The following is a 279,213-nucleotide window of genomic DNA, read 5'->3' as shown; positions in this document are numbered from 1 at the left end:
CATGTAGGGAGTCCCGGAACCTTGCAAAGTGCATCAGGGCCCCAGGAAGGAAGCGGAACCGAACTCGCTGCTCTCAGGGAAGTCATTGGTAACAGGAGAGCACGCGAAGGCGTGGGGGATACAAAGGGGGAGTGAGGCACATATTATGGGATGGTTTTCCAGGCCAGAATCCTGGTCAGTCTGTTACCATCAATAGGAGACCCTTGTTTTCAGGCTCCGAATGTCTATATCGGCCTCTGGGGCCAGGGACGCCGTTTTCAACTTCAAAAGTCGATTTCGGCCATCGCAGCCCGGGGGAGAAGGGGGGCATGTTTTTGGGCTCCGGATGTCGATTTCAGCCTCCACATCCCAGGTTGCCGTTTTCCGCTTCAAAAGTCGATTTCGGCCATCGCAGCCCGGGGGGAGGAGGGGGCACGTTTTTGGGCTCCGGATGTCGATTTCAGCCTCCACATCCCAGGTTGCCGTTTTCCGCTTCAAAAGTCAATTTCGGCCATCGCAGCCCGGGTGGGGCGTTCTCAGGCTCCGGAAAACGCAGCTTCCCAGAGCAGAGAGCTGGAAAGGCCATAGCCATGGTTCATGGCTGCGACAGACCCCCTCCTCTCAGACACTAAGGTTCAGTCTCTCCTACGTGAAGACAGAGCCTCACCCTAGACCTCGCTCCAGTTCTCCATTCCTCGGTGCGCTCCCCTTTCCTCCAGGCGCCTAGACTGTGCCCACGCCAGCTGCCCTTGGGGGCTCCGACGGGGACATGCTTCCCTGAGGCGAGGAAGTTGGTGTTTCATGTTGGGGATGGAAGGTGATGCATACAATGCCCCCCAACCAGCCCACTGAGCAAACGGCACCAGGATATCCTGCAGCAACTCAGCATGGCGAAGACACGAAATGCAGAGTTCTGGCCACTTACAGCTGGCAAAGAGATTCGCAAATGAAGCCAAGGAATTGCTCGGGGAGCGGGGGGAGGCGTCACCAGACAAGCATCTGGATTTAAAGCAGCGCACGACAGACGTACGTTCCAATAACTCTAAGAAACAAAGGCATTCACCGTGATGGCCAAATGGTGAATGAAACGAGCATAAAACCAACCACTTCATCAAAACTAGCCCAATGGGGAAATTACAAATCAACGAGAGAGCAAAACAGGGGGTCTTTCCCGTGTCAGTCCAAGTTAGCCAAAGAGCCGCTGCCTCGGGTCGGGCAACAGGCTTTTCATTTCCTTCACCAACTTTTCTGGTTTGTGGGACCACATTCTCCTTGCGGGTTGTTGAAAAGGGTTAGAAGGGGACGGAGAAGGGCCACTCATCTTCCCCTTCTCCGCACACACCGCTTGACTGGCGGCAGGCAGGGCTCCTCGTCGATTTCAGTGCCTTGCTGGCTCCGAGGGTGAAGACTCGCCATGTGAAACTTCCATAAAACTGTGTGTAAAAATGTCGCATGTTTGTCAAACAATAAACCGATGACTTCTCAGACGCAGGCTCTTGCGGGGTTCATTTCAATGGCAGAACAGCTCCTTCTATGGCTGGTTCTCCAGGGCTGCTTTACTAAAGCCAACCGCTACGTAACCCATTGGCCAAGCGGAGCATGGAGGATAAGCACCCGCTACTGCTACCAGATAGTGGAGCCAAGCCTTTAGCACAGGTGAGGAGGCTTGGGCCTTGGGTGATGCTCACTCATCACTCCACCGCCACCTGCTGGCTGGACAGTGTCAGTACGGCCCTTAGCTAACATTTCTGATCCTTTTCCTTTAGGGCAACCCCCCGCCTTGTCACCCAGGAGCCGGGATGGGCCCCTCTGGGTCCGTTTGCCCGTGTCGCTGTGGCAAGGCTGAGCTGGCCAGAGCCAGGGGAGGCTGCCCCCCCCAATGCCCTCCCTGCCTGCAGGTTCTATGCAGGGACCGGGGCTTTCGCAGTCTTGCTCAGCCAGGTGCGGCCACGGACAAACTAGGGAGTCAGCCGGTCGCCCCAGGCTTAAGGCAGGTTGAAACTTGCCCCTCAACGCTGGAGACAACGTGGCTTTAGCCCCTCTCTCCTTTCTGCCAATAACTGTGCGGTTTTCACTAAGGCAGGAACTCAACACTGCCCCTGCCCTGGCCGCGCCCGGTCACCAAGCGACCGATGAGCACGGAGGGGCTGGGGTACCCGTGGCTCACACCTCACACAGCAAGCAGCCTCTGGCTCTGTGCGGGTGGCGCCGTTCTGCACAGGCTGGGAGCTGAGGGGGTTACACCCTCGCCCGCCGAGCCCCTACCCAACACTGCTGGGGTTTGGCCTGGGACCCTGACCCCCTGCTCAGCTGGGCTCCAGGCCAGGCTGCGAGAAAGGCGCCCGGGGGTTTCACAGGCCGGACACAGGCAGGATGCAAAGCAGGGGCCGTGCGCGTGAACCAAACTCCCGCAGAGCCGCCAGGCCAAAGCAGGCCCCAGGGGCTCTGGCCCAGCGAACGAGGGCCAAGGAGCCATTTGGGTCCCCCTGCCCAAGGCTGTTCCAACCGCTAGTTGCCAGCAGAGGTTCCCAACCGGCTTCCTGGGGCTCCTCAGCACCCTAGAAAGTGGGGGGGAGGGGGAGCCCAGAGCCTCTGGCCCAAAACGTTGGAAATGGCTCCGTTAATCCAAGTGCACCGAGGGGCTGGCACAGCACAGCTGAGCCACGCGCAGATCTCGGTCTGGTCCCTCCCGCGCAGCAGCCAGTCCACGCACACGGGCAGGTCCGCCCCTCTGCTGACACAGGCAGCCAGGTCACCAGCCAGGCCTGCGAGCCCGCCAGCCAGACGCGCCGACGTGCGCAGCCCTCAACACGCACAAGCTGGGGGCCTCTTCGCGGGCCCCGGCTCTTGGTCCTGCTCCCCGACGCCTCGCGGCAGTAGGTGCCGTGGGGGGGCGATTTCTGCCATGCCCGCCCGGTGTTCTCATTGGGCACAGGGCCCACAGGGAGAACTGGGGGGGGGGGGTTAGTATTGCCCACCCAGCAAGCCCTTCCCCCACCTTCTAACCGTGCCAGGTGGTTTTCATTCCACCCTTCCCTGCCCGCCGCCCCCCCGCTCCCGGTGGTCCAGATCCACTTGCGCCCCCCACCGGCCAGCAGTGCAAATTACTTACATCAGACACTCAGGAGACACAACGTTTAGCCAAACTTCTTTATTTCAGTAACACACGTAACGAGAATAATTTCACGGCAAGCGCAGGCTCCTAGGCCCTTGGTCCTGGGCGCTGGGGCTCAGCTGCCTCCAGCCAAGAGAGGCCCCGGTAGCAAAGGGTCACAGCGCACAAGCTCTTTATTCCTTGCTGCAGCATCGCGGGCCCAGCGGCAGAGCAGAGCGCGCCCAGGCTGACCCGATTCAGAGCGCGACAGGCAAGCCGGGGCTGCAGCAACACCTGAAACTGAGGCGAGCAAAAGCGCTTGGCTAGCGAGTCCCTGGGCATCCCTCCGTCTGCAGCCTGCGCTACACCCGAGCAGCCCCGGAAGGAGTCCCCCAAAGCGGAGCCGGAAGGCCTGTATTCCCCTCAACGCAGCGGAGCGCATGTGGACGCAGGCCGTGCCCTTTGGCACCAGCCAGGCTGAGGGGCCGCGTGCGCGGCACGGCCACAAGGGACCCACGCAAGAGCGGGCGAGGGAAGCACGTGTGCCAGGCCTAGCTGTGAGGGGCACGTGTGCCAGGCCCAACGTTCACCTGGGGAATTCTTCCAGCCTAGCTGTGAGGGGCAAGGTCTCGACCGAGCGAGCTGCTGGGCTGCAGGTAGCCCCAAGCCCCTCCCCAAGAAACCCAGCAACGGCACTGCTGAGCGGGTACAGCACGGGGGCCGGGCCGGGGCACGGCAGGACAGGCCCGCTGGGAACGGAGAAACCCACCAGAAAGGCCAGCAAGAGGGCGCAGCGGCTCCTCGGCCAGCACTGCCGCCGACAGTTCGCCACGTGCACACGGCCCTTCCCCTGCACGCTTGCTTGCGGGCGCTCCCCAGGCCAGCGACGGCACGGCCCAGACCCGAGGGCGAGCTCACAGCAGGCTGCGACAGGACAACGCGCTAACGCACAGCGAGGGCCCACCCGAGCCAGCCCCGCGCTACCGGGAACACGCCCGACACGAGCTGGGAAACTCGCGCTGCTTTCCCCTTGGTCAGCAAGTACCTGCCGCAGGAACACCTGGCTCGGAATGGCTGCTCCCCCCTCTGTGGGCAGGCGGGGGAGCCCAGGCCCACGGGGAGCCTCAGGAACCAGCCACGCAGAACCCGGGGCACATCCGCACGGAGAGGCGCCCCCAAAGCAGGCTGCAGCGCTGAGCGGGGTCACTCAGGCCACGGGGAGCACTGCTGCTCCAGATACTGCTCCAGGCGGGAGGGGCACATTACAAACCAGGGCACTGGGGTGGAGAAGCCACGTGCCCGCACGCATGAGCGCCCCCCGCAGAAACCAAGCGGCCCAGTGCCCGGACTGGAGCCAACCGGCTCAGCAGCCCCATCTACACAGGAGTCCAGCCCCAGCAACGCACGGCTGAAAACGTGGCCCGTGGGATCTGGCGGGGGCCGTTCTGCAAGGGCAGGCAGGCCAGGGAGTACCAGGCGGGCCACGGCCCCAGGAAGGCGCGGGCCGTTCTGGAGCAGGCAGGGCTCTCCAGGCAGCCTGCGCAGTCGGCCAGTGGCGCCGCAGAGCTGGCGCGGTGACGGTGGCCGCGTCCCAGCGAGGACAGGGCGGGGAAGGGCTCCGGCTGCGAGCAGGGCCGAGGCGCCAAGCAAAGCAGGAGCAGCTGCAGCGTCCGATCCTGAGATCGCCCTGCCAGCCACACAACCCCACGTGGCGGCTGCCTCCGCCCTACGCACCCTGCAGCTGTTCACAGGTGGATGAACCCCCGCCCCGCACGGGGAGCGCTTTCCACAGCCCGGTTACCCAGCGGCGCCAGACGTCCCGTGTCCATCGCCCGTTCGCCCCTCTGCTGCTCCCGCCCCCGCTCTCAGGCCACCCTGGCCAGCCACTTCTCCACGTCCTCGAGATCAGCACTGCCGTCCTCCGCCTTGCCCCGGGCGCTGCACTCCGCCAGCTCCACGGGCATGGGCAGCTGCGAGAAGCCGAACTCCTTGCCCTTCTTCCCCAGCGGAGCGGTGCCCCCCGAGGCCGAGCCGTCCAAGATGCTGGGCGCGGCCGAGCGGGTCACTCGCAGCGTGTTGCTGTTGCGCAGGGGAGAGAGCAGAGACCCCTGTGAGCGCGCCGACAAGCCTTCCTCTCCGGCCCTGCGACCAGGCACTCGGCCCCGAGCCCCGGGAAGAAGGAAGCCCCCGGTTCGCCCGCGGCAGGGACAGCGTGTGCCGAGCACCAAGCTGCTCTGCTGCTCGTGCAGCCTCCCCCGGGCCCCGAAAGCCCGACAAGGCGGCTACTGGCTACGCTCCTGCCCAGGCTGGCAGGGCCAAGAGCTCTCCGGGAAGAGCTGTGCAACGAAGCGCTGGGCTCTGGCCAGTCCCTAGCTGTCAGGTCCCCCCGAAGCAGCAGGGAGATTTCGTGGAGGAGCTCGTGACACCTGCCACGAGGGAGGAGGAGAGAAGAGGGCTGATTCCCTCGCACGACTGTCACGTCGCACGACCCCTCCAAGGCCAGTGAGAGACGGGAAGTGAACTCAGGCTAGTGAGCCGGAGGCTGCCCCCGCGGGGATTCTGGGTGACGTTTCGATTTGCAGCGCCCCCAGTTCCTGGAACTCCCCCGTCCGGGGGGGCGCAGCATGGTCTGGTGAGGGCCCTTCCCCTGCGGGCGGCCAGAAAGCGACTGTTACCCTCCCGGGGATGGAAAATCCCCTCTGCCCGGAGAAGCGGTGTCACCGGTTAACCGACTAAGGGAGGAGGGGCGCTCCAGCCCTCACCCAGCTCTCCCTCCCCTCCCGGGACCGCACGCTCCCGCTCTGTGTCCTGCGGCCTGAGCATCCCAGCCCCAGACCGGAGGGGTGGGAGGAATGGTCCGGAGGCGCTCCCCTGGCCTGGCTCAGACACGAGGATCCATGGCCCCTTCCAGCCTTGGAGCGTGTGAACGCACCGTGAGCGGAAAGGGGTGTGGTGGGGGAGGGGGCGGTCAGTCAGCTGGTCCTGCAGCCTCCTGCCGGGGCTCTCAGCGCAAACCCAGCCCCGAACCCGACTCCCGGGGCCTGGACTGACCGTACCGCCCAGGCTCCGCTAGAAACCAGGGGCCCCCCGCCTGCCCCGGCCAAGGCATCGGAGCGGCTGATTTAACCCTCAGCAGCCGAGCGCACACAGAGCTTCCCTCTGCCCCTCGAACGCGGGAAGAGCAGGTCTGGATTTACAGCCAGGAGCAGCTGCATTTCCGTCCTCCCCGACGTGCTCGGAGCTCGCTGGAACCCCGCCGAGCTCCGGCCGTGTGCTCAGGAACCTGCGCGCACCCCACTCCCTGCAGCAGCGCACCCCTCCGGAAGTCACCGGCCAGCGCCCCCGTTTTCCTAGCTCAGGTATTGCTCCGGTCTGCACCGTGCAACGGCCGTGCACGCACAAGAGAGGGTCCGAGGGGGGATCCCGGCGGCGGAACGGAGACGCCCAACGAACGCCGCCCACACTTACAGCTCTTTCTCCAGCTGCTGCTGAATCAGCTTCGCCGACTTCGCCATTGTGACATCTAGGGGGGAAAAAGCCGTGTAAAAAACTGCACCTGCAACAGCAGCATTATCTTCCGGCGCTGCGGGGCAGCGGCTCCGTGGGGCTGAGCGCTTGGCGCAAGCCCCAAGGCTGGAAGGGTAGCACCCTGAGCTCCCGCCAGGGCCACGGGCGGACTAAGACAGGCCAGAGCTAGAGCCACAGCAAAGCCCCTTCGGGGGGCTGTAGCTGCCTCGGGAGATTCACGCCGGAAGCTCGTTCGAATGTCACAGGAAACGGACCATGCCCAGGCGCCCTGCGCAGTTCCCACGCTAGAGCTCCCTGCCGGAGGGGCCGCGGGCGCCTGCCAGGTGGAGACAGCTCTCTGCCGCGTCACTAGCGCTCCAAGGGCCTCGTTCCCGAGGCGACGCTGCAGCTCCCAGCAGGGACGTTAAAACTGGTAACCGGTTAAACGACAGCGCTGCAGCGAGTACGTGGCAGCTTTGGCCTCGCTGCCCAGCCCTGCCACGCCGCAGCCATGGGATGCCGGGCCCCCAGCAGACTTGACTGGCAAGGGCAGGCTGACCGGTTAACATCCCTATTCACAGGGCTCCGGTCTCACGGGGCTTGCAGGTTCAGGAAGCCGGATCCGCACTCTGGCCACACGTGGCCGTCGCTCCCCAATTAGAGGCCAGTACCTTGCTTGTTGCAGGCGATCAGCAGTGGCGGCGCGTTTCTCAGCAGGGTGCAGTCTGTCAGGACCTGGTACAGGAACTCCGCCACGTCCTTCACCTCCCGCTGGAACGCCACGCTGTCCACGACGAACACGATCGCTCTGCGGAACAGGGAGCCCACGCGCTAGCGCCCTGCGGCCGAGACCTCCTCCCTGGAGGGACGGTCACGCGTGGCGTTAGCAGGGGCCAAGCCTCCGCACAGAGCTCTGGCCAGGGTCACTACGGACGCTCCCCAGCAGCACATTTCTGTGCCGGCAGCACCGGTCAGGGTGACAATTACCAGCACGTCTCCCACTGGGACTGAGCGCCAGGGCGAGAACAGCTTTCAGCAGGGCTCCTGGCCTGACCTCACCGGCACGATCCGCTGTAAAACGCACGAGGCGCCCCAAGGAGCAGAGTGCACCAGGCTGGGGTGCGGAGAGCCCCCCAGAGCTCAGCAGTGCCCTCCCCCCCCAATCTCTGTGGTTCCACTTTGCTGGTGCTGTCAGAAAGCTAATGTCCAAAACCCAGCCAGGAGCTGCCCCCCGGGGCGAGTCCCCGAACTCAAAGCTGCCCCCTTCCGCAGATGTCTGGAATCTGCTGAACCAAATGCAATTCTGCCAGGTCCCGCCTGCACAACGGGGCGCACAGTAAGCTGTGCAAGGCTGATCAGCGCCCACTGTGGGGAGGAGGGGCTGCAGGAAAGGCAAGGCTCTGCACGAGCACCTGGCCGATTCAGTGCCCTAGGCAAGTTTCTGACCCCCTGTTCAGCGTGCTGGATAGCCCCCCCCCCCCGCCTTGCTTGCTCATCACATGAAGTAACCCCTGCCACGTGCAGACAGAGGTGAGCAGAAGCCTCCTTCGATTGCCCCCAGAAATACACGCCGCAGTGCCAGCCTGCCCCCAGCGGGCACAGCCGAGCAGGCCCGGCGCGGAACGGCGAAGGAAACGGACGAGGCTGCACGTTCCTTTTTGGACTCGTTACACTTGTCTGGTGCTCCAGACGCGCTCAGTTCCCTCCCTCCTCGCTCCCCAGCCCAGCCTGCACGTCGGAATTTGGCTTCTTTCCTTTCGCAGACTGAAGCATCCACACCCCGTGCCCGGTCCTTTGGCCACTCACCTGGCCGCAGCTTTGAACTTCTCCAAGAACTGAAGCCGCAAGCTCTCATGCCCTGGGAGGTCAATCAGCGTCACGCTGGAGCCCTGGACAGGAACCAGAAGCAGTAACAGACCCACCAATATTTAACCCACAGACCCGCGCAGGCACGCCGGGCAGGGTAATCAAGCCATGCTGCCAGCCATGGCCAATCTACAGAGCAAGGACTGCGCACAAGTCCTGCAGCAGCCAGGCCCAGGATCTGCCACTTATTGGACAGGCAGGCTGGCAGTTTCTACAACAGCCCCAATCAAAGCGTGGGGGTCTTTTGCCACCGCATTACTCTGTGGTCTTTAAATCTGCAGGACCCATCCATAAAGTAGCATTCTGCAGGACGGATAAATAATTAACTCCCTAATTTGTAATTCAATTATTTAAGCATACAGCTTCCTTAATTTAAATCTTTTAAAAATTACATTTGACATTGCGGCAACCTACAGCAAGGCCTAATCGTTTGAAATAAATGCAAAAAAACTACTCACAAATCTGTACTTTCTAGGCTGAGCCACTTTGAAGAGAGGAGCCAAAAAAGCCAAAGACAAACAGGGAAGAAATGAAACCTCCTACAAACCTTCAGTGCCTGCCCTTCCCTCTTGGAATTGTCCAAACCTCTCTAGGGAGAGTCTACCCAGCTCAGACTAACCAAGTGACGTTTTAGGCAGACTAGTTCCAGTTTAGACAAAGCTGGAGGAGATGACACCAAATCAGATTTACAGCTTCAGTCTAACTGTGCGGAGGCCTGCACTTCCGCATGCAGAAGCAGGGTGTATTTGTTGTACATGCTACAGCCACCAATTCACAACCAAGCTTGGTGAGTTTTACGCAGAATCTAAACCAGTGCCTGCTTACCTTGTCGTTACTGACTTTGTAAACAGCAGAGCTGTCAGTTATGGAGGTCTGGGTGTTTCGGTAATTGCCCGTTAACAGCTATAAAAATAAAAACAAGGCGAAGAAAAATCAATTCTATTTCCAAGCGTCAGAGAAAATGTTTTCTCTACTTAATGAAATCTAAGAGCTCAGCAAAAGGATGGGCCGTCTGGTTCAGGAAATGGTAAACTGACAGGAGGTTCCTGGACAGAGAGAAGTCAAAAAAGGGCAAAAAGAGGAGGCTTTTGGAACATGAGGAAAGATTAAGATTAAGACTGCACCAAGATCCCCTTCCCAACCTGCCCTCAGTCTTCTGTGCAGTCCTTGTGCGCAGGCAGGCTTGCGGGTCTGCAGCTAGAGAGGCCTTCCTCGTAAAAACCTGCCCTTAATCAATGGCGTGGCCAGTAACCGACTCACTAACGCCCAGCAAAACGGAGCTATTCACTGCAAGGTGTTAGTGTCCGCGGTGCCATGGAGCAGAACCTACTGTCCCTGAAAGTTTGACTGTCAAGCAAGGGCTCCCCTTCCGCACACGTGCCACAGAACCGTTTAAACCGGCCTGAGAAGAGCCTCAGCCCCCAGCTCAGCAGTGGCAATGCCAACCCCCCCGGACCGTACTTACGCGGACAAACAGCAGCGTTTTCCCTGAGTCGCAAAGGCCTATCAGAAGCACCCCCCTCCGGCTGCTCTTCCTGCCCTGGATGAATTTCCAAAGCACTGTGGAGAGAGGGGAGTTCAAGACACAGCACAGGGCCAAGTGTGAATCTGTACAAACCAACCCTGGCCCTGCAATGCTGCATCAGCGGAAGCATTAGTCTAGGCTTTCGACACAGCTCTGAGGTCTTATCCCTTTCACCTAACCCTGCTGTGGGTGTTCTGGAGGCACCGGCGCAGGTCAGCTGGCTTGGAGTTCTGTACTAACCCCGTGTGGTACGGCCTATTCCAGAGGAACAATCCACTGAGTCCACGTGAAATACCACTTGATTCAATTGTGCAGGTCCCACCCTTGTTTCCTAACTCTCTCTAGTAAAAACAGCTCATGCTAACTTTTCTGCATTGCTATGTAGCCACATCTCCCTGAAAACTAGGGATGTCAAATTCCATGTAATGGATCAAACCCGCCCACACTGGTTAACTGGAACCGGTAAGGGCGAGTTACCAGTTAACCGCTCACATCCCTACTGAAATCTCATGGACCACACTGGGAAAGTCCACTGCAACAGAGCCACGATGACCAGACTGCGAGGCTGTGGCAGGCGGCCCACCAGGGCCCAAGCCACCCACGGTAAGAGCCTCCCTGTAGCGCCCGCACTTGGCCCCAACCCCCCGCCCCGAGCTCCCTCCTGCACCCAAACTCCATGTCAGACAGCGGCAGGGCAGACTAGCATGGGGGGGGCTATAGTGCCAGGGGCAGGTTGGAGTCCCGGAGGAGGAAGGGCGGGATCCCAGGGGGTCAGGTCCGGGGGGTAGGCTGGGGTCCCGTGTGCCAGTCCAGGGTGCCCAGGGGGGCAGGTTGCAGTTCTGGGGAGGCAGGCCGGGGGAGTCCCGGGGGGGGACCAGTTGGGGGGGGGCCGGTTGGGTCCCGGGGGGGGCGGGCCGTTGGGGGGCGGGGCAGGCCGGGGTGGGGGCGGTTGGGTCCCGGGGGGGGTAGGCCGGGGGGGGCCGGTTGGGTCCCGGGGGGGGTAGGCCGGGGGGGGCCGGTTGGGCCCCGGGGGGGGGGTAGGCCGGGGGGGGCCGGTTGGGTCCCGGGGGGGGTAGGCCGGGGGGGGCCGGTTGGGCCCCGGGGGGGGCAGGCCGGGGGGGGCCGGTTGGGCCCCGGGGGGGGCAGGCCGGGGGGGGCCGGTTGGGTCCCGGGGGGGGGCAGGCCGGGGGGGGCCGGTTGGGCCCCGGGGGGGGGCAGGCCGGGGGGGGCCGGTTGGGCCCCGGGGGGGGGCAGGCCGGGGGGGGCCGGTTGGGCCCCGGGGGGGGGCAGGCCGGGGGGGGCCGGTTGGGCCCCGGGGGGGGGTAGGCCGGGGGGGGCCGGTTGGGCCCCGGGGGGGGGTAGGCCGGGGGGGGCCGGTTGGGCCCCGGGGGGGGGTAGGCCGGGGGGGGCCGGTTGGGTCCCGGGGGGGGGTAGGCCGGGGGGGGCCGGTTGGGCCCCGGGGCAGGCCGGGGGGGGGGGGCCGGTTGGGCCCCGGGGGGGGGTAGGCCGGGGGGGGCCGGTTGGGCCCCGGGGGGGGTAGGCCGGGGGGGGCCGGTTGGGCCCCGGGGGGGGCAGGCCGGGGGGGGCCGGTTGGGCCCCGGGGGGGGGTAGGCCGGGGGGGGCCGGTTGGGCCCCGGGGGGGGTAGGCCGGGGGGGGCCGGTTGGGCCCCGGGGGGGGCAGGCCGGGGGGGGCCGGTTGGGCCCCGGGGGGGGCAGGCCGGGGGGGGCCGGTTGGGCCCCGGGGGGGGCAGGCCGGGGGGGGCCGGTTGGGCCCCGGGGGGGGTAGGCCGGGGGGGGCCGGTTGGGCCCCGGGGGGGGGTAGGCCGGGGGGGGCCGGTTGGGCCCCGGGGCAGGCCGGGGGGGGGGGGGGCCGGTTGGGCCCCGGGGGGTCTGGCCGGGGGGGTCCCGGGGCCCAGCGGCGACTCACGCAGGCTCAGCGCTACGAGCAGCAGCGCGAGCAGCAGCGGGAGCAGGGGCAGGGCCGGGTCCGGGCCGGGCTCCAGGCCGCCGCGCCGCTCGCCCCCCGCCGCCATGCCCGGCCGCTCGCCCGCAGCCACGTGTCCCCGCGCCGCGCCGGTGCATCATGGGAAGCGCAGTTCCCCGTCCGCCCCGCGCCGCAAGGCCTGTCGGGAGTTGTAGTTCCCTGTGCCAGGAGGGCGGGGCCAGGCCGGGGGCTGTGGGCGGAGCTATTGGTGCGCCTGCGCGCTGGTGTCTGAGCGGGGGGGGGGCGGCGCGGTCCGGCTGGGGCTGCGGGGAGACGCTGGGCGCAGGGGGCCGGACCGTGGAACCACAAAAACCGCCCCCCCCGGAACGAAACCCCCGTGGGGAGGGGGGCAGAGTTGTTGAGCAAAGAACAAAAACCAGACCCGGGACTTGCACCCGGCCCGGGGTCAGACACGGGGTCAGGGGTCAGGGGTCCGGTATTTGGGGTCAGGGGTCCAGGGTCAGGGGTCTGGTATTTGGGGTCAGGGGTCCAGGGTCAGGGGTCTGGTATTTGGGGTCAGGGGTCCAGGGTCAGGGGTCTGGTATTTGGGGTCAGGGGTCCAGGGTCAGGGGTCCGGTATTTGGGGTCTGGGATTTTCTGATTTTTTTACCGGACAGGAGGGGCAAACACTGGACTGTCCAGGTCCATACCAGACACCTGGCCACCCTGTTTGAGTGTGAGTCAGGCTTTGGCACAGATTGAGTGTGTGGCAGTGTGTATGTGTGACAGTGACACAGAGCGTGTGTGCGACAATGACACAGAGAGTGTGTGTGGCAGTGTGTATGTGCAACAGTGACACAAAGCGTGTGTGGCAGTGTGTATGTGTGACAGTGACACCGAGAGCGTGTGTGGCAGTGTGTATGTGTGACAGTGACACCGAGAGCGTGTGTGGCAGTGTGTATGTGCGACAGTGACAGAGAGCGTGTGTGGCAGTGTGTATGTGTGACAGTGACACCGAGAGCGTGTGTGGCAGTGTGTATGTGTGACAGTGACAGAGAGCGTGTGTGGCAGTGTGTATGTGCGACAGTGACAGAGAGCGTGTGTGGCAGTGTGTATGTGTGACAGTGACACAGAGCATGTGTGTGCTGGCTAAGTTCAGAGAAGTCACCCCCATGTGTCTAAGGGAAATCTGTCCTTTGATGTAGGGATATATTAGTGTGGTCAATGTACGGATAAGCAAACGTGTATTGGTTAACGCTACAGACCGCGCGCATTCTCCCCCCACCCCCTGCCAGTAAATGTTTTAGGAGGCAGGCTCACAGCCTGGCTCAGTCCCGGGACCGACTCCTGCTGTGGCTCTGCATTTAAAAAGTATTAGGAGCTAGGCAAGCAAGCAGCCAGGCTCAGTTCTAGCTCACACCAGGCCTCCCTGGACAGGGGCTGCTGCCACCACGGGATGACAGGCAGCTGGTCCGCCAGGGGAGCTGGTTTTTAAACTGGCTTCCCTCGCAGACCAGCTCCAGCTTGGCACCCCCCACTGCTGCTTCTGAGATAGAGGCAGCAGCATGGAGTGGCAGGGGTCTCCTCGGGCGTGGGGCCAGAGTGCCCTGGCTGGTCTCTGTCTAAGATCCCTGCTCTGCAGAATTAGGGTACAGGGGCAGGAGAACACCCTGACTTCAGCTCTGCCCTGTCCCCTCCACCCCCCTTCCCTGCACAGCTAGCAGGAGAATGCAGGGAGTAGCTCAAACTGAAGGACAGAGCAAGGGGCGGTGCAGGGGAGCTTTGCACAGTCAGCTAATCAGCTGGAGAAAATGCTTAGGGGGCCAAATTCGGCCCCCAATCCTGAGTATGCCCACCCAGTGAGCTGGCTGTCTAGCCGTGATCCACAGCGGATGCTGCCTGGGTTCCAGGTGAGGATTCCTACAAGCAAGCGAGGGGAGATGTTTCAGACTCCACATATGGTGCCACTTTGGTGACCAAAGATGCTCACGGAGACTTGGATGAACTAACCCTGAGCTTTGAGGGCCTCTCCGGTTCTTCTCCCTGCGTTTTCCGTGGGCTGAACTGCTCAACCTTCATTTTTTTATTTTCCCTTTATTTTTGTTTGTTGTTGCCGCCAGGAAGACAATGTCTGTGGGTCAGAAACTACCCACGTGATACTGTAAAAATGAGATGATTCGTTGTTTCTTCATCGTAAGATTTTATGAAGTTATTTAATTCATTTCTTTAGTTCCTTTTGGGACTTGCACCTGGGGAGGGTGACCCTGTGAAATCCTTGCGGAAACACTGGGTCTCCAGCTCCTTTTCTAGGGGAGTAGGGCTTTTCAGGCACTGGAGAAGGCCAGAGACTTCTAGCCCCTCCAAGGTTACACGGTCATTCAGCAGCCGGCAGGCAGTTGCTGCAGTCTGTAAAACTTTCAACAGCACCAGGGCCATGCCTACCTCCTCTCCGCCACAGGACAGCCCAGCCAGCCCTTCAGAGATGCCCACCGCACGGGGCAGAAGTTTAAAGGACTTTTAAATCACCGGCCCCTGGGGCAGCTGCCCCCTTTATCCTCCCTCCCTCCCTCGCATCCATGGGTGGCCCTGGCTGTAAACCAAAAGCCTCATACCATTGGGTGGAGCTTTGGGAGGGGGCGTGTTGTGGAAAACCCGGAGGGGTCAGTGCCAGCCAAGGACTGTGAGGTCTCAGGAGGGGGGATGCTCAACTGAGGATCAGCACCTCAAGAGTGGGCCTAGGGACCCCAAGACAGGGCCCGGCTGAAAGCACGCAGAGGTTTGCTAGCTAGATCCCCACACAGCAGCCTGGGAGTAGCCAAGACAGGCACTTGGCTGGCCCAGGCATTCTCTGAGAGCTGATGTGTCAGTGCTTCAGAGATAGTAGCTGCTTGGAGACAGCTGTCTCTCCGGAAAAGCATGCAAGCAAGTTTTCCATGGAGCGGCCTCTGCTTCTTGGCTGCTTACGGGTGCCCAGCTCGGCCCCCAGAGATGCTACTCATGTGTCTGTAGTGGAAATTGCAGCTCGGCGTTTCTGACCGTTCCGCTTGGATTTGAACAAGCTGTCCTGGTTAGGGCTACTCTGGGGACGTACTATGCTTTGTATTTCCATTGCATCTGTACAGACACCCTGGAGAGCTTCCAAAGGACTGTGAGAGGCACGCCATACACGGGGGCGCCTGGCAAGGTGTGGGGGAGGAGGGCCCAGGTCACTGTTCCGGGAAGGGGCAAGGCTGAGGACAGCCAGCCCAGCGTGCCCACCTCAGCCCCCAGCCCATAGCGCTGGCCGGAGCCGTGGCAGCGCTCCAGTGGCAATTTAAAGGACTCAGTGCAGGAGCAGTGGTGGCAGCCAGAAACCCCGGGCTCTTTTAAATCACCAGGTCCCAGTGCAATTGCCCCTTTGCACCACCGCCCTATGGGGCAGGCCTGACCATACGCCCTGAAAAGTAAATCCACGCAGCCCTGGGAGGCCGGGCTGGGCTGTGCTGTGTGTGCGATGGCATTCAGTGATAGCTGGGATTCTGCAAATGCCAAAGAATAGCTCAAATCACAGCAAACCCGTGGTTAGACTCAGATTTTATTTGCTGCTCCGGTGGCAGCAGGGAGTTGTAAAAGTCACGAGAACAGGCTGGACTCCTCTTGGAGAGGGAGGAGGGAAGAGACAGCCGCAGAGGGACTCGGCTAGCTACAGTTTGGTGCAGAGAAGGCTACAAGGAATGAAGCTTCTAGGTTTTCCTGGTGGCTCCCGCTAAGCCAAGGTCGTCAAGTCGCTGAATTTGCAGACCTGGAGGAGTTCTGTAAGGGGAAGAGAACAGGCAGGTTCAGACGTTGCTGGCAGCTTGTTTAACCAGAAAACAAACACACCTCACCTCCTCCCAGCCCAGGTTCTGCTAAAGTAACTCTCTCTCCCCGACCCCAGGTTTACATGCACAGTGTGTTCCATCTCTCCTAACCCAGCCTGACGAGTTTGGAATGGGGCGGGGTGTGCATGTTTTGCCTTCTCGGGAGCAGTCTCAGAGGAAAAGCCAAGAACCAAATGGATGGGAAAAATGAACTTGCTGTCTCTACTCCTAAGACATAGGTTCCACAGAACAGGGCTGATTTCCTTAATCCTTGTACAACGAGTTTACAGGAAATCAGATTAAGAAGCCTGTTATTTTGAATTTATTTCAAAATAATGGGCTTCTTATGTAGACTGCGCATAACGTTATTTTGGAATAACGGACCTTATTCCAAAATAACTCTGCTGCGTAGATGTAAAGACCAGCAGATGTATTTGGGCATAAGCTTTCATGGGCAAAAGCCAGTTTTATTTTCTGGTTAAACTGGTTTTTGCCCACAAAAGCTTCTCCCCAAATAAATCTGTTAGCCTTTAAAGGTATCACAGGACTCCTCCTTGTTTTTAAAAGGTATCTTCATAAGTCCTTTCCGACTGGGCAGTGACAGACATGACTCTCTGAAACCCCATGATCTTCATGTCTACCAAGCAGAGAGATGCAGTTCATCCGTGTCTCCTCTGAAGTTTGTTAGTTACCTGATGGTGAGCACTGACTTAAACTAGAGACAGAATCAAAATATTCTTGTCTCAGGAACTCTTTATAGTTTATTCCACTGGGGAGTTGAATCAGGCACTTGGTGGAATCCTTGAACAAAAGGTCCTTGGTGTCAGACTGAAACATCTGGAAGATATCTTTCTGACTGCCATTGCTTCCGTACAATCCCTGAAATACAGGAGTAAAGGGGTAAGTGGCTATAGCAGATGAGAGCAAAGTCAGATCATCAGTATGGTACAAAGCTGGAGATAGTTCTCTCGCCATCAGTAGAACAATTTAAGACAAAAATATTTGCCTGAACATCCAAAAGAACAGGGATGGGAGGAGAATCCACAAAAATCCAGCAGGGATCTCGCCAGGCAGTTTTACCTGGAAAGACCTCAGATACCATGGTGATGGGCAAGATAGAAAGCCCGAATGCAGAGAGCCAGGACTGCAGTCTGAAGCTGCGTCTCAGTAGATGACTGATCTTAATCAGTTTTGGACCTCTAGAAAGAGAGATCTCAAAATACGTATTTCCCTCTTGCCGAGGGCTGGATTCTCCAGTCTCCCTCGATTGCTTTGTGGCTCAAGTGAAGGTGGGCAGAGATGCCCACAGGGTGATTCCTGTTGTGTACCAGGAATCTGCCAGCACAAGAGGAAGGACCTGATCCCCCTCTGCTTTTCCTTCAGCGGCATGAAACGCTATTTGTGCATTCAGCTTTCCAGGAGCGGAGACAGAACACGGTGTGACGTAGTGGGGGGTAACTTGCTGGTGGCTATGCTGGGCAGTGGGTTGTGAGTGAACTCTGCTGTCTGTAGCACGGCCCAGCAGGGCAGGGGGTGAGTCATTATGCAAAGGGGGCTCCAAACCTGTCTGACCAGCTACCCCCCCCCAGGGAGAGGAACAAAGGAAGGTGGAATGCCGCCCCTGGCTGGGGGGCAGGGCTGGAGGAGAGTTGGTTAGTTTCTGTCTGGGATCATGGAGGAAGCAGCCTAGGCAACGGGCTGGGATTTAGGGGCCCAGTCTCCCCCATCTCAAGGGGGACTGAGGCATCCTAGGCCTGCCCTGGAACCAAATTCCATCTGTGCTGTGTCCTGGAGAAGCAATAAACTCCCTTCTGTTCTACCGGCTGGGGGAGTCTGTCTGTGCCACTACGGGGGTGCAGGGGACGGGAACACCCCAACGCGCCGCCACACATGGAAAGAAGCTGAAACTGAGTGAAAGGTTGACGTGCTCTGTTATGCCACTTGCCCCCTCTAAGCGCTAAGTCGGGGAGATAAGAACAAGCGGAATCGACTCTGCCCCCGCACCGACCTGTTGGTTTACTAGCATGCGGCGGACAGCAGGCGCTTTGTCTTCGCGTGTGACCACAGCATGGGAAGGAACTTGAGCCAGGTAGCAAGTCTTGTAATCAGCAGGGGGGGCGCGCCGCCCATCCGGGCACAGTAACTCGAACCGCTCGCTTCTCAGCTTTTGCGCCCAGTCGGCGGTATTGTGTCCTGGCAGGAGGAGGAGGGGGAGCGGTTTGCCAGCTGCAGGCTTTGCTCCGAGTGTGGGCTCGGTGGGAATGGCCGCATGCGCTTGTGTTTGAGACATGCACGTGTCTAGGAGATGTAGGGAGCAGAGCGCAGCAGGAGGCCGGCATACGGGAGACTGTCCGGGCAATCTGGAGGGTTTGTTCACACATCTCCTAGTCACATGCATTCAGCTAGAGGAAGTGTCTAAATCCCCTAGGCTGGCTTGGAGCGCCTCGCCAAGGGTTGGGGAAATGAGTATTGGAGTATTGGATTCTCAGGCCTGCAGACTCTGGCAGGAGCCACAACCCTGCATGAGGCTGTTGAGGGGAAGGTGGGGTTGATCCTGTGGCCAGAGAAGGAGGGAGACAGCCCTGGGACCAGCCTGCCTCGGGGAGCGAGCCTGGCGGGGGTTGTGAAGTCCGAGCCAGGAAGGGCTAAGACTGGCCTCAGCGAGAGCGGGCTTCGTCCCCTCCCCGACACCAGGACTCGGGCCTTAGACTGGAGTGACCGGCCCCCGCGGCGGGAAGCCAGCCCTAGTGTTTGTGCCACCCACATCTGCACGGCTGTGGCCCTGCACAGAGCCCGAGGCTTTGCCCTCCTGGCACCCGATCCGAAGCCCAGCGAAGGTGACGGAAGATTCCCACGGACTTAGCTGGCTTTGGCTTGGGGCCATAGAGCACAGGGGCGAGGAGGAGGAGGGGAGCAGTGCTGCGAGACCCTCAGCGGCGGGGTCTCCCCCACCCACAGCCTGTTCTAGTTTGAGCTCATGGAGAGATCTAGGGCAGGGCTGGGCAAGGTGCGACCCAGGGCGGGATCCAGCCCACCCCACACTTCGCCCCAGCCCGCGGACTGCATGCGGCCGTTTTCTATGTCTGGCCTGCTGCCCGTACCACCGAATTCCCAGGCACTGGCTCAGGGAGCAGGATCCTACTTAAACAGCTCACACTTGCGGCGTGACCTTGGTAGGGGCCGGAGCCGAGAGCCTTTTAAAAGCTGCAGCAACGCAGTAGCTGTGAACCCTTTACTGTGTGTTTAATTCAAAGCCTCTGGCCCCAGACAACTCTGGGGGGGAGCCTAGTCTGGGGGGGAGCCAGCCCGTGACCTCATAGCAAAATTCATTCGGTGCCTCTCTCCCTGCAAAAATTATTCCCTCCCCCCCCCCCCAGCATTCTAGCGCCTAGACCTTTCCAGCCAGCCTGGCTGTGCCACAGGTCCCTGATGGAGTCTGACGCAGGTGCGATAGCTGCGTACCATCGGTGTTCTCACTGACAGTCGTGTGCTTGACAAAGGCCACGTCCCCCTTCTCAACCAGGCACCTGTCAGACACCGAGAGAGGGAGACAAGCGGGAGTTACTGGTGTTTGGACGCGGTAGCCTTGTCCCCAGCGGAGCCCCGCCTGCGTTCCCCCACCGCCCCTCTCAGGACCAGAGGAGAGCTGTGTCCGGGGCGTAAGGAACGTGCGTGCTGTCGTTGCTCTTCATTCGTTTGCTTTGTGGTCGCACGACTCCATTCGCCACCCCCCGACCCCAGGGGGGCGTTTCCAGGGTGAGGACCCTGGCCGTACGCTTCCATAGCGCTAGCCTCAGAGGGGGTGCGGACACCAAAACGAGGACGCACCAGGAGCGGGGCTGATGGGGTTTGCAGGCAGCTGGGAGCAGAAAGATGGCGTCTGCCCCACGGGGCCGAGAGGGAGGAGGAAAGCGGAGTGAGGAGAAGGCAGGGATTCTCAGGTGCGCTGTATTGGAGTCACCTACCGGAAGGCTCCAGTGTATCCATAGTATTGCTCGTTGCTGTTGGCCGCACACACGTAATTTACTGGAAAATTCTTACGGTCCCCCACACACAGCTTGCAGAGCGGTGATTCCGGTGCAGAGCCGGGAGCGCAGCTTTCCAGGAAGTAGTGATCTGCCCGGAGGAACAGAGAGCAGCGGTTGTGTATTTCCTCTCTGGCGCTCGCTTTCCTCTACCCCTTAGCGAGACACTCCACGGGACTCAGCATCAGGCCATGGAGTAATTTCAATGGGTTGGAAAGAAAAGACCCAGGCAATATTTCCTTAGATTGAAGGCTGGGTCTTTTTAAAATACCGTCGGATTCTGTGCTGCACGGATTCAAAGGGAGGTTACAGACAGTGAAGCAGACAGCAAGAAATCTCAGGCATGGGGCAGAAAATCGTGTGCGTGCACCAGTTTTTCAGCAGGAGACTCAAAGCCAATGACAGAGTATTTGTGTTGCTCTCTCCAGCCATAGCTGGGACCAACGCTCTGGAGGACAGCACAAGAAACCCTGCAGCAGGCAGCTGTGGCCAGCTCACAAGGCAATTTCTGCCCAAGCCCTTGTCGATTTCATCCTGTGGTTTGAACACTAGCTGGGCTCGTCATTGGGACAAGCCACCATTGCTCGTTTCACATCGCGAGTCTCTTAGCCACATCCGGCTGCTGCTCCACCAGGGTAGGAAATACTCAAGTCCATCTCCTAGAAACCTTGAGCAAAGCAGCATTTCCCTCTGGCTAGGGCCCAGCCCGCCCCTGCGAGTCACCAGACACTCGCAGGCTGGAAGAGAGCTGCAGGAAGAGCTGTTGTGCGTGCGCCAGGCGCGCTGCGAGAAGTGGGGACGCAAGCGGACTCACCAAATGTACAGTTCGGGGTTTTTTTGTTAATCAAACCCATGGGGACGTTCCAGCCGGCCGTCCTCCCTACACCCGTATGACAGGACTTCTTCCCCTTCAGGTTGTCCCAGGTGAGGGTGGCGTCGGATTTCTTCACCACAGCCACGGCGTAATACGTTTCTGTCACAGAGAAGAAGGAAAAGGAATTGCAGGCAGAGAGATGACCCTGAACCGGGACTGACACCGAAAGTGCTAGAATTCTTTTCACCCCTCCCCTGCTCTACAAACTCAGGGACTCGCAAGAATCCTGCGCTCTCCTATTCCACCTGTCACGCCAGGACACAGGAAGGTTTGCAGGTGTGACGCATTTGGCCCACAACACCTCTCCCGTATTATTCTTCCCACTGTTTAACCTGAGGTCTGGGGTCACTAAATGATTTGCCCACGGCCACCCAGGAATTCTGTGTCGCGGCCAGGGATACAGCATCCAGTCGTGCCCTCAGCTACGAGATCAGCCTGTCTCTGTTTGGGGAACTGTTCCTGCTGACCCGTTTTCTAGTGCTGCATCCCAGGCCTCCTGTCCCCGGGGACCATCCTGGTGAACTGGTTGGCCTGTCGGCGCCCCATATAGACGGTCTCTGCCGCTCGGGGCAGCGCGATGTGGTGTGGGGCAGTCACAGGGCCACACCTGCACCCCTGTGCTAAGGGCGAAGCCCCAGCTCAGACAGACACTGATGCCCCCACTCTCCATGGGCTAAGCCCCCAGCTCCCCACCACAGCCTTCAGCTTCTGGTCCCTCTCAGGCCACGTGCTCCCCTGGGGGGAAGGGCGCAGGAACTGGCCCGGACGTGTCGGTGCTGAGGAACCCCAGGCACGAGTCTGAGCGCGGGCTCGCCTCTTTCCAGGTGCAAAGCCTGGGGGGGGGGGGCTGTTCCTCTCCCCTCCGTTCAGTGCGAGCGGCCCATGCGCCATGAAACGACAGAGGGAAGATGGTTTTCCTCACAAACCGCCACCATGTAGGGTCCGTGCTGCTGCGAGGCCTGGCCAGGCTTCACGGCCCTGCGTACCCCACAACCGGCACCGCACGAGGGCTGCTGCTGCCCCGCCGGGCCCCGCGGGGAGACTCCTCTCCAGTTCTGTGGGCCTTGGGGCTGGCCCATACGCCAGGGGGCTAGTGGCGCCATTTGTCTCTAGGGGCTGGTCTGGCCCGGCAGGCACATGCCACGCAGCTCACGGACAGGCAGCAGCCGGCAGTGCTACTGGTGCAACCACTGGCTGCCGTTAGCAATTCCTGGGGGTGCCCAGCCCCCTCGAGGGGTTTCTGCGAGGCCCAGGAAGTCCAGCCCTCTAGAGAACTTGGGTTCCCTCGGCAGACGAGGCTCCTCTAACGAGTCCACCTCCTCCGGCCAGCAGCCCAGTTTAAACCGAAGACCTTCAGCATTCAAAGTTTGAACCTTCGCCACTCGAACTAGAGAACTACCAGGTGCCGGCTCAGCCCCTCTGGCCCAGCCAACGCAGCGGGAGAAAGACACCAAAAGTTCAGCACAATCCACCTGGCCAGGTGGGCAATGTTACACCCCGGGGTCAGTCTCCTCCTGCCCCCATTCCTTGGGTAAAGCAAAATGCAGGACAATGTAGCACTTTAAAGACTAACGAGATGGTTTATTAGATGATGAGCTTTCGTGGGCCAGACCCACTTCCTCAGATCAAATAGTGGAAGAAAAATAGTGGAAGTTTTAACATGAAAAATTCGACACTCTCCAGGAAGGAATGAACAAACACTCAAACTATCTTACCCATTACCAAGATAGCTTCCCCAATTATCACCTCTAATACCATTAGCTCACAGACATCCCACTCTCCCCACCTCTAATATCATCAATTCACAGACACTTACCTTCCTTCCTCCCCCCCCCCCCCCCACATCTCCCTCCTGTTCTGAAATGTGATTTGTCCTTTTCATATTTGTTCATTTTTTTAATTGTATCCTTTGGTATATATGGTTGTGACTATTTTCTTCCACTATTTGATCTGAGGAAGTGGGTCTGGCCCACGAAAGCTCATCATCTAATAAACCATCTTGTTAGTCTTTAAAGTGCTACATTGTCCTGCATTTTGCTTCAGCTACCCCAGACTAACACGGCTACATTTCTATCACTATTCCTTGGGTAGTTTCACTTGTTCCCCCCAGGACGTACGCTCTTGACCTTGCTTTTCTGTTGTATTTGATGTGCAGTCCTGGGGTCAGATTAACTAGGGTGGGTTGATCGTGTGTGTCGTTCCCTCCTTGTGCGCCTCAGTCGAGATAACGTCTCCCTTTGCCACTGGATCTGTGCACCAAACCATTCCTAAATACACTGGCCCCAGCCGCCCCCTTTGCGGTGAACATCGCCCGCTCATTCCTAACCCTGAGCTTGCTGGTTCTTGACTGAGTCACTGGTTGAGTTTACCCTGGGTCAGGATTTTAGCTTCTGCTCCTCTGTGCCTGGTAATTACCTGTGGGTTCGCTTTCTTTCTGGCATCGTGTCATGTCATCTGCAATGGGAAAGGGGGAGATTCAGTGGCAGGTAATGCTACAAGCAGGTATCCCCAGCGTGGTGTATGGCGCTCGCTCTGGAAAGACTGAGGCGAGGGGGCAAGTTACTTTCTGGAGAAGCCTGAATACGGAGGGGAGAGAGCAGCTGGTCCAATATCTGTCGTATTGGCAGAATGAAGGATCCCCTTCTGGGGCAGCTGCTCGGTAGCCAGACTGGCGCTAGCGGCTCGGAGCCCGTGGCTTCGTGGTGGTGACAAAGGTTAGTCTGCAGTGTTGGCTCGGCTCAGGCATGTGAACAGCCACCCCCACATCGCATGCAGGACGGGACCGTAGTGTGAACCAGGCAGGAGCGCTGGGAGCTACTCCCCTGGGAGACGCGGTTTCCACCGAGCTCGGTGACACCTGGCAGGTGAAGGAGGGGAGACCCCAGCCCCCGCCTCTCCCCTCCACCTTGTTCTGTCCCACCTGCCTCTTCCCAGCACTCCCCAGAGCAGCCCCCCAGCCTGTGCTTCCCCACCGCCGCTGCCGGCGAGCAGAGGAGGGGCGCAGTGCGGACTCCTCCCGCAGGCACCAGCCCTCCTGCCGGCCACTTTGGGAGCGGGTGTCGGGGCGGTGCACACACCCTGCATGCGCCCCCACGTGGCGCCTGTGCTCCCAGCCGTGGCCGTGCGTTTCGATTAAAGCAGCTGTGCTCGACACTGAAGTGTAGACAAAGCCCGAGGGTCGCCAGGTGCCATTGGCCTTTACGGGGGTCCCAGACAGCCCCCACATCTGCACTGCTGAGCCAGAGAGGCCACCTGGGACCACCCTGGCATTGAGTGGAGGCCCCCTGACAGTCAGTGGAGCTGCCCCATGGCAGCCCTCTGCACAGCCCCTGGGGGGAGAGGGGAGCAGTGTGACTCCACTACCCTGCTCCAGCCAGTAGGGGCCACTCTGGATTACACCCAGAACCGCTCCTGCCCAAATCGGCCTGCGACATCCAGAGATTAAAGCCCCTCCCCCCGCCCCGGCTCAAGCTACTTGTGACCAGAATCGGGGCCTCTGGCGGATCACAGTTCAAAGTGCGTTCCCCTCTGACAGCGGCTTGCGCCCACTCACCCCCGTAGTACTCTTCCATGACTGGCACTAAGCCGCACACGCCGGCCGTGTAGACTTGGCCTCCGTCCAGGGACATGGCATCCGCTTCGCCTTTCTGCAAGGAAAACAACTCGTCAGCGAGGAAGCGAAGCCGCTTTCATTCAGCCTGCCCGGCCGGAGCCGAGGCCCTGGCCAAGGTGCTGTCGTGGAAGCGAGGGCCGTGCTACAGGCAGCTCGGCTTGGACTCAGACGACGAGAATTCAGAACCTGTCCAGATGAAACCGTCAGTCACTTTGTAAACGTCAAAAAAAAGTGTCAAGTTAAGAAACTTGTCAGAACTGGCCCTTTTCTGCGCCAAGTCTCCGTTCCAGCGAACTGGCCCGTTCCAGTGAAAAATGGTTTCACTGGCACGTTCCCAACTAGCGCTGCCCAGAGACAGGGCCAGGAAACGGCTCCCCGAGCCGACAGGGGCCCGCAGCGAGCAGTGGGCACAGGAAAAGCCCGTACCATTATCTTGGCAATGCAATCTTCCGTGGTGCTTTCCACGGCGCAGTCCACGCTCCCGCCGCTCACGGCGCTCCATTCGTCACACTTCTCCTTCTCGTGCTTACTCACGGTGCACCACTTCACCTTCCCGGACGGCTCGGGGGTGTCTAGGGAAATCAGAGGTTGACGGAATAAGCCAAAAGCTCGGCTAGCCCTGGAAGCCCCCAGATAACGGATTCTGGGGAGGGCAAGGCTTCCGTCAGCAGCGTCACGGCGCACACATGCTCCCTGCTGCTCGACAGATGCTGGGCTCGCTCCTCAGGTCAATTGGCTGGGTCTGGTTCTCACTCAGCAGGGCACGGAGCAAGAGACAGACTCTGCCATTTGCCTTCGCTCCACTTTGCTTTCACTTGAGCTCTGCTCATTTAGGCCAACTCAGAATCCGGCCCCTGGCTTCATTGGTCACTAAGCACTGGAGGTGCCGTGGGAGAGCCGAGCGTTCTCCTCAGCTCCCCCCGGCCTCCCGGCTCGGGACTTGAGTCGGGTGCAGTTTCATAGCTGAGCAGTTTATTTGCTTTTAAAAAATGCCGTTTTGGGGGGGCAGAAAGCATTTGTGACGCGGGTCGAGTCGCGTTTGTTACCAGTGTCACCTCTCACACCAAAACAGAATCAAAAGCCAGAGACGCCTACACATTTTGTTTGGCATTTTCAAAGGAACTCTTCCAAGCCTGCCTGTAACTTGCATGGAAACGGTTTGTCTCAGCCCGAGACGCTTTCTTTTGGTTTGGTTTTGGGTTTTGTTCAAGCCCCAGCCGTCCAATCCAAATGGCCCACGATTCTGCTGTGAGGTGTTTTCCACGAGCAGCACCGCGGGGGTGGCTGACAGCAAACCGATGGTAAATCATTGTGAGCTCCTAATCAAGGCGAGAAAGCTGCCCCGGGCCCCCAGACAGATTTACTCTTTGACTCTCCAAATGTTTGAGACGGATTCTTGGCCTGTCCCTAGCTCGGCAGCAGACTGCGGGAATCGGCGCCCGCTGCAGGCAGGTCCCAAACAGGCCTGGGGTGACCCCCTGAATCCGAGGAGGGGGGTTCTCCCAGCCGCGGCGCAGAGGCAGGGTGCCCAGCGCCAGCGTGTCTGTGTGTCTGTCACTCTAGGGCAGCCCAGGGGAGGGAGGGAGGCCCAGTGCGGTGGGAAAGGTGACATGGCCACAGCCAGGCCAAAGGGCAGCAAGTGTCCCGGGAAACCCCTAAGACCAATGGCAGGGCTGGTAGTTAGAACGGTGTGTTCCCGCCTCACCATCCTCACCCCATTACTGGAGGGTCAGGATCCCTGTGTTACACGGCACTTACGGCCCAGCCCCAGTGCTGCTGAGCAGCTCCCTGCCTCTCGGAGACCATGGGCTGCGCTCCCGGACCCCTTGCTGGGCCACAGGCTGGGCAGCACCAAGACACTACACTGCCCCTCCCAGGGGAAAGGGGTCGGGAGGTGCCTGCCCAGTCCCAGCCCGTACGTAGCTGGCGAGTAGCCCCAGGACAGAAGGAAACGCGGCTCGTGACTGGCAAGGCAGCTCCATGGCCCTGGCGTCTGATCCCTGGGCCAAGAGAAAGTCCACGAACCGGCTCCGGCGGCGGCAGCGCCAGCTCCCCGAGCCCGCCTGCCGTGGCCAGCTCTCGCCCGCACCCGCACCCGCTCAGAACCACCGGAGAGAAGCGGCGCGAGGCCGCGGCCTCCTAGCGGAGCCTCCCCCACTTCCGCACGTCATGGCCACCCACCCCCGGCTCACCGGGCCTGAGATTCTGAATGTCGGTCCAGTAGTTGTAGCCCAAGTAGAGCTGGGCATCCATCTTCGCAGGGAGGCGGACGAAACCGGTAGCGATGTCCTTAAAGAGCAGGTCCTTCCCGGTAGGCCAGCCGAAGAGCTGGAAGTCGCCTTTGGTGCCCTTGCCGTACCTGGCCTGCGCAGGGGAGACGAGGTCAGGGCATCCCGAGGGGGGGCGGGGTGGGAAAAGTGGAGCGAGCACACAAAGGAGGGGTACCGGAGAGCTGAAGGGGGGCCCAGAAGAGAGGAAGCCAATACCTGGGCCTCAGAGAGGAAGCTCCAGATGTCATTGGCCCGCTCAGCGGTGCTCCGCGTCACGATGGCATGAGCAGCGACTCTGCTCCAGTAACACGTCTCATACTGGTCGACCGGCTTCCGGCTGCCATCTTCACACAGCAGCTCGTAATCGTCTTTCCCGCTTGGGTCATTTTCTGTGAGGGACGGGAGAGCCCAGGTTACAACAGCACCGAGAAGGAAAGGGGCTTGCAGGAATTCCCATTTCAGGAAACTCCCCACTGATTTTGTCCCTGAATGAGAACCAGAAGGGCGACGACTTCCGGCACACGCATTCCCCCCTCGCTGTAGGAAGAGTTGGCATCGTCCCAGGTTCTACGCACTGGGAAGGTTTGGTGACAAAAGTGCTGCCGACAGGCAAAAGTTGCCCAAAGGGAAAAAACGGTCAAATCGTTTTTTCTACCTCCCATTGTCGACATTTCCTGGCCACATGGCTAGCACCCCGATGACAGAGCAAAGCATTGTGGGGAAGCATCCCGCAGTGCAGCGTGGGGGAGGGCAGAGCAGATCCCTGTACTTCTTGGGATTTCCTCATAGCCCTGGGAGTTCCCCATGCTAAGGAATGCCAGAGCAGCACAGCTGTCTCTCCAGCCCTTCACCTCTAGCAACTGCCTGCCTGCTGCTGTGTTCCTAGCAGGGCAGAACAGGAGCACTCCAATGATTTGTTCTTTGTTTGTTCCGAAACAGAGCAGCTCACTCAGCTGTCAGAGTCTTCCCAGAGCTTTGAAAGGAGAGAGACACATGCCTGCAGGGCAGCAGAGCTCACAAAACACTGAGCACAGCCAGCAGGGCAGGCATGGTGGGATCCTGGGGCGGAAGCCAGTTCTCTCCGCAAAACAAATTGCAGAGTCCACCCTACTCTTTGGTGACAATAAAGGGAAAGGAAAAAACAAAAGTTTCTTGCAGGGCTGGAAGTTTTTTGTCACCAGAAGTGGGTGTTTTCCTGACAAAAGTTGCATTGCAGTGTAAACACGCTCACTCTTTTGTTGCCAAAAGGCAGGTTTTGGTGACAAAACGTGCCAGTTGTAGACAAGCCCTAGAGGTGAAATCTAATTTCTCTGCTGATTATTTAGCAATCAGGCCCATAGCATACAGAACGTGGTCCCGCTGAGAGCCCAAGGAAAAAGAGACTCGGGATAAACCGGGAGAAAAATGAAGGCAGGTGCAATGCAGACAGAATTCGAGGACAGCGTCCCAGTGAAAGCCCTGACCAGAAAGTAGTGATATGGGACCTGCCTACCTTCAACAGTTGTGTGCTTGACAAAGCTGACTTCTCCGGCTCCGTCTTTCAGACACCTGGAAGGAGGAAATAAAGCAGACGGGGAAAGGAGGACAGTGAAACACTGCGCTTGCTGTTCATCTCAGGTCATCCCTATATGTTTCAGACAGCCACCTTGGATGCAAGCCTCAGCTGCGTGAGAGTTTGTCTCCCCAAAACGCCGCATGGCTCAGGAAACGAAATGCAGAGGCAGAGAGGAATTGCACAATGAAAGTCATCAGGAGTAGTCCAATGGTTTCTCTGTACTAGGGGGCTACGTCGAGACTGGCATGATTTTCCGGAAATGCTTTTAATGGAAAAGTTTTCCGTTAAAAGCATTTTCGGAAAAGAGCGTCTAGATTGGCACAAACGCTTTTCCGCAAAAGCACTTTAGATTGGCGGGGATGCTTTTCCGCAAAGACGCGCTTTTCCGCAAAAAAGCCCCAATTGCCATTTTCACCATCGGGGCTTTTTCGCGAAAAACAAATCTGAGCTGTCTACACTAGCCCTTTTGTGCAAAAGCTTTGCGCAAAAGGACTTTTGCCCGAATGGGAGCAGCATGGTATTTCCGCAGGAAGCACTGATTTCTTACAGTAGGATGTCAGTGCTTTTGTGGAAATTCAAGCGGCCAGTGTAGACAGCTGGCAAGTTTTTCCGGAAAAGCGGCTGATTTTCTGGAAAAACTGGCCAGTCTAGACACAGCCGGGATGTAATAGTGGAGTAGATTAACCGGTGGAGTAGATTAACCGATGAGCAAAAGCTGATAGGTTAATACTATAGACTACACACATTTCCCCCCCCCCCCCCCACCAGTAAATGGTTGGTCAGGCAGTCTCTCTCTCTCTCTCTCTCTCTCTCTCTCTCTCTCTCTCTCTCACTCACACTCACACTCACACTCACACTCACACTCACACTCACACACACACTCACACACACAGGCTGCCTGGGGACTATAGTCAACTAACCGATAAGAATTCATGAGGTTAATTGACTATTCAATTAACTGATATTTACCATTCCTTCTCTGGACTGCCATGTCAATATCTGGCCACTCACTATCTGTTTGTAGGAGCTAGGAGCCCTCATAAGTTGCATGCTCAACATGGGAGTAGGGTGCGTCTTCCATTGTGCAACAGAAACCCAGGAGACCCCCCCCCCTCCCAATTACAACTGTAGCAATGTCAGGAGACCCCCTAGTTACAGCCCAGCTGTCCCTCGACACAGTGAAAACGGAGGCGGTGGGAGGGGAGGGACAAATAGGACCAGAGAAAAATAACTTTCACTCACTGAAAGGCTCCAGAATATCCAGAATAAGGCCCAGTACGGGAACATGACCCACGGCATAAGGCGCACAGATTTGGTTCATTTGCGGGGGCACCAGGGACGCAGGAGGCTGAGAAAAACTGGGCCACAGCTATGGAAAAAGACAGGTAGTAGTTACTGGCAGGTTCATCCTTTGCCATACGACCCTCTCCCAGCAAGGAGACTTGGTGTAGGCGTGTGGGCTGTTTGGAGGGGACAGCCATGTGGCAGAGAGGGGATGTGCAGACTGTCTGTAGTCAGATGACTTTGGGAGGGGTGCTTTGGTTAAGGGGAGGTTGGAAAGTCGGCATCTCCCGTGGGGCAGAGTTAAGGGTCTGGCCTGTGGGCTGGCAGCAGTGCAGGGGGCTGTGTGTGGAGGAGTTATCGATCCACTTCCTCGGGTTTGTGTCAGGATGGCGTAGGACATGGGCAGCCATTTCAACGGCTGCACAACAGCGGTTTTGGAGTGTCACCGTGTAGAAGATGATTAATTCCAAGGCAAGGAAGCGGTCGTGGAAATGCCCTTACTGCTGGCGGAGGAGGGAGAAGAGACACTTAGGAAGTGTGAATGGTTCTGTTGGTTTCTGAGTTCCCCAAAAGTTCCGTTGCTTGCTCCCTTCCCCCCCCCCCCCAACATGTCTTCCCCACAGCCGGCTTAATGTTCACTTAGCTCTTCCCCGTCTCACCGTGGGTTATGGGGGTTTTTCTGTCCCAGGGTAAGATTGCCTTTTTCACCAGGGTCCCAATGGGAATCACCCAGCCGGCAGACCTGTCCAGCCCTGTGTGGCAGGATTTCTTCCCTTGCAGGTCCCTGACGGTGAAGGCGGTTCCTTTCTTCACTACGGCCACACTGTAGTAGCTGGTGGTTGCGTCTGTAAGGGAGAGAGGAGAAAAAGCAGGCAAGCATTGGTACAACGAAACAAGCAAACAGAAATGGCATCTCCCAAGTCACACAGATCCTGGCTTTGGGAAGCCAAGTCCAACATTTTCAAACCTCTGGCAATGTAGCAAGACTCCAGACCCCTTTCTCCTGTTCAGTGTGACTCGGTCGCCATGCCGACAGCAATCGGATTGTAGTGGTTGGAGAGAACAGACTGTTAAATGCTCTAATTCTTATTACCGGTATTTCCTAAGGGCTCTCATCTGTGAATGGATTTGATACAAGTGTGCTGCTGTTACTACAGGCTGAACCTCGCTAGCCCAGAACTCTCTGGCGTGGTGTGACGTAGTGGGGGTACCTTGCTGGTTGCTGTGCTGGGCAGTGTTGCTGTGAGTGACCTCCACTGTCTGCAGCACGGCCCAGCAGGCCAGGGGATGAGTCATTATGCAAGGGGGCTTCGAACCTGTCTGACCAGTGATCTCCCAGGGAGCGGAACAAGGGGAAGAAGGGGAGTGGAGCCCTGGCTGGGGGCAGGGCTGGAAGTGAGTGAGTTGGTTGCTCTCTGGGAGCATGGAGGAGACAGCCTAGGGAAAGGGGCTGGAATTTAGGGACTGCCCTGGAACCAGATTCCATCTGTGCTGTATCCTGGAGAAGCAATAAACCACCTCTATTCTACTGGCTGGGGGAGTCTCTTCGTGCCATTACGGGGGTGCAGGAGATGGGAAAACCCCAACGCACCGCCACACGTGGTCTGGCTTGACTGGAGTTAGCCGGATGGCCACTTATCACGGGCGTGCCCCACAGCCAGCGGCTCTTACCCTCGTGATAAGCCTCCGATGGCAGGAGAGCGGCTCGCACGCGCAGAGACGCCGTGGGGGAGTCAGATTTGCAGGGCTGGACTCTAAACTGGGTCTGGTACGATTCACTCCACGGCGAATATTGCAGCGGAGGCAACAGTCACGCTCGACCCCGGTACCTTTACACCCTCTACCTACACACACCGAAGACGAGCTCTGCGTGGCTGGCGAGCACGTCTCTCCCCCCAGTGGAGCAGCCTGTCCAATAAAAGAGTCGCCCTCTGCCACTCTGTGGGTCTCATACCCTGAGGCCACCCTGGCTCCCCCAACACTGCCGATTGCGGGGTGCTGTCGCTCTCTAGCCTCTGCTAGTGGTTGACTCAGAGCTTGAGGATTTGCCCATTGGCTTAGCTCAGCTGCTGGCCCCAGGGGAGCACGTGATGGACCCAAGAGGCAGGAAAACGAGGCAGGGAGCAGGACAGGCCCTTGCTGCTCTCCACCGGCGCTTGGTAAACTGAAAGCCTTGGGGGTTTGCTCCCCCTGTGCCTGCCAGGGGCAGACAGTCACTAAGGCGCAGGAACCTTCCAACCCTTCCAACAGGCTCCTGCTCTCTGCTTCCCGGCCATGCCGTGGCTCCCGGGTCGTACTCCAGGCCTGCGGAGACTCCCTGCCCTAGTGATCCCCAAGGAGCATGAAGGCAGGGCAGGGGGAGGCAAGCCCCACCCCTTCCCTGCCCCCTGGGAGGCGGGGCAGTGCATGCTCCTCCCTTCCACCCATGGGAAGGGGAGGGGGCAGGCGCACGCTCCCACAGCCTCCCGGCCCCAGCGGAGGGCGCGCTGCACGGCCCAGCCACGCCCAGCCCGCCCTCTGGAGCGCTGGGGAGGGAGGAGCTGGGCGGGGCTCGGCCAGGCGCCCTGCCCCACGCTCCAGGGCTGGAGAGGCTGGGTTGGGCCGGGCCACACGGAGCACTGGGGAGGTTGGAGGACGTGCCACGTGGCCAGGCCTGGCCTCCCCGTCCTCGGAGCAGCAGCAGGGCGGGTGCTGGGGCAGCAGCACTCCGCCCCCCAGCGCACCTCCAGCAGGCACTAGGGGCGGAGCGTGGGCGGGGCCATGCAGCGCCCCCCCCACGTACCCGCCGCCCCGCGAGAGGCCAGGTCGCAGCAGCTCAATGGAGTGCCATGGCGGGGCGGTGCGGAGAGGGAGGAGGCTTTGGGACAGAACCACCAGCACCACCTGCCGTAGCCTCCTCTGTCCCCTGCAGGGCCGAGCTCAGCCCGGGGCGGGCAGGGGAGGGAAAGCGTCTGCTCCCTGGAGCTCTCCGGGCCCACCGTGAAAGGCCCTGCCAGTGCGGCTCAGCAGCAATGGCCGCCTGGTTGACTGGGGTTGTGGGGCGCAGGGGAAGCGCTAACGTCCGTCTGCTCTAGCACGGCTCCACCATCTTCCGGGAAAGGGACTCGAGCCGGCCTGGGTCACTGGGAAGGGATGAAGCACGACCCAGACAGCGCACAGAAGAGGCCAAAGCCTCCGGCCAGTCCGAAAGCAGGAGGCTTAGGGCAGGCCCGTCTGGTCGCGGGGAAGGAGAGGGGATCGGCGTGGGTGGAGTGACGGAGCCAGTGCTGCTGGCCCCAGAGGAGCACGTGATGGACCCAAGAGGCAGGGAGCAGGACAGGCCCTTGCCGCTTTCCCCAGGCGTGTTGCGCTGGATTCTCAGCGTGCGCAAACCGACCACTGGCTGCGGCCGCTGCGCACAGGGAAGGCTGGCTCAGGCCGGGCCCAGTTCGGAAGCAGCACAGAAGTTAGCACCTGACTTGACTGGCGTTCGTGCTTCCCACTTTGCCGGAGTTGTACCGAAGTATTGCCGGCTCGCACCCGGCTGCTCCAAGTGCCACCCGCGTCCGGTCAACACCAGGGCCAACGTACCTTTTCCCGTGCCGTAGGCCTCAGCCACGATCGGCTTCAGTTTGTACGGGGCGAGGTGTGCTTCGAAGATGTGACCGCCATCCAGACTGATGGCATCTGCATTATCCTCCTGAAACACAAGAGGGTTAAGCCAGGGGTGGGTGCAGGCATCAGGGGCCAGAAGCCATGGGCATGAATGAACCGAGCCTCTCTCTGGGTCCTTCCCGGCCGAGGCGCTGCCGTCCCCATGGAGCCAGGGAAGGAAATCAGAGCCTGAGAGGAGAGTGAAGCCTTCATCCCCGAGGAGGCAAATGGACCCAGCAGGACAAGCTGTCCCACCCAGCCCCGGGCCTGCTCTGTTGCTGGTGACTTACCGCAATGGCACTTATGCAGTCCAGGTGGCTGGCTTTCTTCACGCAGGCTAATGCCGGGATCACGTCGGCCATGTTCTCCTTCAGTTTCACACACTTACTCTGCTCCAGGTCGGATATCGTGCACCACCGGACGGAGGACTCAGCAGAGCAGAACACTGTGGAGAAAGCCAAGAGCACTAAGCAGCTGTTTCATGACCCTCAGCCCTAGAGAGAACCAGCATCCCTCCCTCCAGGCGTAGGTCTCCTGCGAGATGCCCTGCCCATGCCGGGGGCAGGACCCTGAGGCTGGGGGGTGCTGTGTGCTGGTTCCTTACATCTAGAGTCAAGAGGCTGCAAAGGGCTAAACTCTCCCCGATGCCTCTAACGGAGTGACCGCCGGGCGGATTTGGCCCAGAGTGTGGGGGGCTGATACTTCTATGTGCCGGCTCGCGCTGACTGGCCACTGATGCCCAGGAGATTTCGGGGAACCTCCTCGCCCCGAGTCAAATGCAGGTTTGTGCTCTTAGGGGCAACGGCTCCTCGTTCGAGGTGAGGAAGAAACGGGACCAAGTGCGACCGACCTTCTGTCCCCCAGAGTTAAGTGTCCGTGGCGTGAGCGAGAGCAGCATTGCTGTACACACCGGCCCCTCTTCCCAACCCTCCGGATTGCTGTACACACCGGCCCCTCTTCCCAACCCTCCGGATTGCTGTACACACCGGCCCCTCTTCCCAGCCCTCCGGATTGCTGGACACACCGGCCTCTCTTCCCAGCCCTCCGGATTGCTGGACACACCGGCCTCTCTTCCCAGCCCTCCGGATTGCTGGACACACCGGCCCCTCTTCCCAGCCCTCCGGATTGCTGGACACACCGGCCCCTCTTCCCAGCCCTCCGGATTGCTGGACACACCGGCCTCTCTTCCCAGCCCTCCGGATTGCTGGACACACCGGCCTCTCTTCCCAGCCCTCCGGATTGCTGGACACACCGGCCTCTCTTCCCAGCCCTCCGGATTGCTGGACACACCGGCCTCTCTTCCCAGCCCTCCGGATTGCTGGACACACCGGCCTCTCTTCCCAGCCCTCCGGATTGCTGGACACACCGGCCCCTCTTCCCAGCCCTCCGGATTGCTGTACACACCGGCCTCTCTTCCCAGCCCTCCGGATTGCTGTACACACCGGCCTCTCTTCCCAGCCCTCCGGATTGCTGTACACACCGGCCTCTCTTCCCAACCCTCCGGATTGCTGTACACACCGGCCTCTCTTCCCAGCCCTCCGGATTGCTGTACACACCGGCCTCTCTTCCCAGCCCTCCGGATTGCTGTACACACCGGCCTCTCTTCCCAGCCCTCCGGATTGCTGGACACACCGGCCTCTCTTCCCAACCCTCCGGATTGCTGTACACACCGGCCTCTCTTCCCAGCCCTCCGGATTGCTGTACACACCGGCCTCTCTTCCCAACCCTCCGGATTGCTGTACACACCGGCCTCTCTTCCCAGCCCTCCGGATTGCTGGACACACCGGCCTCTCTTCCCAGCCCTCCGGATTGCTGGACACACCGGCCTCTCTTCCCAGCCCTCCGGATTGCTGGACACACCGGCCTCTCTTCCCAGCCCTCCGGATTGCTGGACACACCGGCCTCTCTTCCCAGCCCTCCGGATTGCTGGACACACCGGCCTCTCTTCCCAGCCCTCCGGATTGCTGGACACACCGGCCCCTCTTCCCAGCCCTCCGGATTGCTGGACACACCGGCCTCTCTTCCCAGCCCTCCGGATTGCTGTACACACCGGCCTCTCTTCCCAGCCCTCCGGATTGCTGTACACACCGGCCTCTCTTCCCAACCCTCCGGATTGCTGTACACACCGGCCTCTCTTCCCAGCCCTCCGGATTGCTGTACACACCGGCCTCTCTTCCCAACCCTCCGGATTGCTGGACACACCGGCCTCTCTTCCCAGTCCTCCGCCTTGGCCGATGGCTCTGAAAAGGCCGGGCCGGTTTCCTTTGGAGAGTCCCTCGTCTAAAGTGCCCCTCGCTCCCGCCCCTGCTGAGTCGAGTCCCAGGGCCCGGGGAGGGGAGGGATGTGGTCAGGGAGGTGGCCTGGTTAGCACAGGGACAGGGGCCGGGGAGGGGAGGGATGTGGTCAGGGAGGTGGCCTGGTTAGCACAGGGACAGGGGCCGGGGAGGGACGCGGTCAGGGAGGTGTCCTGGTTAGCACACGGACAGGGGCCGGGGAGGGGAGGGACGCGGTCAGGGAGGTGTCCTGGTTAGCACACGGACAGGGGCCGGGGAGGGGAGGGACGCGGTCAGGGAGGTGGCCTGGTTAGCACAGGGACAGGGGCCGGGGAGGGGAGGGATGTGGTCAGGGAGGTGGCCTGGTTAGCACAGGGACAGGGGCTGGGGAGGGACGCGGTCAGGGAGGTGTCCTGGTTAGCACACGGACAGGGGCCGGGGAGGGGAGGGACGCGGTCAGGGAGGTGTCCTGGTTAGCACAGGGACAGGGGCCGGGGAGGGGAGGGACGCGGTCAGGGAGGTGTCCTGGTTAGCACACGGACAGGGGCCGGGGAGGGGAGGGACGCGGTCAGGGAGGTGTCCTGGTTAGCACACGGACAGGGGCCGGGGAGGGGAGGGACGCGGTCAGGGAGGTGTCCTGGTTAGCACACGGACAGGGGCCGGGGAGGGGAGGGACGCGGTCAGGGAGGTGGCCTGGTTAGCACAGGGACAGGGGCCGGGGAGGGGAGGGACGCGGTCAGGGAGGTGGCCTGGTTAGCACAGGGACAGGGGCCGGGGAGGGGAGGGACGCGGTCAGGGAGGTGGCCTGGTTAGCACAGGGACAGGGGCCGGGGAGGGGAGGGACGCGGTCAGGGAGGTGTCCTGGTTAGCACACAGACAGGGGCCGGTTCGTCGTGAGCGTGGCCGGCCCCCGGCACGAAGGGAAGCGGGAGCCCAGAGAGCGGGGCCGCAAGGGCAGGAGACGGGGTCACAGTCACTCCTCACACCAGACCATTGTCACAGCCTCTGCGAGACCCTGCCAAGCCACCCGGGGGTTCTGGGGAGAGCATGTCCCGTGCTGTCAGGCAGGGTCTGGGGGCATCTGATGGGACGTGTCCCTTTGCAAGACAGCGGGTCAGAGCCGGACCGCAGGGCAGAACCCGGGACTGGGGGCAGGGGGGTCGGAGCCTCAGGGCAGAACCCGGGGCGGGGGGGGGCAGAGCCGCTGGGCAGAACCCGGGACTGGGGGGGGGGGCAGAGCCGCTGGGCAGAACCCGGGACTGGGGGGGGGGGCAGAGCCGCTGGGCAGAACCCGGGGCGGGGGAGACCGGCCGGAGCCTGCCCGCTGTCCCGTAGCCGAGTCCCGGCCGGGCGCTCTCGGAGGGTCCCCGCGCAGGGGGGAGGTCTCGGCCGGGGCAGGACCCGGGACTGCCCAGGAGACGCAGCCGCAGCGCAGCCCGGCCCTCGCCGCTCTCCTCGGCCGGGGGTGCGCCCCGGTGGGTGTCGCCGGGGCCGGGGCAGGCTGGGGGGGGGCAGGGGTCCCTGGCGCGGGGCTGACCCAGCTGCGCCCCCCGCGCGCCCCGCCCGGTCTCTCCCCCGCCCTCGCCGCGGTGCCGGGGCCGGGCCCGGGGCACTTACCCAGGAGCGCCCAGGCCAGGGCGGCGCGGGGCGCGAACCGCATCCTTGTGTCGGGGGCTGCGCTCGGAGCCGGGTCCCTGCGGGGCTGCCGGGCTGCGCGCTGCCTTTATAGCGGCCGGGCTCGCGGGGTGTTTACCCGCCTGCTTTCCCAATAGCCCCCGCCCCGCCCCACTCGGCCGCCCGGCGGGGGCGGGAGCAGCGCAGGTGCCTGGCCCCCCCCGGGGTGCAGACGGGAAAGGCCCGGGTTGGGTCATTGCAACTGCTGCTGGGGCTGAACTGGGGGGGGGGAGGGGCGATTCCTCTGTCCCTGCCGCCCCCGGCCTCGGGAATCAGCCAAGTTCGCCCGGCCAGCGAGCCCGCGCCCCATTCACTCGGGCTCTCCCCCACGTGGCAGGCCTGGCCTGGGCCCCCCCGGACCCCCACAGCCCAGCGTGCCACCCCTGCGCTGCGGGAGCGGAGCGGGCAGAGCGGCCTTTGCAGCCCCAGCCCAGGGAGGATCCAAAGGGCTTTGCTGACCCGCTGAACGACTCACCCCTGCCTCGCCAGGGCCCCCGCTCTGGGCCAGTGCCGGTGTAGTAAAACACAGTTCCTCTGAATTTGTGACCCATGGACCAGGAGCCCAAGGCAAATCACCAGCATCCCCTGAGTCCGTTAGACAGGAGGTAGCAAATTGAGAGATTTTTCTACCAAAAAACACAGTTCCTCTGAATTTGCAACCAGCCAGCAAAGGTAGCAATTCCTGAGCAGTTATACCGAATGTCATGTTTGTTTGACAGAAACTGTGACCGTCACAAAAACGGAGCGGTTTCACTTTTTGCCTATACACCGGCCCTGGGCTCCCCCGCGAGCCCCTTGGCCCTTCGCAGGGCTGGGCCCTGCAGCTGCCCGGGCACGGGGAGAACTGCCGGGAGCAGCTCTAGGAGCGAAGGGTTGGCGCTAACAGTGCCCAGCCGCGGGTGGCTCAACACATCCTCTCCCGGCTCCTCCACTGACTGCTCCTTCCTGTGCCGCCTCCGGCCACCGGGTCAGCGGCTGGGATCGTTCCTCGCTCGCCCCGTCCCGAATCCCCTCCGGCCACCGGGTCAGCAGCTGGGATCTCTCGCCGCTCACCCCGTCCCGAATCCCCTCCGGCCACCGGGTCAGCGGCTGGGATCGCTCGCCGCTCGCCCCGTCCCGAATCCCCTCCGGCCACCGGGTCAGCGGCTGGGATCTCTCGCCGCCCGCCCCGTCCCGAATCCCCTCCGGCCACCGGGTCAGCGGCTGGGATCGCTCGCCGCCCGCCCCGTCCCGAATCCCCTCCGGCCACCGGGTCAGCGGCTGGGATCGCTTGCCGCTCGCCCCGTCCCGAATCCCCTCCGGCCACCGGGTCAGCGGCTGGGATCTCTCGCCGCCCGCCCCGTCCCGAATCCCCTCCGGCCACCGGGTCAGCGGCTGGGATCGCTCGCCGCCCGCCCCGTCCCGAATCCCCTCCGGCCACCGGGTCAGCGGCTGGGATCGCTCGCCGCTCGCCCCGTCCCGAATCCCCTCCGGCCACCGGGTCAGCGGCTGGGATCGCTCGCCGCCCGCCCCGTCCCGAATCCCCTCCGGCCACCGGGTCAGCGGCTGGGATCGCTCGCCGCCCGCCCCATCCCGAATCCCCTCCGGCCACTGGGTCAGCGGCTGGGATCGCTCGCCGCCCGCCCCGTCCCGAATCCCCTCCGGCCACCGGGTCAGCGGCTGGGATCGCTCGCCGCCCGCCCCGTCCCGAATCCCCTCCGGCCACCGGGTCAGCGGCTGGGATCGCTCGCCGCCCGCTCCGTCCCGAATCCCCTGCGGCCACCGGGTCAGCGGCTGGGATCGCTCGCCGCTCGCCCCGTCCCGAATCCCCTCCAGCCACCGGGTCAGCGGCTGGGATCGCTCGCCGCCCGCCCCATCCCGAATCCCCTCCGGCCACCGGGTCAGCGGCTGGGATCGCTCGCCACCCGCCCCGTCCCGAATCCCCTCCAGCCACCGGGTCAGCGGCTGGGATCGCTCGCCGCCCGCCCCATCCCGAATCCCCTCCGGCCACCGGGTCAGCGGCTGGGATCGCTCGCCACCCGCCCCGTCCCGAATCCCCTCCAGCCACCGGGTCAGCGGCTGGGATCGCTCGCCACCCGCCCCGTCCCGAATCCCCTCCGGCCACCGGGTCAGCGGCTGGGATCGCTCGCCACCCGCCCCGTCCCGAATCCCCTCCAGCCACCGGGTCAGCGGCTGGGATCGCTCGCCGCCCGCCCCATCCCGAATCCCCTCCGGCCACCGGGTCAGCGGCTGGGATCGCTCGCCACCCGCCCCGTCCCGAATCCCCTCCAGCCACCGGGTCAGCGGCTGGGATCGCTCGCCGCCCGCCCCATCCCGAATCCCCTCCGGCCACCGGGTCAGCGGCTGGGATCGCTCGCCGCCCGCTCCGTCCCGAATCCCCTGCGGCCACCGGGTCAGCGGCTGGTATCGGTCGCCACCCGCCCCATCCCGAATCCCCTCCGGCTACCGGGTCAGCGGCTGGGATCGGTCGCCACCCGCCCCGTCCCGAATCCCCTCCGGCCACCGGGTCAGCGGCTGGGATCGCTCGCCACCCGCCCCGTCCCGAATCCCCTCCAGCCACCGGGTCAGCGGCTGGGATCGCTCGCCGCCCGCCCCATCCCGAATCCCCTCCGGCCACCGGGTCAGCGGCTGGGATCGCTCGCCACCCGCCCCGTCCCGAATCCCCTCCAGCCACCGGGTCAGCGGCTGGGATCGCTCGCCGCTCGCCCCGTCCCGAATCCCCTCCGGCCACCGGGTCAGCGGCTGGGATCGCTCGCCGCCCGCCCCGTCCCGAATCCCCTGCGGCCACCGGGTCAGCGGCTGGTATCGGTCGCCACCCGCCCCATCCCGAATCCCCTCCGGCTACCGGGTCAGCGGCTGGGATCGGTCGCCACCCGCCCCGTCCCGAATCCCCTCCGGCCACCGGGTCAGCGGCTGGGATCGCTCGCCGCTCGCCCCGTCCCGAATCCCCTCCGGCCACCGGGTCAGCAGCTGGGATCGCTCGCCGCCCGCCCCATCCCGAATCCCCTCCAGCCACCGGGTCAGCGGCTGGGATCGGTCGCCGCCCGCCCCATCCCGAATCCCCTCCGGCCACCGGGTCAGCGGCTGGGATCGCTCGCCGCCCGCCCCGTCCCGAATCCCCTCCGGCCACCGGGTCAGCGGCTGGGATCGCTCGCCGCTCGCCCCGTCCCGAATCCCCTCCGGCCACCGGGTCAGCGGCTGGGATCGCTCGCCGCCCGCCCCATCCCGAATCCCCTCCGGCCACCGGGTCAGCGGCTGGGATCGCTCGCCGCCCGCTCCGTCCCAAATCCCCTCCGGCCACCGGGTCAGCGGCTGGGATCGCTCGCCACCCGCCCCGTCCTGAATCCCCTCCGGCCACCGGGTCAGCGGCTGGGATCGCTCGCCGCCCGCCCCGTCCCGAATCCCCTCCGGCCACCGGGTCAGCGGCTGGGATCGCTCGCCGCCCGCCCCGCCCCGAATCCCCTCCGGCCACCGGGTCAGCGGCTGGGATCACTTGCCACTCGCCCCATCCCGAATCCCCTCCGGCCACCGGGTCAGCGGCTGGGATCGCTCGCCGCTCGCCCCGTCCCGAATCCCCTCCGGCCACCGGGTCAGCGGCTGGGATCGCTCGCCGCTCGCCCCGTCCCGAATCCCCTCCGGCCACCGGGTCAGCGGCTGGGATCGCTCGCCGCTCACCCCGTCCCGAATCCCCTCCGGCCACCGGGTCAGCGGCTGGGATCGCTCGCCGCTCGCCCTGTCTGAATCTCTTCTATGGCCACCGGTTCTCACCTCTCCAGACTACACGAGCGAGAGCAAGAGTGTCCCCCCCCCCACGGTGTGATCTCCCCACCTTCAGTTCCCTCCCATGGCTGCCTGGGTCTTTCCGCATTCAGGCCCGGATCTGGCGCAGGTCTTGGCTCTAAGGAAGCCTTTGAAACCCGTTGGCGGCAGCTCGTTCGTCTCCTGGGGGTGCTGCTCCGCTGCCCGGTCCCTCTGGCCTCAGACAGGTTCCAGAGGCGGGGGCATTCCACTGAGAGCCCCCCTGCTCAGAAAAGACCTGCCAGCCTCTGCCCAGCATGACCCCCCCAGCCCAACGCCCACTTTCTCCCTCCAGATCCCACCTGCGCTCCCTTCCTCCAGGGGGCTCGCTGCCCTGTCTTCCCGCCCTGGTGCCAGGAAACCACAGGCAGGGCCCCGGCACAGCCCGGCTGAGGCGCTGCTGTCCAAGAGGCCTCCTAAGGCAGCCCTGGCCGCTGTCGACTGGCCCTCGAACGATCCCACATTCCTCCATCTGTGCATCAAGCAGCCCTCGACCCGCAGTCGGGGGGGGGGGGATTTGCCCCTGTGCTGAGCCAGGCCGTGGTACAAAACCTCACCCCACTGAACTGCAGTGATGCTCATTGCTGGCCCTTGCTGTGGGGCTGGATTTCTCCCTAAGGGAATGAATAAAGGACGTGAGAGGAAGGGCTCAGGAGTGGCTACCGTCTGCAGCAACTGCTGAGCTGATACACACTGCTCCCAGGCCAGCCGGTCCCCCGGTGACAGTCCACGACGCTGGTATCCCACCGACACCCAAGCCAGGGGTTCCTCACAGCCCCACCAGTATCGCAGAGAACATGGCCTCCTTCCACTCGTGGGCATAGCGTGGCCTAAGGACGTAGGGTTCTCCGTCACCCCGCCCGGCCTGCGCTAGCAGCCTCTCGCGGAGCTGGCGCTGGCACCGAGGCTCGTGCGGCGGGTTGAGCACGTGAAGGGAAGGCCGGGGGCTGCTGAGCAGCGGTGGAAGAGGGGTAGCCACGGCGGAGGAATCAAAGGGAGCTGGTGAGACACTCCTGTTCAGAAATAATCCAGGGCTATTGAAATCCCACAACCAACCCAGCCTGGTGACTGGGCCAGCTCATTGCACAGTGACCGCGTCGCCCGTCTCCTCGCAGGGACCTTAAAGAGGATGGGTTACCTCTACATCAGGGGATGGGTTACCTCTACATCAGAAGGGGATGGGTTACCTCTACATCAGAGTGTGACATAGCGGGGGGTTCCTTGCGGGTTGCTGAGCTGGGCAGTGGGCTGTGAGTGACCCCCACTGGCTGCTGGCTGCAGCACGGCCCAGCAGGCAGGGGATGAGTCACTAGGCAAGGGTCTCTCAACCTGTCTGACCAGCTACCCCCAGGGAGAGGAACAAAGGAGAGTGGAATGTCGCCCCTGGCTGGGGGCAGGGCTGGAAGGGACGGTTTTTAGTTGCTGTCTGGGAAGCAGGGGAGAAGGAGCTAGGGAGGGGGCTGGGATTGCAGGGCCCAGCCACCCCCCATCTCAGGGGGGGGCACTGAGGTCTCCTAGCCCCAGTTCCTGTAACTAGATTCCATCTGTGCTGTGCTGTATCCTGGAGAAGCAATAAACTCCCTCTGTTCTACTGGCTGGGGGAGTCTGTCCGTGCCATTACGGGGGTGCAGGAGGCGGGAAAACCCCAACGCGCCATCACACAGAGTTCTTGGGCTCCTCTGCTAAGAGAAGTGAATGGAGCTCTGCCAGTTTAGAGCAGCTGAGGATCGGGCCCCCTCCTTTGACTGCAATTTGGTGTGACTCAGTGAATCAGCCGAAAGCAAGAAGAAATGTCTTTTCCCAGCGTGACTGGGTTGCAGCGCACCGCTCGCTGGTAGGTGTTCGGCAAGAGGATGCAACTGCAAAATTACAGCAATCATGAAGAAATGCAAATTAGCAAATCTCTCCAGCCACCCACGGGCCATTAGCACAGCAAAACATGTCTGGGTCCAAAACAGGAACAGCGCTTGCCCTCAGCACGAAGGAGAAGTCGGTCAACAGCCTGTTTCTTCATCTGCGAGTGGGAATAGCTCATCGGCGGCGTATATTGGGGCGGGGAGTGATTATAGGGGAGGTTGATTGGCCTTCGCGGAGCAGGAATTCATGCTGTGCAGAGAATTAGCTCAAGGCCTCGGCTCAAGTCCGTGGGCCTGTGTGAGCCAAGGCTGAGGAGAGGTGCCACCGGCCCCTCTTGGAGCATTCATTTCCGGAGAGATATTCTCATTCGGACATCCTGTGGCAGTTCCCTGGGCATCAGGCGGCACGCTCCTGGCCCGCCCGCGCTATCGACTTCATGCGGGCCAGCTAGAGCCGGGCAAAGATTCCTCGGCCCATCGGAAATTCAGAAAAAACGAAAACAAAACTATTCATACGTTTGTGTCACCGTCAGCAAATGCAGGAAGGGTAGAACTGGGGAAATCTATTGGGAAAAGTGAAATCTGTCACTGCTGCCTCGTCTAGCCAGGACATTTCGCCTCCCTGTGGAATGGCATTTTTGGGATGAAACCCCCTCCCCTTCCCCAGTGTAAAAGATTTAATTTTTTTTTTCATTTTCTGTCAAATAAAAATATTTAAATTTGACCCGGAAGCGTTGGGGGCGGAGGGTTCGTCTGACTGAAGAACACGGACCCAGTCCCTGCTCGGGTTAAGCTGCGCCCCCCCAGGCTAGCGTGGTCCGGCTCTGGCTCCGCTGGCCGCCCCGCGCAGACCAGGGCTAGGAGCTCAGTGGCACACGCAGCCCGGTACAAAGGCGAGCGAGATTCCCAAACCGTCACGTTGCTCCAGGTGGCTCAATGCACGCGCCGGCCCTGTCCTGCGCTCCCGGGGGCTCCTGGTCGTGGGATGGAGCCCCGGCGAGGAGCCCGGCGGCCTCCATTGTGTTCCCCCATGCCCCGGCTCTCCGGGAAGAGGCTTGGGAAGTGCCTCCCCTCTTGCACTCAGAGGAGCAGCCGTCCCTCAGGAGAGGCGGGCAGGCGGCTGGGGGCCCCAGGCCTGTGCACTGCATCAGGACGGACTGCTGGCAGAGGGGCCGGCGAGCAGGGTGCCGGGTGTGGAGCTGGTTGCTCTCTGCCCGCAGGAAGGGGAGGACGTGGGGGCAGGCACCGCACCCCTGGCTCGAGGGGAGCCCCCTGCCCCGGGGGGCCATCGCTGCACGGCCACGCGGGCGTTTCCCACGCACGGCGCGAGGGGCAGCAGCGGCTGGACCGTTCTGGGGGCCAGCGTCCCAGAGCCTGGGGGGCTGGGAACACGTCGGAGAGGGGTCGGTTTGGGCCCGGAGCCGGTTCTCCAGGCTGCTCCGCAGCGCTTGGTGACAGATTACTCAAGACTTGCGACACTGTTTGCTCCCGGGGGCTGAGTCAAGCGGGCTGGCCGAGTGGGCGGAGCTAGTGGGCTCTGAATCAATATTGGTTGCTAAATATTGCCCAATTGATCATCTCTCCCGGCAAACAATGGGGCCTGTGTCTGAACCAGCCCTGCCTGCCCTCGGCACGACCCCTGCTGCCGGCTGCGGCCTTGGCTGAAGTTGCTTAACCTGCTGGATCTGCATGTTGCGGGAACTGGTCTCGGACGCTTCGGCCTGGCCAGACTCGGCCCCACTGTGTAACCTGCTGCCCCCAAAACCACGCTCCCGCAGCAGCTGGGCCCACGGCGCTCTGCCCGCCTTGCGAGAGGCACGCGGGGCCTTTGGAGCGTGCAGTGGCGGGGAGGGGGGACAATTCCGGCTTTCATCTGGCTGTGCCCGGCGCGACGGCTCTGCTCCCCTGCCAGCCCGGCGCTTCATGTCTGCTTGGGCGCAGTGGGAGGATACTGCAGGAGTGAAAAGCCTTTTCACGATGGATTCGGGGTGGGGAACTAACACACCATTCCAGGATATCGGGCACATTTCTGTAACCCCCCGCTAGCCCAGGGGTTCTGCGTTCTCAGGGCTAGTGGACGTTGCCGGAAGAGAGCAAGAAACACTTCTCTGTGCCGAGGCCACGCCGTTATGTCCGCGGCTCACCCTGACCCCGGCTCCCGCAGCGTTACCGCTGGGCTCTTTTCTGCTGCCTTCCCCAAGCCCCTCTCTTTGCACAGCTGCCTGGGCGCGTGGCGGCAAGCAGGGCTCTTCGGCGAGCGCCGCTGGGCTCGCTTGTGACTAAGGCGAGCCGTCTGCCAGGCACCGCGCGACAGCGGCACCGTGTTTGGCGCGAGGTGGCCGGGGGCAGGAGCCCAGGGCTGTGCGGAAATGCCGGACTTTCAAATGAACATTTCAGTGCCCGACCCCCAGGGCAGCAGCCCGGCAAGGGGCCACGTCCGCCAGCCCAAGGACCCTGGCTGGTCGGCCTGTGCTCATCCCAGTCCATGGGGCTGGGCGTGGCAGGAGCCCAGGCTGCTGGTCCTTGGTTTCAGCAGGGCTAGGACTCAGGCTGAGAGTCTGATGCTGCCTCAGCCCCGCCACCGCTGCACGCCGCAAGGCCGGCCCATCGGGGCTCCCTCCCACAGCTGACACCGGGCTGGGCACTGGGCGCTGAGCAGGCTCCCGGTTAGTTCATGGGCCCCCGCTCCTGCAATCACGTCCAGCCCAGAGCCTGCTTCAGCCCTGCCCGCCTTCCCTGGCCTGGCCTGCCCCTGCTCTCGGCCTGAGCCTGGCCTCCTCTTGAATTCCGGTGTTCTGCCTGCTCCTATCTGTCGGCTACCTCTTCCGGCTCCTGGCTTGCGGCTCTGACCCCTGCCCCGGCTCCAACTCCTGCTCCCGCCCCGGCTCCAACTCCTGCTCCCGCCCCGGCTCTAACTCCCGCTCTGGCTCCTGGCTTGCGGCTCTGACCCCTGCCCCGGCTCCAACTCCTGCTCCCGCCCCGGCTCCAACTCCTGCTCCCACCCCGGCTCCAACTCCCGCTCTGGCTCCTGGCTCTGACCCCTGCCCCAGCTCCAACTCCCGCTCTGGCTCCCAGCTCCAACCCCTGCCTAGACTTCAGCTGAGACCCCTTTCTTGATTCCCAGTTTTGCTCCCTCTCTAACCCAGTCTACTCACGGCTCTGGCTCGGCTCCAGCCCTTGGCTTGCCTCCTGGCTCTAGCACCAACGCCTTTGTTTCTTGCTCTAGCCTTTCACACTATTCCTAACCTCTGATCACCACTGCTGTGACCATTAGTCCACGCTGCCGCCGTGCTGCTTGCTGTTGTAAGCAGGGCCTGAAGGAGGGCCTCCCTGGCAGTTTGCTGGGAGGGGAGAGCGGTGGGGGTGTTTATTTAAATACAGTGCGCTCCTACTGTCTCCACATTCAGCAGATACAGCTGAGTGTGAGCCCAGCTCTGGCTCGGGCTGGTACAAATCCCTCAGTCCCAAATGCAGGGGAGCGATCTATGGTTCCCAGGGCTGTAGTGACTGAGCACAGAACCGCAGGGCTGTACTTAGTGTGTCCCAAAGGAGGGGGAGGCATCGAAAGAACCTGTGTAAGCAAAGGGTTCGACTGGCAGAGGCCTGTGAAAGGGGAGAGTGTGTGGGAGGGGGAGTGTCCCCAGCCAGGAGGCTGTACATCCTCAGCAAGGGTCTTCGCTAAGGCCTTGTCTGCACTGGCCCATTTTGCCACCCAAAACCGGCCCTTTGGCATTAAACAGTGAGAGCGTTTACCCTGCAACGTGACATGTGCTGAGAAAAACACCCAGTCTTGGCAACAAAAAACTTCCACCCCAGGAGAGACTTTTCTCGTTTCCTTTCCCTTTATTGTCGCCAAAGAGCAGGGTGGACTCTGCTGTTTGTTTTGCAGAGAGAAGTGGCTTCCGCCTCAGGATCCCCCAATGCCTGCCCTGGTGGCTGTGCTCAGTGTTTTGTGATCTCTGCTGCCCTGCAGGCCTGCACCCCTCCCCTTTCAAAGCTCCAGGGCGCATCTGACAGCTGAGTGAGCGGCTCCCTTTGGGGAACAAAGAGCAAATCATTGCAATGCTCCCGTTCTTCCCTGCACTAGGAGCCCGGCGGTGGGCAGGCTGCTGCTGCAGGGGAAGGGCTGGGGAGGTTGCTGTGCTACTTGGATATTCCTCAGCCCAGAGAGCATCCCAAGAAGTGCAGGGATCAGCTCTGCCTTCCCTCCACACTGCACTGTGGGATGCTTACCCACAATGCTTTGCTCTACCTGTCATCAGGGTGTTAACAATGTGGCCGCGAACTGTCAACAATGGGAGGCAGAAAGAACGGTTTGACCCGTTTTCACTTGTCACGATATTTGCACGTCAGCATCACTTTCCTTGTGTAGCCAAACCTTCCCCGTGTAGACGGAGCCCAAGGCTGGTTCAGCCTGTTTCTCCCGTCTCTTCCCGGACTAGCGCTAAAAGGACTTCCTTCGGAGCCCCTCTGTGTTCCTTTGAATTGCTCAGTCAGAGCTGAAACCAGCTGGGAAAGGGCTGAGCAGCGCAATGAGCAGCCAGCCAGGGGGCTGGTGGAGAGGCAGGACGTGCAGCCAGCAGCGGGCGACAGAGAGGGGTGGTGAAAGCAGCCAGCAGCAGCAGGGAGCAGGAGCCCAGCAGGGGGGCTGGCGGAAAGGCGGTAGCCAAGCGCCTGAGCAGTGGAGGGAGGAAGGCTCTTTACCCCCAGCACCGCCCAGGGCGGGAGGGGAGCTCTGCGGCTGCGCTGACCAAGGGCAGCGCCTGCGAGGGGTGCGCAGAAGGGCTGGCCTGCGGGGAGGACGTTGCTGCACTTAAGACCCGGAGAGGAAAAGGGCACTAGCCATCACGCGTGGGGAGGGGCTCTTGTGCGTGGTTCCTGGGAGGAGCCCCCTGTGTGGTGCTTTCCCAAATTAATGCCAAGTTATTTGCCCTCCTTCTGTTAACAGGGGGGTCTGCGATGCTCAGACTCGGTGCTTGCCTCTCAGCGGCGCCCAGGGTGGCGTGTACGGTTCCCAGGTCACTGGCGGGGGCGTGAGCCACTTGCAGGTTGGCTGGGTGGAAAGGAACCACCAGACATTGAACCTGGCCCTTGCTGCCACTGGCAGGAGACCATGTGACCTAAGTGACCAATCACAGATTTGACCAAGAAGTCAGGAGGTCTACTTGCATGAGTAAGAAACGTAATGTGATTCAAAGTCACAGACCTACCCTGGCCCGTGCTAGCTCAACCCACAGCACAGCCGAAGAAATAAAGAAATAGACAAAGAAGGGAAGAGAGCCGGAGACTGAATCAAAACACTAAGGTGGCACGGGAACAGTGGGAAACACACTCAGGCAGCTGGCCAAGCAAAGGCATTCAGAGGGCAGCCATCCGACGAGAGAACCAGTGGGAAAGAGACTGAAAGCAACCGAGAGCCGATCGCTGCACTACACTGATAGCTGGGAGGCCCAAAAGTGGGGCTGACTGAATCTAAAGCATTGCCAGGCATTGTATTTTGTTTGGGATATGGTCATTGCTCACAATACGCACCGGACAGAGCGAGGATAAAGAACTTCCTGGTGTTTAGGGTCTGGATGTGTGTGTGAAAGGCCGATTGATACACACACACACACACACACACACACACACACACAACCAGTGACACTGTTCTAACAGTGACAACATCCTACCATTGTGACAAGCGACAACATACCATGTTAGTAAAAACAACCCACATTCTGTGGGGCTCATCGATCGCCCACGGCAGATTAAGATGCACCGTTCCCAGGGGGAGGCAGATGTATCCCAGCTTGGCACAGGCCGTGGGAAAGGGCTCAGCGCGTGGCCCAAGCAGTGGCATTACCTGAGCAAATCAGTAGCATTTAAATGATTTCAAAGCGAAAGGCCCTGGGCCCTGCTGGGGGGCAGGAGAGGGCACTGGAGCAGCAGGGGCTCTGCCTTTCCCTTGCTGGACCAATTATCGGCAGTTAGGAGGACGGAGCCCGCAGAGAAAAGCTGAGCCGCTTGGCAGCTGAGCAAAGGAGCGGGCAGCTCTTTGGCACGGAAGCGCTGCGCTGTGTCCCAGCTGTGGTCAGCAAGTTACAGAACAAGCAGCAAGCGCCAGGCTCCCCAGGGCTTCATCTCGAATTGCATAAGGGTGGGGGAGGTTGTCCCAGTCTCTCTGGTTATGCACTGAATAGCAAACAGCTTCATTCCAGCCGGGGACCTGCCTTTGAGTGGGGCAGGACGGCTGCCTGGCCTCTCTAGCTGCGCCCCACTGCTTGTGCCATTTACAAGGCACCTTCGTCCAGCCCCAAGGACTCATCTGCTCTGCAAAATGAGCTGGGGTTACAATTGCAGTGTTGGCCTTAGCTCAGGTCCCCTTCAAACTCGGGCTGTCAGCGTAGCCATGGCAGGGGTCAGCCCGTGAGCATCAGCTTATTGGTTTGCGTTATGGTTACATGTCTGCTCCCGGGGAGCCGGCTGCCACGGCGCGGTGCCCCGGCTGGGGCAGGTCCAGGTTCATCTGCCAGAGTGAGGAATGCAGCAACCTGGACACTTCCCCCCCCCCCCCCCCGCTCCCCGACAAAGGAGGGAACAGCCAGCGACGGCCCTGTAGGAACTGGGGAGAAGACTTCAGCCCCCCCACCCTAGCTAAAGGGCATCTAGGGGGAGCGAGGCTCGGGAAATCCCATACAGGAAGGCCCCCACCAGCCCCTTTCACCCGCCTGGCGATTGTCTCTTCTGTACTGTTGCATGAGACGCAATCCCATTCCAGGTACACCCCACTGTCCTGGCACAACCCGCCCCTGGCCCTGCAGACGGAGTTTGGTGGTCCTAGCTCCTACTGTTTAGGAGGAGTTCTTTTTGTGTGTCCCTGTACAAATCAGCACCCCTGCACCTGCACCACGAAGCCCTGACTTTGCTTGAAGCTATCAGAAGAGGAAGCTTCGGAGGAGTAGCCGTGTTAGTCTGTAACTGAAAGACAACGGACAGTCCTGCAGCACCTTAGAGACCAACACAACATGTCGACGGGGTCATGAGCTTTCCTGGGCACTGCCCACTTCTCCAAGACCCAGCCTAAGATCAGAGCTGCCAAGACCCCTCTGCTGCACGCTGGATTTGGGGCTCAGAGCTCTTACAATTAGGTAGAGTTCGTGAACCAACAGGCAGACAAACTCTCACAGTAGATTGGCGTCGACACTCGGAAGCCTGGGGCTCTGCCTTGGAGAAGTTAAAACCATAGACAGGACCTATGAATAGTGACTGTTTTACACCAAGCTAGCCCATGGCTCACCGGCCCCTTCCACCTGTCTGCACAGCCAGCCCCATCTCCTGAGTACTCGGCGCCAGGGAATCCAAGTTACCAGTGAAGCAGGCCAGTATCGGAACCATCAGGCACTTGTAGGAAAGAATGAGAGAACCGAAGAGGCCGTTTACAAAGAGAGACATGATGGGCACATGCTTGGAGCACTGCTGTAACGCGGCCATTCAGGGGACAGAGAGAGGAGAAACAATTGTCCACCCTCAGCAGGATTTTTGTCACCGTCAAAATATTGAGGAAATGGACTCGTTCTAGCATATTAGTAGAAAATGGCCTTCCACATACAACCAGGACGTGAGAAGTTTAAAACTGGAAACTCCAGCTCCCAGATCAAATAGTTCTGTCTCTCTAGGTTTGATATGTGAGAACAGATTGGGCAAGCTGACCACACAACAGCCGTAAAGTATCTCACCTTTTGATGCACTGACACAAGAGACTAAGGCACGTCTGGTTTCCGTAAGTCTTAATATTCTGTCGCTTCTGTGAATGGAGTTTACATGGCTCTTTGGCGCAGTCCCAAAACAAAACATCGAGGGGTGCAGATCGCTAATGTGCTTTCAAAGGAAGTGAAAACGGGACTGATGAGAACGTGCTTCCAAGGATCTAGACCCCACTGGGTATTTTCGATATTCTTTCCGAGACGTTGGAGGGCTCACAGACTAAACACTGAAGTCATGCTGGATGTTTAACCATGCCAAATTCAAACAGCTCCAGGATCTACAGAACATCTGTCTTCCTTTGTTTTATACCCATGGATGAATTGTTGGGTCATGTGTGGCATTATTTAGTGGATATAAAATGCCTCAGTGCACTGAACACACAGGGAAGAACTTTATGAAATGGGAGTTTAGAGTTTTCCTAAGGCTCTGACCTACAACAGGAATTCTGTGACTCACTGTCTCATGAAAACTGCCCACTGCCCAAGAGAACCTGAAAAACAAGGCGTGCGGCAAATTCTTGGTTGTCCTTACTATTGTTAAATCCTCACCATTCTAACTGATTCTACAGATTGGCCTGGGCGGAAACAAATTGTAGCGTGGCAGCCCATCTCTTCCGTCGTGTGCAAACAGCTCAGGTATTCGTCGGCCAAAATTCTCTCCCACGCCTGCCTCTGCGGAGGTCTTCCTCTCGCCCAGTGGCCTGACCCCGTCACAACCTGGGAAGCCATGGCGGACAGGTGGACGGCCTCTATTCCAACCCATCAGTATTGCCTCATTCTTGCCACTGACCGACTCCGACTCCTGCTTTGCAAGGAAGCTGAGGACCAGAGGAGAGAGTCTGGATTTCCTGGCGCCATTGTGCCCATTTCTGAATCAATGCGCTAGGATCTCCTGGAGCAGCGACGGGGCAGCGAGCACAGTGGTGACACGGCTGTAACAGCCCTGGGCATTCGTTATATGGCCACAGGGAACGCTGGCCGGTCACCAGGGCCCGGCATTCGCTTTGAAAGGGCCAGGAGAGCTTTCCCAGCCGCTCAGCCAGCCGGGGCGGGGGCGGGGGAACCGGCGGAGCGGGGAGGTCGCTGGTTCTGCCGTGTGCTGAGGATTCGGCCGCCCTGCCCCCGTCGAGTTGGCCCCGTTCGGCTGCGCTCGCTTCATGTCGGACTCACCCAACGGAGAAAGGCAGCAACACAAGGCCCCAGGCAACTGAGAAACGGCAATGGCTGCCCCTTACGGACCAGCTTCTGCGCCCCCTCCGCGCTGAGCAGCGCCGCCCTCTGCGCCCGTCTCCCACAGAGCGGAGCGCCCTGCCGAGGCGGCACGTCCCTCTTCTGGTGCCGCGGCTGCCTGCAGTCCAGAGGGCGGTGACGGGGGGATGCTGAGAGACTTGCCCTGCCCCACAGGAAAGGGGTGAGGGCCTGACCCCACTCAGTGGGGAAATACCATGGGGCAGGGTTCCCCCAGGGACGTTTCCCTGGCGCTTGGGGCGAGACGCAGGGGAGCGTGGCCAGGGCAAAGGGAAATACCCTCCGTGCGCAGGACAGCCTGTGCCGCCCCAGAAAGCCCCTCGCGCAGACGCCAGGGCCCGAAGGGACCCTCCCGATCACCTGGCCTGCCCTCCTGCCCCTCCCTTCCCCCACTGCTGGGGTAGACCCCAGAGCTCTGGCAGCGTCCACCATTTACAGGCTGACGCGGCAGAGAACGCGCCATTGACACCAGTGTCACCCAGCCAGGGCCCCGGGCCTCACGCTCATAGGAAGGCCAGAAACCTCCAGGGTCTCTGCCCATCTGAGCTGGGGCGCCCAGCAGGCCTGGGGCTGGGGAGGAATTCACAGCAGACTGCCGCCAGAGCTTCCCCCAGCCCTGTGGCCCGGCGACCCACGGCACGCGCCTGGCGTCTCCTCGCACAGGGCAGGTTTGCCATCCCTCAGCTCACCGTCAGCCCTTTGCTGCACCCCATGGCGGCCCACCGGTCCATCGTCCTGGTGCACCCGCCTCCCCCTCCTCGCTCACGTCCCCACGCAGCCCCACTGCTGCCGCTGGCTCCTGACTGCCCGGGGCCCGGCACGTCCAGCCCCTTTCGAACACGCCACTTTCCGGGGGTGTCCTGGGGAGCGCGTCCCTGGCCCGCCCTGTGCCCAGCCGGCCCGAGACCGTTCCGGCCACGGCGCCCGGCCTTTGAGCCGTTCCCTCCGGCCTCCCAGGACAATCCCGGGGATCCACAATTGGCAACTGGTAAATTCAGCACCAACCAACCACCAGGCGCCTCCTGTGTGACCGCTGTGTGTAGGGGTTCCTAGGAAGGGGTCAGTCCCCTCCACTGGCGCCTCGCCCGACCTGTCCCGTGGCAGAGCAGGGGCCCTTTCGCTGCCACCACACCACGGCCTGGTGCTTGGGGCAGGGCTGTGTGCAAAGCCCCCGGCACAGCGCGAACACAGCCCAGCGACCGTGAGGAATTCACTTCCTGGGCTGCCCGTCAGAGCCCGCCCGCACACGGCTGCAAGAGGGAAGAAAACAACCCCACGTTTGGCTCCCACGAGCCCAGCTTGGCACAGCTCTGCCGCGGCCGCCGGCCTGCCTGGAATGCTGCTTCTGCCTTCCAGTCACGGCTGTTTTGCAATGGAGGAAGTTAGTCTGAGCCATCAGAGAATGGGCCACGCTCTGGGTGCCAGCGAAGCCGGGCAGACCCCTGCCTGAAGGCTTTTGTTTCACCTTATCTTTTCCATCTCCCCGACACCGGCCTCTGCAAGGACGAGGAGGCAGAGATAATAGACAAAGGGCCAGCATTGTGCCGGCCAAGCAGCGGGAAAACCAGGCCTCATTCACCCCTCTCGCCCGTGTGCTCCCGGGGCCAGGCCGGGCGGTCCTGTGGTCCCGCTGGCCTAGGAATCCCTCCATCGGCCCGCCTGTGGGGCAAGCGCCTCGTGTCCCTCCCCAGATGCTGGACCCTTGCAGCTCTGCATGACAGTGACTAGAACCATCTCTCGCGCTTCAGGGCGTCAGCCAGTCGCCTCCAGGGAGGAATCTTTCCTTGGTTATGCGATTCGCCAGCTGCAGGCTGAGGTCGTCTGTGTCTTCCTGTGCTGCATGGGGGACGGGCCGCAGCTGGACCGGGATACAGGCAGCCTGGGCGGATGCTCGGAGGGGTCCAGAGAAGCCCGCGACCTGCTGAGTTGGTGCCTCCTGCTCACACATGAGGGTTACGTTTCGAGGTTAAGGAGGATTTTCCCCAGGTCTGACGGGCAGGGAGCAGGATGGGGGGTCCACCTTGCTCCGCCATGTGGATCACCGGGAAGGATTATCTGGGGACGCCCCCCCAGCAGAGGGCAGAGGCCTTGGGAGCACTCGTATGTCCGCTGCGACACCCCCCAGCCAAGCTCCCTCGGGGCAGGGCTGCTTCCCCCTCCAGGGCCTGGGCTCCTCCCCGGGCGGGGGTGTCACGCGTGGAACTCAGTCCGGGACACTCCTGCGAGTGGCTTGGGGGGGCAGACAAGTGCTGGCTCCACAGGAGGCCAGAGGGCTGACCCAGCTCCCACGGGAGACTGGGCACAGCCGGGGCCCGCGCGCTGGGATCGCGCCTGCCCCTGAGACAAGAGCGCCAGCGGGACGGTGAGACCTGGCGCTTGGCTGTCCTGGGGGGGTTTTGCTTCAAATGGAGCAGGCCTGGTTGTGGCCAGTTTGCAAGGGCTCGGCCTGGACTCCGAATGCATCTTGTGGCTGCTCCTCCCTCTCCCCTGCAGTCGAGGCGGGCGGGACGGACGGACAGACAGACAGACGGACGGACGGACGGACGGACGGACGGACGGACGGACGGACGGACGGACAAAGGCATTTTCATTTGGCTCCACGCAGCAATCTCAGCAACAATTTGAAAATGAAACAAAAAACGTTCCTTGTCCTTCCGTTTTCTTTTGCAGAAAGTGGCTGCCATTTTCGGGGGGCGGCAGCCTTGCGGGGCCCCCGGGTAAGTTGTAGGGATTTGTCCCATGCTCTGGAAGGGGCAGGGCTGGGGGCAGTCAGCCCCCCCTTGGGACCGCCCGATTCAAAGGGCCAGAGGCTCCGGGGGCCGGCACGCATTGCAATAAGGGGAGCCCTGGGCTTTTCCTCGCCGCGGGAGCGGGGGGCTGGGAACGTCCGGCAGGGCCTGACCCCGCTCCTGCCAACCTGCTGGGCCATGCAAATAGGGAAGGAACAATAGAGTTTTGTGCCTCAGACCCCCCCGCAAGCCGGCCGCCAGCGCAGAGCCTGCTGCTGTGGGCGAGGCGGGAGCGGAGCACGGCACAGAGGGAACATTGTATTCCTGGGGGAGAGACGATGGCTCCGTGCCACTGGCCGTCTCGCTGGACCGGCCTGGCTCCTGTGCTAGGGGCTGGCGGGGCGCCGGGGCGGGGGGTGGTGCGCTGAGTCCGAGCCGGCACGGTTCTACCGCTGATAGCGCCGTAGGGACCCCGTCTCCTCCACCTTTCCTTTGCTTGTGCCTCTGGCAACACACGTCCGGGGGGTACGAGGGGCTGTGTCTCTAAGGGCTGAGCTGCCTGGCCACAGGGACCGCTGCTCACACAGGCAAACCTGCGCCCGCTCGGGTACCGGAGCAGGGACTCGCCCCAGGGGCTGTGCGACCGGGGCAAAGGGGCACGGACGCATCATCCCTGCAAGCCTCCGATTCAGGGGTAGGCCATGGGCAGCCTCACACCTGCTCGGCACAGCCCCAGGGACGGCTCTGGCAGTGGAGTGGGCTCCGGCTGAAGGGCACGGGGCCCTGATGCCCCGCAGAGCTGTGACCGAAGCGGACCAGGCAGGGTTCTCCTCTGTAAATAAAAGCCTGTGTCAAGAGCTCTTGCTTGTGCAACCGGCTGTTGACACAGGGCAACTTCCTCGCGCGGTGTTTGCCCAGGCATTGCAAGGCCCCAGCCTGGCTGCAGCCCCAGCTCAGGCTGGGAACCGAGGCAGTCTTGTGAAATCGGTACCTGCCTTTGGCAGCCGGGCCGTGCAGAGAGGGGGCACGGGGCCCTGGTTCGTGCGTGTGCAGTACACGGCCTGAATGTGTACAGCACGCAGGGCGGGGCCGATCCCCCTCCGCCCCATCCCCGCACAGGCGCAGCGGGGCCGCCTCTCCCGGGGGCACAGGCTAGCCCACTGGCTGCCCCAAAGGCAGCCGGCAGGGAGGAGGCGAGGGGCCGGCGGCAGCCATGGCCGCTAGCGGAACTGGCCCACCACGGAAGGGCACTCAGGCCGGCAGGGCTGGAGCCGCAGCTGGTATAAAACAGGAGCTCCACTGAGGTCATTGCCGACTGCAGCCCACGTCCCATTGGCCAGGAGAGGCCACGGCTGCCACGGCTTCCTCCCAGCGGCCGACCTGCCCAGGGGATGCCAGGAAGGTGCCCAGCTATAGGGGGAACCTCTCTAGTCAGGCCCCCCGGGACCTGAGCAGTGCCGAGCCAGAGAATTTCCCGGGCCACGGGAGGCCAGCCTGGCCACTGGAGACATGGAGGGGTAAATCTGAGCTAGCGGCTGCCAACACGCTTTATGGGACCGCGGGACACTTGGCCACATTCCTAAGGGGCCAGCCGGCGACCTCCGATCCTGCCGGGCCACGGCTGGTGCTGGACCAGGCAGGGCCGGACTCAAGCCGGCGTGCTAACCCGAGGGGCGGCCCTTGCGTTTTCCAGGGCTCAGCCCCCCCCGGCTCACAGAGCTTTGCTGCACCCCCCGAAGCTCCTCGCGGGCTTCACTAGATTTTGACCCGCCCAGCCATGGTTTACACGCTGCTCCCCAGAATGGCTAAGTCCTGGTCCTGCAACCGGGGGAGAGGATCCTCCATGTCTTACAGGGACGGTCCTCCTGCAACCCGGGGCCTGCCAGCTCCTTCCCGAGCTCCCTGCCGCCGCGCAGCCAGCCCTTGCGGAGCTGCACCCCGGCGCCCCCACTGCCCTTCAGCTCTCCCTGGGGCAGACCTGCAGGGCCCTGAGCGCGCGCTCCGCCCGGCCCGTCTCTCTCGTGCCTGGGCCCCGCCCCAGCCCAGCCGTTTGTGTAACAAGTTTCCATTAAGCGCGTCTTACGAGGGACCTTAGCCAAAGCTCTGCCAGCACCCGGGTGCCGCGCGTTCCAGGAGTCGGGTCGTTCCAGCGCTAAGCCCCACGGCCGCAGCGGGTCCAGGCGCCTCGCATGGCCCGGGACAATGGGCCGTGGGAGACTCGCGGTAGCCCCTGCGCCCTGCCAACATTGCAATTGCTCAGTGGGGTCCCCCACACACCGGTCACCTCTGCCTCCGAGCCTCTTCAGGTCCTGTCTTTCCTCCATCCACTCCGGCTGTCGCCTCCCCGCCCTGGTCTCTGCTGTCTCTGGGTCGTCACTAGCCCCCGGCCCCCCACCTGCCTCCTGCCCTCGCACCAGCCCTCCAGGAAGCCATTCCAGGGGCCACCGGACCCTTCCCGGGGCAGAGTGCCACGGCAACGCGATACCCAGCACAGGCTCCGCTCAGGAGCCCCGGAGCAGGCAGGTCTCAGACGCGGGTAGCAGCGGCGCTGCCCTGCGGGGCCTTCGAACGCGTGGGACAGAGCTCACGGTCCACCCGGGACGAGCCCGTCCCTCACCCGCAGACGCTGCGGAGCCCAGGCCGGCCTGCAGCACCTTACACCCTGCGGGACACGAGCCACCATCGGCCCCGCAGGCTGGGGAGCCAGGGACAGCCGAGCCCTGGGCCAGGACCTCGGCGGCAGGCGGGTGAGCTAAGAACGTCAGAGACCCGGCTCCGGCCAGGGCCCGGGGGAGAGCCGGTGCTGGGAGGCAGAGCTCGCCCCGAGTCCGTGTCCTGCCAGCGGCCCTGGGGCTGGACAGGCCAGGAGGGGCGGGAGAGGTTTGTGTCCCAGTGCAGGAGTCGAGGGTCAGGCGTGGGACGGCTGGGTCTAGCCCACAGACTCTGGCACAGAACGGAGAGCTGGAGGCTGAATCACTCTGCAAAGTCCCAAGAGCAAAGATCAGCTGAACTGCAGGCGATTCAACCCCTCGCTCTGCAAACAGCTGGCTGCCCGGCCCGGGCTTCCCACCGCCCTGGGTAAGCCGGCCAGGAGGGCAGCTCAAGCAGCATGCGGGGCTGCTCTTCGGGCGGGTTAGCTCAGCGGCGGGACTGGGGCGCAGAGTCGCCTGCGGCAGCCCCCTGGATCCAGCCGGCAGCTCTGGGCTCGGGGCTGGGGCGCCGCCGGAGGCAGGCAGGCCCGCGGTAGCATGGCAACAGCAGTGCGCCTATTGCAGGCCGGGGTGGCTGCTCCCGCACAGGGCCGGGGGGCGCTGCACAGTGCCCCAAGAGCAGCCATCCGGCGCCACGCGCCCAGGGCCGGGGGCCGCCCGGCGCCCCTTAGAGCTGCCATCCGGCGCCACACGCCCAGGGCCGGGGGCCACACAGCGCCCCTTAGAGCTGCCATCAGGTGCCACGTGCCCAGGGCCGGGGGCCACACGGCGCCCCTTAGAGCTGCCATCAGGCGCCACGCGCCCAGGGCCGGGGGCCACACGGCGCCCCTTAGAGCTGCCATCAGGCGCCACGCGCCCAGGGCCGGGGGCCACACGGCGCCCCTTAGAGCTGCCATCAGGTGCCACGTGCCCAGGGCCGGGGGCCGTACGGTGCTCCTTAGAGCTGCCATCCGGCGCCACGTGCCCAGGGCCGGGGGCCACACAGCGCCCCTTAGAGCTGCCATCAGGCGCCACGTGCCCAGGGCCGGGGGCCGTACGGTGCTCCTTAGAGCTGCCATCCGGCGCCACGTGCCCAGGGCCGGGGGCCACACAGCGCCCCTTAGAGCTGCCATCAGGTGCCACGTGCCCAGGGCCGGGGGCCACACAGCGCCCCTTAGAGCTGCCATCAGGTGCCACGTGCCCAGGGCCGGGGGCCACACAGCGCCCCTTAGAGCTGCCATCATGCGCCACGTGCCCAGGGCCGGGGGCCACACAGCGCCCTTTAGAGCTGCCATCAGGTGCCACGTGCCCAGGGCCGGGGGCCACACAGCGCCCTTTAGAGCTGCCATCAGGCGCCACGTGCCCAGGGCCGGGGGCCGTACGGCGCCCCTTAGAGCTGCCATCAGACGCCACGTGCCCAGGGCCGGGGGCCACACAGCGCCCTTTAGAGCTGCCATCAGGTGCCACGTGCCCAGGGCCGGGGGCCACACAGCGCCCTTTAGAGCTGCCATCAGGCGCCACGTGCCCAGGGCCGGGGGCCGTACGGCGCCCCTTAGAGCTGCCATCAGACGCCACGTACCCAGGGCCGGGGGCCGTACGGCGCCCCTTAGAGCTGCCATCAGGCGCCGTGCAGCGTGCTGGGGGGCAGGGCCGTGCATGCGTCGTGCACCCAGGAATGGCTGGAGCCGGCCCTGGCTCTACCCCGCGGATTGTCAGCACTAAGCTCGTGTGGCTCTGCCTGCTGCCGTGGGGGGGGGGGGACCAGTCGCTCCAGGTGCCCCCATGGGCCGTGACCCTCGCTCCTCTAGGGAGGCGTCCAACAGCTGCTGCTTGGGGCGGGGTTTCTGAGGGGCTGGGACAGACTGTCAGCACCCGAGATATGGGCGATGCCATGGGCCAGGCCGGCTGCTCCACGTGCACCCCCGCCCCGCCCCGCTGGAGCCAGGCTCTGGTTAGCTCACTCGCCCCTTCCCCCGGGAGCCTGCCCTCAGGCCCAGCCTCTCACTCGCCCGGCTCGGCGCGGACCCGCCTGTGCTCCCAGCCAGCTGCTTAGTTCTGCTCTCCCGGGCCCACGTGCCTTGGACCGCAGCCGCCGGCCGCCGGAGCCAGCCTTGGCCCGGGTCAGTGCTGTGTGCACGGCCCTCGAGCAAACACCCCGGCCGGAGCTGGCTCTGCCCTGAGCGCCGCACTCTGCCAAGCCGCCGGCAGCGACCTTGCCCGGTGCCCGCGGATCCTGGGCGCGTGCCCAGAATCTCACCGGGTCTGGTCTTTCACCACAGGCCTGCAGCGATTCATTCGGCAGCCAGTCCTCTCTGCCTTCCCCGGGCCCTCCAGAACAGCAGCTGTTAGCGCTGCCCCTTGGGGAACGAACAGGACCCGGAACCATCCAGTCGCCCTCCCCTGTCGCCCATTCCCAGGGACCCCTTCCTGCCCAGCCTGGCTATCAGCCATCGATGGACCCAGCCTCCACGAACATACCTAGTTCTCTTTTAAAGCCCTGGCCCTCACAACAGCTCCAGCGAGGAGTTCCACAGGTTGATTGCCCATTGCGTGAAGCATGCTTCCTTGTGTTAGTTGTAAGCTGCTACCTCTTCAGATGGTGATTATCTGGGCTCCCCAGTTCAGTCCCAGTCACCTGTCTGGAATGGACCTCGGCTGGGGAGTTTCTACCTGTGCGTCCTCATTTCCATTAGTCACCCTCTGAGCTCTTCTCCCCCTCATTAACAAGCAAGGCAGAGCATTTGCATGGGTGTTGGGCCTGGCCTTGATGATCTTCAGCCTCCACCTCATCCTCCATGCTTAACAGCCCCACTTCTTTCCTGATTTTCGCTTTATTTGTGTGGCCAGAGACACGGCTACGATTGGCGTGAACCCTTTGCCAGGTCCGGCTCTGGGCTCAGCCATTGCTTGGTAACTTTTGACAGCCGGTGAGAGGTTTTATCTCCCGTGGCTTTTGGGGGGATCAGAGTTTGGGTTTGTTTGTTCCTGTTCTGTAGCTCGCAGCCCTGCAGACTTGACCGAACAGCGGCCTTTGGTCTCTGGTACCCGCTGTCCATGCACACGAAAGGGGAAGTCACTGCTCGCCAGGGCAGGCCCCGCTGAGCCGTGCTGCAGCCAGAGAAAGCTGAGCGCTCTCGTACGGTTCTCCCGGAGAAGCCCGGGGCCGAAGGGCGGTGAACGCGGTCTGCACGTGGCCAGGACACGCCTGCGTGCCCAGGAGAGGGGCTGTCGTGTTCTGGCCACGGTAGGACTGGAGGGAGCAATTGGTATGGCCCAGAAGAGAGACCAGCCCCTCGGACAAAGGTCTCGTCCTTTCCGGTGACCCCTCGGGCTGGAGGCAGGCGGCCTGACCCCGCCGCGCTCCAGGAGGCTGCTGTTTAGCACTTGACGGCGCCCATGGGGAAAGGCCGTGCATGTGGCACTGCGGCACACCCGTGGGACGGTCTTGCCATCAGCTGAGGGATTGGCGCACAGCCCTGGCGGGGCAAAGTAGCATATTTCTGCTGGGTGTCTGGGGAATAAACAGGCCGGAGCCACCCTGGAAGGCAGCGAGTCTCGAGTGAGCCGTGCGGAGGGGACTGGCTGCCGTGTGCGCCAACAGCTGAAGGCCAGCTTTGACCAGAGTCAAAACAGGGGGCTGAGCTGACCTGTGTCGGGAAGGGCCCCGGCCCCGCTCAGAGGAAGGAAGGGTCTGGCTGCTGCTGAATCCAGAGGAGCCCCTAGGAATTCTAGTTTTGCACGGGGTCAAGGTCGGTGTCCCCTGCAATCTGCGCACGTGGGGGGCCGCCCAGGAGAGAGTCAAATGCCGGCAGCCTGTGTTTCTGGTGGCGGTGCCCATCTGCACACGCCTGCGCGCACAGAACGTTTATTCTGCACAGGGATGGACCCTGGTCCGAGTGGACTTTGGGCTGGTCAGCTGTCGGCCCACGTGGGAGACGAGCCCTATGAACATAAGGCCAGCAGAACGGCCAGGCTGGGTCAGACCAACGGTCCCTCCCGCCCAGGGTCCTGGCTGCCCACAGCGGCCCAGGCCAGGTGCCCCGAGGGAGGAGACACAACAGGGAATCCTCACGTGCTCCCTCCCCTGACTCGAGCCGTTTCCCAAGCTGTCAGTTCCAGGGCGGGACCCTGTGGTCGCCCATCCCGGTAAGGGAACGCCCCCCACACCTCTCTTGCGGAGCCTGGCGCCAGCAGGGACATGAAGGCCCTGGGGGCAGAGGAGAAGCCAAAGAGGTGCTGACCACGGGCAGGAATCCCTTGGGAGGGGGTGCATAGCAACATGGCAACACGCCCTGGAAGTCAAGGGCTGAATTAGCAGCGGGCCAGGTCGGTGCCTCGACTAAGCGTCGAGTGGCCTGCAGTCTAGCTGGGCTTCCAAGCGCGTTGTTTGGTACCAGGAACTAACGGGCCTAAAACGACCGTTGCTCTGTGCTACGTGGGCCCTGGTTCTACAGCACGGAGGCCTTGGAAGAGGCTGTTTCTTGAGGAAGCAAGCAGAGCGAGTCCCTTCCGAGGGTGAGGAAGAGCTGCCGGCCAGAGCAGGCCCCGCGCTGGCGCCCGCCGCCTGCTCCGCAAAGGCAGCCGATGAATTGCCTCGGACAGCTGGGCTGAGGCCCTGGAAAAGGGCGGGCGAGGCACCACCCACAGGGTGCCGGGTGCATGGGGCACAGGAAGGGGCAAGATGGCTGCCAGCTTGTCCCACGGGTGCCCGTAGGCTCAGCGCTCTGGAGAGGGGCCCCTGCAGGCTGAGGAGAGCCTGGGAACCGAGGCACGGTCCGTGGTACAGCCCCTCTCACGCCCAGGCACCCCTCGGGAAACAGCCCGTACCGGGGGAGCTGCTGGCCTCAGTTCTGGGAGTGGCTGGGCCAGGCCCCCCACCTCACGGTCTGCACCCCTCGCTGACCCCTGGACTCGCCACCTTCTCGGGGTGGAGGGGGAGAGCAGCCCCGGCCTGACGCCGGCTGCTGGCTTGGCCTGCCCCGCGCGGGGGGAGCAAGGGGCCATGGAGGGGCAGTGCCTCGCACCCCCCACACCCTGCTGCCAGTACCCCCCTGGAGAGGGAAAGGCACGAGCGGCTGACAAAACGGACGAGCTCAGCTCCCCCCACCTGGGGAACAGGGGGCTTGGTCTTTGGAGGGTGACGAAAGGAGCTTGGCAGCTCCCCTCAGGCGCCCGGGAGCCGATTTGCCCGGAGCCGGTGGCGAGGCGGGGTCCCTCGGGCCGGGTCAGAAAGGGGGCGCAGCGAACGCTGCGCCCGGAGGGGACCACGCTGGAGATCTGGGCTTTCCGCTCTAGACTTCTGGGCAGCGGTCGTCCCCCGGGGCAACGCCCGCCCCTCGTGTGAACGGCCCGGCCCTATGGACTAAGCCACAGCTCTCCTGCAGCCGGTGCAGCTACCGCGACTGGTGTTTCCTAACGGACTCCCCGAGGAAGCCAGGCACAGCTGAGGCAATCTCCAGGGCAGCTGCCAGAGCTGCGGGCGGTTTGCCCGCGCCACGCTCGGTAATAACGGCCCGGGGCGCACGCCGGCTGGGCCAAACGGGCACTGGGACCAGATCTCTGCTCAAAGGCGCAGGGGGCGCGGGGACCCCAGGGTGCAGGTCCCCCCCCCCCCCCCCCGCCAGCCACGTGCTCCAGTGGAGAAACGCCTCGCCACGCAGGGCCCACCCGGCTGCACACAGGACACCCTGCCCCGCAGCGGGAGCAGCCGTGGGCAGGGACAGGGATGCTGCCCAGCAGCCAGGAGATCCTACATCCCTGGCAGACCCAGTGCTGGGTCAGAGTTCTCCTTGGCAGGACGCCGGGCTCTGGCTGCCGCTGTCTGGCATCTCCTGGCATTGCAGCAGCCTGCCGAGGTTGGACGCGGCGCTGGTGACCCCTGCAGGAAGGAGAGCTAACGAGTCGAGATGCAGTTGCTCCTCTCTGTGGAGTGGAATGGCTCTGGGGCCTCCATTCATACAGGAGCTGTGCACAGGGCAGGCCACTGGACTAGGCCAGCAAACTTCCTTCTGACTTTATCTTCTCCGTGGCACGACGAGCTGGCTCCCCCTGGAAACGCTGGTGCTGGGGTGAACGTCTGTTGTGAGCAGCGTCTTGCTGTGTCTGTGTCTGTCCTAAGGGATTGTGAGTCTCATCCTTCTTTAAAGCACGTGGAGACCCAGGGATGAGAAGTGCTGCACACGAGCTAGCGCAGCGGCGCTTTGAATTATTCTTAGTCGTCATGATTACTGCCTGTCTCCTTTTCCTTCTGTTTCCACTGCCTTTGGCGCAGCCATTCCCACGCCGGTGGGGCTCTCGTGGCTCTGGCCTGTGCTGGGGTCTCCTTCGACTCCAATTCCTCCTCCAGCATTTCCCCCTTAGCGACTCTCCATCTCTCCTGCTCCTCCGGGTCCTCCGGGCTCTGTCCTTGGTCCCTTCATTGTGTCCCTCTGGTGGATTTCATCCTACAAACTCCAGGCAGAGATGTCTGCGGCACCCGTCAGACACCTGCAAGCCAAACCAGTAATCTGTGAGGGACCTGTGGAAGGAGCCAGCTCTGCCGAGATCGTCGCTCACCTGGCACTCGGACGGCACTCGCTAAATACTAACAGCGCAGGGCGACGTGACAGCCTTCTCTGTCACGGCACGGGGGCCAGCTGTCTGCAGCTGCGACCAGTGGAAGGCTTGGTAAACCCTCATAACCACATCCCAAAGTACTACATGGGCAGCAGAGTGCACGTGTATCTAGGGCTTGTCGCTAGCGGCGCTTGGACTGCGATCAACACAACAGTCACATGTGAGCGTGGCTCCAGGGATTGTCACTAGACACACTAGCCTTTACAAAAGACACACTAGGAGACGGTTCAACGGATGGACAAGGCAGCAGGCCCGGAGGCCGATGAGCACTGTGGCTCTTACTGCTAAGGGTTAACCAAGGTGTCTGACACCAGACGTGGGCGCACAGCAGAGGGGCCCCGTTACAAGACAGTGACAGAGACCGCGGGGCCGGCGCTGGCTCCTGGTGCTCGGGAGCCTAACCCAGCACCTCAAACCAAGCTGCAGTTTGACTAACTGTCTGTACTCCTCCTCCGGCAGCTCTGGACCTCAGCACGGCCTCCCTCCCCGAGGGGCTGCGCCAGGAGCCACGTCCCAAGAGATCCCACAACTCGCGCCCCGCTGCACGGCCGGGGTCTCCCTGGTGCACCTGGCAGGGGCCTCCAGCCCGTGTAACACGTCCTGGCTGAGCACGTCCCTGCCTTCGCTCCAGAAGCGGGGGCCAGGCTCCTGGAAGCCCCGGGACTGGGAGAACCGCAGGCGCCAGCTTGTTGGGCACAGTGCCAGCTGGAGGGGCACACAAAGGCCGGTGCTTCGGTGTCCCTGAGCGCCCCGCTGTGGTCGCACAGCCCGGCTTCAGGGCCTCACGCCCGCGTGTTTCTCCAGCCTGCTGGTCCCATGGATCTCACCCGGAGTCCAGGCAAGTCAGAGCGCCCTTCCCACCGACTCTGGCAGCTCCGGTGCGATCCAGCTGGGCGCGCCGCAGTTCTAGCTGGCCCACCGCGCAGGGAAGAGGAGCTACAGCGGCCTCAGGCCGGGCTGCTGGCCACAGTGTGCGAGGACCGAATCGGCACACAACTCGGGGTCCTTCCCGCCCCACGGTGCACCCAGGGGAGGTGTCGCCCGGTTCACCAGGAATCCCGTCGGCGTGTTGCGTTTACACGCATGGTCCTTGGCCTTGTGCGCTCAGTGGCGCCTTGATGGCCGCGAGCAGGCCTCTGGCCACCCAGACGTGGCTGCGCGTTACAAAGGAACAAGTAGGATGGGGGGGGTCTGAAAGTGCACAGCCGTGGCCCCCCACTAGGTGGTGCTGTTGTGCAGCGCCTATGGGTCCTGTGGGCAGCCCCGCCCCTCGCTTTGCTCATGTGCCCCATCTCCAGCTGCTTGGCCTCGCAGCCCTCCCGGCCGATCCCCACCCTGACTCATCTCCCGCTCACGGCCTGTGCTCAGCCCGGCAGCCGCCATCCCGGCTTGTCCTGGGGCTCCCGTCTGTAGCCCACGGCCGCTCTTCTCTTCGGCCGTCAGCCCCTTGGGTAGGGATGGGCCGTGTGCTCTGTGCACCTGCCGCACCAGCGCCATGGCGTCCCGGCCCGTAGCACGTCTGCGAGGCACAAGGAAAGCACCGTGCATGTGCTGGGTGCGGGCCCTCACCCCGGCAAGAGCAGGCCTGCATCGCGGCAGTCTGCGTGACCCCGTGTGGAGGGGTAACCACAGCCAGCCCCTCGGTCACCAGTGGCCAGCGACGTGGCCAGGTGACCTGCCCGCCGGTCAGATTTACTGCCCTTTGAACCGGGAGCTGTTGTAGAGGGAGCTGGGCCAGCTCCCACGTTTACTGGCTCTGGGCCCACCTCAGATGTGGAGAATGTGCAGAGGGTTTCTGCACACGGAGAGGGGCTGGTGCCCTCCAGAGATGGAGCGTGCGGGGGGCCCATAGGGCCCAGGGGGATTCTTTCAGCTGGAGGGGACACCGCACCATGTGTCGTGTGAGGGGAGGTGGCTGTACCCTAAACACCCTCGCCCTGTGTGACGTCTCCTGCACCCCTGTCTCCTGCACCCCCGTAATGGCACGGACAGACTGCACCAGCCAGTAGAATAGAGGGAGTTTATTGCTTCTCCAGGATACAGCACAGATGGAATCTGGTTCCAAGGCAGGCCTAGGATGCCTCAGCCCCCCTTGAGATGGGGGAGCCTGGGCCCCTAAATCCTAGCCCCTTCCCTAGGCTGTCTCCTCCATGCTCCCAGACATCACTTCCAGCCCTGCCCCCAGCCAGGGATCCACTCCCCTTCTTCCCATTGTTCCGCTCCCTGGGAGATAACTGGTCAGACAGGTTCGAAGCCCCTTTGCATAATGACTCATCCCCTGCCCTGCTGGGCCATGCTGCAGCCAGCGGAGGTCACTCACAGCCCACTGCCCAGCATAGCAACCAGCAAGGAACCCCCACTACGTCACACCCTGGAGCGCTGACACTGTCTCCCAGCGGAGGAGCTGGGCCATACAATTACCACCGCACAAGGGCCACTGCTTGGGGGCTGCCGGCCGGGCCTCATGCGTCACCGTGCCACGGAGCAGGGACCTTCCCAGAGCACTGCACCCCTTTCCGGGGTTCGATTGGGCTTGTGCACCCCACCTTTCACTGCGCTTCAGAGGAACTTGCTCACCAAGCCAGACCCAAACCGCCGCGGGGTCACGGCACCCTGGGACCGTCCCACGGTGGCTGCCTCCCTCGGGACAGCACCGGCAACCCAGCTCCGCGGGAACAGTCTGTGTGAGCAGCCGCCACCCCCACCCTGGATTAGAGCACTGCTGAGCTGGCAGGGAGGGTGGAGGCTTCCTTGGTTTGCCTGTGTCCCTCTCAGCAGGCAGGTAGCGTCTCCTGGACCCTAGCACCCACCCCATCGTCTGAGCTCCCTGGGAGCAGCACAGCCACACAGGCACTCAAGGGACCTGCCAGCCAGAGACCTGCCCCACCTCCAACCTGGCCTGCAGCCTGCCATGGCCGGGGCAGGGACAGCCTGAAACCAGCCCCCCCTTCCCAGGCCCAAACAGCCTCAACATTCATCCCTCTGGGGTGGCAGCGTCTGCACTGCGGGGTAGGGACAGCCACGGGAGCCGCACCGCAGTGATGTGGCTCGGGGCGTGGAGCGTGCACAGGAGCCAGCAGACCCCAGCCTGGCACCGCATCATCCCGAGCCCGGCCGGTCCCTCCCCGGGCAGGGAGCCACGAGTCGGCACCGAACCACGCTCTGGGTCAGAGAGCGGCCCGCCCCAGGGGCAAATAACCACAGGCCGTGCCGAGGGGCGCTGCAGGGCACTGCTGGGGTGGGAGGCAGGCCGGGTGTGGCCGGCAGGGCTCCCAGGCCAGGCCAAACAGGGCTCTAGGGCCCGCTCCTCGGCGCTAGTCGGCATGGGGCGAGGCACGACACGGTGCCTTCCCCAAGGCGCTATCGCGCAGCCTGGGACAACCCCAGGCACCGCCCCGCGGGCCTTCGCACTCGCCACCCGGCTGGAGAGAACCGGGCCCGGCTTGGTGGGGAGACCTGGCTTCTCATGGCCGGCCCTACCCCGCCCTGCAGATGGCGGGCAGGGACCAATGCCTGAGCCCTCCTGAAGCGGGCCTGGGCTGGGCCCGGAGCCGTGGTGCTGGGGGGAGCCCCTCATGCCCCCCAAGGCTGGCTGCACTGCTAGGGCCTCGCAGGCTTGTGTGGGGCTGAGGGACACTCCCACAGAAGCATGGTTCTGATGGGCGAGCTGCCTCCTCTCGGGGCCAGGGCTGCCTTACCCTGAGGAAACTGAGGCGGCCATGGGCGGGGGGGGGGGGCGAGGACCAGAGTGCAGAAGATTGTGCCTGCTGCTGGTGCAGACGTCTTGTCTGGGCAGCGCCATGAGAGCAGCGGAACAGGAAGGAGGCAGCATCGAGACCTTTCGGCCCAAGCCAGGGAGCAGGGGGGCGCCCTGGGAGCGCCCCCCCTCAGGTGCCAAAGTGTCGGGGGCCGGCCCTGCTTGGGGCTGAGAGGCGAGCGGGTGCAATCGTGGCTCCCCGGCGGCAGGGAGAGCGGGGCCCTGGCGGCGCTGCGTAAGCCGCGGCAGGTGCCTGCGCTCCTTGGAGGTGCTACCCAGGAACAGGCCGGCCTGTCCCTTGTGGGGCGCCCGGGCGCAGGGCCAGCCAAGCCTGTGCCGGGACATGGCCCCTGCAGGCAACCAGGGATTCAAGGGAGCAGTGGCTGACCACCCGTCTCACACCCTGCCCTGGGCTTGCCGAGACCCATCGCCCACCGTGCGGCAGGACGCCGGAGCCTCCCCTGGCTTCCATCCCACCAGCACCGCACGCCCAGGCCTCCCGCAGCAGCACGGCCTGCGCCCTGTGGGCGGCGCTGCCTCGCCTTCGTGCCCGGCTGCAGCCATCTGAAAGGGCGCCGGTGGCGAGGAGCGTCGGCGTAGCAGGGCAGCAGGGCCCCTCCAGCCTGTGCACAGAGCACAGAGGCTCGGTCCCGCCAGGCGCTACCAGCTGCCCCCGGGGAAGGTTAAACGCGGTCGCAGCCCCGGGGGCCGAGGCGTAAGGGCGAGAGCCGGCAGTGACAGGCACTGGCGCGGCTAGGCAAGCACGCGGCGTGCTGATAACACGGTCAGGCAAACAGGACTGGGGGGCTTTCCAGCTGGTTACGCCCCCGCCCCCCTGGGAAGGGCACATGACAACTGGGTAAACAAGCGGCAGAAGCTACGGCCCGCTCTGAGCTAAGCGCCCCAGCCTGCCCCAGCCGCTGCAAAATCACCGTGGTAACTCGAAGCAAACAGCATCCTTGGCTGGGGAGCTGTGCCCCCCCCCCCCCCGGGACGTTTTCCAGGGGGAACGGTCATTGGACCTGCAAGGAGTTTCTAAAATGTGCCTCAAGGGGATTCTCCGCCCCCGCCCCAGCCCTGTGAAAATCCGGGGAACCAGCAGCGGGCAAACGGCGCCGTTTCTAAAGAAGAGGTTCTGGAAATGAAATCAATCCCACCGTATTTTTCTTCCCTGGGAATTTCACGGGACAAAACAGTGTTTTCCCATGAACACTCGGTCGGGCGGTTTTAAACTGGCTCTGCCTGCCGACGCCGGACGAGGCCCACGCCTGCTCTCCGGTCCTGTGGTCAGCTTGGGCCTCATTTCAAGGGGGCCCTGGCAACTCTCCGCCAGGCCGGGGCAGACCCTGCTTGTAAGGGGCAGGGCTGGAGCGAGCAGTGAGAGGCAGACTGGCCGGAGAGGAGCCTCGCCCCTCTGGGCAGGTGGGGGTCAGAAGCACCCTACTTAACACCCCTCTAAGCACGGCCGCTCGGGGCGGCAGCGCAGCCCAACGCATTGGAGAAGGGGCCAGCGCCGTGCCTGGCAGCCTTGGCACCACACAGACGGGGGCGGGGACCAGGCAGGGCAAGAGCGTGGCAGCTACGCTCGGCTGGGCCGGGGGCTGTGGGCGCTTTGCTGGCAGCACGAGGCACCTTTGTTGACCTTGGCTGACTGAGATGCGGATGTAGGAAGCAGGGCAGAGCCTGTTTGTCTCTCTCACGGCAGCGCCGGCCGCCCTGCCTTCGGGCCGGCTTCTCGCGCCCGCCCCGTCCTGGCGCTCCAGTGAGCACACGCGGCCCAGGGGTAGGGGGTCGCCCTGGAGCCTGGACTCCAGACCCCACCGGCTGCTTGCAGGGGAGTGGTCAGCAGGGCACCGGCCCCTGCCCCGCAGTACCACTGGGTGGGGGATGCCCTCGTGTGGATCAGCTCCCAGCTGCCCCAGCCCCAGGCAGCACACGCGCCGCCCTGCCGTGGGCACACGCCAAGCCCCGTGGCCTCAGCCCCCCCCGAGCATGCAGCCCCGAGCTCCCCGACACCAGCTTCCTACCTGCACCTTGGGCACCCGGCCCTCGAGGGAAAACCAGGCGCCTTCGGGAATACGGACGCTGGAAAGCAAAGGGCACACGGGACACAAATCCATCCCCATCACCCCCAGGACACTCCCGGAGCGTCGCTCGCCCCCCTCCGGCCCGGCTTCCAGCCAGCACGGCCAGGCCGAGGGGGACCCCAGCTAACCAAGCCCACGGGTGCGCTGAAGGGTGCCTGAGCATCTCTGCAGCCCAGAAAGACCAGGCCAGACCTTTGCCGGTCACCTGAAAGCAGGTGTCCCCTCCCCATGGCCGACCTCCCCCTGGGGATTTCCTCCGGCTGCTTCGCGGCAGCGGGCGCTGTGCTAGCCCTTGGCTCAGTCCCTGCTACTCGACTTCTCCGGTAAGATGCACTAGGCAGCGCCGCCGTGCCCCCCCTGTGGGGCCAGTCTCTCCCTCCTGGCCAGAGAGGCTTGGCTCAGGCATGCTGCCTTTAGCGACAAGGCCGGGGCAGTGGCTCTCACGCAAGGGTATGCGTAACGCCCGGGGGACGCGGAGCTCTTCTGGGCCTACACTGACTCGCCCAGACATTTGCTTCACTTTCCAGCAGGCTACGTGGAAGCCCTAGAGAAGTCAGTACAAACGACTGTGTCCGTCTGTCCTTCAGGAACTCCTCCCACACGGTAAGAGCTAGGACCACCCAATTCGGTCGGCAGCTTCCTCGGATCCTAACTTGAGGCAAGGGCAGGGCTTGGTCGTGCCAGGAGAATGGGATGTGCCTGGACCGGGACGGCGACTGGTTCTCAGAAAACCAAAAGAAAGAGAATCACCAGGCAGGTGAAACAGGCTGGTTGGGGTTGTCCCCCCTCCCCCGTCTGGGACTGTTCCCACCCTGAGCCTCCCACCCCCCAGGCACCCTTTCAGGAGGGCTGGGGGCTGACGCTCCTCCCCTGATTCCTACAGGGACATGGCTGGCTGTTCCCCTTTGTCTGGGAGCCAGGGGAAGTGCCTGTGACGTAGTGGGGGTACCTTGCTGGTGGCCATGCTGGGCAGTGGGCTGTGGGTGACCCCCACTGGTCACTATGCCAGGGGGCTTCGAAACTCGTCAGACAGGTATCTCCCAGGGAGCGGAACAATGGGAAGAGGGAGAGTGGAGCCCTGGCTGGGGGCAGGGATGGAAGTGAGTTAGTTAGTTTCCGGCTGGGAGCATGGAGGAGACAGCCTAGGCAACGGGCTGGGATTTAGGGGCCCAGTCTCCCCCATCTCCAGGGGGGCTGAGGCATCCTAGGCCTGCCCTGGAACCAGATTCCATCTGTGCTGTGCTGTATCCTGGAGAAGCAATAAACTCCCTCTGTTCTACTGGCTGGTGGAGTCTGTCCGTGCCACTATGGGGGTGCACGAGACAGGAAAACCCCAACGCGCCATCACAGTGCCCAGTTTGCTGCCTCCTCCAGCTGGCTGGGGAGCGCAGGGGGCAGACGAACCAGAGCAACGATTTCCAGGAAGCCTGGACATTTCCATTTTCTTTTCCAAACACAAAACCTGAGCTGAGCGACGCCGGGTCAAGCTCCTCGCACGCCGGCCGGCGACTCGCTCTAGTGCTCTGCACACGACACGTGCAGTAGTTCCACTGTGTGGATGAGGTGGTACCGCGAGAAAGCAAAGCAGCATTTGCCTACTAGTGCGTGTGACACCTTCGCGAATTCACGTCCGATTTTGTGAGCAAGTAGCTTGTAACTATTCTTGGGCCTTGAGGCCCAGGAGATGCACGCAAGCCTGGGCAGTGGTCACTGGAAAATTCAGGAGCGCCCCGACTGCCGTCTCTATTGTGTGAAACCAGGAGCGGGTAGAGAGGCTCCTGCTGACAGAGTCCAGATTGGTGCCCACAAACTCTATTCTTGGGTTGGGAGTTACGGTTGATTTGTCCAGCGTTAGCAGGAGGCTTAAGTTGTTGAAGAGGGTACGGACGATGGCGATGGGGGCTCCCACCTGAGTTTCCGAGGCCCCCCACAGGAACCACTCATCTGGGTAGGGGAACACCTGGATGCCCTGTTCCCTGAGTGCGGCAGCCACTGTGGCGGCACGTTGGAGGCCAGGGGGCCTCAGACCCCTTGGGTTAGGGGGTCCATTGTCATCACTAGACCCTCAGCTAAGGCTGCTTCCTTCATGTTTCGCAGCCAGCAACTGCCCCTTCCCCCGAAACCTGGTGTTGGTCTCCGCCTCCCTCCCTTTGTCTCTCCCCTGGGAATCCCCTCTTTTCTCCTCAGGCTGGGCCCAGGTGTCTGGGCTAATCCACATGTGGGGGTGTGATGTAGTGTTGGTACCTTGCTGGTTGCTATGCTGGGCAGTGGGCTGTGGGTGACCTCCACTGGCTGCTGGCTGCAGCATGGCCCAGCAGGGCAGGGGATGAGTCACTATGCCAGGGGGCTTCAAACCTGTCTGACCAGTTATCTCCCAGTGAGCGGAACAATGGGAAGAAGGGGAGTGGAGCCCTGGCTGGGGGCAGGGCTGGAAGTGAGGGAGTTTGGTTTCTGTCTGGGATCATGGAGGATACAGCCTAGGGAAAGGGGCTGGAATTTAGGGACCCAGTCTCCCCCATCTCCAGGGGGGCTGAGGCATCCTAGGCCTGCCCTGGAACCAGATTCCATCTGTGCTGTGCTGTATCCTGGAGAAGCAATAAACTCCCTCTGTTCTACTGGCTGGGGGAGTCTGTCCGTGCCATTACGGGGGTGCAGGAGACGGGAAAACCCCAACGCACCGTCACAGGGTGAGTCAGTGGGAATCGCACAGCGCAGCGCAGGGGACCCCGGGTTATAGAGCAGACAGCCCCCCACTACGCCACAGCCATCTCCGCCATGCATTTGGTGAAGACCCGAGGGGCGGTGGAAATACCAAAGGGGAGGGCCGTGAATTGGTAGCGGCCAGGGCCCACGGTAAATCAGAGGAACCTGTGGTGGTGGGAAGCGATGGAGATGTGGAAGCAGCATCTTTTAAGTCGAGGGCAGCGTACAAGTCTCCGGGCGCTAACGAGGGGATTACGGCCGCCAATGTTTCCATTTGGAATTGTGCTTTGGCGATGGAGGAGTTGAGGGCGCTGAGGTCCAGGATGGGACGGAGGCCCCCTTTAGCCTTCAGGACCAGAAAGTAACAGGAATAGAACCCCCTCCCCCGAAACTCGGGGGACACGCTCTCCCGCCCCTATCGTCTGGAGATGTTGGACCTCCTCTTGAAGCAGAGGCTCGTGAGAGGGGGTTAGGAAGGAGGGGGCGAGTGGAAAGGGATTATGTAACCCCTTCCCGCTATCTCCAGCACCCATCGGTCCGACGTAACAGACCACCAGGCTTGGAGGAAGTGGGATAAACGGTCCCGGAAAGTTAGTGGAGAGACTGGTGTGACGGCGCGTTGGGGGTTCCCCGTCTCCTGCACCCCGAAATGGCACAAACAGACTGCACCAGCCGGTGGAATAGAGGAAGTTTATTGCCTCTCCAGGATACAGCACAGCACAGATGTAGTCTGGTCACAGAACTGGGCTAGGATGCCTCAGGCCCCCTTGAGTTGGGGGGAGACTGGGCCCCTAAACTCCAGCTCCTCTCCCTAGGTTCTCCTCCATGCTCTCCCACAGTAACAACTAAATTCCCTTGCAGCCCTGCCCCCGCAGTCAGGGCAGCATCCACCTTCCTTTGTTCCTCTCCATGGGGGGTGTCTGGCCACTGGTTCAACAAGTTTGGCACCTTTGCATAGTGAGGTTTTCCCTGCTGGGTCTTGCTCCAGACAGCAGGGGTCACCACAGCCCAGCAAGTACCCCCACTACGTCACAGTTCTCCCCCCTCCGAGAGCGAACTGAGCAGGGTCACTCCGCTCGTGACCTAGGGAAGTTCGGGTCCTCTGCGTGGGAACCCGCCCTGGGGACATGGGTGCTCCCCTTGACTCGGGCCGGCCGTGGCGAGGACCCACATGAGCTGGCTTCCCTCTGTCCACTCGCCGCCCCACTCCAGGGCGACTGGCACAGGCCTGTCCTCGGGGTCACACCCACCCTTCCGCTGGCCTTGATCTCTCGCCAGGGTCTCTCGGGCCGGGGCCATGAGCCCAGTGAGCCTTCTCTGGACAGCCAGGGCGGCTTCCACCCCCGAAGCTCCATCCAGGGAGGTCTTCCCCTCCCATAACTCTCTCAGCAAGCCCAGAGGGTCTATCTGGGGTAGAGACCCCCAAGCCGCTTTCCTCCTGTCTTGGGCCTTCCCGCCCCTCTGGCAGGAGTCACAGGACCGGCAGTACTGCTGCACGGCTGTAAAGATTCCCGGCCAATAGAAGTGCTGGAGCAGCCTCAGCCGGGTGCTCCGGATCCCCCGGTGGTCCCCAACGGGGACATCGTGGGCCAAATACAGCAGCTTGAGGCGATACTTTCGGGGGACGACCAGCTGCCGCTGGACCCCCCATGCCCTCACCTTCCTGGGGGGGAGCCACTCACGGAACAGGAGCCCACGCTCCCGCAGGAATCTCTCCTGGCCACCTCTCCCCCGGGGCTGAGCTGCATGGAGGCCAGCCTGGTCCCTCAGCCTCTGCAAGGAGGGGTCTGCCTGCACCTCAGCCTGGAATTCAGCTCCTGAGGCAGGGATCGGGGCCTGTCCCCCACCTCTGCCTAGGTCCGGAGTCCCAGCCTGGCTGGACCCCGTGTCCACTGGGATGGGACCCTGAGGACGCTGCCAGGAGTCCTTCCCTGGACCCACGTTGTCAGCCCCCCGCTGGCTCTGGCTCCGGGTAGTGACTAGAGCCCGCTGGGATTCATGGGGCCACTCCTCTAGGTCATTCCCCATCAGCACCTCGGTGGGCAAGTGCGGGTGCACCCCCACTTCCTTGAGGCCTTCCTTCGCCCCCCATTTCAGATGCACCCTGGCTACAGGCACCTTAAACGGGGACCCGTCTATGCCCTTCAGGGTCAGCTGCGCGTGGGGTAGTATCCGCTCTGGGGCCACTATGTCGGATCGGGCCAGAGTCACCTCCGCCCCCGTGTCCCAGAAGCCCGTCACCTTCCTACCATCCACCTCCAGGGGTATGAGGCACTCGCTCCGCAGGGGCTGTCCTGCCCCCACCCGGTACACGGAGAAATCCGCCTCCTGAGAATCAGACCTCCCAGGGGAGGTGCACTGAGCATCCTTCCCCTCTCTCTGAGCTGAGGTTTGCCTGCCAGCCCCTGCCTCTGGGGCAGCCTGCCCTTCCTCCCGCCCCAGCCAGTTAACCCTGGAAAGTCCCCGGTCCTGGGACCTGGTGCACTGAGCCCTCTTGTGGCCTTTTTGCCCACAGCGATGGCAAGTTAGGCTTTGGGCTGTCTCTGTCCAGGCCCTGGCTGGTTCTCTGGGGTGCAGACGACCTGTTCCTTGGTCTCGCCCCGTAGTTGACTCCCTCCGTCGCTCAGCCGAGATCCGGTCTCTGCGCGGTTCCCTTTCTCTCCGGGACTCCCGTTCACACCCGGACCAGCTCTCCGTGAACTCGTCTGCCAGTCTCCCGGCCTCCTGGGGATTCTCTGGTCTCCGGTCCTTGAGCCACAGCCTCAGTTTGGGTGGGCACACTTCATAGAACTGCTCCATCATGACCAGCTTGAGCAGCTCCTCTGCGGTCTGGGCTCCGACTCCAGACACCCACTTGCGGCAGTATTGCGCCAGGCGGGAGGCCAGGTCCACATAGGTCTCCCGTGGCCCTTTCTGTACCCCCCGGAACTTCTTCCTGTACATCTCGGGGGTCAGCCCGAACTTGTGCAGCAGGGCCTCCTTGACTCGGTTGTAATCCCCTGGCTGTAGGTCCTCCAGCTGACTGAGCACTCCGGCCGCCTCCTGGTTCAGTGCGGGGATGAGCTCCTGCAGCCAGTCAGCTGGGGGGACCCGTTGCAGTCCACAGGCCCTCTCAAAGGCACTGAGGAACCCGTCTATGTCACCCATGTCCTTCAATTGGGCCACCACGAGCCTCTCCAAGTGCCTGGCAGCCCCGGGACTCTGGGGCCCATCCACTCTTGGCGCAGCCGGGGCCCCGCAGGTTCTCCGCTCTGCCATGGCCAGCTCATGCTGTCGCTGCCTCTCTCGATCTTGGCACTCCTTCTCTCGGTCCTGTACTTCCAATTCCTTCATCCGCAGCTGGATCTCCAGCCGCCGCAGCTCCGCTGGGCTGGCCCCTGCCCTAGATGGGCTACGGCTCGCAGGCCTCCCGGGAGACGCTGTCTCATCTCTCCGGTGGGTTCCAGCGCTCCTCCCCCTCTCTGAGCCTGACACACTCTCAGGGGGGGTCTGGCTGCTTCCCCTGGGGACAAGATCCTGGCCCCGTGGCTGGTCATTATCTTCCAGCTGGGCAATCAGCTGGGCCTTGGTTGCTTTCCGCACCGGCAAGCCCCTCTCTCTGCACAGCCCCACCAGCTCTGCCTTCAAGAGTCGGGCGTAGGCCATCTGCCCGCTGGGCCCCTCGGTGCAGACTCACCAGTCTAGTGCTGCAGCGCCCCACGATTCCCAGGAACCGCTTCGCTCTGTCTCCAGCACGCCTGGCTCCAGGGCTCTTGCTTCTACTGCGCCTTGTCGCTTGCCGCTGGGAGCTTCATCCACGGGGTGCAGGGCATCCCACTTCTGACACCAGTGTGACGGCGCGTTGGGGGTTCCCCGTCTCCTGCACCCCGAAATGGCACAAACAGACTGCACCAGCCGGTGGAATAGAGGAAGTTTATTGCCTCTCCAGGATACAGCACAGCACAGATGTAGTCTGGTCACAGAACTGGGCTAGGATGCCTCAGGCCCCCTTGAGTTGGGGGGAGACTGGGCCCCTAAACTCCAGCTCCTCTCCCTAGGTTCTCCTCCATGCTCTCCCACAGTAACAACTAAATTCCCTTGCAGCCCTGCCCCCGCAGTCAGGGCAGCATTCACCTTCCTTTGTTCCTCTCCATGGGGGGTGTCTGGTCACTGGTTCAACAAGTTTGGCACCTTTGCATAGTGAGGTTTTCCCTGCTGGGTCTTGCTCCAGACAGCAGGGGTCACCACAGCCCAGCAAGTACCCCCACTACGTCACAACTGGTACAAAGCCCTCGGGGGTCCCGTCAAAACCCCTGCCGGGGGCCCGAGGGTTTGTTGGGGGGCCCCTGGTTGCTGCCTGGAGCTGGGTGCAGTCGGCGCCTGTTGTCCCGACATTACCACTCCTGCTCCTACAACGGGAGAAGTCAGGACGTGGGGCCTGAGGGGCACTCTAGGAACATTCCTGTTTGCGAAAGTGCGCCCCTGGATGGCAGGAGTGTGCATGCCCAAGGATTTTAGGGTAGCCCGGGTATCCCTGAGGCCATGGAGCCTCTGATCGGTCTGCTCAGAGAAGAGCAAAGGGCCTCAAACAGGAGGTCTGGGAGAGTGTTTTGGAGCTCCAGGAGAAAACCCGGAGCCAGGAACGACAGCGTAGAACCACACCTGTGGCCGTCACCTGGGCAGTGGCATCCGCCACGTGGAGAGCCGCTTGGAGTGCTGCTCTGGAGATGGCTCTCCCCTCCTCGTGGAGAGCCTTAAACTCCCAGTGGGAGTCCCTGGGGGGCAGGTCTATGAACTTGTCCATGGATGCCCAGGAGTTACAGGCGTAGAGCGACAAGACCTGCTGACTGGCAATGCAGTACTGCATACCCCCAGAGACGTTCCTGCCTAGCAGGTCAGTCTTCTTGGCCTCCCTGTTCTTTGGGGTGGCAGCAGCCTGGCCTTGTCTTTCCCTGTGGCTGGCAGCTTGTACCACCCGGGAGCCCGGGGGAGGGTGAGAAAACAGGTGCTGGTTGCACTCTTGGGGAACAAAGAGCCTCCTTCCGGCTCGCTTATCAGTTGGGGTGCAGGGGTTTGCCACAAGGACTTAGAAATTTTGGCTACAGTTTTATGAACCGGAAGAGTCACGCTGGAGAGAGCATTGGAGTGTAGGACGTTTACCGTAGGGTCCGAGTCTTCGCACACCTTCTCCGCCTGAACTCCCACACTTCGGGCCAGGCTGCGGAGAAGGTCCTGGTGGGCCCTAGCGTCCATGGAGGGCATGGGTGGGGCGGAATCACCTAAGGCCCCTTCTGGACCTCTCCCATAGGGGCATCCAAGCGCGAGGAACCCAGGGATGAGGAAGGGGGAGGTTGGCTCACCGGAGCCACGCGCCTCTGGAGCCTGGAGATGACTGACCAGGAGGTTGCGACTGGCCCAGAGATGTCGCTCACCCCTCATCAGCGACTGGCCAGAGATGTCGCTGAAGAAGTTGCTCATGGGCCTGAGGAGACGGAATCTGGCCTGGGCAGATCTACACCCTGGCTTCAGGGGTACGCCCAGGGAGTCCAGAACGGCCACTGGCCCGGAGGTTGTGGAGGTCATGTTGGCTGCACCATTGGCACCGGTACAGGCTGTGCCACTATTGCTGGTATAGGTGAGGAGGGCTGCAGTGCCAGGAACGGGGCCAAGAACGGGATTGGGAACCCCTTGAGGACCAGGTGGATTTTGCCTCAGAGTCGGATGAATACTCCAAGGCGGACCAAGGGGAAGCTGACGTGGGTGCTGACAAAGCCATCGCCTGCCCGGCCATGGATTCTGGCTTCCGCGGTGCCGAGATGGAGGCAGGGCAGCGTGGGCGAGGTAGGAGCCGGGATCCCCTGGGCCGGTAGCAGTGCCAAACAGCAGGGCTGCGCCAAGTCTGGTGCCGTGTCCTGGGGCGGCAGAGAGACTAAGGACGTCCCGGTGGCAGGTGCCGTGAACAGCGTCGCCGGGGTCGGTAGGGGTGGGCAGTGGCCTCCAATGTCCTGCACCAGACCTTCAGGTGCCCTGGAAGGGGGCTGGTGCCAATTCTGCCTCCTGGAGGGTGTCGGGGTGGGAGGAGGAGAGTCGATGAGGACCCTCGCTGCCTCTAAGGCCTAGCCACTAGCCACCACGCCGGCTGCAGTGGAGACCAGGGATTTCCCTGCATCCCCCCATGGGGCTGTACCCTCCCCGAATTTCCCCAACACCCCCCGGTTTAGTGAACTATGGTGCCGTACAGCCCACCTTCCCCCTCAGGTCTCACCCCTCATCAGCCGACACCCCGTAAATTCGAACACCTCCCCAATTTCAATTCCTGGGGAGGCCACTGGTGCTGACCGGCCAGCGGGCAGGACGCAGCTGGAGGAGGAACCGGCCCAGACAGCCGCCTTAGAGCAGGACGAGAAGGGGCAGGATCCCTCCCTGGGAAACAGAGCTCTGCCACCGAGCTGCACCAGACAAAGCCGGTGCCCACTTGCACAGCCCTGCCAGAGCGCAGACCCTGCTGAGAGCCCTGGGAATCGGCACAGCACGGCCCCTCTGCCATCCCCCACCCAGTGCCGGGGCTCCAAGAGCTACCTGCACAGAAAGTAAACAGCTGGTGAGCACAGAGCCAGGCGGGGAGCGTGCAAGAGTCACGCCGGCAGGCTCCTGGCTCAGGCTGCGGAGCAGACGCTCGCTCTGTCCATGGTCTCAGCGCAGCAGACGGGCCAGCGCACCACGCCCAGCAGGTCCCAGGCTCTGGAAAGTGGGCTCCGTGTCCACAGAGCACCGCTGGGCGGGGCCGGGAGCAGGTGAGGAAACGGCAAAGCATATTTGCTGTGCCGGTCCCAGCTCAGACACCAGGAGATCATGTCGGAGCAGCCCGGGCCGGTGCCAGCGCCCCAGCTCACCATGCTCCAGCCCCAGCGGCCCCTGAGCAAGTAAGTGGCTGATTTGGGGCCCTTACAACGCGCCCGGGTACCACGGCCACCTGGCCCCTTTGCCGCCAGGGCGGGGCTGGAACTCAGCAGCAGAAACATCGGGGTTCCCCGCCCACGGCACGGCAAGGCTGCCAGGCGCACGGACGCGATGAACCGCCCCAGCTCGCCGAGTGCGAACCACCCGCAAAGAGGGCGCAGAGCCAGGGGCGACAGGCCGCGGGGGGAGATCAAAGGGGGGATGTTGGATGGGGCGGAGCGCACAGAGGGGGCGACAGGCCGCGGGGGGAGATCAAAGGGGGGACGTTGGACGGGGCGGGGCGCAGAGAGGGGGGCGACAGGCCGCGGGGGAGATCAAAGGGGGGACGTTGGACGGGGCGGGGCGCACAGAGGGGGGCGACAGGCCGCGGGGGGAGATCAAAGGGGGGATGTTGGATGGGGCGGAGCGCACAGAGGGGGCGACAGGCCGCGGGGGAGATCAAAGGGGGGACGTTGGACGGGGCGGGGCGCACAGAGGGGGGCGACAGGCCGCGGGGGGAGATCAAAGGGGGGATGTTGGACGGGACGGGGCGCACAGAGGGGGCGACAGACTGCGGGGGGAGAGCAAAGGGGGATGTTGGACGGGTCGGGGCGCACAGACGGGGTGACGGGCTGCGGGGGGAGATCAAAGGGGGACGTTGGACGGGGCGGGGCGCAGAGAGGGGGCGACAGGCCGCGGGGGGAGATCAAAGGGGGGACGTTGGACAGAGCGGGGCGCACAGAGGGGGGCGACAGACCGCGGGGGGAGATCAAAGGGGGGACGTTGGACGGGGCGGGGCGCAGAGAGGGGGCGATGGGCTGCGGGGGGAGATCCAAGGGGGGACGTTGGACGGGGCGGGGCGCAGAGAAGGGGCGACAGGCCGCGGGGGGAGATCAAAGGGGGGACGTTGGACGGGACGGGGCGCACAGAGGGGGCGACAGGCCGCGGGGGGAGAGCAAAGGGGGGACGTTGGACGGGACGGGGCGCACAGAGGGGGCGACAGGCCGCGGGGGGAGAGCAAAGGGGGGACGTTGGACGGGACGGGGCGGGGTGCACAGAGGGGGCGACAGACCGCGGGGGGAGATCCAATGGGGGACGTTGGATGGGGCGGGGCGCAGAGAGGGGGCGACAGGCCGCGGGGGAGATCACAGGGGGGATGTTGGATGGGGCGGGGCGCACAGAGGGGGTGACAGGCCGCGGGGGGAGAGCAAAGGGGGGACGTTGGACGGGGCGGGGCGCACAGAGGGGGCGACATGCCGCGGGGGGAGATCACAGGGGGGATATTGGATGGGGCGGGGCGCAGAGCGGGGGCGACAGGCCGCGGGGGAGATCACAGGGGGGATGTTGGATGGGGCGGGGCGGGGCGCAGAGCGGGGGCGACAGGCCGCGGGGGAGATCACAGGGGGGATGTTGGATGGGGCGGGGCGGGGCGCAGAGCGGGGGCGACAGGCCGCGGGGGAGATCACAGGGGGGATGTTGGATGGGGCGGGGCGGGGCGCACAGAGGGGACGACAGGCCGCGGGGGGAGAGCAAAGGGGGGACGTTGGACGGGACGGGGCGGGGTGCACAGAGGGGGCAACAGGCCGCGGGGGGAGAGCAAAGGGGGGACGTTGGACGGGGCGGGGCGCACAGAGGGGACGACAGGCCGCGGGGGGAGAGCAAAGGGGGGATGTTGGACGGGGCGGGGCGGGGCGCACAGAGGGGGTGACAGGCCGCGGGGGGAGATCAAAGGGGGGACGTTGGACGGGACAGGGCGGGGTGCACAGAGGGGGTGACAGGCCGTGGGGGGAGATCAAAGGGAGGACGTTGGACGGGGCGGTGCGGGGCGCACAGAGGCGGCGACAGGCCGTGGGGGGAGATCAAAGGGGGACGTTGGACGGGGCGGGGCGCACAGAGGGGGCGACAGGCCGCGGGGGGAGAGCAAAGGGGGGACGTTGGACGGGACGGGGCGGGGCGCACAGAGGGGGTGACAGGCCGCGGGGGGAGAGCAAAGCGGGGACGTTGGACGGGACGGGGCGGGGTGCACAGAGGGGGCGACAGACCGCGGGGGGAGATCCAAGGGGGGACGTTGGACGGGACGGGGCGGGGCGCAGAGAGGGGGCGACAGGCCGCGGGGGAGATCACAGGGGGGATGTTGGATGGGGCGGGGCGCACAGAGGGGGTGACAGGCCGCGTGGGGAGAGCAAAGGGGGGACGTTGGACGGGGCGGGGCGCACAGAGGGGGCGACATGCCGCGGGGGGAGAGCAAAGCGGGGACGTTGGACGGGACGGGGCGGGGTGCACAGAGGGGGCGACAGACCGCGGGGGGAGATCCAAGGGGGGACGTTGGACGGGACGGGGCGGGGCGCAGAGCGGGGGCGACAGGCTGCGGGGGAGATCACAGGGGGGATGTTGGATGGGGCGGGGCGCACAGAGGGGGTGACAGGCCGCGGGGGGAGAGCAAAGGGGGGACGTTGGATGGGGCGGGGCGGGGCGCACAGAGGGGGTGACAGGCCGCGGGGGGAGAGCAAAGGGGGGACGTTGGATGGGACGGGGCGGGGCGCACAGAGGGGACGACAGGCCGTGGGGGGAGAGCAAAGGGGGGACGTTGGATGGGGCGGGGCGGGGCGCACAGAGGGGGTGACAGGCCGCGGGGGGAGAGCAAAGGGGGGACGTTGGACGGGACGGGACGGGGCGGGGCGCACAGAGGGGGTGACAGGCTGCGGGGGGAGAGCAAAGGGGGGACGTTGGACGGGACGGGGCGGGGCGCACAGAGGGAACGACAGGCCGCGGGGGGAGAGCAAAGGGGGGACGTTGGACGGGACAGGGCGGGGTGCACAGAGGGGGTGACAGGCCGCGGGGGGAGAGCAAAGGGGGGATGTTGGATGGGGCGGGGCGGGGTGCACAGAGGGGGCGACAGGCCGTGGGGGGAGATCAAAGGGGAGACGTTGGACGGGGCGGGGCGGGGCGCACAGAGGGGGCGACAGGCCGTGGGGGGAGATCAAAGGGGGGACGTTGGACGGGATGGGGCGGGGCGGGGCGGGGCGCACAGAGGGGGCGACAGGCCGTGGGGGGAGATCAAAGCGGGGACGTTGGACGGGGCGGGGCGGGGCGCACAGAGGGGGTGACAGGCCGCGGGGGGAGAGCAAAGGGGGGACGTTGGACGGGACGGGGCGGGGCGGGGCGCACAGAGGGGGTGACAGGCCGCGGGGGGAGAGCAAAGGGGGGACGTTGGATGGGGCGGGGCGGGGTGCACAGAGGGGACGACAGGCCGCGGGGGGAGAGCAAAGGGGGGGACGTTGGATGGGGCGGGGCGCACAGAGGGGGTGACAGGCCGCGGGGGGAGAGCAAAGGGGGGGACGTTGGGCGGGGCGGGGCGCACAGAGGGGGCGACAGGCCGCGGGGGGAGAGGAAAGGGGGGACGTTGGACGGGGCGGGGCGCACAGAGGGGACAACAGGCCGCGGGGGAGATCAAAGGGGGGACGTTGGACGGGACGGGACGGGGCGGGGCGCACAGAGGGGGTGACAGGCCGCGGGGGGAGATCAAAGGGGGGGACGTTGGACGGGATGGGGCGCACAGAGGGGGCGACAGGCCGCGGGGGGAGATCAAAGGGGGGACGTTGGACGGGGCGGGGTGCACAGAGGGGGCGACAGGCCGCGGGGGAGAGCAAAGGGGGGACGTTGGACGGGGCGGGGCGCACAGAGGGGGCGACAGGCCGCGGGGGGAGATCAAAGGGGGGACGTTGGACGGGGCGGGGTGCACAGAGGGGGCGACAGGCCGCGGGGGAGAGCAAAGGGGGGGACGTTGGACGGGGCGGGGCGCACAGAGGGGGCGACATGCCGCGGGGGGAGAGCAAAGCGGGGACGTTGGACGGGACGGGGCGGGGTGCACAGAGGGGGCGACAGACCGCGGGGGGAGATCCAAGGGGGGACGTTGGACGGGACGGGGCGGGGCGCAGAGCGGGGGCGACAGGCTGCGGGGGAGATCACAGGGGGGATGTTGGATGGGGCGGGGCGCACAGAGGGGGTGACAGGCCGCGGGGGGAGAGCAAAGGGGGGACGTTGGATGGGGCGGGGCGGGGCGCACAGAGGGGGTGACAGGCCGCGGGGGGAGAGCAAAGGGGGGACGTTGGATGGGACGGGGCGGGGCGCACAGAGGGGACGACAGGCCGCGGGGGGAGAGCAAAGGGGGGACGTTGGATGGGGCGGGGCGGGGCGCACAGAGGGGGTGACAGGCCGCGGGGGGAGAGCAAAGGGGGGACGTTGGACGGGACGGGACGGGGCGGGGCGCACAGAGGGGGTGACAGGCTGCGGGGGGAGAGCAAAGGGGGGACGTTGGACGGGACGGGGCGGGGCGCACAGAGGGAACGACAGGCCGCGGGGGGAGAGCAAAGGGGGGACGTTGGACGGGACAGGGCGGGGTGCACAGAGGGGGTGACAGGCCGCGGGGGGAGAGCAAAGAGGGGATGTTGGATGGGGCGGGGCGGGGTGCACAGAGGGGGCGACAGGCCGTGGGGGGAGATCAAAGGGGAGACGTTGGACGGGGCGGGGCGGGGCGCACAGAGGGGGCGACAGGCCGTGGGGGGAGATCAAAGGGGGGACGTTGGACGGGATGGGGCGGGGCGGGGCGGGGCGCACAGAGGGGGCGACAGGCCGTGGGGGGAGATCAAAGCGGGGACGTTGGACGGGGCGGGGCGGGGCGCACAGAGGGGGTGACAGGCCGCGGGGGGAGAGCAAAGGGGGGACGTTGGACGGGACGGGGCGGGGCGGGGCGCACAGAGGGGGTGACAGGCCGCGGGGGGAGAGCAAAGGGGGGACGTTGGATGGGGCGGGGCGGGGTGCACAGAGGGGACGACAGGCCGCGGGGGGAGAGCAAAGGGGGGGACGTTGGATGGGGCGGGGCGCACAGAGGGGGTGACAGGCCGCGGGGGGAGAGCAAAGGGGGGGACGTTGGGCGGGGCGGGGCGCACAGAGGGGGCGACAGGCCGCGGGGGGAGAGGAAAGGGGGGACGTTGGACGGGGCGGGGCGCACAGAGGGGACAACAGGCCGCGGGGGAGATCAAAGGGGGGACGTTGGACGGGACGGGACGGGGCGGGGCGCACAGAGGGGGTGACAGGCCGCGGGGGGAGATCAAAGGGGGGGACGTTGGACAGGACGGGGCGCACAGAGGGGGCGACAGGCCGCGGGGGGAGATCAAAGGGGGGACGTTGGACGGGGCGGGGTGCACAGAGGGGGCGACAGGCCGCGGGGGAGAGCAAAGGGGGGACGTTGGACGGGGCGGGGCGCACAGAGGGGGCGACAGGCCGCGGGGGGAGATCAAAGGGGGGACGTTGGACGGGGCGGGGTGCACAGAGGGGGCGACAGGCCGCGGGGGAGAGCAAAGGGGGGGACGTTGGGCGGGGCGGGGCGCACAGAGGGGGTGACAGGCCGCGGGGGGAGAGCAAAGGGGAGACGTTGGACGGGACGGGGCGCACAGAGGGGGTGACAGGCCGCGGGGGGAGAGCAAAGGGGAGACGTTGGACGGGACGGGGCGGGGCGCACAGAGGGGGCGACAGGCCGCGGGGGGAGATCAAAGGGGGGACGTTGGACGGAGCGGGGTGCACAGAGGGGGCGACAGGCCGCGGGGGAGAGCAAAGGGGGGACGTTGGACGGGGCGGGGCGCACAGAGGGGACGACAGGCCGCGGGGGGAGAGCAAAGGGGGGGACGTTGGGCGGGGCGGGGCGCACAGAGGGGGCGACAGGCCGCGGGGGGAGAGCAAAGGGGGGGACGTTGGGCGGGGCGGGGCGCACAGAGGGGACGACAGGCCGCGGGGGGAGAGCAAAGGGGGGGACGTTGGGCGGGGCGGGGTGCACAGAGGGGGCGACAGGCCGCGGGGGAGAGCAAAGGGGGGGACGTTGGGCGGGGCGGGGCGCACAGAGGGGGTGACAGGCCGCGGGGGGAGAGCAAAGGGGAGACGTTGGACGGGACGGGGCGGGGCGCACAGAGGGGGCGACAGGCCGCGGGGGGAGATCAAAGGGGGGACGTTGGACGGGACGGGGCGGGGCGCACAGAGGGGACGACAGGCCGCGGGGGGAGATCAAAGGGGGGACGTTGGACGGGACGGGGCGGGGCGCACAGAGGGGACGACAGGCCGCGGGGGGAGAGCAAAGGGGGGGACGTTGGACGGGGCGGGGCGCAGAGAGGGGGCGACAGGCCGCGGGGGGAGAGCAAAGGGGGGACGTTGGGCGGGGCGGGGCGCACAGAGGGGGCGACAGGCCGCGGGGGGAGAGCAAAGGGGGGGACGTTGGACGGGGCGGGGCGCAGAGAGGGGGCGACAGGCCGCGGGGGGAGAGCAAAGGGGGGACGTTGGACGGGGCGGGGCGCACAGAGGGGGCGACAGGCCGCGGGGGGAGAGCAAAGGGGGGGACGTTGGACGGGGCGGGGCGCAGAGAGGGGGCGACAGGCCGCGGGGGGAGAGCAAAGGGGGGACGTTGGACGGGACGGGGCGCACAGAGGGGGCGACAGGCCGCGGGGGGAGATCAAAGGGGGGACGTTGGACGGGACAGGGCGGGGCGCAGAGAGGGGGTGACAGGCCGCGGGGGGAGATCAAAGGGGGGGACGTTGGATGGGGCGGGGCGCACAGAGGGGGCGACAGGCCGCGGGGGGAGAGCAAAGGGGGGGACGTTGGACGGGGCGGGGCGCACAGAGGGGGCGACAGGCCGCGGGGGGAGATCACAGGGGGGACGTTGGATGGGGCGGGGCGCACAGAGGGGGCGACAGGCCACGGGGGGAGATCACAGGGGGGACGTTGGATGGGGCGGGGCGCAGAGAGGGGGCGACAGGCCGCGGGGGGAGAGCAAAGGGGGGACGTTGGACGGGACAGGGCGGGGCGCAGAGAGGGGGCGACAGGCCGCGGGGGGAGAGCAAAGGGGGGACGTGGGAAACCAGCCCCAGCTACCGAACTAAGCGAGGGCTCCCACTTGCTGTTACCACTTGAGGACCCTGGAGTCCAGGCCCGGGGACAGGATTTCCCGGCCCTAGACAATAGATCCATGGGCCGGTTCTCCTCCCCCAGAGTGAGCCACAACCCTCCCCAGAGAGCCCCCCATTCATTCACAGCCCCTTTCCCTTCCCCAACCCCCCCAGTTGTCCCCAGCAGCCCCGTCCACCTGCCTCCTCTCTCCCAGCCAGCCCTGCCTACCTCTGCCACCCCCCTTTTGCTTCTTTCCCCTCCCAACCCAGTTTCTCTGCCCCCCCAACTCTTGCTCCCCATGGTCCCGTGCCCAGCTCTTCCCCGGAGCTCGGCTCCCTCCTCCGCCCAGCCTGAGAGGGGGACTGAGGACGTACTTTGTACCCCTTCTCATCACACACAAAGCAAGGCTCACTCAATGAAATTAATAGGCAGCAAGTTTCAAAAAATATATAAGGAATTACTTCCTGCCAGAAGGCACAAGGAACCTGTGGAACTCCCTGCCAGGGGATGCCGTGAAGGCCAAAAGTGCAACAGGGGTCCAGCAATGGCTATTAGCGAAGCTGGTCTGGGACATAGCCCTGGCACTGGGTGTCCCTGGCGCTCTGGAGAAAGCCTTTTATACGCTCTTCAACGCACCCTGGGCCAGGAAATTAGCCCAAGTCTCATCCCCTGGAGCATGTTTGTGTGCTGCCACTCACGACCCCAGCCTCTGCCATCTAGGCAAACGCTTCAGGGCAGCTTTGGCAAGATCTTCAAGGCACGGGCATGAGTCTCCGCGGCCACGCTGAGGAACAGACGAGCAGCAGCGTATCAATAAATATTTGTTCAGCCCACGGTTCATTTGGGTGATGCATTACCGCTCCGGCAGTGTTTGGTCATGGAACAAAGTGACTATTTTACCTGGGCAGCCAGCGTCTCCGTGCTGAAGGGCGAGGTGTGGGAGGGGTGATGTTTAACAAGCGCTGCAGGGCAAATAAAATAACCCCGAGAAGGGAGCGGACGACCACTCTGTGTTAGCCACGATCTTACAATAGATTTTAGAAACGTGCGTCTGTCTGTCCATCCACCTGCCAGTCCGTTCAAGAACTCCTCCCGAACGGTAGGAGCTAGGGCCACCACATCTGGCAAAGTCGGGGTTTGGTTGTCCCAGGGCGACGGGCGGTGCCTGGAATTCGACTGTTTCTCCGACAATGGAACGGGAGGGTCCGCTCCGAGGGAGTTACACTGTAGAACGACCCGAGGGGGCCCGAGGCCAGCCATGGGGTAAACCTTCTAGTATTGATAAGCAAGGAGGTAACAGAATCCGGTGTCAGGGCTCCTCGGGTACCTGGCCCCCTGCCACAGCACGGCCCTGCCAGATCCGGGCCCCAGGCTGGGCTGGGACCAGGCTCAAGCAGGAGAGCCCTCGCCCTCGGCCGCCTGGGCTTGTTGCGTCTCAGGCCTGCCCACCTCAGAGTCTGCAGAGGAAACGGGGCGGTGCCGGCACCCGGGCAGCGGGTCATGGCTGGGTCGGCAAGAGGGGAAACGATTGAGCCCAGCAAGCAGTTCTGTGGCTCCGTTCCCAGGGCCCCAGCGAGCTCCCTGGGCCGTGTGCGCTCTGGGCCCAGGTAAGCGTGGCAAAGAGGGGAAGCCAGGTCAGCCGCTCGGCTCCGAGTGCACCAGGGAACACGCCCCCGCAAGGGCAAGTCCAGGACGTCACTTTCCAGAGCACAATCGCCTGGCAAGGGGAACGCGGAGGAGCCTGGCAAATACGATCTGGAGCGCTTAGCAGCGCTCGCTGTTCAGTGATGTACCAATGCCCCGTGGCTGCACATTCCTGCTGGCTGGCCCCGCTCCTGCACAAGCTGCACGGCTCAGTGGCCACGGCTGACTCTGGGCGACAGGGACCCTGCTGTAGGAAGGAAAGGCCCCGAAGGAACCTATTCCCCACTGCTGGGCTCTTGCTCGCTGGCTGCGGCCGGCCGCGTGTCGTACGACGCTGCCGCGTGTGAGTGCCGAGATTAACCCGGGCGCCCGTTTCCCTTCAGACATTTGAAACCGACGCACAAGAGCCAGCTGAGACGACTCTGGATTTTCCTCATGCTCCTCACCGTCCTGTGTGTTACTCTTCAAATTGTGGGGAACCTGCAGCCAACCCGGTAAGTTCCATATGGGGAGGAAGAGATTTCGCTGTAGGACTCACAAGAGTCGGACTGAGACCTGGTGCTGGCCAAAGGCTGCCAGCCCCATGCACCAAAACCAAAATGTGTCTTCCAGTTCGTTCCGATTGCCTACCAGCCTACGCCCCCGGCAGTCCCTGTCCAAGAGCGACTCAGGCATGCTCAGCACACGGGTGGCCCTTTGCCAAATGTTGCAGAAAATCGATCATTTGAATCCCTAGTGTCTGTGCTAGAAGCTTGATTTTGTGAGGCCTCTGTTCAGCCAGGGAGCAGAACCAGGCGATGTGAGTTGTGCATCCACTGGAAACTGCTGGACTCAAGTATCAGAACCAACCACTTGAAAACAAGCTCCAGGCCAAGAAATTCACCTACATTGGGGGGGGGGGGGGAGAATCATGATTTGGGGAGGCAATTTCCAAACAGAAAAGAAAATTAATTCCACAACCCTCACCCAGCTCCGTGATCAGTATCTGCCTTCGGATCCACCTGCTGGCACCTTAGAACTTCCCAAAGGCAGCGTAGCCACAGAGTCCGGCTCTCGCAACTCACTCCGCTGCTGGAACTGCCAGGTGTCTTCAGACCTCAGCCCCCTAGCAATTCCCTGCTCATTACCTGGGCGCACGGGGCACTAACACCGGGACCTGTGCTCTGGGCCTGTGAGGCTAGAACTTGCGTGAGAGGACAAGGACGTTAAGGACTAGGCGACTATCCAGTCGGCACACGCTTCTCGGGTAGTCGCGTCGACTGGTCGCTATCAGAGGCAGCAAAGGGGGTGGGCAAGAGGGGTACTTCAAAGCAGCAGTGCAAGTAAGGGCTCCATGCAGCACTGCCTCTTTGAAACTCCGAGTTGACATCTCAAAGGGGCAGCGCCACGTGGAGCCCGGGGTCAGCTGGGGAGTCCTGAGCTGACCCAGCGCCGCATGGAACCCGGGATCAGTGGGGGGCTCTCAGTCCCCTGCTGACCACAGGCTCCGTGCAGGCACTCCCACTTTGAAATGCTCTTGTGCATTCCCAAGGGCATGGTGCCCAGAGTCAGCAGGACATCCCGCGGGCCCCCGTTGCACGCCGAGTTAGTTGTGAAATGCACAAGCATCCTGCTGGGGCTCTAGTAGGTTCCAGAGGCGGCAGGCGGACGTGCCTATCGACCAGTCGATTAACGGCTAGTTCACGCCCTTTGAGAATGGGTCTCTGCCCCACACACCTGCTGGGGGTGGAGCACACAGACCGCTGCCTGACAGACGGACGGAGTGGGCACTACAGCCGTAGCTGGGTGTCCGCTGGCTGTTAGCTCAGGCTGCAGTGGCTCCTGTCCCGAGCTCCAGGGGGGCCCCGGGCCAGTCCCGCCTCCAACCTTGCATCCACACACGGTTATTGCAGAGCTCAGAGATGCCCGGGCCACGAGGGGCGGTTTGAGCTCAGCGGGACCTTCCCAACACAGGCCGGTACCTTCCACCCAGTTAGTTTGCACTGCGGGCAGCCGCCTGGCTTGGACTAAATCACGTGAGTCCTCCAGAGCTAACAGAGCGCCCCGGGACACGGCCGAGCCCTCGGCCACCCTCAGCACCGTCCCTAAGCTCTAGGGCGAGGCCGCGGGCGCCTCTGAAGGCTGGGGCCGGGGCAGGGCTGGCGGGAGCTTGCCTGCACGCGTAGGACACTGCAACGGCTGCCACACGGGCAGGTAAGATGCATGCGGGTTTCCCAGCTCAGGGGCTTCCGCCGGACTAAGCAGCGGGGATCTGGGCTGGGAGACGCTCACCCCAGTGTTCGAAGGTCTGACTTGCCTCCTCTTCAGCAGCCGCAGGTGTGAACCGTTATGAACCTGCTGTTCCGCTTCGGGGAGACGCACAACCTCACCTTCGCCCTGCCCGCCCGCGGCGCCAGCCAGCTGGGCTACCCCCACTACTTCCGGGCCGAGTTCGTGGAGGGGTTCGGCGCCCCTGGCCACGCGCCCCACTTCGACATCATGTGCCACCACCTGCGGTTCCTGCGGGCCCAGGTAAGGGACGGGGCGCCCCGGGCCACGGAGCACAGCGGGAGAAGAGGGCAGCTGTCGAGAGGCTGCCTTGCCCACGGGCCGGGAGCTGGTGTCAGCAGGTGCTGTCTGGGGGACGACGGGCTCAGGGATGGGGGACCCGCTCCCGGCAGGCCCAGGGCAGAGTGGGGGATGGGTTAGGCTTGGCGGGGGCTGTTGGGGAGCGTGTCCTGCCCAGGAGGAACCCCCCTTTGGCCAATAGCAGGGGCGAGGGCTCCCAGCGCAGCTGCTCTGTGGCAGCGCAGAGGACTCCAGGCGCGAGCGCTGGCCCCGAGGCTCTGAGCAGCGGGGGTAGGTCGTGCGGCTGTGCCTGCGCCTGTCGCTTGCCCGTGGGCTCAGGTGAGGTGTTAGCCCAGTGCTTGTGCGTTGGTCAGCCCTCACGCTCCCCCCCTCCCCCCCAGGTGCAACGGGTGATGCCAAATTCCACCTTCTACTTCTCCATCCTGCGCAACCCCGTCCACCTCATGGAGTCCTCCTTCAGCTACTACAAGGACACCTCCCCCTTCGCCCGCGCCCGCAGCCTGGAGGAGTTTCTCAGCCAGCCAGAGAGGTTCTACAGGCCCCTGGAGCCCGACAGCCACTACGCCAAGAACCTCATGGCCTTCGACTTCGGCTTCAACCACAACGGCGCCGTCTCCGCCCAGCACTCCCAGCAGATGCTGCGGCACCTGGAGCAGGCCTTCGACCTCCTCCTCCTCTCCGAGTACTTCGACGAGTCCATGGTGCTGCTGAAGGAGGCGCTGTGCTGGGACCTGGACAGCGTCGTGGCCTTCCCGCTCAACAGCCGGGAGGGCGGCACCAGGTCCCCCCTCTCAGAGAGCACGGCCGAGAAGATCAAGAGCTGGAACAGCCTGGACTGGGCCATCTACAGCCACGTCAACAGGACCTTCTGGCAGCGGGTGGAGGGCGGCCTGGGCCGGGAGCGCATGCAGCGGGAAGTGAGGGCGCTGCGGGCACGGCGGGCGCAGCTGGCCAAGGCCTGCCTGCAGGGGGGGGGTAGTGTGCCCCCCCGCGAGCTGAGGGACAAGTCGCTGGCCCCGCTGCAGTACGGCCTGGCCACCATCCTGGGCTACAATCTGAAGCCAGGGCTGGACCAGGCCACGGGGCAGCTGTGCCGGCGCATGGTGACGCCCGAGCTGCAGTACAGCAGGTCCCTGTACAGAAGGCAGTTCCCGGAGAAGGCCCAGCAGACCTACAGGCCCACCCCCCCACCGGCGTAGGCAGAGCACAAAGGCCTGCCCCAAACACTGCCCCGGCGGGCAGAACATCACACACTTCAGCCAGCGGAGACTCCCCAGCACAGCCCTCCCCCCCCACCCCCCCGGGCTGGTGAGGTGGGGGCAACACGGGCACATCTTCGCCAGGCTGAGGTGATGGCGACCGGTGCCCATGCAGATGCAGCTGCTTTGCAGCGCCCCAGCCCCTCAGCTCCACGGCTTCCACTGTAGCTGGTGAAAACCTTAGGATGTGGATGGGTTCAGGGCAGTGGGTCCCAGCCGCCAGGGGCCTTTCCCCTGGTTCCCCCCCAGCCCCACCTCCCAGGGGCCTCTCCCCTCCCTCCTGAGCCCCACCTCCCAGGGGCCTTTCCCCTCCCCTCCCTCCTGAGCCCCAACTCCCAGGGGCCTCTCCCCTGTTCCCCCCCGCCTCACCACCCAGGGGCCTTTCCCTTCCCCTCCCTCCTGAGCCCCACCTCCTAGGGGCCTTTCCCCTTTTCCCCCCGTTGCATAAATTGCTAGTTTCGTCCTCTGGAGGCTAGTCCAATTTGCCTCAAGAAGAGAGCCACACTTTCCAGCTGGGTCCAACTCCATTTATTGTTTGCAAACAAGGTCGACAAAGGAGCTCTGCGCTCAAAGCAGGGTCGACCCCGGGCAGCGCCCGAGATGAAACTTTGATGGATTCTACATTCCTTCTGGCCAGCGTGTCGCAACGTGATTGGTCACTGCAAGTTTACTCAGTTCCCTGGCAGAAAGTTTAGCAGCTTCTAAGGCCTGAGCAATCAGCTAAATGCTACGTGCTGTTTTGAGCTTAAGCAATGGAGGGGAAGACGCACACTTAGTTTTTACTACACCCCCTGCCTCACCACCCAGGGGCCTTTCCCCTCCCCTCCCTCCTGAGCCCCACCTCCCAGGGGCCTTTCCCCTGTCCCGTCCCCCCGCCTCACCACCCAGGGGCCTTTCCCCTCCCCTCCCTCCTGAGCCCCACCTCTCAGGGGCCTTTCCCCTGACCCGCCCCCCCGCCTCACCACCCAGGGGCCTTTTCCCTCCCCCAACTCCACCTGCCAGCCCCCAGGGGCAATTTCTCTCCCAGTCCCCAGTGCTGCAGCCAAAGGCAGGGGAAGGGTTTGGGCAGGGTACTACATACCTGGGGGGTGGCAGGCAGGATGGTGGGGCCCCAACCCTGCTGCCAGTCCCTTAGTTGGGGAGGGCAATAAAGTGTCACCAGTTCCCTCGGCTTAGCCCGACAGCAGAGACGCGACTTGAGACTTGCTAATTTTGTTACATCGACTTGGTGAAAATATTGTCTGAAAATGCCGATATTGACGGCTTGTCCAAAAGCAACTTGACATTTTTCAAATTAAGACGTGAGACTTGCCTTGGACCGGGCCCACAGGGACGTGAGACTCGCCTTGAAGCGGGACTGTGACGGACGGGCTGTGTCTGGGCACAGCTGAGGGCATCCGCTCAGGGTGAATTGCTCAAATTAGGGGCTCCTTACAGCCCCCAGACTGGAGACCTTCCCAAACCGGCCACAAACCAGTCCCACAGAGCGCTTCAGCAGCCTGCCTGAAGCCTCACGAGCAAAACCCCTCCGACACCCCAGCAATATCCGTGCCCCAGATGGCCCCGGGCCTCATACACAGGGGGGGTCCTAGCACCCAATCCCACCTACCCCGAACAAGTTCTGTCCGGTTCCAAGAAACCAGCCACAGATCCCTGGTCAATTTACCCTCTGGACCTTACCCACAAACCACGCTGGGCCAATCCTTTAGCATCTAACATCTAAAGGTTTATTACCACAAGAAAGAAAAGCCTGAGAGTAAGGTTGCTAAAGAATCATACATTACATGCACCGAATCTCCCAGTTCTCAATGCAGGCTCTAGCAGAGATGTTACAGCTGCTGGCTTAAAAGTCCTTGTTGCACATCCTAGGATCAGGATGGGTCCACAGTTCTTTCTGGCTCTTTGATCCCTGCAGTGCTGCCTCTGGGATGAAGTGCTGAGCTGAGAATCAAGATGGAGTCCACCACATGGCCTATTTATCCCTCCTTCCTGGTCTCTTCTTGGCTATAGCAGGTCACTTGGCCCTCGGCTTATTCCTGTGTTCACTGCTGGTAGCCCTTAGGTATGAGTCACCACTCATTCTTTAGGTGTGTCCTTGGCCCATTGAGTGCCATTGTCCCACAGGGCCTTGCTGATTAGCATGTCCAGAGGCCGGGCTCTGCCCAATGCTCAACCACATGCAGGGAAATATTCAGTACCCATACAAGTACATGCTTATAATTGCATACACAGACATTATACAATCACATGACCAGCGTACACAGGATTAGCAGACAGTGAGCTTCTATTCAACACCCCACATGGCCCCTTTTATACCATTTTTGGGGCCAACACCCCCCATGGGTGCAGCAGCGATCTGGCTGCTCCCCTCAAAATCCAGTAACGTGACAAGGGCCCGCAGGGACGTGAGACTCGCCTTGGACTGGCCAATGGCGGTGTGAAGACACTGCTTCTTGGGACTTGGTGGTTTCCCATCTTGGCCTCGTGCAGCCAGGTTTTGGGCGGAAGCATCCTGTAGCCTTGGCTCGGCCGAAAGCAGGCAAAGCCGGACTCTCTGAAGGCCTGGCCCCAGCAAGTCACTAGCACAAGCTTCCCTTTAAGCAGGCCTGTTGGGTCAGCGGGGCTATCAGGTGAAAGTGGGCCGGTACTGAGTCCCAGTAAGACGTGGCTGCCAGTGCCAGCCCATGCAGTCAGTGTTAACACAGCAGCCCCTTTTGTTCTGCCCCCACCCTCAGCAGCCCCACTGGTAGGGTCTGGCAGTTCTGCACGGAGAGCAAAAGGGGCATCTGTCCTGGTGCCTGGTGATTCAGCAGGGCCCGGTGGGCTCTGGGTCACAGCCGGAGCCCTGGGGAGCCCCTGCCATGCAGTGCTGAACAGCTGGCTGCAGAAGGCTGGCCTCTAGCCCGTCCCCTTCTGGGGGGCCTGGAGCTGGGCCCCAGGCTAGTGTGATTGTTAAATGACATTTCCCCTGGTGGCTATACTTGTGCTTTCAGTTCGGAGCAGAACTGAAGCTTCCTGGCACGGATTTTCCAACAGAAAAGGGTTGCTGGGCGTTCACAGACAGCATGTGATCGGACAGATTTTTAAAAAATTTTCCTCATGACAGCGGCACCCTCAGCATTCGATTTAGTAAGTCTTTACTAGACCTGCTAAATCAAATGCCAGAAGATCAAACTCCGGCACAGTACGGGGAGATGCAACCTCAGACACAGGAGCTTCAGCGCTTCGCTTGTTGCATGTTTGCAAACCAGGGCTCAGTGAAAAAGCTGGAAATCTGCTTCCTGGTAGCACATCAACCATTGCTCTTCCCAAGCGCCTGACTTTGGGTAATTAACACAATGGTGCCTATTCAGAGACGGAATTTCTTCTTCTACCTGACTCTCAAGAAGCCTGTGCAGCCCCAGGCACGTAGGTAAATCATTTAGTCTTTGGTGTAAAACAAGCAGCAAGACGACTGGCTTACGGCTGGTCACAAGCTGTGAGATTTGTGCTTCCAGAAACGCGGCTTTGGGCTCGCGCTGTACAAGTGGTCATTTCGAATGAGAATTCTCACTGTGGAAGATACAGAACTGCCGCTCAGTGGCTGGCAGTAAACCCATGGTGCAAATATTTAGCAAGGAGGGCAGAAAAGCATTGAAAAAGCTTCCTGAGGGGTGTGGGAAATCCGTCCCCGTGTGGCGTCTCACCAGGCGTGGCTGTCTTTCCAAAAGCCATGCTCCCGTGCAGTCACAAACGACTGGATGCAGAACAAGACTCTGTGGCTGGAATCCTATGGCAGCCTAGACAATCGGCATAATCCCTTCCTGTTTCTACAGGTTGTGCCTTACCCAGGGAACCCTCTTGGCCTACATTAACGAAGAAGGGTGGCATTTTCCACCTTATAGAATCACAGAACACTAGACCTCAAGGGGTCGAGTACAGCCACACTGCTAACTCATTTAGCTCGTGGTCCACTATGGCCCCTAGATCCCTTTCTGCCGTACTCCTTCCTAGACAGTCGCTTCCCATTCTGTGTGTGAGACACTGATTGTTCCTTCCTAAGTGGAGCCCTTTGCATTTGTCCTCATTAAACGTCATCCTGTTTACCTCTGATCATTTCTCTAATTGTCCAGATCGTTTTGAATTATGACCCTATCCTCCAGATTAGTTGCAACCCCTCCCAGCTTGGTATCATCTGCAAACTTAATAAGCGTCCTCCCTATGCCAATATCTAAATCGTTGAAGATATTGAACAGAACCGGTCCCAAAACAGACCCCTGTGGAATCAGCCACACTTATGCCCTTCCAGCATGACCATGAACCATTAATAACCACTCTCTGAGAGCCGTTATCCAACCAGTTCTGCACCCACCTTGTAGTAGCCCCATCTAAATTGTATTTGCCTAGTTTACTGATAAGATCATGTGAGACCATGTCAAAGGCCTTACTAAAGTCCAGGTATCCCACATCCACCACTTCCCCCTTCTCCACCAGACTCACGATCCTATCACAGGAAGCTCTCAGATTGGTCTGACGTGGTTTGTTCTGTACACACCCCTGCCTTGTTGTGTTAGACCTGTCTAAAGATTCAGAGATTAGGTTCTGATCCACATTCCACTCAACTCAGCTGCAAGAACTAAGTGGGGAGGCTTTTTGGTTTCAGTTTTTATTTCTTCTGTGTTTTGCAGTGGAGCCGTATTGCACTCAGGGCACCAGACAAGGGGAAGGATGCTGTATCAGCAGTCAGCCCAGTACGAGAGATTACCTCCCCACTTGTAGCGCCAACAGTGACTGTCTTTGCCCCCCAGACGGGGAGCAGCAGAACTCAGCAACAACAAGCTTAACTCGCACGGCCAGTTTGCCTTCCCCCGGAGTTTCCAGAGCAAAATGTCTTGGCTGCAGTCCATGCAAGAAGCTGCCGTGAGCCTTGTGGCGGTTCCACGGGTGGAAACGAGTTTGTCACAAATTACAAGCTGTACTTGAGATAGAGTTTTAATTTCATTGCAATTGCATGTTGGAGCCTCCTGCCCACAGCCCCTGCGTGCTAACAAGCGAGGCCTTTTGCAGCCCCAGCAGCATGAGGGACAGTGGCCGGCTGCTTTTCCCCAGGAAAACACGCAGCAGTTGAGGGCAGGGAGGGAGGGAGACTTGCTTCCGCCTCACCCACAATATTCCGTGCTCAGAGGTTTTTCCCACCGCGGCAGGAGATTTACTCCTATCGATGGGTAAGTGGCAATTCCTGGAAGCTGCACGTCCCCCGTCTCCATGGGCGGTAGGCGAACCTAGGCCTGGGGGAGGCAAGTGCCCGACTCCCCAGCAGGCAGAACAGCAGGTTGAGTGGCTCGCCCCTCGTCAGCACAGGAAGCAGGAGCAGTCAGGATACTCCGTCCGGGGGAGGGGGACTGACAGCCCAGGGCCCTGCCTCCCTTCCCTGCAGACGGCACAGACCAGAGCCCCTCGCACCCCCAGCAGCAGCCTCCTGGGCAACAGGTGTCACCAGCTCAGCTCAGGGTACAGAGCATCAGCTGTTGTGTGCGTGCTGGGCTGGGGCAGCCTCCCTCAGGGAGAGTCACACCTGAAATTTCCACCCCACCCAGGGAAACCAAGGCACAGAGTAACCACGAGACAGGAGACCTCACGTGCAATGTCACCAGCAAACAGCAAACACAATCCCACTGCGCCACACTACATCTGCTGAAGGAACTCGGCCCAGGCGAGCGCCACCCCCTCCCAAACCGCTGCCTGGCGGGCCCCAGGGACCACGCGCCCGCACGCCGCAGGGCTTGGCTGAACCCTCAAGGCACAGTTGCTCCCAGCTGCAGTTGGTGCATTTGCGAGTCCTTGGCTCTGCCCGGAAGGGGCAGGTACTTGCAGAACAATGCAGGCTGTGTCCCATTGTTCTGGGGGCGCTGGTCACAGGGCCGAGATCACAGGGCCTCACCAGCTCCCTTGTCCGCTGCTGGGCTGCAGGGCAGCGACAGGAAGGCTGAGCCGCGGCGGAGCGCAGGCAGCCCCGGGGGGAGCTGCGATTCCCTGCCGCCTGGGCGGTGCTGGTTGCAATGCTGGAGCCTGGGATCCTGCCCCTCTGCCCGGGCGCATGGGCTCTCCTAGCTATGCCCCTTCCCCCCCCCCTCCCCGTGGCCAAAGTGGCCGGTGCACTCGAGTGGCACGAGAAGCCCGCGGTCTCTCCCCGCAGCCCAGGCCTGGCCGGTGGCTTTGGGCCCAGCTCTGCCAGGCCGGCCGTGGAGGGGCCCTGCGTGAGGGAGACTCAGGCAGCAGCTGAGGGACGCTCTAGCACCCGTCACTCTGCTCCGGGGCTTGGCTTGCAGCTGCCTCCCGCCTGAGCCCGGACGCGGCCTTGCCCTTCGGGGTGCGGAACTTGCTCCGCTGACTGTACAGCAGGTTTCTCTGGAAGAGCCTGGGGAGGTGCCCCTGGTACAGGAGCAGGGCTGCGAGCATCCCTGGAAGCAGAAACAGGGATTAGGCCTCGTCACTGACCATCCGCCCCCTCACCACCCAGTCTCCCCTCGCCAGCAGCCAGACGGCACCTTCAGGCTTCGGCCCGGGACTGCCCAAAGCCGCGGGATCCTGCGCCCGTGTGGTGAAAGCGCCGCAGTGTGGTCACTTGCCCCGGCCTAGCCCCAGGAGGTGCGACCCCCCCCATGCCTCAGGCTTTGCCAGTGTCCCACCAAGGCCAGGGTGTGGCTAACGACGTCTTGCAGCTCCGACTGGCTGAGGCAGAGCAGGGTGGGGGAAGGGCAGGGCGCACCAGGCCTCCCCCCAAAATAAGTAAGAGCCCCCAGAGTTGCCAGTTTCCATGCTCAAAACGTGTCCCTTCCCTGCAGGCTGACAGACACGGAAGACATACTAGGAAGGCTTCACCCCAGCCACAGCCTCTGCCCGTCTCGGCTGCGGCCCAGCCTGGCCAGCCAGCAATAGCTCCTGCACCGAGCGCTCCCCTGGACACAGCTCACCTGCCAGGGGCCCCAAGCAGTAAACCTGGATGTACTCGCGCAGGAGGCTCCCGGAGCAGCGGAAGGTGGCCGTGGAGGCCAGGCTGGGGTTGAAAAAGGCTCCCGTGAGCGGCCCGGCTGCGAAAGAGGAAAACAAAGAGCCTGACGGGTTGCGTGTCTGACGGGATCGGACACCGGGTGCTGGGCAGCCGGCAGGACAAGGGACGTTCTTGGTATGTGAAGGCTCTGAGAAAGCGGAGTCCGGTCAGAGCGTTCGTAACTCGACCGGCACACGCCGGCTTCCACGCCAGACACCCGGCCCACCACCTCCGCACTGCGCCCTGTGACCTCCGAGACTGACACCGCTCAGCCACAGCCCTGCTGGGACAGCCGGACCCTCACGCCCATGGGGGCTAGTGCGGCAGAACAGACGTGACTGAGGCAGGGGCCAACGGCGACAAGCGAGTAGCAAAGGGCTGACCTGGCTGTAACAGCCACCTAGCACTGGAAGGTGAAATGATGGGGTTCCGGGTGTGCTAATCCCACTGTCTTGTCAAGGGAATGCGTAGGTTCAGGTATCGCGTACCGCCGGCCTAGCAGCTGAGGGAGAGGGATGGTGAAGAGGTGACTCGGGACAGTCTACGAGAAGTGCCGTGGGGAAGCGATTTCTGACAGGAAAGTTTTCAGTCGATGGGACCAATGCTGGGAACTGAAACGAGGCCCATTCAGACCAGACGTACAGGGCTTTAGAGAAACTACGCTGCAGGCAAAGGCCACTGGAACTGACTCGCCTGGAGACGCAGTGGATTCTCTGAGACTTGGTTATTTCCCGCCATGGGACAGACAGAACTCCTGAGCAAAACCCTTCGGCTGTATCGCACAGGTCTGGCGAAATGGTCACCGCGGGCCCTGCTATCTGCCAGCCCCTGAATTACCAGCCCTGTAGATGTAGCGTGTATAGACAGGGCTTACTCTGGGCTGGGACTTGGCAGGGCCAAGCCCTGGTGCCTCCCGGCTTGACATCCTGTTACTGAAGTAAAAACCCTGCTTGAACCCAGCCCCTCTTCCAGCGACAGTTACGCTCGGTGTAAGTATCTGGGGAGGAGAGCAGGGCCAAGATTAATCACAGAGTCCTAGAACCCCAGGGCTGGCAGAGACCTCGGGAGGCACCGAGTCCAGCCCCCTGCCCAAGGCAGGACCAACCTGACTCAATCACCCCAGGCAGGGCTTTGTCAAGCCAGGACTTACACACCTCTAGGGATGGAGATTCCCCGCCCAGAGAACCCAGCCCAGTGCTCCACCCCCCCCCCCCAGGGAAACAGTTTTCCTAATATCCAACCTAGACCCCCCCCCCCCCCCGCCACTTGAGCCCATTGCTCCTTGTTCCGCCACCCCAAGAACAGCCTCTCTCCAGCCTTTGGAACCTCCCGCCCCCTTGCTCTCCAATCCCTATGACCCACTGCAGTGGGCTCGTGTGGCCACCCACTGACCTGAGGCCTTCCCTGAGCCGTGATGGGCAGCACCTGATGTAAGTGAGGCAGCTGGGAAGGAGACAGGGGTCTCTATCTGTTTACTGACGGCAGCCCTTGCGCTGTATTAAGGGCCAGGCTGTTGACTGGTTAATGAGGCAGCCTACTTTGTGTCTGGGCTCCTTGTTAACTGGCTGCCTGCTGGAGCCTTCACCCTGCATGAGGGCTGGGGGTTCTAGACTGCTGGGGGAATAGCTCCCCCTTGAACCGGCCTGGGACAGAATAGTGGGTCCATGTGGCCACCCACTGACCCCGAAGGGGACACTCCTCATCCCCCGGGATGCTCCGCACCGGGTTACCCCCACCATACCCTGGGGCATGCTCTGTAACACCATGTTCCTCACTCTACAGAGCACTGACCTTACACAGGCAGCAGGCCCGGTGAGGTATGAACTGCTGAAACCCACGGTTCTCAGTGTCTGCCATCGCAGCCTGTGAGGCTCTGAGACAGTGCCATGCGGTTGTCACTAAAACGTGTGGTAAGTTGGGGAATCAGACAGCAGCAAGAAGAGTAACCAAGGCCAGGACATGCAGAGTATGAACCGGAACATCACTGGCTTGGAGCGAACCCCATGTAGCTAGAGGGTCCTGAGCCAGAAAGCTATTCATGAGCTCCCCGGGTTCCGCAGGCGGCTGTTACAGGGAGAAGGAGGGAGAAATCTGACCTGTGTACACCAGGGCGGTCACAGTCCCGGCCAGGACGGGCACTCTGTACAGAGGGTGGCTGTGCTGGAACTTGAGCCCCGCCAGGTGGAAGAAGAAAGAGCCAAGACCTTCCACAAAGGTGCCGTGGGGCAAAGAGGTGTGGAGAGAGGAGCTGCAGTCCTGGGCCATGAGGTTCTGGATGAGGTGGAAGTCAGTCAGCTCCCAGGACCAGTAGTGCGCGGTGAGTATCCCAGCTGCCTCCACTCCCGCAAACTGGGCCAGAAGCTTGACAGCAGTAGCCCCCAAGGAGGAATCCATGAGCAGGAATTCTTGGAGAGACACAGTGGGGTTAGCAGAGGCGCCGTCAAAAGATACACCATGAGCCACGTAGAGAAGGAAGAGGAGGGTCAAGGTCACATCTGGGCCAAAGCCGCCACCCCAAGGACCAAACTCCATCAGCATCCTCAGCTCAAGGTAGCAAGCACACATCTGCAATGAGCTGACAAGTTCTCTGACAAGACCATGGTACACGCCGAGAGGCAGAAGTCTCTTGGAAACCCGCCTGGCCGCCTCACAAATAGCCACAATGGAGAGCAGGAAAGCAATGGAAACATTCAAACCTGCCATAACTACAGAGACGGCAACAGCACAAGTGTCGCCAGCCAAGGAACGGCCCAGCCTTCTCCTCCTCCTTATAAAGGCCCCTTTAAGCCAACGTGGCCCAGCCTGACAGGCCTGCAGCCAGCAGGGTCAAGCAAGTCCTTGGGAAACTCCACACATGCAGCTCCGCAAGCCGTCACGGAGCTGACAGCGGTCCCCTCCCTGCAGCAGCGCTAACACAGGCTGCTCTCCTCCACGGCCGGAGGTTGGCTCCCCATGTGCCCTGCTCCTGCCCAGCGTTAGGGTCTGAGAGGCTGTCAGCACCTCTGGTTGGTTTTTCCCGGCCCTGCGGGTCGCTGCACGACCGGGGCAGAGCACAGCAGCCGGTCTTTGCTCGGGTGGGCAGAGTTCTTGGGCCACTTCTGTTTGCACCTGAGGGGTTGGTTATCACTAAGCACCTTGCTGGTTTTACGCTGTCGCTACAGGGAGCTGGTAGCAATGGCTCCGTGCAGCAAACAAGGCGGGGACGGCTCGGAAAGGCAACGCCGAGATCCAGTAGTGCCCGGGGGCTCAGACAGCCATCTCCCCATAGCCGGGCAGGCCAGGCAACGAGCTCTCCCCCTCTGGGGCTCTGCCATACAACCACTCTGCAGGTCTGAGGAGCAAGGGTTCGCCTCAGAGCCAGAGTGGCATATTCACCAGGGCAGGACACACTAGTGCCCGTTCACCTTTCACTGCCCTCGTGCCAAGCACCTCGGTTTCAACTGGAACCTCCCATTGAAAGGGGCCGCTGGCAGCCCAAGGCTCCGCGTGGCTCCCAGAAGCAGGGGCCTGTCAGGGCAGCAAGGGGGCTCCCAGCACTGCTGTCCCACCCCCCAGGGAGGGATACATCATAGGAGACAAGCTCCCAGGCACGTCTCCAGCTCACTACCCCAGGTGCCTGCTGTATTGGAATCTCGTCTCCGGGGCAGCAGTGCAGGTGTCATGCTTAGCCAAGTACCCGGTCCCTCAACCAGACACTCCCCCTTCTTCGCAAGGGTCTCATGGCGCACGCCACAGCTCCTGAACCAAGAAAGAAGCTCCCCCCGCTGTGGTACTCGTTCATTTTTATTCCCCCTTCGTACAACAGACAAAACCAGCCCCAGGGAAGAGAGGTTCTGAACAAACTTGGTGCTGCCGTGTAGGCGTTTTACACAGCTCAAACAGTGCCTGGCACTTGGCCTGCTTCCAGAGCACTCCAGGCCACGAAGACAGCGTAGGTACATTTGAAGCCGGTCACAGAACCCTTCCACCCCACCACCCACATGCGTGTTTTCATGCGGAAAGGGAAGACGGGCTCTGTTCAGCGAAGGCACAAGTCCATGGGGATGATGACAAACAGTCCCCTGGGGTTTCCTCTCCCCACGTGTTTACGGACAGGCCTATGTCCCTAGTTCCGCCTTTGCTGCGGAAACGGGCACATGTTCTGCCAGCCGCTCCCCCTCATGTCTGTTAAATACTCAGGCACCTGTCGAGGCAGCAGCACGGGGCTCTGGCGTTGGAAATTCTTATGTTCCAGCAGCGTGATCTGCCCACCGCGGACCAGCCCTGAGGGCAGGAACAGCCAGCGGTGGGGGGAGAGGGGAGGGTACTATGGAAGGACTCCTATACTGGTCCCAGGCATGAGCATTTCAAGCTCACAATGTTGCAGCCTGGAAGATCTCCAGTTGACCGGTTAAAAGGCCTCTGAGGTGGCTTCTGAGGTGGCTGAGTCAGGGCGGCTCAGGCTGGAGTAACGCCCCACACGTCAAACCTCGCAGGTCTAATTCAGGGAAAACTCCTTTTGGGAGTCAGCAGGCGCTCACCGTGAGCGAGGGCGGCAGAGGATCCGGGCTTTCCCACAAAGGGCAGGTAGCGGCGATTGACAGAGTTTGGACAGACACAATAGCTTGGTCCTTGGCTCAGAGAGATGCTGGTGACTGCACTACTGATTCAGCCCATCGAGAGCAGACAATTCACATCCCCTGAACAGATGTTCCCGTATGGCCACACTTCTCGTTCGGATTCAGCAGCTAGTGACCCCCAAACCTGCCCTTGCCAATTAACTCAACTTCTTTGCTGCAGAACAGCCACTTCCTCAGGAGCAGGAGGCAGTGGGCAAGCCAGAGCAACCACGCAGCGTGCGTGGATGTGGGCTCCACAGTGACAGGCTGGGCTTCGTGTTCCTGACGTGGTTGTGCGCAGGCTAGAGAATTTTACCATTCCAAGAACCCTTTGATCGTGCTGACAGACACCCGGTGCCCCACAGGAGTGTTTCCGCCTGGAATACACCGGAATTGTTCAGCAACCAGACCCTGCTCAGCCTACACGGGGCACTGCGGAGCTCAGACTGGACCAGGGTTATTTGTGGTAGGACAGTGGTCCCCAACCTTCAGAGGCTCCCGGGCACCCGGGAGGTGGGGGCCATTCACGCGCCGGGCGCCCGGGGGCGGGGCCACTCGTCTGGGGGCACGCTAGGGGACTGGGATGCCCTTGCACCCGGCGCCGGCATGTGCCCTAGGGCCGGGTCCGCCCGAGTGCCTTGTGCCGTGGGCCCGGGGCCGGCACTGCCGCCCGAGCCACGCGCCTGGGGCCGGCACCGGCGCCGCTCGAGCACCGCGCGCCCAAGTGCCTGCATGTGCCCCGGGGCTGGGGCCGCCCGAGCGCTGCGCACCCAGCGCCGGGGGCGGGGCTGCCCCAGATTGTCTGCGGGCGCCCATGAATGCCCCGGCGGGTGCCATGGCACCCATGGGCACTGCGTTGAGGACCACGGTGGTAGAGAACTCCTGGTAAGGGCCTAGAGCTCAGGCTAATGGAGTCCAGTGTCTTCTGGCTACAGCCGCTCAGCTCAAAGAGCACAACGCACAAAGCATTCAAAGCAAACGGCTCTGTTGCACCGGGCCCACATTCCAGTGTCGGACTGGCCGTAGGGGTCATTCGTGCAGGTCAGACTGATGTCAGCGAGCCTTAAAAACTACAACTTTTAACCACGGTTACAACAGGCAACCCAACTGCCTCCTCACTTCCGAGCTGACAGCAGTAAGAATGCTTTTTCCAGCAGAATAATAAGGGAGGATGATTCATGGCAAAGACTGAGCGGGGAAAAGTCCAAACGCCTGCTCCGTTGAAAACAAACCCTTTTCATTGATGTCCATGTCATGCATTGTAAGAGTAAAACTACATTGGAGCATGCTCTAACGGCCAGACGTAGGGAATCGTATCCAGAGACCTTCGAAGAGATGTCTTGCTGTACCGAACCTGCAGTAATGCACACAGCATGTCCTGCAGCTGTGTGATACTGAACTCGGGCTCCAGAAAGGACCTGGAAATACAATGAGTGGTGTCAGTTGGTTTCCCCTCTCACATTAATGCACAGGAAACAACCCAACCAGATACACAGCCTGCCTGAGTGCACTGAAATACCAAGGCAAAGCCATCTGAGGCACACCCCTGGAGAGCTCCACTTGGCCAAGTATCACTGCTGAGGACCCGGTAAATATGGCCCTGCTCCTCTTTTTGCTGAGTCAGCATTTGTGTTGCTATTGCTCTGATGAGAGCAGTAAGTCAGACACCTGGGAAGCTGCACTGGAAACCAGTATCCAGTGGGAACTTTCATCGGCCAGATTCCCACTTTCACAATCCTCGCCGGATACTAACACTCAGTGACAGATGAGTCACTTGTTTTTCAGCCTTTCCCAAACAGCCACAGCTTTGGATTTGCACTGGCCTTTCCCCTTTCTTGGCTCCCAAACACAGTCCAGCTTCTCCCCTGCACTGAATCTAGCTGTAGGGCTGTCAAAATTTGCAATAATTATTTTAGGCAGGCATATGGCCAATTGCAGGTGAGGCAGTGGCATTACATGGAAATGCCAATCATGCTTCCATGAAAAGCAGAAGATGCTTTGAGCAACCTGAACAGTTAAAAAAAAAAAAAACACTTTTCCTCTAACATTTCAGCCAACATTTGGGCAATGAAAGCTGATCCAGATCAACCCTGTAGCAAACCAGTTCCAGCTAACCCGCTGCAACTAAGCGGGAACTCAATTTCCCCTGAATCAGATGGCTTCTCTGCATGCAGGGTTTCACCAGTTTAACTTAATATGAAATTTTAAATCAGTTTAGTTACACAGATGCAAAGGGCTCTGTGGACATCACTGTTTCAGATTTAGACCAAGCTTATTTTGGTTTACCCAGTCAAATAAGGAATAGCATTATGGAGGACTTAAACTGAAGTGCGGGTTTATATGCAGACAAGACCTAGCTCTCCTTAAATGAACTCTAAAGTCCACATGGATTATAAAGATAATATTAAGCAGTTTCTCTTCCCAATTAAAAAACTCTAAAATTAAACTCAAGAACTATCTAATGCAGCACTATGAATGTGAATTCAAATGCGCATGTGTTCTTACATAAAGCTACAACGATAAGGCAAATAAACCATCCGAATAGGCCAAGTACTGCACAATGCAACTCCCAATGTTGTGAGGCTGTAAGCCTTTTGGGAAGACTACTGGCTTCCCCACTTCTCTTGATGACTGGCTGTTGGAGAAAGAGGAGGAGCTATTTCCTTAGGTGCGCAGGAAGAAGGGAAGAATGGATATATGCATGATGCATCCTTGAAGGTACATCAGAAAAATTAACAATGACACCTCCTTCCAGATTACACCCAAACTAACCTGGGCCCCTAAAACCAATCACGTCGTCCATTTCCTTAGTGACAAGCTGGAGTGTTGATAACCCTTTATTAAAGAGAGAACCCTGATCAACAACCACCAGGCTTTGATCCAACCCAAAGCCCAGGCAGGATTCACTTCTGAAGACCTCTCGCTGCTGGTAGAAAGCTGACCCGAGAGGCTGGTAGCTGTCTGCTCCTCGCGCCCTGTTTTGTGGAATACTTAACACGTGGCATTTGAGGACATTTTGAATGAACAATATTGCGGCCTTGTTCGGAAGTTTTACTGGAGCGTCATGTGGCCAGCAGCTTGATCAATGCCAAATCCCGTCACTAACACCCTACTCCACAGTGCTGTGGCCTGGGACCATGCAGAGCAGGCAGTCCAGTCTGGTCTTTACAAACGGGGCTGCGTTAGCAGCAGGCTCCCAGAAAGACCCTGCTAGCTGTCCACTCCGTTAAGAGAAGGGAGAACAATCCAGATCTGCTCTCCTGGTTTCAAGTAGTCAGGACTGGTTATTGGAGGCAAATGGAGGTGAGCAGCAAGAAAGGCTGCACTTGTCTCTGGTGTTACTGTTGTCACTGATTAGGAAGGTTCTGAAGACATACCTCGGCAAAAATCAACCACATTGAAAACAGTGTGCATAAGAGTCACACTTCATGCTTCAATTCAAAGTGACAAAGGCTGAGAACATTACCCTAAGCCCTTGAAGATATCTGACCATTTACTTTTTACACCACTCGGACCTTAACAAATATAAACTCAGGAAAGGAAAAAACAAACCTTTTAAAAGTTTATTTCTAGCCCTGAAAGAACAAAGTTAATAAATGAAGTAATCAAATACAGTAGTTAATATTGCAGAAACAATTAAATAACAGAATGAGATTAAATTAAACCAAGGCAACATTACAATCTGGGTACAGTAATCAAAAGTGAAGCTTGCCCCTACGTCCATTTCCATCTGGCCAAGCGAAGGAGAGAGAGAAAGCAGACCAGAGAGATGGTTCAATTCCAGCTACCAAGACCTGCAGCAGTGTCCTTGAGCTGCCCATCCTTCCCTGACAAGCTCCGCACTGCTCCTCGGCACGGAGTGAACACTCAGGTGGGACTCAGCATGTCTGCTTGGTGAGAAGTCGGGTTTATTCCATGTTTTATTCAAAAATCCTGGACATCGAACATTGCCTGCTCACTTGCTTTCAAAGGAGTATGCTGCCCCTCTACTCCCACGTCCACCTCCCACGTGGCGTGTCTGCAGTATTCAGTCGTACGCATTTCTGTGATAGTGCCCGTCACCTGAGGACTGCGAGAGATCTGGGAATCCTGGCATGTTCCCAAGCCATACTTTGCTTCCATCACCCACCTGAACGCTAGTCTCTCCTCACTGTACTAAAAACAGGACTGTGTAGCACTTTAAAGACTAACAAGATGGTTTATTATGTGATGAGCTTTCATGGGCCAGACCCACTTCCTCAGATCAAATTGTGGAAGAAAACTGTCACAACCATATATACCAAAGGATATGACAATATGGTTGTGACAATTTTCTTCCACTATTTGATCTGAGGAAGTGGGTCTGGCCCATGAAAGCTCATCACCTAATAAACCATCTTGTTAGTCTTTAAAGTGCTACACAGTCCTGGCTTTTGTTTCAGCTACGCCAGACTAACACGGCTACATTTCTATCACTCACTGTACTAGTTATTCAACTGGGCTGGGCAGAACAAATGAACTATTCTCAGTTCTAACCTGATCCCACATGGGAGAAACGGGCACTTGGAAGACATATGCAACATGCTGCGTGTCCGGTGAGGAGATAGGTGGCCATCCTAGAGACATGCAGAATGCGCAAATGTTACCCAACGAAGAACATCACAACAACTTCCCTATTACTTTTCTTTGTCAGCTTCTGTCGCCACTTAACTCTTTGCCCTGCCTTTGCTGCAGAAATTAAATATTCCTACTAATCCTACTCTTCCTGGACCTCTCTCTCTGTCCCAAATGCCTTCTGGCAAGAGGAGCAAAAGGAACCTTACTGCAGAGTCACATACATCCCTGTGCACTCTCTCACTGTAGCTTAGTCCTCTAGGCCACAGGAGAAGCACTAGGATGTATTTTGGGAACTCCTGGATGAGGTTTATTTTATTTTTTAAAGAATTAAAAGTTTAGAAATCATCTCTTAAAGAGATACAGATACAGATCTGGACAGATTTGCTACTTGAAGATCAGAAGGAAGTTTTCTTGATTCATAAGACTGAACCAGTAAGTTTAAATTACTCACTGATTGTAAGGTTCCGTGCTAATTTAAGAACAACATTATAAGTATACAATAGACTAGGGTTTGCTACTGCGGGGGTAAGGGAGCCAGGTTATACTCCTGGACCAGGAGTCTGAGTCTCTGAAAGCCCATTGCCAGCAATGGGCAGACAGGGAGCTATTGAGGAAAGGAGATGAAATCTAACCCCCGAGACCTTGCTTTTCCCTATGGACAGGAAGATCCTGAGTGACATGCATCCAAACCAGGCCCTTGCCATTCTCCTGTTCATGGTATCAATGGCTTTCAGTGTAGACATAGTCTGTACGACGGGAAGCACCTCTAGAGAACTCAAACCAAGACATGACACTCCTAGGAAAGAAGCCATCTAATGCTTTAAGGCTAATGAGTTGTGTGTTCTTCTCGTGTTACCCTTCTTGTGAGAGCAATTACAAGAACTCAAGCTGAAGTGGGGGGGAGGGGTTCTTACTTCCCGCATGAAGAAGGTATCTTGTTGGTGCAAAACACTTTGCTAGTGCAATCTGTTGTAAGAACAAGAAGTTAGGAGGGATTGCCCCCACGACAGAGGCTCAGGAAAGAGATGCTCTTTTGTTCAAGTGCTCCAAGCACAGCCGCATCTTGGTTGCCAAAACCCAGAGTAGACACTTCCATCTGCAAACAAACACTGACATTATTCTGACACAGAAGAGCCTTCCCACAGTCAAAAGAACACACACAAAACTCCGGTTACACAATTCAACAGACACCAGACAGAACCTTCTCGCCCCAGGACTTCAACTCTCTCCGCTCGACATGCACTGCCAGTGGGGAATGCAACGTAACTGCTTAGCACCAAATTAGTGGCTATTCTTTCATGCGCTTCATTTGGCACATTAGAGCTACAAACAGCGCCGTACGAAAATAATCTATAGGTATAAATGCAGCAATTTCAGTGGCTGAAATCAGGGACCAGAGATACTTCTATGGTTGCTACTGTTGTCACCTCAGTTGGCACCATCTCAAGAACTCAACCCAAGCTATTCGCTAGCTCTTACGGGAAGGCACTTTTTCTTGCACTAAACGCTGTCTTCTGCCAACCTCGCTGGTCGAACGTCTTTAGTTAGAAGGGGCCATCAAGACATGATGACACTCTCCAGTCATCAGCCAGCCACTCAAGTAAGTCCCTCTCATGTCTGATGGAACTATTCACCCTCCTCAGACTGTCTTCACAGAGCAGCATTTGGGCATCTCCAGCTATTCATAAGCTTTTGTTAGAATTATTAATAAAAGTCTTGGATCTTCATTTTTCCTCAGATCTGATGAATTATTTGTTCTTTTGATATTGTTAGTAGAAATGGAGCACACGAAAATGAAAAAAATAGTTCTAATACTTAAATCTTGGCAACTGCAAAGTTGTTGCATTATTTGCTTTTGGGAATAAAAATTACAACATATACAAAAATGTATTTGATACAAAGGAGGGAAATGTAAAAAAGTCAAAGGCACCAGCATAAATCCCAAAGCCCAATAGATACACTTGGTTTTAAGACCACCTACTACATCACACAAGACATCCCTTCTGCCTTGGCCAACACGTCTAGGGAAGGGGGACAGGGAAATGGAAACCGAAAGGAAGATAATGGGGGTCTTTTCAAACATATGCTTCCTTTCTATGTGACCTCCAAAAGCCTGACCCACCACAACTTGCTTCACTGAAATTTGACTCTTAAGCAGTCACAGATCAGAAAGACAGCTGAACTCAACTCTTCCCTCTCTCCCCATACGCTACTGAAAAGTAGATTTCATTGCAAAGTTAGACACAGCTAAATTGTACGGAAGGGGGTAGGGGTAAGATGTACCTTTCACATTTCTGTCACACTTGCTGTTAATCTAGTCATACGGGAGATGGCCAAAGCAGGAAAAGGGGAGAAGAAAGAGATCAGCACATAAAATTAACGCTTCTCTCCAAAAGCTTGAATCTGTCATTCAAGTATTGAAAGTACCCAAGAGGGCACAATGAATGGGAACGGCTATAGCAAAGTCTTCAAAAAACTTAAAACCCCAAGCATGGGAAGCAGGGTTCCTGGGCTGTCTGCAAAAGAGGTGAGAGGCCAGTGATTCCGTCCACAATTCCTTTTGGACCCTAAAAGGGTTTACCTGAAATGAAATGTGCTGACTTTTAGATGTCTTCTGGGCGAGCGTTTTTCCCTTTTGCAGACTTTTTTCAACCCCCCCAAAAAGAGTAACAATTTTCATATATTATAAAGATTTTTAAAAAGACGAAGGCCGTGACAATCTTAGCGGTTACTCTTCATTGCTTCTTTGGCTGCCAGAATCAATGGCGTCAAGCTAGACAGAGGTTTGGCCAGTTTCAGGAAGGGATGCTGCCAGGAACAGAGAAACACAGGACGTTAGGAGGAGTCAAATTTCAAATACAAACTACTGTATTTGCACAGCACTTCCCATCCACGTTGAGAAAGCAATTCACAAAGGTGCCCACTGGCAGCCCCTCTCAGAAACACGCCCAATGAATGGTCCACAGGAGCAGAGATTTGCTCACCACCTTTCCTCTACATCGCAATATCCAATATCCCTGGCTAGCCCCCACCCTCCTTTTTCCAACAACCTCCCTCATACAGAAATATTCTGGTTTTGATGCTTTCCCCATACCCTTCCTGATCTGTGTTCAATGTGCTGGCTACAGCAGCTTCTCTACTTAGCTAAGCTGTGATATCCTGAAGAATCACCAGTAGCAGAAAACTGCTAGTAGTTCCTGCAGTACAAGAATCACCTACATTTCCATTGCAAACTTTTGATTGCTGTGGTCCCCTCCCACTATTCTCCACTAAATGGCCCTTTAATAGGAAGACAAAGATAAGTGATATCAGCACTTCCCGATCTCTGCATTTCAACCTTATGGGGAGACTTCAATATACAGACGCTAACCTGTAATAGTTCTTTGGCTGATCCTCTTTTCTCCACATCCATCTCCAAACAACGATTTAGAAAATCCCGAAATATTGGGGACAGTTTCTCTGGATTCTGCAGCTCTGGTGTGCCATTAGTTGCTATTAAATACAAAGCCTGCAAACCAAGATAAATTGTTGCACCCAAATCTGTTAAAATTCTAAAACGTGTTTTATTAGAGAATCTGTTAGAGTTCTTCGAAGGGGTTTACAAACATTCGGACAACGGGGAGCCAGTAGATATAGTATACTTAGATTTTCAGAAAGCCTTTGACAAAGTCCCTCACCAAAGGCTCTTGTGTAAATTACAGTGTCACGGGATAAGAGGAAAGGTCCTTTCATGGACTGAGAACTGGTTAAAAGACAAGAAACAAAGGGTAGGAATAAATGGTAAATTTTCAGAATGGAGAGGGGTAATTAGTGGTGTCCCCCAAGGTTAGTCCTAGGACCAATCCTTTTCAACTTATTCATAAATGATCTAGAGAAAGGGGCAAGCAGTGACGTAGTAAAGTTTGCGGATGATACTAAACAGTTCAAGATAGTCAAGACAGAAGCAGACTGTGAAGAACTTCAAAAAGATCTCACAAAACTAAGTGATTGGGCAACAAAATGGCAAATGAAGTTTAATGTGGATAAGTGTAAAGTAATGCACGTTGGAAAAAATAACCCCAACTATACATATAGTATGATGGGGGCTAATTTGGCTACGACAAATCAGGAAAGAGATCTTGGCGTTATCGTGGATAGTTCTCTGAAAACTTCCACACAGTGCGTGCTGTGGTGGTTAAAAAGGCAAATACAGTAAAACTCCTGTGGTCCGGCATCCAATGGTCTGGCACCATCTGGAACCCAGAAGTGCTCCGGGCAGCCGGACAATTGGAGCTGCTCTGCCCCCGGCTTCCTCAAGTCAGCCGCTGCTGAAACTGACCAGCGGCTGTCTTGGGGAAGCCCGGGGCACAGCACGCTCTGCCCCGGGCTTCCTGGAGTCAGCCGCTGGTCAGTTTCAGCAGCGGCTGACTTGAGGACGCCTGGGGCAGAGCAGCTGGGGTGCTGCTGGGCTGGTCCCGCAGCGCCGAGGGGCACATCTCTACTCCACCACAGACCTCTCATAGCCACCCCCCCCCCCATAGTCCGGCATATTTGATAATCCGGAACCCCCTGGGTCCTAAAGGTGCCGGATTATTGGAAGTTTACTGTAGAATGTTAGGAATTATTAAGAAAGGGATAGAAAATAAGACACACAATATCCTACTGCCCCTGTATAAAACTTTGGTATGCCCACATCTTGAGTACTGCATACAGATGTGGTCTCCTCACCTCAAAAAAAGATATTTCAGCCTTGGAAAGGGTTCAGAAAAGGGCAACTAAAATGAGTAAGGGTTTGGAACGGGTCCCATATGAAGAGAGGCTAAAGCGACTGGGACTTTTCAGTTTGGAAAAGAGGAAACTGAGGGGGGATATGATAGAGGTCTATAAAATCACAAGTGGTGTGGAGAGGATGAATAAAGAAAAGTTCTTCATTAGTTCCCATAATAGAAGGACTAGAGGACACCAAATGAAGTTAATGGGTAGCAGGTTTAAAACTATTAAGTGAAAGTTCTTCTTCACACAGGACATAGTCAACCTGTGGAACTCCTTGCCAGAGGAGGCTGTGAAGGCTAGGACTATAACAGAGTTTAAAGAGAAGCTACATAAATTCATGGAGGTTAGGTCCATAAAAGGCTGTTAGCCAGGGGGTAGGAATGGTGTCCCTGGCCTCTGTCAGAGGCTGGAGAAGGATGGCAGGAGACAAATCGCTTGATCATTATCTTCAGTCCACCTACTCTGGGGCACCTGGCGCTGGCCACTGTCGGTAGACAGGATACTGGGCTAGATGAACCTTTGGTCTGACCCTGTACGGCCGTTCTTATGTTCTACACCTTATTCATATTTCAAGTTAGAAGAAGCATATAGCAAAGCACATCTGAGACGAGGAGGAGACAGAGAGCAAACACTAGCATATGACACTTAAGATTCCTTGCTGAATCTTCAGCTTGCGTGCCAGCCATAACAGACCTGACGTAGGTACTGAAAGGTCATTTTTCTTTGTTTTCTATTTTGATCCTGGCTGTTTCATATGGTTCGCACAATGTTCTGCATGAAAATGACAAACATGAATGTGCATGATGGCCCTAGGCAGGGTACCTTGTCTGAGCCCTGGAATACTTTGTACCCATTATTCACCACTGATCAAGCTCCTAGAGATGAATACCGGGCAGGTTTCGTTCTGCAAAACAGTATCTATGAGCAGTTTTGGAATCAGAGCAGCTCAAAGAGTTTCCTACCACAAGAACGAGAGGGGGGCGCTCTGTACGACAAACCGGAAACAGATGAACAGCACATGCACCTGATTTGCTTAAACAGTTGGGCACAACTTCTGTTGGAGGCCATGCAGGAGGCCTGGTCTACACTAAGTTAGGTTGACACAGCTCATTCTGTGGGCACTGTAGCTTTGCTGACCTAACACTACAGTGTAAACACCTAGGTCAACAGATGAATGGCCCTGTCACCCAGGGAGGTATCCGTATGGTGATGGGAGAACTGTTTCCGCTCCAGCGTACCGCAGCAGCCTAACTGCCCCTGTGGCGCCCACGGAGGGAACACAGCCCGAGTCTTCAAGGACAGAAGGCAACTTGCTTCTCCTCACATTGGTAGAAGCGTGTAAGAATGGCACAGCGCCGCTCTGGCAGCTGTTACTTGCTCTTCAGTAACAAGTGACTACAGGTACTTCAGTATGCAGGGTAGTGGCCACTATCAAACCTATCTACATATGCAGGGAGAGAGCATAAGGCTATTTATTGGCATGTGCTTTGCACTTCATTTAACTGACTTTACTGTTCTGAGCCTGGGGAAATGTATTGCTGGGGAAATGTCAATATGCCTCAGACATTCCCTGGAGAGACATCACGCTAGGTGAGAGGGCAAGATCATCCTCCATGTCTATTAGACCATCATCCTTCAATATTGGGGACCACCTGCACTAGTTACCTTGGATTCTTTCATGTAGATTCCTATCCATTAGGAACTGCCCTGACTGTACTAAATGGCCGTCAGCTGATAACCACTGAAACCCTTCTTAGCAGGTTTGGATTCAAGCCCACAGACGGAGCAGTTAAAGATCACAAAACTTTTCCCCACATTTCTGAGTCACTGTTTCACATGCACACTAACGGATGAAATATCTTACCCTCAGAGGGTTTTCATTGAGGTATGGGGGCTCTCCTTCCACCATTTCAATAGCCATGATACCCAGAGACCAGATATCCACTTTAGGGCCATAGGCTTTCCGCGTGACCACCTCTGGAGCCATCCAGTAGGGAGTTCCTACCATGGTGCTGCGCTTGCTCTGCTCTGGGGTGATCTGAGCACAGAAACCGAAGTCGGCTGCGTGATAATAAAGGAATTAGTTAGTAACTATGAATTCAGTGCTCCCATCTCAAAGCCTCAATTGCTGACAAGTTTTTCTATGACTATAGAAACATCTTTTGCATCTGTATCTCTGCAATTTCCAAGTTCTCTATACTTTCTGCATCACAGCAAAAATCCAGCCAAACACGGCAGACTAGAGCCTACTTAAAATAAAATCCTACTTCAAGAATTAGGTTATTTTATAAAGGCAATTTGTGGTCTCCCATTAGAGACTGATGTTTTGTCTAATCCCTCTTCAAGCCCCCTAGAACATCTGCAAGGGACCAAAAACAACATGTGGGAACCTGTTGTAGACTTCACACAACAAAGTACAATTCACTGGCCCTGAAACGGAAAGGATGAGACCAGAAAACCCTGCAGCCCCAGTACAAAGAAATGGTTATCGTACAACCAGGTTTCCCTGGGCAGAGCCTCTTATTTGAGCCTCTTTTTTTGTTCTAGGCAGGGTTTCCAATGAACTGCAAATGTCCAAGTGTCTGTGCAGCAAAACAGCGGCAACTCCCACTTGATCCACTTGCCAATTGGTCCCTGCCCTGAATCCTCAGCTGATTGGTCCATTCCCCAGGAACCAACAGATGCCAGATCCCAACAGAGAGGTGCTGACTGATGGCTGTCACTGCAAACTGGGCTCACACCAGCTGCCCTGCCCCCATGACAGGGAACAACCCTCCCTCCACCTCCAGCAGGTACCTCCCCTGCCCCCTGGCAGTGCCTTCTGATGGGGAACCTGAAGTATGGTGACCCTACAAATATGAGTTTGGTATTTATTTCTGTGCTCACCAACGGCAGTATTTTACAAAGGGTTTAGCTATGGAATCACTGGACTGTATAAAACAGAGGTCTAGAAGTAAAGCTTTAGATATAGGAGGTGACCGTGAAGTATATTCAATAGGAACAAGCTGAGAGGAACAAAGTCATCATGTAGACAAGGACACAACAACCTCCTGGCTACATAATAAGTGTTGCCAAATGCACCATGTAAAACTGAACACAAAAAATATTTCCCTAATGTTATTTTTACCTTCATAATTACTTTTTAACACTAGTTTTTTTTTTGTTTTTTTTTAAATCAGGCGAATGCTATGTCCAGCCCAATAGGACCATATCTGGTTTGCAGCCTTTAGGCAGTACTGAGACATAAATATGCAATTTTCATCCTGCCAATTAAACGGGCAATGAAAAAGCATTTGGAGCAAGTTCGGACAATCGGAAAGAAGCAAATAAGACAGCTCCCATTAGTACCAGCTCCCATCACTGCAATACTTGCATCTTTCTCTCATTTTATATTGCACAGTAGCTCACATTTACAGGCACAGCCATGTGGTAACAAGTTACTTCCACATCTTCTCCTTTTACACACCCCAACTCAGTAAATTTCAGATGCGCAGAATTACAAAACCAACTATAGAAGGTAAAATTCCTTTTGCAAAGTGGAATGAATTCTATTGCTGATTTTTTTTAAATTCCTCCAACACACCTGTGGGAACTGTGTACTTACAAACATATTATTCATTTCAAAATATACTGAAAAGCAGCAGGAGGTTGAAACAATTGGCACTCACTGAGTTTAACTGATCCGTCCATTCCTAAGAGCACATTGTCACTCTTGATATCTCTGTGGATTACCTGGTTGGCATGTAGGAACTCTAGTGCTTGCAAACACTGTTCAGGGCAGATGGAAAAGAAAAAAAAGCCAATACAGTTTGTGTATAGAGAATCCAAAAGCAAAGTTTATGTGCACATAACACAGTATGTAAAACGGTAACGGGTTTAAATAACCAGCAGAGAGCAAGTTCTTTTGTGATGAGAAACAAGACTATTGTCATCCAAAGTTCACTAAGGCCAAAACTTGCTTCTTTAACCACAGAGAATACACTATTTCCTGCTCATTACAGACTTGCAAAATGAACTAAAATGCTCACCAGCCAGGCATCATCCAAGATTCCCCAAAGCTCCCAAGTACTGTCATTTTGCTATATGTTAGTTTTACAGCTTTCCTGGGGTGGGGATTCCTGACCCACTTCTGAGATCAGTTTCTTTGGGTCGAGTGTCACTATAAGGAGAATGCTTCACTCAAATACAAAAATCTGTGTTTTTACATAATTCTAGCACTCTCAATAAATTACTTAGGCTGAAATTTTCCATGTGAGGTTCATTCCATGTGAGGTTCAATTTTCTTATAAGTCATTATTTGAAGAAAATCTCTCTAGCTGTTTGTGTTCAGCAATGGTGAAAAACTTCATTTTTCCACATTGTAAAATATATAAATCCACTTTTAGAAGGCTATATACAACCAGATTAGCTGGATTTGAAATATGCCACAAACTAATCCCTATTGAGAATTAATACACATTGGCTGTGTGTACATTGGCACCCTTTTCCGGAAAAGGGACGCTAATGAGACAAGTCGGAATTGCTTTAAGACAAGTCGGGAAGGCTTTATTTTCCGAAAGATCCCGTCTAGACTGGCGCTTTTCTCCGGAAAAGCCCCGAGCCGGAAAAAAGTGGCAGCCGTGTTCATGCAAATGCCGCGGGGATATTTAAATCCCCCGCGGATTTGCAATTCCGACTTGTCTCATTAGCATCCCTTTTCCGGAAAAGGGTGCCAATGTACACCCAGCCTTTAGTTTAGAAAAATGGTTCTGATTTGCCAGTCATGAGTATTTGGAATTTACATCCTGGACAGAAGAATTATTGGTTAAATCAAATGTCATGCAGAGTTTTAAGTAAATTTTAATTTTAAACTCATTCATAGGGAGCTAATTAAATGCAGAGTTTTTTAATTTCCATTTATTGTAGCAACTGGAGACAACTGAACTTTTTATTCGGTATCTAGACAGATATTTTAAAACCACTGTTTTCTTCCAAGTTGGCTTGTTTTTAAGACTCTTAAGACATAGAAATTAAGCCAAATTTGAAGTCAGCAGCTAAAAGTTTTTGCTCACTTTTCTCTTAGATTTATTCAAAATCAAAAGCAGTTAAAAATAATGCCAGGCTCTGAAAAGCTCTAGCTTAGGTGAGTTCAGCAAGATCCAAATGTTGCTGATTTAACACATTCATAATCTTAAAATTTGACTTGATCTTACTTCTCGAAATCTACAAATGTTTCCTGAACTTACATGACTTTTAGAGGGACTTGAATATTGCCCTTTCCCTGAAGAATGAGTCTCTTAATACTTCACGCAGTGACTAGCCTCCAGCTCCCTTGATAGGCCCTCAAATGTCCCCATTTATTATATTTTGGGCTTTTTAATTTGTTTGCTTTTAATTTAAGTTATTTAAATCCTTAAAAATTCTCAAAGCATCTGAAATTATATAAAACTTTAGATTACTTTAAGATGATGATGGCAATCCAGAGTGCTTTAGACTTAATTTAGGTTTAAGTTACCGGTATGGTTTTAATGCCACCCCTAGAGATTTGAGTTAAAACAAAAAATGAATTCCACCTTGGAAGTTTGCATTGAAAGCATTTTATATACTGCAACTGGAAAAGAAAACTGGGTTTTATTCTGAAATGGCCTTTCTGAAAATTCTCAGGTGAAATCAGGGAAGTGTGCTTTGGAGCATGGGTTATTTCTTTCTAAATATTTGTCCATCTCCAGTCATGGACAGACTCTCTAGGTACTGCAGCAATATGATCATCATAAAGAAACTGGAGAGGCCAAAAAAAATTGAAGAGAAACTAATTAGGCCAAAAGATTCCTGGAAATTAAAATGCAATAGTTAAAAAGCAGATGGCCAACTGGAAATATCCAAGCAGGAATGTAACTTATTTGCATGAAGACTGCATAGTCTATATTTTTGTTCACATCTGATCTTACGCTAAATAGTTACTTTTATTCCTCTATTGCAGGGCTACTCAACAAGTGGGCCGCGGCTTGTTTGTTTGCGGCCCGTGGATGGAAGCCAAAACAAAAAAAGTAGTGAATATAATGGTCTTCTGTTGATGTGTGTTTTAGTAGTTAAATTCCTGGACTGTCACTGCTCATTCAAAGTGCTGGCATATAGGTGGAAATTGGGTAAATGTTACATTTTATTAATATCAGCCGAACTGACTTAAATGGGCCTGTGTGTTGTGTAATCTTGTCTTAGTCTTTGTATTCATACCCATCAGTATGAAAGAAACTATTTGCATATATATTTGCATGTATGTTCCACCACACTTAAGTTGCGGCCCTTGGCATGTGCTGTATCATTGTGGCCCCCAGGGCTTCCAAAGCTAAGTAGCCCTGCTCTATTGTATAAGACACCCCTCTGGTTTCCTCAGGAACTAATTATCTCCTCAGGTGTTAAGTGAGGAGGCTGCTTCCCAGCCCACCCCTTGCAGATATCCTGCTGATGCACCTTAATGGGCTTTTAAACATTTCCCGTGCTGGACTCCTGCACAGCGACTCAGGGATGTGGCACAAGCTAGATTTTTAACTCGCCTGGTTTGCTAGGACACATCTAGAGATCATCCCAGCTACAGTTTTGTTAGTTCAAAAAAAATAAAAGTATCTGAAGAAAGAGAACGCTTCTCATTCCATAGCTTCCTGCCTGAATGGGCCACAGAACGAGTTCGAGGGGGAACAAGCGCACACAGCCATGCCAAAGCAGCTCTTATTGCCACATTACACTGCAAAGGCGTCGTCTCATGTGCTTTCCGTTCTCATCCGTCACCAGCTCTTTCCATCACTGGTTTTCCCTCCAACTGACTCACCTGCTCTGGATTGTTCCTCTAGGCTGCATTGTTTTCTTACTCATTTTGTTGTATTTCTGCACATCTCACTGTATAGTATTTCCCTTCCATCACTAGTACCAGCAGAACTTCTTTGCTTAAAGATCCCCTTCAAACTGACTTGGAATGCGGCTTCCTTCCCGTTTCAGATTGCTAGCGAGGATGTGAAATGCAGCCTGGACATCACACCAACGGGTGCAGTGCCTAGCCACAAGTGTAATGTACCTCAAGAAATGCGGGGAGGAGAAGACCACCCTTTCTCCCTCCCTACAGAAACGTAACACCAACCTCTCTGCAAACAGCAGCAATCTGGGCCTCATCCATGCATGTTTCTGTGACCACGTCCGTGAGCGACCCTCCAGCAAGGTACTCCATCACAACGAACAATTCGTCACCCACCAGATAACTGAAGCCAGAAAAGACAGAAAATAAGCTTATCTGCCAGCCGTGCAAGTCAGGACTGAAAACGACTGACAGTGTATTGCAGTGTATGAAAACGACTGACAGTGTATTGCAGTGTATGAAAACGACTGACAGTGTATTGTTCAAGGGAACACTTCAGAATAGGCCTGACAAAACTCACCTGAGGGTATTTAAAAAAGCAGCTGAAGCAATCATGTACACATTAGCAATAAATGAATTCATGGAGGACTGAAGAAGGGCAAAATTAGCACCTCTCTTTACAAAGGGGAACAAAGACAACCTGGGAAATTCTAAACCAGTCAGCTTCCGACAGTTCCAAGCGACAGTCTCATAAGCAAACCAGAGAAATGCAGTCTATCAAATCATTAAGGTGAGGGGTGTTTGAGACACTGTACTTGGGTGTTATCAACAGTTCGCTGTCAAGTTGGGAGGATGCATCTCATGGGGTCTGACTACGTGTGTGCAAGCTTCGCGGACCCGCCTGCCTCGCCCTTGCTGCCTACTGCCTATCAGAGGCAGTAGAGAGGGCGGGGAGGCTCCTCTGGCATCCCATGGAGTAGCTTCCGTCTGCAGTGAGCCTGGGCCCACCACAGACAGAGGCTGCTCCGCATCCCACAGAGCAGCCTCTATCCACAACGAGCCTGGGCCCACCACAGACAGAGGCTGCTCCGCATCCCACAGAGCAGCTTCTATCCACAGCGAGCCTGAGCCCTCCGCAGACAGTCTGCCCCACAGCAGCAGTCCCTGTCTGCGGGGAGGTTGGTCACCCTGTGGACAGGGGCTGCTGCCACCCCATGCTACTGTCTCTGTAACAGAGGCAGCAGTGCAGAGTGGCAGAATCGAGCTGGTCCATGCAGGGAGCTGATTTTTAAACCAACTCTTGCCTGCCATCCCATGCTGCTGCCTCTGATAGGAAGGGGGCTGCAGGGGGTGACAGGTGACTTTCCCGGGAGTGGGACCAGGAGCATACAGGTTGCCAGCCCCACCTCCAGGGATTACTGAATAGTTGTGTAATCGCTAACATTTCATGTGGTTCCACTATTCAATTACATGCTACGTAGCATTCCTAGTGGAGAAAATCCACAAAAGAGTAACAAAAGGGGTCAGATATTTAGAAAATCTAACCTAGGAGGAAAGGCAAAATATGGGGCATGTTTAATCTTGAGAAAACAGGACTGAAGGGGGAACCTGATAACAGTATCAAATTAGGGATGGGCCGAGTGCCCATTAACTGGTTACCCTGGTAAGCATCCGGTAAGGCAATGTTTACCGGGTAACCAGTTACCCCCTTTGCATCCCGACTTCAGTTGTTAAGGCTATAATAAAGCCTTGTTCTCCATGCCCAATGAAAGCAGGACAAGCAGCAAGGGACTTAATCTATAACCAGGAAGATTTAGGTTAGACATTAGGAAAGCATTCTAGCTCTAAGGACAGTAAACATTGCATTAGGTTTCTAAGGGAGATGATGTAATTCCTGTAGTTGGAGATTTTTAAGAACAGTTTAAACACGTCAGGTATGGTGTATTTGGTCCTGCCTCAGTACAGGGAGACGGACTATATGAGGTCCCTTTCAGCCCTATATTTCTAGGAGTTTAGATTAATTAGGAAAAAAAGTATTTAGGGAGCCAGACTAGATTTAGAAGTTCGGGCCAAGCTTCTTTTATGAAAATGACAGAAGGTCTTTGTTGTTATCCTGACTCAGTCAATTTTGCATCCAAAGCAGCCCCTCCAGCAGCACAGGGCTCCCAAGCTACCGAATCAGAAAGAATGATACTTACTGACTCACCAGCATTACAGCCAGCAACATATCTGGCTGTGTCTTGGCGATGTCTTAACCCAAATCCTCACTGTACTGTCTGAGCGCATGCCCCACAGAGGCCAGGGGGTCGGCAGCCAAGGGGCTAGCTCAACCTGCTGCCCACGCTACTCACCATGCACTATTTTTAGAATGCTGTCTACCCCAGCTGGAAAGTGTGCTCCAAGCTGCAGTGCAGACACCCACTGTGACGCCAGCTTAGAATCCTGGCTCCTGGGAGAAGGAAGATTAACTGTTCATCTCCATTTACCTGTCTAAGAAGTTGACTATGTTGGGATTCTTTAACTCTTTCATTACCAGGATCTCATTAATAATCAACTCCTTCTTGGGCTGCTTCTGCAGGTTTATCTGTTTGATAGCAACCTGAGAACCAGGGAAAGAGTAAAATACAAGATGAAGCATTAGTCTCACAAACCACTGCCATGCTAAAAGCCATTTATAATATTACAGTAAACATTAAGTGGGTGATTAGGACAGAGGAAAAACAACGGGGAGTCCTGTGGCATAAGCTTTCGTTGACAAGGCATCTGATGAAGTGAGTCTTCTTCCAGGAAAGCTTATGCCCAGATAAATCCATTAAGTCTTTGAAGTGCCCGAGGATTCCTTGTTTTTGCAGATTCAGATGAATATGGCTCCCCTCTGATACTCAGGACAAAGGACTGGGCGAGGCACGTGGGTTAGTAACAGCAAAGGATGCTCTGTCAAACTGGCTGTAGGCTATGTACAAGGTGGGACTGGAGCTGTAGGTTTTTTTAAATATAGGGAGTCAATAAGATGGCAGTACGACTGTTCCAGAGAGTGAGCCAGGTTTAGACAAATACTCCAGAAAGTCAGTGCTGGCGCAGGCAGGAGTAGCAGGTTGCATCAGGGAAGCAAAGGAGAGGCTTATGGCAAGAAAAGAACAGGTAACTGTGAGATGATGGGAGAGGCACAGGAGACCTGTGTTATCTTACATCTTCTTACATCCTCCTGTTAATTGCATTTCCTGCTGTTCATTCCCCTTCCATCAGCAGTTACCCCAAATTATGAATATGCCATTTACACCACAGTTAACATCACCCCCCACAGCCTATGCTATGCAGTGCCAGAGAGACAGTCACTGCCAACACTGTGCAGACCAGGAGGGATCAGAGTCAAGAGAGATGCCATTAAGGGGCTTGAAGAGATGTGATTTTGTAGTGAACAGAAGCGACAGCCAGCACAGGGGTTTCCGGACAAGGCAACGGAATTGTTTCTCTCTGTTTTGTTCCGAACAGACTAGCATTTGGATAAAAGCATGTTGGTGAGGCAAAAGGAACTGCAAAAGGACCGGAACAGTTTCAATAAAGCGAGTGATGAAGGAAAGGCAGACACACTGGTAAACAGGCGAGAGATAAACTTCGACAGCATTATGGCCAGAGTCTGAAAAGAAGATCAGGACTGAGAAAAGGAGAGGAATGAGTTGGACCATAAATAAACATGGCATTCTCCTGGCCAAGAAGAACCATGTCCACCTGTGAGTTGGCCGTGGATTAATTAAGACAGATGGAGGGGGAATGGTCTGCCGTGTCCTCACCCCTAGAGCTAAAATAAGATGGAAGCAGCCTATTGTCTAAAGCATTCAAAGGACACCACACCCCACAGTGTGAAATGTGCAGCAAAAGGAGCAACGAGGAAGCCACATGAAAGATGGCTTCCCCGCTGGAGGGAGGAATGACACATATTGGATCAATGAGGTTGGACACAATGAATGTTCAGACACCAGCGCTTTTGTGGGAACTCCGCAGAGGGTCAGTAGTGAGTGTTACTGGAAAGGGCAGGGAAAGTTGACAAAGTGGAAGTAGCAGCAAGTGGGTGAGGGACTAAATCGGCAACATTAGAGAGTGAGTCTGGAGATTATAGAATATCAACAGTGTCAATTTCATTTCTATTTTATTCACAATGAAATATAACAATGCTGCATACTTTGGTGCACCAGAAAGTGTGTACACTTTAAGGATTTGAGCTATTCTTGTCCCATGAGTTCCTGAGACACAGGCAATGGAAATCGCTTTGATAGGGTAAGGTTGGGAGATGTACAGCAAAGTAGCCATCTAGAACAAGAAGCAAGGAAGGGCTAGAAAAACAGAGGGTAGATATGGGATTCTTTATAGATGGAGGAGCACAAAGTGCTTCGTGTATGACAGGTAAAGGAAAGTACAGGGAAAACGTTACTTATTGCATCCCAGACATGGCTACTCTGACGCAGGAGAGGTAGAAAAGAGGAAGAAGCTAATAGCTATGAAGGTGAGAACAATTCAGCTATTATCAAAATGAAATTCAGTGCCCAAGGAGGTGGTGGCAGGAGAGCCTCATTAAGCTAATGGATAAATAATTAAAGAAAAGATGCTTTAGAAAGCAGCTGACAATTGTGAATGTTAGACATAGGGGACTCGTGGAGTAACAGATGTTCAAAGGAAAACACCAAAGCAAACAGGATGGTGAATGCTCAATGAACAATTTGTAGATGACAATGAAGCCACCACATCTTCACGGCTGTCTGAGTGCAATCAATGGGAAGAGCCTAGGAGCCGGATATGGAGAAGGTCGCTTAATTAAAACACATGGAAATTGCTTCTCATCAAACAATTCCCTATGGGCGAGACTATTATGGTCACAGATGAAGCTATGTAGAAGGCACAGACATAAAAGTTAGAAACGGAAGTGAGCTAAAAGAGGTCTAATGATGGCTAAATGCAAAATTACTGGTGCGAATTCCAGACAGTATTGCCCGTCACACGTAAAGGTTAAACAGTTCGCAAACCCCTCTAGGGATATTAAATATCGGTTAATTGAACAGCTGGGCAAACTCATGAGTTATCGGTTAATCAACTAGTCTACAGTCCCGGGGGCAGGCCCAGCAGCCTGAGGAGCCCCGACACTCTGTGCTGCTGCCTCTGTATCAGGGACAGCAGCACAGGGTGGCATATGGGAGCGGGACTGCGAGGGCAGCCAGTTTTAAAACCAGCTCCCCTCGTTGACTGGCTGCCTCTCGGCCTGTGCTGCTACCTCTGATAGAGACAGCAGCCCCTGTCTGGGGGGTGATCGGAGCTCCCGGGCCTGAGGTGAGCTGGAATTGAGCCAAGCTACCTGCCCACCTGGGCCCTAATACACTTTCAATGCAGAGCCGCAGCAGGGGTAGGTCCTGGACCCAGCGTGAGCCAGAACTGAGCTGGCTGCTGACCAGCCTACTCAAAAAATGTACTGGTGGGCTGGGGGAAGGAAATGCGTGTCGTCTATGGCGTTAACCTATAAGCTTTTGCTTATTAGTTAACTGGTTAATCAACTGTACCATTACATCCCTAAGCCCCACAGCTCCAATGCAAAGGGATATGTTCATTTGAAAAACAAACCCCTCTTTTTAGTGTTGATCATCTGGCTGCTACAAAACAAGGAATGCACTGGTAGAAATGGCTACGACAAATGCCCTGAGATGGGAGCCACTGGCCAAAACCTATGCAGTTCACTTCCATCATCCTTAAGAGCAGATTAACATGGAAAATATTCACTCAGAGCGCACAGAGCCTACCTCTTGTCCTGTTGCCACGTCAATGGCTGTGAAAACTGTACCTGAAGCCCTGTGAATACAAGGCATGTGATCAGCAACAAGATTTCAAATCTAACAAGCATACACATGCACAGACAGAACACAGGCAGATTTTTTTTAAAGTTTTGCACACCTAAAAGAACAGTCAAAACCTGCACACTGATAAAGAAAACTGACGTTTTGATTGTCTAAAAGCTGCTACCTAATAATTTCATCAGCAGGTCCCTGGCTTTTGTCTTCTGTCAAAGGGTAAACATACACTTCTCAAGGCACATTCTCCACATCATTCATCATGACATTATAGGTCTTTGTCCTTATATCCATGAACATCTCTGCTGCCCTTCTCTGAACCCCTCTCAGCTCCACCATATTTCTTTCTGGCAACCAGAACCGAACGAAGCATTCAAGGTGGAGGCACAGCACTGGATTAATACAGTGAAATTCTGATATTTTCCTCTTTCCTAATTGTTCCCTATGTGGCTAGCCTTTTTGATAGTCACTGTACATTGAGCAGAATTCTACAGGGTTTTAGCCATGGTGACTGCAAGAGCTCCTTCTTAGGGGGTAACAGCTAATCAGACTTCATCATGTATGTAAAATATGTACACACACACATAGCTGAGATTATTTTTTTCTCCACATGCCAATTTGTTGCCCGGTCATCCAGTTTTAAGAGATTCTCTCTAACTCAGGGTACTCAAACTCATTGACCGTCTGGCCCAGAGTCCCTACAGCCCAGGTGTGTGTATCCATCTCCATCCTTATTCCAAAGCCCTGCCTCTTCCAGCTCCTCTTCACCACAGATCCTGCCACCCAGCATACAACTAACCTATGGAACTCACTGCCATGGCATGCTGGAACAGCCAAAAGTATAACTAGGTAAACCAATGAACTGTGTTAGGTGCACAGAGGTTAAGGCTATCATTGTCTATCAGCCAAAATGGTCAGGAGTGCTCTAACCCTCTGGCCACCAGAAGCTGGGGGTGGAAGGGAGAGAGAGGAGCCCTGTTCTGCACTCTTTCCCTGAAGTTCTGGAATAAGTCACTGTTAGCAACAAAATACTGAGCAAGATGAACCGTGGCCATACCCGGTACGGCAGCTCTTACGTTCTTAAGCAAGAAGGGCATTCAAGGAGAACTCGAACAAGGAAATACAAGTACCAGCAAGCTCTGAAACAGCCCACTAGTTACCACAGACCCTCCTCCTTCCACAATAAGAGGAAAGCTACTTCTCTTACGCGTCAGTGTGTGCAAAGCCCTGTATCTTCTGCTATTCCCAAAGACGAGATAAATTAGACAAACAATTGTATCGGGGATTCTAGTCCACCCCTCAACATTTTACACAAAAAAATCTAAATATTGTTAGAAGGGATGAAGACACAGTAAGAAAAACATTTAGATTACACTGACATGATTCATGGAAATGCCTAGAGCAAGTTACAGTAGACTGATAACACCTTGTCTAGATTAGGAAAGACTTACGTTCTCTCACCCTCACCTTGTCACAAGCCATACATAACATTCAAAGAACAGATAAGTTTATCAAATAAGGGGAAAGAGCAGAAGAGACAAGAGTTCACTTAAATGAATACTTTTTCACTCCCATCCAATCTCACCAGAATGTCTTCTGATTTGAAACAAAATACAGGACTATGTAGCACTTTAAAGACTAACAAGATGGTTTATTAGATGATGAGCTTTTCTGGCCCAAGAAAGCTCATCATCTAATAAACCATCTTGTTAGTCTTTAAAGTGCTACATAGTCTTGTATTTTGTTTCAGCTACACCAGACTAACACAGCTACATTTCTATCACTATTCTGATTTGAACAGATTCAAAACTTCCATCACTGTTTGAAGTCTACTGCATGTGATTATTACTGCTTATACGCTGACATTTCTGCTTTAAAAAACAGTGACCGAATGACGAAAGAACATACCTTTAATACTGATTTATTCACTGAAAAAAATTGGACAGATTTACAAATACTCACCCTTGCCCAATTTTTTCATATTTGGTATATTTTTTCTTGGGATCTCCTATGCTCACGATAGTCCCTAAAAAGAAATTCCATACAAAATAGAAAAATCAACATGTGATTTAGGGAGCATTCTTTACTTTTTCATTAGAATACAATGAGTACCTTTTCCTTTTCATTCTTATGGTCATAAAACAGAGCTTTTAAAACTGAACTGAACTTCATTTAAATCAGTGTTTCTCAGCCAGTAGTACAAGTACCCTTAGGGGTATTCAAGAGAAGTCTCGGGGGGGTATGTCAACACAACTGAAATTTGGAGAAACTTGGATTTTTGTTTTAAGTTTTACAGAGCTTTATTGTTTTTGTACTTTTTACACCCAACATTTCATCGACCGCCCGGCTACGATTAAGTTGTTTAAACAAACGTGTTGCAATGGTAGAAAAAAATGTTGTGTGCCTGAAAACTGTAGGCACTGGGGGTATTTATATATATTCTTTTTAAAAGGGTACTTTATAAAAAAGTTTGAGAAACACTGACTGAAATGGTATTCTTCTGTATGACTTTTGAATCTGTAACACCTTTGTAGGATGAATCAGTAATAAATCCAGCAATCATGCTGCCTATTCTAAACTAAGCATTACCTGCCCTGTGGTAGACAACAGCATTGGTTTGGTGTAAGACTGCTCCTATAAAGATTATGAAATGAGAATCAGGAATTCTGCACAGCATTGAAAGGAATACTCCATAGAACCTGATCACCATGCCACAACTGCCAAATGACCTTAAAACGCTTCAGAGCATGGAAATTGTTAATTACCATTCTTCAAGAATCCAGATGGCTGAAAACAGTTCCCCTCAATGAGCATATGACAAAAAATAACCAAGTCCTTGGATTACATCACCTTTTGGTGGAAAATGGGGATAATGGCATCAAAAGACTTCACTGTTTCCATTTTCTGGTAAAGAGAAACTACAACCAAGCATCTGTGCAGACTGTTGTGTGATCACTTCTGAGCATTCTTCATGCTGGTTGGAGATTTGCAGGCTTTTCGGTAAGACTCCACCATGCAATATCAGCTCAAAGCAATGTGCTCATCAGAGCTGCACATACCCCACCCACATAAATTAGGTAATTATCAACCAAAAGCATCAATCCTGGAGTCCATATTTTTAAAAATACAACTCACGTAGCTTTTCCATGATATCTTCATCTGACATTTTGGTCTTCTTTTTCTGCTTGTCAAGCGACCTGGCGGCACTATCAACACTATCACCAACTGGTGCAGGGATGGGATCAATTACAGAGCGTGTGTAAATCTGTGGTGAAAGAACAAACACTGTTAGAACTGAGACGCCTGTTTGCAACTAGAGGTTCAAGACCGCTATAAATTCTTATCTGACCACTAGCACTGTGTCACTGGAAACTTTTGGAACCAGGAGAAAAGTGCTGGTTCTTGACTAGCAGCCAACATGGCTGCAACACTGCTTGTTTCTAAAACTGTGACTTGGAGACTTGCTGGACAACACAGATGGCTTGGGGTCGATTCGCTGAGAGAAGAGAGCGCTTACGTCTGCCATGTTCTCTAGCTTCTATAATTTCTACTATAGAATCACAGAACACTGGAACTGGAAGGGATCTTGGGAAGTCATCGAGTCCGATCCCCTGCCCTCACAGCAGGACCCAGCACCATCTAGACCATCCCTGACAGGTGTCAGTCCAACCTGCTCGTAAATATCTCCAGGGATGGAGATTCCACAACATCCTTAGGCAACTTATTCCAGTGTTTAACCACCCTGAAAGGTAGGAACTTTTTCCTAATGTCCAAACTAAATTTCCCCTGCTGCAATTTAAGACAATTGCTTTTTGTACGATCCTCAGAGACTAAGGAGAACAATTTCTCCTCCCTCCTTGTGACACCCTTTTAGATACCTAAAGACTGCTCTCATGTCCCCTCTCAGTCTTCACCTTTCCAAACTAAACAAGCCCAATTCCTTCAGCCCTCCCTCCTAGCTCATGTTCTCTAGACCTTTAATCATTCTTATTGCTCTTCTCTGGACCTTCTCCAATTTCTCCACATCTTTCTTAACTGTGGTGCCCAGAACTGTAGACACTACTCCAGTTGAGGCCTAATCAGCACAGAGTAGAGCGGAATAATGTCTTCTCGTGTCTTACTCACAACACTCATGTTAATGCATTCCAAAAACATGTTTGCTTTTTTTGCAACAGCATCACACCGTTGACTCATATGTAGCTTGTGGTCCACTATGACCCCTAGATCCCTTTCTGTAGTACTCCTTCCTAGAGAGTTGCTTACTACACTGTGTGTGAGACTGACTGTTCCTTCCAAGTGGAGTATTTTGCATTTGTCTTTATTAAATTTCATCCTGTTTACCTCAGACCATTTCTCCAGTTTGACCAGATCTTTTTGAATTATGACCCTATATTCCAATGCAGTTGCAACCCCTCCCAGCTTCGTATCACCTGCAAGCTTAATAAGCGTACTTTCTATGCCAATATCTAAATTGTTGATGAAGATATTGGACAGAACTGGTCCCCAAACAGACCCTTGCGGAACCCCATTTGTTATGCCCTTCCAGCAGGCTTGTGAACTGTTAATAACTATTCTGAGAATGGTTATCCAGCCAGTTATGCACCCACTTTGTAAGTAGCGCCATCTAAGTTGTATTTGCCTAGTTTATTGATAAGAATATCATGCGAGACCAAATCAAATGCCTTAATAAAATCCAGGTCCACAGCTTCTCCCTTATCCACAAGACTCATTATCCTATCAAAGAAAGCTATCAGATTGGTTTGATGTGATTTGTTCTTTATAATCCATTCTGGCTATTACTTATCACCTTATTATCTTCCAGGTGTTTGCAGATTAATTCCTTAATTACTGGCTCCATTATCTTTCCTGGCACAGAAGTTAAACTAACTGGTCTGTAGTTTCCTGGGTTGTTCTTATTTCCCTTTTTATAGATGGACACTATATTGCCCTTTTCCAATCTTCTGGAATCTCTCCTGTCTTCCATGATTTTTCAGAGATGATCACAAAAGGTTCAGATACCTCCTCTATCAGCTCCTTGAGTATTCTAGGATGCATTTCATTGGGCCCTGGTGACTTGCAGTCATCTAACTTTTCTAAGTGATTTTTAACTTTTTTTTTTTATTATATCTTCTAAACCTACCCCTTTCCCACTAGTATTCATTTGTGAGGCATTCCCTCATCATCAATCTTTTTGGTGAAGACTGAAACAAAGAAGTCATTAAGCACCTCTGACATTTCCAAGTGTCTTATTACTGTTTCACCCTCCTCCCTGAGCTGTGGGCCTACCCTGTCTTTGGTCTTCCTCTTGCTTCTAATATATTTATAGAATGTCGTGTTTCCTTTTAGGTCTGTAGCTAGCTTGAGCTCATTTTGTGCCTTTGCCTTTCTAATCTTGCCCCTGTATTTTTTGTTTATATTCATCCTTTGGAATTTGTCTTAGTTTCCACTTTTTATAGGACTCCTTTTTTATTTTTAGATCACGCAAGATCTCCTGGTTAAGCCATGGCAGCCTTTTGCCATACTTTCTATCTTTCCCACACAGTGGAATAGTTTGCTTTCGGGCCCTTAATAATGTCCCTTTGAAAAACTGTCAACTCTCTTCAGTTGTTTTTCCCCCTTAGGAAGCAAGACTATGGGACCTTACCTACCAGCTCTCAGAGCTTACCAAAATCTGCCTTCCTGAAATCCATTGTCTCTATTTTGCTGTTCTCCCTTCTACCATTTCTTAGAATCATGAACTCCATGATTTCATGATCACTTTCACCCAAGCTGTCTTCCACTTTCAAATTGTCAACTAGTTCCTCTCTATTTGTTAAAAATCAAATCTAAAACAGCTCCCCCCCCCAGTAGCTTTTTCAACCTTCTAAAATAAAAAGTTGTCTTCAATGCAGTCCAAGAACTTACTGGATAGTCTGTGCCCTGATGTGTTAGTTTCCCAACATATATCTGGATAGTTGAAGTCCCCCATCACCATCAAATCTTGCGCTTTGGATGATTTTGTTAGTTGTTTAAAAAAAGCCTCATCTACCTCTTCCACCTAGGTAGATGGCCTGTAGTAGACCCCTAGCATGACAACACCCTTGTTTTTTACCCCTTTTAGCCTAACCCAGAGACTCTCAACACATCGGTCTCCTATATCCATGTAAGTGTTCTACTCATTGCAAAAATTGCTTTATACTGTAATTTGCACATCATTGCTTTGTTCTACCAGACTGGGTGGAAATCTCTCCACACTGTGGAAGCATGAACTACAGAGTTTGGTACTCACCTCCATGAACCGCTAATTTGAAAGCTTGGTTGGAAATGCAGACATTATTACGCACAGTCATTTAACCTCCACATTTTGGGGAGGTTGGGTGGAAGGCTTTCTACCCACTTGTTCTCTAATTAGACTTTTTTATTATACCACATGCTGGAACAGAGGGGAATTTTTAAGAGCCCCTTCACCCTTCGTCTCTTCACATTACATGATGCCCACCCATCAGCCAAGAGGGTGGAAACTGCTCTTTATTAACAAATCATCTGAAAGGAGGTGATGTGAAGAAGAAAGCTATATTAAAATAAGATGCAGCAGATGCCTTTGTACAGCCCAATGTTTCCGACTTGGGGAGAAGACAATTCATATTTGTGCATGGGTCTTTCCTAAACTACCTAATTGTTCATTTGAAAAGTTGCATAAACTGACAGTTACACTAGCTAATGTGTCACTACTTAGAGCTGTAGACATGTATTGTTCCACCTATAATCTTACTTAACTGCCATGTAACCCATTCCATAAAGCAATGCTCTGCCAGCGTTTTACATGTTCCATACCTACCTTTCAGACAGAGCAAGGCAATAATGTCAGAAAAGGAAAGACAAGATGACATTTGGCCTTTACAGGAGCAAAGGGAGGGCTTCAAGGGAGGTTGAGGTGGGAGAGTTAAAGATGGTGTTACAACTTACCCAAGAATTTAAGTGTTTATGTTCTCATGTATAAAATTTAGTACCAAGAACATTCTTGTTGGTGCAATACATTCCCAGACTTAAAACTACAATGCCAGGGTTTTTCTGTGATGGGATAACACTTAATAGAAAAAAAAATCAGGAGCACAACATGTGAGTTAAAGTTTTTTTTAAAAAAACACAAGTTAGCAAATCCCAGAAATTGTGAGTAAGTGCATTGGTAAATTTTTCAAATGATCCTTATGATGCAAATTAGAGGACGATGAAATAATTTGGGATTTTTTAAATGTAACCCTGTAAAATACAGCAGTGCTAAGTTGGATACTCTTGGGCTAACTGGTACCTATAGCTAAGTCCCAGGTAGGACAAAACATACCTACTAAAATAAAACTAATACAAAGTGTCGTTTTGCAAGTAACAATAATAATAAACTTCCCCAATTTGTTGTGAGCAGGGCCCATGGGAAGAGGCTTGCAATACACAGAAAAGAAAATAATTTAAAAAAGCAAAAATACCAGAGTAAAGTTTAAACACCACACTCACTGATTTTGTGTGGTCCGGTCGAGGGGCAATAACTGGAGGAGGAGCCTCTTCATCGTCGTCCTCATCATCGGCTACTGCTGCTGAGGGCTCTGACCCTTTCGCATTGGGCTATGTATGCATTGCATTGTTATTGGATGGAAGAAAGGAGAAATAAAATACAGATAGGTTAGAAGCAAAGTTGTTGTTTTTCCCAAAAGCATAAACAGCTTATGAAGGGACTTTTCAAATGGGGATCCAGGAATTCTTAGCAATTGAGACCATGCTGAGACACAAGAGTTTCAGTACATTTTATTACAATATTTAGTTTACTATATTTCATTGATATAGGATGTATTCATGATTTTAACAATACTTTTATCAAATAAGAAATATCTTAATATTTAAATTATCTCTTCCACTAGTCCAAGTGCTAGAAGCACATGTTAAGTATTCCTCACCATTCTTTAAATAGACAGACAGACATGGAAAGCTTTTAGCAGACAAAAGACTTGATAAAACATCCTTAAAACTAAACCACCTACTGGGCAATTTGTTTCCTGTGGGAAATGTTTAGATACAATTCAATAACATATTACTAATTTTATTATGAAGTATATAATATGAGATTCAATTTAATTGAGAAGAACTGAAACGGAGCAGGCCTGGAAAGGCACAAGCAATAATAAATACACTTACTGTTGCTGGTCCATCTTTTTCTAAACAGCAAAAAGAGAAGAAGGCGAATATATACGATTAGTGGAATAAGCAGTAATAATAAAGTGGATTTTACAGAAAGCATGAGCAGCACATCAAGAATATGGACAGAATATCCAACTATGGCTGTTAAGAAGCAGGTAACTGGCTAATCGTGTAGTCGATATAATTTGTATCGATTACACAATTAGTCAATAAGGGGAGGCCCTCTGTCCCGGTTCACACCAGCTCCAGGAGCTACGCCTGCTTCGGCTCTGCAGTATAAAAGTAGCAGGAGCCAGGTGCACAGGCAGCCTGGCTCCGACTACACTGAAACTGCAGAGCCACAGTGGGGATAGCTCCCAGAGCCGGCACAAACTGGAACTGAGCAATCTCGGCTTGCACCAGCTCTGGGACTGCTGCAGCTCTGCATTTTAAATGCAGTAAGAGTTGCTGGGCTCTTATTCCATTTAAAAATGCAGAGCCGCAGCAGGGATAGCTGCTGGAGCAGAGCTGGCACAAGCCGAGACTGAACAGTCCTGGCTTGCGCCAGGTCCGAGGCTGCTGTGGTTCTGCTTCCCCTGCCGCCCTGCTGCATACTGTGGAGACGGTGCTAGGGGAACCAGCTTATAAGCCAGCTCCCCGCAGTACCAGCTCCTGCTCCCCTCCACCCCTGCTGCCTCTGATACAGAAGCATCACGGGAGGTGGGGAAGCAAGTAGTCAACCACTCACCTAGTCACTTACATCCCTACTTCCAAACAGATGAATTTTCGTGGCTGATGAAAGGGGAAACATCTCTTTAGATGCAGACATAGTAAAATCTCAAATCCTGACTTGCTACATGATTGGATCTCCCCTGGGTGGAGACGGTGTCAAACTGTGTATTAGTTTTGATATGTGTACAAGAGAGATCATGACCAAATTGATAATACAGAGATGTGACAAATCCCTATCACCAAGCTATTTTTAGAAAGGAAATCTTTCTGATAGAATCTGCCAAAAGGAACTGCATACACTGGAAAAATACAACCGTTTCCCCAGCCAGACACCCACCCACACTTGTCTACAACCTGCATCAGAAGTGACAAGCTACTTTGGTCTCAGCATTTGGGAAAGGTGAGCCAAAGCAAGTTACTGCACAGCACTTCTCCAAAAGCATGCCGTCCCTGGAAATAAGACAAGTGACCATCCTTACACGGTGTAACCAGTTAATCACAATCCTGTAGTTCTAGTTTCACAAAGACAGGTCACTAATTATTTAGCTGACTGGTACTGCCATTTTGAATTATCCTGTTCCACTTGTTCTCTTACACATCTCAAACAGGAGTTTGACTGGACAAAGCTTTAGCGGCACCTCCACTCATTAGATCCTAACTTCCCAATTCAAAGTCATGGCATACAGGGCAGAGCAGACTAGTCTGTAAGAACCAACCCCTTCCTCAGAGTGCCTCGTATGTACTCATGTCTCACCTGCAGCAGAGAAGCTCAGATACTTCTGCTTTGCTGTGTCTTTGGAGTCATAGAATTTCAGCACATCTAGTACAGCCTGAGGGTTCTTCTTCTGCTCTAGCTTGGTGATATTTGAGGTCTGTAGTAAGCGAGCCCATTGCTCTGGCATTCCCTGGAACAGGAGACAACCTTAATATCTGCTATTTTAAAGATGTTTTTTTAAAAAAAATCAGGATGGATTTTCTTTCCACGTGTAAGTGTTCATCTGTGGCTATGGGGAGGGCTTCAGTTACGGACTTGAACATGTGTATGTGGCACAAGATAAACCAAGCCTTCAGCTAAGCCAGCACAAAATTCAGTGGCTCTATCAGTTCTTCTGACCTTCTGGGGCACAGTAGGAAGAAGTTGTGGATCCCCCCAGCCTCATTGGTCCTAAACATCTCCTCCCCGATCAGGTACATTAAATCAGTGTTCTCCATTCATCAGCACAGTCTGATTTTCTGTGTACATATCTGCTGTAAATGGAAGTGAACTAACCCAAGTGGGAACTTCATATTTCTACAGTTACCCTGTAGGCTACCAGAAACTCTCACTAAAGGTTCTCCCATGTGGCATAAAGCAAAGCATTAGGAGTCTAGTGACTAGTAAACATTTATACTGCAACACCACCAGAGGCCAATCACGTGTGCTAAGCATTGTAAACGATTTGTGATGGAGATGAGGAGAGATATTTTAATTTTATTCCAAAGTGAAACATTCTCTACACTTCAGTTAGGAACCCTATGGCTTTCTAATCAGCTCGGGACAGGTGTACTTACAGTAAACTCTCCAGTCACCGCATCAAAGCCAACATGGATGGTGTGTTCGAAGTCTGATGGAGGAGATATTTCTGGCCTTTCCTTTTCCTTTTTCTTGCTTCCTAAAAGGAGACATTGAAAACCATCCACTTACAATTCCGAGGAGGTTCGGTCACAAGACAGAAGATCCCCATTGTCCCTGCTTATACAATGGTAAGCTTTGAGAATTAATATACCCTTTGTATTTATTCTGAAATTAGAACACGAACATTTCTTTACAAGTTTCCAAACAAAATAAGCTTTTTGGTGAAGGTGACATGCTATACGTTTCAATGGAGTTTTAAAATAGACACTGCAGCTCAAATTATACTTTGTTTTAAAATCACCTTAAGACTGAGGACTATGTCAAATTTCAAACCAGAAAAAAAAAGTTATAAGCAACTCAAGTAGCACCACCTCAACTTGGACTGTAATGAGCCTAAGGAGATGCAGAAATATGGGGAAAAGCACGTGCTACTTTTGAGCAAAGTGGGCCCAGCAATAGTTAATAAAAAGACTACTTTCTCCACTGGGACTGCACAGTTGGATATTCACTCAAACATGCAGTCATCTGAGGATTTGTTTCTAAGTACTCGCTTTTACTGTATTTCCAACTGCACAGACCCTCACACCAGCAGGAAAGGAAAGAGGGAATTAAAGACTATACTTAGAACCATAAAGCCATTTGGCCTGCCTAGAGCTGAACAATGCTTTGGGAAGACATTGCTGTTATAAACAGGATATCTTTAATATGGCTGCATAGGTCTGGGAGCCAAAATGAAATAGATGGTCAAATGCATTTATAAAAATACTTCAACTACAGGGTTAGAAAAACCTGCTTATCTCTTTATATGAAAGCCTTCATGCATCACTCTTTGCCCAACCTTTTGCTGCTAACTATGCGGAAAGAAAATGACTATGTTCCTAAGGAAGACTCCAGGTCTGAAGCACCTGATGACTTCTAGAGAACATAATTTGGGGGTTAAAATCCCTAGGCATGTGACACACCAGTAAACCCTTCTCCTTTCAATCCAATAAACACTGTATTAGTACACTGGGCAAAGATTCTAAGACCCATTGCTCCGCCCACAGGAATAACAGGTCAGACACACACTTTAAACAAATTCAAGCAGTAGAACTGAGCCAAGAGGCCGATCAGTGAGTCATATGTTGGCAGCAGGTACTTGAGGCTCCATTAAGGCCATTGTGAGGCCACAGTATTTCTGAACTTCTGATTATAGTTGTGCTCCAGTTCTGTACTTAAAAGCGAGTCACTTCACTCAGTACGGGGTGACTCTTTTGTTCAAGAGTTATGATACTGTCCCTTATTCTCAGAGCTAACAGTAGCTTCAAGGGTTGCAGACGTAGCAGTGCTCAGCCTCTGGGGAGAAGGGAGCACCTCAGGCCATTTCCCAATTACCCTCCTGGCTGATAAGGCTCCACTGGGAGACACGTACACAGCACTGCTGTGGGATCTCTCATGGTGGTGTTAATGAGGAGCAAAACCAGCAGAAATGTAAAATCCTGGAGGAAACTGTAACCTCTGGCTATAAAATATCAAAAAAGCACTAAAAATGCCCCAGATTAACTGAAGGAATCTTAATTCAGTCACTAATAAATATTCCACTCATGAAAACAAATACATTAAAATATACACCAGTGAGACCAAATGTCTGGAGCCAAAGCGTAAGATGCTTATTCTCCTACTGTAAGATTTTAACACTACATACAAAAGCTATATAGCTGGTTTTGGCTCTCATGAAAACATGACACAGTACGTGCTTGTCCTGACTTATTCCAAGGATGATCATTTAAAAAAAGCCATGAGCAGAACACTCAGGCAGAGTGAACACAGCATATATGCTTATTTTGTTGGAACCACACTAGAGGTATCAGCTCTAGTGGAGTGCTGGAATTAAGGTTGAGACTCATTTACTCTTTAAAAGAAAACTAATTCTAAATCCTCACACTGTTTTGGATTGTCTTGAAATCCGCAGTCCCTCACTGAGGTGGGATAGGGTCAGTGATCCTAATCTGTTACACATTTCTCAAAGCACCAGACATTTTATAAAATCTCTTGGTTCTCCTCATTTGTTTTGTACGCACCTCAAAGGCTCGGCTCTCCACGAACTGATCTCAATAGCTCGGGATTTACCTCAGCTAGTGCATGGCACCAACTGACAGGAGAGGATTGCAGTGAAGAAGTTATATAGGAGGGCCCTTCTTATTCGCCACCTTTAATGATGCTTTAGTCCAATTACACTTTGTAATGTACTGAGACTCTTTCACTATTCAATGCCAATCCAAACACCAAGGGCCTTCCCTCACTGTATTTCCGTACAATCTTGTTTGAAAGAGGAGGGCTGCAAGTATTCTCATGAAGGCATATGCACAAATGGCAGATAAGTCAGGTCATGCCTCCACTACCTACTGGATCGAAGAGCAGTGATCGATCCAGAGGTGGCTAATTTATCAAGTCTAGCACAGAGGTGTTAAATGGACCACTGAGTGCTCTCTCATCAACGCCAGTACTCCCCCAGAACAAGGAGGATAGGCAGTCGACAGGATAGTGTCTGCCATTGACTCACCATGGTGTTTTCACTGCAGTGAGTACACCTACGTATGTCCACTTCAGCTACATTATTCGAGTAGCTGAGGATGTGTCACTTAGACCAATGGCCAAGGGTAGTGCGGAGTAGGCCTAAGTGAAGCCTATCAGCAGTGCCCTTGCTGCTAGTCTTGAGATGAGGAAGGAGGCTATTCTACTCAGGTTTATGTTGTGCCCTTCACAAGAGTACCTGGCATGCGCTGCTATTACTGTCATCATAATGGTAAATACTGGTTTCTGTAGTGACAGTGGGTGAAGCTAGTGCCTGCAGCAGACAAGAATCACTGAATCAACCCTCACAATGAAAAAAGACTCGTTCCTTAAAAGTTTTGGAAGGTTGCATGTGTCTTGTTGGAAGTGATCTCAAGTGAACACCATGCCCCCATCTTCCCTATGCAGTATACAGGGTGCACTCTTCTCCCTCACCTAACTTAATCTTCCAATGGGTAGCTGGAAGGTCTGTTCCTTTCACATCACGGAGGTTTGGGGTCTCACACCATCCATCACCCATGATCAGCAGCAGAAGTTTGTCACAGAATTGTCTCTTCAGACTTCCCTCACTAACAGATGGGCTTATCTACACAGGGAAACTGACCAGCACAGCCACTGGATGACTCACTTATCTGGACACTATTCCAGAATAAAAGTGACTTCAGCTAAGCCAGTCAATGCTTGTTATCCATTGTACAGAAACTGCAGAATACCAGAAGTCATCTTATGAATATGCATGATTCTTCTAAGAGGTAAAGAAAGCATAGTCGAAGTGACAGCTACTGGGACAGACAGAGGAGTGAGAAATAAGAAATGCATTAGGGGAAAGACTTAATATGGTTAATAAATAATTAGAGGAACAAAGTCTCTCAAAGCAAAGTGATGAAACCAGTGTCAGCATGGCTGAAACAATCCTGCTGGGTACATCAGTCATAAGCAGCAGCAGGGTGGGGAACAGTAGAGCCTGGAAGCATTAGGAACAAATATATTAAAAGGAAGTAAAAACAGTGAGGCTAAAAGTGGTTTCCTAGTAATGTAAGATAGTAACATGTTACTCTAGTCCATTGCCCACAAAATCTAACCACTCTGATGCCAATACGTTTAAAATAGCTCTATGTTTAAAGCCTAAATATTTGCTCTTCTACAGCGACAATTTCTAGTTCTCATACATTTATACATGCTTTAATACTTTTAAACACCTGCTAAGCAAATATAGTAATAGTCTCCAAAGGAGAATACTCGTGCAAAAAAAAATCAATTACATTTTAAAAGGTCTAACAATTTATTAGATCCAAAAGAGAGACCGATTACATAGTGCAATGGGATGCACTTGATATATATTCTGGTCGGAAAAAAATAAAATCATAAAATTAAATTGCTACAGTTCTGAAATGCAGGGAAATATAACTATTAAACTTTGGGAGGATCTCTCTCAAATATAATTCTATAAAGGGTATGCATGTGGGAGAGGGAAGACGAGTTTATTTTTTATTTATATTGCAATGGCACACTCCAGAAAGAGATCCAGGATCAGGAACCCACTGCCCTAGACATGCACATAACAAAAAAGGCTTATAACCCAAGTGTAGAACAAGAGACAAAAAGCAGACACTATGAAGAGTAAGGGGAGCAGAAGGTAGAAGAGTTTTTATGAAGGATGATTTAAGATGGTAGAAGGGAATTTCATTTGATGGGGTTTTTTCTGCCAGCTACTAATTTAGGTTTAGTATCAGAGGGGTGGCTGTGGTGGTCTGAATCTGCAAAAGCCACAAGGAGTCCTGTGGCACCTTATAGACGAACAGAGTTATTGGAGCATGACATGCATCTGACGAAGTGGGTCTTTGCCCACGAAAGCTTATGCTCCAATAAATCTGTTCGTCTATAAGGTGCCACAGGACTCCTTGTCAATTAGGTTTAGCCTCTCTCCCACCAAGGTTCCATGTTCAAGGACCTACAGTTACAATGGAAAGCTTCCTCTTACCCAATAAAACATGTATCCTGAATAGCAGCACCTCCTGAGATGAGGTAGTATATGCAGCTGAAAAGACTAAAATAAGGACACCTAAAAAATGTTAATCTTCGTATCAAGGACTTGAATGCTTACAGCACTCCTACAACCAAATAAAAGACCAAAAGGAAACATTCAGTAGTCAGGGAAAGTTTTGTTGACAGAGCTGAAGTAGCTTACCTTTTTCAGTAGAAAAGATGGAGATGATTTTGTTCCTAGGTTTTCTCTCTTCTGGTACAGAGGGCAGGGGTTTCAAGCTGTGGTTGGTAGACAGCTGGTCTTTGCCCCCTGAACTGAAGATGGTACTGCTCATTCGGACGGGAGGGGCTGGAGGCTTATCTTCCAGTTCTCCGTTATCAGACATGGCTCTAAATGGCTAGACAAAGCCCTGAAATGGAAAATAGGAAACCAATATAAACATGACTGGCAAAGGTAACAGCACTAGAAACAAATGCCGGATTGCTTCCAAAATGCCAGCAAAGTTCACTACAAAGGCAGAAGGATGCATTTCCATTGGAACGTGTACTTGGCATATTAACTAAGCTAACACCGATCATCTAACTCTCCAAGTTTTTTCTTGTCCTATTATAAACAGGCTTGGTAGGCTATTTTTACCAGGAAATGTCATAAATGTCAATTTCACTGTACAAACTGACATTTTCATCAATAAAAAATTACAGATACGCAAAGAAAAAGTGATGCTTGAATACTTAGTTTGATTTAACGGTATTTACTTTGTGTATTCTGAAATATGGCGTTTGTGCTTCAGCTATTACTGGTAAAGATTTAACCTGCTGTATCTCAGCATCTACTGTTAAATAATAGTCTGAACCAATCATAAATTTCCTGCAACAGTGAAAATTTAAATAAAAAATGCTTTAAACCAAACATCATCATCTGTTGAAATTTAAAAAAAAGATAAGTCTGTCAAAGCTATTTATAATCCAAGTTCTTTGTGATAGGGACAGCATTTAGGTCTCACACAGTGACAAGCACTTTTGGGTTAATGTAGATATTTAGTGAAAATAATGCCCCTCCACATTTGCTATTACCTACTTTTATGTGTGCTGACTAGAGACCACCCTTCTTGGTAGGTACCTCAGACTGCAAGGATCCGAAATAAACCAAATCAAAGAGTCAAACTAAACAAGATCACACAAGACAGATAAGGAAAAGACCAATTACAATAATTCCAACAGCCACAAATTACAAATGCAAGGAGTTTTTATATTCTTCCTGTAATACAAATTCTTCACAAAACATAATTCTCCTATTAAATGGAAAAGGAAAGAAGAAAACCTGGCCAGAAAACATACCCTGTGCCCTTCCAGCAAAAGACACTCAACATGACAGAACTCTACCTCAAAAGCATGCAAGGACTCAAAAACAATCTTTCAGCTGTCTGACGGATGCAGCGGAAGTGACTTAATATTCATCAGTAATAAATGGTATCCGGAACCAGCAAGTTCCAGGACTGGGAGTCTGTTTCCATTTCCCAGTCTGTCAAATGGATCTTTTTACCTCTGGGAAAGTTTTAAGATTCTTGAATGAAAGGTGCTCTTTCAGCAAAGTAACTGACTCAGACTGAAGAGCAGCTATGATTACTGAAGCACACCAACACCAAAACATATCTCAGTTAAGAAAATACTAAACTTGGGAGCATTCTGAAACCATTTTTTTTTAATTCTTCAGCAGGATATTTGCATGATAGGAGTTCTACATGTAGTGATGATAACCTTTCATTTGTATAGTGCCTTTTGTCTAGCTGGATCCCAAAAGGCTTTATTGCTGGAACTGATGTAAAACATACACATTTTATTTACAACAAACAAAAAAAGCATTAATGCTTTAAGATGAAAAAAATCTGCAAATGAACAAAGACCCCCCCATCTCAGACAATCCAATTTTTCCTGCTCAGAAATCTTCACACTCTCATCCCAGAGTTACATTACACATTCTAATTTAATAATGCCTAAAATTTGCAAAAGTATATTCACAATTACTAAGAAGTTGTTTGAAATGGATTTTTTTAAATAATTGAGATTTGATAATCTAATTCGTTAATCTCTGAATCTGACGTATGTGAATAAACATTTTGCACATTTAAAAACAAGTAGTCCCATGGCACCTTATAGAAGAACACAAATATAGATAGTATCATGAGCTGTGTAGAAAAATGCTTACTAATTGCATCTGGAGATAGCAAAGAAGTACAGGCAGTCCCCGGGTTACGTACAAGATAGGGACTTTAGGTTTGTTCTTAAGTTGAATTTGTATGTAAGTCGGAACTGGCTCCAGATTCGGCCGCTGCTGAAACTGATCAGCGGCTGACTACAGGAAGCCCTAGGCAGAGTTGCTCTGCCCCAGGCTTCCTGGAATCAGCCGCTGATCAGTTTCAACAGCGGCTGAATCTGGACTCCTGGGACAGAACAGCTGGGGCACTGCCGGGTAGGTCCCCGCAGGACCAACCCGGCAGCACCCCAGCTGCTCTACCCCAGACGTCCCGCAACAAAAGCCTGGTCTGCTGAGGGGGGGGCGCACTAGCTGCGCCCCCTCTCCCCCCAGCAGACCAGGGAGATCCGAGCAAAGCCGCGGAGGCACAGAGGTCCCACCGCCTTTGCGGCTTTGATCCTGTCTCCCTGCTGTGCTGGGGGAGTCTCCCCCAGCACAGCAGGGAGACCCGAGCAAAGCCACATAGGCAGCGGGACCCCGCTGCCCGTGCGGCTTTGCTCCTTTGCCCCGGAACAAAGCCGCACAGGCGGCAGGGTCCCCCGCCTCTGCGGCTTTGCTCCGGGGCAAAGGAGCAAAGCCGCATGGGCAGCGGGGTCCCGCCGCCTGTGTGGCTTTGCTCGGGTCTCCCTGCTGTGCTGGGGAGTCCCCCCCAGCACACCAGGGAGACCCGGAGCAGCTTTTCTCGCCCCGGAGGATGCGGTGGCGGGACCGCTGCGCTCTGGGCGGTCCCGCCGCCCGCGTGCTCCAGGGCGAGAAAAGCCCCGTTGGTAAGTCGGATCCGCGTAAGTTGGGGACTGCCTGTAAATGGCTCCCCCTCATGATTCCTGGTATTCTGTCTGAATTAAGAACACCATATCAAACACCTCTCCTCTCCCTCTCCAAAACAGTGTGGAAAGAGGTTGTCCTACTACTCTTCACCCAGTTCAGCAAACTGTTAGTAAACTTTACTACAATGGCGGGGAACTTGACTGATCCTAGGCACACCAGTAGGTCAGACATTTTGAATGTAACAGAAAGGAGTCCGGGTAAAACGTGCATCAACGCATCTTATTTTCATAGCTGTACAGCACTGTCATACATTGACATGTTCTTGGCAAAGAAACTATAAACCGACTGCCACCATCTAGCAGCTCATGCATGAGTGGTATAAGATGCCAGTTCCTAACTACTCAACAAAGCAGGGTAGAGCCTCCCTTCAAAGACTCTTATTTCATGTAGTCTGGTTGCCATAAGCATCTAAGTAATATAGCTTCTCTGAAAATCTCTTTATAATGCCAGGTAGTACTATGCAAGAGTCCAGCAGCTTTATGGTAAGCTGGGCAGTTGCTAGTTGTCCGTCAATTGACAAATTGCTGTGGGACAAATGCCAATGCTGTATGTCTAAAGGGGATTTTGCATCCCTAGTAACTAGTTAACTGGATAAACATGTTAAACGGTTAACCGATTAAACGGGATGGGGGCAAAGGGAGGAATAGATGTGGTTACAATATCTGAATACAGATTCAGGTGACTCTCTCAAGCCCAAACGTTTGTGGATTTTATCCATGCTTTAGATGTTTCTGGCTTTAGGCAGGACTTATTTCAAAACACCTACATTCTGAGGCAACAAATTCAAAATTTAATTATTTTCAGGCAGGGATGGTAAGTGTACACAGATATTTTCGTGGGAGCTACCGGTTCTAGCAAAATGGAAGATGTTTGAACAGCATGAAGCCCTATTTTAGGGGAAGGGCAGAGCAGGATTAAAAATTGTATGGAGGCCTCTTGATAGTGCCAGATCTTATGTGCTGGAAATAAATTACATAAGTGGAAATCAAGAGGCCTGTTCTGTATGGCTGGCTCTCACTAAAACTTAGAGAGAGACGTAGACAGCTAGAAGGGATGAGATTAGTTAATACATAACTCCATGGCCATTGCGTATCTGTAGAGGTGGGGCTATATGGACTTGCTATCCTAGAGCTACTGATTTGAGGACACCCATGTAGCAGAATACCGATTTTATTTTAAACCCTTATTTAGACAAAATTTAACACTTCACAGATGTCTGTGTCAAAGTTGTTAGAATAAAAGTGATACATCAATTTGCACAGGCCTAATTGGTAAAGTATTGTCAACAACAACTGAAGACATGCCAAACAGAGTTAAATGAAAAATTATTGTTGGAATGATTTTCTGACAACTGCTTTTTTTGCAGAACCAAAGTTTGTAAGGGAAAATTTTCAGCTTTGCCAATAAACTGAAATTTCTGCTGGAAAAACTGACTGCTCCCTGCCAACAAGGCACTTGTCAATTTCACTCCTCTCTCCCCCTCCCCCCCCAAAGTAAACTGACAAAAAATCTTTCCTGGGAGGCCTGGATCCTGATTCTTTTACCTCTGTGTCCCCTCTGTCATCGCCCCCACCGCCAGTGTGGCTCTGAGGTTTTGCCTGGGAGTGAAACCATCAAGAGCCATCCTGGCAAGCAGCCAGGAAGGCAAAAATTTGTTTCAGTTCTCCTGGAAAGGGGATTTTTCTTGAAAATCCTTTCCATAAAAAATTGCATTTTTGATGTTTCATTCAAAATTGACAACAGCCCTCTAAGCAGAGCTTCCAAGAGAGGCAGAGACTCCAACAACTCCATATTCCCTCTCTGCTCCAGGATAGGAGAAGCACTGGCAGCTGTTGCAAAAAAAGCAAACATGATTCTGAGATGCATTAACATGTGTGTTGTGAGCAAGACCACGAGAAGTCATTCTTCCGCTCTACTCTGCGCTGGTTAGGCCTCAGTTGGAGGATTGTGTCCGGTTCTGGGAACCGCATTTTAAGAAGGATGTGGAGAAATTGGAGAGGGTCCAGATTAGAGCAACAAAAATGATTAAAGGTTTAGAGAACATGACCTATGAAGAAAGACTGAAAGAATTGGGTTTGTTTAGTTTAGAAAAGAGAAGATTGAGGGGGGGCATGATATCAGTTTTCAGGTATCTAACAGGGTGTCATAAGGAGGAGGGAGAAAACTTGTTCATCTTGGCCTCACAGGCTAGGACAAGAAGCAATGGGCTTAAACTGCAGCAAGGGAGGTTTAGGTTGGACATTAGGAAAAAGTTCCTGCCTGTCAGGGTAGTCAAACACTGGAATAAATTGCCCAGGGAGGTTGTGGAATCCCCATCTGTGGAGATATTTAAGAGTAGGTTAGATAAATGTCTATCAGGGATGGTCTAGACAGTACTTGGTCCTGCCATGAGGGCAGGGGACTGGACTCGATGACCTCTCGAGGTCCCTTCCAGTCCTAGTATTCTATGATTCTATAACCTCTGTGACTGACAGCAGTGACCAAAGCTTCAAAGAGGTCACTTATTGATTTTCTCCTTGATAGGCTCCTCCCGTACTTGCTTTGAAAGCAATTTATTTCAGGGGGGTTTCTTCAAATATTCTATCTGGTAGAGAAAGAAAGGCCAGAGGGAAGGGAACAAAATTCCTTTTTGTAAAGGAGTTGTATGTACCATCTGTCATTGTGTGTTATTTTTGTACTGTTTACACCCAAAATTTTCATTGCCTGCCCGGCTACAATTGTTTAAACAAATGTGTTGCAATGGTAGAAAAAAAACTGTGTACATTTGAAAACTGTAGGTACTGGGAGTACTTTTTTTTTTTAAGAGGTACTTTATTAAAAAAAAAGGTTGCGAAACACTGGACTAGATCATCATGATGGTGCCTTCTGGTCTTAAAGTCTGAGTCTTTAACATAATAATAATAATAATAAATGTAACAGCAACCATTGTTCCCTGGAAGCTGAGTGCTTGGGTGGCCACCCAAGAGAGATTCAAATGCCACCCAGCTGATTAGCAGAGAGCCCACAATCGGCAGCATGTGTTTCTACTGGTGGTGTACATCCGCACATGCCTTGTTGCACAAAATGTATTCTATACATGGATTGAAAAATTAGTGAGAACACTGACAGCAACTACTAGTTTTTAAAGAGAGTAGCAGAAATACAAGTGTCAGCTTTGTATTTTATATTAACCATTTTTTGATCCAAGTTTAGAACATTTCTTGGGCCCACATGCCTCTCTCTGGAACTCCTTGTAATTACACTTCACCTCCCGCTGCCAGTGAACAATTGCCCTGTGTTTTGTTCATGAGTGGTTTTGATTATTAGCTCCCCAGAGCACATTGTTTATTGTTTTATTCCTTTTGGGACATTTGGATACGATGTTATATAGATAAATTAATGACATCATATTTGTGGGATTAAGAGTAATTCAAGTGAAATATCAAATCATTTAAAAGTCATATGTAAAACATTTTTCTACTATTCTTGTGCAAGCCTAAAATTCTTCAGATTTTTTTGAGCTGTATGAACAGTCTTGAGCCAACTCAAACTTACCTTACACTGTATTAAAATATTTAGCCAAGACTATTTGTTTCTTTTTTGTGTCGGGGCTGGGGACTAAAGCAGCTACTTGGGTTAGGAGACTAGAGCACTGGGAAATCCCCAAGGCCATCCATTTCAACATGAAAAAAAAGCACTTTTAAAAATGGCAGAACAGCAACTGTGCAAATTCCTTAGACCTCCACTTCTGAGGTCTGGCTGATCAGCTGTTTGTTTTTTAACAGAGTACTTGAAACCATGCAAGCCCTGGCCTTGAATGAGGGACCTGAAGCATTCAGGAAGAAAATGATCCTGAGAACATGGTGGGGAGCAGCAGAGAGAGCAGCGAACGTGACCAAGGGAGAATGGAATGATAGAATGAATGGTGCACTGTATGAAATTAACTACCCAGGGTTAGCTTCTTGTGATGCTAGCTCAAGTTTTATGAACATGACTCTCCCCCCCCCCAGTGTTTAATTTTATTAAATGAATTTTTATCAAAACCTTTGAAAGTTACAAAAATGTTTAAACAAAAATGGGTCCATTTTAAACCTGCAAAATGGAAACCACTTTGAGCCTGTTATTTTTAAAAACGTTCCACTAGCTCCACTCACCACACAGCTCATTGTATGATGCATGTAAAAGTCTGATCCCTTCAGGGATTTTTATTAATGGTTAACAGTCACACTAACTCAGGTTTACATGCCGCGGGTTGGGGCGTGGACTCTCCTTCTCTATTCAATGTTCAGGGAAACAGTTTGCACAGAGGCAGGAAGTGCTTTTGAAACCACTGCAGAGAGGCTGGCACTCTGTACAAGGGCTGGAGTGAAAACAGTAGCGTGCACGCAAGACCTGCAGCTAGCTCCTCTTCCCCCTGCCCCTCACCACTACAGAAGGGAAAAGGTGTTTCTCTTGACACAGCTGTTCTTGCATCACCTCACACTGGCTGCCCTGTTGAAACTTAGTTTTATGGGTATGACTGTAAGAAGTATGAAAACTGCAAGTCTGACACTTGCAAGTAATTCTTGAATACTGGCGAAGCAGGATCCTAATCCACATTTCTGTGTAACTTTTATCCGAATGGCTTGAAGATACTTCAGTGAGTTGCATTCACGTTCATTAGACTTGTTCACTAGCTTCCCAAAATCTCAGACAAGTGGGCACTTTAGGGCTGGTGAACAGATGACTGAAAGGAGATAAAGCTTAGTATAAATATGTAAAGGGATGTTGTAAGTGGAAACAGATCAATCATTCACATTAGTCATCAGAGACAAAGCAAGCAGTAATGCAGGGCTACTCAACTTTGGAAGCCCCGGGGGCCACAACGATACTCACAGCACATGCCGACGGCCGCAACTTAAGTGTGGTTGCACGTACATACAAATATATATGCAAATGATTTTTCACATTGATGGGCATGAATATGATTGAGGCAAGACTAACAACACACAGGCCCCATTTAAGTCAGTTCTGCTATTAATAAAATGCAATATTTACCCAATTTCAACCCACATGGCAGCACTTTGAATGAGCACGTTTAAAAAGAAAATTGTGTACCAGTGTTTTGGGTATTTAGCTTGAAGCTTCAGGTTGTGCGTTTCTTGGAGTGGTTTTACTCAGAAAAAGTTGCCAATCCAGAGCGCTCCAACCTGTGGCGGGCAGGGAGCTGGGTGAGTCAGGCCGGACACGAGAAGCGAAAAAGGACAGGTGCCCGGGAGCCCCACCCTGGATTCCCAGCATGGCTGACGTCCCCTTGCGGGAGTCCATTGCTGCGAGTGGGATGGAGGCAGGGTTGCCCAGCCACACCTAGCTACTAATCAGAAAGCTGGCTATCAATTCTGCCCCTCTGCCTGCCCTGAAACACAGCAGCAGTCAGCTTTGCAGAAATACGTTTCATTTCTGCACAGTGAACTGTACTAGACGTTTTCTCTCAGAGAGGAAGGGGATCTGAGAACCTGTTGTGTAAACCAGTTCACAGAAGAGGCAAACAGAAAAGCCTGAGAAGAATTTGGCAGCACTCTCAGAAGTGTTACTCTGATATCAGGGAGGATCTCAAATAGTGTACTGTTGCAGCAAACTAGTCTGAACACTCTCACCTTGACGAACTTTCCTCTTTTGCATGAATGTGAAGTGGGTGGTTCCCTGGGAAACTTGTTAGGTATAGCTCTTAATTGCATTGGCCCTGGAATCTTTTGAGACTGGCTAGATTGCAGCCTGAGCTCACATGCTATCCTTTTATGGTTTCCTCCTTTGCATCTAAAGTGGGCTGTCAAAACATGTTTGTTACTGAGCTAGATCCTAGGATATAGAACTTTCTCCACTCTAGACATCTCATTTGGATCCTCCCCACTTTTAAAAGGCAGTTTTTAAAGCTATTTTTTTCTTCCCAAGGTATTTTCAGAATAACTGTTCATAGTGCTATATTTATCTCATTCCCCTGCAATCCATTTTGCTCATTTGTTAAATTGGCCAATCTGACAACTGTTTTGGACTGCTTGAACTTTAGTGGGGTTTATGGTTTAAAATATAATGCATTATGTTTTATCCTGTTGTATAGCATCCAAGGACATGGCCAGTGGTGGAGAGGGGAAGTATTTAGGTATAATAATTTCAGAGAAGGTAAGAATTTGAAATACTAAAGCTTTCAAATTACAAGCAAAAAGTTGTTAAGGTCCTTTTTTAATTTATGTTTTTCAACAATTCTATTAAACTAATGTTTAAAGGTTTCTATTTACCACATATCATTGATCAGAAAAGTTAACTGAAAAAATAAATGGTTTGAGCAGAAGTTTGGCTAAACAAAGTAGATATTTTATCAGACAGCAGTAAGTTTGAGAAGTATGTAAGCTTTCCTTTTTAGTACAAAAATATTTTGTCTTCACTAACTAATCAGTGAGAATAAGCTCTTATTTCAGCAATCAGAAAACAATTAGCATTGCTGATGTAAAATAAACTCACCTTTCCAGAGATGATCACAGGAAAGGAAAACAGATGCCCCACCAGACGGATTTACCATGAAACAAATGGTGCTGTGGCACAGCTCCCAACAATGGGAGGGGCACCCCACACTAGAGCAGCAAAGCAAAGGCCCAAAGGCCTCATTTGTTTGCTGTTGTAGTCATGCCCACAAGGTATTTTGCCAGCACGAGGGAAAGGGACAAGTCAATCGTGAAGCTGAAGAGCCTGTTAAGGAATGCTGAGTTCACAGGAAAAACAAACATCTGGTAGCACTTTAAAGACTAACAAAACATGTAGATGGTATGAGATTTCGTGGGCACAGCCCACTTCTTCAGATGACCGGACACAATCAGGGATGTAAAGGGATAACCGGTTAATGGGTAACTTGGTTAACAGTGTCTTACTGGCACACTTACTGGGGTAACCAGTTAACTAGCTCCCAGGTGGAGGCCTGCTCCAGCTGGGCTGAACCCACCAAAACGCAGCAGGCCAGTTAACTGGTTAAACATATAATTTAACTGGTTAACATTTTAAACAGGATTATACATCCTTACTCACAATAGACCCTGGAAAACACCTGCCCTGTCTACACTTGACTTAATCAACTTTTCCTCGAACAAAAAAGGAAGGGGTGGGGCAGAGAAACCCAAGGAAACAAAAAGAATAGCCAACCAGAGTGGGACGGTCAGTAGTGGAGAGAGGAGGGTTTGGCAGTTCAGCCTGGATGGGCAGGGACTGCCCCTTTTTGGGGCTCATCTCCAATATCCCTCAAGTCCAGGTGCTGCTAAGAATGCTGGTTCCTCTTAGCCAGTGACTCAGTGCCTGCCCAGGAGAGCCCTCATCCCAAACCTCCCACTTGCTTCTGACACTTCAAGGGTGGCAGCAGTGGAAATTTCATTCCTGCTGCACCATGGACTCACCTTCAATCTCCATTATCTAGTCTTTAGTCGAGATGCGACTGGCTTCCTACTGGGCCCACAAAGGGAAGAGGCAGAAAGGGGTGGGCTATGGGGGAGGGGAAGATTTACATGTGGTACAGAGACTCCTCTAGCATCCTTGACTGCTGATTTCTCCCTTGCATCCTGTGCCTGCAGACTCTCCCCCATAAGTCAGCAGCCTTGATACCTGTGGTATAAACACAGCCCTTGCTCAAGTGGTTTTGTTCTTTCCTCTCCAAATGACCATGCCTGTTCCCAGTAAACTCAAAAGCGAACCGTTCCTTTTCAATGGTAACAGGCTTTGGGCCCCAAGAAGTAGTCAGACAATGTGATTTTGATCAATTGCGCATCTGTCCCGAGACAGTTCTCGTGCATGTTGCTCTGCCAGGCTGATTTTGATTTCCCTCAGCCTGAGACGCAGGCAGAGCAATAATAAAACAATTGATGCACATGGCACACACAGTAGCAAAATTGTTGTGCTTTTTTAAAGGGGAGGGAGGCTTTGACTTAAATATGCACTACAGTAAGAAATTAAATGAATTCTCCCAAGAGAACAGACATTCATCTTTTTGAAGACGAAGTGAAACATTTCATTATTTTAATAAAAAACGATGAGCTCTGTGCTTCAATATCACCAGGTAATTTGCATAGATTTGTACAGGACAGTTTGCAGGCAACCTTTCCAAATGCAGACACGATTCTGGAAACATTTTTAACGCTACCTTTTATGAATGTAAAAGTGTAACCGTGTACAGAGTTAATCAATGAGCTGGGCTCGTTGGTTAACGTCCACGGTTACACACAGGCTCACGGTACACATGGGGAGAAGCCTGTCCTCTCCACGCTGCTGCCTCTATGGGTGTGTCTAGACTACATGCCTCCTTCGACGGAGGCATGTAGATTAGCCAGATCGGAAGAGGGAAATGAAGCCGCGATTAAAATAATCGCGGCTTCATTTAAATTTAAATGGCTGCCCCGATCTGCCGATCAGCTGTTTGTCGGCAGATCGGGGGAGTCTGGACGCGATGCCCCGACAAAGAAGCCTTTCTTCATCGGCACAGGTAAACCTGGTTTCACGAGGCTTACCTGTGTCGATGAAGAAAGGCTTCTTTGTCGGGGCATCGCGTCCAGACTCCCCCGATCTGCCGACAAACAGCTGATCGGCAGATCGGGACAGCCATTTAAATTTAAATGAAGCCGCGATTATTTTAATCGCGGCTTCATTTCCCTCTTCCGATCTGGCTAATCTACATGCCTCCGTCGAAGGAGGCATGTAGTCTAGACACACCCTATCAAAGGCAGCAGTGCCTGGGGGGAAGAAGGGGGAGGGCAGGCAGGAGCAGATATGCATAGGGAGCCAGCTTAAAAGCCAGCAGTCCATGCACACCAGCTCCTCAGGAGCCAACCGCGGAGCCACATGTAACCATTCAACCTCTGAAATGTTCAGTGGTTACACAGTTAGCTAAATGCATTTAAACATCCCTAATACCTATCACAAATGCTACTGGTGAACATTCTTTTGTTTTAAAATGAATTAAGTTTGGCAATACTGACAATTGAAAATGACTCTTTACAAAATATTACTAACAATGACTTGACATTCGTAAAGAAAAAGTGTAGAAAAAAAAGCTATCTGAATAATTTTTTTTCACATTGAGCAAATTTCTTCAGAAGTTAACTTAATTTTCCATTCATGTGTCATCTATACTTTATTTTTACAGTTTTTTTCACATTAGCGTAATGCAAGTACAAGCTTTCATCCAGAGCAGAAGTTCTCAAACTGTGGTCCAAGAACTCCATTCAAGTGGACTACGAAAGTTAAGATTTTTTTTTTCTAAAGCACTTTTATCCAAACTATCTTTCCAATAGTTAGCTAATGATGCAAGCAACATTTGGAAAGATCATTAGGTAGTCTGCTGAGACTCTCAGCAATTTTCAGGTGGCCTGTGAAAAAAGTTAACTACCAAAAAGTCAAGGTCCCTCATTTTTTTTTATTTAACTTCCTATTACTTATAATATAGGAGTATAAAGAAAAACCATGAAAAATGGGGGTGGGGAAGATCAGAAACTGTTCTGATGACTTGGTGGGGGAGAGGGAGAGAAAAATGAAGCTGAGCACAAGGCCCCACTAACTCTAAATCCGCCACTGTGCCCTACAAACGTATCTCACAAAGTATGGAATAATCAATAAACGCAACTAGGTCAGAGATCAGGCTGAGATCACGTGACAATAGGTAATAAGCAAGACCGGAGGAAATTACTTGTAAGGACTGGTGTAGCCAAGTAATTTAGCACTTGGTGAGAATCAGAATGCACATCACGTTATACTAAACACTTATTCAAAGTTCTGGTGAGGTGCTCCAATTATTCTAAGCACTCCAATCCATGACTGATTGCCACCTCCTCCATTCTCCACTCTTTATTAATTTGAGGCACAATCTCCTAAAAAAAAAATTCTTGAATGAGACAAGGTCTGCTTTTTTTTTGTTTAATTTTTGCGTATTTTTTCCAGAAGGGAGGGGAGATAAGGTAAAGTTGATGTCGCACATTCAATAAGCAAGTACAGTTGCTGTGTGATAGATGCTTCCAAACTTTATTTTGGGGCCACTGGTTTTATGAGTTTGAGATCTTAATTCACCAAACAGTTTTTCAGCCTAAGGCAAAATGCAGCACGTGTATGTGCATACATATTATTAAAGGCTCCCATTTCGCAATACGTTTCCTGCAATTAGTTCACTGAGTACTGATCACAGCTCACTTCCTCCCCAGGATTAGCTCAAAGCAGTTTTCTGACTAGTTTTTATTTCAGCCTGTGCTACCTAGCCACAGCTCACTTCCTGCCACATCACCAGCAAGCACAGTGGCTAATCAATTTAAAAGTATTTACTCACCATAGAGTAATTCTAATCTGGTTTCAGACAGAACCAATAGGTCTCAGATTGCTTCATACCAAAAGCAACACACAAAAAGCAACTATTAAAAACTGAAAAGGCCAGGCACATAAGATTCCTTTAGCTTGATCAGTAGGGACTCCAAAAACTATACTAAGAGGTCAACTTCAAGAATTTTCAAGCTATTTCTGCCTGCTAGCTAATCAGGAAATATATGGAAAAATACTAGTTGTACACATAAAACTGCCTGTTTCCAGACTTTGGCAAGTTCCACTGCCAATTCCTCATCTGCCAAAGTGGAGCTTGTGAGAAGAAAGAACAAAAATAATTTTGACAACGGTGGTAAGAAGTCAAAATGGTAACCCACTCCACTTGTAGTCGTACCACTTACTTAGTTTCTATGTACAAATAGACCAAAGTCAAACACCTCACACCAGGCATGGTAGACACAATCTTAATAGGGTTTGTTGCCACATCTCACCAGGTTTATATAATTTCAGATAAGCTAATGCACATGCCAAACTACATAGCTATAACAGACAAAAGATGGAAGTTTACGAAACACTGATATTCGCTGGGGGAAGGATACAAACCTTATTATAATCCCTTCCAACCAAGTGAAGAATGGTAACACTTCATCAATGTATTTGGTTTGACCAACAGTTATTGCTTGCACCAGAAAAAGACTAGCTTCAAAAGTTTAAGAACCAGTGTTAGGATAAAAGTTCAGAGGAAGTCTAGTAACTTCACGATTCATACAAAGGAAATAACTTATTAAATTTACTCGCAGGAGAGCCTCTCTCACTGATGAAGCAGAGAACTCACTCGAGTCTTTCTTGTCACATTCCCACAGCACACACATCACTTCATGCCTGGAAACGTTCAGGACAGAGACAGTCTCTCACTCACATATCTGTTCCCAGACTACACGCTTCAATAAATCTTAATCTGCAAGGGACAAAGAAGAAGTTGAGTACTACCTTGCAAAATAATAACTAGCGAACAAAACCAGCCATGCAGGCAAATTCTTTTCATTCTATCTTTTTCAGGCTCCCACTCCTCCCTATCTTTTTTGCTAGCACACTCAGAAGTAAAGGAGCAAACCTAGGGCAAATAAACATAGCTGGTATTTACGTATCAAGTGGACAATGCAAAAAAAGTAGTGTAACAACAAATACTACATAATAGCAAAGGAAAAAAGCTAGTGTCAGCATTAATCATGGAGAAGGGACTTTTCTAGCCCCTTTCCCCTGCCTGGGGATTCTGTCTCTTTTCTATATGGTTTTATGAGAAGCAATCCCATTCCAAGCCCATCCAGTTTTCCTGGCACAAACAAGCCCTAACTTTGCTTTAAGTTAAGATACGAGGAAGCTGTATACTGAATTTGGTGGTGCTAGCTCTTACAATTTAGAAGGAGTTCTCGAATATCTACAGACAAACTCTCTCAAATCTATAGTAGGAAGTAGAGATGTTAAAATGCGTTTATTTTTGCAAATGTATAACTGGGCACACACTTATATCCCTAATAGATAATGGGTGTTTTGAAAGTGTTGCACATGTTTGGGTACCTCTTTCTAAATAAGGCAGAACATAACTACAAATCCACAGACAAGAAACACCCAGAAATAAAATACTTCCCTCTTAAGGACATTTCTGTGCAAAATATTACTCTGTGCTAAAATGCTGTTTGTTGTCTTAGGCCAAGGATCTTTAAGTTTTTAATGGCTGCCCTAAGCTACTCTCATTTTGAGATGGCCTATGCACTGCAAATAGCACCAATGTTCAGTAGCCTTCCCCTCCCTCAGAGCTGGCACACCAAGGCATGGTGTTTGTGTAATGATTAATAAGAAGAAATATACAAAGTAGATATTGCTCTTAAAGCTCTTGGTTGATCGCCACACTGGCCCTCAGTTTCATAAAGTCTACACATCCAGTTAGAACAAGCCAAACAATGGTTCGTGGTGTGGACAGCTTCTGCAAAAAAAACCAAAGGACTACAGACTCAAATCTGGAGAGAAATCACTTCCTACTACACTACTCTCAAGCATTAACAGATTTTCCATTAGAAAAGATACGCTGTTTTTCCACTGTTAACGATGGCATAGGCAAAAGCCTCAGTACCCAAACAAACTTTTTAGTATTGTCTCCCAAGACTAAGCTACATCAAATTCCAAGAAATGTAATTACAATTTCTGCTAATTCAAATATACATTTGGCACATAGATAGTGCTATAGATGATGTGTGTCACTGAATATGAGTGAATTATAAGTGAACAAATCATAACTATATCTGTTCTATATCTTTGCTCTGTATCTTCCAAATGTCAACTCATTAATCAGATTTGTTTCATAAGTAATTTACACTCTAGATAGGCCTGAAAATTGATTTTCTGCCTAAAGTTTGTCTTTGTTTCACACTTCCTTGAACATGGAAAGACTGAGTCTGCAAAAAAATGAGGTTGTAACATTGATAATGGCAACTGATGAAGTAGAAGCAAATTAAAACAAACCAGACTGGATTATTTCTAAGGACAGCAGATGTATGGCACAAATACATACTGCTGTGCTCCTACCACATGAACCTGCAGAGAACCAAAACAAAGGAAATGGCCAGCAATTTATGGTCTGTACAGGCTCCCAAGAACAAGGGAGAGGGAGGAGGGGTAAGGGAGGAGAGCATGCAGTGTGTGTTGACATCACCAGCACATCTGTGATCCCAACAAATGCAGAGATCTGGGCTGTTTGCACTTGCTCATGCTTCAATAGCTGGCAGCAAGACATTTTCAAGCCCTTATTTGCACAAGCTGAATTTTTCCAAGCTCAAGGGGAAACGTGATTTTTTGCCAAGTTTAAAGGTAGGAAAAACTCATATTACTAGTAATTGTTTGTAATACCACAGGAATTTGGGCCACTAGTCTGTGCCTGTCATCCCTGGCAACGTGCCTTAATGAAAACAATTATTCTAAATGTGACATCCAAACATTGAGTGAACAAGCCAGTCCGGAGCATCACATTTTGAACAGAGGGTGTCAAACCATATACAGATAATCACTTTGATCATTTGTGTACAATCCCAGTCTTATGTGAAGCTATTTACCCTTGAGACATTTTTATCACTGTCCCATCAGAGGATCACTAGGAGAACTATTAGAATCGGAAAGAACTGAGCTTTTGGTGTCCATCACTGTGCTGTGGTCATGACTCCACAACCCCTGCACGTTAGAAGTAATGGCAGAAACAGTGGCAAGGATGGAGAGAGAGAGAGACAGACTCCAAAAAAGCCATTTAACCCTCTAAGGGTGAGACAGGGATGGGCAAAAGGCTGAATCCGGCTCGCCAAGAGGGTTGATCCAGCCTTTGGACTACCTGCTGCTCTCCTGCCCCCAGGCCATTTAGGGCCGGGGAGAGGAAGCGCACGAAGTTTCCTCCTCCCTGCAAGCACCATGTGCTCCTTATTTTACTCCCACAGTAAAGAACTGAGACTCCTATTGTTTAACCTACTGCATTCAGTGGGACTCCCGCATCGATGAGTCACAGCTAACCTTCTGGTAATCAATTTTCATTTTTCTAGGTATCAGAGGACAACTCATGTGATCTGCAATTTATTCTTTGTTTACTATGTGAAAAGTAAATTTTTACAGGTTCCTACAAGACAAACAATGAGTAGGCTAAAAACGAAAAACTAAGAATGTACCTTCATACATATGAGGTGCTCTCTGCATTAACTGTTTGTATTAAATGCCATGTATTAAAGCACACCTATATCACGTTTTTTAAAATATGACACACAACTTGTTCCCTGATCAGAGAGATGCAAGTTTAAAAACATAATGAAGAGCAAAATAGCCAGAGATATTTTCACTAGCTCAAAGTGAATGCCCACAGGTATGTTCACACCCTAGATTGTTGTATCTAGATAAAGCAGGCAGTCATGTCACAAGGGCAAGAAAACTGAACTAATCTCTGAGCTTCACACGTTGCTTATGAGCTTTCATAATCAAATACACAGGTTAAAGAATTAACAGTCTTGAATATATAAGCACTGTGAAAACTACAATAAAAGCAATGCACTGTGTTTATTTTGGGAATGATCACCTTTCACAAAGTCAGAACAATATTTTAACAACAAAAAATGGGTGACATTTTGGGGAATCTGTGATATAAAAAAACTATTGCTGATATGAATGCAGAAAGGGAAGTTTAACATAAGAGTAGCCCATAATAGGGACATTAAATTGAGATTAATCAATCAAATAGTCGACAGGATTTCTATCAATTATTCGATTATTCAATGAGGGCGCCTCTGCCCCTGCTGGGCTCTTGCCACCGTTGAAAAGCGGAAGCCCAGCAGGGAGTATGGGGCCAGGAGGGGACTCTTGCACATTTCAAAAGCAGAATCACAGCAGAACCGGTACAACTTCAGTCCCCACTTGCACCATTTCCCACTGTGCCTCTATCTCCCCTGCCCCATGAAGACGGTGCTGGGGGGAATTGACTTTTAAGCTGGCTCACCCCCCCGCTTGGTGCCTCTCTGACGGAGGAAGCAAGGGGGGAAAGCAACTAGTCGCATCACTTGTTGACTATCCAATAAGTTTAGGCTTATCGGATAGTTGACTAATCGCTTACATCCCTAGACCATAATTAGAAATAAGTCTCAGCAATTCCACAAGACAATTTCTGGGCCTTTCTTTTAAAAACCTAGGAAACTTTTCAAAAAGGTGTTAAAATACCATTAAGGGTACCAACTTCACCACTCAAAAGTTAAGACACGTGAGAATTAAGATTGCTGAGGAACCCTGTGTTACCTGTATTATGCTCATCTTTAGTTACATGATATCAGACTATCTACATGACTCCATCCAATTCAGTGCACAGCATAGCTCTGGGCATGAATCAGGATTACATAATGCAGAAGGATGATGTCTTCTGGACCTTGCCTTATTTATGAGAGGTCTGAAGTCACATAGTGAATGAAGCAGCAGACTGAAGGGTAAGAAAGGATGGTGTCATAGTTAAAGCTGCAGAATGGCACCATGGAGAACAAGAGTCTATTAGGGATGTGAAAGGTTAACTGGTTAACCAATAAGTGGTAGGGTCTAGAGCAGATCCTCACCTGAGCCAGGGGCAGCCCAGCCCTATCGGATAAGGGCTGCTCTCATCCAGATATGATCTCTGAGTGTGATGTAGAGTGAAGTAAAAAAATCCTAAAAGGAGCATGGTTGGTTCTTTCAGTCATTTGTGGAAGAAACGTGATGATATGGGGGCTGTATTTCTGTTACATATCATGTTCATGGCCTAAATGATAATGCAGCATAGAAAAGATTACTAGTGCTAGTCTCCAATTCTGCCTTGCTTTCTTACCTCCACTAAGTGTTGTACTAGGTTTATCTACCATGCATGGAACATGATGCAAGAAGAGAATGGTCACGGGTTTTATCACATCCTGAACAATAAATGGACTGTCTTCCAGTGAGTTCCCCTCACATTCACATGAGAGTTACTTACTCTGATCTGCTGGAAGAGAAGAGACTGATATTTATTTTCAATTATCGGAAGGCACTCCCATTCCATTGTGAGGGATACATTACATGAGTCTACGCAGAATAAACAGATGTAATAATGACAGCCTTTAAACAAATGCTAAAGCTGACATCTTGAGTGCTAAGCCATAAACAAGCAAAATCATAAGAGCTGTATGTCTGAACTACCTGAGTGCTACTCCTATCCCTCCCATCTTAAGTACTGCTGAATGATGCTCAGTTTTATATATCTAAACCTGAGCTTAAAATCTAACCTCATTTTTGTTTTGATCTTTTAGGCTCGCCATTTAATTGTGTTGATCATGGAATTTATAATTGACGTGTTTATAATATTCTCCCCTCATTGTCCACATTAACTATACATTTTACAGTGTCTAATTTCAATATTAGTATACCACTAAAAATGGCCTTTTAAAAAGCTTGTTCCTTATTTTAAGGGGAAATCCTCTTATGTACTTGAATTTTGTTAAAAACAGGAAATGAATTATAGTAAGCCATTTCAAAACACCTATATACACTCAAAATCTGTTTTAAATATTGCAGCACTGGAAAAAGTCCTTAAAATACCAGCTTTAGTAGATACCTACAACCAGTAATTTTTCTAGCTATGCATCATACCTCCCAAATTGTTAAGCATGGCACAAAAGAAACACCCTGAGCAATAGAAAACCAATTAGCAACTGCCAAAACCAGCATTTTCATGATGCCAAAGCACTTTACACTTGGAGCCTACTGCAAGGTTAATTAGGATTGTATGACCATCATCAGGAAACTGGATCTCTGCAAATCACTTGATGTAGAAAACTGATCACGGTCAAAGTTCCTCTTTACTGCTTGCTACATGTATAGAGCACTATTGCTCATCCTACATGGCATAAAAAGAAAAGAAAAAAAAGGGACAGGTGTGGGGGGAAAGGTTAAGGAAAACAATCCACATTTTCCCTACCAAGCATTTTGCAGGACTCTAAAGGTTAGGGAAGAGTGATATTTTGATGGCCTAAGAAATGTGTTCACTCCTGCTAAGTTAGAAATGTTTTCTACCAGATGAACAGCTGAAACTACATTTATCTCTAGCCTTGAGAAAAATTCCAGGAGACAAAAAAATTAACTTCTGCAAATTACAAAACCTAATCCCTTGGCTCCATGTTTCTTCAAGTTGGGAGTACTGAAGAGGCAACACGCTCCACCAGTTACTTCTCTAAATAAGAGAGGACAGAGATGGTCCCCGTTACAAATGTTTGCTCAGGTGGGACAGGAGACCATTAGTCACTTCTCAATTGTAATGAGGCAAAAGTAAATATGCTAGTAATAAATACTAGAAAATGTGTCCAGACATGAACGAATATCAAGAGTAAGAAAGGACTGAGAATCTTGATGAAGCACATTTCAAAGTCAGAAGGTAACTTGTAATTCAAGGGAAATAAAACTAGGTTAGGAAAATGTATTATCTTAAGGTTGTCTTGGTTTTTCATTCTCCTTCCTTTTAATCCCTTCAATCTTTCCTTGGGAAATTTAAAAATTAGATCAAAAAATTAGAACAAAACATAGTAAATGTAGTTCCGAGAGCTCTGGGAAGTTCCACAATTCCATCTAGTGACAACGTAACAGTATCTGATGTCTCACCAATTTCACCTACAGCATTAACAACCTACGAGAATTTACCAAGTGTACGTCTGGTTCCAGCGTACACAAGACTTGAGGTTTATTCCAACCACAGACTTCCAAAGGAGCCCGCAGCTATGAAAGCTTTTGAGAGGGCAACACACAAAGGATTCTGAAGAAGGGGTACAATCAACCTGTAGCCAATCAGGACCCCCGTGAGTTTGCTACCCAATGTGTTGAGACCCCACTGAGCCAGTTTTCCCTGCCAGCGTGGGTCCCCAATGCTCTGTCTTCTTGACTCAGACATACTAGCCTACTGCAACACAGACACAGGGTGCAGGCCATGCCCCCAAAGCTTCAGCCCTTAACTGAAAACAGCTCAGCAAGATACCCGTCTCCAGCACTCAGATACCCAGCCCCACTGGGAGCTGAACCCTGGATAAATCTGTTCTATGCTAACACGTCCTCTGTTTGCCACCACCTTTGCCTCTTGGCTACTCGAGAGGCTGCAGGTGAGCTTTTGATTGTATGTGCAGATGTTCGTACCTCGGATGTTTGTAACTCGGGGAGTGCCTGTACTACCATTCTAGGACCAGCAAGCCCTAAACAGCACTGAAAGTTTATGACAAGGAAAAATAACCGAGGATTGCCAAACTACTATCGTCTCCTTCACTCAAAATTCATAGTAAATGCATGAGTCCAACGTTGGTCACAAAGAGTAAGTCAGGCATTCTTTAAAAATTGAGCAGCTAGATAGGCTCCTGATTAAACTAAGTGTTCAGCTGTTACCTATGTTATTTTTCTTCTCTATTTGCTATCCTCAACCTATTGTGCCATCACAGATGTGAGTTACATTTTTGGGGAAAGACCTGTCTTTCTAGTTGTTCTGTAAAGCACCTAGTGAGGATTTTGTTTGAAAATTACACAAAGTTTCTCTCCAAACAAGACAAGTTAGTTAAAACTAGGGATGTAAAACCCAGTTAATCAGTTACCTTTAAGTTTAACAGGTTAAACAATGAAGTGGAGAGAGTCCAGTGAAAGGCAACAAATGATTAGGGGGCTGGAGCACATGACTTATGAGGAGCAGCTGAGGGAAATGGGCTTATGTAGTCTGCAGAAAAGTGAGAGAGGACTTGAGGGTAGCCTTCAACTACCTGTAAGGGAGGGCTCCAAAGATGATGGAGCTAGGCTGCTCTTTGTAGTGGCAGATGACAGAAGCAGCAGCAATGATCTCAAGTTACAATGGGGGAGGTCTAGGCTGGATATCAGGAAAAACAACTTCATAAGGAGAGTGGTGAGGCACTGAAATGATTTAACTAGGGAGGTGATGGAATGTCAATTCTTAAAGGCTTGTAAGGCCAGGCTTGCCAAATCCCAGACTGGAATGATTGAGTTGGGGTCTGTCGAGCTTGGATCAGTCAGTTGGACAAGATGGACTCCTGGACTCTCTTCCAACCCTAATTTTCTGTGATTCAGTCACAGAAACGAGAAGTTGGTAGCATTGCCTTGAGACAGCAGTTAAGTTAAATGCTGGCACAAGCTTCTACCCCACCGACCTCAATCCTAACCATGCCATTCCAGTCCCAAGTCTCTATGGAACACACAGTCTGACAAACAAGCCAATTTATTTCCAATAGCATGGTGATCTTGAGACAGAACAAGGAGTAATAACCCAGACATGGTAATTTGGGAATAAATTTGATCTTCTATCTCCAGAGATGCATTCAACTCCTCACCTCTGAGCACAACACACGTCTTATCCAGGTGCCGGGCAATCTGGGATTTGGTTTGGTTTTTTTAAAATGAAGATGTAGATTACTTATCCAGTCTCCAAAGCTGTTCTACAAGTCTGCAGGATCCTGGCCTGCAACATAAAACAGTTTAATATATACTTCCGGGGGGACAGGGACGGGGACGACAAAGTTAAATCACCTTTAGTTTTCAATACAGCTGCATTAATAATACTGTAGCATTACCTAACATTAATTTGTATTTTGATATTAATTAAGATCTTACCATCCCTTCTTCACTCCAGTGTTATATAAGAGTTCAGACTAGATAAAAGGTATGTAAAATCCCGGTTATTTAGTTAACCAGTTATAATTTGATCAACTATTTACCAATTAGATGGAGCTTGCTCTGCCCAGGCTGGAGAATCCCCCACCCTCAGTTAACTGGTTAACTAGTCACATTCCTACTAGATAAGCACAGTGGTTCCTTCTGGCCTTGGCCTCTATTAAACTATGTCAGTAATCAATTGTAACTCAGTGCTGTAGCCTGATAAATTCTTGAGAATCCTGCACTTGAGTCATATCTTGGCATGGAGAAGAGGAGGGTACAACACACTTTTCTTCACTGCATTTCCATACTCAGTATTTTTATTTTAAAAGCTGGGCAAGTACTACGGCAGAAATGTATAACAATGTGTTTTTTGTTACTATGAGTGTCATCAATGCTATTTCGCATGTTAGAGGAGTGGGCCTCTCTCAAGGTTATACCATTTAGTATAAACAGGTACTTATTTCCTATGTAAAGGACTACCATGGGAAAAAGTTGTAATATTTTGAAGTGAATTACAACAGTTAATGTCAGTTTATTTTGCATTTATTCTACTAGCAGAAATATTTCCAACTCAATTCAGAAGAACTGAGCTGAAACTGTCCAGAAGTTTATACCCCTTCAGTATGAAATGGACCTGTACTGAAATTAACCGCTCCTCCATTTTCAAATCCAGGTTTTTAAATTAGGCATCTAAAAACATATTAAGAAATCTAAATAAAATTGCTATCATTTTCACCCGTACCAAGTGACACAGGCAAACGAATTCAATGGAAGCTGCAAGTGGTAAGCATCTCTAAAAATCAAGTACCTATGATGTCTAAATGTTTAAATTCCTAATTTTAACTGCGCCACTTTCAAAATTATAACCTATCACTTCAGTATCTGTAACTGAATATAGTGATTCTGCTTCGACACATTTCCTGATAGATTAATCTAATCCACTCCCTTAAGGAATCTGGGATGTTATCATTTTAGGGAATTAGATTGTTCTTCAGCAAGGGTAGAATATCCTCCAAGATTTCTCTTTTCCCTTCGAATTCCACCTCCCAACTTTCTCACCAAAAAGACTGTTTTGATGTAACCCAGCCAACACAGGAAAGTCCCTTCACAGCTAAACAGCATCTCACCTTATGCACCACAGAAAAGAAATCACTTAAAGACTTAGACTTCAATTCCCTGCTTTTCCAGATCACCTGACAGTCAGGAAGAGACAACTCTTTCTCCCATCAGCTAGACCAGTGGTTCTCAACTCGTTTCAGTCCACGGACCACCAGGCCAATCAAAAAATTTTCGTGGACCACCTCCAGCACATGTAGCATAGAACAAACAATACAGCAACCGCTCAACACGATGGCAGCAGCTACACTGATGCTCAGAGCCTCAGATGGAAGTTACTGGCAACACAACGCGGTTGCATCCTAGGTGACGCTATGGATGACGCACTGCGTACTTGTGAACACAGCGTAAAACAGTCTAGCCGTGGTGCCTGCTCACACCGTGTGATTTTGGACAATGTTTCTGTGGACCACCAAAAAAGTCACCATGGACCACCAGTTGAGAACCACCGAGATAGACGAATGTGTTACTTCAAATACAAACACCACAAACCAGAAGCGAACAAAAAAAATTAAAAAGAGAAAGTTCAAGCACAGATCAGGGACAGCGCTCATAAAAGAACCCCGTACCTTCCTCTTTGCGGGCAAGCAAACAGGGGGGCCTGAAGCATTGCCTCTTCACTTCACCTGTGGTTGCCTTCCTCTCCCAAATTAGCTGAACCCCTCTCTTCCCCCCCCCCCCCCCCCCAGCTATTACGCTTTGATCTCCTGCTAGTAAGCCTCTGGCAAAGTACTCAAGACTTTGGGATGTATTTGCAGATGGCAAGCATATTAATCATGCTGGCAAGTAGGCTTACTCATCATCCTAATATATATTAAATAGATTTTTCCAAGCTCTGAACATAATGAATGCCCATATATAATTTAACCAAGAAAACGTTTGAAATAACAGTGTTTTATCACTCCCTCTAATCTGCTAATCCAGATTAGCTGCCAGAAGTAGGAAATAGTGAGGAAACATGCTCAACTCAGATGAGGAACAATGTTCTAGTTTCTACTACTTCAGGGGGGAGCTCACTATGACCCAGTCTGGCAGAAGAATAAAAGGGAACAAATGAAGTGACTGCTATCTGAATTCCCAGCCCCACTAAAAAGGTCACCCAGAGTTTCACTTTCATTTAAAATCTCCCTTGGCCTCTGCCCTGAAGCTGGAAAAGCTGGAATCCACTGCCATGTTTGTATCTGGGACCCTGTCCTGGTGCAGGAAGCTAGTATTTCAGTGGAATACAGGGCAATCACAGCGACACTTAGAACCTAAGTGGGGACCTAGCTACCCAAAAGTATGGACTTCACTGAGAAAGGGCTGTCATTAGCCATTCCCTCTGATATCGGTACAACATAAAACTCCTTGATGCAGAAGAGCTACCTGTGACCATCAAGCACTTAGTATATTACAGTCAGGCTGCTAACAATCCAAAGAGCAAGAGGATATCTTCACTGCAGGTAACCAGGGCTCTTACCCAGGTTTAGCCCAACCCTCCCATCATCAACAAAATACAACCTGTGAGCCATGTCTGGCAGAGCTTTATGTGCGGGCTGGGTTACTGAGTTTAGCATTGAGCTGGGTGGAAGGGATAGAATCGGATATCTGCTTTAACATGAGTTGAAACCTGCCCACTTTGCTATAAGGATGCAGGCAAAAGGCTAACACATTTCAATAACTGGTCCTCCAGCATCCTGCCCACAATTCTCCCTGCAGAACACACACTCTTTGGCAACTGACAATGTCTCAGCAAAAAAAGCCATGGCACATGCCCCCAACACACAGGAACATGTAGAAACAGTGGAGATATAGTAACAGGTGGGGCTTTGCCATAGTGATGCTTGTACCCATACAAAGCTAACCTAGGTGCCAATCACCAGGTTATCTGTGCTGTGAAACCATTCCCTAACTACCTTTTATTGATAAGGTCACTATCCACTATGAATCTGAGGTACTGCTGGTGACTGCTCAGGGAGAGGAAAGGCTCTCTAAACTGGGGTTTGCATGAGTGGCGTTTACTACCCAGGTTTGAAATACCCACTGCGGACAAGACCTGACCCTATGGAATGACAGTAGAAGAGGTACAGGTATGCCCACAAGAGCCTTCACCTCTTCCTTGGAGGCTTCCTAGAAAGAGGCGAGGGGGTTGGTTAAAGCACTTTGAACAAGTCGTCTCTTTGAAATAGGACTAGATCAGAGTACATGAACAAACTTAACACGTCAGCAGGGTGCATACCGATAGCTAGCCTGCTGCAGGCTAGTGTGGGGTAGAGTCCCCACCACAGCTCACCACTGCCTAATTCAGGGGTGGGGAACCTAAGGCCCAAGGGCTGAATGCAGCCCCCAACTTCCTTGGATCCAGCCACCAAGGCTCAGGGCTCCCACTCAGCATTGGGGAACCCACATTGGTTCTTTAAGTCCCTCTCCCCACTGTCCTCCCATGGGGCTGGCGCACACAAAATCTACTAGCCTGGGCCTGCCTAGGCTCTGATGTGAGAGAGGAATGTGGGGAATGTCTCTCCCCTTTTAAGTCACATCACTGAAGGTGGGGTCTTTTCCCCCTTTTTTGCTTCTCACTTGTTTGTAGCCCCCAAATGATTTTTCTGTAGGTCACTGGACCCCAACACAAAAAAGGTCCCCATGCTGACCTAACTGTCGGTATGGACAAGCCAAAGAGACTGACAAAGGAGCTGGGGTGCCAAAAGGCCACGGTGCACACAGCAGCCAAATGTAAACAAATCTGACAGGTTTCAACTTGGGAGTTATCCCAACTGGAAACTGAAGCAAAATTACATTCGTAGCCCCAAAGTAGATGCAGAACTGCAGAATAATGGCAGGAAACCTGCTTTTTCAGTTGAGAGGTTCACAGAACTGAAAGCAGATCCACCTCCCACAGGATCAAGGGCTCAAAATGCTATAGGAAGGCAGTTTTCAAAAAAATCTTGCCTGAATCAATAATCCAACAGATCCCAAGGTACTGCAGTTGGGGGTTCTCCACTGAGGACTGTTCTGAATGCTCTAACATCCTCTCCTCCCAGGCCTTCAAAGGGTGTTGACTCTTGGTGTTTTATCTAGTCACAACCAAATGGCACCCCAATGTTGACAATTGACGTTGCCAGCCCAAACCAGAGGCGGCCCATTCTTTTCAGGACCCTTAAGATCCAGGAAGTCCAACCTTACTGGGTTCCAGCTAGAGCGGACATCAGGATCCTTGTCAAAAAAAACCTCTCCTACCATATGGCACCACCGAACTGCCAGACCACCAGACACGCTACTCGCAGCATCTGAAGAACTCTGACTTTAAAATCAGTGGAATACCATCTGGAAGTTCCTCACAGGGCATCTTTAATAGAGGATGGTATTTCAACCTAGAATTCTGCATCAGGCATCGAGGATGGCAGTCACTCCTTTCTGTAATTCTGAGATTGATCAACTACCTCATAAGAGTTGGTTTTTGAGGAGAAAACAGTTGGGGCAGGGTAGAGGAATTCATTATTCCATAAAGAGCCCATTTCCAGTCACACTACATGTACAGCCTTTTGAAAAAAATATTCAGGTTTTTAGAAAGCAAGAGACAGCAGGGAAGAGGCAAACATGCCCTACGATAAAAAATACTGATGAGGTGATGTCCCTTGAATAAATGTATGAAATAAGCCATGATATACTGCACCAAAAGCTGAATTGCATTGAAGAAGCTCTAAAAGCACGCTGACTGACAGTTGTGAGCTTTTGTGGGTATGTGATGAGTCAGAGGTGAAGTAACTACCTTCAGTTGACAGGAAGGAGAAAATTTCAGAGAAGCAGCCAGAAGCTGCATAATAAAGGCTTTGTTAGACCAGTCACATCTCCTGCCCTCAAGCACCTGCCAGCTGCCCTCATTCTTGCTCACACAAATGTTCAGTACAAAAGAGAGAGGATGCATATGCCAATCTCCACTATGAAAAGAATTTATCACATTTTAAGTTATATTTAAACCACTCATAACTACTTACAGGCTGCATTTCTTCAGTGAGACACAGATAAACTTTACAGATATTGTTCTCAATTGATCATGCAATACAATATTAAATATGCCTGCATCTGCTTGTTACTATGCTTAGATACTACAGCGATGGACGCTATGGAAAACCTTAAGATAAATAACTGTCTAGCATTAACAGGACATTGTTTTTAATCAACTTCAGCTCACAGGTCACGACTAAAACTGTACCAAACCAATCAGCAAACATCAAACCTGAAAATTGAACACCCCATTCGCAGAGTAGGAAACTTAACTTACATTTTCTGACTTGTTCAAGATACTTTTAGTTAACCCTGTTCTCTTTCCAGAGGGATTGAGAGAGTGTTTAACCTCTGGTCTTCTATTTAATTTTGTCACCAATGGCAGAATTACCCTAATACAAATGACAACATAACACAGAATGACAACCAAGACCAGGGTTCATTGTGCTAGGCACAGTACAAACATATAGTAACCTTCAGGCCCCAAAAGCTTATAATCACAGAGACAAGACTGCAGTGATAAGGGAAACAGAGACAGGGAGATGCCCAGTGTCATACACCGACCTGTGGTAGTGCCAGGATTCCTGAGTACTATCCAGTCAATCACAGTGGCTTTCATAAAACTAAAGATTATTTTTAGGTCAACTGCCATCATTAATAATTCAGATTTGCATTAAAACTATTATTCTACACTCTAAGGCCTTGTCTATACTAAGAGATAAGGATGATGTTCTGGCATCTGATTTTGTAACTTTGTGCAAGAATTCAACGTAGCGTGTCCTCTGTCAGGTGGCTGTCAACTTGAGATGTACCATGGATAGCTCTCTATCAGTTCCTGCCACCCCTTTGCATTCTGGGTTATGCTCCCAGAGCCTGATGGGACCAAAACTGTGCAGTGGGTGGTTCTGGATACATATCTTCAGCTTCTCAGAATGCACTTTTCTCCTCCCTGACCTTCCATTTGAAAGCAACAACAAACAGTATTTTCATGTGCTTTTTCCCGGCTATCTGTGCAGATGGCATGGCAGGGTAAGCATGGAACCCTTCCAGGAACAGCGAAGTATTGTGTCCCCATGTTTCAAGCGCATCTCCTTCAGCAGCATTTTCCTCCACTGGCTTATCGCTCTCTGTCCACGTGGGCAGATTGCATTTGTTCCTTGAACATCTCAGCCCTAGTACATTTTCCCCTTTGGACACGTGCTAGTTGAACAGTTGGTGAAGGGGGAACGTGCACTCGCTGCTGCACCCGCTGTAATGAAAAGCGAAGGGCAGACTTTACAGGAGGTCCGCTGTCAAGCATAAAGCCTAATCTCTTAGCACAGAAGACAATAGAGATGTGTTCTGTACAAAGCCACAGTACCTATGCAGCAGGTACACTCCAGGAATCTTAGGGGAGCAGCTGGACTCCATTTGGTGGCAGGCACGGCAAGGAACAGGCTCAGACTAGAGCCTGCCAGGGGAAGGTGCTCTGGCCTTGGCGGCAGGGCTCATGCGGCAACCAGATGTTTGGCACCCCATTTACCAGGAAAGCACAACTTTCCCTTCCTGCAGGAACATGTGGATGGGTGGGAAGGAGTGAGGAATCTGGGCATTGCACCAGGACAGGGGCTCAAGCCATGCTTCACTGGGTATGGGCAAATGGAGGTTTACTGAAGAGGCATCCGTTAATAACTTCTCCTCCTTCATCCAGGTTGCCATGCACGATATCAGTCTTCTCTGAATCACAGAGTGATGGGAGCTGATCCTGACAACAGAGCGTATGCTGCAATGACGCAAGACCACTTACTGCTGGGCTAGGCATGGAAAAGCCCAATACCCTAGTCCATACTGTGAAGGAGGGAATGAGGCAGGCCTCCCCAGCAATCTTGTGAGAAGGATTAAAGAGTTCCTCTACGCGAGTTTTATGGAGATGTGCAGGAGAGGATTCCTGCTCCTTCTCCCGACATGTCAACAAGCTATTCCAGGCAGCCCCCGCTGCGTAGGCACAGTGGCTGCAATAAATCATACCCAACTGCTTTAACCCACTTGTAGGCAGATAAAAATATGAACTCAGCAGAAGCACCCTCCCTGTCATCAGGGACTGGCTGTGAGATGCCGTTGGATGTGGGGAATGGTCTCCGAAGTTATAAAAAGGTCCTGGCTATCCGTGAGCTCAGCTGCCCCGCTCGCCTGCTGACCATTCTCCCCCTCACCTCTGCTGCTCTCCAGGCTACCAGAAGTATCTCTTAGGAGGAATCTGCAGACTGGCTAGGGAAGCTGGTCAGGTTCCCCTGAAGATCACATGCACTTGCTCATAAAAGCGGCACGTTTGCAGCGATGATCCATATTGTCCATTTGTCTCCTTTGTCTTCTGATTTAACTGCTTCACCTCCTTTATTGTCATATCTCACTGCTGGGCATCCCTGGCTTATCCTTTCTCCTCTGTGCCCTTTGCCATCTTGGCATAGATATCTGCATTTCTCTTGCCGGTTCGTAGCTCTGCGAAAACAGTTTCCTCTTCTCACACAGCAGTGAGGTCAGAGATCTCCTGCATGCTCTATGCTGGTGCTCATTTGTGACCCTAGGCATTCGTGGTCAAGTTTGCTGCTGACTCTGAGGTCTGCTCGTCTTGCTGGCCACACAGGACATGAAATTCAACTATTTCCAGGGCTTTTCCTGGGCACCTGGACAGCAGCAGAGTTGAAAGTCCTGGCCAGACCTGTCACAGCAGGGCACTGTGGGACACCTCCTGGAGGCCAAGAATATCGACTTACTATCACTGCATCTGCACTACCTTAGAGCCAACCATGCAAGGTTGAATTTAGCATCACTAATGAAAAGCTTGGTCACGTGGACTCACTGTTTAGAAAATCAACTAAAAGCAGCTAAGCTCCACTAAATGCCCAGTGTAGACTGGTACCAATACACCAGATGATTCCCAACCCCAGGACCGGTATTAAATTAAGACGTTAAAAAGTTACAGAAGAAGAAGGTTGGACACACCAGTAAATGCAGGGAAAGATAACTACCACCTCCATTAGCTCAGAGATGGAACTACTGTGTTGCAAGATTCAAATATAGCAGCTATTTAATGGCAAGAGGTAACAGCTAATTTCCCAGAACAAATAATGCAATAACAAGCGAAGAAGTAACCCTGGGCCAATCTGAGTTGGAAGTGTTTGTATCTCAGTCAATCAGAAGCTATCAAAAATCTTCTGGGATGGAGGTCCATCTCCCATTCAAGCCTTTTACCTATACAGGAAATCCCCAACTTACAAGCAAGTTGTGTTCCAAAAATGTGTAAGTCATTTAGCAACTCAGAATGCATTTTAGCACAGAAACAATGTTATTAATGGCAGCTATGATCCCAGGCTAGCCCACAAAAGCCTATTTAACCCATAACATGCTATATATCTGTGATGAAAAACAGCAGAAATTGTTTTTATTTAACTTCAAATGCTGGTCCTTGAGGAAAGGCAGATTTAATGAGGGGAGAATGAGAAGGTAGATGGAGATTCTGAAGGGGACTTCTGGGCATGTCCCTGCTACCCACACCCCTGCGGGTTCTGAGCTGGCTCCTGCGGCCAGCCTCATCCTCCAGCCATCCCCCTCTCCCCACAGGCTACCCACAGTGAGCAGGGGCTGGAGGACTCCAGAGGAGCAGGATGCAGCCTTACAGCTGCAGGCAAGAGAGCAGCACTGGTTTCCTTTTCAAAGCACTACTTCTCGCCACTGGCTGCATGACCGCCCTCTGCTCCTCCAGCGTCATCTGGCCAACACGTCCTCTGTTTGCCACCACCTTTGCCTCTTGGCTACTCGAGAGGCTGCAGGTGAGCTTTTGATTGTATGTGCAGATGTTCGTACCTCGGATGTTTGTAACTCGGGGAGTGCCTGCACTACCATTCTAGGACCAGCAAGCCCTAAACAGCACTGAAAGTTTATGACAAGGAAAAATAACCGAGGATTGCCAAACTACTATCGTCTCCTTCACTCAAAATTCATAGTAAATGCATGAGTCCAACGTTGGTCACAAAGAGTAAGTCAGGCATTCTTTAAAAATTGAGCAGCTAGATAGGCTCCTGATTAAACTAAGTGTTCAGCTGTTACCTATGTTATTTTTCTTCTCTATTTGCTATCCTCAACCTATTGTGCCATCACAGATGTGAGTTACATTTTTGGGGAAAGACCTGTCTTTCTAGTTGTTCTGTAAAGCACCTAGTGAGGATTTTGTTTGAAAATTACACAAAGTTTCTCTCCAAACAAGACAAGTTAGTTAAAACTAGGGATGTAAAACCCAGTTAATCAGTTAACTTTAAGTTTAACAGGTTAAACAATGAAGTGGGATCCCTCACAAGGGGGCCAGCAGCCCCAAGCACCCACTCCCACTGGGGGCTGCTGGCAAGAGACCTGCTCCTGCCCCTCCATCCCACATGCAGAAGGGCAGGCTCCCACTCTCACCCCTCCCCCCCGCACACAGAGGAACCAGCTTCTGCCCTTCCTTCACATGTATTGTTTTCCTGAGTCTGCAGCCAGCCAGCTCCAGTACTGCTACGGTCAATGGCATATCCAAGGAGCAGTAGAGTGAAATTTACAACACTGATGAGATTTACTGCAGTTAAGAAGCCAGAGGGCAGCTGTAGAACTGTTAAGCATATCTATTACTGTTTAAGAACGCAAGCATTGCAGCTTGTCATAGTGGAAGAGGAACCAAGCAGAATGTTGACGGGGAAGGATTGGTGAAAACCTTACACCTCCCCCTGCACCCACAGAGCCTCTGCATTGAAGGGTATAGATGCAGAAACCCACATGCAACAGCCAGGATGCTCTGGAGGTGGTGAAGAGACAGGAAGCATCTTCCTCAACAGTGAGAGTGGGAGGAGCTTCACATTTATCTGATAACTACTTGCAAGAAGCGGATACAAAATATGACATCCCAATTAGACTCCAGGAAAAAGACACAACAACTTCTCCCTTTCAAATAGCTGGGAATGATAGCTGGATTTTGCTGAGGGCATCACTGACCTTCACAGCTAACTCTGGCTAGCATGTATGAAATTTTGAAGGTCTGATCCCTCATACTGCAGTTGGGAAAACAGAAAGGAAGTGTCTGTCTAAGGATGCACAGCTGGAGATAGAACTAACATCTCCGAATTCTCAGTACCAGTCTACACTCTAGACTAGCGAACTTGAATGCAGACCATAAAATGCAGACCAAATTAAGTTACCATAATTGACTTTCTATGAAATCTTGCTTGAAGATTTCAATCTTGTACTTCTTCAAGGCTTTCCATTGAACAAAGTTAGCTCATCCTACTTACAACATGATCCAAGTCCTAAAAGTTGCCAGTTCACTATTTGAACATTTTAATGCCAATATATTTAACACATCATACTTTCATGAAAATGCATAATGCTAATATTAAACAGTTTCTTTTCATCGTACACTACAATGATACAAAAAACACCAACCCTAGACAGAAAAGCATCTTAAGAATCCTTAGTCCGACTAACGCATGCTCTAGTGACATTCAATTGTAATTTATGCATAATTCTTATTTATGGAATGGTAATATCTTCCAGACACCACTGGACAATTGCAGACTTTTATTTGTGAGTCACTTACAATATTTTCAAGAAACCACTACCTAGTTAACTCGAGAGATTCAAAGGAATATACTGAAAGCTTGTATTCTTTTAACCTTCTTACTGCTCCAACTAGTGTCTGTTTTCATAAAGAAAAAAAAAGCAGTGAAACCGATCACTGTAGTTAAGGTTTTGGAACGATCTCTTCAATGGAAAGCTTTACAATTGTCTCTATGAGGATTTGGATTTAGCCTGCTTGAACTGCCTACAATATTCTTAATTAAAGTTACATTTATATTGCCTTGTACAAGTCACAAATACTTGTAGCTCTTTGATTTTATACCTTGAGGAGTTATAATATAGCTTGGAAGGAGAGCGATCATCTGACTGGACGAAGTTAGTTTCAATCCTACAAACTATAAATCATCTTCCTGTTCAACCACTACTGCTTAAAACATATATGTCGTTTTACAAAATGGCACTGGTAAAACTGCTTTAGATTATTTTCAATCAGCGATGGGCAACCTAGGCTAGTGAGTGGGCCACATGATTGCCATATCCAAGACAGTCTCCTGGGATGGGGTAGTTTTGCTAACTACACTTGCCTACCTTAGAATTTGCTGGGAGTGCCCACTGGACAGTAACAGTACTTTGATTGGATGTAGAGAGAGCACATGGCTCTCGCAATCAATGCTGTGTGCAATTTCAGCTCATATGCACTTACTTTAGGTGCGTATCACTTTAGCAGTACTGGTAGGAAAAAACTACATGGACATGCCTGGGCAATGGTAAACAGAATCTCTCACAGGCCACACACAGACCCCAGAAGGACCACCTGCCGCCTTGCATACTGCCCACCAGTGCTTTAAATCCTTAACTATAAATTACTTAAATAGGACTTCCCAGCCCACCACATATGTCAGCGCTATTAAGTGGACAGAGGGGATCTAAGGCAAATAATTTTTAATAGCCTGACACCTCCATAATCTCACTCAATTGTTTCCACTTCCATGCCTCTGCTACCCTCCTCCTTTTCTCCCCACCTGTGCATTTTGATCAGACATGTCAGTATACAAAGTGATGCTTAGGTCCTAGCCCAAGACTCCAGCATTAGCATTTTCATTCACACCACTACTTGGCAAAACCCTTTGACATTGGTGTGGTTGAATGGTACATCCAAATATGCCATTTGGGTTTGGTTTGGTTTTTTAAAATAAGCCCTTTAAAACACTGCTGCTGTAACAGTTAGGATACTTATTCCAAAAACCATGATTTATCTTCACTGTGGCCACAGCAGAGGCATCAATTAACGATCTGTTAATCTGAAAGAAGAACATACTGGCTCTGGAAGCTCAGTCCAACTCTCAGACAATACTTGAGCACTGAAATTCCAACCAAAAAAAGAATTTGGGAAGAGTGAAAACATAAAAAAGGACAGGAGAGGGTAAGTACTGGACTAAAAGTAGTTCTGTCAATGGTATAAGTTAGAGACCCAGTTAGACACACACCCCCTCTCACATGTACATCCAAATTCCATCTTAGACATGTGGCTGGCATATCTTGCTCACATGCTCAGGGTCTAATCGATCAGATATAGGTAAGGAGGTCCCCCAAGATCAGATCTGCAGGGACTCTAAGATATTTTCCTCTTCCTCATTATGGGATACACATGGCCTGTTGGGATCATGTAGGCACTTCTCACACCTAGTCAGTTTCCTGCCACTGCAAGAACTTACACAGCACCCATCTCTCCTGTGTTGTGCCTGCAACACAATGGTTTAGTCCCCTAAGGACTAAATGCTTTATTTACCAAAAGTAACTGGTCTCACAAGTGGGGTATTTGGGTGAAATGTAATGGCCTGAAATGAGCAAGAGGTCGGACTAGATGATCTAATAGTCCCTTCTGGCCTTAAACACTTCAGAGTCTCTTGTGAGGAGGGCTGGGGGAGCAGATAGAAAAAACACATAATGAACAAAAGTAGAAAAATAAAGATGTCAGAAAACAGGAAAGCGACTTCAACAAACAAACAAACAAAACCAGACAGTGACAACTACACTGAGACAAAGCATAAACGAACCACAAAGGGGTACTGATCCACAAAGGAATTTTCCAACACACACACACACTAATGGAATGCTGCGATATTTGGGTTGCTTACACTACCAGGGAATGGTAGAGAAAAAGAAATCCAGTAAACCCACAGATTCACCAACAATATTTCTGTTACAAAATGTCAGTTTGGGCAAAACTTGACAACTCCATTAATTCTTTGTGTGCAATTACCCCAAGAGGTCAGGGCGCCAGGGAGGCCCCGATGCAGCGACACACCAGCCCGTGGCGCTCACCCTGCGGCTGAGAGCCCGAGAGCACAGGAGCAGGACACACACCGAGCCCGCTTGCCCTGCCCGCGGACAGCAGTGCGGCGCGCGGGGCAGGTGCGCCTTCCTCCGCGCGGCCCGGGCGCAGCCCCCCCGCCCCCCAGGGAAGAGCCGCCCGCCCGCCCGCGCGCTGCCTGCGGCTCCCGGAGCAGCCGGGGGGGGGGGGGGCTGCCCGCACCTGGCCCCGCGCCCCGGGGCGGGCGGAGGCGCCGCGGCCTGGGACCCGCCGGCAGGTGGGGGCCGCCCGGCGCGGGAGGAGCGATCGGCGGCCGCCTCAGCGCGGGACTCACCGGCGGGGGGACCCCGGCCGCGGCCCCTGGCTCGCGCGGCGCCTCCTGCGATGGCGGCAGCGGGACCCACCGAGGCGGCGGCAGCCGGAGGGGGAAGCGGAACCGCCGCGCGTGGCCACAGCCCGGGAGGAGGAGGGGAGGGGGCGGGGCCGCCCTCCGCGCATGTTCGCGCGGAGACTACCGCTCCCGTGATGCAGCGGGCGCGGGGCGGGGCAAAGGGGGAGGTGCCGGCGCGCGCGGGGCCCGCTGGGAAGCGGAGTCCTGGGCCCCTCACCCCTGGGGGGCCCCGCCCCCGGCTCCGTTCCCGCCTCCTCACCCGGAGCGGAGGGAGGGGCTGCCTCCCGGTTGCCATGGGAGACAGGGCCCAGCGGGAGCAGGCCGGCGGCGCTGGGTAGCCCCGCCCTCCAGGATCGCCATTTGGCCCTCGGGCGCAGACGTTTTTCGGAAAAAGACTTTTGCCCGGAGCAACACGGCATTTCCGCAAGGACACTGACACTCCTACAGGGACCGGCAGTGCTGGTGCGGAAATTCAAGCGGCCAGTGTAGACAGCTGGCAAGTTTTTCCAGAAAAGCAGATGATTTTGCGGAAAAACTGGCCAGTCTAGACCCAGCCCAGCAGCACATGAAGAGTCAGGGGTAGGAGCAAGGATACATTCAGAAGCAGGGATCCAGAGGGGGGACACCTAGCAAAGGCCCCTGGACAGTGCTGACAGTACCCGCTGCTCCTCCCTGGACATCTTCAGACACTGCCCAGAAAAACTCTGCCCCCACATAGGACGTAATGGAGGATGTGAAGTAGACCCCCCACCCCCAGTTGCGGAACACTCTCTTACCACCGGCTTTTGAAGTCATCCAATACTTCTTGCACAATATGCCGGTCCTCCTCCATATTGGAAATACCGCCCTCCTTTGTCATGTGCAAAACTCGTTAGTGTACTCTCACTTTTTGTGCCAAGGTCGGTAATGATAATGGAAACTAAGATTGGTCTCAAGACCAGTCATTGAAGAAATGCACTAGTAACCTCCCACCACCCTTACAGTTCACTGTTCAGCATGACCTGTTACAGTGTCCTCTTTAACTAGTTCCTCACCAAGCTTTTCATTCTCATATTAATCCCTGTCCTCTCCAATTTAATAATTTCCATTGTATAACTATATAATACCTTATTGAAATACAGTCAGAATAGATCCTCTCCACTTCCTTTGAAGAGAATCCATTATCTTCTCAAAGAAGATATACGATAGAGGTCTATAAAATCATGAGTGGTGGGGAGAAAGTGAATAAGGAAAAGTTATTTACTTGTTCTCATAATATAAGAACTAGGGGCCACCAAATGAAACTAATGGGCAGCAGGTTTAAAACTAATAAAAGGACGTTCTTCTTCACACAGTGCATAGTCAATCTGTGGAACTCCTCGCCTGAGGAGGTTGTGAAGGCTAGGGCTATAACAGGGTTTAAAAGAGAACTAGATAAATTAATGGAGGTTAAGTCCATAGCATGAGTAAGGAATGGTGTCCCTAGCCTCTGTCAGAGGGTGGAGATGGATGGCAGGAGAGAGAGCGCTTGATCATTACCTGTTGGGTTCACTCCCCCGGGACACCTGGCATTGGCCACTGTTGGCAGACAGGATACTGGGCTGGATGGACCTTTGGTCTGACCCAGTCTGGCCATTCTTACGTTATTATAATCTATCTTTCGTAAAATGATTATGTATTTTATTCTAATTGCTATTTATCTTTACGTCCTTACTTTCTCTTTCAACATTTGTTTTACAACTTTGCATACAAACCAAACCAAAAGGGCCTGTAATTTCTCTCATCACTTTTTTAACCTCTTACAGGGCAGTCTCGATTTTCTGACCTTCGCTTATCCAACATACCATTTTATCCAACGTGCCACCCGCCGACGTGACAAATTGACGAATAAGAACGCAGCATGTACAATAGCCAATCACAATCAGTGCATGCGCCCACACCACACAGGAGTGCAGTTGTGCTTTTGTTTGATGTTTATTTTTTCATTAGAATTAGTAATACATATTTATTCCCATGTTTTTTATTGGTACTCCATATTACCTAACATTTTCACTATCCAATCATCCTCCAGTCCTGTTTAGGTCAGATAATTGTATATTTAAAAGTACTGTATTTGCAATTCAGTAGTCATAGGCTATGACCCCTGAGTTTATGGATGTATTAAAAATCATTGTTTTGAGGTTTGCAATTTCATGTGCCAGTTTTTTTAATATTCTTGGATGGAGATTATCCCCATACCGCGTCCTGGTTTTGTCCCATAAAAATAAGTTTAACTTTCATCTCAGATGTGGTAATTTCAGCTTTCATATCTTTGTTCCTAGTGGCCATCCTGCGCTGTCCCCAAGATTCTAATTATTCTTTTTGTAAGATGAGGCAAAATATTCATTTAGGTGTTTGACCATGCCTAGATTATCTTTAAACTCCACACCAATTTGCGAGCTCATTTCTTCTTTCCTTGTTTTTTGTATCACTAAAGATTTTTTTGCCAGTGGGTTTACTTTTCTTTCATCTAGTCCGATTTCCTGCCCACTAAACTCAATAAGCAAAGTCAGGCCTGGGTATGACAGCCGACACGAGACTAAACTATATGCCATAAAAATAGAAAAGAAGAGATGAGGTGCACAAGGCCCAAGGGAAGGGAGACACACAAATGACCCTGGCAAACAATGTGCATCCATGCTGTAGAGGAACACACATGTTTAAAAAAAAATCACCAAGGCCACTGGCAATCTGACCTGGGGGGAAAGTCCATCAGAATCCCACATAGCATGATCAATTGGAACCTGGACATGTGAGCAAGAACCAATCAGACAAGCATCTGGGAAAGAGATTACTTGGTACCACCTCAGAGCACTGGCCCATTCTGTCCTGTGACCCATCTCCACCAGTGGTTTTTCTAATGCTTTAGAAGATTTAAAAAGAAAAACCACAGAATACTTATTGGGGGGGGGGGATCCCTCTGACACTAGCAAACCAGGTCAGATCAGGGCCAAGGGCTGGTTCACCTTTGTTAGTACAGATCAAAAGCAAGTGTTAGATGTAAGAGTGCATTCAGGCCAATTGACTTACTATTAAGATAGATCAAACTAATTTTAAGGACGTGAATGACTAAGCAAATGCTTATCAGATAGTCGACATGCTAGTCAACTAGTCACTTCCCCCACCCTGGCTGCTTCTATCAGAAGGAGGTAGCAAGTGGAGAGGAGGGGGAAGAGCAAGGGTTGCTTCAAAGCAACAGTGCTGTGTAGAGCCCAGAGCCAGACCCCGGGCTCCACACAGAGCTGCTGCTTTGAAACACCGCATGCAGCCTGGGCCAGCTGGGAACTCCCAGCTGGCCCTGGGCTGCATGTGGCATTTCAAAGCAGCTGTGACGCATGGAGCCCGGGGTCAGCTGAGGACCGCTGACCCTAGGCTCCATGCAGCACTGCCGCTTTGAAACACCACGGGGAGCACGGGACCAGCAGGAGTCTGCTTGAGTCGCCCACTGGTCCTGTGCTCATCCTGTGGCTGTTGCCACACTTCAAAGGTGGAGGTGCCCTTATCAACTAATTGAATCGTTGATGCAAACTGCATCGACTATTCAATTAGCCAATTAATTGAAATTTAATATCCCTAATTGCTGAATGTATGAGAGCATACGCAGATCTTTAAACTTCATGAAAACTAATGGGTCCTTACTTTTATTGTTCTTGTTTATCTATTCTTGTTATAATATAGCAAACATTTACATTTGTTTATAGCCCTGGAATTAAATTACCCATCAAAGAACTTTAGGAAATGCTAATGAAGTGTTTAAGGACTTTAACAGAAAATGCTTCTAAGTAAGTGATCCTTGTGTGTGATATTCAAAGTAAGGACTCTAAGTCCATTCCTTACTATCTGTAATCAAAGAAAAGCCGATAGTTAAGAGAGACTGTCAGCTTGTCTTCTGAAAGAAGATATAAACGTGGATTCGAAGAAAGAACATCTATCTCTGGACTATTTGGATTCTAACAGGGCACAATAACTGAATGTGAAGACAAAGATCCAGAAGGACTTTTGGGAAACGCAGTTCATTACATCATTGCCACCATTTGGAATTACAAACTGTGATTTACCTGTTATATTTACCTGCTCTCACAGCTCAGTAACTCAGTCTTTTTTTCTTAGTTAATAAACTTAGTTTACTGTATAACTGGCTGCCAACATCATTTTTGATAAAAGATCTGTAATACCAATTGATTCAGGTACAACCAATCACCTCTATACCCCCATCATACAATGCCAACAAATCTGTCAGGATCGATCTCAAAACTAAGTATGTTGTTTGCCCCCACTCACACCCAAACACTCTTCCTATTGGAAGGCTGTCCCAGATCCTCATACTGCTGATGGTTAGAAAGCATCTCATTCCCAGCTTGAATTTGTTCAAGACCAGTTTATACCCCTTTAATCTTGTACCAATATTGTTCTATACTTGTACTAACTCTCCCTGGTTTTCTTTCGCCTTGCTGCATTCAGAGATCACAACCAGGCTCTTAGTCTTCTTTTTGCTAAGCCTTTCCAGTCTCCTCTCATTAAATAGGGTATCCATTCCTCTGATCATCTTCCCCCTGACTGCATACTCTCAGCCATAAAGCTCAGGTAAAGCTTCTGAAGATTAACCTTTCCAGTCCCAAATTGCTGTAATCAAATGTCTACCTCTACCAGAAATTCAGTAATAGATGTCATTACAACTGATTAGAACAGATTATTTCTTTCAAATTAACTTGAAATAATTAAACATTAATGTAGATCATTAAAATACTCAGCAATTTATCCTACCCTGTTCTATATTTGCACTACAATGACCAGGTACAAACAAACTAATCCGTGCTCTGACACTATCCTCACTAGTAGGCACAATCAGACGTAATTTTTATCGCAAACTCTTTCATTAAGATCAACAGCATATTTGCCTCTGTGCAATTAATATTCAGATTATTTCTCTTACTCCAGTTTACCGTTGTAGATTTTGTTTTCTATTCTTACAGTCACCTATGCAAATTTCTCAGGAACTCATTCATTAAGTATCGCCACTAGCAGTATTTTCCTCGTGTGTCCCATGGAAATTCACAGTTTTCTTTCACTAGGCAATGATATCAGATAGGGTAATCACTTTAAACAGTTCATATTAAACTTTATCACACTGTCTTCAAAATTAATATAATCTTGAGCAAGGGGAGGAATATCAAAGGAAAACCATCTTCCACAGAAAGGGGGCCCACAGTATAAAGGGTTAGCCTTCAGTATAAAGCACATGTCTGGCCAGGAGACAACACAAAAAACAAACTCATATTTGGAAAATAAAACAAAAAAACCCCAGGGACATGTTAAACAATAGAAGCTCACAGCTGATAACACCATGGCACAGCTGCTCAGACATGGTTAAATAAGTAACAAAGTCTATTTCAGGTTTTTTAACATTTTCCTTCCCCCAAACGGATGCAGAGGACTCATGAACTGAGGCAATAGATGAGCCACCTCTTTCGGCACTTCGTCAAGGGAAACGAGACCAGTGTTAGATCACTTTCCAACCTGCAGCCGAAGTTACAAGACAAGTTCTTTATTGAGTGTCAGACGGAGATGAGGAAAGATGCCCAAGAATTCCAGAAGATATAGCTGTGGAGGAAGAGGAAAGGCCAATCCTGCTGACAGAGCAAGGATTAGGCTGCACAACTACAGGCCACACATGGATATATGAACAGAATTTGAAAGCCAAGACCTCTGCTTTTTATTGCATCTGTAGTTTAATAACAAAACCACCTATATTTAATATCCTCTACGTATACAGAAACAAAGTAAAAATCTGCCCTATGAGTTATCTTAAACTCATAATGCCCCCTACTGACAAACAACAGAAACAAGATACATTTAGGATGACAAATGTAAGAACCATTGAGGCACCTCAGTTTTTCCATTAATGAAGCAATTTCCTCTCTGTTTCCTTGTATTTCTTAACAGCGCTGATGATTACCTCCAGTCTTCCAAGTCCTCTATTCCAGCTTAGCATCATTTCATAGATACCAAGGCCAGAAGGGATCACTGTGGTCATTCGGTCTGACTTCCTGCGTAACACATGCCTTAAATTTCCTCAAAATAATTCCTGTTCGGATGAGGCTCTGTTATTTCCTCTGAAACATCAAAGTTACTAGTCCTGCTTCTAATTTACCCAGTAAACATCTAGAAGTTTCTTCCAAATTCTTAGGGCCTCTTTAAAAATCACATAAATCTGGCTGCCTCCTACAGGTCACTGTTAATAAAACAGGGACCATTATATCTTTACAATGCTTGGAAATCCTTTCCTGTTCCAGGTAAATATGTAGCTCACAAAACAAATTAAAATACAATAGAGTTGGATTATGTTTCAGTTTATAACTCAAAGGTACAGAGACCAGGGAACCTGTTTCTCTGATTATAATAATCAGTCTGTCAAGTCAGCTAGTTTAAAATCCTGGAAGAATAATATGTAATGAGAGGCACAGTGGTCTTGCACTTAGGGAATACAAGATTAGGAGTCAGGAGACCTGAGTTCTATTCCCAGCTCTGCCAAATGACTTTGGGCAGATCACCTCATCTGTACATCTTAGTTCTCCCTCCCATTCTTTGTTCATCTACATTTGTTGCTAGTCTCTAAGGTGGTGCAATACTATTCATTATTTTTGAAGTTTTTTCAGTTACATTCTCTGAAACTTTTGTCTGCTTTGTCTATTTAGAATGCACCTTCTTGAGTGCAGGGATGGTCTCTTATTAGGTGTTTATACAGTGCCTGGCACAAGAGAGTCATGATCTCAGATGGGTCCTCTAGGCATTACTGTTGTAAAGGTGATAAACAAATGGCATTCCATTCATAGAACCCTATACAGAACAGACTCAGTTTGCATGGTATTCATTACTGTTTCAGACTGACTCCAGCTACAATGTCTTGTTCAGTTTTACTCTGAGCAGTGCACGAAGGAAGAGGGTCCATGTTTGCATACAGCTGCAAGAACTAAACAGGAACACAGGACTGTGGTAAGAAGAGTCCCCGCACATACCAAGGCACCATGCTGTTTGAGCCCCACTGGCACTAGCAGTATCACTTCCTTATTTACCTGTGAAGAGAGAGTTGGATGTTAAACCTGAGTAAAAATACAAACTTGAGCTATTATTCCATTCTCAGTAGCTTTTGTTTCTCCTTTAGACATAGGAATTAAGAAAGCATCACAGAATCATCTATTTAATGTTAGGGAACAGCCCTCAACAACCTTAATCTCTCTAGTTGCTCAGGCTTTCTCCATTCATTTAAAGGATTTATCCTTTCATGCAGCATTGGATTCAAAAGTCAAAGCTGGGGGAGAGACATTTCCATTTCTATCTGCCCATCTTGACAGCTGACTTATTGAAATGCTAGGGCATTTATCAGGTTAACAGTATCTGAGGCACTGAATTGTGCCTTTATTTTTCTCTACAGCTTTGTTCTTATATTAGCTTTGACATTAGGGACATCGTGCAACTTGTGCACACTGTAAGACTGGAGGAAGAAACTTATGGAACGAATAGCTAAAGAAATCTCTCTCGCATAATAGTAGCCTGCAAAGTTTAAAATAAAAAAAATAAAAAAAAAGGCCTCAAGTCCTTTTATGCTCCTTATAATTCATTATAGGTATGTCTACAATAGCCCCCTAGTTCGAACTAGGGAGGCTAATAATGGCAACCGAAATTGCAAATGAAGCGCAGGATTTAAATGCCCCATGCTTCATTAGCATGTTCCCGGGCGGTCGCCATTTTGGAAATTGACTAGCCCGGAATAACGGCCCGCGTCTACACGTGGGTGGGGGTGCAAGAGTGAGGATATGGGGGTAAGGAAGGCGATTCCATTCAGCATGGGCCTTTTCTCTTCCCCAACCCCCATGGCCATCAGGGGCCCTTTTCTCCCCACCCTCTACCCCCTCAACTCCCCCAAGCTGCTAGAGGCCCTTTTCTCCCCCCTCCCCGCCTCCCAGAGCTTCAGCCAAGGGCCAGGAGGGGGAAGAGTTTGGGGCAGGAGGGCTATTTACTTGGTGTGCTGGTAGGGAAGATGATGGAGGCCCAGCCCTGCTGGCCACTCCCTTGGTGGCATGGCTGCCCCCAGTGAGAACTCTGAAGGATAGCTCTCTCCTACAGGCGAGGGGGCCAGCAGCAGGAGGGGCCGCATAAGAGGAAAAAGGAAGCAAAAGTGAAAATCAAGTAAAACCATGAAGGATGAATATTAAAAAGCAACACATGTAGAAACAAAATTAGAAAAGCCAAGGCACAAAATGAGATTAAGCTAGCTACAGATGTAAAGGGTAACAAGAAGATATTTTACACAAGCGTTAGAAGCAAAAGACAGACCAAGAACAGAGTAAACCCTCTACTTTATGAGACAAGAAAGACAATAATAGAAAATACAGCAATGGCAGAAGTGCCAAGTTACTTTTTTGTTTCAATTTTCAACAAAGAAAGTTAGCAATTACTAGACAACGAAATATAATGTTTATCAATGTAAATGGGGTAGGATCTGAGGCTCAGATAGGAAAAAAATAAGTCAAGAATAGACAAGTTAGTGGTCTTCAAGCCTGCAGGGCCTGATGAAATACATTCTAGACCACACAGAGTTGGTTGAAGACACCTCTGGGTCATTAGTGATTACCAACTCATAAAACACAAGAGAGATGCCAGAGACCTAGAAAAGAGCAGCCCGTGTATAAAAAAGGGAATAAGGACATCCCAAGTAATTATAGACCAGTCCGTTTTTGTAAGGGGGTATGCAAGAAAAATCCTTTAACGGAAGGAGAGCATGAAATGAGTTCCACCACTTTTCCCACTCCCCACCAAAATATGCTAGACACTGGGAGGAGTAGTTACAGGCAGATATAATTAAAGAATAATCAAGAAACTGTGTCTCATTTAAGATTTAAAACATAGGAGGGAGAGAAAGACCTGGGTGCATGAGTTGATTAGAGGTTGATTATGAGCCACCAATGTGATGTGGCCATAAAAAAAGGCAATGCAATCCTAGGATTGCATCAGGCAACATAATTTCAAGTAGACTTTGGGAAGTATTAAGGCCATTGTACAAAGTACTGGTCAGACCTCACTGGGAATACTGTGTACAATGTACTTTTCTGTTCCCCCATGTTCAGGAAAGATGGATTGAAATGTGAACAAATGCAGAGATGATTACCAAACGTAGAGCCTATCTTACAGGAGGAGATTAAAAAATCCTTGCTTGTTTATCTTAGCAAAACAAAGGCTGAGAGGTAATATAATTGCTCTCTATAAATACAACAGGTGGGTAAACATCAGGAAGGGAGAAGAAAAGGACGACATTGGCAAAAGACCAAACGTGGATAAAATGGCTAGGAACAAGTTTAAACTGGAAGTTAGGTTTCTAACCTTCAGAAGCAGTGATGTTCTGGAACAGTCTCCCATAGAAGTGGTGAGGACAAACAACCTAAATAGTTTTAAAATGGAACCTGACACTGATAGAGGATCAACTAAAATGTATCCCTCAAATTAAAAAAATATCGCAAGAGAATAAAAAAAAAGTCCCACTGGGGCTAAACAACAAAACAAAAGAAGCAGAGAGAGGCATAAGGGCTTCCTCTAAAATGTGTAAGTTAAATCCTAGTGAGGAAAACAGAAAGGAGCATCAACTCTGATAAGTGAAGTGTAAAAATGTAATTAGAAAGGTCAAAATAGAAGTTGAAGAACAACTAACCAAAGACTCAAAAAGTAAGAGCAAATTAAAAAAAAATACATTAGAAGCAGGGACCCTGCTAAACAACCAGTGGGGCCACAGGACAATCAAGATACTAAAGGAGCACTCAAGCATGGTAAGGCAATTGCGGAGAAACTAAATGAATTCTTTGATCAGTCTTCACAGCTGATGATGTGAGGGGGATTCTCAAACCTGAGCAATCTTTCCAGTCTGAAATAGGTACTTACAGGTTTGTATGTCACATTGCTCCAATGACAGGTATGCCCATTTCTCACTGAACATGGAGCTTCCACTTCAGAATAGTTCCAACATTCAAGTGATGGGAAACCTGGGAAAAGCCAAAAGAATCAGACCAGGATGAGGCAACATATACAATGCAAAAGTATTTCAATATTTCAAATACAGGTTGTACCTCTATAAACCAGGACCGTCTGGTCCGGCAACATCCACGGTTCAGCAGGACTATGGATATTCCAGGGTCAGAGTGTTCTGGCACAATGCAAGGGGGTGAGAAGTAATCCCAGCGCATAGCTCAGCAGGGCTGTGGAGGGAGCCAGGGAGTATGGCGGGGCAGCAGGGAAGGGGATGGGGCCAGCAGCAGACGGGCCAGAAATGACCTCCCCTGGTCTGGCAAAATCCCTCATCCACCACATACCATAATAAACTATTTTAACATTTCTCCTTTTGCGTGTTATATCTCTGTAATGCTTTTTTTTTTTTTAATTTGGTCTCTTATGAATAACTGTAGATCCCCACCATTAAAGTTGACCATCAGCGTCTTGGAGACAAGGGAAGGCAGAGTCTTGAGATTCCATTATGCAAGTATACAGAGCCCCGCTATAGTCTCAAAGATGTAAAAATGAAAATAGGCCATCAAATAATGCCTACACAAAGCTAGAAAAGGTGAGAAATGTATTTTCGTATCTGGTTTGGAGGCGAGGAAGAGTCGGTCTCTTGAAAAGAAACACATTTGTAGTAGGAGTGGGGATTTGATTGTTTACAAGGATTAAATGATCCATTATTAGTAGATACTAGATATTTTTTAACAAAGTCTCAGGCTCCTATCATTCCATCCCTCATAAGTCAAGAGTCTAACAAAGATTCTCCTACTTGCATATTGTGCAGGCTGGAAAGCAGGGCCAGCCCACAACATTTTGGCACCTGAGACGGGGAGCTCAAATGGCACCCCCATGTCCCCTCGCTGCACGAGCAGCGGACACAATTTTCTACACTCTGGGTCCTAGTGGCACCCCCCCACACATTGTCTGGCACCTGGGGCGGCCGCCTCAGTTCGCCTCATGGTAAGGCCAGCCCTGCTGGAAAGCACCAGAATACTGTTGTTTGATACATTCAGCTTTCCTTTCTATAGACTACACCATGAACTGCATCAATTGCCATGCAGAATCCAGTGGAAACACGTGGGCCATACAGACCTTCATCAGTCCACGTTCTACAGGAATTCTCAGGAGCAAACCAAATGCCAACACTCCCATCTTAAAGACTCACATTAGGGGATATAATGCTCCTTCTCTGGGATGGGGATGTTACTTAGAGAATAAAATGCATACTGGGATTGTCCAGGAAGTTTAACAGCAACCAGACCTAAATTAGCCTTTTGTCAGGATTAAGCAGCATCGGTCCAAATATATGTGAAAAAGAAAAGAAAATTCTTTGCCCTTCTTTTGCAATCACTATTTTCCCCATTTTTAAATGACTATCCAGACACCTCTCTCCACCACGATTTTCCCCAAAGTCTGGATTTCAAACTCTGTAGAGTACATAATTATTTCTCTAATCCCTCCCTCTTTCACATAGCAAAGTGTATTTCTCACTTTTATGGCAATAGATCAGTATTTCTGGATTCTTTAGGACAGCAATTGCTTCACCATCATCCTTGGATGGCCGGTGATATCGGCTGTGCACAGGCAACATGGCTTTAAAACAGCGATCACACTGAGGGTCAGGTTTCATGTAAACAAGAATGGCAAGGTCTGTGGCTAAATACTCAGGAGATTCCACATCAATAGTATCTGCAATCATCAGAGCCTGTGGAAAACAGACACAATCAATACAGATGAATGAATGTTATGAAAAACACACGCATATTGTTATAGAGGAAATACAAGATAAAAATGACTAAAACTGTCAACCTGGCAAAGTAACCTATTACGATGTCATGAGGGAGACAGCAGTTTAATTCCCAAACTAAAGTTCTTCTTCCTCGAGATGACAAAGACCAACATTCATTCTCTGTCTCTGTTCTATTCATATAGTGCCCATCACTGTTATGCTACTGAGGTCAGTGGCATTACGTTAGTTACATGAGGCTTACATTTGGTCCAGTATTTTACATCTTTATTACAGTAATGCCTAAAAGCTCCAAGCTAGTTTGGGGTCCCACTGTATTTGGCACAACCTACACATAGCAAGAGACAGGCTTTACAAAGAGAGAAAACAGACAAAGGGTGGGATAAAGAGACTCTCAACTCCACTTTACACGGGAAGAATGGAGGCACACATCTTAAGGGACTTGTCTGAAATCACACATATTTTTGTGACAGAGTCAGGAACCTGACACAAGTCTCTCACATCTCAATATAGCACCTTAAACACCACACCATCCTTCCTCACAAAGTGACTAATTCCCAAGGATCCCAAAGTGCTGTAACTACTCCTCTTCATGCATTTGCTGAACTCTCCTGTTTCCCACCATGACTTCTGTGAAGAACCTGGAGCATTTTGAAGAAAGGCTTCAGAGGAGCCCCGTAAACTTTTTCTAAGCTAAATGGATAAATTTAGCTTCCAGGACCTCTTTCCTATAGTTCCTCAGGCCACTGGTGTCAGCATAAGTCATAATACCATCATATTCCCCCACATTCTGTACAAATCTATATTGCTTATGAGAGTCAATGTATTCACACTCAGCGGTCTGAAACACGCTACCTATATAACTAAGAGAATCCTATAGAAATACCCTGTGTCTCTTCCAACTGCACTATAACCACAACTTCTGAGGCAGTTCCTCAGAGCCTCAGGAATGATCATCTTCCCTAACAACTCTTACAAAGTGACTTCAATGGGATGCAAGCTGTTTCCTCTTCATTCTGGTTTCCATCCATGACTGTGTGCCTACCCAGCAGAAAGCTCTGTCATTAGAAGGAAGGGTAACATAATAATGGTAGATGAAAGTTCATCTCCATGCTAATGTTTCAAATTATAGGCACTGGATATTTACTCATAAGTATTCAAATAACTGTTTCTCTTGTGTGAACTATTTCCACACAAAGCAGCGTGACTATTTGGACATCGTACCTCAGTTAGGTTGTGCTGCTGCAGTGATGCTAGCTCATAGGGATCCACATATAGTCCTGCTGGGAGGTGTTCTTTTATTGCCACAGTGCAGCTTCCTATGGCCTCCTCCCCTGCTCCAAGTTCTACTCTTGTTAGCAGCTCTCTTAAAAAGAAAAGAAACCGTTAGCACATATTTCAAATAACTGCACAAAAATTATAAACAGATCATTTCAAATATTAGATGTAGCTCTCTACTATGCCCTGAGACTATAGATACATATTATTTTCTATCTAGAGTTTTTCCTTTCCCTTTTAGGAAACACAATATTTCAAGTACTGTACCTAAAAGGGTGTTAACAAGGAGGAGGGAGAAAAATTATTCTCCTTATCCAGTGATGATGGGACAAAACCAATGGGCTCAGAGTGCAGCAAAGGAGGTTTAGGTTGGACACTAGGAAAAACTTCCCATCAGGTGGTTAAACACTGGAATAAACTGGAAGATTGTGAAATCTCCAATATTTGCAAACTCCCATCACAGATGGTCTAGAATAGATGGTTCCTTCCAGTTCTATGATCCTATGAATATATTATTGTATTTCCAGATCTATTATAACCAACATGTCTCTTTTTTGTTAATTCTCCACTTATGAACAAATATTACTAAAAATACTCAGAAATACATTTGCATGTTTACTTCATGTTCGTGCCATGATATAGCTGACTGCTGGCCACTAAATATTTAAGTAATGATTCTGCCAGCATCTACATATACGCTTAAATTTACTCAATAATTCCATTGAATATCATACTGTATGTTTGGTAATTATGTATGAATTCAATGGAGCTACTCACACACATATATTTAAGAAGTTGCATGTTTGCAGAACTGGGCTCGGAGAGGCACACGAGGAACTGATGCATTGCCCAAGTATATGGCTGTCATCAACCCACCTGTGAAATCCTTCTTTCAGAAGCTGCTGAGTCACAATGATATCAGGACAAGTGGCCTGGGCAGCTGAAAATACCACAAAATAAACTTTTACAGTATTTATAATATTGTCTACATTGTCAGTATTAACACTGATGAGTGGCTACTTTAACCAGCTACAGCAAATCCTGACTTGACTTCTTGTCTGGAAGAAATGACTCTAGACGCAATCATGGTTAAGAAGAGATAGGTCTCAGATATGATCAGTACAAAAGGAATTTTAAATCACTAGAAACATAACCATGTCATCCACTTTGGCCCTCCGACTGTCAGATTTAAATCCCAGACCTACAAATAAATACAAGCTTAAAGTTAAGCATGTGTGTAAGTGTTTGCAGGACTGCAAGTGACCACAGATTATATTATTTAATGTCAACACAGAGGGTCTCCAGATGTTTGGAGCCTAGACTAAGCAATTATGGCAAGATCAGCTGAACACACTAGTAAGCAATAAAAACAAAAAAGACCTGATCAATTACAATATTTCTGTGTACACAAATCCAGTTAATTCCAGTCATCTAATGACTATTAATACCTAGTCCCACACTGAGTCAGTTTTTAATTGAAAAAAAATACATTTGCTCACTGCACAAGGTAATATTACTTTTCTGCACCTCAAAAAAGTTCACTTGATTTAACGTCATCTTGATTTTTGTAATCACTTGCAGTAATGAGCATAAAAAAGATTCAAGGAACCATGCCTATAGTTTCTTGCCATTTTAACCAGAAAGGACACTCTCTCAATGACTTAACCACCTGCATTCTGCTACAAAGACCTTTTACATCTGCACTTGAAAGGGAATCCTCTGAACTGTCATTCATGTTAAAATTCAACACTCTCCGGGAAGGAATGAACAAATACTCAAACTATCTTACCCATTACCAAGATAGCTTCCCCAATTATCACCTCTAATACCATTAGCTCACAGACATCCCACTCTCCCCACCTCTAATATCATCAATTCACAGACACTTACCTTCCTTCCTCCGCCCCCTCCCCCCGCATCCCCTTCCTGTTCTGAAATGTGATTTGTCCTTTTCATATGTGTTCATTTTTTTTAATTGTATCCTTTGGTATATATGGTTGTGACTATTTTCTTCCACTATTTGATCTGAGGAAGTGGGTCTGGCCCACGAAAGCTCATCATCTAATAAACCATCTTGTTAGTCTTTAAAGTGCTACATTGTCCTGCATTTTGCTTCAGCTACCCCAGACTAACACGGCTACATTTCTATCACTATTCTACATGCCTATAGGACACACTGCTTTTGGTTATACTAACATTTCATACATTCCTAACAACAATCTATGATGACTGATGTTTATAACATCTACAAATCTTTTCAGTGAGGAAGGTAAGGAAATGTTGAAAACACCAGGAAACAAATCAATATTTACAAAACAGAAAACTATTGGTTCTTGTTCAGGTGATTTATCTTTTTCTAATATAAAATTTTAAAAACTGTAAATACGTAGATTTGTTTTGTGTGTTCCCTTTTGAGTTGTGACATCTTTAACAACTATAATCTTATAAATTTTACCCTTTAATATTGCCTAATACATAAACAGCATTCTAGGATTAATAGTACTGTACAACCACAAAAAACTCTCTATTTGCACATTGTTTAATCACAGATCAAATTCACTGCTAATGTAAGCAAGAGCAACTTCAATAACTGTAACAAATTTGTTAGTCTTTAAGGTGCTACCAGGCACCTTGTTGTTTTTGCTGAAACAGACTAACACAGCTACCCCTCTGAAACCCATAAGGAAGTTGCAGCTGTTTACATCAATAATTATTGTGGTCCCATCTCATGTATGTTCATTTTTCCTTGAAATGTTTGTTTGCATGATATTACCTGAAACTAATAATTTCTACAATGGAAAATTCAGTAATGTTTCCTACTCTTATTATTTCCCATCCCTTCTCATTTTATAGTATGCAAGGAACTCACAGATTATCTCTGAGCAGTTTCAGTTATCAGTTGCTCAAAAAGATTATTTGGCAGATTGCTAAGTGAAAGTTTAAATATTTTAATTTGTTTAACTTACACAAGCTTCTTGCTGTGCAAACAAGCAAGGCTACTCTGAAGGTCAGAATACCTTGCCAAGGAAACAATCTCTCCATCCACTGCCTCTGCATTTCCAAATCCAACTGCAAAAAAAAAAAAAAAAAAAATCACAGCTCCTATAAACATGGGATATTTCATCAGCAGATTCTCAATACAAATCAGAAGTTCAAACCCGCTCTGTATCAGTGAGTAATTATGCCCACCAACAAAACATCCCATGCCACAAAGCTTGTCAGTGTCCTTTGTCCCTAGCTGTCTATGTGGGCTGACAGCAATGTCTGTGTGTTGGTATCTATGTTAGCATCAAGACCTGTGTGTGGGCACATCTGCACTGCAGCTGGGAGGCATTCAGGGCTGAAGTAGACACGCACATATTAGCTCTGAATGCAACTGTAAAGTTAGCAGCCTGGCTGGCTAGCCACCTAAGTATGTGTTTAGTATTTCAGACTGTATGAGAGTGGCTGAGCAAAGCCATACAGCCTGCCCACTCTGCTATTTCTAGTGTGTTAGCACAACCACAACTAGCCCAGGACTGTCTAGCCAGCTTGGAAGTAACACCTTGCAGCTGCAGTGTAGCTGTGTCCCTGTCAAGTCCACTGACAAATAGGCTATGACACATGGATAGGAGTGGCCACACACACACACACACACACTGGTATCTGACTGACACACATACACAGATATCTGACTGACACACCCACAGGTATCTCTCTCTCTCTCACACACACACACACACACGGGTGTCTGACTGACACACACACACACACACACACACACGTTTCTGACTGACACCCACACACACGGGTGTCTGACTGACTGACACCCACACACACGGGTGTCTGACTGACTGACACCCACACACACGGGTGTCTGACTGACTGACACCCACACACAGGTATCTCTCTCTCTCTCTCTCTCTCTCTCTCACACACACACACACACACGGGTGTCTGACTGACACACACGGGTGTCTGACTGACACAGACACACACACACACACACACGGGTGTCTGACTGACACAGACACACACACACACACACGGGTGTCTGACTGACACAGACACACACACACACGGGTGTCTGACTGACACACACACACACACACGGGTGTCTGACTGACACACACACACACACGGGTGTCTGACTGACACACACACACACACGGGTGTCTGACTGACACTGACACACACACACACACACGGGTGTCTGACTGACACTGACACACACACACACACACGGGTGTCTGACTGACACTGACACACACACACACACACGGGTGTCTGACTGACACTGACACACACACACACACACGGGTGTCTGACACTGACACACACACGGGTGTCTGACTGACACACACACACACACACACGGGTGTCTGACTGACACTGACACACACACGGGTGTCTGACTGACACACACACACACACACACGTGTCTGACTGACACACACACACACACACACGTGTCTGACTGACACACACACACACACACACACACACACACACGGGTGTCTGACTGACACACACACACACACACACACACACACACACGTGTCTGACTGACACACACACACACACACACACACACGGGTGTCTGTCTGACTGACACACACACAGGCCGGACGAGGCGGCCGCCGCCCTGCCAGCCCCGCTGTGAGCCGGGCCCCGCCCCAGGCTCCGGTCGCGGCACGCGGGGCGCTGCGGGCTCACACGCACGGGCGGGCCCAGGCGCCATCCAGCGCACGGGGGCGGGGATCCGGGCCCGGCACTTCCGCCTCGGCCCCGCCGCGCGCGCCCCGCACCGGCCTGGCCCCCCCCCGCGCGCGGCTCCTCCCTCCGCTCCCGGCAGCCCCCGGGCCCGCGCGCTTCCGCTGCGGCTGCCATGGCAACCGGGCTGCGGCGCCAGGTCAGTGTGCGCGAGCACGGGCCGCGGCCCCGCCTGTCTGGGGGCGGGGCTCCCCCCTCATCCCCCCGGGGCCATAGCTCCCCCCCCCGCCTGCCCCCTGATCCCCCCGGGGCCATAGCTCCCCCTGTCTGCCCCCCGGGGCCATAGCTCCCCCTTGCCTGCCCCTTCACCCCCCCCCGGCTTGGCCCCTCACACACCCCCACAATAGCTCCCACCCGCTTGCCCCCTTACACTCCTAGTGCTACAGCTTCCCCTGCCTGTCTCCTTCCCCTTCCCCCGGGCCATAGCTCCCCTCTCTTCCCCTAACCTGCCTGCTTCCTCCTCCCTGGGGCTGCTCACCGCCCTGCCCTGGGACTAGAGCTCCCCTGCAGCCCGCCTCCTCACCTTCCTAGCCTCTTCCCCTACTTCCTGCTCACTGCTCTGTCTCTTAGGCTTTTTATTTGCTTAAAAAACCTGGTAGAGTAATTTTTTATCTTTTATTTACATTCTGTGTAATTCAGCTAATTTCATATATCATGGAATAACCATGACAATAATGCAGGGTTAAATATAATTTTATGTTGTTAAAGAAATACCCTCAACTTAAAAATATTTATATCTTGAAATCTTCTTACGTATTCTTCTATAGCTACATTACAAGTAAACTTAAAATTATTATAACTGAAAGAAAATAGAGGAAAAAAAGGTTTTTGTCTATTTTTCAATTTTTTTTACCTTTTACGGTGCATCTATACAATGCCATAAACTCAAAATAAGATACACAATTTGCACTACACAAATTGTGTAACTTATTTAAAGTCTATTTAGAAATATAGTATTTAATGAAATCAAGTGCTATTTCTAGCCATCCCGTACTCCTCCTACAATGAGGTTTAAGGGAATGGTGAAATAGCACATCCACTATATTTCGGAATAGCCAGCATATTCAAAAGACATGGGGTAGCTGAAATAACTTTGATGTGTAGACATACCCTTAGAATCCAACAACAAATGGTCTGGTATCACTTTATAGACTAACAAAACGTGGATGGTGGTATAATCTTTCATGGGCACAGCCCACTTCTTCAGATGATGGGAGTTTTATTAGAATCTAGTTGAGGGATCAATTTCATTGTTTCCCTACTTAGGCCATGATTCTGCAGAAGGATGCTCCTGGGCAAATCTGATTGTAAGATTAGGACTCTAGAGACCATTTGAGTAGTCCTGTTCTCTCAGTTGGACCTACTCCTATGTTTAAATCTAACACATGGGCTACGTCTACACTGGCATGATTTTGCACAAATACTTTTAACGCAAGAGTTTTTGCATTAAAGTATTTGCGCAAGAGAGCGTCTACACTGGCATGTGCCTTTGCGCAAGAGATGTGCTTTTGCACAAAAGCATCCATGCCAGTGTAGACGCTCTTGCGCAAGAAAGCTCCGATGGCCATTTTAGCCATTGGGCTTTCTTGTGCAAGAAATTAACGTTGCCTGTCTACACTGGCCTCTTGCGCAAGAACAGTTGCACAAGAGGGCTTATCCTTGAGCGGGAGCGTCAAAGTATTTGCGCAAGAAGCACTGATTTTATACATTAGAATGTCAGTGTTCTTGCGCAAGTACTCGCGGCCAATGTAGACACAGCTATGCCGAAGTGTTTACAGAATCAGATCCTTAATCAGTTTTCCCCACTGGTATTGTGGATCCAGTAAGGAAAACAAATTAAATTGGAAAATGTTTGTAAAACCACAAAATGAAAGGAGGATTCAGAGACAGGTGTAGTACCTAAGACTGCAATTATTAATTTAGACTTGATTGCACATTTGCAGTGTCCTTTTTAACAGTGGACAGTACTTCACTATTAGCTCTAGTAGCAGAGAACTCTTATAATATGTGAGTTGTATCCCTGGTGTCACCATGAAGATCTGAATGACCATGGATTTCTTACAAAACTTTGGTTTTGTTTTGTTTTTTTTTGCCATCTTAAAGACAGCCATGTGTTCTATTGGTGATTTCAGTTCTTCAAAAGCTTATAGTAGTCATTCATACTTAGAAAAAATAGTTCACTTTTGAGCAACAAATGGTGAAATAACAAATATGCTAACTTGAACTTTTCTATCCAGAACAGAATAATTATAAAAAAGTATGGTAAGTAATTCTTGTGGCAAATTTTGAAAATATTACTTAAATTAGAAATCTTCCCATGTAATTTTCATGAGGAATGATGATTCACCTTTAAATTCAGCCTTCTCCACAGTAGAATGTAAATGCCAGAGTGGCCTGGTGTTTTCTTTCTTACTGTATTGGTTTTTTTGAATCCACCTTGGTTTTCCATCTTTCTTGTGTTGAGCTTTTGTAATCTATAGGGATGGCTGGGAAAGGAGATGGGCCAGGGGCTTAGCATCTTTTCACAGTTTTTAAACTAAAAGGGAAGTAGAAGCTGCATCTGTTAGGTTGTATTCTATGATAGGAGTGTGATCTGCACCAGAGATTTGTTTGATCTTTGAGTCCTCATTAGTATTCTACTCAATGGAAATGGGAACTGTGACTGTAGTTGGATACTCATGCATGGGAAAGCATTTGGAAGAGTTCACCATCAGCCAGTAGGGCAGCTTACGGACAGAGGAACTGCCAAATCTGACTGACAAACCATGTAGTCTGGTAGCCTGTATTTGACAAAAGCCAATCGCAAATGCTTCAAAGGAAAAACAAGGAATGGTGTGTATTTTGAAGCACTTTACAACCAAGGTCAATTTCACTATCTCCATTTTACAAATGGGGAAACAGGAACCGTGAGGCAAAGTGACTTAAAAATAAATGTTGTCGTGGGTAATTATGGAATAACCTCTTATAAGAGATGTTCCTTCCCAACTTCACTCAGGTAGTGGCTGTCTTATGCCCAGATGCATGAGGGTTTATCATAGAGCTGGAAGAGACCTCAGAAGGTCAAGTCCAGCCCCCTGCTCTAGGCAGGACCAATCCCACTAAATCAACCCGGCCAGAGCTTTGTCAAGCCGAGACTTAAACACCTCTAGGGATGGAGACTCCACTACTTCCCTAGGGAACCCATTCCAGTGCTTCACCACCCTCTTGTGATATAGTTTTTCCTAATATCCAACCTGGACCTCTCCCACCACAACTTGAGACCATTGCTCCTTGTTCTGCCATCTGTCAGTACTGAGAACAGCCTCTCTCCATCCTCTTTGGAACCACCCTTCAGGAAGTTGAAGGCTGCTATCAAATCCCCCCTCACTCTTCGCTTCTACAGACTAAACAGACCCAACTCCCTCAGCCTTTCCTCATAAGTCATATGCTCCAGCCCCCTAATCATTTTGGTTGCCCTCCGTTGGACCCTCTCCAATGCGTCCACATTCTTTTTGTAGTGGCGGGCCCAGAACTGGACACAATACTCCAGTTGTGGCCTCACCCAAGCCGAATGTTTATATCCCTTCTGAATTAATAAATATGTCATCCAATGTAAATGTGGCTGTTCTTGTTATTCATATACACATCTACTCATTTTAAGACCTACTAAGTTCTTAACCTCTTTGAATATCTTGTAGCAATAAATTCTGCAAGTGTAAAAGAAACATTTTAATTTTCCACTTTAAGATTTTCCACCATTCAATTTAATGGAGTTTCTTTGTTTTTGTATTATGAGAAAAGGTAAATAAGTGGGCCCAATACATTTGCTCCATCTAGCATTGATTATTTTTATACTTCAGTTGGTGTGCAGGAAGTGCTGGGAGGGAAGGAGGGGAGTTGATCAGCAGGGCCACGAGTGGATGGGAGGTGCTGTGGGGAGGAGGAGAGCTTGTTTGCTGCTAATTTTTTTCCGTAGGTGCTCCAGCTCTGGAGAACCAATGGAGTTAGTGCCTTCTCTCTAAACCAAGGGTGGGGAACCTTCTTTGGGCCAGCGGCCGTGCACAAGTGAGAAACAAACAAAAACCCTCCTTCACTTGCGTGGCCCCTGACTGAGAAGTAGAAAGACATTTCCCTAGTACACCAGAGCCTAGGGGAGATCAGGCTGGTAGATTTAGTGTAGTGTAGTCCTGCGGGGAGGGGCCCTATAGTGCCAGCACAAACTTCCCAATGTTGGGGGAAAGCCCTGAGCCTCAGGGGCTGGATCCGGCCCAGGGACTCGAGGTTCCCCACCCCTGCGCTAAACAGTCCCAGTCTTTTCAGTCTCTTCTCATATAGAAGTCTTCTGCTGCCTCTGTTGAATTTTTGTTCCCCATCTCTGAGTTTTCCTCTCCTCCATGAATTATTTATAATCTGCTATGTAGCTATGACCCTCAAAATGTTGGCAGGTTTTTTAAGAGGAGAATCTAATCTATTCTGGAAATACAAAATAAAAAAATCCTGGGAACTCAGTTTCATGGGTGTTGGAGTTTTGTGTTCAAAACTCTTGTTAAATATGTGGAATAGAGAACACTGATGATGTCCCTGGTTTTGGGACAGAAAGGAAGACAAAAGAATTTATTGAAGAACTAGGACAGTCTGAACTGTGGCTATCAATTTTATTTTTTTCCCACAATAAAATATATACCATAAAATTCCTCCTTTGTGATTGTTTGATTTTACAGATACGTGGTCATGCTTTTATTTCTCAGAAAGAGTTTCACTGTACTTTCAGTTTTCTGACTGTTCTACATTTATTTACCGAAGATTTATTTCAAATCCATACAAATAAACATACACCAACATTATGTTTTAGTCTCAAAGCAGATAAGTTGTCTCTTTCCCTTAATTTAAACCTTGTGCCTTGGTCACAAATAGTAAGAAATTAAAATAGTTGGTGAAAAAAAGTTTTTAAATCGTTAAATAACTATGAGCTTTTACAGATCAGTGGTTGTAATTTGTGGCAGAATATTGTGTATGAAACAATCTAACACAGATACATTGTATGATGTATTCCATTGTTTAAGTTAAAGAATGCTTGGGTCTCCATTTGGCTGTGTGGTACTCTTATGCCGCCTGTAGCATAAAAACTGTAAAATGTATACCTCAGCCCAACAACCCAACCTCAGAAGTAGATCTAACAAATCCTGAAATGAAGTTGAGTGTCATTATACCTCCCAAAGACATTGATTCAGCAAAAGATTTAAGCAGAAATTCAAGTCCCATTGAAGTCATTGAGATTTACCGAGAGAGTTAAGTGCACTTCTGATCAGAAACTATTTCTAAAATAAAGGGCAGCATCAGTTTCATTCATGTTTTCTCTTCTCTTTTGCAGTGAATATTGAAGCGTCCACCTAGCACAACTCTGAATGGTTTCATATTGTTCAGCCAGTAGCATGATCTGGGATGACGTATGTTGCAAAGAAGTGTGGCATTCGCTTTCAGCCTCCATCCATTGTCCTGATCTACGAAGATGAAAACAAGAATAGCGCACGCCAGCGCATCATGCCTGTCCGAAACTTCTCCAAGTTCTCAGGTACAGTCTGTTCAATTTTGGCATCCCACAGCCTCCTCTGCAAAACTGCAATGGGGCAGGAGTGTGAGAGATAGCAACTTAGCACCTCTGCATGGACTGGTAGGTTTCTTCTCACAAGCTCTGCATGGGAGGTTGAATCATAGGACTCCTCTCTGGAGGTGGGATACCTAGAGCTCGTCAGCCTTGGAAGTCAAGCCAGGAAGCTCCCAAATCTGATCTGTCTAGTTTAGCGGTTCCCAGCCTTTTCCAGATGGGGACCCATTTTGATAACTCAGGAAGACTAGGTGACCCAAGGTGACTCAAAAATGGGGGGAGGAGGAGAGGCAGAGCCACCTGGGGAGACACCTGGCGACCCTTTTGAAATGTAATAGCAACCCATATTTGGGTCCCGACCCATAGGTTGGGAAACCCTGCTCTAGTTTAAAATTGAGTAGTGGCCCACCTAGGGCAGCAACTTACCCCAAAGAACCTTTGGGGAAAGAGTATTTATTTGAGAATTGTGTGCTTGAGGCTGTAATTTGGGGGCTCTTTTTTCCAGACTGTAGCAGGGCTGCAGAACAGCTGAAGAATAACCCTCGGCACAAGGCTTACCTAAAAGGAGTCTCACTGCAGCAACTGCAGAAATTATACAGTTTGCTGAAGGGCCACTTACAAGGACAGAGCTTGGCTCAGAGCCTGAAGCAGAGTCAGCAGGAAGAAACCATTGACCCAGAGGAGGACCTGAACAAACTAGACGACAAGGAGCTGGCAAAAAGGAAGAGTATCATGGATGAGCTGTTTGAGAAGAACAGGAAGAAGAAGGACGACCCAGACTTCACCTACAATGTTGAGGTTGAGTTTCCACGAGATGAGCAGCTGGAATCCTGTGGCTGGGATGCCGAGTCGGACAATGAGTTCTGATAACAGATGACACTTCCTAGACAATCGGTATGGAGAGAGAGCCCATATTTTCATTCCATAGAGAGCACAGTTACATCTGCAGAGCTTGACTGACACTGTTTAGAAGCCATACAATGGATGCGTTGTACATTGGTAAATGAGAGGTCGGTACCTATGGGGGTTTTTCCAGTTTGGGGTGTAGACAAACTATTTTTAAAAGTCTTACGTGAAGCTTGATAAAAGTGACATGAGGATATTGAACATTATTTTTCAATGCTTAGATTTGTAGCTGTTTTTTTTAACTGAAATCATTTTAAATCTCTGTCTTTCAGCATTTGTTGTTTACATTGATTTTTGGCAAGGAAACTAGACAGGTTGCTTTTGTTTCTATTCAATTTTATTTTAGTCTTTAAAATAGTGTTAAAGTTGCAAATCTTTGCGTCTAACTCAGGAGAAGGAAGCATTCAAGTATGCAGTATTTGGTTATTAGGTTGTTATAAGTGTTTTAATCTATAGTCTGTAGACTGTGGTGAGCAATAATTTTTGATGGGAGGGGGCCACTCTAAGATTTTGGTAAGTGCTCAAGGGCTGCACTTTTCTGTGAAGGGTCTGGGATGGAGGATGGGTGCAGAAAGGAGCTCGGGGTAGAAGACGAGGGTGTGGGATCTGAGAGGAAATTTGGATGAAGAAGGGGGTTGTGACTTGGGGCAAGAGATTGGGGTGCAAGGCCTGGGAGGGAGCAAGGGTGCAGGAGTAGATTTTGACCTGGGAGTGGAGGGGTTCAAAGGGTTTGGGTGGTGACCTGTGGCAGGCGATTGGGGTGTAGGGTTGCGGAGGGGATGAGAGTACAGGAGAGGATTCTGGCCTGGGGGAGGGGCGTAGGAAGGGATGCAGGGTCTGGGAGGAAGTTGTGACCTGGAGCGGCGGGGTACAGAGGGTTTGGGTGGTGACTTAAGGCAGGAAGTTGAGGAGCAGCAGGGGGTGGGGTGCCAAAGGCAGGCTGTGGCCCAGAGATATTTACCTTAGGTGGCTCCTGGCCAGCAGCCCAATAGGGACCCTGAGGCAGGTTCTCTGTTTGCCGCTGCCCCAGGCTGCTCAAAACAGCTGGAGACTCCCTCCATGTGCCACATGCCCCTAGCAGGGTTGGGGAGACTTCAGATGCTGCCTCTGCTCCCAGGCCAATCGTTGCAGCTCCCATTGGCTCAAAAGGAGGAGAAAAGTGGTGGTGGTCAGAGATGCCCTTCTACAGGGGATCGAGTTATCCATCTGCTGCCCACACAGGAAAAATGAACCCTAACCCTGCCTCTGGTGCAAATGCAGCCATTCCAGAGGGAGGAGAGGAGGGGTGCGGGAAACAGTCACACCTGGTGACTCCAAACCACCCGTTGTGTTGAGGATGCTGCACAGCTACTGCATGGCTGTTCATCTCAAGCTGCTATAACAGGAGAGCTTTGCAGATTCCACACTGCTGACCGCAAGGGCGTGGAATGGATAAAATGGGTGATACCTCCTTAAGCCCTTTTTGAACTAATTCTGTCTTTACTGTACCATTTGTACATCCCCGATAACATCTTGTAACGGGGCCCCTCTGCTGTGTGCCCACATCTGGTGTCAGACACCTTGGTTAACCCTTAGCGGTAAGAGCCACAGTGCTCATCGGCCTCCGGGCAGAAGAGAAAAGGCTGCTGCCTTGTCCATCCGTTGAACCGTCTCCTAGTGTGTCATTTGTAAAGGCTAGTGCGTCTAGTGACAATCCCTGGAGCCACGCTCACATGTGACTGTTGTGTTGATCGCAGTCCAAGCGCCGCTAGCGACAAGCCCTAGATACACGTGCACTCTGCTGCCCATGTAGTACTTTGGGATGTGGTTATGAGGGTTTACCAAGCCTTCCACTGGTCGCAGCTGCAGACAGCTGGCCCCCGTGCCGTGACAGAGAAGGCTGTCGCGTCGCCCTGCGCTGTTAGTATTTAGCGAGTGCCGTCCGAGTGCCAGGTGAGCGACGATCTCGGCAGAGCTGGCTCCTTCCACAGGTCCCTCACAGATTACTGGTTTGGCTTGCAGGTGTCTGACGGGTGCCGCAGACATCTCTGCCTGGAGTTTGTAGGATGAAATCCACCAGAGGGACACAATGAAGGGACCAAGGACAGAGCCCGGAGGACCCGGAGGAGCAGGAGAGATGGAGAGTCGCTAAGGGGGAAATGCTGGAGGAGGAATTGGAGTCGAAGGAGACCCCAGCACAGGCCAGAGCCACGAGAGCCCCACCGGCGTGGGAATGGCTGCGCCAAAGGCAGTGGAAACAGAAGGAAAAGGAGACAGGCAGTAATCATGACGACTAAGAATAATTCAAAGCGCCGCTGCGCTAGCTCGTGTGCAGCACTTCTCATCCCTGGGTCTCCACGTACTTTAAAGAAGGATGAGACTCACAATCCCTTAGGACAGACACAGACACAGCAAGACGCTGCTCACAACAGACGTTCACCCCAGCACCAGCGTTTCAAGGGGGAGCCAGCTCGTCGTGCCACGGAGAAGATAAAGTCAGAAGGAAGTTTGCTGGCCTAGTCCAGTGGCCTGCCCCGTGCACAGCTCCTGTATGAATGGAGGCCCCAGAGCCATTCCACTCCACAGAGAGGAGCAACTGCATCTCGACTCGTTAGCTCTCCTTCCTGCAGGGGTCACCAGCGCAGCGTCCAACCTCGGCAGGCTGCTGCAATGCCAGGAGATGCCAGACAGCGGCAGCCAGAGCCCGGCGTCCTGCCAAGGAGAACTCTGACCCAGCACTGGGTCTGCCAGGGATGTAGGATCTCCTGGCTGCTGGGCAGCATCCCTGTCCCTGCCCACGGCTGCTCCTGCTGCGGGGCAGGGTGTCCTGTGTAGCACTGGTTGGGAAATTTCCAACTTTGCATTTTTAATCAGAAAATGCAGATGTGTTGCAACTGGGACAATTGTGGGAAAGGGCTGATGTGCATGATTTGTTTTTTCTACTCAGAATTTGTTGTAATGTTTTGTTCCTGCACTTTCTAAACAGAAAGTTCTGGGTCTCTGGTTCAAATCGATTTTTGGTTTAGAAAACTAAGTAAAATAAACAAGCATGGTTGAAATTAAAACAAAATATTTAGATTGGTCTAAGCAACAATTATTTTGAATTTTGTTTGTGAAAATGTTCTAAATTTTTACTCCCCCTCCCCCCCCCCCCCTCCTTCGGGGATGAGAAAACCAATTGCCATCCAGATCTAGTCCTGGAAGCCAGCAGAGGAGCTAAAGTCACTGTGGAGATGTGTCCATTGCTCCCTCAAGTTTAAATGCACACAGAGCATATCCCCTCCTCCTGTCCCTGCCTTGCTCCTCCCATGTTCAGACTTCCTTAACCAACCTTCTGTCCCAAAAGAGAAAGATTTTCCAGGTGAACCTTCCAAAAGAAGAGCTCAGCTCAAAGCCCAGATTTCCCGACCTACAGCTCAGCGATCACTGCCCTAGTGAGCCGTCAGTCCACCTCTTATGTACGTGGACGGAAGGAAGCATAGACCAGTCTTCTGTCTGGTCAGACCGGCAGCACTGGGGACCTGCAAATTACAGAAGAAGAACAAACAAAACCAAAACAGAACTCCTAAGGGAGGAAAGGCTCAAACCAGTTGTCACATGTTGTCCATGCAACCATTTGTTAGATGACCTCAAGCACTAAGCCAAACCTAAGGGTGAAGCCTGACTTCAGGGTGAGGGCCAGAAGCTAGGACACGCAGCCCCTTGCGGTTCTGGGGACGGACACCGATGGCACTGTTTACCCAAGAGCCTCATCTGCACTCCAAGACAACAGCGGAGCAGTGCAAGTCGCAGTGGTCCACAGCACCCACACTAGCCATTCTGTGCCCACTCCTTGCACTTGTTGCCTGGCCTCTGTACTATTGCAGCTCTCCTACTTGACCTGTTACAGCTCCCTGGATTTTCCCCGCAGCGACCGATTATATCAGCAGTAGGGATGTAAACGTGCACACACAACTCCCATTGTTCTTGCTGTGTAAACGTATGTCCCAAGATGGAGTTTGTCACTGTCCATGCATGACTCAGTCCTTTTAGGTAGCAGCCATTGCTCCCATGCTGGTCTGAACCGTCACAGAAAAGCTCATCTGATGGGGACTGGCACCACCTACGATACATTGTCAGCAAAGTGCTGCTAGTCACTTGCCCACCTGTCTTCTTGCAATAGGCCGCCCAGGCCTCCTGGTGATAGGGCCCAGAGCAAGCACTTGAAGTACAAGTAGAGAGCCAGTACTCCTAACTTGGCATACAAAGTGATACCTGTACACAAGCAGTAACACGAATCAGTAACTTGTCCCCTTTCTAGAGACATCTCACTGGGCCCACTTTGTACAAGCTTCGGTGCAAACATATAACAGCGGCTGCAGCAATGATTTGTATGTTCCTATTACAATCCAGTAACATCACACTCCCATAGGAAGTGAACGAGGAATCTCTTACCGAGCCTGATTTGCATCTTGGATTAGCATTAGCCATGTCACTGGCACGAGAGTCCCCACTGCCCCTAAAGGAGAATAACGCCACACTGGGGAGAAATCTCCTGACACGGCTTCAGTCAGCAGGCAACCCAGGTCCCTAGCCACCCAGCCAGCACAAAGGCAAAGTCCATGCCTGGGGGGCTGAGAAGGCCACAGAGCTTCACACTCAGCTGCTGAGGGAAGTGCCCCCTACAGCAGCTTCTCTGACAACAGTGATTCAGCTGGCCCCTCGGCAGCCCCGCCCTAGCCCCAGGGAGCGTGGGACGAAGTGAGTCACATCCCTTCCTGGGACACAGACCTGCCTCCTCACCCCTGCAGTGTCTGAGAGTCCCCCACCAGCTTATAAAGGGGCTATTTTCCTAAAGCAGGTATGCCGGCCTGTAGGTCACAGCCTGCCGTTCGGTCGCCCTGGTAACCTCCTTCCCTCCCCAGGCTAGAAAGCATTGCTCACAAGCATACAGCCCCTACGGGGGCAGCCAAAGCCTTACAGCCTTTCCTGCGAAGCCAGAGCAGCTAGAGCGCCAAAGAGAAGCTGAAGCAAAGGCGTTCAATCCTCTCTCTCCCATTTAGAATCACCACAGAGCTGGAAGGGACCTCAGGAGTCATCAAGTCCAGCCCCCTGCTCTAGGCAGGACCGATCCCAACTAAATCAACTCAGCCAGGGCTTTGTCAAGCCGAGACTTAAACACCTCTATGGATGGAGATTCCACCCCTCCCTAGGGAACCCCTCCCAGTGCTTCACCACCCGCCTAGGGAAATAGTTTTTCCTAATATCCAACCTAAACCTCCCCCACTGCAACTTGAGACCATTGCTCCTTGTTCTGCCATCTGTCCCCACTGAGAACAGCCTCTCTCCATCCTCTTTGGAACCTCCCTTCAGGAAGTTGAAGGCTGCTATCAAATCCCCCCTCGCTCTTCTCTTCTGCAGACTAAACAAACCCAAATCCCTCAGTCTCTCCTCACAGGTCATGCACTCCAGCCCCCTAATCATTTTGGTTGCCCTCCGCTGGACCCTCTCCAATGCATCCCCATCCTTTCAGTAATGGGGGGCCCAGAACTGGACACAATACTCCAGATGTGGCCTCACCAGCGCCGAATAAAGGGGAATAATCACTTCTCCGGATCTGATGGCAATGCTCCTCCTAATGCACCCTAAAATGCCATTAGCCTTTTTGGCTACAAGGGCCCCCTGTTGACTCATATCCAGCTTCTCATCCACTGTAATCCCCAGGGCCTTTTCTACAGAACTGCTACTTAGCCAGCTGGTCCCCAGCCTGTACCAATGGTGTATGATTAAACTCGAGTTGCTTATCAAGTTCTATTTGTATCTGAGCAGTAAAAGGTCTTCAAATCGTCTTCCTGCTTGTGACAGGGTGCTTGCCCTGCACTGGCACTGGGGGAAAAACCCCACCAGGGAGCAGGGGCTAGGAGCAAAGCCCCAGCCGAGGCAGTTCTAGCTGATGAGGGCCCAGCTGGGAGCTATATAAGGGGAACTGACAGCTGCTTGACAGAGAGCAGTGAGGGCCTGGCTGCTAGAGAAGCAGGAGGCTCCCTGGAGCTAGAGCAGTGCTGGCAAGGCTGGGCGAGGCGAGCTCTGGCCAGACAAGCTCCCAGGCTTTAGCTCCTAAAGAGGAGACCAGGGTGCTCTGTGAAAGAGAGGACTCTGGGGCGTGAGCAGAGTGGACAACAACTACCCCTGTAAGGGGGGGCTCGGACACTGGGGTGGGCACTGCTGGAGGGCAGTGTCTGGAAGAGGATGCTGTGCCCCAAGGAGAAACATGGGGCGACACTGCCTGGAGAAAGGCATCCAGCAGGGCCAGAAGAGCTAACTCCCAGGACAGCCAGCTGGTGGCACCGTGGCGGTGAGTCGACCCCTGAGACTGCTGCTTACGGCTAAGCCTGCTAGTCTTTGTCCAAAGTTATTTCTCTGTAAATCTGAGACGTTTTTCAGACTTTGCAGCTGCAATTCTTGTGACTTCCTGGCCTTTGCCGTTCAGAGAGAGTAGTCAGGGGATCCATTACCGGGCATCGTCTGTGCTCACATCATGTCTGCCGATGGCGCCTTCCCCTTCCAATCACTTGGAAGTGCAGTTTCCTAGCTTACATTAAGTGGCTATAAAGATCACAGTAACAGTTCACGAGGAGGCCAGACACAAATGGCGGAGGATCCAACAGTAGATGGAGAGTGGGGGTCTCTTGGGTACATTTCTGTATTAAGTTACGTTCACTTCAACACACGGGTGACGTCACGGGTGACACACGACAGCTCCAACATGGCATCCTCTTCATTCTGGCTGAGGTTGACCCCCAGGCAGAGGGCCATTGCACAAGGTCTGCACAGCACTTAGCTCTTATTCTGGGACAAAAGAGACTTGGGCTAGCCCTTTGTGCGGCTGTGACTTGCCCCTCTAGGCATTATTTGGTGAGTTTCCTTCATCGTATTTGAATACGAGCCTGCCTGCCTATATCACCCACATCTTTTGTTAAGCGGCTTATGAAATAGTCACATATAAATCTTCCCAATGCAGGACATAATGGTGAATTTCAATTAGCTAGGCCAGTTGGTCAGTAACGAATTAGTGTTCCAAAGGGGACTGCCTTTATATGGTATCTCCAAAGACTTTCTGCAAGCGGGGTCATTGCAGTGGAGCTATGAGTGCAAACATGGAAATTCCTGTGCAGTCACCTCCCAGCATTATGGTGCTACTGCCTCTGCAGAACCTTTTTTCTAGCTCTTGCACTGTGCAGCGGTCAGAGCTAATTGTACTCCCGTGAAAAATCTTTCCTGACCGCCAGCTTTACTGTGTTTTCCCCCTTACGTTTCTACAGTCTTATTGCTCACCAGAGGTTTCTCAGGTCTGGCACATGCTCCCATATCTGTGTGACTAGCATCTGTGCTTTCATAGGTATGTGCTCCATAAACATCTAGTGAGCCTCCGCTGGAAGCAAACACTCTTCTAGGATGGACGTGCAAGGGGTACGTGCCCAGTAAATGCATTATATTTTAGGTTAGAGACGAGCCGTGCACAGGAAGAATTTAGGGTTTTTCTGTACATTTGCACACTCGGGCATGGGAGCTGAAATGCAGAGATCTGGTCAGTGGAATGCCTCTGACAGACTGCGAATCAGGACCCGTAGCTCTAATGCTTTGTATTGCCCAGGCAAGTCTCAAGCTTCCCCACCCCCTGGAGTTAGAGTGGGGAGAAGCGTTTAGATACAACCCAAGTTGCCATCATGGCCCAGTTCACACAACTCCTGGAGGGTCATGGCATTGGTACTGTGACCAAAGGGAAACACGCTGCTGCTTTTCCCACGCAGGGTTCCAGCCACCAGCATGCTATTTTATTTCTTAAAACCAGGTATTCAGCTTTCATTTTTAAAAATAAACCTCTCTGGGGCAGGCGCTTGCCTAGCCGTGTAACCTCTCAACCCTCACAGTGGTCCCCTGAAGAAAATAGAAATGCGACCGCACTAAAAAGCTACAATCCTGTGGTGAAAAGAAAATGCAGCACTAGAACGAGGCAGAAAGGAAAAACCACTGAGCACGAGCACAAAGCACCTTTGAGGGAACAGGCAGTCAGCCCCAGCCCCCTGAGGTTAGCCAGATACAACAAGCTCCGCTCATTCAAGAGGTGCTCCCGAAGACCTGAGCAAAGGGTCACCCCATTCTTCAGGGAACTGCTCTGGCTAGAGCCATGGATATCTGAGGTGAAACAAGAGCCAGAAAGTGCAGCCACGTTTCAGGAGCTCGGCTTTGAGGTACAAGCCGCTTCTGCGCCTGCCTACACGCGCGCTAACACAAGCAAAGGTTGAAAGCCTCTGGTTTCAATTCTGCCAAAGCTTCAGTGCAGCCGGAAACACCCCTACGCTGAAGGCTTCTGCGGTTAGCAGGGCAGCGTAGGTTGCTGAAGCTCTAACCCGGTCAGAGGCAGAAGGGGAGGAAGGTTGAATCCAGCCCTCCCATAAATCCTGTAAGCCAAATGCCTGTGCTGATGGCGCCTGGGGCAGCGTGGCACAGTGAGCGTTCCCCAGCCATCTAGGTCAGTGCTGTGCCAGCTGCCCATCACGCAGCCCCCCAAACCACACAAGCTGCTTCCCCTCCCCTCCCACTAAAGATACCAACCCAGTCCCATGTAGCAGTGCTGACCCAGTCACCCCAGCCATTCCCGATGGGGGGGCCACTCAGTTCCTTCCCAACGAACAACCCTCCTCACCCACTGCAGCAACCAACCACTTCCTCTTAAGAGCCTCGTCATGTACCAGCCCAAGTCCTGACCCCCCTCTAGATGTGGAAAGTCCCTTCCTTATCTACCCAGCTCCTACCCCTTCCGCCTGCCAGCCACCCAACCAAGGAAACACCTCTTGGACCAGCAGAATCCCACCCGGCCCCAGGGCACCCACCCCAGCTCCGCCCCGTGCTAGGCCCACACGGCAGTTCCGCCGGGGTGACTGTTGGGAGAGTCACGCTGGGAGCTCCAGCTGGACACAGAACTTGCACCTAGTTGCCTTCACTCCTCGGTCTCTTAACTCCTGTGCGTTTCTCGCTGCACTAGTCTCAGTCCCTGAGGTCCCATCTCAGTCCCACTCCCTGCTGGGCACTGCCAGGCGCTCACCCTCCTGCTCTCCCACGGAGCTGAGGCTGCCTCCCCCCACCCTGCCAGAAAGGAGAAGCAACGTCAGCTTCACCACTGCTGAGCACGGTGGAGGAAGCGAACACATCCGCCCTGGGAGGTGGAATCTGCACACTCATTTCTCACAAGAGCACTAGAGGCAAAACCAGATCTCCAGGGGGGCAGCCGAAGGGCCACGAGAGCAGGCACTGGTCAGCCCCCGTGTGTGGGCCCTAGCATAGCAGGCTGGGCAGGCTGGAGCCGTTCAGGCAATGGCACAGCTGACAGGAGAGGTAAAAGGGGCTTTACCATCACCTTTGCACCCTCTGGATTCTGGGCTCCAGTGGGGACCTAAATCCATCTTCTGGTCTAAGTTAGAGCAGCCCCCCGCAGTCTCCCCTGCCACAAAAGGCTGCACAGCAACCAAGAATCCCTGCAGCACTCAACCCTAGGGGAACACAGTTTGACCAGCCTTCCCCCCATGCCCTCTGATGCTGGGGCCTGTGAGTGGGGGCAGCACAGTGCCACTGATGTCAGCCCCAGGCTGCTCCTGCCCCGGGGGATTGTTCCCCCAGCCCTGATGGTACCTGGGAGCTAACGGAGCCGGCGTGGCGCTGGCTACGACCCTTGCGGAGATTCACGTTAGTCACCTCAGTCCAGCTGGGGACCCCCGAAGAAAGGGAGGCTTGTGAGCCTCCACACTGCTCCCTTTCTGGGGGCAGCTGCCTCCACATTAGGCGGGTCGCTCACGCGCCAAGGGTGGGAACATTGGCCCAAGAGCTTCTGGGCCTGAGCTCAGTGAAATAGGGAGACTGCCAGCCGGCTCGCCCAGGCCTGGAGATTGCCCTGCCGTGTTGATCCCCTGGAATCCAAGGCGCTGCATTGCCGTAACCGGCCAGAGACCCAGCTTCGCATGGGCAAAGCGCCTCAGTCCTCACGATGGTGCTGCCAAGCCCTAGGGCAAGAGGCCCCGTCTCACTGAGGCGTCATCCCTGGGACCTGCTGGCAGAGTCCTGCAGACAGCAGCTGAGAGCCCAGCTCATGTGGCTCACAGGTGGGAGCTCCTTGCCCCTTGCGTTTTTCCATTCCTCAAACCACCGGCGGAGCCACCACTCACCCACCTCCTGTCCAGCTCCCCACAGCCACACAACTCCCATGGGCAGGGCTGCGAGAGCCATTGCCTCGCCGGGGCCGGGCGCCATCCAACCAAACTACTCCTACATCTCCAGCACCAACGCCCCGGGGCACTGCGTGCTGCAACCCCTCCCCCCGCCGGCCCCGCACGGGGCCATTCAGAGTCAGCAGCCTGGCCACGGGGTCAGTGCCAGCAGGAGGCTGAGAGGCCGGGGAGAGGAGTGGTGCGCACACCCGAGAGCGGAGCCCAGCCTCAGCGTGCGGTTTCCTGCCTGTAAACCTCCACCACAGGGAGGCCTCAAGCAGCGAGCAAAGTGCAGTGTCACTCCAGGCTCACGGCCTGGCCAGGGGCCAACAAGCTCCCAGATTCTGTGCAGGTAGCGCTGCTCACAGGGCCTGAGCCTGCACCTCGCGAGCCGCCAGGAGCTTGGCCTGACTCCGCGGATTTAGGATTCAGCCCCTCCTGGGTGAAATCGAAAGTGATGATTCCCAGTGGCACTCAGCTGCCAATAACCCTGTAACCCTGGGCAGAGGCTAAGGGACAGAATTCTGGTCCCCTCGGCAGGCCTGCAGCCAGGCCCTGACCCCACCCTCTGCCAGCCAGCCCATTGTAAGCATGGAGCAGTGGCAGCCTGCCCCAGGCACCGGAACCTCTTTGGAGATCTCCCGAGTGGCTCTTAGATCTTCTCAGTTCAGCTGTCCATTGTTCCTTCCCCATGAGAGCTGCACCCATCACAGGCCCACGGCTCAGCAGCTGCACACAGACATCGCCCCTGCGCGGCTGCTATTCCCATCCCGACGACCCAGGAATACAGGGATGGGGAAAATACAGGGCTCCCAAAGAAACCGGGGCCAGCTAGCACCAGCGACCAGTGCTTGGGTAGCAACACAGTGGCGGCAGTGTGCATCTATTTATAGCCTAACGCCATCTCGCGTCTATCCTGGCGCTCTGGGTTTGTGTCATTAGAGAACTGTTCACAGGCAGAAGAATAACTGAAATTGCTCTAGGGTTTCCCCAGCCCAGGACTTACCTTGCTCACAGTTATTTCTGTCTAAACTATAAGTAGCCACAAGCTTTTCTCCAGGTCCTTGTCCCCCCTGCAGGGAGAGTGTCTCCTGGCTGTGGCGCAATCCGACGCACGTGGAAATGGAGCTGTTCGTTCTCTACCTGCCGCGCGGCCCAGGCTCCCATGCTGAGAGCAGAGCACAGAGGTGCACCAGCGGAAGAGTTAACCAGAGCCAAGCAACTGAAGTGATACCTTGTCCCAAGGTACCACCCGGCTATGTGGCTCCTCAGCACTTCTGGGCTTCCCTCCACAGGGCCGGACCCACAAAGGTCTGAGCCAACAGGAGCTGCAAAAGCTGAGCACCTCACAGGCCCAGGCCCAGAGCTAGCAGGAGGCACACCCAAACCCCTTTACCGTTACCGTGTACGTCAATTGCACCTTTCAATGGGGGAGTCCAGAGTCTCCCGGCTGTGGAAGTCAGCCCCCAGCAGAGCCAAGGGGCAGCATCCCCTTGTGCCGAGGGGTGAATCGAGGCACGAGTGGGTACGTGACTCTTCCAGTGTCCGTGTCTCAGTGTCGAGGGCGGGCACAGAACCCGTCCTGGCTCCCTGCTCCCTCTGCCAGAGCAGCACAGACTGGCCCTTCCCCCGAGGGAGGCCACTCCAGGAGCGCAGGTCAGAAAAGAGCAGTCCCATTGGCCTTGGTAAGACTGGTCACAAGCCAAGGCGCTTTGCTGGAGCGGCACCAGGCCTCGTTAGGGACCAACCAGACGACCCAGCAAGGTGTTTATCCACCCTCCCATTTGCTTCTCCGGCTTTTTCATGCCGTGCTTCAGTGGACACCTGCACCTTGCATCGCAACCGGCACGACTAGGGCCAGCTCGGTGGGTAGTGCCATTCCCAGCAGCTTCTCCCTGCACAGCCTCCGGCACATGCAGAGCACGACTCTCCCCTGCCTCACAGTGCAGCCACCTGATCGCGCCTGCCATCGGCCTGGGTCCCTCCATGTGGTCCCAGGACCAGGACTTGAAGGTTAGCTAGGATCAAAGCCATGTGCGGGTCACGTCCCAGCACCGTCAGCGATCGCTTCTCCATTCGGCAGCTTTTGGTACAATGCAAGGGTCAAAATCAAGGCCAAGTCCATGAGAACTAGCCCACAGCTATGGGCGATCCCCTCTCAGCACGGCTGAGGCGGGAGAGCTGGGAACAAGGTGGGGGCCAGCTGGGTTCTTTTCTACCCCCAGAACCAGGCAGGCCAGCACTAAATTGGGCCATCGGCAACAGCGTCCATGGAGCTGACCTGGCCGACGTTTGACTGAGGCCACACTAAGAGCCAAATATTTCGGCGAGTCAGTGGAGCGGGGAGATCAGGGAACGTGATGAAGCCCTGGAGGAGTCTGATCTCAGGAACTTCCTTTCTCAGACAGCTCTCCTGGCCAGGAATGCTCACGCCGCATCCTGCTCCCTCTCTGGTCCCTTTAGGGCTCCACACAGCTAAGCAGCTTCAGGTGCTGAGGACACCCCAGTGCAGGGGACGACCACCAGGCCAGGCTTCGTGCAGCTCCCTGACCAGGAAACACGGCCTCAGGGAACTGGTGGGTGTTCAGACACTGGCCATGAGCCATGACTAGCTAGCAGTCACACTACGTGACTAGAGAAACAGGACTGTTTCTCCCCGGTGCACTCCATACCTCAACACCACCCGTGGAGTCCCAGGCAACCCTGGCCATCCGGACCTGCTGAGCCCGTGTTCTGTCCACACGAGGATACCCTTAGTGTGCAGGGAGCTAGTCCCAAAATATGTTGCACATCAGAGTCTCTAATGCCCCTTCTCCAGGGACAGCGACCAAGGGGGTGACCCACACCTGGGCAGGCATTGAACAAACATCGCCAGCCACTGACTAGCCCGGGAAGAGCAAACAAGGCATCAGGCCAGTGACAGTTGCACACGACACATCGGGGGGACTGCTCACCCTGGACTAGAGTCTCCCAGACCCATGGACTGAGGCTCTAACAGAAGGGACAGGGGCATCCTGCTTTGGCCTTTCTCCTTCCCACCGGGGCTGGAAGCAACCAGGGTGCAGGAAGTACAAAGATTTCAACAGCAGACACTGGTCCTGGGCTTGCAAGAAGCCTGGGTGTTGGCATCCAGCGGGGTGAGATCCAAATACTATTGAGGGTAATACGGGGTAAGACTGAAACCGAGCTCTCCTCTTACACCTGCCACTTCGAATCACTCGCCATCGCTCTTCCCGAAGTTAACAAATCTGTTTCCTGCTTTTCCCAATGCTGGCTTGCGCCGACGAGCAAATCCCAGCTCGGCTTGCAAAGACTGGGGCACTGGCGGAGGGGCAGACGAGGTAATACGTTCCTCTGGTCAGGCTTCTGGGACGAGACAGGACCACTCGGGGGCACAAGGCTGGGGCACTGGGAGGACCTGGCTGGTGCTTCTCTGACTCCTGCGTGGCTCTGGGAGCATTCGTGCAGCCTGGGGTGCTGCGGAGACCCCTGCTCTTGTGCGGAGTGATGACAGTGCCCAGAGGGGCTTGCTGCTTGTCACTAGCAAACCCTGGGAGAGCCCCACCCCAGGCTGGAGAGTTCATTCCCACGAGGCACCCGGGGCTCCTTGCGCCCACCCACATCAGCTCTCTGGGTAAATGAGGCTTTAGCTAAACCCTGCGTGTGTTATGTAACCACTCTGGCAATCAGACCAGATGCAGGAGCCCGCAGACAGCACGCTAGCATCTACCACGCTCTGTGCCGGTATCAGCGTGGCTTTTTCACAACTTCCCATAAACATGGTAAGGGAGAGGGATTCAGAGCCCACTTAATTTATTTGGTCACCTTTTTATCTAGCGTTTTAATACAGAAGTTGCCAAATAAAAATGTACAGAAGAAAAATCTTAATAAAAATAAAGTGAATATAATTTATTCTTGTATCTTGCATACAATATTTTACATTATTCCCCACCTGTTCTTTTAAATCACCTTTTCTTCCATTGGGATAGTTACGTAAACATAATTACCACCACCACACTGGATAGCCTAGAAATGTTCACTTGTATTGTTCTACACATCTTATCAAACACACACACACACACACACACACACACACACACACACACACACACACACACACACAAACTGATGATTACAAGTCAAGAACAGCTGCCAATTCCAAGAAGTTGTCACGTGCTTCTTCTAGAGCCTGGTATGTAAATATCACAGAGGAGTTGTCTCACAGCTGGTATTGTTGCTGTGGATATGGGTTCCACTTTCAAGTCTCTTTCACCTTTTTTTCTTTTTTTTTTAAGTGGTTTGTCACTGTGAAAATTATTATGTCACATTCCAGGGACAAACGTTTCTGGGTATGATTCTTTAAATAAAGCCTCCCCCTCAAAAAAACATGAATTAAAAGCATGGACGCCAGAGTTTAATCATTAAGGTGATGGGCACTATTTTACATTATACAGCTCAAAATGAGTTGATTAAAAAAAGTTTAGCAAGGGAACCATCCGTGCACTTCAACTGTGATCATTTACAAAGACGACCAAAATGACTTTAACCGGGCTTCTTATTTAACTCTGAAAAACTGGTTGAGCAACAGCCACATTGCAATAATATGAGGATTTTCACTGTCACACTCCATGTGCATATTCTATTTCGCACATGACACACGTGATATTCTCATTTGCTCCTCTGAGAATTAATTAATCCATACGCAAGCCAACCCCCCTTCTGCCAATCAGCATTCAGGTGTAAAGCAGCAAAGCAAACCTGTGATGACGACATGTAGCATGTCAGAGTGTGACAGTGGGCAGGGAAAACAACTGTACATCCTCGGACTCTGATAGGCCACGACTGTTCAATTTCATTGTAAGTTCAAGTAACTGACATAAATGGGAATTGATGTTTCCAATCTGGAGAAAATAGATCCCTGGAGGCCTTACCTCAGAACTGCAGCTTCACTGGTCTATGCTCCTAGTGTACTCTCTACATCTGCACGCTTGCTTTCCGTTTCACAGGACTGGCCTACCCCGAACTCCCTGCCTCAGCCGCCAGGGAAGTGTCCTCTAGCAAGCAGCTCTCACTGCCTGGCGTCCGAGGAGTCCTCTCCGCAGCTACCTCGCTGGGGTCTCTCAATATTTGCCCTTCCTCATTTCTCGCTCAGCACGTTCTCAGCGTGAGCCTCTCCTGTCCCCTCTGAGTTCCTCTCCCATTTACTCATTTTCCCTTTTCGTTCCGCCAATCGCTAGTTCTCTAGGATCTCGCCTTCGGACTGCGCAGAGCCCTCTGCTCCCTGAGCTAAACGCCATCTGCTCCATGGTGCTGCCTGGCAGAAGGCCCTGCCCAGAGCAGCAGGTGAACACGCCCCCAAAATGTAGCAATGAGACCACGAGAGAGCCAGGACCCCGGCACTCCCTTGGCCCTCGCCCTTCGCAGGGTTACTGCTCTGCCTGCTTCCGTGTGCCAGTGGCCTGCTCCTGCCCCCGTGCAGATCAGTAAGGGCTCGACACTCTGTACTGGCTTTTCACCAGTTGAAGCAGCTTGTGCTTGAAGGTGAGGAAGATGATGGCCAGGGCAACTAGCAGGGTCAGGCAGGCCGGCAGAGTGAGCACCAGGTACAACAGGGCAATGTTCACGGTCTTCCACCTGCACCTCTGGAGGATAGAGGCGGGCAGTCGCTCGGCACCAATAAGGGTGGAGGAGGAGTTGCAAGTGACCTGCCCCCTGTCCACCACGCGCACGGTCCGGAGCTGGTGAAGGAAGTCCCACCACTCCAGCGTGCAGCAGTCAAAGGGGTTCTGGCTGAGGTAGAGCACGCTCAGACACCGCCCAAGCTGCTTCTGCAATGCGTGCAGCGGAAGAGAGGGAAGGCGGTTTCCCCGCAGGTCCAGGGTCTGCAGGCTCAGACCACTCAAGGACTCCGGGAAGCTGGTCAGGGAGTTGTCCGACAGGTCCAAACTCAGCAAATTCTGAAAGCCAGAGAAGTCGATGTCTTCCCCACTGGGAGGCAGGCCGGTGTTCCTGAGAGATAAAACCTGCAGCATTAGTGCAATGGCTCGGAGAGGCTGCAGGCCCCTGGCCAGGGCTCCCTGGTTGTTGGACAGATCCAGGTGCGTTAGTGGGGTCCCACTGAAAGCCCTGCTGGGCACCACTTCCAGGCCACACCCAGCCAAGTCAAGTCTCCGGAGGGATGCTATGTTGCGCAAGTCCATGCAGACAGGATCCTCGGCCCCATCCGCACTAGCTTGCTGGGGACAGAGCTGTAGGGGGTTGTGACTGAGGTCAACTGTAGTGATCCACGTGTGGGCGAAAGTGTGGGGCGGCACGCTCCGCAGCCTGTTGGCACTCAGATTTAACGCGCGCAGGCTCGGCAGGGTGCCTAGACCCAGCTGCAGGTCCCCCAGCCGATTGTGGCTGAGATCGAGGTCCATGAGCTCGCCCAGGGGCTCTCTGTCCTGGATGTGAAGGGTCTCTAAGCAGTTCTGGTTAAGCTTCAGGTGGGAGAGGGAAGTCATCCTGCCCAGGAAGCCAGCGGGGAGGTACCACAGCTGGTTCTGGCTCATATCCAGGAAGCTCAAGGAGGAGAGATTGCTCGAGCTGACTTCCTCCCAGAGACTGAGGGTTGTGATGTTCGTGGTGTTGCCCTCGGTGACGAGGAACTGCACCGTGACGTCCAGGAGGGCCGTAGCATTGGGCAGGTGGCGGTAGAAGCTCACCTCATTGTCCCTCAGCAGCAAGGTGTGCAGCTTGCTCTGCCGGGGCAGCAGCGGGAAGAAGAGGAGCTTGTTGTGGGAGAGATCCAGCGTCTCCAGCTCGAAGACAGCCTCGCCCTCTGCAGACAGGAACCACTCCAGGACATTGTTGCTGGCGTTCAGCGTCTTCAGCTGGGTCAGGCCAAACTCCACGATGCAGGGGATGTAATTGTAGGCCAGGTTCAGCCTCTGCAGGCCCAGCAAGCCTTCAAAGGTGCCTCCCTCGATATCATAGATATAGTTTTTCTCCAGGTTCAGCTCCTGCAGCTGGCCCAGGTGTTCGAAGACAGAGGAGTCCAAGCGCATTATGAGGTTCCTGGCCACCGACAAGGACTCCAAAGAGGACAGGTTGCGGAGCATGGCAGCCACCATGTCCTCAGTCAGATGGTTCCCAGACAGGTCCAGCTTCCTCAAGGCTGGTAAGGAGCCAAGAGCAGCCGCCGTCACAGAGTAGTTTGTACCGAGGGCGTTGTCTGCCAAGAAGAGATTTCGGAGGTCTCTGCTGCTAAGGAAGGCCCCAGGCTCAATGAGCTCCAGCCTGTTTTCACGCAGGCTCAGCGTCTCCAGGTGGGGGTACTGCAGCAGCGAGGCGTTGGTAAGGGTCCGGATAGTGTTGTGATCCAGGGAGAGCGCCTGTGTGTCAGCTGGTAGGTCTGCTGGGACGGTGCCTTGCCATCTCCCCGTGCAATCCACAGCCCTGTGCACCTGCAGCAAGACAGACAGACACAGATCCGTGGAATAGACAAACAGCAAAACGGGGGGCGAGGGCTTCGCATTCAGTGGGCCGCTGGGGGAAGAGGGTAACTGCCCTCCAAAAAAACACCTTAGAAACCCACATGGTCCTGTAGCGCCTTAGAGACTGAAAAACCACATACTGTATCATGAGCTTTCGTGGGCAGAGCCCAAAGACAGACGAGATCAGACCAGCTGACTCTGACGTTACAGCGGGGTCCCCGGCCACCTTCGGCGCTCTGCCGAGACGCGCTGGAAAGCAGAGTCCTTCTATGGGAGTAAGCCAGGGCAGGACACCACCCTGCTCCAGGATTCGGATGGGCACGCCCTGGCTCGCTGCCAGCCCTGCTGGACTAGCACCAGCCATCCGGCTCTGGGAGGCTGCGTCGCTCACTAGCGCCCTGCACGGTTCCATGGACCAGCTCCCACTGTGGAGGAGGATTGAGAACTTGCGGGGGGGAGGGGCGGTAGCATTGAGCAGATGAGAAAGGATCGCCAAGGACACAGCAAGCCAGGGACCCAAGAGGAAAGCCAGGGGATCCTTCCCCCGAGGAGCCGAGAATAGCCAGTCGAGAAGAAAGGGGGATTTGAAATGCTGCAGGGAAGGGGCTCGGGGATACAGGAGGAGATGGGGAAATTGAGGGTGCCAAGCACAAAGGAGAGCAAGGTTGATCTTGTGGTTAAGACACTGGCCTGGGACTCAAATTCTGGGTGCAGCTCCCCAGAGTCTGAGAGAGCTTGGGTAAGACACAATGTCCCGGTGCCTCAGCCCCTCGTCTGTATCCATGATCAGCAGCACTTCCTCTCCTGGCTTCTCTCCGGAGACTCTGAAAACTTGGGGAAGGGGTGTCCCTTAGCACCACTTCCAGCACCCAGGGTCCCTGCCGGGTCCCGTCACGCAGTGCAGCAAAGCGAGGAACAAACAGGGCGAGAGGAGGAAAGAACAAAAGAGGAACTGGAGAACCACCACCCCCATTTCTAATCAGTGCCTCCATCGGGCGGAAGCTGCCTACAGCAGCAGGGAAGGGCTGAAATCACCTCGCATGGCCCAAAGGAGAAGGCTACGCCAGGGCAAAAAGAAGGCAGGGGAAGCTTTGCATGCCAGGCCAGAGCTCCCAAGGGCAGAGCACCTACAGGAGGGGCCGGAGTTCCAGGCTCAGGTGTCTCTACCTAAGTGGCCAGACACTGGCCAGTACGTTGGATGCCACAGGGCTCCAGTGCACATCTGGCCCCATCTGCAGGTGTCGTCTGGGCACTTGAGATCTCTCCCTTAGCTCCTGGGGCACCTTCCTCAGCTTCCCATAGAGCCTGATCTGCAAACAAGCCGCATTTCCAGACAGGGAGCTGCAGTGAGTCTCAGGATCCTAGAACCCCAGAACTGGAAGAGCCCGTGAGTCATCAGTCCAGTCCCCTGCCCTCACGGCAGGACCGAGCACCGTCTAGATCATCCCTGATAGATGTCCCTCTAACCTGCTCTTGATTATCTCCAGAGTTGGGGATTCCACAGCCCCCCAGGCAATTGATTCCAGTGCTTAACCACCCTGACAGGCAGGACGTTTTTCCTACTGTCCAACCTAAACCTCCCTGGCTGCAGTTTAAGCCCATTGCTTCTTGTTCTATCCTCAGAGGCCAAGGAGAACAATTTGTCTCCCTCCTCCTTGTGACACCCTTTGAGACAGGGCCCGTCCTTACAATTTATGGGGCCTTATGTGAAGTTTCTTGAGGCTGCCTGCCCCCCCCCCCCCACCATCTACCAGGGCTTGGAGCTTCCCTTATGACCCCCAGGGCTCCCTCCTGGGTGTGGCTTCAGAGACCGGGGCTTCTCTCTGCCCCCAGTGTGGTCGGAAGGAGCCCTCAGCGCAGTAGCTGGCAAGCTGATCCAGCTCGCGGGCGGGAGGGAGGTGGGGGCAGGGTGAACGCAGCCTTGCTGCTGGTGGCCCAGAGAGCAGCCGGGGTTGGGGAGGGTGTGGGCCAGAGAGGAGCCAGCGGTGGGTGCTCAGAGCCATCCCTTGGCTCACAAGCACACGCGGCTACGTAGGCGCACCCAAACATTTGAGGCACCACATTTCCGCCCCCCTCCCCCCCAGCTGTGTATGGCTAAGGACGGCTCTGCTTTTAGATACTTGAAAGCTGCTACTGTGTCCGCTCTCGGCCTTCTCTTTTCCAGACTCCACGAGCCCAGCGTCCAGTCTTCCCTCACAGGCCGTGGCTTCTTTCCGCATTCTCGTTGCTCTTCTCTGGACCCTCTCCAATTTCTCCACATCTTTCCTGAAATGTGGTGCCCAGACCCGGACACAGCACTCCAGCTGAGCCTGCCCAGCACAGAGTGGAGCGGAGGAACGCCGTCTCGTGCCTTGCCGCCACACACAATCAGGTTGCTGCTTCTGCAACAGCCTCTCACTGACCCATGTGTAGCTTGGGGTCCACTCTGACCCCCAGAGCCCGTGGCTCAGCACCTCTGAAAATCAGGCCCAAGGTGCCAGATGTTACCCACAGACTGAGGCAGCTGTGGGGCCACTCTGGAGAGAGCGCACACAAACTCCCCCACCCCCTGCTCGTGAACATAACCTCTAGCCTGCCCAGCCCCTCCCCCGCCTCACTTCCACATTGCTCTTCATTTCTAAGACACGGCGAAGCGCGCCGTTCCCGTGGCGATATGGATCTGGACACCGCCCACGCTCCCGGGGACCCCTGCCTCGTCCCTGCACCCCGCGCGCCCTGCCGCCTCCAGACTGGCCACGCAGGCAGCCCATTCCACACAGCAGCGGCTCTGGGCAGGGTCACGCCTGGAGAGCTGCAGCCTGAGGGGACTGACAGGCTGGGAGGAGAACCGGGGGCCGGGATGGAAACGCCCCCAGGGCCTCGCCTGAGCAGGCCCTGCCAGTGCCGGGGGGCGTGCTCAGAGCAGACCCCGCTCTCTGCCGGCGCCGCGCTGCCCCACGTGAGCAGTCGCCAAGGGCACAGACTGGCAGAGACACTCACTTGTTTGCAGGGCCCATGGTGCGTTGCCAGGGCCATTCCAGTGGGTCCCCATCCTGCTACGAGAAAGACGAGACTCAGGGAGAGCCCGAGAGACACTGACTCCATCTCAGCAGCCGGGGTCCTGCGAAGACACAAGGCAGAGGTGAGACGTCGGGAAGCGCCGCGCCGCTCCCCTCACTCCTGGCTGCTCTCGGACCTCAGAGGCGTGAGGTGAGACCGTCTCTGCCTCTCAAACCGGCTTCCACAGAACCGGGACGGGAGCCCTCTCCCCGAGGCTCCAGCCGCTTGCTTGGCAGCACTTGCCTCATATTGTGGTGTCAGATGAGGGCGGGCAGAGACCTCAGGAGGCATCGAGTCCAGCCCCCTGCCCAGGGCGGGACCAACCCAACTCAGTCATCCCAACCAGGGCTTGTTGGGACGGAGATTCCACCCCTCCCAGGGAACCCAGCCCAGCGCTCCCCCACCCTCCCAAGGAAAGAGTTTTTCCTAATCTCCAATCTAGACCTCCCCCACTGCAGCTTGAGCCCATTGCTCCTTGTTCTGTCATCCGCCACCCTGAGAACAGCCTCTCTCCAGCCCCTCTGGAACCCCCTGCTGCTCCCAAATCCCCCCTCACTGCTCTCTGCTGCGGACTAAACAAGCCCAAATCCCTCAGCCGCTCCTCATAAGTCCCCTCATCATTTCTGTTGCCCTCCGCTGGTGTTTGAGTCCTGTACACGGAAATGGCCCCTCCTTTGTTAATCACCCTGAGGTTATTGCAATAAGATGGTCGTCGCACAGCTCCGGCCCTGGGGTGAGAACAGGGCAGGTTACCGTTGCGGTTCTGACCTCCGCTCCGCGCCACTCGCGAGGCGCTCTAATGCTCCCGCCCATCTACCCGGGGAGACAGCGCCTAGGGAACTCTCGTGGGCCGCAGGGCCTGTGACCAGGGCAAGTCACTGGACTGCTCTGTGCCTGTGTCCTTTCCCCTCCCCTGTGTATCCTCAATGGTATTTTGGCTCCTAGCTCCCACTGACCTCAACTGAGGTCAGGAGCCCAAAGGCCTTCGAGGTGCTGTCTTTGGGGCAGGGAGCGTTTCTCGTGGCCCGGCCCGGTGCCGAGCAGCGGCGTGACGGTGTGTGTGGAGCTGGGCTACATTTTAAAGGCACGTGGGCAGCTGTTTGCCCCCCTCCATCGACGGACCTGTCTCCCACTAGACAACAAGCTGCAGAATTCCACACCCTGTGGGGGCCCGAGCGCCCGCACCTCCAGCAGAAGCCAGGCCCTGACCTGCCCTGGCTCCAGTCCTGGTTGGGGCCCCGCGACGGAGACCACGGGGAACAAACCGCTTTCCAAGAGCAAAATCAGCAAAGCGCCATTGGCCGCCCCAGCCTTTGCACTCCGAAGAGCGAGCAGCACCCCGGGGCAAACAGGCCCCTCGCCTCCCGGCTGCACGCCACGAGCAGAGCTCTCCGCTCCGGGGACTCAGGAAAGGGAAGCGTCTCCGGCAGCCCAAGAGGCTCACTCTAGAATCTTCCCCGCAGGGGCAGATTTTTTATTTTTGTTTTTACCACCAGCCAAACCACCATTAAATCACAGACTCAAACAGCATCAAGCCGGGGCCTTCTCACAGCGCTCGCCCACTGCGTCTCCCTGGGGCCCCCCGTCCGGTCCACGTTTCCTCCGGGACAGAGTCAGAACTGGCCTAGCTCCACCGAGGCAGGGAGGGTCTGGCCCCCGTAGCTGCAGCGGGGCAGAGACGCGGCCAGAACAGCGACGGGGACAAACTGAAGCCCAACGGCCCTCACTGCATCTTTGTTCCAGCCTTTTCCAGTGCCCTTGTCTCCATCGCACTGGCTGCTCCGTCCGCACTCGCCCGTCTCAGTGAACATGTCGCTGCATTTGAAGCGCCAGCCCTTTCCCTGGGCAGCAGGATCTCTCTCCCAAGCTCTGCTGCCTTCCCTCCAGCAGCAGCCTCCTTCCTTCCTTCCCTCTCTCCCCAGGCTCTCCCTGCTGCGGGGGGAGGCCACGAGAGCCTGAACGTGCGGGCGTTGCCGCTGCTCCCCACAGAGCGGGGGAAGGAGCTGCGCTCAGAAGGGCGTTTTCCGCACCCCTGTCCCACGCGCCGCAAGCCCAGACCCCCCCCAGGGGGAAGCCACCGCACCATGGCTGTCCCGACCCCACCATTGCCCTGCCCTGCAGCCAGCCTCAGGCCACCGCCGAGCCCCGGAGAGGGGTTACTCACTGCACGGGGCAGCGTGCCCGGGGCGCGGGCACTCATGCTGCACAGAGCCGCCCGCCCGCGCTCGCAGCTGCTTCACAGAAGGCAGCGTTAGCAGCAGCCTCTCGTTTCTTCCTCTTGCTGAGTAGCAGGTTAATTTAGAGCTTGCGGAAGGAACTAACGGAAACTGCAGTCACATGGATTGCAGAGCGAGCCACCCTGCTCACTGAGAGCAGCGCTTACCCCAGGGTCAGGCACATGCAAGGCAACTCAAAAGAAGGAACATGGAGCAAGGGGGAGGGGAGGAACCAGCCCAGGTCTAGGTTGTGAAACCAGTCGCTTGCTCTGGGACTTGCCTGGGGACAGACTGGCCGAGGGGTCTGCTCTGCCTTTGTATCGGCACTCCTCTTTGGCCAAGGGAGCCAGGGCATCACCATTCCCATCTGATCAAACAAACGGGCCCCTTTTAAAGCTCTTCCAGTACAAAACCCAGCGGCTGTATCCAGAGTTACACCAGCCCTCCCAGACTGGGCAGTGCTCTGAGGGAAACCCCCACCTGATTCCCACGGAACTTTTCTTGAGCATTGAGCTGACCCTCGTTTTGGCCAGGAATATTCTCCGCAGAGCCGATGCGTAGCGTTCCTCAGGCAGGCTAACTCCAGCTATGGGGAACCGTCCCTGCGGGACCCGCTCCAACCTTCACTGGAACCCAAAGGTCTTTTTCCGTTCGTTCCAACAGGCTCCGAACCAGGCCTACAACAGTCCCAGCCTTCCAGGAGCAAGAGACCAGGGACCTGGAATCCAATCTGCGTCTCCTGCAGGGTCACCCCGGCCGGCTCAGGGCCTGAGAGAGATCTAAACGCAACTACTAGGAATCCCACGTGCTCTGTAGTGCGCGGGACTCCAAGGACCCAGGTTTCCATAGCGCTGAGCGTGGCAGCTGGAAATGCTGTGGCAGCTTCACTGACAATTTGTAAGAAGAGATTTTTACAGATTTCAGGACAAACCTGCTAATTCCATCGGTTCAGCATGTCACTTTCTTCCGTGTTTTAAGCCACCTTCGCATTTTCCATTTCCCATGTTCTGCAGAGCTTGGTGTTATTGCATGGCAGAAAGTGAGAGACCGTTGTTGGGCAGAGACGGGGGATTGGGCTGCAGCGTAAAGGAAAACTGGGGCTTTGGTCAGTGGCGGCCATTTGGGATTGTGAGACGTGCACACAAGCAGTGTGCTTTCTGCCAAAGAATCAGCACAGAAAAAAGTTGCCATGCTCACGGTTCTCTGGGCATCATGAGGTTTCAGAGCCAACACTCCAGCGGGGCATCGGGAAAGTGAACACCCTCACTGTTAGCTTCAGGATGGCTGCAGAATCTGGAGGCCAGTACTGCAGTGGGTCCAGCTGGCTCAGGTTTTCAAGGCTCTCTGCAACCATTAGGGTTCGAAACAATTTGTTTAAAAGTTAAAAAGGAGATTCTGGAGCAGAATTCTGGAGCCGGAGTGTACTGTGTGTTGTCATGGAACATATGGGCCCTTGTTACAAATACCTACAGAGGAATAATGGTGAAGGCACTCCAGCATGGTTCTCACAGAGCACAAATGGAAGTCGTATTGACTACATTCTCTGCCATGCATGGTTCATCCTGCTCTATACTGCAAAGAGCACAAAGCAAATCTCTAGCCACTCAGGACATAAAGCCGAGAAAGAAAACAAACTTTACTGCTCCCTTTCGTCTTACTCTCCTCTTCCATCCCAGGTACCGAGACAGACTATCCTGCGGGATTCACGCCCCAACACCATTGTAATCATGTGTGCATCAGGCATGTTTTACAAAATATCATTTAAAAACTCGTAACTTGCTGATCAGTAGTATCCTGGCAAAATGCACGTAGCAATGTTAGTTAGAGGCCAAGTTATAAACAAGCCGAAATCCCGGCTACGGCTCTGTCGACACTAAAGGCCATACAGTGGCACCACTTTCCTGCTGGAAAGGTCTCCCACGTTGCCACTCTATGCCAGGAGGAGAGCTCTGCCATTGGCACAACTGGCCAACTCCCAACAAGCAGCAGTAGCTGGGTTGGCAGGAAACCCTCTCTTGCTGATAGAGTGCTGTCCACACTGGCGCTTTGTCGATGACACGTTGGCCAGAGGGGCGATTTTTTCACGCCCCGATCAACAGAAGTTTTAAGTGCTGGACATGGCCTAAAATAGCTCTTTCCAGAGAAGCCTTGTGCATTGCCAAACCAGTTCCTCAGAGGCCAAAGGCAAGCCGAGGCCTCAACCAAGCATCCTCAAGACTGACGGCCCATTAGCAGCTAAGCTGCCATTCTCTGGCAGGAAAGGAGGCGGGGCAAACAGATCTACATCTTCAGAAAGAAACAGCAGGGAGATTTCTTTCTCTTCCTCCCACGCTGCCTGTCGCATTGAGAAGCAGCTCTGGCGGGGAGCGAAGTGGGGCAGGACTAAGAAGGGGCAAACACTCAAAGACCCCCTCTCTTTGCCCATTGAGTTCACCGTACTTGAAGTGACAAAGGTAGCACCCATCAGACTCTGAGAAGGGGTCCTGGCCTAAGATTGGTCAGTGGGACAGCTGAAAGTACACGAGGAGAAAACTTTGCTTTGCGTATCACGCCATGTGTTAAGTTAGACCCTAAGTCATCGTTTTAATTTTATTTCTCTTGTAATCATTTGTGATTCGGATGCCTTATTATTTGTACTCACCGAAAAGCTCTTTGTAATTAATGAACTCATTGGCCTGTTTTACCTAATCCAATAGTATTTAAATAACCATTTGAAATAATCAATTGGCATATCATTCCTTTTAAAGAAGTTACAGGCCTAATATAACCCACTGTGCCCAGGAGAGGGCTGGGCGATATAGGACATGTGTCTGGGGGTGCGTTGGGGGTCACACTGCAGTGTAACCCAGGCTGTAGCTGGCAGGCTGCAGTTACACAGAGACACTCCAGGTGTGGCTTGAATGCCACCAGGCTGTTTGTGAGCAGCCCAGGTAGGAGCATGGTAAGGCAACCAAGGTTGTAGGGCTGGGGTCACAGCTGGCCCGGATTGTATCCTGGATCTGTCACAACTCCTGCCAAAGGGCTTAAGTCAGAGCATGAGTCTAATTTGGGGAAGAGGGCTTGTTTGATTGCCTTCACTCAGAATTTTGTTTCTTTTTTTATATAAGGCCCCTTCTATCACTTTAGCACAATGTTCTGTGGTTTCGTTTCCTTCATTTTCAAGAAAGGTTAGGACCAGAAACCAAGGAGAGAGAGAGGCACACATCTGTTGTCTAAGCTCCAGAGGCTGCGACAGAGGTCTTCATGTTGGACAAAGCCCCGGGGCTGCTCTGCACTACACAAGCTAGTTACAGTTTGCTTTTGATGTGTTCCCCACTCAGGTTCTTTAAGGCTTTCACATCTTCTGAGCAACAAGAATTCTAGCTTGAAACAGATCAGGAAACCACAACCCTGAGAGAGAATGGCATTTGAATTTCCTGGCGTACATCCCTGTGATCACACTGGGGTGAGGTACCCCTCCAGACCACTGAGTAGGAAGCAGATAGGCTGGTAAAACTGCAATAGAAAGCGGCTGGCTGGGAAGCAGCCCCTTGTCTGCTGATTAGCAAGGCTCAGTGTGTTATTTTCTTTCCTGTATCGAACATGATTTCTTCTAAAGTGGAACCTCTTGGAGTCAGGGTCACCCATAGTTCATGCAACTGCTACAAAAATGCAGATGAGCATCAGCCATACAAGACAGACCCAAATGCCCAGAAACGCTGATCAATGGAAGCCACATGGACTCGCATGCGGAGTTCAGCAGCGTGTGATCCATGAGAAGTCCAACAGAACAGGGTGGGGCAAAGCATTACGGGCAAGCTTTTGGGTGGAGTGAGCAACTGGTACTTCACCAGCTATCCACGGGCTGTGACTAGAGTCCATTGGCAGAACAGAGCTGAAGGTGTAAGAACTGACAGCTCCATATGACTGGAGATCCTGGAGCAGTTCAGAGCCACAGAGAAAGCTCATTAGGCTTGAGAGAGTTACTGGACATGCAGTACCTGTTGTAGGCCCCTGCTTTCATATTTGATCCCAGCTCAAAGACCGATCTCAGGTTGGATCTAGTTGGCCCACCCAATATTTCGCATTGGGGCCACCTATGTTGTGGCCTAGAGTTCCAGCTTTCATTTTAAAATAGCATGTTTCTAGTCCTTATGTTTATAAAGAAAACCATCAGTATCTGATCCACCTGTTACTTGATGCAGTGAGAGCTGCTGGAGTCTGTCAACAGCCTCTAGCAATTTCTCTGAAAATCTGACACCTTCATTTACCTCAGTCGGACGCTCACTCAGAGACCCAACATGGATCATGCTAATATCAGAATTACTAACTAACTTACTGCTGAAAGCCAAGCCTGCAAGAAAGAGGAACAATTATTATGAAGATCCGCACATTTACCGTATCATCTTATCTCAGCATCATGAGAAGGCAAGTCTGTGACGTAGACAGAGCTTGGGAAACTACCATCACCAATTCTTTCCAGTCTTAATTCTGATCCAAAATAAATCCAACCAAAAGTTGGCAATTTTGAGTTATTGTAGAGGGAGAGCTTTTCCTGTCCAAAAACATCCACTCTATATGATATATATTCACCAGTATTTTCCTGTCCAAAAACATCCACTCTATATGATATATATTCACCAGTATTTGCATGTTTTGAAACATCCAAATGAAAAAGGAAATCAAAAGTTAGTCTCCAACTAACTTATCTACATCACATTTTTATTTACGGCCGACTGACGTATGCTGTACAGGCAATGTATGCAAATAAATGTTACTGTAATTAAGCTATGTATTTAACTTTTTCTGTCTTGAGCTGACTATCAGAGGAAAAATAGCATAACTGTTCTTACTATGCAGAGTAACTCATCACTTTACATTTCACCAGTAAGCTTCTCTTGGGGTGCAAAATTGCTGCCCTTACCAATAAGCAAAGGAGATTACTTATCTAATACTCTTCTACTCATGATAAAACAACACCCCTGTTTTATGGGTCATATATCAGCAATACTATGAAGAGATGTATCTTTATTTAAAAGAAGCGAACATTCCACCATTTTCCCAAAGCTGGAAATACTTCATCACAGGTGCCAGATCCATGATTAATTTTCAAATGTGTTTAAATACCCATTCTCTAAATCATATTCCCCTACAAACAAATGTAACCAGAAGTTGTTCATTAGCTAGGTAAGAGAAAACACTTCAAACTGGACCTCACTAACGGTTTGCTTTTAAGCTCGAGTTCTGGTGCTGTTCTCTCTTCCAACTCAATGTCTCAGGATCCTTATTTGCAACCCTGTTCTTTTTTAATCTTGTCAGTTTGTCTTGTCGGGTAAATGGGAGCCCAAGTCTCCAAAATTAAAGAGTTAAGTCCCTGACCCTGAAGAGGGTTGTGTGTGTTCAGTTGGGCAAGTGTGTAAGTCTTTGCAAGAGCAGGGGCATGTCACTTTACCTGGAGCTTAATAAAGAACAGGATCACGGTACCTTAATTCCCTCTGCAAGAAAACTTATTTTATTGATATAGTCAGTGTGCCAGCAACTTCCCAGTATCTTTTTTCCCTTGGCTGCAGCCAGATTTCTCACTGTGAACATAGATCCAATAGTGCTTCCTCCTTGCGCCAAACCTCCTTGCACTAATATTCCAACGCCTACCTAGAGTGGAGCTCTGTGCTACCGACAGCTCCAGTTCTAGAACTTCCACAGATCCCCAATATTCAAAGTGCCCTAAATCTGGGCTGACAGCTCCAGCAATTTACATCTATGACCAGTTTTAAGGACCTGCTTCACCAGTACAGCCTAATGGAGGACCTCTAGCAGGGGCCATCTTGTACTGGGACTGCATGTCTGTTCACATGTGGCTAGACTGACCCCATGTGACCTTTCTTAGTGTCCTTGTTTTTCCCTCTTTCACACAATAAATCTTGGTGTTGACAGGAGAGAATGCTCCAGGGTCCAGCTTTGCTTCTGGAGTTTCCAACAATTCATGGATCAATAGTTCTGTCAGAATCATAGAACCATAGAGCTGGAAGAGACCTCAGAAGGCCGTCAAGTCCAGCCCCCTGCTCTAGGCAGGACCAATCCCAACTAAAATCAACCCAGCCAGGGCTTTGTCAAGCCGAGACTTAAACACCTCTAGGGATGGAGACTCCACTACTTCCCTAGGTAACCCATCCCAGTGCTTCACCGCCCTCCTAGGGAAATAGTTTTTCCTAATATCCAACCTGGACCTCTCCCACCGCAACTTGAGACCATTGCTCCTTGTTCTGCCATCCATCACTACTGTGAACAGCCTCTCTCCATCCTCTTTGGAACCTCCCTTCAGGAAGCTGAAGGCTGCTCTCAAATCCCCCCTCGCTCTTCGCTTCTGCAGACTAAACAGACCCAAATCCCTCAGTCTCTCCTCATAGGTCATGTGCTCCAGCCCCCTCATCATTTTGGTTGCCCTCCGCTGGACCCTCTCCAATGCATGCACATCCTTTTTGAAGTGGGGGGCCCAGAACTGGACACAATACTCCAGATGTGGCCTCACCAGAGCTGAATAAAGGGGAATAATGACATCTCTGGATCTGCTGGCAATGCTCCTCTTAATGCAACCTAATATGCCATTAGCCTTCTTGGCTATAAGGGCACACCAGAGACACATATCCAGCTTCTCATCCACTGTAACTCCCAGGTCCTTTTCTTCTGAACTACTACTTAACTGGTTGGTCCCCAGCCTGTACCAATACTTGGGATTCTTCCGGCCCAAGGGCAGCACTCTGCACTTGTCCTATTGAACCTCATCAGATTTCTTGTGGCCCAATCCTCTAATCTGTCCAGGTCACTCTGGACCCTATTCCTGCCCTCCATCGTATCTACCTCCCCCAGCTTAGTGTCATCTGTCTTACTGTCTTCTGAGCTGTTTGCTATTGGGAAAAGCTACAGCCCAAAGGAGCTGGAGGCCGTGCTTTGAAGAAGTCATTCATTCTTTACTTCCCAATTTAAAGTGCATTTCTTTTCTGAAAAGTGTTTTAGCTGTAACACAGACAGGTGGCACTGAATCTAGGGCTTAGGGGTCCTCCCCTGTGTGGGCTAAGAGCCACCTGCCCCTTAGCTGAGGCTGTAGCGCAGACTTTTCTCCCCCTTACTCAGTGGTCTGAGTGCCTCTGGATTACACTTGTGGCACCCCTAACCAAATGAGCGATCACCTGTAAATCATTGAATAACAATGTGCTGCTTTTCACTCTCCTCAGCCTGGCAAACCCAGCACCCCAGAGCACAAAACAAGCTCTCTCTCCTCTTGTGCATTGTTAGAGCAATTTACTCCCTTTCCACAGTAACCTGCCACAGGCACTGGGAACGCATGGGCAGTCACTGATGGCATTTTACCTACACAACTGTTTAAAACTGACTGACAGCGTACAAGCAGCACCAAATCCAAGGAGAGTTAGCAGGGTTTGCAGTGGGGAAAAACATGGTTGGAAATGAGCAAACGATCCCCCAGAGCCCCACACCACCAGCTTACAGTCACTTTTCAGACTAGATTCACCCTTTACCCCATCAGCCTTACCATACAAAAGCAGCAGAGTCCCACGAGGTGGTCAGATGAAAGTCAGATTTAGGCTTTAGTGGAAAGCAAAACCAAGCTTCTAGGAGCACAGCTGCACTGGGGTGTGTGCTGGTCAGTGGCTTAGCCACATCTGCTTTAGCAATTGATGTGAAAAGGCTAGGTGTGCCACTTTGCAGGGCCCAGCCTCTCTGTGGATCCCTCCCTGCCTGGAAGCCCCAGACGAGGGGCGTGCTACTTTAGTGGGACCTTTCCTTCCTTTTCCCAAGAACACACTTTGAAATGTAAAATGAGGAGGAAGTGGGTCAGGGAGGGGATAGCCACAGAAGTGACATCATTTCCCTCCCCGTGAAAACACCCCACCCATGTGAAACTTCTGCAAGGCAGATACAGCTGCCTCTAATGTTCACCTACCCACCATTTCCTCACCACACTGTTGGCAAGGGAAGCTTTGGGGCCAGCGGTCAGCAGGACAGCCCCTATCCCAGCAAGGCAGCCGAAGGCTGGAGGAGGAAGAGTCGGGGTCTGCAATCAGCTCAGAGATGCAAGGAATCCTCTGGTTCTGCTGGATGAAACTTCCACTTTTCTAAGAATGGCAAACCCCACTCCCTGAACATATGGAAGTGACACACTGGGGAGCTGCATTTCCCGCTCCATGTGTTAGACCAGTACATGTAACAGCCCAGAACTTCAAACACTGAGCGCACGGACAGTACCGTACATTCCTGCATTAACTGAAAGCCAAGTATTTGCACTTCCTTACAACCTGTGAACCAGCTTCAAGTTTACTGAAAGTTTTCATCTTCTGCTGTTAATTCCTTTGATGCGGATACATACGTTTTTAAAGATACATGATAGAAAAGAATACCTGGCCTACCCAGAGCTGAGGGAAACTTCTGAGGAAAACTGCTGCATCCTATATGTTGGTCTCTGGTTGCATCTACACTCGAAAAATGGGTAGCATTTTTCCAGCAGTGGTGAAAGTGCTAACAGGCAGAGTTCAGGCTCTTACGGCTGTCCTCTAAAACCACGTTGCCCAGGAGTTCACAGCAGTGGTGAAAATGCCGGAGCCCTGTTTATGCTAGCGCACACGCTTATCATTTCTGATGAAAAACTTGCAAGGCTCTAGATAGTAAAACGTCGTCACACTTTGAGCCTTGCTAAGTCACTGTTCCTGACACCCGTCAGCAACATGCGTGTGGCAAACCACCAACTCCCTTCTGCAGAGTCGCTTGCACCTCTTGCCTGAACCTACAGCTTGTCTACCTGGGGAACTGACCAGACTAGTTCTTGCAGCATTGCTCGCCGTGTGGAGACACTTATTCCAAAATAAGAGTGCCCTTTCCAGCTTGGCTTAATTCATGAAGCGGAATAGCTTGTTCTGGTCATCTTCCCCACATACACCAGCCCTTTGCTCTCACTTCCGTTAGAAGAAGAGTCATGAATGTTAAGGGAAGTGAAAGTATTATACCGAGTCCTCCCACAGACCAACATCCATCCCAAGCAACCTTTCCACACTGGCCAAAATGGCTAACCCTGTGCTACACTGGGTCAGACAAGCAGGATTTTACGGTGGATTAAAAATCAAGGTAATAGAATAAGTTGGGAAAGTAAGTTAGATGGACGCACGCTCTAACGCTCGCCCTTCCCCCTTTGGCAGATGGCAGACAGCACTCCACCTCTCACGCGCTGCTTTGAAACCCACTGCCACAAAGGCAAGAGAAGCCAATCTCTTGTATTTGAAAAGGAGATGTGTTGACATGGTCCATTCTGTATCCCAACAAAGCCGGCCAGGAATACCAGCTCCCCTGCAGGCACTGGCAGCTCTCCCCTCTTCTGTTTTTAAAGCAGCCCGGCCTGGCCCCTGTAGTGCCTGGGAGAGCCAGCCACCGGCCTCCTGCTGGAAAGAAGCTCAAAACAAAGCAGTTACTTGGTTTGCTGCTGTCACTTAGTGCCAGAGTAATGAATAATTAACACATGCATGGACAGAGAGGAAGGAGAGCGTGCTCAGACAAACACACACACCCCCAAAAAAGAAATGATGTGATCTGCTGTGTAGCACACCATTAGAACTGCAGCAGCCTCATCTGTCAGTCAATAGACCTCACCTCCCAGGAACACATGTTTAGAAGTGAAGGTAAAGCAAGAGCCAGGATGCAGAATAGCTTTACATTTAACAGGCAACCACTCCCCCACTTCAGATTTCATAGTACCCTGATTCTCTTGAGTTAATATTTCATCTGCCACTGCATTGGGAATTGTGACTTGTATTAATTTTTCCTGGTGTAAAACAAAATTAAACCCTCCACCAAAAGACTTTGAACTTTCTCACCCATTACCAAGACAGTTTCCCCAATTATCACCTGTAATACCATTAACTCACAAACATCCCACTCTCCCTACCTTTAATATCAGCAATTCACAGACACTTACCTTCCTTCCTCCCCCTTCCCACCCCCCCCGCATCCCTCTTCTGTTCTGCAATGTGATTTGTCCTTTTCATATTTGTTCATTTTTTTTAATTGTATCCTTTGGTATATATGGTTGTGACTACTTTCTTCCACTATTTGATCTGAGGAAGTGGGTCTGGCCCACGAAAGCTCATCATCTAATAAACCATCTTGTTAGTCTTTAAAGTGCTACATTGTCCTGCATTTTGCTTCAACTACCCCAGACTAACACGGCTACATTTCTATCACTACTCCTCCACCAAAAGAAAGCTATAACTTAGCAGGCTACAAAGCCCCATAATTTAGCTCTAACCTCCACTCTCATGCTACATTCATCTAAAAGTATGTAACTTACCATATTGTCAAGTTAGCATTCTCTGCGACCCAGAGTGTAAAAGGAAGAAAAAAAAGTCATTGTGGAGAAGGAACAAGTGTAGCGGTACATGCCACATTACACTGGTTTTGCTTTGAGGTTGGTTTTGGTGAATGCTTCATGGTTTCTTCCTCCCTTCCCCCAGATCTGGCTTCTTAGCATTCTCTGATGTTTAGTAACTTGCTGCCCTCTGCTGTTCGAACTGAACTCAAATGGGTTTGATGAGAACAGCATTCCACCCCCAATAAAAAAACACCTCCTAGTCACTATTCATGTGGGCAGATGCATATGTACGTAGAGCTTTTTTTTTTAATAAAGAATCAAATACATTCATTTTTGAAGGGGGAGATTTTAAGCTTTGGTTTCACAAGTAGCCATATGCCATTTGCTTCAGTTAGGCAGGAAATTTTCTTCATCCGTCTCTGAAAATGCAGCTCTACAAACTCCCTAATACTTCAGTCCATTTGGGTGTGTCCCAGCAGACCTGCAAGCCGTGACATGACCAAATGGGTACCAGACAGAATACACCAAATACACTTACTCTGTGGTGTAAATCCTGATGCCACTCACTTTACCACCACGCGCAGCACACACACAGCTGTGCTCTCAAGATGCCCAAGGGGTTTTGGGGCAGTGAAATACGTGCTCTCCCATTCAGGCCCCAAATACATCCTTGCTCCCCATTGTACCAGCAGTGCTATTTTGTGTAAATAAGCCTACTCAGTGAATTTTGGGACCAGTAAGCTACTGTAACTTCTCAGTGCCACCTGGCAATGGCCACAGAGGGGCTGCATAGGGGTTATAGGAATCGCCTGAGTCTGGTCCATAGATTTGAGTTTGCCAAAAATGTCCAATGGAGTCGCGCTGGTCACCAGTACCTTGGCAAAAGGAGGATGCAGAAGGAGTTACATGCCGCACTAGGAATGACGGTAAGGGATTTGTCACCAGCAAAGGTGAAAAGGCAGGTTTTGTGGCAAACAAATGTGTATTTAGATGGCTATTTTAGAAGAAAATGTAGTATTGCATGTCTCCTCTCATCCGTCTGAACTGAATGCTAAATGAAGAATTAGGAAACTTTTTTTCTCTGTGAATCTAACAGGAAAAGTGAGCGAGAAGATGAGGCCACATCAAAGGCTGGCTCAGGCACATGTGTGTGGGGCGGGGGGGGGGGGCAAAGATACACTGGCATCCTCCATCTGGGGAGTAAAAGGTCAGTGAGTTTACTTCATGGAAGAAGAGCGAGCATTTCCTTTCCACAGGAGTAGGATTTGCCATTCAGTCTCTACAAAGCAAGTTACAACTGTGCTTTGTGTTATCACTTGTTTTCTGTTTCCTTATGTGACGGCGCGTTGGGGGTCCCCCGTCTCCTGCACCCCGAAATGGCACAAACAGACTGCACCAGCCGGTGGAATAGAGGAAGTTTATTGCCTCTCCAGGATACAGCACAGATGTAGTCTGGTCACAGAGCTGGGCTAGGATGCCTCAGGCCCCCTTGAGATGGGGGAGACTGGGCCCCTAAACTCCAGCCCCTTCCCCTAGGCTCTCCTCCATGCTCTCCGACAGAACTAACCAAATTCCCTTCCAGCCCTGCCCCCCAGTCAGGGCAGCATTCCACCTTCCTTTGTTCCTCTCCATGGGGGGTGTCTGGCCACTGGTTCAACAAGTTTGGCATTACCTCTGCCTAGCGAGGTTTTCCCTGCTGGGTCTTGCTCCAGACAGCAGGGGTCACCACAGCCCAGCAAGTACCCCCACTACGTCACACCTTACCATCGCCTGAGTCTGTTCTTTGATGACAGAGATATTTATAGTGAAAAGAAGAAGTAGTTTAAGTGCTGTGGTGTTAAGCAAAGAGATGATCCTGCGCTAGACGTACAAGCTTGTGTACAGTTCCTTTGGGAACAGCTGGCCTGGTAATTCCAGCAGTGTTGCATGGATAACATTGCAAGGACTTGGAGCTGGCGTGTGCCTTTCACTAACCCGTACAGAGACAGAGGCCTGGAGAGCGGTGCTTGTATTCCCAAAGGCTGGTAGTGTCAGGAAGCTGATCCGCAGATGCACAGAGAAGCCTTCTTCATGACAAGGGCAAGTGGTGGGGAGGCACCGCATAACGCTGGGTATCCCTGGAGCACAACGCTCCAGAGGTTAGACTATTTTAACCAGATAAGAATGGCTTCTTTCAGCAGGTTTTCAAAAGGAGTTTGGAGAGTCGCCTGTCTTGGGTTGTTTTGCCACAACACATCTTGCATCTGGGCACAGAGTTAAACTAGATGACCCTTGCAATGCCTTCTACCCCTCTGACTCCAAGAGCATGGAAACAGCACTCAGTCCCAAGATCACTTAACCTGCCCCCTACTTCCAGCTCGACAAAAGCTTTCCAACACTCAGGCAGTAATTAGTAGGGATGTTAACCAGTTAACGCCTTGCTGGTGAACTTCAGCAGTGGTCAACCACACCAAGCCAGAGTAGCCCCAGCCATGGAGGGGCCACCGGACGACAGGACCCCACAGCCATGGAGGAACCTGGGTTAAAACAGTTAACCAGTTAAGCACTAGTGTTTAACAGACGGACTGTATTAACAACCCTAGTATTTAGAAAAGCTCACATTTCAGTTCAAATGATCTCAGAGGATTTCCCAAAACTGTTGCAAAAGAAAATGATAAATCCTTGTCCAACAATATTTGGAAAGAAATTATTTACTCTAGGATAGAAAGTAAAAAAGAACAGTTGTAATAATTGATAGAAATGTAGCCATGTTAGTCTGGGGTAGCTGAAGCAAAATGCAGGACAATGTAGCACTTTAAAGACTAACAAGATGGTTTATTAGGTGATGAGCTTTCGTGGGCCAGACCCACTTCCTCAGATCAAATAGTGGAAGAAAATAGTCACAACCATATATACCAAAGGACACAATTAAAAAATGAACACATATGAAAAGGACAAATCACATTTCAGAACAGGAGGGGGATGCGGGGGGGGGAGGAGGAAGGAAGGTAAGTGTCTGTGAATTGATGATATTAGAGGTGGGGAGAGTGGGATGTCTGTGAGCTAATGGTATTAGAGGTGATAATTGGGGAAGCTATCTTGGTAATGGGTAAGATAGTTTGAGTGTTTGTTCATTCCTTCCCGGAGAGTGTCGAATTTTAACATGAATGACAGTTCAGAGGATTCCCTTTCAAGTGCAGATGTAAAAGGTCTTTGTAGCAGAATGCAGGTGGTTAAGTCATTGAGAGAGTGTCCTTTCTGGTTAAAATGGCAAGAAACTGTACCATTAACTCACAAACATCCCACTCTCCCCACCTCTAATATCGTCAATTCACAGACACTTACCTTCCTTCCTCCCCCCCCCCCCCCCCGCATCCTCCTCCTGTTCTGAAATGTGATTTGTCCTTTTCATGTGTGTTCATTTTTTTAATTGTGTCCTTTGGTATATATGGTTGTGACTATTTTCTTCCACTATTTGATCTGAGGAAGTGGGTCTGGCCCACGAAAGCTCATCATCTAATAAACCATCTTGTTAGTCTTTAAAGTGCTACATTGTCCTGCATTTTGCTTCAGTTGTAATTATTGTGAGCTAGTGTTTTTAACGTCATCTGAGATAACGTGTTCCATGTTTATGAAAAGCTTATTAGAATTCATACATCCAAGAAAGTAAAAGAGGAGAAAGAAATAAGATTTGATTTGAGATAACCCATTGGAATTAAAACACATGGATTTGGGGATCACATCCAAGGTTAAGTCAGATGAATCAGGAATAGAAAAGAAGAAAGTTTTAGGAGCAGTTTTGAGACAAAATTGTTCTAGTTCATCCCTGCTGCCAGCATTGCATTTCCCCCCACACAACAGAAATTGTATTTAAAAAAAGTTAGGACTTTTATTTCTGCTGCCACTGCATTTTAACTGTAATAAGCGTAAAACCCATTTCTAATTAACGCACTTGCAATTAAATCCATCGTCCAGAAGAAGATTGGAAAGGAAATGAGAACATAAGAAGGGTGATAAATGTCTGTCGCAAACGCCCCCTTGATGATTGCTCCTCTGGCACAAAATAAGGCACAAATTCTTGCTACATAATCACACTACTCAGCAGAAAAGGGAACTGGTTTTCTTAACTTTGAGCGATGAGCTAAAGGTGGCAAAAATGCCTCAAAAACTCTTGGTTCAGCTGTTGTAATACTAACAACAAAAGCACCATTCACTCAACAGCAGCACTTCTCAGACTGCAGCTCCCAACCCACAAGATGGCCAAGAGGCTATTCTAGGGACCCATAGACCTCCTCTTTTGTCCTTTTACTGGTCATCTCAAAGTAGAATGACCAGGCGTCCAGGTTGCCCTCTTTTCTGGCCCTCTGATCGCCATCGAGATAGATTTTGAAATATGAACAACTGCACTGCCTTGACAACAGGGGCCAGAGAGCAGTGGCTGCTGCCCCTGCCAGTTCTTAAGGCCGAGCCACCACCAACAGCAGCGCAGAAGTAAGGGTGGCATGACATGGTATTGCTACCCTTAAGTCTGTTGCTGCTGGCAACAGTGCTGCCTATTGGGTGGCTGGAGACCTATAGCTGCTTTATCCCCCAGCTCATCCTGTACCCTGGCAGTATCCTCTATTTGGGAATTTGAAAGATGGTAACTCTGGGGGAGTATCACAGCCTGAAATACTTTCAAAAGGAACCACAGCAAAAAAGTTTGAGGGTCCCTGCTCTGAGTCACCTTATGAAGAAGGGAAGCATTATTCAGCTTCCCTAAAGATACCCAAAATGTTTCACACCAAGAGCCACAGAGTGGCAGAAAGAACCCTCTGTGCAGCACCGCAATGCAGTTTTAGCAATGAATATCAACTCAGTTCCTGTATGAAACTTGAACCAATATCTTGCTGGCTCTTAGGGACAGTGTTCCCAACTGAGTCAAAGTCACCCATGAGATCCCCTGTGTTTCAAAAAGTGCACAAGCACATACGTGTGGAGTTACAAACTCTTCACAATCATCAGTTCTCTCTCTCTCTCTTGAAAATGACCACACTGCAAATCCAACAGCAGAAATCAGTCACAAGAGCCCTCACCTTTTCGGCCAGTTGAACTCAATGAAATGTCTCCAATTCAACACTCTCAAAGCTGCTACTTCAGCTCCTCCCACCAGCCCCCCCCCCATGTGATTATAATACGCAAACATTGTTTTTATGTTGTAGCAGAGTTTATTTTAATATCTTGTACAACGAGCATTGGTCTCCAGTACTGTAATAAGTTATAAGTTTACACAAGCAAGATGCTCCCCACCCTCACCCCCACGAAAGAAATGTTTAGCTTCCACCATTTCTAATGTATAGGGAAAGAGGGCATGACATTACCTGAAAATCAAAAGGGAAACCTAATTCATGGACAACATTTTCTGGAACAGATCTTGGGATTAGCTCGGTCTACTTGGATTCCATCAATACATGCAGAGGCCAAGATTAATTTAAAGAACACACTAATCTAACTGCAGTTTTTCTTTCATTTTAAAGCGGCTTTTTAAATGCTCTGCTGTATTGCTATCCTGTGCACAGTCTCGTACAAACAGTAAATGTTTGTAACAATTAGGTTTTCCTAAAAGCTACTCAAATCCACCCATCTCACTTCATTCAACTGTTCCATGTTTGAGCGCCATGTTTTAAGAGCTGTTTCATTTCATAATGTGCATTTTTTTTTGCAAATAGGATAAGCAAACCTCAACATATATTCCCTTTAAGTAACATACTATACATAAAACAAATAAATATTTTAAAACCCTTCAAGTGGCAACAACATAAAGAGTCTGTTTCAGGGCAGAACTCTGTTATGTAAAAAGTTTTCCAAACTTAGTTCTAAGGAGCACTCTAATTGTTCCAGACAGCTACCTGTACCATTTCCCCTGGCTTTATCAGAATACAGGAAAAAGTTAAATCAATAAGTTAAGAATTTCCTCTCAAGCCCAAACACAGAGAACTCAAAAATATGTCTGAGATTAAATTATTCAGATTCTTTAGGAGACAAATGAAGGGTCTGTACAAATGTTTCCCTTCTCCCTCCATTGAAGCATTTTGCCAGCAGTCCTGAAACTGTTAGGATAGCTCTGTGTACCTTGGAGAAACAAAAAAATAAGAAATAAAATTTCAGCACCAAAGGAGGGCCTCAAGGCTTAGAGATTAAGACATTACTGCCAGGTTGAAGACTAACTTGGCATTTTTCATCATATAGGCTGGCAGTTTTTTAGATCATTGCTTAGCTTTCAGCCTTCGTGGAAAGCTGCTGGCACAGCACCGACATGTTCTTCATGGGACACAAGTAATTGGTCTCACAGCCTTCTCAGATTCCATGAGTACTGTAATTCTGACAAGTTTGTGAATAGTAGTTTTTAGAAAAATGAAAAGGGTGAAAACCCCGCACACTAGACCTGATCCAGAATTCCTGTCAGAGGCAGGTGAGAATTGTACTATTCTTGGCTGTAGGTGGACAGATCATGCATCTGGATATCTGGGCCATTATTAAAAAACAAAACAAACCCAAACCCAAGCCAAACCAAAGGAAACCTTAAATCCTTAAAACATTTTAACGGAAAAATAAAATCTAGAGCCATGACTTTCAACCCTGTTTTTCATATGACTTTGAAAGACTCATTTTACAATATTATACATTTTATGATTTGTTAGAGATTAATTGGTTTTTCTGTGTCAAGAAGATGCAAATGGGTTTGCATTCCTTTGTCAATATGGAATCAGAATTTATGGCAAAATATAACTCATGGGGGGGCTTCTTTTTATCACAGAAAAACAATTGCTCTAACCAGGGAAACTTTGTATCACATCCAAATGAACCTATGAACCCATCTTCTTCCACAAAAGCACCTCAAGACACTTTACAACACTTGCAAGTATGCTATCTCCCAACAGAGGATGTTCTAATTCCACGTAGTGGTTTCTCCTTTAAGAAATTATATCCCAGTTTAGAACAAATTCAACCTTATTTAACAGGATGTTTTTTACATGTTCTATATATACAAGCTTTAAAATACATTTAAAAATAGCTGCACACATTTTATATCTCATTGTATATGAGAAGTGCAGTCCAGGCAGACCATGCTTCTCAGTATGTTAAAAAATATAAATAAAACTCAGCCAATCCTTCTCCTCCGGTAGCCACACTGGCCAACCAGGAAGGAAGACAGGCAGGCAGGCAGGAACACAGTTTTAAAATGGGAGTCTTTCACAAAAAACGCTACCAACAAATTTCAGGTTAATTTCCTCAAGCACGTCTATAAAACCTTTCCTTAGTAACTGAAATCTCATACAGCCATTTCAGCAATGAAAACTGTTGCAACATGCATGTGTGAACTGCCCACTCAACCAACTCCAACCCTGAGGATATTTCTGGCTTGATAGAAAAAGGAAATGTAACAATTTCTGCAGTATGGCTGGTTCTCCAAATCACAATTCTTTGTTTTCCAGGATGTTTCATGAATACACACGCACACTTCATTTCAAGTTCATGTTTCCCTCTAGTTAACATGCAGATTGCTTCTCCAGATCTTCCACATCTTGATGTCCCAATGAAACAATGTCATCCATCCAGAGGTTTTCCCAAATAGACCAAAGTCACCTCTGTGTTGCCATACACAGCAGACACTGCTGGATATAGGCAGGCCTTTGGCAATCCTCTGAAAGCAACTCCCAAGAACTCATAACCCCGCTCAAATGCTAATGTCTTGTCTTCCATGTCCAAGATGACTCGAATTCTCTCACCTATCTGCAAACAGAGATAGGAAGAAGAAAGAGTCAGGAAATACTCAAAGGGAGAACAATTAAAAGGAAAGAAAACAAAAATAGCACAGAGAATAGAAGAGGAGACCCTACAAGAAGGGCATTTTTCTGTTTCTCAATATAAATGAACTAATTTTTCTGGGGGAGTGTCAGTTTCACTGATGCACAGTAAGTTTCTCTATAGCTACACAGAAAATATCAGATTAACAGTGTTTTCCTGTAACCATCACAATGCTACATGCACCATGCATGGGCCCTTCACATGTGACTGTTCTGCTAATAACAATTATTACACTGCATTGCATCTACTTCAGTGTTCTGCAGCATGTGGCAATTTTTGCAATCATCTCCACCCTGTATTTCCCATGACTCTGAAGATAGCTTTTATTATGATAAATATGCAAAGCCTTTATACAGAGATTTTAAAGCCACAGAACTGGTTTTAAGAAGCAAGGGCTGTATGCCAGGTGCACTAAAAAACTTTTTTGGCCAAGTGTGCACTCTGAGCATCAGCATTACACTTTTATTTATTTATTATAGAACAAGAAGCAATGGGCTTAAACTGCAGCAAGGGAGGTTTAGGTTGGACATTAGGAAAAAGTTCCTAACGGTCAGAGTGGTCAAACACTGGGATAAATTGCCCAGGGAGGTTGTGGAATTTCCATCTGTGGAGATATTTACGAGTAGGTTAGATAAATGTCTGTCAGGGATGGTCCAGACAGTACTGAGTCCTGCCATGAGGGCAGGGGACTGGACTCGATCTCTCGAGGTCCCCTCCAGTCCTAGTATTCTATGATTCTATGATTCAATTTACCAGTAGAGCAGGAAAGTTCAAAACTATGTGTATGCTTTTCCCATTTGCCCTCCCCCCCACCTCTCGAAAAGACATTTCTAGAGCAGTGAACACTGAATGCGCTGAGAGAATCACAGATCAGCAAATAAACATTGTATTGCATGCCAGCTCATTTACCTAGAGCATGATTTGAAATTTAGATAAGTCACAGCTCCTAAGAGCAAGGAGTACCATGGCACTGCACAAGCTTCTATATTGTGGAAGCATCAATCCACCCTCAAATGGAGTCACCCTGAACCTCAAAAATGGCACTTAAGAATTTATTCTTTTTAGTCTTTATTTTATAAAAGAAAAGATCAAGTTACATGCTTTACTCAATCCGAGCGTTCTTTAAAGAGACATCAACTTGAAATCAAGTCAGTTTAAAAGTTAATGTCAAAGCAGTTTTGTCTACACCATATCTTTGAGTCTCCATGACAGTTCTGCAGTTTCAAGTTCTTCCCACCCTCCTTTCCCATTAGAGTTTGAAAGATCCAAACAAGGGGAATGGATCACAAAAAAAAAAATCAATCAGTAGAGTGACTACACACAATGCTGTCAAATGTACAAACTCAGCTATAGGAAGACAGTCTCTCTGATCTCTAAATTCCAATAATCTCATGTCTGCTCATAAAAATCATAGGTTAATGTTTCAGAGAAAAGTGCAATTTTTGAAAAGTAAGTACCATTACACAGATAATGTTTGCTATACCACCTGGACAGCGAACTTTAGAGTGGGGATTTAGGAATACAGCCGGTCCCCAACTTATAAACAAGTTACGTACCAAACACAAGGTCGTAACTCGATCTGTTCGTAAGTAGGATTATATTCACTGACGTACAGCCGTGCGGTTTGTAAGTGCGGATTTCGTTTGTAACTCGGGGACCGGCTGTATAGGAGGTTAGCTGTAAATACAAACGGTCGTAAGTCGATGCGTTCGTAACTCGGGGACCGGCTGTATCATATACATTAAACCAGGAATGAGGAAACTTTTTTGAGTCGGGGCCATTGATCCACAGAAAGATCAGTTGGGAGCTGCACACAAGTGAGAAGCAAAACCACAAAAAACCCAAACCCTCCCTTATGTGGCTCCTAACTGAGAGGGAGGAAGACACTCCCCTACATTCCCCTCGCACACCAAGCTTAGGGGAGCCCAGGCTTTTAGATTTTATGTGCTCAAGCCTCATGGGAGGGTAGGGAGGCTGGAGCACCAGTGCAGGCTCCCCAGTGCTGGGGGGGCCCGTGAGCCTCAGGGGCCGGATCCAGGCAAGCCAGGGACTGCATCTGGTCCCTGGGTTTTAGGTTCTTCACCCCTGCATTAAACAATGTTCACCCACTGAAATGCAGCCACATCTGAAGTGGATCACACAAAAACTCTACATAACAGTGTAAGTCAGGAAGTATTAGTGTATTCAATTGAAGCTGTGCTGTCAAAAAATCTAGTAGGCAGAATATAGTTGTCCAAAAGTGGAATTGGCCAAAGCGAAACCACTGATTTGGAGGGGGAAAAAAGCCATGCACCCTTTAATTAAGGCACCTTATCTGAACTTTAATGTTATGTTTAATCCAAAAGATGTCACCTCTAAGAATACCAGTTATTGAATAAACATCGCGTCAGCATCACTCAGAATTTCCTTGGAGAATTCCTACCCGATTATCAACTAGACCCAACACACTTACAATACGATGTACAACACACTTACAAATGACATAATGCTTATCAAACAGCCCTGATATTGAGGGACAAATCCTTGTTTAAAGCATACAGAATGCTCTGGTACTTCTTATTTTTTTTAAAAGAGGTAGCTGCATGAATGTAGGATAATTTCACATAAGATTTGAAATTATAAGAATGGTACACGATTATTTTTATTCTAACTGGAGGAGACAATGCTGGAACCTGAATCTGTACACCAAACAGGAACGTAATCTAAAAAATTAGTAAATCAGAAAAAAGAGAAGAAGGTAAATTTTGCCCCTCAACAGGTAAGCATTGCATACATAGCTACGTGAGCCAGGTTTAGGAGACAGACATGCTTACAACAGAAAAGGGCCATATTAAAGAACAGTGTTAAGGCTTATTGGGCAATGAAGTTTTGTCCTGGTCCCACAATTCTTGCAGGACAGTTGCCACAGATGCAGCAGAACCTCTAGCTGGTGCTTCATCTCACTTACCTGATATTTTGGTGCATTATTGCACTGTGGGAAGCTCCCATTTACTTCTCCATTATGTAGCAAATTATTGTCCACCAGATTCCATCCCCAACTCTGGTCATCGCTGCCCAGAAGCGCTACATAGCCTTGGCACTGCATGGGAGCCCGTTTTGTGGCAATTCCAATTACAGCGACCGTGCCAAGAGGGCCCTCCCACCAAACTTCCCAGGCATGACGACCCTCGCTGAAACCAATCTTCGTCCTTGCCCCATCTGTGCTCTGAGCAATAGGGTTCCGGTGCAACGTGAATCCATTCTTCTTGATGTACACATTCCTGGAGCAGTCATTGGTGCTGAAGGCATGTTGAAAGGCCCGTACCTAAAACCACAGAAAGGGAGAAGGGAATAATCATGAAACGAATTAATGCATTAACCTCTTACAGCTCGTTCCCACCACATTTCAAAGGCTTTTACAAGCCCGGTGTAGGAGGAGCGGCAAAGGCAGGGAGGCCAGCAGGCTCCAGACTCCCCGGGCGGGCGGGAGAGGAGCGCCCCGGGGAGGAGAGCAGGTTGCAGGGCGGCAGAGGAGGACCCCGGGGAGGAGAGCGGGTTGCAGGGCGGCAGAGGAGGACCCCGGGGAGGAGAGCGGGTTGCAGGGCGGCAGAGGAGCGCCCCGGGGAGGCGAGCGGGTTGCAGGAGCGGCAGAGGAGCGCCCCGGGGAGGAGAGCGGGTTGCAGGGGCTGGCAGAGGAGCGCCCCGGGGAGGAGAGCGGGTTGCAGGGCGGCAGAGGAGCGCCCCGGGGAGGAGAGCGGGTTGCAGGGCGGCAGAGGAGCGTCCCGGGGAGGCGAGCGGGTCGCAGGGCGGCAGAGCAGCGCCCCGCGGAGGAGAGCGGGTGCAGGGCGGCAGAGGAGCGCCCCGGGGAGGCGGGCAGGCTGCAGGGCGGCAGAGGAGCGCCCCGGGGAGGCGGGCAGGCTGCAGGGCGGCAGAGCAGCGCCCCGGGGAGGCGGGCAGGCTGCAGGGCGGCAGAGCAGCGCCCCGGGGAGGCGGGCAGGCTGCAGGGCGGCAGAGCAGCGCCCCGGGGAGGCGGGCAGGCTGCAGGGCGGCAGAGCAGCGCCCCGGGGAGGCGGGCAGGTTGCAGGGCGGCAGAGGAGCGCCCCGGGGAGGCGGGCAGGTTGCAGGGCGGCAGAGGAGCGCCCCGGGGAGGCGGGCAGGTTGCAGGGCGGCAGAGGAGCGCCCCGGGGAGGCGGGCAGGTTGCAGGGCGGCAGAGGAGCGCCCCGGGGAGGCGGGCAGGTTGCAGGGCGGCAGAGCAGCGCCCCGGGGAGGCGGGCAGGTTGCAGGGCGGCAGAGCAGCGCCCCGGGGAGGCGGGCAGGTTGCAGGGCGGCAGAGGAGCGCCCCGGGGAGGAGGGCAGGTTGCAGGGCGGCAGAGGAGCGCCCCGGGGAGGAGAGCAGGTTGCAGGGCGGCAGAGGAGCGCCCCGGGGAGGAGAGCAGGTTGCAGGGCGGCAGAGGAGCGCCCCGGGGAGGCGGGCAGGTTGCAGGGCGGCAGAGGAGCGCCCCGGGGAGGAGAGCAGGTTGCAGGGCGGCAGAGGAGCGCCCCGGGGAGGAGAGCAGGTTGCAGGGCGGCAGAGGAGCGCCCCGGGGAGGAGAGCGGGTTGCAGGGGCTGGCAGAGGAGCGCCCCGGGGAGGAGAGCGGGTTGCAGGGGCTGGCAGAGGAGCGTCCCGGGGAGGCGAGCGGGTCGCAGGGCGGCAGAGCAGCGCCCCGGGGAGGAGAGCGGGTCGCAGGGCGGCAGAGGAGCGTCCCGGGGAGGCGAGCGGGTCGCAGGGCGGCAGAGCAGCGCCCCGCGGAGGAGAGCGGGTGCAGGGCGGCAGAGGAGCGCCCCGGGGAGGCGGGCAGGCTGCAGGGCGGCAGAGCAGCGCCCCGGGGAGGCGGGCAGGCTGCAGGGCGGCAGAGCAGCGCCCCGGGGAGGCGGGCAGGCTGCAGGGCGGCAGAGCAGCGCCCCGGGGAGGCGGGCAGGCTGCAGGGCGGCAGAGCAGCGCCCCGGGGAGGCGGGCAGGCTGCAGGGCGGCAGAGCAGCGCCCCGGGGAGGCGGGCAGGTTGCAGGGCGGCAGAGGAGCGCCCCGGGGAGGCGGGCAGGTTGCAGGGCGGCAGAGGAGCGCCCCGGGGAGGCGGGCAGGTTGCAGGGCGGCAGAGGAGCGCCCCGGGGAGGCGGGCAGGTTGCAGGGCGGCAGAGCAGCGCCCCGGGGAGGCGGGCAGGTTGCAGGGCGGCAGAGCAGCGCCCCGGGGAGGAGAGCAGGTTGCAGGGCGGCAGAGGAGCGCCCCGGGGAGGAGAGCAGGTTGCAGGGCGGCAGAGGAGCGCCCCGGGGAGGCGGGCAGGTTGCAGGGCGGCAGAGGAGCGCCCCGGGGAGGAGAGCAGGTTGCAGGGCGGCAGAGGAGCGCCCCGGGGAGGAGAGCGGGTTGCAGGGCGGCAGAGGAGCGCCCCGGGGAGGCGAGCAGGTTGCAGGGCGGCAGAGGAGCGCCCCGGGGAGGCGGGCAGGTTGCAGGGCGGCAGAGGAGCGCCCCGGGGAGGAGAGCAGGTTGCAGGGCGGCAGAGGAGCGCCCCGGGGAGGAGAGCAGGTTGCAGGGCGGCAGAGGAGCGCCCCGGGGAGGAGAGCAGGTTGCAGGGCGGCAGAGGAGCGCCCCGGGGAGGAGAGCAGGTTGCAGCGCGGCAGAGGAGCGCCCCGGGGAGGAGAGCAGGTTGCAGGGCGGCAGAGGAGCGCCCCGGGGAGGCGAGCAGGCTGCAGCGCGGCAGAGGAGCGGCCCGCGGAGGAGGGCTGGCAGCAGGGCGGGTGCAGGGCGGCAGAGGAGCGCCCCGGGGAGGCGGGCAGGTCGCAGCGCGGTAGAGGAGCGGCCCGGGGGTGCAGCGCGGCCCGAGCGGCGGGCGCACCTTGCCCTTGTAGCTGGGCACGTTGCAGAGGAGGTCGGTGCGCAGCGCCTCCTCGGCCAGGCTGCGCGCGGCCAGGCTGCGCCACACCTCGCTGTTCTCGTCGCCGTGCAGGACGCGGTGCCACAGGCGGCACACGAGGGCGCAGCTCCGCAGCTCGCGCAGCTCCAGGTAGGAGAAGACCAGCTCGAGCACGCGCCCGGGCAGCCGCCAGCCCGCCCCGCCCGCCGCCATCGCCCGGCCGGCCGGCCCCGCGCCGACAGAGCCCTGAGGCGGCGCGCGCCAGCCTCGCGCGAAGCGGCGGCGCAGGGGGCGGCGCGAGCCCTGCGCCCGCCCCCGCCGGGCGACACGAGCGGGCGGAAGCGAGCGCAGCGCGCGGGCGGCAGGGGCCGAGCGGGCAGCGCCGGGCGCCGCCGCCCAACCCCCCCGCGCCTCGCCCCCCGCGGCCGGCCCGCGCCCCCCGCAGCGGCTGTGGCGGCCGCTCCGCGCGGGCAGGCGGCCGCCGGAAGCGGCGCCATCTTGGTGAAGGGCAGAGCCCGCCCGGGCCCATGGGAGCGCATGCGCGGCCGCGGGTGGGGGGAACCGAGCGGCGCGATGGGATGACGTCATCGTGCCGCGCCGGAACAGGCGGCGGGAGGGACGCGGAGTGCTTGGTGCGGTTGGAGGTAACGCGGCCTGCGTCCGTCCCGCCCCCCCCCCCCCCGGGCCTTCCCTCCTGCCCCCCCCGGGCCGTCCCTTCAGCCTCCCAGTACATCCCTCCCGCCCACCCCTCCTCCCACAGTGTCCCCCGCGCTCCGCTCAGCCCGGGGCCCCATCGCCGCTCGTTGCTCGCGCTCATCTCCCCGCCGGGCTTCCTGGGTGTGGGCGGGGCCTGTGCCGATACGGGTGTGAATGCAAATCCCGTGTCCATGCAGCGCTGGCAAACGTGCTCCCCGCAAAATCCGAGCAATTCACGCTTGGCTTCCAGTAGAGACTGTGCTTCTTACGTCATGGGGCTGGAATGCCAAACTGCTGAAGCGCTGAATGTCTTTGTGTTTCAGCCATGGCATGTCAATCTGCTTACAACGCGCTTTTCAGCTCCAGCCTACAATGTGACTTATGCAAGTGGCGGGGTGTTTCTAGGTGGATCCATTTGCAGGAGCAGAGCTATAGACGTGCTTGCTGATGACTCCCAACTAATAAGGATAAACATGATCATCAAGCACATTTCAAGTTAGCTGAAGTTCAGGCTCTGAGAAGTCTGAACCAGCCACCAATTAACAATGTAAAGTGTCATTTAAAAAGTTAACTGGTTCAACACTATGTTTGTGTGGGGGCAGCCCCACCGCTTGCAGTGCAGCAGGTTAGCTGGGCTGGAGCAGCCACCTCAGTCTTTTCTCCTTCAGTTCCTCTGCACCACAGATTACTTCTCGAGCTCATATTTAACCCTTGTTCAGCTCTTCTCTGAACTCCACCAATTTACGTCATTCTGTCTTCACAGATAGTCCTTGGTGACTTTTCATTTTTTCCGTATACCATCTTTGGATGTTGTTTCCTTTCTGATGTGTGGGTTCTGCTGTGTATAGCTAAACTATTTCCTTCAGTGTACTGTGATGTTACTTCATGCAAACTCTACCATAAGCATCAAAATAAGCTTATTGTTTAGGAAGACTAGAACTTTGTCTTATACAGTTTTCTTACTCCGTGTAGACAAGTCCCAAGACTTCCTTTCCTGCTGCTCTTTTCAGTAAGTGCATTAGAAACTTTTAACTTGCGTGTTGTGATGGCACGTAGAGACACCAGTCAGAGAGTGGAACCCCATTGTACTGAGTGCTCTGCAGGGGTCATGGCTGAAGTACCTTCCATCTGGACAGCTACTCAAGATTAGCAGACAGTGCTTTAGTATAGTTCAGGAACCAGGCGCAGCACTTCTCATGGTGAAGCAGCAAAGAGGGATGATACAAAATGTCAGTACTGTTTGAGCCCACGTTCCAGTTCACAAGTTTACCTTTACAGGTGTCTGTTTTACCGTAGGGACACTAACATCTCATACAGGACACGTTACTGAGTCAGCCGAGCACATGTGCATTCTTCATGCATCAATTTGTTTTCATTCACAGACTCCCCGAAGAATCATGGCAGTCAAGTGGCGGGATGGACATTCCTCTTCTGTACTGTGCTTGAATGTAAACAAAGACGGTCTGGTGGCTTCTGGAGCAGAGAGAGGAGAACTCTCAATGTGGAACGAGGAAGGGATTCATTTAGAACAGATACAGCTCCCAAGGGCAGATGATGTCACCTGTGTTGTGTTCTCTCCCACCTGCCCCAGCAGGCTGTACACCTCCCACGGCGAAACCATTAGCGTGCTGGATGTCAGATTCCTTAAAGGGCCAGCTGAATGCTTCCATCTGAATGAGGAAGAGATCAATTGCCTCTCAGTGAATGAGACTGACAGTGTCCTGGCTGCTGCAGATGACTCTGGGGCGATAAAAATTGTGGACTTGGAAAATAAGAAAGTCAGCCGGTCCTTGAGGAGGCATTCAAACATCTGCTCCTCTGTTGCCTTTCGGCCTCAGCGCCCTCAAAGCCTTGTGTCTTGTGGACTGGACATGAAGGTGATTTTTATAGTAGAAGGTGGATGATGGCTAGAAAACTTAAATGTCTACTCGATATGAGTTGTTAGATGATATTTGCTGTGCTGCTCCTCCATTCTGGGATTGTTAACATGGCTCTCCAACACTCCTAATGTGGCCCTAGCATAGTAGCCAGAGGTTTGGATTCTCCTGAACTGTTAGTATGTTATCCTGAAATTGGTTCATAATTACATAGTATTTAAATGTGTTCAGCATTATCTCCTATGAAGTCATCAACCTACCCTCCCACCCCATGAAGTAGGTGTTCTTCCCATTTTATAGATCGGGAAATGAAATGGGTCCCTGCAGAGAAAGTATCTGATTCTCAGCACTGTTCTCATTCCCAGTTACATCGGTGTGTTTTCAGTTACATAGCTACAATTGTCAGTTTGTCATGGCTCCCTCTCCCTGATGCCTCCAAACATTCAGGGTGGTCTCTTCACCTCCAGGGTTAAGCCTTAGCTATTCTAAGGAGGGCTGTTTCCGCAGATGTAGTTCTAATGATTTGTTTGGTTTGATTTGAAGGTTATGTTGTGGAACCTGCAGAAAGCTCGCCCACTGTGGACCACGACCCTGCAGGAGACCGAAGCAGAGGAAGTGGGACAACAATCAGCTGGCCAGTTCTTTAACCCTCCCCTCGCCCATTCTCTGTCTGTTGCAGCATGCGGTAATGTCTTTAGTTGTGGAGCTGAAGATGGTAAAATCAGGATCTTCCGAGTAACAGGGGTCAAGTTTGAACAGGAGCTGGGGTTTAAGGCTCACACGCTGGGCGTGTCTCAGGTCCTCTTTTTGCCAGATGTATATTGGCTGCTTTCTGGAGGAAATGATGGAAGGGTGTTACTGTGGGATGTCGGCAGTGAAGCCGGGAAGCAATTGAAGAGTCCTGTGAAATCCATCCACCGGAGGAAGGCCAGAACATCAGCTTCCCCCAAGAGAGGTGGAGAGCCCAACACCATGGTTACAAATGAACATGCCCGAGTTTTACCAAAACTAAGCATAGAACATGGAGAGAAGGTGAACTGGATTTCATGCACAGCGATCAAAGGCTTGAGGAGGGTATTAGTTGCGGACCAGAGCAGCTGTATATCTGTATACCCTCTGAATGCGACCTAGACACACACTGTTTAAGGAAGTCTTGGCAAGCAGCTAGTGGTTTTTTTTAATTTTTGCGAGCTGGCCTCTGTGGTTCCTTACAGAACACTCTCCTCTTGGTTCCCATGGAGAGTAATCTTCCTGTTGCTTAAATAATCCCCAGCTCTTCTGCACGTTTAGAAGTGGCCTGGAATTTGCTGTGGCACGTTATGCACATAAATAACATCACTCCCTATTTCAGTAGGGGAGCTTCTTCACTTCCTTATCTCCTTGTGGGATTGGAAGAAGGTGCATTTTGAATATAGGTGTGACTTGGTTGGAAATGGACCGAGAGGACTTGCAGACACTGAGGCAGCCTCATGCTACAGGTTGTAACATTTTATGTTTCAGTCTGCAAACATTGTGAGAGAGATGGTATTCAGTCGGGAAGAAAATAAATCAGTGGGCATGGTAAGCTTTGCTGAAAGCACAATTGACAGGAGTCCTCCAAACTCCCTGCACTAGAACAACATAATTTATTTTCCTGCTTTGCTTCGTTACCTCTCTAATGCTTTGCTTTCCCCATTTCAAACTTTCTGGTAGTTTAGGCCTAAATGGGACATAATCTGTTCTCTAAGATGCAGCACCTGAAAACGTGGGGTGCAAGCATGTTTGAACTATTTCTAATTTAATATAATGAAGATTACTGAAGTGAGTTAAATAGATTTAAAGCTCATCAAAGTGGGATTTTCAGACAAACAAAATGGTGGGACATTTATTTATTTGGTTTGTCCTTTGATTTCATGTGTCTCAGAGGCAAAAATATCTTTTTAAATCCATCTCGGCAAAACCTTTCTCCCTCCCTGCACTCCTGTTAGCTCTTGTATGGTTACCCTATTGAACCCTGCATGCAAAAGTGTGAAGTTGAGCATTTTCGAACTTCAGTGCAGAGTGTAATAAAAATAGAGGGCCAGGTGCTGCTCTCTTTCTTACAAAAAAGTCTGATTGATGTCAAGGGCTCCTTGCATGAGTATGACAAGCAGGCTTCCACCCTAAATGGACTGTTAGCTTCCTCGTGTAGGGCGATGTGACCAAATGTGAATCCCGTGCCTCTGAAGTTATTTCATAAACTTCACGCTCTTATGGGATGTGCACATAATTCAGAGAGCTTATTTCCCCAGGATGTCCTAAACCACTCGTGTGTTGAAAGTGCAGTACTTTAGTCTGGGAACCAGTAGGGCCAATTCCATTATTTTTGTCTCCTTGATTATACATGCAAAGGAGTGATCTCTGCCCTGAACTTTGAACTTTCTGATATCACTAAAATAAGGTTAATTAATGTTTGTCAGAAGCTTTTTTTTTGGGGGGGGGGGGCGTGGAAACAAGTGGTGAGATAATGGGATAATGGAATGTTCTATTGGAAGAAAAGAACAAACCTATAATTACAATACTTATCGTTCCCCTTTGCCTCCCTGAGTAACCCACTGTGCATCTTGTGCTTCACTAAAGATTAAAAGATTCCTTACAGTTGTGTATGCTTGATCTTGTTTTCTTACCCTCTGCTTTTGAATATGTAACACTCGGACGTTTTGAGGATGACAAAGAAATGCCCACTGTCAGAATGTATCAGGGTCTAGAGGCATCCACGCTATGGCAGTGGGAATCTGTGTGCTGCTCTTATCTTGGTGATCCTCATATCCTGAACAAAAGGCCAGTAAACACACTTCTAGAATTAACTTTAACAATGAGGGCATCTCTCTCACCACTTTAGAGTCCAAGTCCCTCACAGCAATGCAGGAAGCTATGGGAATAGGGTGAGGCTGAGAGAGGTTTGAAGAGATCCAAGAGGGGCAGGCATGGTAGGGCCCAGCCTCTGATTTGAGAATGAAAAGGGGAGTCGGTGATTAATAAATGATAGCAAGCCACATTTGTCTAATTTTTCAGTTCAAGCAATGCTAGTCTGTTGGCGCACACGTGTTGTATCCAGAGTAGCATAAATAAACATGTCGGCTATCAGCTCAAATGTGTGTAGCAACAAAGCTTTGATTCTTCTGATGTCAAATTTCAGTAGCTATCCAGTCATGGATTTTCCAGCATGGAAAGTACATGCATTTTTTTTATGTAAAGCCACTTAGTTTGTGAATACATTTGATGCCAACATTATACACCCATCCCCAGCTGGCCAGTGATGCCAGCTTCTGTTGCACATTTGGATTTTTCTAAACAAGCTCCTTCAGGCTTTCTCCTCTACTACGCCTCCCCCAACAAACATCCACAAAGCTCTCTCTCCTCTACGTTTGTGTCAGACTTCCCTTTGTTACAGGAGCCTACAGAAAATGTGACAGCAGTAGGTGCTGAGACACCACCTATTGTCTGACTCATAGATTTTTGGGGGGCAGTGTAGTCTAGTGGATACAGCCCTAGACTGGGACCCAGGGAGCCTGAGCACTATTTCTGGCAGTGCTACTGGCCTGCTAGGCGACCTTGAGGGACATTGCTCTGTGCCTGTTTCCCCAAAGCGCTTGAAGCTACCGATGAAAAGCACCATATAAAAGCTATTTGCAGTGTTGTAGCCATGTTGATCCCAGGATATTAAGACAAGTGGGTGAGGTAATATTTTTGGATCCATTTTGGTTAGCAAAAGAGACAAGCCTGTCTTTTGCCAACAAAAGCTGGTTCAATAAAAGAGCTACCTCATCCATCTTGTGTCTCTATAAAAGCTGGGTATGTTTGTTCTGTGTTTGTACATCAGCTAGCACAGTGTACTCCTTGTCCATAAATCCTATAGGAATACAACTAATACATCAAGTACAAGCTGAACAGGGCAAGTCATCTTTGTGTCATTTGTGTAAAAGACAACTGGGATGTTTGTTGTGTTGGAGGAGCTGCGCCAGATTCATAATTAAGTAACATGTTTATAGACGTGTTTGTGTGTTTCCAAACTATATTTGGATGTACTAGCTATAAAAAGACCTCTGTGCAATATGACCTTTACCCAGAGTCAGATCTTCTGTCCACGCTGCTGCCGATTGCCCACAAGAGAGAAGATCGAGCCAGGATTCAAGCCTGTTGAATTTGCAATTCTTCTCTTCTTGTTCCCCATGAAGATGACCAAAGAAACTATATCTCTGCACTCCCTGAACGAGACATTAAACAGGTCACAAAGGGTTGTGTGTGTTAGTACTACAAGGAGGAACAGGGCAAGGCTCCTTTGTGCTGGGAAGGGGCTATAGGAAGATGGGGTGAGGGAAGAGATGAACAGCTACTGGAGTGGTGGGTCTGCATGATAGATGAGTCTGTACTTGTTAATTCTTTATGGGAAATAGAGAGGGGATCAAAATGAATGTAGGGGGTGACGGGTCTCAGATCACAAGGAGTCTCTGTGTTTCTCCTTTCTCTCAAAACAACCAACCACCTGTTTTGTGAACAACCATTTGCCCGGTTCGCAGCCATTTACCCCTGTTACCAGATGCATGAGTGCTTCGCCATCAGCCTGAATGCAGCTGCTTGATCCCCAGTCGTAAACTAACTCTTTTTTAAAAGTTTGAGAATGGGCCAGCTGGGAATTCTAATCTATCCATGTTGAACATGTTTGTGTTGTGATATGGTCCAGTTCTGAGCAAGTGTTTTTAGGTGAGCCCAGGACTGGTGAGCTCAGAACCCAGTGAATGTAAAAGAGAAGGACGGGAGTGAGGGAGCCCACGGAAGAAACTTAACTTCATGTTGCCGGGTCTCACACAATCATCTTATTTAATGTGCAGACGGTGTCATTGAAATAGTTCATATTGCAATTAGAAGGGAAGGAAAAACATGGTTGAAAATGCTGCTCTAGTTACTCAAGATGGAGAATACATAGCCCCTTTTCCTGAAAAGCACATATATGGGAGTTCCAGGTCTGACAATTGTGCAAACATTATCTAACAGGAGAGGCTTGAATATGTTTAAAGTTGGTGTCTGCTCAAATAAATGTTGTAGTAAAAGTGGCTGCTGTAAAGCAAATATACTACTGCTGCTGGGATGTACTCACTGGCTGGAAGAGAGAGAGCAATTCTAAAATAGCCTTTTTGTGCTGCAGCTGCTTGGTTCCGCCATGCTTAAAGAACCACCTCTAGACTTGCACTAAGGTGGCAGGAGCGTTGAGAGCCATTGAATGACGCTGCAAACCCTGCATATGATAGTACCCACGTGAAACCAGGGTGTGTAGAGGTAGTGCAGCCCGAGCATTAGCACCTAGAGGGGAGTTTGTAGGGACTGGGAAGTCACCAGGCTGAGGAGGAAAGGAAGAGGCTGGGTTTAAGTATTGTAGTACTACTAGAAGATTTGCTTTGCATTGCTGGGACTCTTAACTCAATTTTTGTGTGGCAGAAAATAAAATGAAAATGTCCATGCTTCATTGAAATCATTGGGCTAGGGAGGAGGGGTTCAGGGTGCTGGCTGTCCCAGGAAGAGAGGCTGACCTTCGCCTATTCTCACTGCAGCAGCTTGAGGCCAGGTGAGAAACGCCCCTTCACGGCTGCTGTAGCTCCAGCAGGCAGAGCGGGAGGAGGGTGCATGTCCCCTGGCTGGGGCAGGTCCAGGTTCATCTGCCCCTGAGCTCCCCAGCCAGAGTGAGGAATGCAGCAACCTGGGCACTTTCCCTTGGCTCCCTGTAATGTTCCTATACAAATGGGGTGGGAGATTCAGCCTTCCCACCCTCTTTAAAGGGTGCATGAGGGGTGGGAGACTCAGGGCTGGTGCAGTCCCAGGCAAAGGGGCATCCCACAGTCAACCCCTTTCACCTGCCTGGTGATTGTCTCTCCTCTGAAGGGGTTTAGGAGAAGCAATCCCAGTCCAGGCACATCCCATTGTCCTGGCACAACCAACCCCTGCCCTTGCTTTAAGTTACGATAAGAGGAAGCTGCCTGCCGAACGTGGTGGGCCTAACTCCTGCCATTTAGGAGTTCTTGAACAGACAGGCACACACACATATAGGCCAACTCAATATAAAGTAGATTTAAATATTAAGTAGTGGTGGATTTTATACAGCGCTGACTTACGTGTCATGTAGGATTAATTTGGGTCCTCAAATGAAACCCCCAAGATTAGACTGTACTTGATAGGTCACGAATAGCAGGTACAGAAGCTCTCCTAGTAAGAATTAGGGTGTCTGATGCATTAATTCAGATAGCCTTGACAGCCTGTGAAGAAGACTATGCGATGGCTTCTAAAGGCACCCAGACTACATCAAGCAACTGAAGCTCAACTGGCAAATAATTGCAAAAGGAGTCAGGAGGACTTCTAAGTAAAATGGAGAAATCTTAAATTGGATCTCAAGTTAGTCATAATGCAGCAGATGTGGAGTCTTCTTTCTGTGCAGAAGTTGAGATATGTTGATTCTAATAATATGAGTGGTTCTTATATTCCACAGGGTGGAAAACAGGCTGCAGACCTTGGAGTCTCAGTTCAAAGAGCTGAACTCCTCCATGGAGAAACTGACCCAAAAGCTGCAGTTTCAGGGTGAAACCCTGGAGAAGCAGGTGGATCAGGATGAGATGTGGACATCCTTGCTGGAGGACAGGTATGCCACAAAAGAAAAAGAACCAGCTTAGTTTTCACTATGCACCAGTTGGGACTTGGGAGACTAGAGAATTGAGAAATCTGTAACATTCTACACATGCCAGTGACGGTGAATAGAATCTATATTACACGTCTACATTGCATCTCTCTTGTGCAAAAGCCTATGCAAATGAAGCACAGATTAGCATATTGCTGTGTTTCATTTGCATAATTAATTAGGGGCCGTTTTTGAACAGGAGGCTTTTGCACAAAAAGGTATCATCTACACTGCTCCTTTTTGCGCAAAACCCCCCTCTTGTGCAAGAGCCATTCTTCCTGAAAGAAAGCTCTTGCACAGGAGGGGGGTTTTGTGCAAAAACGGCCCCTAATTAATTATGCAAATGAAGCACAGCAGTATACTAATCTGCACTTCATTTGCATAGGCTTTTGTGCAACAGGGATGCAATGTAGACATAGACTGAGTACAATGAACATAACTCTTTGTATATCCAAGATGTGGCTTTGAATTGCCTGTTAATGCAAGAGACTAGTTTGTTGATATTGGCAAGACAAATTCCATTCCAAGTGCAAAGACTTTTAAAAACACTTCAAATATGCACGTAATAATATTGTATCTTAAAAAACCCATACCATTTCTAAGAATATCAGAGACACCATATGCTCTTTCAAAACTTCTCAGATAACTGTGTCCCACTGTAAGCAGTAACAATCAGAATCTCATTAATGCCCTGGTTTTTGTTCTGTTGGCGAATAAGGACAAAATTCATATTTCGGTGCTTGAAATTAAGGCTCCCATACTTATATTTAGATGTCTAAATAACTGGCTTTTTATTAAAAAAAAAAAAAAAAAAGTACCAAGAAACCCCTGGACAGCAATGGCAGCTGCAGAAGTAGTACTGAGTGGACTTTTAAGTTGTGAAGTTTTATATTGTGTATTTTTTAATACAACTAATTTTAGTATATAAGCCTACATCTGTAAGTTCAACTATTATGATAAAGACATTGCACCATGGTACTTAGGTTAATTGAAAAATATAATTTCTTTGGTTTATACAGTGTTAAGTATTTGTAATAAAAATAGTGAGCACTGTACATTTTGTATTCTGTCAATTATGAAATCAATGTATTAAAAACATAGCAAATACCCAAAATTATGTAAATAGTGTTCTCTTGTTTAACAGCATGATTAAATACATGATTGTGATTAATTTTTAATTGTGTGATTAATGTTTTAACTGCTTGACAGTGATTGCTAGGGCTTTTAGAGACCACTAGAACACTTATTGCCTAAATGGGAATGAACTGAAGTCTCTGGGAAGTATTTTTGTCTGAGAAGTGGTTTATGTGTCTCCATCTCCCTGGCAGGTTCACTTCTGTGGAGATAAATCTTTTCTACAGCATTGTCAGTGAAACGCTTTGCGACTTGCATTCCCGTGTAAGAGTGAAGCTGCCCGATCTGGCGGGAGGCCTCCCCACCTTAGCCTCTGTCATGAGGCGCAAAACCAAGAACCAGAGAATCCGGCTGGTATGGGAAGCAGTGCTGGAGCAGCTAGGGCTGCAAGACGGGGACGTGCTAACTTTGTGCACCTTTTTCCTCGTGCACTGCCCTGAAGCGCAGCACAGCCCGGCTGGCCAGGGACACCAATGCACCAGCGATATCAGTGCAGTGATCGGCTCGGCAGTGCACAACCCGATGCTCCGGGAGAGCCTGCTGCGCGCTGCGCGGGTGGCGGAGACTGGCAGAGCGCAGCGGGGTCCCGGCCAGGCAGCAGCCCCCGTCCACACACCCTGTGTTGTGGGCTCGCACCCCCTGCGCCCACCAGGACCTGACCCAGCAGCCCCCGTCCACACACGCTGTGCGGCCGGCTCGTACCCCCTGTGCCCACCAGGACCTGACCCAGCAGCCCCCGTCCACACACCCTGTGCGGCCGGCTCGTACCCCCTGCGCCCACCAGGAGAGGGTCCAGCGGAGGGCAACCAAAATGATTAGGGGGCTGGAGCGCATGACCTATGAGGAGAGACTGAGGGAGTTGGGTCTGTTTAGTCTGCAGAAGAGAAGAGCGAGGGGGGTTTGAGAGCAGCCTTCAGCTTCCTGAAGGGGGGTTCCAAAGAGGCTGGCGAGAGGCTGTTCTCAGAGGGGGCGGATGGCCGAATGAGGAGCAATGGGCTCAAGTTGCAGTGGGGGAGGTCCAGGGTGGATATTAGGAAAAACTCTTCCCTAGGCGGGTGGGGACGCGCTGGGCTGGTTCCCCAGGGAGGGGTGGAGTCTCCATCCCTAGGGGGTGTCAGTCCCGGCTTGGCACGGCCCCGGCCGGGTTGGTTGGTGGGATCGGTCCTGCCAGGGCAGGGGCCGGACTCGGTGCCCCTGCGGTCCCTGCCAGCCCTGGGCTCTATGACCTGCCCCGCAGCAGCGCCCCGAAGGGTCCCCGCCCCCGCACTGCGGGGGCCGCTCCCAGCCTGGCCGCGCGCCCCGTCTGCCAAGAGCGAACGCAGCCCTCGCGGGCAGCCCCGAGCCTTCGCGCCCCTCCCCCCGCTAGGGGGCGGGGCGGCGGGAGCTGGGACACCCGGAAGCGCGGCCGCGCGCGCTGACCGTGACGTCATCCCGCCGTGGCGGGAGGGCGGCTGCGAGGCCGTTGGGCTCGCGCGGCCGGGCCAGGCCGAGGCGGACGGTGAGTGTCCGAGTGCGGCTCCGAGCGCGCGCTGCCGCGTCACCCCCCCGGGGAGCCCCGCCCCCCTCAGCGCCCCAATTCCCGCCCCCCTCAGCCCTGCGCCCCAATTCCCGCCCCCCCAGCCCTGCGCCCCGCCCCCCTCAGCGCCCCAATTCCAGCCCCCCTCAGCCCTGCGCCCCGCCCCCCTCAGCGCCCCAATTCCCGCCCCCCCAGCCCTGCGCCCCCCCTCAGCGCCCCAATTCCAGCCCCCCTCAGCCCTGCGCCCCGCCCCCCTCAGCGCCCCAATTCCAGCCCCCCTCAGCCCTGCGCCCCGCCCCCCTCAGCGCCCCAATTCCAGCCCCCCTCAGCCCTGCGCCCCGCCCCCCTCAGCGCCCCAATTCCAGCCCCCCTCAGCCCTGCGCCCCGCCCCCCCTCAGCGCCCCAATTCCCGCCCCCCCAGCCCTGCGCCCCCCCTCAGCGCCCCAATTCCCGCCCCCCTCAGCCCTGCGCCCCGCCCCCCCTCAGCGCCCCAATTCCCGCCCCCCCAGCCCTGCGCCCCCCCCAGCCTGCGCCCCGCCCCCCCAGCCCTGCCACCGCCCCCCTCAGTGCCCCAATTCCCGCCCCCCCCAGCCCTGCGCCCCGCTCCCCTCAGCGCCCCAATTCCCGCCCCCCTCAGCCCTGCGCCCCCCTCAGCGCCCCAATTCCCGCCCCCCCAGCCCTGCGCCCCCCTTGCACCCCGACGCCCTCCCAGTGCCCCTCACCTCTTCCTGCATCCCAGTGCCCTCCCGTTCCTGTGCCCCTTTCTGCACCCAGTGCCTAGAACTGGTATCCTACATCTCTGATTGGGCCCTGAGCGCCTTGCTGCATGCCAGCTCTGCCCCAGCCCAGATCCCCTTCACACACCCTGGACCTCTCGTTTCTGGCCCCACTCTGGAACCGTATAGCTGCTTGTCCTTGCTGAAGGCATCAGCTAGCTTTGAAAGTGTAGCTGTAGGTACTGTCTCCCACAGCCCTCTTGCCAGCAAGTTGGAGATGTATGGTTTGGCTGAATGGACTGAGGTGGCTAGAAAGCTGGCTAGATCATCGGGGTATAGATAGCGATTAATGGCTTGATGTATGGTTAGCAGCCAGTATCGAGTGGCGTGCCCCAGGGGTCAGTCCTGGGTCTGGTTTTGTTCAACATCTTCATTAGTGATCTGGGTGAGGGATGGATTACACCCTTACCAAGTTTGTGGATGATATTAAACTGGGGGGAGAGGTAGAGACGCTGCAGAGGAGGGATAGGGTCCAGAGTGACTTCAACAAATTGGAGCATTTGGGCCAAAATAAATCTCCCTTTCAGCAAGTGCACAGTCCTACGGTTAGGTCAGAAGAATCCCATGCACTGCTACAGGCTGGGGACTTACTGGCTAATGGTGTAGTAGGAGCCTTGCCACCAGATTGAGGAAAGTGTTTATTCCCCTCTATTGAGCACTAGTAAGGCCACATCTGGAGTATCCCCCCACTACAGAAAGGGTGCGGACAAATTGGAGCGAGCTCAACAGAGAGTAGTGGCAGATGACTAATCAAGGAGCAATGGTCTCAAGTTGCAGTGGGGGGGAGGTCTAGGTTGGATGGTAGGAAAAACTCTTTCACTAGGAGGGTGGGGAAGCACTGGGATGGGTTCCCTAGGGAGACGGTAGACTCCATCCTTAGAGGTTTTTAAGTCCAGGCTTGACAAAGCCTTGGCTGGGGTGATTTAGTTGGGACTGGTTCTGCTTTGAACAGGGGGTTGGACTAGCTGGCCTGCTAAGGTTTTCTGAAAATGCAAGTAAATATATCCACTACGCTAATCTCCTTGGACGAAATGCTTCGTGACCCCCAAAAAGAATTCAAGTAGATTGGTTAGGCATGATTTCTCATATAAAAAATTATGTTGACTCTGTGTCTGACCGTTCTGATTTTTACTATAGTTTCAGCCAGTGTGCCTGGTACTGAAGTTACCTTACTGGCCTATAATTTCTGGTAAGGATGTTAGATACCGTGTAATTGAATAATTGTGTAACCGCACGAAATATTACATAAGAACATAAGAACGGCCGTACTGGGTCAGGCCAAAGGTCCATCTAGCTCAGTAGCTTGTCTGCCGACAGTGGCCAGCACCAGGTGCCACAGAGGGGGTGGACCAAAGACAACGATCAAGTGATTTGTCCCCTGCCATCCATCTCCAGCCTCTGACAAACAGGGGCCAGGGACACCATTTCTATCCCCTGTTGTACAATTATTATCAGTTACACAATTATACGATAGTCCCCGGGGGTGGGCTGGCAGCCATTGTGCTCCTGGCCCCACTCCCAGTGAGCCCCCTACCACCGCATGCTGCTGTCCCTGAGCCATCCTACCTGCTGCCCTGCACTGCTGCCTCTGATACAGAGACTGTGCTGACATCCCATAGATCAGCCTCTGTCCGCAGCAAGCCTGGGCCCACCACAGACAGAGGCTGCCCTACGGCAGCAGCCCCTGTCTGGGGTGGGGCCTGAGCTCCCCGCGGAGTAGCCTCTGTCCGTGGTGGATCCGGGCTCGGATTAACCAGTAAACCCAGGCTTATTGGTTAATCCAGGGGTTCTCAAACTTTTGGATGCCGTGACCCCCCTCTAAGTTGCTTGCGAACCCCCGGAGGGTCGGGACCCACAGTTTGAGAAACGCAGACTCTATCCTAACATCACTACTCAGTACCTTTTCCATTTCTAAAATATATTTTGTTATATGAGGCAACTAGAATGCATGCAGTATCCAAGGTGTGGCTGTACCATGGGTTTATATAATGGCGTTAGGATTAGGGATGTATGTGAGTAGTCGAGTCAAGTTCTCGACTACTCACTCTTCCCCTTGCTGCCTCTTAAAAGCCGATTCCCCCCAGCACACTCTCCACAGTGCTGCCTGCCCCCTCCCACTGCCTCTGTCAGAGGTAGTTGGGTGTGGTAGGGGAGGCTGCTCTGGCAGTGGCCCCTGCCTATGGGGGTCCCAGTGGGGATCTGGACCCCCCCATGGACAGGAGATGCTTCCAAGAAGCAGCCTATGTCTGCGGCAGCCCAGGCTGGCCATCGGCAGGGGCTGCCCCAGCAGCAGGCCCTGTACACAGTCAGCCCGGGCTGCCACAAACAAGGGCTGCACACCTGGACCAAGCAGTCCCAGCTTGTGCCAGTCTGGGACTGCAACACCTCTGCATTTTAAATGTTGTAAGAGCCTCTTGGCAGCTCCGGGAACTACCCCTGCTGCAGCTCTGCAGAGCGGTTCCCCTTATTGACTAATTGTGTAGTTGATACGAATTGTAATGCCGCTTGTGGGATGAGGAGTATGCTTAACATGTATGTGAGAAGTCAAGCCCATTCTCCTTATTTCCTTTCCCCATCTCCTCAAGGAAGGTATTGGGATTTTCACCATGATGATTTTCCTTCATTAAATAGCAGATGAAATTCATTGTTGATAAATGCAAAGTAAACCACATTGGAAAACATAATACCGACTCTATGTACAAAACCATAGGATCTGAATTAGTTATTGCTGTGGCCCCTAGAAATTCACAGGTATGAAAAAAGCTTCATGGACAGTGGAATATGATCTTCCCTATGAAATAAAGATCCCAGCTGCTAATCTCCACCAGTGACTGAAACGTCCTATTCCCCTACAAGGGCCTCGCACAGGGAAGGTCAGACCCACCTCTGAGATCTCCTTGACTGCAGGAAGCACTATCACTGCAGCTCTCACACCCCTCTTAACTGCCCTGGGGGCTGCAGCGTTAGCTGTCATATGCACACCACACCTGAGGTAGCTGCAGTTTGAGCTGTCACCCCCATGCGGACAGACTGCAGTTCCAGCTGTCAGCTGCCCACTGGTGCGGGAAACTGCCAGAACCAGACCTATGGTAACTGCTCAGTCCTCCCATTTGGGCTGCTAGTGGCTTTAAGAAATGAGTGCCCAGCCAGTAGTCTTCCTCTCTGGCTGCCCATTTGTAAAGGCAATGCCCCTGCCAGCAGCAAGTCCCCTTGAAACCCTCCATCCTGACGGCCTTTTGGTTTGGGACCCACATGGTTACAACACTCTGAAATGTCAGATATAAACATTGGGAAAAAAAGTGAAATTGACTAATTTCATCATCCCATCCCAGGCTGTAAAAGTGGCCAAAATGAAGCAGGAATTGACGGGGGGGAGGAGGGGATAGGATGTGATGGGAAAGGTTTTTTTCATCCCATCTAGTAGATACATGTACATTCTCAAGCCCTGTGTGAATTTTTTTCATATTTTGGAAGACTATAATAGAGCATTCAGCATTTGTGCAAAACTTTGCAGTTCATTTCCGAGCATTGTGTAACATGGGTTGCTTATGTAGTCTTAGTTATTTTGGGTTGATAAATGACTTTGAGAAGGATTTCCAGTTTACTCTGCAAATCTGGAATCTTGGTGGTGATGAACAAAAATATCCGATCAAGAACACATTTTAATAGCTCAAGACTTTGAATATATTTTTCAGCGAACATTTAAACTCTGTTTTAAATTGTATTCTTGATAGTACCAAGTAAGAAACGTGTTGGGGTTTTTTAAAATTTTAGCTGCAGATGCTGATGTATCTTTCCTTCCTTTACTTAGATTCAAAATGTCGAAGAAAGATGAGGCTCCGCTTTCCTTAACTGACTGTCTTTGCCAAATCTGCATGGAAATTTTTGTGGAGCCAGTGACCCTGCCATGCAACCACACTCTCTGTAATTCTTGTTTCCAATCAACAGTGGAGAAGGCAAGTCTGTACTGCCCCTTTTGCCGCCGGCGGGTCTCTTCTTGGGCACGATATAATGCCCGCAAAAATACTCTTATCAATTGGGAACTGTGGGAAAGGATTCAAAAGAATTACCCAGAAGAATGCCAACGCAGAGTTAATGGACAGGATCTGGAAGAGGACCGTAAGTAAACTATTTGTCTTGTATCTGTTTGTGCCATAGCAAAGTAATTGGTATTAATGAGTTTGGATGTCATGAAGTGAGATCATAAAGTATTTGCTTGCCTTTGCCAGTCCCTGTTTCTGGCCCTGCTTCCTCTCTGACTCCTTCCCATTTCACAGATCCTTTCCTCAGTTTGGCACTTGTAGAAGGGAATGGGCTGGGTCTTCTCCCCTTCACCTCCCTATCTCCCGCCTTCCCTGGGGTTGTCCCCCCTCTGGTGACAGTTTCCATTCTCTGACTTGTTTCCCTCTTGTAGATCTCCTGATCCCCTCTCTCCTTTGGCTCGTCCAGGCCCCTAATTCCTTTTCCCATCTCTCTCCCCCGGCTTGTAACCAGATGAATAGGGGTCAATACGGGATTCACCAGGCTCGAGCCAGTCTCTGACACATGGCTGAACAGGACATTGGGCAGCACCTCGTGCTTCTTTGCAGGATGAAAAGGCTTCTCTGGAGCAATGCATCAGATCTTAGGATCATCCAGCAAAGCACCGAGCCTGGGAAGTGAGACCTGCTATGACCAGGGGACATTCACTGTGCCCCTATGCAGAGAGAAGGTGCTGCTGGGGCCCATTCACCCAGCAGCTTTCTCTCTGCAGATGGTCTCCTCCCCTTGCAGTGTCCTCCTCCTGCCACAGGGAGCAGCAGCTGCTCTCCCTTCAGTTCCTGGCCTTGCCACAGGCCACTCAGGGAGCAGTAAGGGGCTGAAACACAGCTTCCCTGCTGCCTTTGAGTAAGTCAAAAGTGTGGTAGCCTCTTAACGCCCCCATGCCCTCATGTAATCAAGTACTGCTTGTGCTCCTAGTTGCATACATACGGTCACTCTGGGCTTCCAGTTGAATTCCTTCAAAGACAATATGTCAGGAAACAAGCTTAGCAAATAATTTTGTTGTTCATAGTAACTTGTAGTCTTAAAGCTCTTGAGCATTACAGGTCTTTGAAAATAACAAAAATCCTGAGAGGCACTCTTCCCAAGTCTGAGTTCCCCTTCTTGTGAGTCTGTTCATTCATCAGCGTTGCAGGCTGGGCAGAGGGCTTCCTGCTGTCTCTCCTGTAAGTCTGCCATATGTGATATCAGCCTCCCACACAGAGCAGAACCCAGCTCTTAAGTAAGGCCTGTCTGTGCACCATGTGCTCAAATCACAAATTCCAGAGAGAAGTGTCATGTTTGGACCCACACTTCTGACCTCTGTGTGGAGACCATTGTTCTATAGCATTCCTTCTGACACTCCCCCGCTGACCCCAGGCTCCATGCTGCACTACCACTTCGAAATGCCAGGCTCCACGCACCGCACGCCGTGCCTCTCAGCTGATCCCAGCAGGGTTCTTGCTACATTTCAAAGGTGGAGGCACCCTTATTGACTAATCAAATAGTTGATGCAAATTACGTCGACTGTTCAGTTAGTTGATTATTCTAATTTAACATCTTTATAGTTCTAATCACTGTGGGAACCTTCAGAGCCTAATTTCACAAAATTTCAAACAAGTATTCAAGGCATCATATCCTTCTTGAAGAAGGAAGAAATGCCTAATTCTGCTGCTTTGAAAATAATATTCTTGCAAGAATCTCACTTGTCGATTGGTTGCCATCAGAGCTTGAGTGGCTTACCTCAATTGATACTTTTCTTGTGGTGTGTGTAGGGTTTTTTTTTTCCCCTTCAAAAAAGAAACTGACATCTGAGGGCACTATTGAGCAGTATTGAATGGGAATATTCCTGTTGTCGATATGTGGGGTGAAGCCCTGAAGTATTTTAGCTTTGACATTTCTATCCAGTCAAGAGCTTTTATCCTGTAAACCGCTTTAAAGCAACAAAATGACACACAAAAGAGGGCACTGACTCTTTTTTTCCCCTTGAAGGTCAACTTTAAGATCTCAGCATTTCATATTGCACTATCTTGCAATATAAGGAAACCTGGCCATTTTCCTCATAAAGGGTGAGGGAAACTGGAAGTGATTAAGGGAAGTGCATTTGCTTTTTCAGTGAATTGGAACATGCTGCATGTTCCCACGAGATGGACATAATTGAATTAAGGTGCAGTATTGGCTATTGCTGTGTTCTGCATGTTTTAGGTTTAAGTTAAACTAGGATAATATGAAATTGTAATGGGCTATGGTATAAAAAGAATCTATGCAAATTTGAGCTATCTAAAGTGATTATTTTGTTTTTCCTACTTTTTCTCTTTTTACTCCTCTTTTTCTCTGGATTAGTTTGTATATCCCAACCACTGCATCAGCTAAGCAAGCCTGGGGAATTGAGACAGGAATATGAGGCAGAGATTAGCAAGGTAAGTCTCAAAAATCCTGTTTAAAGTGGTAACTACCTTAAGTATTGAGCTATTTGAATCTTGTATGTATAGGATTACTCCAGTATTTGACATCTTAATTAGAGTAACTTTCCTCTTATTTCTTTTAAAATGGAAGGTAAGTATAGTGTTGTGGGGGGAAATTAAAGAAGACAGACCTACGAAAATGGTTTGAGGTTTGAAAATGCACCTTCCAGTGATAGACTTGAGTTCAGCTTTTCTTACTGAAGAGAAGGTTAGGAGATCACTTAGAATTATAAAGATGGAAGAGACCTCAGGAGGTCAACAAGTCTAGCCCCCTGCCCAAGGCAGGACCAATCCCAACTAAATCAACCCAGCCAGGGCTTTGTCAAGCCAAGACTTAAACACCTCTAGGAGATTCCACCACCTCCCTAGGTAACCCATTCCTGTGCTTCTGCACCTCCTAGTGAAAGAGTTTTTCCTAATATCCAATCTAGACCTCTCCCACTGCAACTTGAGACCATTGCTCCTTGTTCTGCCATCTGTCACTACTGAGAACAGCCTCTCTCCATCCTCTTTGGAATCTCCCTTCAGGAAGTTGAAGGCTGCTCTCAGATCCCCCCCTCACTCTTCGCTTCTGCAAACTAAACAAACCCAAATCCCTCAGTCTCTCCTCATAGGTCATGTGCTCCAGCCCCCGAATCATTTTGGTTGCCCTCCGCCAGACCCTCTCCAATCCTTTCTTAGATCTCCACATCCTTTCTATAGTGAGGGGCCCAGAACTGGATACAGTACTCCAATGTGGCCTCACCAAAGCCAAATAAAGGGAAATAATCACTTCTCTGGATCTGCTGGCAATGCTCCTCCTAATGCACCCTAATATGCCATTAGCCCTTTTGGCTACAAGGGAACACCACTGACTCATATCCGGCTTCTCATCCACAGTAATCCCCAGGTTCTTTTCTGCAGAACTGCTACTTAGCCATTCAGTCCCCAGCCTGTAACAATACTTGGGATTCTTCCGCCCCAAGTGCAGGACTCTACACTTGTCCTTGTTGAAACTCATCAGATTTCTTTTGGCCCAGTCCTCTAATCTGTCCAGGTCACTCTGGACCCTATCCTTGCCCTCCAGCATATTTACCTCTCCCCCTAGCTTAGCGTCATCTGTAAACTTGCTGAGGGTGCAATCCATCCCCTCATCCAGGTCATTAATAACAATGTTGAACAAAACCAGTCCTAGAACAGATCCTTGGGGCACTCAGCTGGAAACTGACCACCAACCTGACATCGAGCCATTGATCACTACCCGTTGGGCCCAACAGTCTAGCCAGCTTTCTATCCATCTCACAGTCGATGTATCCAATCCATATTCCCTTAACTTGCTGGCAAGAATATTGTGGGAGACCGTATCCAAAGCTTTGCTAAAGTCAAGGTATATCAGATCCACTGACTTTCCCACGTCCACAGAGCCGATTACCTCACCATAGAAGCTAATCAGTTTGGTCAGGCACAACTTGCCCTTCGTGAATCCATGTTGTCTATTCCTCATCACTTTCCCTTCTTCCAAGTGCTTCAAAATGGATTCCTTGAGGATCCCCTCCATGATTTTTCCAGGGACTGAGGTAAGGCTGACTGGTCTGCAGTTCCCTGGATTGTCCTTTTTCCCTTTTTTAAAGATGGGCACTACATTTGCCTTTTTCCAGTCATCTGGGATCTCCTGATCTCCACGAGTTTTCAAAGATAATGGCCAAAGGTTCCACAATGACATTTGCCAACTCCCTCAGTACCCTCGGATGCATTTAATCCAGGCCCATGGATTTGTATATGTTTAGCTTTTCTAAATCATTCCTAACTTGTTCTTTCCCCACCAAGGGCTGTCCACCTCCTTCCCATACTGCATTGCCTAGTGCATTTGTCTGGGAGCTGACTTTGTCCATGAAGACAGAGGCAAAGAAAGCATTGAGTACTTCAGCTTTTCCCACATCATCTGTCACTAGGTTACCTCCCTCATCCAGTAAGGGCCCCACACCCTCTCTGATCACCGTCTTATTGCTAACATGCCTGTAGAAACCTTCCTTGTTATCCTTCGCATCCCTTGCTAGCTGCAATTCCAATTGCGCTTTCACCTTCCTGAAAATTCCCCTACATTCTCGAGCAATATATAATCCTCCCTAGTCATCCATCCAAGTTTTCACTTCTTGTAAGCTTCCTTTTTGTGTTTAAGCTCACCAAGGATGTCCCTGGTAAGCCAATCTGGTCGCCTACCATATTGGCTTTTCTTGCTGCGCATTGGGATAGTTTCTTCCTGTGCCTTTAATAAAGCTTCTTTAAAATACTGCTAGCTCTCCTGGACTTCTTTCCCCTTCATGTAAGCATCCCAGAGAATCCTTCCCATCAGTTCTCTGACTTGATCATGATGTACAAGAAGCTACCCAGGGAAAAGGCCTTTGACACTACTGGACTCTTTAATCTAACATACAAGGGCATAACAAAATCAAACTGGACAGTCCCTACGTAAAAGACTAAACGGAGACAAATCAGATATCAGGAATGGCAATACACAAAAATCTGTAGGAGAACACTTCAATCTCCCTGGACACACAGTAGCAGATTTAAAAGTAGCCATCCTGCACCAAAAAAACTTCAAGACCAGACTTCAAAGAAAAACTGCAGCACTACAATTCATCTGCAAATTTGATACTATCAGTTTAGGATTAAACAAAGACTATGAATGGCTAGCTAACTACCAAAGCAGTTTCTCCTCTCTTGGTGTTCACACCTCCATGTCAGCTGCTAGAATTGGGCCTCATCCTCCCTGACTGAATTAACCTCGTTATCTCTAGCCTTACTCTTGATTGGAACTCTTTTCTTATGCCTGTATATTTATACCTGCCTCTGGAATTTCCATTACATCAGGGGTTCCCAAACTTTTTGACATTGAGGACCAGTAAATCCATTCATGGGCTTTTGGAGGACTGGTAACATTTATTTGCATATTCATTAAGCAAATGATGAATATGTAAATAATTTTTCTGGTCCTCCCAAATCCCCCAGTGCCAACTTTAGCAAAGCTTTTGATACAGTCTCCCACAATATTCTTGCCAGCAAGTTAAGGGAATATGGATTGGATTAATGGACTATAAGATGGATAGAAAGCTGGCTAGACCAGAGTTTCCCAAACTTTTTACTTTAGTTGGAACCCGTTTTTTTTCAGTACCATTTTTTGCAGCCCAAAAATATAAATGCATATTAAAAAAAAAGAAAAATGAAAATGGTCACTGTTTATTATTTATTCACAATAATAATAGTACATAATATAAATCTTGATATAAAATACTGCTTAACTTATTGTTATTACCTTAATTACAATTTAACCAGTAGAATTTTAACAGTTGTAAAGTTTGTTTATTTATAATTTAATGAGTTGAATTTAAGTCATTTATTATGTGTGCACTTAATAGCTTTTAAATAACTAAAAAGAGAACTAATGGGAAGGGTGATGTTGTTTTGCATCACATAGCAACTTTGTCAGGAGCAAAAGAAGAAAGTTTTATCCTCAAATCTGGTTCGACATTCAATCTATTTCTATATTTATTTTTGAAGAAAACCAAAGACGAGAAACTAGTTTCACACTTATACATCGTGACAAAAGGCATTAAGAATTTGACTGCTTTCTCAGATAAATGTGAATATGCATTTCTACAGCTCAACCAAAAATCAGTCAAGGAGAGTTTATCAAAGTTCTTTTTTAAGGCAGAGTCACAGAAAAGTTCAACTAATGAATCCACTTCTGATGCATTCAGTTGTAATATTTCTTCATTTTTGGGGTCAACATTAAATGGGTTCTTAATCCACATTTTACTGGTGTCAATTGGAGGAAAATATTCATTTAAGCTTGATGTTAGCCCCAAAAGATGTTGTTGGATTGCTGCAGAAATCGCATCTGAGATATTAGTTTCAGCATACTTTTCTTGTAATTCAGTTAAAGTATAATCTTGTTAACTTGCTGTGCCCACAAACTTTAATTTGTTTTTTAATTGTTGCCTCAACTTTTTTGTGAACTTTGAAAATATTAATTTTAGTGCCTTGTAAATTCAGACTTAAGTCATTTAAAAGACAAAATATATCACGTAAGTAAGCCACCATTGTTAACCAATCAAATTCATGAAACCTGTCTTTAAATGTAAATATAACATCTTTTGCCAATGGAGGGTGTGGCTCCAAGAACAATAAAACTTCATCCTTCATTTCAAAGAGTCGTTTCAAAATGTTTCCTTTCGACAGCCATCGAACCTCACAGTGTACTAAGAGATGCTCATGTTCACTTCCTAATCCATTGCACAAAGCAATAAAAATTCTGGAATTCAAAGGATGAGATTTTATATAATTTATAAACTTCACATTCTTGAAGAGTGGAACTCAAAAGTGATGGCATAGTTTTCTCAGCTGGTGCCTCTCTATGAATACTACAGTGCACCCATGCACAGTCTGGCGCTACAGCTCGAATCTGCAGGACAAGCCCAGTGCGAGACCGGGCCATTGCTCGAGCTCCATCACTGCTCAGTCCAACACATTTTTTCAATATCGCTTTGAATAATAAAATCATCGATTAGCTTAAAAATTTCGGCAGCCATTGTTCTTGTTGGAAGTGGTTTATAAAATAAGAGATCTTGAATGGAGCTTTCATAATCATATCTAACAAAACACATCAAATTGGCAGCGCCAGCTATATCAGTGCTTTCACCCACTTGTAATGCAAAAAATTCACTAGCCTTTATTCGACGTACAAGAGTTTCTTCAGTATTTTTTGCCATATCTTCAATTCTACGTTTCACTGTATTATTGGATAAAAATAGTGAACCCAACTGATTTCCTTTTTTTCCCCTCCATAAATATGGAATGTAATTATGCAATGCAGGAAGTATTAACTTTTCGCCAACCTTCTCTCCATCTGGGTTTGCTCCCCACCTGCCACCCCCCTCTCCGGAAACCAAAATCAAAACCGGCCAGCCTTTCTGCTCAGCTTGCTGGGCTTATCCGAGCAGAAGGAATCCGTGTGCCTGCTACAGCGCAGGGCGGAGGGGCTGGGTTAAACCCTCGATGCGTTACACTGTTGTGAAGCCAGCCGGCTGCTGTTTGTACTGTGAGTGGGGCTCTTCTGTGTCTGGTTCCAGTCATCGGGGTTAGAGGTGAGCTCTGAGCTTTTGCTTGCCAAGGCAGGGCAGGTGGATCCCTGAGCCAACCTTGCAAAGAGAAGTCCCCTTGCTACTGGCCGCATGACTGTGTACTGTTCTCCTGGGGGCTGGCTGCTCGGTCCTGGGGGGAGGTGTGGGCTAGGAGCCATCAGCCCCCAGGGTCTGTGGCTCTGAGGGTCACCTGGCTCAGGGTCCCCTCCTTTCCTAAATTTTCTAAATTTTGTTCCTCTGGTTTCCCGAGCAATGCCAGGTAAGTCCAGCTAGTACACATATAGCTGGAAAATTCTGTCTCTGCAAACAGTTAATTTTTTCACACTGACTAGGAGACCCTTTGCAAATCACTACCTCTTATAAATTAGCAAGTTTACAAATGCAATTTTCTAAGAATCAAATGGTAACTCATTAGCGTACTTGATTCTTTTGATTACCGAAGCTTTAATTAGTGAAGTGTAAATAGTGAAGTTTCACAGCACTCTATTAAATATTTGCTGAGAACCATGAGTGCTTTTTTTGTGAATTATGGGATGTTAGTATTAATGAAGTACTAGTTAGAGAGGTTCTATCTAACGTAACGTGTTGTCTGCAGGTTCACCTGAAATTTAATTTCAGATCTTTTAAAAACATCTTTCAGGTGGAGGCAGAGAGGCGGGCACATGAACAAGAGGAGAGCAAAGTAAGTGAGGAGTACATTCAAAGACTATTAGCAGAAGAGGAAGAAGAACACAGGCTTGCAGAAGAAAGGCAAAGAGAGTTGGAGGAACAGCTTAAACAAGATGAAGTGATGGCGTGGGAGCTCTCTCTCAGGCTGGTGAGTTGGGCTGTAGGGGCATTAGAGCAGTGTGTTTCTGAAAGCTAGTGATCTTTGTAGCTTCCACAACATATGTAAAAATCCTTAGGAAGAATTTCCAAAAAAAGTTTTGAATTTTTCAAATTTTAAATTGGAACCCAACATTCAGGGCTTAAATGGCTTAATGGATGAGTGTTAAGTTTTAAAATCCAACAAAAGAGGAGAAAATAAAATTTTCCAGTTTCAAATACACTTGAAGCACTTACCAGTGCTTGATTTAAAATCTCCCCCATAGCAACCACCTTCTTGAATACCGGGAGCGCATCTCTTCTCCCTTCATTGGAAAGATGCGGGTTTGGGAGAAGTTAATGTCTGTGCCTATGCTCAAGAGTGGAAAATGCAATGTTTGAGAAAGTAACTTAGAAGGATCATAAGTACTGAACTATATATGGAGATGGGATGTACATGGCTCCATTATATTTGATGTAACCTTCCATTTTTTGGGAATATGAATGAAAAGCAGTGGATTGATCACTAATGAAAAACTCCTCCTGCTATGGCTGCCTTTAGATACATTGAATGCATGTTGAGCGCAGTTCCCTCCCAGAGCCGTAACAAGGTAGGGCCAGTGGGGCACTTGCCCCAGGTGCAGTGCATTTAGGGGCGCAAAATTAAAAATCAGAAAGTTAAAATATTATTTCATTCATATCTTTACTATCAACTACTTGCAGTCTCAATATATGTGCAATGAATAACATGAATACAAAACATTAAGATCTTTCTCTCTTTTTGGGGGGGTATGGAGGCAGGGGGCACAGTTCAGTAAAACCTTAGTTTCAGCTCTGTTCCCTCCCAGTACTTATTGTTAATGCCCAAGATTTCATACATACAACTAATTCAGTATTCAGAAGCACATTTAATTTCAATTTTGTATAACTTCTGTATGTTTTCTGTCCTTAAAGAACAAGTCTACCGATGAACACATGTTCAGCACTCCTTTACGTGCAAACAGACACGCGTCTAGCCCATCTCCAATTAATTCATGCAAGACAAAGAGCAAATCAAGCAACTCTGGAGACATCCAGAAGTAAGTAATCCAGACTTGGTCCAAGATTGGTTGGCATGCTTCCACAACGTACCCAGCATGTACAAGCTGAAATATGGGTTTTACTTTACAAAGAACTAAATGTGGATAAACTTTGAAAAGTACCATTGTAAAATAGCTCACTGGCAACTGGTGTTGATTCTCTCACCTACTTTCTTATTTGAACTTGCTCGAACAACAGGTATAAAGATGGACTTTCTAATTGTCTGTAAAGCAAATTCAACCTAGAATCTGAAAGTCAAGGTGTATCCTTCCTCTGTGATGACATAGCAATAGAGATTCTGCAGTTGGAGCTCAATATTTCTGTTGATGTCTAACATAAGAACAGTCACACTAGGTCAGACCAAAGGTCCATCTAGCCCAGTGTCCTGTCTGCCAACAGTGCTGAATGACAGGTGCCCCATAGGGAGTGAGCAGAACAGGGATCCATCAAATGATCCATTCCCTGTCTTCCATTCCCACACTGACAAATAGAGGCTAGAGACAGCATCCCTGTCCACCCTGGCTAATAGTTATTGATGGACTTAAGCTCCATGAATTTATCAACTCTCTTTTGAACCCTGTTAAAGTCCTGCCTGAGGGGGAATTCCACAGGTTGAATAGAATCAGTCTTGTTCTACTGTAGAAAATGTCAGTAAACGGACAAGATTTCACATGGATAGGTAGATTTATTGACTAACAAGCACCGCCTTTGCATAGTTCACTCTTGACTAGGAATGTTAAAATGTGTTTAACTGCATAACCACTGAAAATTTCAGCGGTTACTCGCGGGCGGCTTGCGGGGAGCTGGCTTTTAAGCTGGCTCTCCGTGCACGCAAGCTCCTGCCTGCCCCCTCTTCCCCTGCACTGCTACCTCTGATACAGAGGCAGCAGCGAAGGGGAGGGGGCAAGCAGCTTCCAGGAAGCTGTCTTTTAAGCTGGTTCCCCATGTGTACCAGGAGCCTGTGTGTAACTGTGAAGGTTAACCAATGAGCCCAGGCTCAGCAGATAATCACGTGCCTGGTTATTCTTTCACATCCCTACTTTCGACTGTAACCTCACTTTAAGATCATTGTATTCTTCCTCCGTATCCTGTTGTTGTCTCATTGACCTATTTAGGCTGAACTTATTCTGTGATGAGAAAATCTTTTAACTTCATCACTGTGGCTCCTGTTGTTCTGTTCCTGGTAGATCACTCTTTGCTAACGCTTTCTTTAAGTGTACTTTTTTGGAGAAGTGTTATTCAGTCCTTATGTACTTGTATATCATTCAGTCAGGATCAGAGAACTTGACCCTTTATGGTCCTCCAGCTGTGTCTAGGAGCCACACTGGCTAATGAGTGTTGCCTTTTAAAGTAAATATGAGCCATTTCTTGGAAAGCATAATGCCAAACATTTGTTTCTTGTTAATGTGAAAATGATTTATTACATCAATATAGGTAAATTATTTCTCATTTGGATTCTAGTAATGAACTGATTTACTTTTTTGGAATAACATATTTTTTTGGCAATCTGTGGTAACTGCAAGCTACTGAATGTTTCAGTATTTTACCACAGGATAACGTGCAAGATAATAGTGGGATACTTCCCTGCACTGATTTGATGGTTAAGAAAAATGTGGAGGACTCTCTGACTCTAATTTGTTGCTTGTTTTGTTTTAACATTTGCCTTTTTTTCCTTTAAGGTATCTATCTCCAAAGCCATCTCGTGTCTTGGTACCACAGTCGCTCTCTAAAAAAGCAGAGAAAGACAGGAATAGCTCCTGTTCTATGGTAATCAATGTCTCCATGAAGTTATATATAGCAGAAGCTAGTAGTAGTTGCAAGTTCTTTTCTTTTTGTTGAGGCTATATAGACTAGAAATGTATATTTAGCCACAAAAATGAACATGCTGTTATCTAAAAAGGTAAAGTTGTATTGAAGAGAATTTCAGAAATGGCCTTACAAAGCATTTCTTCCAGGCTCAATCTGTATCGCTGATGAGGCAAAATATTTTTTTGTTACTTTGTGAAACTGCAAGATCTGAATATGAATTCTGATTCTCTGACATCACATATTGGGGCCAGAAAAGACACTGTTAAGATCTTCTAAACAGGAGTCAGTTCTCCTTAAGTGTGAAACTTCTGCTTTTCTGATCAAAATATATATTCTTACTGCAAACTCAGCATGGCATCTGGAAGGCAAGCTTATACTCCTTTTGACTTGTATTGTACACTGATACTTGGGTAGTAATTCTGTTGGTGCATAGGCCAGAAAAAAATAAAACTTAACACCCTCTAACTTTCTAAACTAATGCAGCCAACAGAAATGAAACCTGTGTTTTATTTTATCACATTTTCTATTTATATAAAAGTTTATCAGAAGACAAACATTTCTGAACAGAAATAAAAGTTTATGGAAGATTAACTTTTCACCATGCTGTATTTAATATATCATGAGCTTTCGTAGGTACTGAAGAAGTGGGCTGTACCCACGAAAGCTCATGATACCATCTACATGTTTTGTTAGTCTCTAAGGTGCAGGACTATTCATTGTTTTTCCAGTTAGACTAACTCGGCTACCCCCCTGAAGCTTTATTTAATAGAGTTTTTTTCAGTTTTGTCTTATCGTTTCTGTAGGAAAATAATAGCACTGAAGAGGATATCTTAATGTGGCAAAAAAAGGATAGCGAGGAAATGCCAACTCTATCTCCACAAACCACCTGCACTGTTCAAGATAGAAGTGTGAATGATTCGTTTTTAGAATCATGTCTGACTTATTTAAATACCTCTCCTCCAGTGACGTCTCCTCGCACTAATTGGGAAGGTCTTCCAGGATCAAATTATCAGGTAGATAAAATTACAAATGCACTTCACAATATCACAAAGCAGGGAAGGGCTGATCCTGGACTTCCTTGTTCCAGTGGAGATGTAGCCAGAAGTGCCTTGGACAATGACAACTCTACATGTACAGCAAACAGAGATTCTGAAAAGTGTGCAGAAGGGAGCTCTTCTCTTTGGGAAGCAGCTGTTTCTGCAGTGTCTGGCAAATTAGAGAACAGAGATGCAGCCCCTAATTTCATGGAAGTGGCTGCAAACTGCTCAGTTGAAGGAAGGGAACAAAATGTGTTACAGAGCAATAAGGAGGCTCCAAAAAGGAAGTCTCAGGAACCTCCAACTGAAGCAGCAATTGATTCATGCTTGATGGATAAAAGGAGAAAAACTTCTCCAGAAACTTATGAAGACCAAGAGGAGAAGGTAAATGATCTTAATATGCAAGTACACATAGATTTGGAGAAGCAGCTTTATGAGAGGCTTAAGCAAGAGGAGCAAGACAGGCTCCTGGCTCTGCAACTTCAGAGAGAGATAGACAAGGAGCAAAAGATGTTAAACCGAAAGAAAGGTTCTCCAGATGAGTACCTTCTGCGCCCTAAATCATCTCCGTCTCCAGAGGAATCTCCCACTGCGAAAGGCAGTCATAAGATGGCAAGTGATTCTACATCTCCCAAGAACCAGAGTGAAATGAGTCGTAGGAAACTGCGAAGAAGCTCCCATAACGAGAACAGGCAGCCTTCCAGCAAGCTCCAAATGAAATCACCCAGTGTCAGAGGAAAGGTGTTGAACTGTGTCAACAGCTGTGACTCCAAGGATATCCAATCGCTGTTGACCAAGAATAAGCAAAATACAATCCTTCAGATGTTCAAACGGCCTGTTTCAAAGTAAAATATCTATAAGGCTATGAAGACACAGCAGAAAATACAGCAGTGCCTTTCCCTATATCAGATAAAGCTGCTTGTAAGCAGCTACTTTTAAGTTGATTGTATTAAGGGAGGATCATTTTGGACCATAAATGCACTCAGAATTGTACAGTGTTGTTGAGCCAAGGAGCCTCTAATGCTTTCCTTTACTCCAGACCCTAGCAGCTGTAATTAATTTCTTAACAAAATAGAGAAGGAGTCTGAGCAAATAATTAAGGATAAAATGCAGGGATACATCACTACAGGCTTCCCTCAGCGTGGCTGCTGTGCAGTACAGTACATTAAAGGGTTGGACTGGAAATTCTCTATACCTAATTAGGGTTAGTTGGTGAAGATATGACAGCTAGCCATGTCTGTTGCACTTCTTTCCTCTTGCAGTTCTATAATTAGATTCCTATAGAAAATATTGGCTAATTTAGCATTATTTAATTTTCTACAACAATTTGTTGAATTTCATCAAAAGTATATAACATACAGAATCACCGGACCGGGAAGGGAACGCAGGGGGAGAAAGGATCTGGATAACAAACTATAAAGTAAGATACAATAAATTAATTAAAAAGTGTGGATAAGGACTAGGTTTATTCCCAGCTTTGAGCTAGTTTCTTTGGCTGGTTATAAGATTACTCATTTATTGTGTCATCTTTATTGAATATTATCCCTTTATGTAAGTAGCCATTTTCCTCCTCCTTTGCCTTTTTCCTAGTATTAAAAGTTTTTATCAAATAAGCAATTAATATCAGAGTTTTATCATTCTGATGAATTGCTGATTGTCTAAAATATGAGAAACCTCAAGCTTGTGAGAACTTATAGGCTATAGACTGGGTTTTCATTTGCTCACATTGCTTCCTCCTTGTTACTTCTCTGAAACTTCCAGTTTACTATTTGTTTACATTGTAAGAACAAAAATCAGCTATTTTGTTTTCTTTGGACTTTCCGGTCTTATAAAAACCCCAATATTCATCTACTGTAATGCTTATTAAGGTGTTCTATATATTCGCAGTTTTAGCGAATGTTTTACAATAATGTTTGGATCCTATTTTGAGCCATACATTTATTTGAACAGCAGTTAGTTTGGGTGTAGTTGGAATGGAAAAATGCCAAAACAAAAACTAAAAACTATGTTTTAACACTGAGTCTTTATGGTCAAGCAGTTTTCTTGATTTCAGTGTGATATGTTTCCAAGTCACAATGAGGCTGCTGTTTCTTCTTCTGACTTACCATCCATTAAAATGGCTTTCAACACTATGCCACTTGAATTAATTATTTTGCCATTCTTTTCCTGGGGAAGATTAAAAATACTTGTGTTTAGATTTTGGATGCAAACAACATTTTGAAATAATTTCTGGAAAGCATACGAATGGGACAATCAAAAAACACGTGCATGACTTTTGTCTTCAGATATTTATAACAATAATAATTGCAGCATACTATTAAGTGCATAAATGGTACTTTCCTAGAAGAACTTTCCAGTCCAACAAAGGCAATAGGTGAGATACCTTAAACAAACAATTCCAAAACAAAACCGTTCTTTTGCCCATGTTGTACAGAAGCTTTCACTATATTTTTCTTTATAACATACTGTAACTTACATTCTACTCGTCTAGTCCTCACTTTTTCTTTTCAATTTTTATACTTATTAAACATGTATTTACACTATTACTAATCTTACTTATTTGCCCCAAACTGTTAATCCTTTCCTATATTAAAATGTCTCTAAAAACAGAATGTTGACTGGATCCCTGCTTTCCCTATATGTACAAGCCATAATTCCTCTAGCTTCTAAAAGATTTTTTTTCCTCTTGGAGACACTGGTAGTTCAGTTCCATTTAAAGGCTAACAGTCCATATTTTAATACCTT

General features: G+C 52.2%; 12 protein-coding genes across 26 annotated transcripts; 5 read left to right on the top strand and 7 right to left on the bottom strand.

The window, feature by feature from the left end:
- Window positions 1-3,115: 3,115 nt before the first annotated feature.
- SRPRB (SRP receptor subunit beta) lies at window positions 3,116-12,058 on the bottom strand. The gene is made up of 8 exons (XM_075937216.1): window positions 11,899-12,058; window positions 9,912-10,006; window positions 9,272-9,349; window positions 8,387-8,469; window positions 7,252-7,388; window positions 6,542-6,596; window positions 3,682-5,152; window positions 3,116-3,624 (listed from the first exon to the last, which is right to left on the bottom strand). The coding sequence occupies exons 1-7, from the start codon at window positions 12,002-12,004 to the stop codon at window positions 4,939-4,941; spliced, it is 768 nt and encodes a 255-aa protein (XP_075793331.1). The 5' UTR covers window positions 12,005-12,058; the 3' UTR covers window positions 3,116-3,624; window positions 3,682-4,938.
- A 3,393-nt stretch (window positions 12,059-15,451) lies between these two features.
- TF (transferrin) lies at window positions 15,452-37,035 on the bottom strand. Its single transcript, XM_075937213.1, has 17 exons — window positions 36,879-37,035; window positions 33,279-33,433; window positions 32,926-33,034; window positions 30,015-30,200; window positions 29,314-29,440; window positions 28,009-28,064; window positions 26,733-26,905; window positions 26,439-26,610; window positions 24,673-24,818; window positions 24,187-24,280; window positions 23,049-23,087; window positions 20,574-20,732; window positions 19,700-19,850; window positions 19,197-19,261; window positions 17,743-17,927; window positions 16,427-16,613; window positions 15,452-15,687 (listed from the first exon to the last, which is right to left on the bottom strand). Exons 1-17 carry the CDS (start codon window positions 36,919-36,921, stop codon window positions 15,641-15,643), a joined length of 2,094 nt encoding a protein of 697 aa, XP_075793328.1. The 5' UTR covers window positions 36,922-37,035; the 3' UTR covers window positions 15,452-15,640.
- A 40,528-nt stretch (window positions 37,036-77,563) lies between these two features.
- LOC102454147 (galactose-3-O-sulfotransferase 2-like) lies at window positions 77,564-91,425 on the top strand. Its single transcript, XM_075938362.1, has 4 exons — window positions 77,564-77,747; window positions 77,858-77,983; window positions 89,985-90,169; window positions 90,607-91,425. The coding sequence occupies exons 1-4, from the start codon at window positions 77,564-77,566 to the stop codon at window positions 91,423-91,425; spliced, it is 1,314 nt and encodes a 437-aa protein (XP_075794477.1).
- A 1,666-nt stretch (window positions 91,426-93,091) lies between these two features.
- On the bottom strand, window positions 93,092-106,531 carry LOC102453908 (aquaporin-12-like). Its single transcript, XM_014574470.3, has 3 exons — window positions 100,612-106,531; window positions 98,439-98,555; window positions 93,092-97,925 (listed from the first exon to the last, which is right to left on the bottom strand). Exons 1-3 carry the CDS (start codon window positions 101,216-101,218, stop codon window positions 97,756-97,758), a joined length of 894 nt encoding a protein of 297 aa, XP_014429956.2. The 5' UTR covers window positions 101,219-106,531; the 3' UTR covers window positions 93,092-97,755.
- Window positions 106,532-106,662: 131 nt separating this feature from the next.
- On the bottom strand, window positions 106,663-176,227 carry PAK2 (p21 (RAC1) activated kinase 2). Of its 2 annotated transcripts, none has more exons than XM_075937204.1 (15): window positions 176,072-176,227; window positions 140,352-140,559; window positions 135,547-135,647; window positions 134,750-134,900; window positions 133,282-133,301; window positions 132,607-132,714; window positions 128,254-128,383; window positions 127,081-127,144; window positions 125,071-125,119; window positions 121,774-121,886; window positions 119,573-119,690; window positions 116,130-116,229; window positions 114,326-114,522; window positions 111,080-111,217; window positions 106,663-110,517 (listed from the first exon to the last, which is right to left on the bottom strand). In XM_075937204.1, the coding sequence occupies exons 2-15, from the start codon at window positions 140,533-140,535 to the stop codon at window positions 110,431-110,433; spliced, it is 1,560 nt and encodes a 519-aa protein (XP_075793319.1). In that variant the 5' UTR covers window positions 140,536-140,559; window positions 176,072-176,227; the 3' UTR covers window positions 106,663-110,430. The 2 variants fall into 2 exon arrangements, with proteins under 2 accessions (XP_075793319.1, XP_075793320.1); XM_075937205.1 differs by having other exon boundaries at window positions 176,142-176,162.
- A 5,608-nt stretch (window positions 176,228-181,835) lies between these two features.
- PIGX (phosphatidylinositol glycan anchor biosynthesis class X) lies at window positions 181,836-194,441 on the bottom strand. 5 transcript variants are annotated; one of them, XM_075937210.1, is made up of 7 exons: window positions 194,418-194,441; window positions 192,182-192,284; window positions 189,993-190,155; window positions 189,162-189,303; window positions 187,682-187,895; window positions 186,077-186,177; window positions 181,836-183,219 (listed from the first exon to the last, which is right to left on the bottom strand). In XM_075937210.1, exons 2-7 carry the CDS (start codon window positions 192,270-192,272, stop codon window positions 183,061-183,063), a joined length of 870 nt encoding a protein of 289 aa, XP_075793325.1. In that variant the 5' UTR covers window positions 192,273-192,284; window positions 194,418-194,441; the 3' UTR covers window positions 181,836-183,060. The 5 variants fall into 5 exon arrangements, with proteins under 5 accessions (XP_075793325.1, XP_075793321.1, XP_075793324.1 ...); XM_075937206.1 differs by lacking the exon at window positions 194,418-194,441 and adding an exon at window positions 193,911-194,084; XM_075937209.1 differs by lacking the exon at window positions 194,418-194,441 and adding an exon at window positions 193,911-194,084 and having other exon boundaries at window positions 190,092-190,155.
- CEP19 (centrosomal protein 19) lies at window positions 193,974-203,514 on the top strand. 4 transcript variants are annotated; one of them, XR_012906161.1, is made up of 4 exons: window positions 193,974-194,106; window positions 199,318-199,518; window positions 200,057-200,561; window positions 202,459-203,514. XR_012906161.1 is itself a non-coding variant. In XM_075937212.1 (4 exons), exons 2-3 carry the CDS (start codon window positions 199,389-199,391, stop codon window positions 200,416-200,418), a joined length of 492 nt encoding a protein of 163 aa, XP_075793327.1. In that variant the 5' UTR covers window positions 193,974-194,106; window positions 199,318-199,388; the 3' UTR covers window positions 200,419-200,445; window positions 202,459-203,514. The 4 variants fall into 4 exon arrangements, 3 of the variants coding, with proteins under 3 accessions (XP_075793327.1, XP_075793326.1, XP_014429965.2); XM_075937212.1 differs by having other exon boundaries at window positions 200,057-200,445; XM_075937211.1 differs by having other exon boundaries at window positions 200,057-203,514.
- An 11,051-nt stretch (window positions 203,515-214,565) lies between these two features.
- Window positions 214,566-233,835, bottom strand: NRROS (negative regulator of reactive oxygen species). Of its 3 annotated transcripts, none has more exons than XM_014574476.3 (3): window positions 233,738-233,835; window positions 221,132-221,252; window positions 214,566-218,122 (listed from the first exon to the last, which is right to left on the bottom strand). In XM_014574476.3, the coding sequence occupies exons 2-3, from the start codon at window positions 221,234-221,236 to the stop codon at window positions 216,158-216,160; spliced, it is 2,070 nt and encodes a 689-aa protein (XP_014429962.2). In that variant the 5' UTR covers window positions 221,237-221,252; window positions 233,738-233,835; the 3' UTR covers window positions 214,566-216,157. The 3 variants fall into 3 exon arrangements, with proteins under 3 accessions (XP_014429962.2, XP_075793318.1, XP_006124899.2); XM_075937203.1 differs by lacking the exon at window positions 233,738-233,835 and adding an exon at window positions 230,936-231,214; XM_006124837.4 differs by lacking the exon at window positions 233,738-233,835 and adding an exon at window positions 223,356-224,074.
- A 5,086-nt stretch (window positions 233,836-238,921) lies between these two features.
- FBXO45 (F-box protein 45) lies at window positions 238,922-247,770 on the bottom strand. Of its 2 annotated transcripts, XM_075937202.1 has the most exons (4): window positions 247,435-247,770; window positions 244,533-244,889; window positions 243,142-243,262; window positions 241,367-241,510 (listed from the first exon to the last, which is right to left on the bottom strand). In XM_075937202.1, exons 1-4 carry the CDS (start codon window positions 247,663-247,665, stop codon window positions 241,503-241,505), a joined length of 717 nt encoding a protein of 238 aa, XP_075793317.1. In that variant the 5' UTR covers window positions 247,666-247,770; the 3' UTR covers window positions 241,367-241,502. The 2 variants fall into 2 exon arrangements, with proteins under 2 accessions (XP_075793316.1, XP_075793317.1); XM_075937201.1 differs by lacking the exon at window positions 243,142-243,262 and having other exon boundaries at window positions 238,922-241,510; window positions 247,435-247,749.
- WDR53 (WD repeat domain 53) lies at window positions 247,467-252,645 on the top strand. Of its 2 annotated transcripts, none has more exons than XM_075937200.1 (3): window positions 247,467-247,602; window positions 249,531-250,025; window positions 250,569-252,645. In XM_075937200.1, the coding sequence occupies exons 2-3, from the start codon at window positions 249,546-249,548 to the stop codon at window positions 251,154-251,156; spliced, it is 1,068 nt and encodes a 355-aa protein (XP_075793315.1). In that variant the 5' UTR covers window positions 247,467-247,602; window positions 249,531-249,545; the 3' UTR covers window positions 251,157-252,645. The 2 variants fall into 2 exon arrangements, with proteins under 2 accessions (XP_075793315.1, XP_075793314.1); XM_075937199.1 differs by lacking the exon at window positions 247,467-247,602 and adding an exon at window positions 247,865-248,096.
- Window positions 252,646-252,794: 149 nt separating this feature from the next.
- SMCO1 (single-pass membrane protein with coiled-coil domains 1) lies at window positions 252,795-258,771 on the top strand. The gene is made up of 3 exons (XM_025185535.2): window positions 252,795-254,271; window positions 256,522-256,671; window positions 258,036-258,771. Exons 1-3 carry the CDS (start codon window positions 254,099-254,101, stop codon window positions 258,658-258,660), a joined length of 948 nt encoding a protein of 315 aa, XP_025041320.2. The 5' UTR covers window positions 252,795-254,098; the 3' UTR covers window positions 258,661-258,771.
- RNF168 (ring finger protein 168) lies at window positions 258,071-278,600 on the top strand. 3 transcript variants are annotated; one of them, XM_075937193.1, is made up of 8 exons: window positions 258,884-259,339; window positions 261,271-261,322; window positions 263,945-264,252; window positions 266,497-266,573; window positions 272,379-272,555; window positions 273,497-273,621; window positions 275,302-275,389; window positions 276,235-278,600. In XM_075937193.1, the coding sequence occupies exons 3-8, from the start codon at window positions 263,952-263,954 to the stop codon at window positions 277,315-277,317; spliced, it is 1,851 nt and encodes a 616-aa protein (XP_075793308.1). In that variant the 5' UTR covers window positions 258,884-259,339; window positions 261,271-261,322; window positions 263,945-263,951; the 3' UTR covers window positions 277,318-278,600. The 3 variants fall into 3 exon arrangements, with proteins under 3 accessions (XP_075793309.1, XP_075793308.1, XP_075793307.1); XM_075937194.1 differs by lacking the exons at window positions 258,884-259,339; window positions 261,271-261,322 and adding an exon at window positions 258,071-258,195; XM_075937192.1 differs by lacking the exon at window positions 261,271-261,322.
- Window positions 278,601-279,213: the final 613 nt, after the last annotated feature.

This window comes from Pelodiscus sinensis, chromosome 10 (assembly GCF_049634645.1).
Source record: "Pelodiscus sinensis isolate JC-2024 chromosome 10, ASM4963464v1, whole genome shotgun sequence".
Lineage (NCBI taxonomy): Eukaryota > Metazoa > Chordata > Testudines > Trionychidae > Pelodiscus > Pelodiscus sinensis.
Note: the sequence above shows the minus strand (reverse complement) of the source record. Positions and strands in the feature narration are given on the sequence as shown.

Coding starts and splice junctions, on each gene's coding strand:
- WDR53 (XM_075937199.1), top strand. CDS start 247,980: ATGGGAGCGCATGCGCGGCCGCGGGTGGGGGGAACCGAGCGGCGCGAT. Junction 248,097..249,530: donor AGTGCTTGGTGCGGTTGGAG/GTAACGCGGCCT, acceptor TTTCATTCACAG/ACTCCCCGAAGAATCATGGC. Junction 250,026..250,568: donor CTTGTGGACTGGACATGAAG/GTGATTTTTATA, acceptor TTTGATTTGAAG/GTTATGTTGTGGAACCTGCA.
- FBXO45 (XM_075937201.1), bottom strand. CDS start 247,665: ATGGCGGCGGGCGGGGCGGGCTGGCGGCTGCCCGGGCGCGTGCTCGAG. Junction 244,890..247,434: donor TGCCCAGCTACAAGGGCAAG/GTGCGCCCGCCG, acceptor CTGTGGTTTTAG/GTACGGGCCTTTCAACATGC. Junction 241,511..244,532: donor ATAATGCACCAAAATATCAG/GTAAGTGAGATG, acceptor CTCTGTTTGCAG/ATAGGTGAGAGAATTCGAGT.
- CEP19 (XM_075937212.1), top strand. CDS start 199,389: ATGACGTATGTTGCAAAGAAGTGTGGCATTCGCTTTCAGCCTCCATCC. Junction 199,519..200,056: donor AAACTTCTCCAAGTTCTCAG/GTACAGTCTGTT, acceptor TCTTTTTTCCAG/ACTGTAGCAGGGCTGCAGAA.
- NRROS (XM_014574476.3), bottom strand. CDS start 221,236: ATGGAGTCAGTGTCTCTCGGGCTCTCCCTGAGTCTCGTCTTTCTCGTA. Junction 218,123..221,131: donor ACCATGGGCCCTGCAAACAA/GTGAGTGTCTCT, acceptor GTCTTGCTGCAG/GTGCACAGGGCTGTGGATTG.
- SMCO1 (XM_025185535.2), top strand. CDS start 254,099: ATGACCTTTACCCAGAGTCAGATCTTCTGTCCACGCTGCTGCCGATTG. Junction 254,272..256,521: donor CTGAACGAGACATTAAACAG/GTCACAAAGGGT, acceptor TATATTCCACAG/GGTGGAAAACAGGCTGCAGA. Junction 256,672..258,035: donor ACATCCTTGCTGGAGGACAG/GTATGCCACAAA, acceptor TCTCCCTGGCAG/GTTCACTTCTGTGGAGATAA.
- LOC102454147 (XM_075938362.1), top strand. CDS start 77,564: ATGTCGCTCACCCCTCATCAGCGACTGGCCAGAGATGTCGCTGAAGAA. Junction 77,984..89,984: donor GGCAGGGCAGCGTGGGCGAG/GTAGGAGCCGGG, acceptor AGGTGTGAACCG/TTATGAACCTGCTGTTCCGC. Junction 90,170..90,606: donor TGCGGTTCCTGCGGGCCCAG/GTAAGGGACGGG, acceptor CCTCCCCCCCAG/GTGCAACGGGTGATGCCAAA.
- PAK2 (XM_075937204.1), bottom strand. CDS start 140,535: ATGTCTGATAACGGAGAACTGGAAGATAAGCCTCCAGCCCCTCCCGTC. Junction 134,901..135,546: donor CGGTGACTGGAGAGTTTACT/GTAAGTACACCT, acceptor CTCCTGTTCCAG/GGAATGCCAGAGCAATGGGC. Junction 128,384..132,606: donor GACCGGACCACACAAAATCA/GTGAGTGTGGTG, acceptor CTTTCACCACAG/ATTTACACACGCTCTGTAAT.
- PIGX (XM_075937206.1), bottom strand. CDS start 194,084: ATGGCAGCCGCAGCGGAAGCGCGCGGGCCCGGGGGCTGCCGGGAGCGG. Junction 187,896..189,161: donor AGCAGCACAACCTAACTGAG/GTACGATGTCCA, acceptor TGTTTTCCACAG/GCTCTGATGATTGCAGATAC. Junction 183,220..186,076: donor GCAATGTGACATACAAACCT/GTAAGTACCTAT, acceptor CTCTCTTCACAG/GTAAATAAGGAAGTGATACT.
- SRPRB (XM_075937216.1), bottom strand. CDS start 12,004: ATGGCGGCGGGGGGCGAGCGGCGCGGCGGCCTGGAGCCCGGCCCGGAC. Junction 10,007..11,898: donor GCTCGTAGCGCTGAGCCTGC/GTGAGTCGCCGC, acceptor CTCTCTCCACAG/TGCTTTGGAAATTCATCCAG. Junction 5,153..6,541: donor CAGCAGCTGGAGAAAGAGCT/GTAAGTGTGGGC, acceptor CCTGCGCAACAG/CAACACGCTGCGAGTGACCC.
- RNF168 (XM_075937194.1), top strand. CDS start 263,952: ATGTCGAAGAAAGATGAGGCTCCGCTTTCCTTAACTGACTGTCTTTGC. Junction 264,253..266,496: donor ACAGGATCTGGAAGAGGACC/GTAAGTAAACTA, acceptor TCTCTGGATTAG/TTTGTATATCCCAACCACTG. Junction 272,556..273,496: donor GGGAGCTCTCTCTCAGGCTG/GTGAGTTGGGCT, acceptor CTGTCCTTAAAG/AACAAGTCTACCGATGAACA.
- TF (XM_075937213.1), bottom strand. CDS start 36,921: ATGCGGTTCGCGCCCCGCGCCGCCCTGGCCTGGGCGCTCCTGG. Junction 19,262..19,699: donor GGATACACTGGAGCCTTCCG/GTAGGTGACTCC, acceptor GGTGTCTGACAG/GTGCCTGGTTGAGAAGGGGG. Junction 15,688..16,426: donor AAGTCAGTGCTCACCATCAG/GTAACTAACAAA, acceptor TTCCCCTTACAG/AACTCCTCCAGGTCTGCAAA.
- LOC102453908 (XM_014574470.3), bottom strand. CDS start 101,218: ATGGCAGGTTTGAATGTTTCCATTGCTTTCCTGCTCTCCATTGTGGCT. Junction 98,556..100,611: donor GACCGCCCTGGTGTACACAG/GTCAGATTTCTC, acceptor CCTCTTTCGCAG/CCGGGCCGCTCACGGGAGCC. Junction 97,926..98,438: donor CTGCTTGGGGCCCCTGGCAG/GTGAGCTGTGTC, acceptor TTCTGCTTCCAG/GGATGCTCGCAGCCCTGCTC.